Source organism: Vidua chalybeata, chromosome 5 (genome assembly GCF_026979565.1).
Source record: "Vidua chalybeata isolate OUT-0048 chromosome 5, bVidCha1 merged haplotype, whole genome shotgun sequence".
Lineage (NCBI taxonomy): Eukaryota > Metazoa > Chordata > Aves > Passeriformes > Viduidae > Vidua > Vidua chalybeata.
The window spans coordinates 14,765,568-15,053,925 of record NC_071534.1 but is presented as its reverse complement, the minus strand read 5'-3'; the positions used below and the strand labels follow the sequence as shown (position 1 = coordinate 15,053,925).

Sequence of the window (288,358 nt, the reverse complement as noted above, 5' to 3'; positions counted from 1 at the left end):
TAGGGAAGAATTACACTGTTTCTGGCAAAGCAAACAATACTCTCTCTTGCTGGAGAGATAACCACCTTTCAAAGTAAGCCTAAAGGATTAGTTTCTGTTTAACCCCTCACCAAACAAATGAGACCACCATCTTCTCCACAAAACAGAACTCAGCTAAGTAAACACCTCTATTCAGTTATCATTCCTTTAAAAATGTAGTCTTTAGATTGCAGAATGCAAGCATAGTATTTCCTTACCCCTCTTTTAACCAGCTTAGTAGAAACTGGGTGTGTGGTTAACCCCAGCCATTTCCTTTACTCTCATGGGTTTCTATATTTGTGAGTCAGAAATGGTCTAACTTATTCAAAATACTGAATTCCTATCATGTAAAGATAAATATACTACAAAAACTTTTTGAGTTGGAAATTTTATGGGTGACTATAAAAATAATGAATTTCCTTACTTTCATACAATAATGGTAAAGTTAGAGTAAAATTCACACGGACAATTATCTTCAAACCCAACAGAAAACAGTAGAGTTTACAAGATATTTTAATTTAGAGGAAAAAAAAAGAGAGAGAGAGAGAGAGAGAAAAGAGGCAACTTCGTTTTGGATGCATTTATGACAATTAATTATTTATTTCCAAACAGATTATCTACAGAAAGCTACCAAGCTCCCTATTTTATTGTCATCTATTTATACAGTGAATTATACAACTGACTTTTGCTTTTGGAATATTAAAATCAATAGGGATCCACAGCCACTAAATAGGCACTAACTGTGAGCATAAAGTATCTTAGTACGTGCAATAAAGTTTATTGGAAAAAAGAATTTGCAGCAAGGTGTAAGTGAAGAACTAAATGTAACCAAAAAGCTGAGAGTTATTAAAATTGTGTTGATTACTGAAATACTCCATAAGTGGTCCTGGCCAGAATTGGTACAGAGAGAGGCACCAGTTTTTGGAAAGATGCAGAGACAGCTGTTGCTGCCCTGGGACACAAGGGTGGGCTAGAGGAGCTCCCTAAAGTAATGTTACCCCTTGGCAAGCAGCCACTAAACTGTCCCTTGTAGCAAACCTGACAGAATCTGAACCTACACTTCATATCTATTTTCCCCAGAATCCTCTCAAGGATCATTTAATGAGTGTATTAAGCACTGAGTTCAAGTAATCAACATTATCTGACTCCCAATGAGAAATACTGTCTTTGTGCAGATTTTTCATGTATTGGAAAAAAAAATAACCCATGCTAAACATTAGTGAGTAGAACCCTGAGTTTCCAATAAGATTATGACTTTTCACACTTCCTATTTTAAACATTATAGTTATTTTAAAATCCTGTATGCACACATACCTCAGTGCAAACCTGAATCACTGAGGAGAATTTATATGCAACAAGGAGGAAATGCAGATCCTTAACAATAACACATCAATAAAAAAATATGAAAAGCTTTTTCTCTGAAGGGATAAGAAATTTGTCTTTTACAAAACAAAAATCTTTCAAGATGGTTTCATCCTACCTAAAAACACTAAATCATGGTCTCATAGTATTTTATTTCCAAAGTTTACATATATAAGATATTCAAATGGTTTCTGCAAGATTCACAAGGCAACTGACTTTCTGGGGAGTGTATTAAACTGTTGAACTTATCCCCAGTCTTTCCCTAAGCCAAGTTACCCTCAGGAAATTACTTTTTTAGAAGGAAAACACAAACTAAGTTGTTTTCTTTTTAACTGTTGGAGACTAAAGAGGGCATTTGAAATGAAGAGTTGACTAACAGTCTACATTAAAAAAAGAATTTCATGCTTCTTTGCACACAGCTCTGCATATTCTCCTTGGAGAAAACTCTTAAATACAGCAGGAATGTGCTAACTAAAGTAAGTAAATATTTGTTGCTATACTCTTTTTGTTAAATCTCTTTTAATATAAATGATTCTTCAGTCATACAGTCGACAGGCATCCAGGATATTCACTCATTCTCTTCATCAAATAAGGAAAATAGGTCAAGCTCAGAGTGTGACAATCCTTCGTCCTGTCACACTCTGCAGGTAGACCTCAGGCAGACACTGTTTGTCTTTTAGCTTAGGCAGTAGAGGCTAGCAATTTTAGATCTCACATTTATTCATTAAAATTCATAGTAAAAAAAAATCTATAGAGAATTCCCCTTCTTCAACAGTTCTTCAGCAATGAGACCCTTTTTCTCATCCTCTAGATTAGAGTGGGAAGGGACAGGGGAATGGAGTACATAATTAAAGAAACAGGCTCTATAATTACTGGTTTGTTAGCCTGAAAACTACCCACAAAAGAAATTAAAAATACTTTTCCTGGACACATATGGAGGGATCATGTTCTTCTTTAAAAAATAAAAGAAGCATCCTTTGTTTCACTCATATAGTGCTTTCTTAATTTTTCCATCTGAGGAAAGCAATTTGCAACTTTCTCTGATTCTCCAAAACCATCTTCCACACAAAATATGCTTAATCAAATACTGAAAATCTGCAACCTACTGTGAGACATGAACTACAAAATGTTTTAAAGTTTGCAGTGCGAGTTCAATCAGTCAAAAACTCAGCAGTCTTAAATCACAGAATATCTCAAGTTGGAGTGGACCCGTAAGGAAACCAAATCCAACTCAGAGCTTGTCAGAGAAATACCTATAACCAAATCATATGACTAAGAGCTTCATCCAAATGTTCCTTGAACTCTGTCAGGCTTGGTGCTATGACAACTTCCCAGAGAACTCCATTCCAGTGATCAAATACCTTCTGAGTGAGGAACCTTTTCCTAGTGCTAACTCTGAACTTCTGATGCATTTTTGTTCCATTTGCTCTTGTCCAAACGAACTCCTGATTTATTTACCCACGAGCATGAGAAGCCAGTAGCGTATTTTCTATCTGTCAGAACCAATGCCAGCAGCATGAGGAATTCCCTGTCAAAAGTATCCATCATTTTCTGAGAAAGACAAACAAAAGTTTCCACTGAGATCTTTAAATATATATTTGGAAATAAAAATAAGGCAGCCTTTTAGACCATCTTTAGGATCACAAAGATATTTCTCTTGTACAGTAAGTGGAATCTAAGAAGTCACTTGCTTCCTAGTGAGAAAAGAAATAGCAAAGTACAGGGAGTGAAGCACAAAGTATCAGACCAGTCAGTCAGAGCCAGTTTAAAGCTACTAAAGTTAAACACTTCATTTGGGTTAATGTTAGAGAATACAGAAATGCTTTGCAGCTTTGTTTTCAGTGTCATCTCAACTTGAAAAATATGCAGATATAAAAACCGTTTGCTGGAAATCATTCTTAATGAATTAAAGTATCAGATGCACCCAGAAGAGAGTCAGCTATAAATCAAAGACATAACTGCTTATGAGAGTTTAGCAGAAAATTTGCACCCAGATTTTCCCTTGCAAATAGATGGAGAGACAGAGTTGTGCTACACATAAAATCCTTGAACGTACCTCAGTCTTCATCATAAAAAGACATTGCAAATTTTTGCTAGAACACAACTAACCTGAATGCCATTACTGTTGTACCTAAAACTGCACCAATGCACAAGGGTGCCTTCTTATCATTGAAAATCAACAACTAACGACCAAGAGATAAATCCTTTTTAAGCCATGTCTACTTGAACATTTGTGTGAGCTTATGCATGACCACTTCTGCACATCATCTGGCACAGCTGTGAATTCAACTATCTAAAGTTACTTCAATGCATGCATTGAAAACAACAACCACCACGACGAATTTTGGCACATCAGCAAGTACACATTAAACTGTTGTTTGAAGGATTAAAATGAAGGGAACTGTGGTGGATTTTATTTTATTGTTTTCTATATACTGTTGTGTATTTACACTGGCAAGTTCAAAAATGTTACTAACTATCAAAAAAGATATTGAAACAAGATTTATTATGATTCTTAGCTTCTGGGAGAGTCCCAGAACCTCAATGTGAACCCCAAGGATGAGATGATTTTTAACACTACCAAAGATGCTTACATTGTAGAAAAAAGAATGAAATTTGCCACCACATTTTCATCCTGGAGCTTTAGACAACTTTTGGATTAGAAGAATTCATGGGAGGAACTTCCTCAAAATCACTGATTAAAGTACGGATAATTAGATTAGATACCACAATAGCAAAAAGTGGCCTCAAGAAAAAATGTAAGAGCAGAAAAGGGAAAATCACATTCAAAACACACACAGAACTAACTTTACAATAGACAAAGTTTCTCTAGAATGCTCCTACTGTTCTCTAAATTTTGCAGAATACATATTGTTCCTTGGAGTTATACTGCATATTTTAACTTTATTGATAGAATTTTCCAGAAAAAAAAAAAAGCAATGCTTATCTTCCAAGGAATGCTAAGAAAGGGATTAAACATGAGAAGGCACAAGTCCAGGCACCCTGAAACTCTAATATTTTACTCTTTGCTCTCCCAACTTAGAAAAAATAGAATCGATTTCCACTGTGTAATTTGTTTTTACTTGTGAAATGTTGAAAAAATGCATGTGATTTTTAAATGATGTTCTTTCTGTACACTGGAGTCTGAAGAAAATAATTTAAGAAAATATCTGCAGAAAAACATTTTACATATGGTAATACAATAACAACCATATAGTCTTCAGACAAGGAAGACCTGTACAACATTTGCATTTCAAAGACTGTCATTCAAGAAAACTCTGATAATGTGCACAGCTCTAAGAGTTTTATGCAGGTACAAGTTAGCTTTTTATTAAGAATCATAAGTGTTTTCAACAGTTATTTTGTTAAATCCCTTATTTAATTCAGGAGAGGCTTTGTGAAAATCTAAGGTAGTCAATACTGAACCCTGGCTCATAAAGCTGTGAATTAAGATCCAAACTTGATCATTTTAGAGAGCAATAGATCTTTTAAAATAATACTTAGCATTTATTACTTATACTAATTAAGCTTCAGCATGCCTGTGAGGCAGGCAAGTAAAGCCTCATTTTAGAGACAGGAACATTTACAGCAGACAGAAAGGTTATGTACATTGTCACTGATTGGAAAGAAAAATCTCTGACCCATAGTTGAAATTCTTTGAGCAAATTGTGAGTACACATCCACACTGTCAAGCTCCTCTTCCAACAACTTACACAGTTTGCATTAAACACAGAACAAGGAAAAGTTAAACAAATACAGGAATGCATACATATTCTCAAACCAAAAAACACTCCAGACAAATAATATTAATAACTGTCAACATCATGCCTGTCTTACTTCCACTCCATCATGTTAAAGGAAATACAAAAGTGGAAGGAAAATGGAGAGAAATATATAAGGATTAACAATCATAAAAATGTTGAATCCTGTCTAGATCTATTCAAGGACTTGAGGATAATTTTTCTTAGAACTCTGTGATTACCTGTCAAGGGTCAGAGACAGTAGAGATGAGCTCACAGAAGCAACGTTGGATTCTACTGAGTAGAAAAATATCCTTCAGGGAACTAGTTTGCTCTTTTCTGAAACAAAATAGCATTTGTTGTTCTTTTGGACAGAAAGAACAATCTATTTGTGGTGTTTGTTCCCTCAGAAAGAGTGACTTGATTACTAAGTCTTTCCAAAGTCAGCTGTATGAAGAGCTGCTCCTATTGTTAACTTCATGGGGATGTGCCCTGTCTAGTGCACACACTGCTGCAGAAGTGATGGGCAGGTGAATGTGCCACTTTCAATGACAGATGGCCTCTGAGATGAAGGATCTGAAATACACTCCATTGTGGCAATTTATGTAACACACCCACAATGGTGCTGTGCTGGAAAGAAAAGATTTAAATGTTAGTATGACAACTCAGTTTAAATTCTCTTATATACAACCAGATCTCTACTTGCATGCAAAGATAAATATGGTTAAGATTAATTAAATCCTTCAACATGTTTTTAAGACATTGTCTAGAAGAATTTCAAAAACTGGTGTTTAATAAAACATGGGCAATCACCTCTAATTCTACAAGCAGCCCCTCCCATCTCCCAGAGAAGTCTTGTCCTCAGTGTGACAAAACAGTACTACAGAATTGGAAACAAACAAACAAAAAATCCATGAGGCATCCCAGGTCCTACATGGCCAACAGTGTGTATCCAAATATCTCAAAACAACGATTTGAAAATTGGTATTGCAGCACCTGAGAAGTGCAGAAACCTGACAAAGTCTTGGATCTTCACAGAATGAGAGACTCAGCCTGCAAAGAATCTGTAGACATTCTGTTTGTCTCCTCAGCTAAAGTAAAGTGGTATTTGTGTCAGTGTATTCGCACATAGGATTTAGAAGCAATAAGGAAATTTCTGGGATTTTTTTCTTAAAGAAAATTGAATCCTTTAATAATCTACAATACTTTCTTCTGTTACAGATATGGACTCATTTATGCCACAATCATGAAAGATGTCAAGCAAAGTAAAGAGGTAAAATGGCAAAGTTTTAGGTGAACTAATAAAACTCAAAGTGGAGACAGGCATTTCCATATGGATTTTGATTAGACCAAATCACGGAAAGCAAGTCTCATGCTAAAATATACTTGCCACCTCCTTGGGCAAGGAGGTGGCAAGTATATTGTTGGTGCACCTCTTGCCTCCGTCTTACATGTGTCAAGAGAGCAAAATATCCACAGAAGACAATGTATAAACACAAAAACTGAACTAAGAGAGCTTGAAAGTTTACAATTCTAGCATGCCAAAAGGCAAACTAACATATTTAAGACCAAGATAATTTTACTTTTCTCATATAGTTACTTGTTTAAATGACACCTGCTTCATTTCCTCATTTGGTGGAAGAATGTTCAAAGAAGGCAGCAGTGCACTGAGAATATTACGAGGGTCTTGGGCAAATTTGAAGTAACTGGTCTGCCTAGGCAACGTGCATACATTTTGCTAAGTAAACACCAAGTAGTTTGTTGTTATCAACAGGTAGAGAGTTCCTCCATAGCTACAGAGAGGATGCTTCCTTAATTTGGTCAGAATGAATACAGAGTAGCAGTGAGCAACACTGACCTGGTGAGGGAGTGGAGTAATAGCATGACACATGGAGGAAGTGGAGGAATAGCAGGACACAGCCCAGTCCCTGTCTGGGTCATACAAAGACAGTGCTCTCTTGATACAAGGAATACTTCTTTCAGCCTAGGCTTTGAGATATTTCAAGGCTGGGATTTGAAACATGGTTCAAGGCTGGCCTGAATCTGATAGATCCTGACTCTCAAATTGTTGCTTATACCTCTAAACCATGAGAGAGTCAAAATCTTCTCTCAACATTATTTGAAGAAAGCCTAATTGAGATTACTGCTCCTCTGTGCTGATACTTGTATATTCTGAAGAAGATTAATGTCTCAGCTTTATATTACATTTGCATTCTATGTACTCATTCCATGGAAATAATGCATTAAGTAGTTAGCATATAATTTGGGTGCATATCAGCCAAGCATGCATCCTACTGTCAACATTGGCTTCCCACATTAACATTATTGCTAGACACTGAAAAGATTAACTACATAAGTGAAATATTCTCAGTAGCCTTAAAATGATCATAACAGATCTACACCATATCTTCAAATTGCTTTTCAAAGCCTGGTTTCTATTTTTATAATCAATTTCCTAACTAAACTACATTCGTCATTATGAAAACAAATCAAGTCATACACACATTTTTGTCTCCTTGTCACAGACATTGCTTGAGAAAGGAACAACTAGTTTCATCCTCCAGTAAACAGCTGGTATCCTTAGATAAGAAAAACTCTGCACATGGCCAGGCTTTCAATATTGTGAAAAAATGATGCACTAAAAAGAAAAAGACAACAGAAATCCCAAGTGCTTACATGAGACAATGTAATTTATAACCAGTATTCATAGCATAACTTAGTTATCACTTTGGGGTTTTTTTTTTGTATTTTGTCACTAAACTGCAACCACAGCTTCCTTTGGCATCATTGGATTTGCTCCTGGGAAAATGAAAGGCATCAGAACAGGAAATATTTTTCCTTTAGTATGAACAAATCAGAGAATGATTGAATGATAAACTTAAGTAATAATTAAGCTTTGATATGTGACAGTTCACCCTTCATGACTCACTCATAAGATCTGCATGTTCTGAAAAGTCAGAGCCAAGTTCAATCCCACTACCAATTTAGCAAGTATCTCAGGGTAGAAATAGACTGTCTGATTATCATTTTAGCATAAATACTGTAAGAGTAATTTAAATTCCCTGCTTAGAAATCTTATTGCTGTATTGAATAATTTTAAAGACATGCCTACTTTAAAGCAATGACTAACTCATTCAGATATCAAATTGGACAAATATACAAAGAGCAATAAATAATAAAACTTTAATAGAGATAATTTTTGTTCAAAGTCACATTCTGACTGATTTATAGGAATGGCATATAAAAGGCCAAACCAGCTTGAAGTGACCACTCATACACTTCTTTCAAAATAAATTAATGAGGAAAAATATCACTTAGTGAGGAAAGAGTAGAAAGTAGGGGATGTTTTTGTGAATATAACCTCTTCGCCCTTTTAGCATGAGGAAAAAAAGACACAGGATAAGTTAAGTGAGCTCCTAAAAAAAAGTATTCTTCGTATTTTCTACCAAGCTAAAAGAAAAGCTGAAGAACATTCTACATATACTTAGCCTAGACTAGGCCATCACAATCTTTCCCATATAAGGGACAGAGTACTATAATCTCCTTATTGGTTCCCCCTTTTACTTCAGGATGCTAGTTAAAAAGAAATCACCAAAGAAGCTGTTGTCCATGTGCACCATACTCTTGGCAAGCTAGGCAGGAACAAAAAGTCAGCATGGTCCTCCTTCAACTAAGCACTCAGGGCAGACAAAGTGGCCTTCAGCTTCCATAATTAAAGAAGAAAAAGGCAATTGGCTCACAGGCCATAAACTCTTGCTGAAAGAGTAGCCTAAGATAAGAAAGGAGCAGGAAGAATTAAAGACTAAAGAAAAGAAAAAGAACAAAAAAGAGGAACAAAGAAAAATCATGCATATAGAGAATTATCAAGAAGGGCATTTTAAACTCCTTTTCTTTTTGGGGGTTTGTTTGTTTGTTTATCTGTCCCTTTCCATTAAATTAAATTTATTTGAATTTTTCAGGAAGCATAATAACTTTTCAGAGATAATTTTCTTGTTTAAAGTAAAAATTTAAGCTTTTGAACTGTTCACATCAACAATAATGAATTACACCTCTAATAAATTCAGTCAATGGTACTCAGCCATAGTTTTGGCTATACTGCGCCTCGTGTAATTCTGGAGGTGCTTTTTTATTGTTATGTATTGAAGTATGATAGATGACAGCTCATAATAATAAATGGTTGCATGATATGTTTTCCCCACTCTTCAGGAGTGTCAGAGTCTACTTGTGGGATAGCAACAGGGATCTGGGACTTTATGAGTTTGACTATTGATAAATATCTTAGCACTAGAACTTTCCAGGAACACCCTCACACACACAAGGTGGCAGGAAGAAGAGTAGGTTACTACTTCTCCTAATTCTGAAGAAAAAAACATCAAACCACAATCTCCTTTTCTTTCGGTTACTTATGAAATAAGGTGTTGATTTCACAAACTGTAAATCCCTAAAGGACCAGATGTTGCACTAACTGGGTGAAAAAAAATCACAAGAATTCACAAAAAAAAATTTATTTAGGTACCATGAGAAAATGGAAAGAACAAGAAAGATATTGAAGTCATATAGTCATATTTGTTATTTACCTATGCAGTAAGCAGAGATCTTTAAACAGAAGCTGCCTTTACAGACTCCTTACAATGATATGCCAGTAGGCTTATTTGGTCCAACACTTCATCTGGAAATCACCTAAAGCTCACTGCTGCAAAAAGATTCAAAAGGTTTTATCAGATGAAAAAGCCAGCATAAAGAAATTTATCCTGATCCAACCAGAAGCATCTGCTCACACTGTCTGCCAGTCTGTTCTGCAGACCTAGTAAAAATGTACAGCTGAAGAGACAGACTTAATTTCAAATGCATTAAATCATAGCCAGACTGCCATTTGGCATAATGAGAAAGACCTTCCCCACTCCTTTTCTGTTTATGTATAAAATGCATTTGTATTGCCTGTCATTATTTAGACTGACTGACCTTGAGGGTTTGTGGTTTGTTTTGTTTCAGTTCCTTTTTAATGTGTATGCTGGATAAAAAAACACTGCACAGTGTGATACAAGTGAAGACTTGGATAGGATGAGTTGTCTGGCTTGGTAGAATAGTACATCATGGCTGTGCTGCTGTCCATGCTGGGATGAACTGCTGTTTTAGGCTGCTCCTTTTCAACACATGTAAATATAACTGATTAATTTCTTTCACTTAATGACACCTATATATCCTGCTCATAAGCATTTTAACACACACTCCCCACAGTATTAAATTCCTGGAAGTATTATATGACTGCTGTGGCACTGCAGCTGGAAGACTGAGCAAAGCTTCTTTCAGAATGTTCACTTTCTGAGAAACAGAAGCACACCACCTGTGAAGGCCATCTTCTGTCTGATATCTAACAGCAGCCAGTGCTACAGCAGTCCTTACACTGAGATGAACACAACACATCCACAACACAGATGAAACCAGAAGCATAATTAATGCCAGCGAGGACATTGGATTAGCATTCCTTAATGTTCAATGATGGTTATGAACGGTCATGGTCCCAGAAACCTCTCATGTGGGAGAAAAGCTGCAGCGCATGAATTAGGGCGGCCTGCACTGAGAAGATCATGTGTGTATGTGCACACAGGCTGTAGCCAGGCCTGTACACACACATCTATGTTATACAGAGATGTACAATCCTCGTGTTACAGCTCCTCAGCATGCTCACAGCCAACAAAACTGTCACACCACATCCAGCTGTGATAACTTGCCTGTGTTTTCAGAGACCTCCTCTTCTGAAATGGAAAAACACTTTAAGAATTCTTAAGCACACCAGCCAAAACAAAGGAAGCAAAGTTGGAACCATGAAACTGAGAGACAGTTATAAGTAACTCAGTTTACAAGAGAGACGGAAACAAGCACCAGTTGTTGCCAAAGACATGCAATTTGATGTAGAGTGAAAAAGAACCAATGCAAGGGAATGTAAGCAAAAAGAGTTGTAAGCGTCTGCCTGGAGTACTGAGGGTTCTTCTTTCACCTTACTCATAGTGTGTGTGGTGGTGGATTGGGCAAGGCCTGTCTCTGAAAAGAATTTCTAACTGTATTGTATTACCTGCAAAATCTGTTGGGTAGAAAGCAGTCTGATTTGAGTTTGAAGTCCCTGGAGATATGCATTTAAATTCAAGCCAAAGGTTATTCCCATGACTTTAAAATCTTCAGTTGCTATATCTGAAAGGAGAAAGTTTTGACAACTGAAATTTAGATCTTTGAGAAATGATTCACTTTGAGACAGTGAATAAATGTCTCTGAATAAAACACCACAGGGGTCCTCCTCACAGACAGAAAGATACCCAAATAACAGCTCTAGACTTGTTCTTTTCTAATAGTCTTTCTGCTATCTTCTTCTAAAAAGGAAAATTCACCATCTTTAATTCATTTTTAGGAAATAAAATGGATCATCTTATTAATATTGAGAAGAAGCCAAAGCTACTATTTCATATGATGAACTGCAGGGACAAAAAGAGTCCTGAGGGCACATTTTTTACTGTTTGACCTTCAATTAGCCGTTCTTTAATGAACCTGTGGAATTCAACTGTGGTAATATATCTTTACAAAGGATATATTCCAAAGAATATACAAATATATATTCCAAAGAATATATATTCTTTGACCAATATTAGTAATATTACATTGCAGTCTATTTGCTATTCTTTTCCAGTGGAAACAAAGGAGAAAACCACTTTTCTCTCCTTTCTTTCTCATATTCCTTAACAAAAATCAACAAATGCAAGTCTCTTCCTCATTGTTAGCTACTCTTGGCATTCACATCCATTAAGGAAGGAATCAAGGTCTCTTAATTATTCACTTTTCATATGTTAAACAATGCAGCTTCCCAAATCCTACAGAAACAAAATGACAAAAGAAAGGTGAAATATTTAGGCTGCTATTGCAGTTCATGAACCTTAACACAGGAGGGGAAAATTTACAATTTCAGGGAGCAGCAGAAGTGTCAAATACTGAATGGGAGCTTATTTTCTGAATCCAAGCTGAAGTTCTGGAATTGCCATAGGTCTATTATAAGACTTGAGAATGTTAAAGCATTCTCAGAGTTGACTTTTCTCCAGCTCAGTTTTCATTTACCTTCATTTTCCCACACAAGGCATCACCTCCTCCCTTTCCCCTGACAGCATTAGTCACTAAGATCAGAATTGTCATCAGATCTGCAATGTTCAGACCCACATTTTCTTTTCTGATAATGGTAAATCTCACTGTATGGGTTTCAGAAGTGGCCAACAAGAGACAAATGCTACTTGCGATAATTACCCACTGGTGCCAATTCTACATGTCCTGGATCCATTCTCTCACCATTTCTCAACAGGGAATGAAGAGACAGTAATTAAACTCTATTTACATTAGTGCATTCCTCTCTAGAGAGAAAGACTATGACAGAGCCCTGCCTGAGGCACAGAGGCATCCTGCAGCCTTTCTGCTGGCCCATCCTGGGCTTTAGCTGGTCACGGCTAGCTCCAGTAACACGGCTGGGTAACCTGGGATCGGCTGCTGGGAAAAGTGCTGCTGCCTGGGCCTCTCAGCTTAGGAACTGCATTTAAGCTCCAGTCCACGGCCTATTCCCATGCTATGCTGTAGGCAGACCTGCATCTTGCTGCTTCTGGCTTGGCCTCATCTCCATCAGCCCTGGCCTTGCAAAGAGGTTCCTGGCCCGGGTCCGCAGGAGCAGAGGCTACAACGAGCAGGGATGCAGCAGCAGAGGGCAGCACACTCAATGCTGAGGGCACCTCTTCAGTCCTCAGAAGTGCAGAAAACCCCCGAGGAGAACCCCTTCTACACGATCTCATTGTTGAGCTTGCGCTGGTCAGCACAACTCATGAGCAGAAATATGCAGAGCGTAGTTGAACTGCATGGCAGTTTTAATTTATAAATTTCAGTTCTCTAATTTCTATTCAGTGTGTTAGCAAATCATAATTGTGGCTGATAACAAAATTGCTTGGGGGGGGGGGGGTAATGATATGTGAGCTGTGTGTGATGAAAGGGAGGAAGATAAGGCTGCGATGCAGACCTGAGTGAAGCACAGGATATCGAGTGACTTAGCTGCTTATTTCTTTGCTGTTTGCTCCTGCGTCGGAGGGACACACAGTCTAGCACATCTCACTTGTGCCTGATGACATTTTCCAGAGGTATTGTTTTATATTTATGTTTCAAAACATATACACAGCTAAAATTAAGGTGTAACCTCAATATCATCCCCAGTCAAGACGCAGGAAATTAAAACCCACTTCTACTAATTGAACTGTATATCTGATCCTTTAATCATTGCTATTAGAACTGTTTAACTATTGACAGTGTACAGAAGGCAGTGTATTCCTTGCAAGGAAGGGAATTTTTTCTATGCAGAGCAAAACAAATGGTAATATAATAAGCTTTAGAAATCTACTGGGAAAAAAATCTATTTGTGCAAAGAGGCTGAGCTAGTGTTACCCTCAGAACATTCATTTTTCCATTTCCTGACTTGAGTTTCAAAAAAACTTACTTTTATTATAAAAAAGTAACCCAAAATTAAAAGCCCTTTCAATTCTGTTTTTCTTCTAAGATGCAGACAAGTTCCACCACAGACCAGACTGCTAATCTTCAATTTGTGGTTCAAGCAATGTACAAACCCAAATAGCTCCTCACTTTTTCTAATTAATTAAGATGGAGATTGCAAACAGAAGGACATCTGCCCTTTTATACCTGTATAAGAGGTTAGAGTCAAATGGTGTGTTTCTTCCAAAAGAATTTGAAGGAGAAAAGGAGGAGACTTCTTATTTTAGATTCAGCTTCTACTGTATCATTAAGAGAAATAAATGTTTTAAAAACAAGCTTTGCTACCAGTTTCCAAGTTCCACCAGAATTATGCTCATTCATTACAAAAAATTATCTATGAATCACTACAGTACAACCAATCTGGGGCAGGACAATGACTTAGTAAAAGGCAGCAGTGAAAGCCAGTATATCTACCTATTTATATCACATTTATCATAATGGCATACATTTTCTTTGGAACTATAATTTACTGTGAGTGATAATCACTTCCTATACCACATGACAAGGAAGCATTAGAGATTACATTTAATTTTTATGGGGTTTTTTTTTACCCAGTTCTCTAGTTGAACAGGTTAATGAAGTCAATACTATCTGCCTGCTTACCACCCTCATTAATCACTTTCTGAACTGTTAGTTTTGAAATTAAACTTTGCTGTTCCCCCAGGTATTGTCAAAAGAGACTTCTGGTGAACGGGAGAGACCTCGAACACAGACCCCTAAAGAGAAACAGGCCATGGCCTGAGTGTATGCACCAGAGAAGACAACATGGGAAAGAGCTCAGGCACAAAACCTATGAAAAGCTTCAATCAATGTTTATGTCATTCCTAGGCTCCAAAGTAAAATTAACCACAAGATAAATCAGTAGAAGAGATTTCATTAGTACCAGCAGAACTGGCACCAAGGAAGTAATGGCTTTTATTACTTCACAGGGTGTATGAGGAAGAGAAATGATCTTCTTACACAAGAAATAGTGTGTTTATCATTAAGTGAAAAAAGGGAAATAAATGGTAAAATGGTGTTATTGTAAACAACTTTGTATTTCTGTTGCATCTACTGGAAGGACATAAATTTTGTCATACTGATGATTTTTAACAGCATTTCATTAAACACCAAGAAAGGACATTGCCAGCCTATTCTCTCTCTTTCCAATATGTGTTTGCCAACAAAAGGGAAAATTTAAAAAGCAAATACACTATTCTTACCCTTACAACTTCATAAAAGCCTTCTATGCATTGAATGGGGACTGCTGCTTGCATTAGTATAGATGACTAAAGGGAATGCACAGCTAAATGAAAATAAATTTTAAGAAGTTGCTATGAACTATACAGCTAAAAGTATTTAAAAAACATAATAATCCCATGTTCTACATAAGAATATATATATATATTTATCTTTTATTATTTCAGTTTCTTATATTTCTTAATAATTATGCTCATTTTTAAAAGAAATGCTGTTGCTTCAACATCCAAGTGGTAACATGTGGATTACACAGATTTTTAAGATTATCACAGAGGCAATGAAACAGTCAAGGTGGGACTTCTAAGGCTTCAGTCATAACTAAACTTCTACTATATATCAAGACATCTCATAGGAAGCAAATCCAACTTTCAAAGGAAGACCGATATTGCCTGTCAACAAAAACAGACTTGGCAGAATCTGTAGATGCACAAAACTGCAGAAAACAGAGGACAGACACAAATAAAAAACAACCTTTTAAGAAAGTATTGCTAATTTCATTTGGTTAGACAGTTTTAAATGGTTCTGTGAAACACAAAATTAAAGTAATACTAGCTGCTAAATAGACAATTAAGTCATTGATAGAAATTTGGTTAATGTGTGATCCAAATAGAATCACCCAGCATTGTTTTGTCCTCAGATAGCAAGAGAATAAATAGAGCAGGCAGGCTCTAGAGCAGACGCTATAATTCCTTCAAGTTTATTAAACCTCAACAGCAAAGAACACCCCTAAAACACACAGCAGAGCAATCTTACCAAGCATCTCTTCTGAGGTGTGTTATTGCTCTGTAAAACTGTGAGTGTTCTCCAGGAAGGTCTGCACCAGGCTGCTCCTGCTGCTACTGCCCACGTCCAGCTCCTGCTTAGGGTTCACATCCAGAGTTCTTCAGTTCAGGTCCATTTGCTGTAAGAAAGGGTGTCCTTACAGCTCTGTGGTCACCAACCAACGGGATGCCTGGAGTGCAGCAGGTGAGTCACAACCTAGATAGATGTCATAAGCCCATGAGAAAGGAACTTTTGGGACTGCTGTTTGGGTCATAAAAATGAGAGTATAGTCAGGAGGGATGTGGGCACAATGCACCAGAAGCAGGTTGGTATGCAGTTCCTTGACACAAAAGGCAAGGAAAATGAAGAGGGAAAACATCTACAGAATATGTCTTATTTCCTCAGAAGATTAATTTTTTTTTTGCTTAAAATGTGTGCCTAAAAATTAAAATATTTATGCTTGCAGCAGTCCTGCCATAATGGGATGTTAAATATGAAATGAAATGCAGTTTCCTTCTCTCCACTTTCCCCTGTACTGGCTTGATTCATGAAGACTGATTTGCCCTACTCACATGGGACTGCCATGGTGCAAATCTTGTCTTCCCTGAGAAGGAAAACCAATGCCTCAACAGTGTTAAAGTTCAAAAGGTGATTAAAGGTACTGAGCAAAGCACGTCCATGCCACAGCCCTTCTAAACCCTACACCATCACTTAATGTTGTAGTATCTCAGCTTTTTATTACAAAATAAGCCCAAATGGTATAGTGGTCTAGAAAAACAACAAGGAGGCTGCCAGATCTGTCCCTTACTGCACCAGGCAGAACCACTCTATGGACAGTCAAGGACAGATCTTCAAATGCCTGGGAACAGCCACAACTTAACTTCAAAGGCTGCTGAGATGACAGTTCAGAGAAAGGGAAGAAAAGTCATCCCAAAATGTACCTAGCTTTAGACTTTGGAAGCAAAATCAGGACAATCTTCAAACTGTTTCAAAACTGACTCACCCAAACAGAAGGGTGTAGTAGGAGTGCAATATGCTAACAGAGCGTCCCTTTTATTTGTATGCAGATGCAGAGAATTACAGGCATAAAGATGTTGGGATGTACCTGAAATAATATATTTTCTCCCTATAAAATATTTATGGATAATCTAATCTTACATTAAATGTTTCTTAATAATGGCAAACATTTCAGGCATTATAATTGGTGAATTGCTAGGAAATGTCATGAAACTAAATACTTAAAATGTAGAAATTACCTTTAAGTCATCTCATTTGAATGAAATTATAAAAAATCATGTTCTATTCATTATTTTATGTATGTTTCATTATAATAATATGGTTTAGTTTATGTAACAAAAGGATCCTAATTAGATCTTTCTTAAATAGATACAAGTTTATCAGTTAGCATATCCTGGGTAAACCATTCCAACTAATGCAGCTTTTGCTGCTAATGTCGTGCTTTAATTCTTTCCAGTTGCTAGAGGAGTTATTTATACGCACAGCATGGAGGCTTATACTCATGCTTCTTTGACTGCACATGAAAATAAAGGACATTCAAGTAGAAAGAGAGGGTAGAAAATTAACAATTTTAAATCTCAAACCAACCCACATTTTCAATAAAGGAAAACACAAATAAATGAACACACAATGATAAATAAAACATGCGCTTTGACATCTCCTGGATTTAGCAGACAAATTGATTTATATCTCTCAAGTAAAAGACAACAAGGAATCGTTGCTTTTTGAAAACTGGCACTCTACTAGGAAACCAGAATGTTTTTATTTAATTATGGTAATTGTCTATTAACATTCTAATGCATTCTAAAACATTAGAAGCTCTTCTTTGCCTTTCTTCTCCCATCATGATGATAAATTCATCCAAATTCCCTTCCTTCCAATTCCTTTCTGTCAACACAGATGAAGTTAAAGAAAACCAGTGAGAAAAAGAAGAGGAGGAGAATTTTGTTTTAAAGTGTCATTGCCTATGTTACAAATTCACAAGTATCAAAATACATGAGGACAACTGACAAATTTTATATGCGATTCACCAGCAATCAATCCTCACTCCCAGCCTAAAAAAAATCTTTAGTTCTCTTTGAAAACACTAAATGCTAAACACATTTCTACAGTTCCTTCTTAACAGCACCGTATCTTTTTGTCTTAACACTTTGGCCCGATTTCTTAGGAAATTAGGCTTAATGAGATCATGGGTTTTTTCAAGGTACAGTGATTTTTTAACTTGTTGGCCAACTATAATCAAATCCAAAACTGGGATAGTGATCTCATAGTAATATTAGAGGCAATTTATGATATCAATAGCTCATGGTGGTAAGGTCAGCACACTTTGGAATGCAAACCAGCATTTCATCAAATGCACATGCCTTCCGAAATCCAACAGTAAGCCCTGTCAAAAAAATCCTAAAAAGAAGGGTTTATGTACTTTTATTTACCCCTTATTCTTACTTTTAATGAAGACAACTTTCTTGAATTTGTAACAGTAAAGAAAATTGTAAAATAGTAGCTTTTCCATCAGAATTATAAGGACAAAATGTCACCTGGATATTCTGGAATTTCCATTCAAGTTTTAGCACATTATTATCACAGTCCATGATGTGAGTTTTATATTTCTCACTTAGTCATGATATAAGTATTATATACATAAGACTGTGTTTTACATATATGAATATGTATATATACACACATTTGCACATCAGTATGTGCCAGTTGAAACATTTCATCTTTACTTAACTAAAAGACTTTCTGTTTGTACTATAACATAACAGTTTAGCATTTCTAGAAACAATCAGATTTTTGAAAGTACTGTGAAAGGAAGCTCTTCTATAGCACTTCTTACAAGCAGTCACTGAAAAGACCAGGTGTAATAGGCACAAGTTACTCCTGGGGAGATTCTGATTGCTCACATAAGGAAAAAATGTTCACAATGAGAACAATCAGACATTAAAATAGCTTCCCCAGAAAAGTGGTGATTTCCCCAACACAGGACACTTTGGCTGGACATGGTGCCGGGCCATTTTGTTGAGACAGGGCCTTTTGCTAAGATTGGTTTGACCACATGACCCTTGAGAATCCTTCCAACATGGCATTCTTTGTTATTTGGAAAACGTTCTTCACTAAAAATGTGATTAGGAACTGAAACAAGCTCACCAGTGAAGTCATGGAACCAAGCCTGTCAGTGTTCAAGTGTTTGAACACTCTTAGACATTAGGTTTAACTTTTAGGTTGCTCCATGTGGAGTCAGGAGTTGATTCATGAGTCCCTTCCAACTCAGGATAGTCTATGATCCTATGATTCACTGTCATGGCTTCCTGGACAAATGGCAATCAGAAATACACGCCAAATAGATTTTCCTGGTGAAAATATAGATTTGATACACACAAAAAGCAGAACTTGAATCGCTCGCAACACAAAATATATGCAAGGAAATGTAATACACATAAGAAAATACAAGCCAAAGACCCAAATAAGGGGCGTAGTCCTATTCCTCACCACACTGTGCCTTTAAATTGTCACTCATCAGTTTCAGAAGCAGTTTATTCCACTTTAAGGAATAGCTGCTTTTCTGTATTGTCTTCAGACATAACAAAGTATTGTTCAGCTCTCTCAAGCCACATCTCTCAGCTCTCTCATTGACCACAGCTAGGTAACTCCTTTCTTTGCCTCTTGACCTATTACAATCCCACTCTGTTTCCTCTCTATTTAATTGCAGTCTACATATAAAAAAGGACTCTCCCAGATATTATAACATATGAAAATATAGGAATATCTTCCACCAAAAACTATGAAAAAAAAAATCTACACAATCCTAAGGACCTGGGTCAGAATTATCTTACATGAGTAATATCAAATGCAAATTTCTGTAGATTAAGGAAAACAACCTGACTAACTTGAGGTTCAGGGCCTGTTTTTGAAGAGATATGGTGTTTTATAAAACTGATAAAGAATAATACAGAACATGCTAAAATAGAAGTATTTTCTCAGTGCATAATTTCATCTTCAACTTTGCCCTCCTTATAAATAGGTAGTGGAACATACTTAAATAATGATAGGAGGTAGCATCATTTTACGTGTGAGGAGGTTATAATTTAGCAGCACTATTACACTTTTGAAAGTCAAGAAATTTAATTCATGATACACTTAAATAAAAGACCTCTGCTTATGAAAATAACATTAGCAAGTATACTACCCAATAATGAATCCTGGGATGCAAATTTTCAGATTCCCAAGAGTAGCAGTGTTGGTTCACTAAAAAAGAATAAATTCAGAAAACTATAACATTAATTCTGTTAAAGCAAAATGAATACACAGAATGAGTACATTTACTCTCCCTTGGACAATCCATTTCTTCACATGGACAAGTCTAAAGCACCTTGATCCCTCTGTCTCTTTTAATCACTTTTTCCTAGACAGAAAAATAGCAGAAGTAATGAACCAAAAAAAAAAAATTACAGATCTCAAATTAAACAACAGAGACCTATTTAAAATAAAAAAAAAGTTATCCATTTATCACTACAAATTTGACACTACTGTGCCAATATGAACTAGAATTTCAAACCCTGAGGTCAATGAAGCATAAAATAGATTGTCAGAAATACTGTCTGAAATATGAATCCAATGAAGAAGAATGCTTGAAAATACCTAAGATAATTTAAGAGAATCAAAATTGGCTGAATATACCTCTAAAAAGTCTCTACCTCCCTTTTGCTATTCATAAATGGTTTTCTCCTAGTGACAGTTTCATAGAAGTAGTAAAAATAAGCTTCTGCTTTTTACATTTGAAAACACTCTGCATTTCTGTGGATACCAAAATCACTTTTTATCTGGAAATTATTTATTCTGTAATAGAAACTAAACACGAAATAACAAGCTTTCCCCTACACTGAAGTAATCTTCTTCGAAAAATCAGGAGGCTGTGTTATGAAGCCCTGGTGTACTAACCATGATGTTGTATGAAGTAGAGCATTACCACAAAAATTACAAATTAAGAGGCACGTTAGAATTTTTTTTTCTAGCTTTAACACAAAACAGAAATTTAAAAAATAAAAAAAACTTTAGGAAAAAGTCATACTTGTTATATGCCAGTTGAAAACAATCATCCCTCAACAAACATCTGAATTTTGGTCAGCCTGAATCCTACTGCACCATGTTAAAGCTCACTGAGGATCAAGATGGCTACAGTAAGCTGCAGTGGCTCTCTTAGCAGGTTGGTTACCTCAGCTAAATATCCTCCACAGGAATACTTCCAGGGCACCTGGACTAAAGTAGGATAATGAAATGCTGTGTACCCCTCTTAGCTCACATTTTGGCCAAGGTGGTTTTGGCTTTGCTGATACTGTTCTGCTGGGCTGCTCCTCTATTTTGATCATCCTTTTGCTATTGAATGAGAATGCTACAGAACTAAAGTAATTAAACCTTAAAATAAGAGCAACTACGTTAAGAAGGTAAATGATAACAAATATCCTATTATATATTCCCTAATAAAAACAATAATTAAAGCCAACAATTAAAACCAAAGAGTATTTAGCCAGCTTTGAGTTTTTCATTATCATTAGAGCTCAATAAAAATGATCACAAGCTAATCTGTGATATAGTAAATAATGGGGTGGAGAGGACTGTGTAAATTCTAACTACATTTTTCCCTGTTAGAATAAACAGAATGGAATAGAATATGAAAAGAAAATATTTAAACTTGTGTGGAATTATATATAAATAAGCCAAAATTAATAAGGAATGAAACAGGAGCTGCACTCACATTGAAAAAAATTAGAGTCATCTCAGAACACCCAACTGTGGCTTCATTCTAAATACTGACAGTCTCCAACACAGAATTCCTGAATTTGTAAGCAATCTCTCACCTTTATTTTGGCCAGTGGACAACAGTGGCTGGTGAGGGAAGCATTCAAACAGACTGCAAAGAAATAACTCACTGCCTCTGAAAGATGTCAAGAATCCAGGGTTTAAACAATCCTGTTTCTTGATATCAGTACATGGAGAGATGTATTATTTGCAGCTGGAATTGGGGAATATCTGACCACTGACAGAAAAAGAGCCCAGTAAAGAAAGGGAATGAAATAACTGCCCTTTCATTGTGCAGATACTAGAAGGCTCTCCAGCACTCCAAGTGTTTCTTGGACATTTTTCCCTCCATCTCCCCCACTACATTTAGTCCCTGTAATCACACAATAATAAGAAGGCTTTGGTCCAAAACATTTTCCAGATATGGAAACAGGAAAGGATGAGTTTGGACTTTTGTTCCCTCACTGGTCCCATCTGACAAAGTTTGGAACCCTTTTGCAATATTTACAGTGATTTAGAGGCAGGGCTTTAGGAAGTACGATTAACCTTGATTTGAAAATCTGAGAGGCAAGCTAGGAATGAGTATCCCACTGCAGCTTTCAGCCCACATTCAGAGGCAAAGACATCCAATAACTCTCAGCAGTAAGCCCCAGGACTGTAAATGTAATAGCAATCTGAAATCTTCATGAGTTTCCATTTAGTATTCTTACATCGTAAGTAGGAACACGATATTTACCAGTGATTGATATCTGAGGAACATAATCTGTCTTACACGAGGTTATTTATTTATGAAGAGTCCTGCAGCTGTGCCTGGAGACAGAGTGGATGCTCTCTGAAATGGAATGGATGTGTATATATATGCCCTGTATTCGACGTCAATCTGTGACATTTTATCTAAAATTCCTTGGGTGGTGCATCTTCATACAATCTTATGGCAAGAGCTTAATGATGTTAGCAAAAGAGTGCAGCCAAGAACTGTTTCGTCCTCCTCGTTCAGATTCCTTCATGGATGGGATTCTTCTTACACATGAAAACAACTGGCAGTATTTTAAACATATCTCCTTGGTTTGCCATATCTGCAAACAAATCAAGCAGTGAACTCAGGAACACCACACATGAGCAGGCTTATAGTCAACTCTTACTCTTTTGCTTGATCAAAAGACAAAAGCATATTTGCAGTAAAGTTCAAGTTTCATTATTTCTATGAAAGGAAAATGAGGGAAGGTAATGTGTGGGTATCTGTAGCTAACAGCATTTCAAAGTTATCAGCTGCTTAGAGGGCAATTGGGTCCATTCTGAATATTAAAAGCATGTTATTTAAAATGTTGTGACCTTTAGATTAAGGGATAAATCCTCAGTAAATTCCTAAGTAAACTGCATTAGTGACAAGGATTCAGTTTTTCGTTCCTTTGATGAAAGCACCTAATACAGAACTCCTACACAACCTTACTCAACATATTAAAGGACAATATCCAAAGTTCAGAAAGTCGCATATCTGAAAGTCAGGTAAGTCCTTGTTTTTGCATCACAATTATTCCTGGGAGAATCATAGGAATAATTAATATAAATAAATAAATAGAAGGTTTTATCTTGAAATATCTCAGACTTCAGAAACATACCAGTCTACGTGAACTCACATTAATATATTTGGCACCTGTGAAATTACCATCAAGCTCCTTCGAGGCATGCTACTGTATGGGGTATCTTTATATGCACATCTTCTGACAAGGACTTGATCTCCCTGTGATTGATAGAGGCACTTACCACTACAGAATCCTAATCAAGATACAGATCCTCTGGAGAAATAAAAACAAATAATAATGACAGTAGTGCTTTAATATCCAACTAAGCGAGAACTACCTCTGCTTTCATGAACTGAACATTCTCTCCCCTGTCATTTACATACATGAAATGCTGGGGCTAACTGGTATCCCTATTGAGCACACTGGCCTTCTGCAGAATACCAGACAGAACTAAACAGCAGTGTGATGAAATAGCATACACATTAGTGAGTCTGAGGTTTTCCATATAAATACTTTTGCAGTAGAATTACTCGCCAACAGAGCAGAAGGGAGAAGCTTGAAAAAGCAAAGGATTATTTTATCATTTCAAAAAATTAAGAGCCACAGCACTTTAGACCATAACTGTATGTGCTTCCTGAGAATAGATGCATCTGTGAATTCTGGGGGAACAAGGAACTATAAGAACCCAAAATTACTTTTACATTTGGAGGTATATCAAATGTGTTGCTTTAGGCCAGTGGGGAATGGCAGATGAAAAGCTAACGGAGAAAAGCTGAGTAAGGGGCTGGATTTAGGATAACAATCCTACCAAATACTTGAGACTATTTGCTGTCTCCCTTCTCCTATGAAGTACATAAGATATCAGCATTCCCTGTTAACCCCTGCAAAATGCAGATAAGACACAATGTTTGATGCAGATAAAATCCAGATCTTTCAAAATAAAATCACAACTAAAAAGATAAATATTAGATGGAAGGAATATACCTATGATAAACAATTCTGTTGATGAAATGCAATTAGTAATCTTATTAGTTGATTCTGGAAAAACATGTTTGTTCAGAGCCTGCAATAAACAACCAAATGTTCCTTCATCAGAAAGTGCAAATCAGCCAACTTAGTTAAGAACTATTCTAACACTTAATAGCATCCAGGTTCAGTGACTGATTTTCTATTTTAAGCAGGAGGGGAGAGGTACAGCACAAACAATCTGGAGGATAAAAGCCTGACAGCAAAATCTCCACACATACCAAAGAAAATAACGTGCCTATGACAGCTACAACAGCAGCAATTTTCAGCTTCTTACACTGCTCATGCGACTCACTTTGCAGTCATCCCTCTTGCATAAATCTGTACGTTATAATTTTGCGTTCCAATGGATCGGTTTGTGTGCTCTGTATCTGCAAATGAGCCAGATAATAGGAGTGTGAGAAGTGATTTGTGCTATCAGTGACATCAGGAGTTTTGCAGCTGTAGTTATTAACAGATTTTTTTTTCATCCAGCAGCATTGACTAAAATCAATCACTCTGATAACCAGGCATGGCATAAGCTGTCCGCCCTGTCATTTCAATCTGATTAATCACACATACACAGACCTTTACCTTAAAGGAGCAATTGTTCACATTTAATCACAAAGATACATTCAAGCATACCATCATAGATTACTAAATTTAAGTGCAATTTATGTCTTATAGTTTGGCAAATAAGTTTATGATAATATGGTTTTGGCATATAGATGTATTGTTTCATTCATTTTACAAACATTAAAATCTAATCTAATGTGTTGCACTTTGAATCATTTATCACATCAGATTTGCAGCTTTTGAAGCTTCCATTATACACGTATCCTTATCTGCAGATTTATCCTAATAACCCAGGTACAAATAAGTTATTAGTTATTATGCCTTCTTCACACTGTGCTTGCTTGACAGTAGGCACCCTTCTTCATCATGGATGAAATGACTTTATTTTACCTAAACATCCTACATTCTATTAAGTGGCCATTCTTTTGTTTCAATTTTCCTTTTTAATCTCAGAACAAAGCACAGCTCTTCCATTAAGAGTTATGCAAGACCTTCAGTCTCTTTTGGGTTTCAAGTTATTTTTTTATCTTCGTTTTCTTTCTTCAAAAGGAAAGGAATACAAGAGAGTCCTTACACAATTATAACATTCTGCAAGTAAAAGTAGGCCACTCTGCAAAAACACACTCTTATGGCAAAAAAAAAAGGTTGAATTTAAGATCTATTAAACCAGTAACATATCTGACCTTGCCAGAAACACCATACATTCCAGATACTTCTTGATTATGCCTAAGCACACAATAGCATTCAAGTGTCTTGGGGTCCAGCACCACCAAGGAATGTAAGTGGGCATAGGTTCCACTTTCAGTCCAGAAGCCAATGAAATATAAGATTATGCTGAAAATTTAAGTATAAGCCTAAATGTTGTGCTGATAAAATTGCACATAATCTTTGGCTCTGAAGTCATATGCAGCAGACAGGTTATTACTTGCTATGTATATTAAATAGGTGACTCCTTAAGATTTTAGCTTCTTCAGAAGTATTAATTCACCAGCATCTCAGAATTGGGTGTATTTTCTGAAAAGCCAGATCCATATGTCAGAAATTAGGGTTTCTTTACTGTTTCTAAACTAGATAATACTTATATTTTAAAATAAATACTTTTTCAAAGACTGTTGTACTTAGATCTATATATGAATTGACTGAATAACATTTTTATGTTTTACATTTAAACAAATAATTCTAAAAATATTTTAATCAAATAAGGCAAAAAACGTTTTAATTAAAAATATAACATGATGAATATAAAGTGAACCTTCCTTTTATTTGTAGCACACTGTGCAGGTGACCCCCAATAGTAGGCTCCTTCTCTGACTGCTCCCCAACTATATTCTCAGGAAATGACAAGTTGAATAGGTTGACAAGCAACTAACCTCCTGAAGAAAGAGAGAAAGCATTCCTCTGCCAAAGAAATTTAAAAGAAAAGCCAAAGTCTTGGAGGCAACCAGAGACTTGCTTATGCTCAAATAAATGGCAGAGACACAGATTCATGAACAGACTACAAGTAATTACTCAAAACTGCACAGTGCATTTATTTCCTCAGTCCAAAACTGGGATGCAGAAGGATATTGCTTTCCACCACATGTCATGCACCAATAGTATATACATTATAAAGCATCCAGAGGTTCAATTGTCATTCTGTAATGCAATCAACAGGAGCCAGGCAGAACATAACTGAGGTGTAATCACCACCAGAAGCTTTAATATAAATACCCCTTATACAGAAAAGGCTGACTTTTAAAAACATTCATCCTCATCACATCCTAGAGTATTTTCCATAGCAAGAACAGCTGTTAATCTTATTGTGCCCACCCAATTCAGTAAAACTCTATCACCTCTATCACGAAGAACACAGGCAATGCACCACAGAGCAACCCATACTTCATGCAGAGTGTTTTACAGGGATACACTGCAGCAAGTCATTTTTGGATCTTTGTTAGGCTCTGGATAAAGATTAAAGTGTTGATTTTTGTACATATATTCATATTCAAATTGGAAATCTAGAAAAATGCAACTGCAGATCAGAATATTAGTCCATCTAGTACACAGTCCATCTTCATAGCTGCTACCATCAAGGAACATGCAAAATACCTGTCAGTAATTAATGAGGGACAAGTCACAGGTTGTGTCCTCACAATTGTCTTCAACAGCTATTCATTAGCCAGTTCTCTCTTGATTTTCCAGTCCCTTTATAAATCTGTTTGTACTTTAGACCATCCAAAAATAGTAGAGGTGCATTCCACAGTTTAAATTCTGTGGAACAGAGGTAAAAAAGAAATGCTGTGGGTTAGGGGTGCTTTCTCCCCCTGTCTAAGCCTACCAGCCCATAGGACCATGCCTGTCCTCACTGCAGCAATCATCTTTGTATTCACCTCTACCAGAGTACTTCCCACACGTGTACCCCTTCTCTTCCTCAAAGTTCCAGTCTTCTCAGCCTGCCCTTGCAGACAAAGTTATTTAAGTACACTGATTTAACTTTTTTCTGAAGACCATTTTGTAAAGAATTCGACAAATAGTCTGAATTTCAAAGGAAATTAGACTTAAAAGACCTGTTAACTATTTCCTACTATACCACATTTGGTTAACTTGATATTTTTTTTAGTACTATGCCACTGAAACCTTCTGGAAGAACTCTTTCAAACATTTGGAATTTACCACCTCACCTTCCTGTTTTACTGAATAATCTGTTATTAATGAAAAATGCTAACCATAATTATCAAATTGATCAATTTGATGATAAGAAATTTCAGCTTTTTGTGCTTTTGCCTTTTAAAAATGTTTTCAATACTCAGGCTTTTCTATACTCTCTCCAACATTTTTGTATAGTTGATACAATATTGCACAGAGCATTTTAAATGCAATTCCTATTGCTGATGTAGAAAGGCATATTAACAGGTTTTCACTTACTTATTCTCATTCCTTGTCTTATACTCTATAACTTTTCACCCTGTAATTAGAAAACTGACTTGCTCTGACTGATGAAAAAAGGGAAACAATACATGATATCTTTCCCTCTGACTGCTTGAGACCTCAGAGTTGGTCAGGAGTCTCTTAAGGTAGGGTGTCCATCAGCAGAAATAAGTAAATAAATATGCACATAGTACAGAGTAAAAATGAGTGACTAATTCTTCTCAAAAAACAACCAAAATTAATTTTTGAATCTAGTAATACATTTTCAGCCTCTTGAAAAGAATCACTTGCTTTTGCTATACAAATTCAGTTCAGAGTTGAATGCCACAAGACATCACAAAAGCCATGTATTGCACTTTTTCTTCCCAGACCATCATAAGTACCTTTGAAGAGAGGACTCAAGTAGGTATCCATTTACAGGGTAGGAAGAATTTCTCTCAAATAGCAGATTGCTTTATTGTCATATACTCTTCCGAAAGTTCCCAAAGTCGGAGTTTTATCTTATCTGTAACTGTCATATTTATTCTTAATTAATTTCCTAAATGGAAGCACGTTTAGGAAATAAGGAAAGGTGTATTTATCAGAACTGAATAGGATACATTAATATGGTGTAAGACATTAATTGAGGAATACTAAATACAGACTCTTGCTACAATCCTACTCCAGTCTAATGCAGTTCACATAGACAACATGCATTTCCAAGAGTGTAAAATTGTTTTTTCCTATTTAACATATATCAGGAAGTCAATATTTTATCCATCTTCTAAAAAAAATCCTAGGGGAGAAGATGTCTATTTTTTTTTAAATACACTGTTTTTCTCTAGCGTCTGTTAAAGATTTGTCACAAGAAAAACAATAAAGAAAGAAGATGATGCGCTGAGCTCTCTCATCATGCCCTCATGTGCCAAGCCCCTAGACACAAAGGCATTAGAAAGGAAAGTTCTTACATTGGATACAATGACTAGATGGAGAAAAAATTTAAAATAGGATAGAAAAATTTTCTCAAAATCTGTAAAAAATTGTATATCGTATCATTAATTGATGCAAATATAGACCAAGAAAACCTTTACTAATAATGAAGTAAAAAATACTTTAAAAATTGCATGGTATGTTCTAACTGCTTTGAACTGTCAAGTGAGATGTCGATGGTGAGATAGGTCTGAAAGAGCATGTATAAACTTTTCATTTTTTCTTTCTTTTTAATACATTTGTAATTATGACATTAAATTCAACTTCAATAACATAACTGAAATCAAGATATTGCTATATATCAAGAGCTGAGCAAGCCTTCCCTTTCAGTTCCATAGCAGTGAAATGGTCATAATTGACATTTTTGTCACGTTGCTGTGTTAAGTCCTGTCTTGTGCTGCATAAATGCACAGAAATTCAGCTGCATTACACTCCTCTCTTTACCCTACCTACTATTTCACTTTTTGCTTTCTTCCTCTCTGTCTGTTCCTTCCAGTCTTTCATCATATGTGAGAATTATATATTTTTCCTCTGCTTGTTGACAGAGAAAAAGAGGCTATGTCTGCACACTACCTGGTCTTGAACAAAAATCAGCAAAACTGCAATCAACATCCAGATAAGGTCCTCTAATTTCATTCTGAATATGAGAAGGATCATTTAAATCACAACACTGCTAATGTTGAAGGTAAAAACAAGCAACACATATGCTTCAAAAAAAAAAAAAAAATCTAAACCCAAATATGCCCAGGATTTCTTATGAAATGACAGAATCAGAGGTGATTTATGCTTTACTCCTAATTCCAATTTTTATAGAATAGAGTGAAGATAGGACACATCAACCATATTAATATTCAAGCCTATCTCTTTAAGTATCACACAGTTATTAATCAGAGCTGAAGGGGACTGAGCTTTTCTCACAGCTTTCATTCTCATTTTTAAATGACTTAATTTTGTACTATTTTATATTCAAAACACTTTTCTTTATCTGGCATGTAACCCCTACAGTTCAAGTACTTAAACAAACAGCACCTAATTTGATATTCTGTAAAATTAATTTCAATAGAGATGATGAAAAAGAGAAAGGTTTTATTATTTTATAGGTATTACTAAAGCTTCTGCCTCCACAGCAGTGGAGGCATCTTCACAGCAGACACTTCATAAACAAGATTCAGGGGTTTTAAGGTGTTACATATGCAGGAGAACATATGTCGCATAACACTATGTTGTGCTATTGACATATAAGCGTATCTTAAAGAAACTAAACTAACAGTTATTGAAAAGCAAAGACTTCATCAGAGAATTACAGAGCAATTGTGGTACCTGAGGCCAAACAGTGCTCCTGTCCCACAACATTCACACATGGGTTCTATACAGTGGCAGCATTCCCTTCACAGAGGGAACTATCAGCTGTCATCCATCTGATACTATCAGCTAAGCTTTTGCTTTTGTAATAGGCCCACTGAAGCTGTATCTAGTGTTTGGGGTTTTTTTTAAATCACTACCATTTACTGATTCCCTGTATTTTTGTCTTGTTGTTGTTGTTGGATTTCTGATAATAAGATTGAGCTCGTCTTGTCTCTCTTGAATTGCCCAAGATAACCCTTGCTTTCCCAGGCTAACATTGGTCAAAAACCAGAATTATCAGAATGTAAAGGGGGATTTTTTTCCATGTCCTGCTCTAACATCTGGACTAACAGGATTTTTACATTTGAAAACCACGTAGAAATTTAAAGCATCTAAGAAGAGAGACAAAACTTATTCTACCAATGCAGAAAGAGAAAATATTAATATCCTAGTTTTTATTACTGTTCAAAAATCAATTATTTAGTCTTTTATGTGTACTGGGCACATCTTCCCATCAGTTTCAGACAGCTTTTCACAGAGTTCCCAGGAGTGGTACGAGTTCCTCCCTCTGTCTCAACCCCAACAGCACTCTGAAAATGTGGTTGCAAAAGTGTGCAAGAGAGAGCTCTTAGTCATCAGCACAGGTTTTGTTCACTCAGATGACTGAGCCATGCCTGAGCTGTATTCAAAACAGCATGAGGGCCCAGAATGAGAGAAGCCTCAGCTGATGTTACCCAAGAACAGAGCCTCTGAGGATGGAGATGGCCATGATAGCAGCTCAGAATGAACCTTTCCCCACTCCAGCAATGCCAAAGCAAAATCCTTCTATTCATCCAGTTCAGAAAAAGGAGCATAAGCTCATCACACTAATCTAGCAGAAGACTGATGGGAATGTTTTCACAGGCAATTAATACATAGAGCACTCACACTAAGATCTCTAAGAGACCCTCCGAGCAACTACCAATGCACACAGAAGCAGAACAGCCAGCTTGCCTCTGAACTGCCCCTTCACACATATTGAAATCTAATTGAATGCATCAGTCCCATCACACCATATTTATTTCTGGTTCCATTTTCACAAAAAGCCAAGGAGTCTTTTTGGCAGGAGACTCTCTCTCCTTGCTTTTCCACATTGCTTGTCAAATAACAATGGACTTTGCTGTGGCAGAAGGAAATGGGCAGTGAGATCCTTCCAAATCTGGAAGGATTTCCAAACAAACAGACCCTTCTAGAACTTCCTAGTTTCTCAGTATCATCAACAACACTGTAATTTTGACATCAGTCTCTGACATATACATCTTCTCTCTTGAAACCCACACATTTCACCCACCTTCTCTCTCTTTTTGCTGTGTCTGCTTGGCCAGAGAGCACAGCACTCCATGAAGCTCCTTACACCGTAGGAGGACAGCATCAACCACCAAACATATTGCAGAGGTTAAATGAAACTTGAATAAATCTTTTCTCTGCAAGCTTTCAGAGTGAGTAAGAATTCAGAAGGGAGGAAAACAATGATAAGAACAGTTAGTTGTTTTTTGAGCATATTTTCTACCACATTTCCACCTTAGACTAATCTAGTCACTATTCTACTTTTCACTGAAGATACATAAACCTCACATCCTCATTCTCTAATCGAAGGTATGTTCCTGCATGGATACATTGGCTGTACTCTCTTTGTCCCTTGAATTTGGACACTGGTACCTCTCCCTTCAAAAGCATGCTATCAGCACTAAGTAGAGCCTTCCTTGCAGCAATGGCAATAAATCATTTTAGGGGCTATAAATTTCTCTCCATATGCATACCAGTGGAGTTTATGTTACGCTTATAAAAATTGTTTCCTCTTTCTTGATTTTTTCCCACAGAATCTGGGAAAAGTTACACATCAGTTAATAGAATAACAGAAAAAGACATCCTCCGAAAACTGCCCCTTTACCTATTTCACTATTTGACTGGCTTCTTACTGATGCTGCCTTATACTTACTTATCAAGGTGGTCTAACCTTGTCTGTGCCACTGGGCTGGTGCCGGATACCTCAATGAGCCCCACACAGAGGCACATCACAGCAACCTCCCCTCAAGTGCTTGCTGCTCTGAGTAGCAGGGATCAGTGCCCAAACACGCATAAGAGTACTGAGCAGCATGTGACAGCTGTTAGATTTCGGAAAGTTTAGGTGACGACACTTCCCACCCACGTTGCTCACCTGTGTGAGACCAGAGCAGTGAAGCAAGGCTGGCTGGTTAGACCACATTGACAAGATAAATGCATGCCCTTGAAAAAGCCCCAGTCCTATTGACGTCAAAAAGCAATGGATTGGGTCCCCTGTCAGACACAGAAAGCAGACATCTGCTTCACTGCAAATGCAAAGAGGAATTCATTAAGTCAAGCATAGTCTTATTCCAAACCAAACACTATTAACATTTGAAGTCCTTAAAATTTTTAACTGATGTAAATTCTCTTCAATTCTCTTCTTGATTTCCTGTGTTAAATAATGATAAATGTTCAAATCAAGAAATTTATTATTTCTTATTCTTTTATTTTTAAATTTCCTTGAGGCTTTTTGATACTTTCCCTGTGCTGCCCCCCTCCTCATTCTATGCATTCCTCCCCCCCTGCTGTGTGCATCTGCTGTGTCTCTCTCTCACTTGCTCTCTCCCTGCTGTGTACATCCACTATTTCTTCCCTCCACTCCTCTCTGTATGTTTGCCATCTATCTCTCTCCCCCTCCTGCTGAGAATATTCACTGCCTCTCCCCCTCCCCCCAGTACATGCATCCATCCTGCATCTTCCTCTGCCACTGCAGTGCACATGAGCCTTTTCTCAGCAGCTCCTACTGGCATTCATACACACCTTCCTCTGCCTGCCTTCCCTCATGCCCTCTCCTCTTATTTTTCATCCCCTCCTTCCTTTACCCCTTATCTCTGCTCATCTTTATACTACTCTCCCTTCCATCTTTTTGATATTCTGGTTCCTTCTGTCTCCTTATCTGCACCACTCTTCTCTCGGGCTCCCCTTTGTACCATTTCTCTCCAGTTCTCTCTGATCTGTTCTCACAAATTGATTCTACAGGAAAAATGTTCTTGTTTGCAGGGGTGTGCAAGCCCACATTGCAATCCATTCAGCACTGTGTCAAATCTGAGGTAGTCAGCTTAATTTGCAGAAGAATCCTTGCTTCCTGCCATTATGCATACAGGGTAAAGTCTCCCAAAACACTTTCCTGTGGTTTTTTTTTTTTTTTTTTTCTCATATGACTGCACTGCATGGTTCATTTGCATGTAATGCAAAGTATTCAAGATATGCCTTTTCATACCTGCAAAGGTCTTATTGGCAAAATAAAAGGATATATTATGACACTAATCCTAACTTGCAGTTTAGGTCACAAAAAACTGAACATGTGCTTTAATTGGTATAAAATAGCAGGGCAGAATCAAATCCAAATGCATCCTATGATTTTCCAGCTCCCTCTCAACTGATGTGTAATAACAGCGACTTAGTCATTCAGTGATCAGCTGATTCAGCTGTCTTTCTTCTCATGAGAAAATTTTCATCAACTTGCTCTCCTTTTCAGTGTCCAAGCAAGTCACTTGAAAATTTTAAGACTGATTAAAAAACTCATCCTCCAAGAACTCCAATAGGGACATCTACACAACCTTGTACTTTCTCATTCAGCACTAACCAGTGCTGCCTTTCATTTAGCTAATCACTTATATTACTTATGCAGATCCCCAGTTTTCCACTTCTGATTAGTAATACCTAGCTATTAATTACCAGATACCCAGTATAGTCAGATGATGTAAACCAGAACTCCTTGGTCTAGAAATTCATTAATTTTAGCAAAGAGAACATCTCTGCCTGACACAATGCACCTTTAGTAAACCCTTCTAGCATTTAACCCACTCTGAATTATTTAGCCTTAAATATTTATATTCTCTGTAAAATGTGCCATATTGTCTTACTAAGGCCTTGTTTAGATTTTTCTTTTTAGAACATACATAATAGATTTGCTATATGCTCAAATCTAGCTATTTTATTGGTCCCACAATGATGTACTAGTTCTTTTCCAAAGTCAAAGATGAAAATTATGCAACGTTTAGGGGAAAAAAACCAGAAAATTTCAATTTTGCTTCTGCTAAGTTCTACTTACATGTCTAATCTGCTGACTTCCACTTATTTAAGTGGAAGCCTAGTTTAGTCACACCTCCTTTGTCACTTTTGTTCATCATTGTCACCTCCACAGGTACTTATTTTGTTTGGGATAAAAGTCCTAGGCAGCTTGCTAACTCTTAGCCTCCTCTAGTGCATCTTCCTCTCCCACTCCCTGCAGGTGGTTGCCTCTAGCTAGAGGGGCACCATGGCACAAGCAGGGTTACTGGGGCTCCCAAGCACTTGGTGCTTTCAACCCCTAAAATACGACAGAGTTATTTCGCAGGCAAGGAAGCTGCTCTTGATTGTGTTACTCCCGTGTGTCTGTGGTATGTCAAACCTAGAAGCACTGACAATGCCTGCCAGAGGCTGGCATTTGAGAAGCCATATACTCGTGATCCTGGCATTCACACATCTAAGTCTTGCTCAGGTTTTCTAGATCATCAGCTGCCTTAAAACAGATGCTCTCACCTGTCAGTTCTGACCCTGAACTTGACTAAATAGTTTCTGCTCCAATTTTTGTCAAAGTCTTTTGTAATTGTGGTACTTTACTTGACAAATTGGAAATACTTCCACAGCAACTGACAAATTTTATTGAACTGTGAGTTGAAAAGACTTTCAGTAAAATATTCCCTGGTATCAAATTCAATTTACTTTCATCACAGAGGTCACTGCTAATCTCCTCTTTTTTTAAGTAAAAAGAAATTAGCAGAACTTCATATTCAAATGCATAAATACATCTGCTTTACATTTTGTATTAAATAAGCAAATTGAGTTTTAAGACTGACTTGTCAACATCATTGTAGCAAGAGGAAATTTTGGCAGTTGAACAGAAAAAATGGATGAAGGATTTAATGCTTCAAATATTACCTGGGATTGAGAAATAGGCTCAGTTGGTGAATACTTCTGTGAAAGTGATCAACACAAAAATGGATAACATTGCCACTGACATTTTTATCACACAGTTTGAGTGTTGACACTCCAAAGAGATAATAAGAATGGTCCAAAAGATCAAAGTTCCTATTGCAGGCTTTCTGCACTTTCAAGGAGATGATGGCACATCCATTTATACATGTTTCAATGTTTGGAAATGTTCTTTTTCTTTCTTTATCCAGAGAACTTTAAGACTCATCTACATGACATTGTGCTAATGAATAGATTCTACAGAGAATGACAAAATTGGCAGGCCCATACCTATACATAAAAGCTTAAAAAGAAAACTAGGATATTTCTAGTGAAAAGCACCTTAGAAACATGAAAGAACAGTGGGAAAATATTATGGATGTTCTTTTCCACATAAAAACACCTGCAATATTTTTGTTACCTTACTAAAGTTAAAAGCTCCATTTGTATTTTAAAGAATAAGTTGCCACCATATCCCAACTAGACTAAAAGTAATTTCATCTTGGACATCTAGAAACAGGTCAAACCAGTTTGAATTTCCTGTTTCTTTTACCAAACAAACGCTCTTCATTTGAGAATAAATTTCCATGCCCTGACGGAATAAGCAGCTCACAGGAGAGTGATCTAACAAAAATGACTGAGGCTCAGGATATGAATGTAAAACTGATTGCTTGACCCGCTCTGTAACACAGCTCGTATCATGCATATGCACCTGAGAAGCTATTATGATTTGCACATCTTCTGTCTGAATGACTGCCATCCTATCTGTAATAAATTTACCAGTTAAATCACCATCTGTTTCACAGGCTTTCTAATGTTTATATCTCCCTTTTTTGTCCTAGGAAAACAACAAAATTATTTTCCTCTACTGCATGAGAAGAAATATCCCTGCACTCAGCTGGGGAGCTAAGCTAACATATCTTAACTATCTCTATCAAACCAAGAAATAGATTTTGCATTCAAATGAACTGAATGAAATCCATGATCTGCTACCCCTATAGAGGGCAAGATAAAACAAGAAACACATTACATGTTTTCCTTTGTCCTTCCATCCCATCTGGCAAGCTTGCTTAAATGCTAACGTTACTGGTGATAATGAACGTACAAAAACCAGAACCCTGACACATACCAACAGAAATGAGACAGCATTTACAAGGATCCCAAATAGATCCCAGGTCAACATAACCAGAGGAAATTTGGATACTCACAGATAAGTTATAAGCTTTGGAAACTATAGGATCTCTTCTTTCCTGAATTATTAACTGGAGTTTAAACAGCTCCCGTACTGCTATTCAAGTCTTCATTATTTAAAAAAACCCAAAACAATATAGCAAACCAGACATCTCTCCCAAACTCAAACACTAAACAAAACCAAACCCAAAAAATCTAAACTCCAACAAAGCTACATTTGACCTAGCTTTGCCTGCAAAGCTCAAGGAAATAAGTAACATGCTCTCCACCATCGGGGAAATCCATAATCACATTTCTTACATTTTTACTACACAATAATAAACACAGACAATGCTGGCAGCTGCTATAGGTAACTCAGAGATTATAACTGTGCAAGTCAGAGACTTACAGAAGTCTAGCAGGAGGGGGCTCTAAGGGAACCTTTGCAAAAGATATATCAATATGGATTTGCAGAAGCATTCTGGAACAAGGAAAATTGCTATTCACCTCTCAGGACCCCAGATTAAAAAGTCAGAGTAGAGCTCATAGTGACTATATATAAAATCTTTCACAATGGGCAAGATTAGGATTAATTGGCTTGTCTCTCTTTATGCCTCTCCTGGACATTGACAGGATCTTTTGGATTTTGTTAATGCTGAAAAATGTTAATTAAAATAACAAATGCACATTAGAAACAAACCACTCACAAAAGGAGCTTCTGCTATGTTTTTCTATTACTCAATTTTACTGACACAAAGAAAAATTGCTTTCCACTAGTTGTTTGTCATAGTCTGCTCCCTTCCCTCCCCATACAAGCAGTTCAGAGTTAGCAATATGGTGCCATCTATCAGAAAGCACAGAGGCAAAACAGTTTTGAAACCACTTTTCTAATACACATACATGCTTAGTGATCCCCTCCCTCTAAGTCCCACACATACTTTTTGTGTTGATGAGATTTAAAATTTGCTGGATTTTATCCATCCAGGATGGATAAAATTTTCAAATAAAACAACAAATGAGCAACAAGCCCCTTCTCTCCACACAACAATTCTATCCTCCTCTAACTGATAAACAGCCTTCAGAGCATTCAGTTGACAACTTAGAGATGTAGGCTTAACACTCACTTGTTGTAACACCGAATCATGCTGGCAGAAAAGAAATCAGCTGAGGAATCCCCTTGCCTGACCCCAAGCAAGCTGGGGCAAAACCACAGAATAGCACAACAAACACAAGGAGGAGCCCTGGGAGCTCACATGGTGCTTCTCTTGCCCTGAGGCATGGTTACCTACACCTGCCCTTTCCCCATCCAAAAGCTACCCAGCCTTTTATCAAAGACTCCTTGATAGCAACACCTTCACACACATCCTGAAACAGCAGCCTCAATTCCAAATCACCTTTACCATAGCCATTAACGAAAAATATTTCTTAGCAGCCAAGCAAGAATTAAAGCTTTCAAAAGTCTCACTGGCAACAGCTGCAGAAAAGTAGCCAACACAACTGGGAGGGAACAAGATAGGACCTAGTTCACAACAAATTTTGATAAAATAATGATTGAGAAAAGCAAATCTACTCAATAAATTCAAAACAAAGACATCTCAGGGAAAATGAAGACAAATTACTACAGCTCAGAATTTTCTTAACCTATTACTATAATTACTATATAATTATGATTATATAATACTATATATTGCTATATAACAATAAGCTATAAGCATAAAGAGTTCTTATGCTACTTAAAAAAAGTCACAGACCATTCTCAATGGAGAGTTTTCTGGGAATATGAAACCAAAGCAAAGCTCCCACAATAGTATTCCAGGACCAAAAGCAGGGCTCTGCAAGCTTTGAGATGTTAACCTCTCTTTCTTTTCAAATTCTTAGTTTAATTGCAAGGCTAGTAGTAGGGAGAGTATCTTGGGCATGCAGACTTTTATAGTCTCCAAAGGAAAAAAGTTCCAATTGTTCAACATGATGTTGGAAGCTGGCAATGCTACACTGTCTTCTCATCTGCAAAATGAAAGAATTAATGTACAAAGTCCGTGTCTTCTTGCTATTAAATCAAGCAACAGCTGAAAAACTCAGCTACATGAAGGAACTCTACTCATCTTCCTCGTAGTCACCTTCAAAAGTCACCTAAGATTTTGAAGAACAGGGCACTAAAACAAATGTTCAGTGTCTTTTAAAGTGTCCAGAAATTAATGTGCTGCCAGACTCATCAATTTCTAGAAACCGAGGTGACAGAACTATCAAAGACCCAGAGAAGTAACCACTGCATTGTCTTGCCTGACCTTCTGTGATGATGTGCAGAGGATTGAAGGAGCCACAGGCCTTATTACAGGGAAAGCACTCTTTGTTCTTGTAGCTTTCAAAACAAAGTACAATGATCTTTTCCACTGCAGCTGAAGCAATTCTATCACCAGAGTAATTTTTTCTGATGTCTGAGCTGCCTACTTCAAAAACACTTCTCTGCCTAATCACAAAGAGCCAGTGAAAAGACAGAACATGGGTAGCTGGGCTTTTGTCCACAAACCCAGTAGCAAACCTTGTTAAGGGAAGGATGCATACTGAAAGCAATAGTGATGGTCTGCATATGGCCATGTTTATTTGCCATCAGATGCAAGTCCAGATAGAGAGGCAGCTAAGCACACGGTCCAGGTCTCTTGCAAGGCTAAGAAGCCTGCTGCTTGGACGGAGACAATGGGATGAACAAACACTTGGAAAACCTGACTCCCTGAAATCTGGATACCAACTTTTTTATTGGCAATTAATTGCCCTGAGAGTGAAAATGAGCTGGAATATTCTCTTAGGACAAACTGTCAGAAGCCTGCTCTGCCCTTCCCACTGCATTTCTACCCACTCCTTTCACTGTAGTCTTGGTCTTCTTGATCCTCCTTTGTCTGAGGGTTTTCTTCCCCTCTCCTTTTGTTTCTCAGACATAAAAAGAGAGAAAGATGATGGGTGACCTGAGGAAAGGATCAATCTAGACGCTGAGAGAAAAGAGGGCTGACGTGGTTGTCAGTAGATGACACAAAGAGGATGATCTATGGTGCTTAGTGCCCAGATTACCTGTCCTGCAGCAAAAGAACATTTTAAAATAATTATTCTTAGAGAACAAAATTTAAATATGACATCCAAGCCAAATACATAGGGAATAATTCACATACAGGTTATCTGATAGTAAATTCACCAGCTTTACCCATTTAAAACAAACTGATATCCTTCATAAACCTTCTAATTCATACGAAAATTTTAGACAACATATAATGAATCTTACAGTAGTCATGTCCAGCTACAATACCAAAATAATATTATTAATTTATGATCAGACTGTCTAGTGGTATGCTATTGCTTTAAACATGTGCAAGAGAAAGCCTAATTTAAGCTAGTTTAAATTTGAAATAATAAACAGATAGTCAGGGAATTATTATTGATATTTTTACTTCCTAAAGTCAGTAAAATAAATACAACATCTGGAAGGATTTTTTTTTTTTTAAATACTTTTAATGAGAAGAATGTTTTTTAAATAGGCATATAACGACAAGAATAGTAATGGTTAAGACTGCAACAATAAAATCTGACACATCAAGGAAAATTTAAGGTAAGATTTCAACTGTCTTTTTTAATTAAAGTATTTTACCTCTTAAAAGACATATCATTGGCACAAAAGAAGTTGAACTGCATTTTGTTCTCAATTGCCTGTCATAACCTGTCAATTCACAGTGAGATAAAACGAAATAAGTGCTGAAACACTACACCATTTATTAATCAGTCTGCTTTTTGAACAGAGTTTTCTATTGATATATTAGGAAATCTAATTTTGTTTTACATAGAGAAGTACATGTAAAGTCAATAGCAAACACTGTTAGAGCAAAAACATTTAATGCTTCTATATACAGCATAAACTGCTGTTGCAATTAAAACAGCAACAAAAGTAAAACTGTGCAAGCTATTAAAAATCCTAGGAAAAAAATCTTACAGATTAATTAAAAGATTCAACTTATTGAACTCCAATGCTCTCTCTTGTATATATCTCACCATCCTTACCCTGTAATTTAAATCACAAACTTCCCAGACAATATTGCAGATAGACTACGCCTATTCCTCTTTACCTACAACTAGATTTGTATAGATACAGATATCCCAATATTCATTTGCTACTGTTTTTGGATACTGACTTTTTTTTTAAATTTCATTCATTATAAGGTTTATTCTACTTTCTTGGCAAAGGGGCAGAACTTTTAAGGAAGCATTGGAAGCAACACAGCTGTTATGCAAAGTAAGATGTGTGCCCAGTTGTGTCTGTCCCCTACCCCTGTACTGACTTTTTCCACATACTTCTCCCTTGGGTTCATTAGAATAAGTAAAGTCCCTTCCAGCTACTTATTAATACAATCCTGCTTCTGTATAGGTAACCTAGTAAAGTGGGAGTCAATGAAGTGCTTTATGTGCTTATTTGCTTAATTTCTTAATGATTGCTCCCCTCTAAAGGAACCTGGGCTTTCCAAACTAAAAGTAAAGCATGACTGTACACTGTGCCTAAGTCAAGGGCCTTAGCAAATTCAGTTACCCAGTAGGCCTGTACAAATTTCTTCCCTAAGAGACTCAGACCCAGATCCCAGCTGTGAATGGATCCAGCTGTCAAAATTCCCCCTATGCCCCTTTTACCAGCAGTGCTGCAGACAGTTCCTCCCAGCCTGATGCACAGTGCTTGTGAGGTATCCAGGCAGCAACTTCAATTACATTTAATTTCAGCAGGAAAGACCTCTCAGGTGTAACAAAGAAGATATCACAATACCTAAACTTAATCCTTTTTACCAGATTGCCCTACATTGCTTTGGGTCCATGACTTAAGAGTAAGAGGTGACTGCATGCAATTTCCTGAGGATGAAAATGACTGATGTATAACTAGCAAATAACACCTTAAGGAAAAATTGAAAGAGATAGTCCACCATCACTGTTGAGACAAACAGCAATAAGCTTTCCCTAAAAGGAAAAAAATACCTTTGGGAAGAAATCCTGTGAGAGTATGCCTCCAGTGCAGAGAGGATTTTTCTTTTCTCCCCCTTCCCTTTGGGACTGCATTCTAACTGAAGAGCAAACACCTTCTGCCACCACCTTCCTGTCAGATGCTTTTTTGGCTGAAACATGGCAGACAGCACCCTCAGAGTGGAGATGCCCCAGGATCCTGTCCTTGTGGTTGCCACAGCTTTATCCTTGTTCAATGCCAGTGCTCAAGGACTGTCTGCAACCCTGACTTTTTTTTTTTTTTCCACAGCAGCAGCAAAGGCATTTCAAAGCAATGGTGATTAATAGCAGATTCCTTGATTCAGCCTAACCGACTATTAGGAGCCCTGAAGAATTGATACCACAGTCATGGAGACAGATCCAGAGACATCACATGTCCCCAAGTCACTGACAGTCTGTGGCTTTTCCAGCACTACCAGTGCTCACAACATGTGAAAATCAGGAAAGACAATGCAGAAACTCCTAACATATAAATTAAGGGAAGAAGGTTTCCCTTCATCCCTTTACAGCAGATAAATACCTGGGTGCATAATACTGAGGTCAAGTAGAAAATTATACTCTTATACCAGGCATTTCAAACACTATTTGATGCTTCTTTTAAACAAATAAATGAAAAAACAAACCCAAAATTAATTTATATATCCTAAGTACAGCAATAATTATTACTTACTGAGTTTCTGCAGTATACATAAACACACACCTCAGCAGGATAAGCATGCTAAACTACAGAAGTATGCTTTAAACTATATTCACCACATGACTGTGACTTCACTACTTATGATTAACAAGCTCATTTATACTGATCAATATTGGTTTTGTGATGGCAAGCTTCACAATTTAAAACATCTGTTTCTATGGGATAAAATGACCCCAAAAAGTAAAAATAAAACCTAAACCATTCAGAAAATATTTTTGCTTTTATTCTCAAATACATAAATTAGCCCTCATATTGTATTGCCTTTAGAATTAGATGGTCACTATTGATTCAATTTCTATATTCTTTCACTGCATCACAGAAAAACACAGGATCTATCATTCCTTTACATTCTCTTCCTGACAGTAAATCTAACAGATCACAAAATCCCAGACCTCAAACTCTTCTATACTCCATGCCTGTAGTTTTGCACAGCCTCTTAGGCAAGCCTTTGGTTATACTGCTTTCTTCAAAGTCCCTAACTTCATCAAACAGTAAAGCTAAATAATTCTATTTACTTCAGGGATCAATTTGGGAATTCAATACAGCTCTAGATGAGGGGCAGGAAGAGGAGAGGAGCTACAAGGGGACCTAGGAACCACAGTGCTCAATACAGTAACATCGCAATACTGCATTAGAAAGCACCGTGACCTGAAATTATAAAACTTTGAGGAGCTTTTTTGTACATGTACAACGACTGTGCTTTAAATAAAAGCTGAATGCCAAAATGCATATAGAGTCAGAAAAGCTCTTTGTGAACTACTAAACAGAACCAAGACACTGGAAGACAAGTGCCAGTGTGGATCTTGCTTACAGTTATTAGGTTAAGAAATAATACAACCTGGTCAGCAGAAAAGTCCTTGCTTCAAAATGGACATAGACGCTCTGAGTACATATGGGTATCCATAGAAAAACCATCTCTCAGCTTGTTAATGGAGGGCTATGCATCCTGGTGGGTCTCTGGAGACTGTGTTGCACAGATTTAACACATCTTCACAGCAGTTTCAGCTAACAGGCCTTTCTGCTTCCTACTGGCTCCAAACAGATCTTTTCTGATACAGGCATCTTCCTTTTAGCCAGCCAAAGCTTGGCAGGTGACCCATCTCCACAACATCAGCACAGATTATTTGTATGTGCCCAGTTTGGGTAAACTGGTCAATAAAAGCTTTCTTAAATCACAATAGGGCTGGCAAGAAGTCACATGAAACTACAGAAGTTCAATACCAAACTACAGAACACACAGATGGATCCATTGATCATCTGAATGGTCCAACTCCCGATGGCAATTACCAAGTTTTTTTGAGAAGACTTGGCATCCTTCAGACCTCATTCACAAATGACAAAAGCTAGAATTATTCTAAGCAACATTATTTCACAGTTTCTTCTGTAAGCAAAAGGATAACCACCATACATAACTAAAAAAGCCTAAATAAATACCAAACCAGCTTATTTATACATAGTTCTTTATGGGAAATGATTGGGAAAAAATTCTACACTTTAACTAACTTATCCTCTAATAAATAATGGGAGCATAAGCATGTCTATGTTCACAATTAAAAAGCCCCAAGAAATAATTCTCTGCTGGCATTTTGGATAAAATTTTAGCAGAGTCTCCAGTCTGTCTAATTGCTATGATAGTGTACACAGCCTGCCTCAAAGCCCAGAACATATGGCATCCTCAAAGGGTTTGATATCATTTTTTCTTTAAAACGTGCAAGTCAGTTGGTCATTGTTATCCCTCTGTGGAATTACTCAAACAGCTGCTACCTTCCAACTAATAGGTAAGAAAATCTTTGTCTTTTTTGTGGCTGCTAATTTCACTGACACACTTCTGTCATATAATGAGAGTGGGTAATATGGCTATAATGAATTTTAATGTTGCATATTTGATCCATGGTGTAAACAACACTTCGTTGAAGACTGACATATACAAAAGAATGCATTTCATGTTGCTTGCAAGGTAATCTGAATCACGAGGCACACATTTAAAATTACACTTATAATGCATAAAATATATTGTCTTTAGAAATATTTTAAACTTTTTATCACCAAATAGATAATTTCTTTTTAAATTGTCCTTTACTTACCAAATATTGATTTACTAAAATGTACTTCTAGGTGATGATTGGGCATGTGACACCTTATTCATGCTGCATGCAACAGGGTTATAAATTTCATAGTTTTCTGAGTTCTTATCTTCCATGGTTCACAGATCCCATCTATCCTTAATCACCAGGCTATCTCCCCAAATCAAACCTTTGGTTTTTTACTTTCTACTCTTTCAAACTGAAAAACTTTTCATTCTCTATCAGAAGACTAATTAAACAATAACCAAAATGAGAAATAAAGCACATCATCAAAAGATACATAACTAAAGGACTAAAAACCTAAATCTCACAATGTAGAGAAAAAAAGGTGATGAGAAAAGGAAATAGTAAAATCATGATCATGCACCACGTGTGAAACATATATGAAACATCACATCGTCATACATGTGATGGTTGGAAAAGGGTAAGAAAAATGAACTGCCCACATCTTAAAATTAAGTCATATGGACATTCTTAAAGTAAACATCCTAAATCTAAGAACACATTTGTCCAGATTTTGTTTTCCCTACATTTCCCTTCATTTGAGTTTTAATTGTAAGGTCAGGTTTCTTCACACATATGAGCTTCTCTTCAGGCAGTAGAATAGTAATGAAAAACAGGTAACAGTTAAAACTTTCCAGAACCAGAAGATGACAAGCATTATTTTTATAGCCTAAAGACTGCAGCTTTCCTACAGTTTGCTAATAAATAATTAATACTATTATAGGAAAAGTGCAGAAAGTTCCTCCTAAAACCTCAGAGGGTCACATTAATCCATATTTTCAACACCTTCATGAATTCCAATGCACCTAAATGGAAGAACAACCTGTTCTGACAAAATACTATTTTACTATGTGACAAGTACCAACAGTACATTCTGGGCCCTATAACAGTTATGAGCAAAGAGGCAATAAATTAATGAAGAACACTATACCTATGTAAATGATACAAAATGACACAATGAAGAAAGAACGTACAAAGCATCCCATCCACAAGCAGTGGAAATCTTCCCATTAATTTCAAAGACTTTTAGATAGCTGCCAACAGATCTGCAGCAGTTTTAGTTTAACATAATTGCCTACCACCTTCAGCTCCACCTCCTCTGCCCCACCCTCCCCAGTTTCAAGTGTAATGGGAGGGGCAGAGGACATACAAGTTCAACACGTAGCATGTTAAAACTTCAGCAAACACAATTTTCAACAGTTTCAAAAGTACCAATGAATCAAAAAATTTATTAGAATTTATAATATATTTTTTCATGGTTAGATTCTGCCCAAAATTCACTAATATAAAACACTTAAAAAATAAAAATTAAAAATACAATTGTGTTGTGATGCACCATTTTTCCTAGAGTTTTATAGTTTTTTTTTAATTCCTATATTCTCATAGAAAGATATTCATCATTATTTTTATCAAAACCATCTTCTTCTTTTTACCAGGGCTTCTTCCCACAGAAAAATCTATTTAGTTTTTCTTTTATGAATGTAGAGGATTCTTAAGAACATCAAAATCCTTTCACTGGAGTCTAAGTTACAGACATAATTTTTTTTGCCAAGATGTGAAACAGGTGCTTTTCAATTATTTCCAATTCTAGGAGTTATAAAAGATAGGTGGATACATGCACATAATAATTTACTTTACATACAACATATGGTAAGGATATATTCTTGTCTATAAAGTCCATCATCAGCTTGAAAATAAGATTATTAGTGAGGTGACACTATCATTCTCTTATGGCACAGCAAAAAGTTCTAGATAATTATCATAATTTTACAATTTTCACTGATGGAAGTCAAGATTTTCTATGGTGCAGAGAGTGAGATTTTCTTGTCAAATCATTTGTAAGATGTGTTTGCTACACACTTTTTTAAGCATTATTTGCACTAAAGCCTGATAGTGTAGAGAAACCAAAGAAAATTTAACAGCTATACTTCAGGCAGTTTGCCTGCTTATTAGAATGTGATTATTTAGTTAACTTAAAAAAAAAAAAAAAAAAAACCAAAAAAAAACCACAATGCATTTATGCAGCTCCTGAAATTAAGAGCTTTACAACAAAGAAAGTTTACCATCATTTACTTAAAGTGTTAATGGTGTACATGAGCTCAAAAGCAAAAACAATGGTATACATAACACTTCATTACGCCTCAAAGCCTGCACAAAAAACAAAGGGAAGAAATATGTAGACATGCACACAAATGACAGCTCCATCCCCTAAGCAACCTCCTTCTGCTCTATGTGGACATGTTGGGCTTTGGTCTCTCTATCAGAAACAACACTTCATTTTCCACCTGCTTCTAAGCAGGGGTAGAAACCCCTACTCAGAAATGTGCCTTCTAAGAAACAAAATCAATCAAACAAGTCTTTTGACAAAAATACAAAAACAAAAAGTCAGAACTGAAACACCACATGCTCCTCCAGTAGTGTTAATAAGGCTGGCATGGGGTGAGAAGAATTTCAAGACTTCAGCACATAGCTCAAAGCTGAATCCTTTTTTTCCCCCAAGTGAGCAAGTGATGGCCTTTCATTGCTGATGACACTGTAATGGGCCTTCCACCTTTGTGAACTTTCTTCATTAAGTGCCAGAAACTGGCTAAATAAATGGATTATCTACTTAAGTGACTATCAGAGCAGGGACAGACATTTCTTTCAGCATAGCATATTGCACCAGCTTAATGTCCTCCACCATCCTTCTCCCCCTCCCACCACCGAAATTCATTCCCTCTGCTGTACTGTCCTCTCAGTTATAGAAAAATGTCCTTTATTGCCATACCTCCATATTTGCTATTTCATAAGACAAAAAAGAACTCTGAAGGATGTCTGGTTTGAATCATCATTACAGACTGATTCCTCAGCCACTTCTGTATCAATAAGAGAGCTCATATAGTTAACATAACACTGCAGCTCAAAACATAGTTTAACAAACTTGTAGAAAGAGACACAAAACAAACCAAAACACAAAACCACTCTTGAATGTATGAATGATTTTAAAATACATCCTTCAGCAAGGAAGAAAACAGTAGGATAGGGCTGTTAAGTAGCCATCTATAGGGCTGTGAGACAGCAGCACAGAACTTCAGCCTGCTCTGATCACACATGGATTGCAGCCGGTACTTCTCACATGCATGCAAGACATCACCCGTAGCTTCCCAGGTTACGCACGGAGAGGAGGGAAAAGCTAACACCTCCCTTTCTCACATATGGCTCTAGCATATGCTAGGCAGACACCAGAACTGTAGAGCTACAGACAAGGAAGTGAAAAGCCCTGCTTTGATCCATGAAGAGAACAGGGTCAATTCCAGCAGTTTAATACCAGCAGTTTGCCAAAATAGGGTAGACTGAGCTCCTGTGCTAAAATGTAGTAGGGATTTAAGTGATGATCACCTGGTTGACAGCCTGCAGGTCACACTGTTAGTGCACTTACTGGTAGGATTACACAGAGGAGAAAGATAGAAGGAATGTTGTTGTGAGTTAAAGTAATAACATAAAATTCTTAAACCTAGATTATTATGCTGGAGTATTAGAAAACAAGGAGGTGTTTCTGATCTCTGTTTCTGAGAAACCAAGCAACAAAGTAGAGAGTTCTAGGCCAGATCATGGCAGTGGTACCTAATATTAAAAGGAAAAATACTTCCAATTTTAAATTTTTTGGCTTAAATATTTCACCTCTTGGCTTCTTTTTTCTAGGAAGAAGTAATCCTCTGATCACATAGTGACATTGCAAATGATGCTTTATTTTCATGTTACTGAATTCTGTGCTTTTATCATGGCAGGGGATACAAAAAGTTAAAAATATGCCTAGTGCCATTTTGAATGCTGACAGTTTTTACTTGCCACTCACAAAGACATACCATATTTGCAACCAAAGAATTTATTCTCACTATGCAGGGATAGCACAGAGTTCTTGGCTCCAACCCAGTGTGCGAGGAGATACTGATTTTTTGTGCTCAAATCACAGCTGTATTTCTGTTTACCCGCAATCAGAGAAAATCAAACAGGTAGAAAACTTCTGCAAGCACTGTGCCAAACCTAAGTACCTAATAGACATAGCTTCATCCCAGCCCATATGGTCATTATGGCCATCCTAAGAATCTGCAGAGGAAGAGCAAGGTTTTACTACAATGCTGGTCAAGTACTCACTGACAGGGGTGATCCATGCTTCATTGGAGCTCCTCAGCTCCCAGGAATGCAGTCAGGATCTTTCCTCGGCCCAATTCTCTCAAGTAAGCTGATCTAGATTTTTAAATTGTGAAGAAGAAATTCACTTTATTCCCCCCTTTTTTTCCATAGATTATTTTTCTAGCAGTGGACTGTTGTGATTCAGCTAGGATCAGATTCACAGATCCCAGTAAGAAAGCCAGAAGGCAGTAGTCTGAGCAGCAACAAACCATTAGATCTGTCTGGTTGCTTTCTGTGATCTTGGCCTGTGTTCAAAAGGCCAGCAATTATGTTGTTAGCTGTGGCCAGAGAAGTGGGGAAATGGCAAGGAAGACATCTACTAGAAGGTTTTAATCCAGTCTTTCATAGCAATCAGTGAAGTATTAATTCTGCCCTTTTTTTTTTTTTTTTTTTGCATAGGCAGGCACAAAAGGGATTTTTTTTATAGCTACAGACTAACACTTAAATTTAAAAGCACTACAGAGACACTTTAGTACAGAGCACAAATTTGACAACTATAGAAGCAGCAAGTGGGTTCAGATGAGGAGAAAGATTTCAAGCTTTATTACTAACTTGGCTGGGAAGCTAAAAGAAATTGAAAGCAAAAGCAGTGTGACAGATGCCAGAGAAACAATTGATCTGAAGTAAATTTGGAAGTCCATTCTAGTTGTACAGAATGTTAAAAACAATTTTATCCCAATTTACTGATATCCTGTTTACCCAGAGGGAAGCAGAAAGTTTTGAAGTTCCAAGTCAGGGAAACCAGGGGTCCAGCCACAGAGCAGCTTAAAAACCAAAATGGTTAAAGAAACTGACTGTACACTTTGCTTCAAAAACCATAAGCCGTATGTTCCAGGCCTCACAAATATCATAGTCCTTAAATTAGAAGCAGTGCAGCTCAGAGAAATCACTAGGCTGGCTAGCTCAAAGCTTCAGGTAAAATAAATAAATAAATACCTTAACTTTTAAAAATGAGGAGAACAGTCACCATGAAAGATCTCACAGAGTTGAGAAACCTGCCAAAGATCAGCTTTCAGGACTTAACATTTCAGGGAATACACACGTCTACAGATCTCTACAGGACATGCAGCTTTGTTTGTGGTACCATGTCTTGAAGTGCACTTCCCGCATGAATCCTAAAAAAACAGCACCAAGGGTGGGATTCTGTGTTTATTGCCTCCTAAAGATCCATCATTTAAAAGTGAAAATACAGTATTTGCTATAGAGTAAGCACCAGATCCTTTAGCTCCTTTCAGGATCTTGCACAGAATGTCAGTTCCTTTTTTACATTATTAATTAAAAGGAAACACGTCTCCAAAGATGATACTCTGGTGCAGCTGAGTAGTAATTTCATCATATTCAAACTGTATTCTTCACTTCATCAGCACAAAGAGCCTCCAAAGATTTTGCATAGGGATAACTTGCAGCCATGTATATAATGTCACTAAATTAAAATAAACTAAAGCATCCAGACACAAACATGATTTCACAAAATGAACACATTTAGGGGGAATAAAGTACTTTGTGAAACTGCGTATCAGCATAGAATTGCAATTTTAAAATCAAAGTTACAGAATGATCATTCTCTGTAAATACATAGAACTACCCTTAAATCATGCTTTATTCAGCAGAAATGGAAAGCAACTCCTTTTACTGTGCTCAGGTGATGTCAGATAAAGATTAAAAAACAGAGAAAAAGTGCTTAAAGGGAATACTGGGGATACTGTATGACAAAACATGAGAAAAAAATGATGGGAACAGAGAGAAAAGGAAAATTTACGAAATTAATTTACACTTTCAATCCAAAATCTATAGTACTAGGAATAAAGACAGATACAACTGAGTGTATTTAGATACCTTAAAAATAATATACTAAATAATAAAATAGTAAATAAAACTTATTTGTGATGTTAATATCAGAAAGTGAACTGCCATTGTGATAAACTGAACAGTGATAAGTTCAATGTCAGCAGTCCACAGAAAAGTGTGCATATACACTGTGCATACATCTCTTACTGTTGCCATCACTTAACAAATTCATGCCCAGTTATACATAGTTACCAGTCCCAGTTGCTGTTAAAAATCCACACATCATCAATCAAGCTCAACTGCTCACACAGAATGTATTATTCGAAGGTCAGTGTAACACTGGACAGCCAAGGTAATGTTGATGAGAGCAAGATTATAAAGTAAGTTTGACATTTTTATGCTAAATCAATTCTGAGTGATGTGTGGATAAAAAATTTAATTTATCCCAAAGTGATAAATTGCCACTGCTTCAATCATTGCACAGAACAGCCTGGGCAGTTATCCTCGCATTTTCCACAACAAATCTGTGTCCTTCCATGGATCTACACATAACCCATTCTGTGCAGAAAAGAACTTCCCATGCACTACAGTTTGCAAGTGGAATAAATAAAAAAAAATAAAAATAAAAATAATAAAAAAGCAGCTATCCTACTACAAGACTTTCAAATATAAAACCATTAAAATCTACAGAAGAACTGTACTAGCACTTTACTTTACAAATTAAACAAGCTCCAAACAAGATAAAAATCTTTCTACAGGACTACCAAATACATCTTTTACCTAAGCTTTCTCCATGGTAAACTCTTATTGCATCAGTCTTATGTTCACACTTGAGTGTTTTATGTACCATGGATCTAATACTACCTCTCATCTCAGCTGGAAGGTCGACAAACAGTTGAAAAATTATGAAGAGACACTTTTTTAGCCATCTTGTAAAACAAATAGGCCAGCATTCTTCAGTCTAATTCAGAACCTGAACAGGCAGCCTAAGAGCCCAACTGTGGTTAGGATTTGGTTTCCCTTGTTCTATCACTGACCACAGAAACTTCTCGAGCAAGTGCTACATCTCAGCTGGGATGCCACAGCTAAGAAAGCACTGGGCACTGTGGCTGCAGGAAACACAGTGTATGCTCTACCAGGAGATCAGGTCCTTGGTCCATTACCTTCATCTTACTGTCCTGCCCCAGAGTAAGCCTGGGTCACCTCCAGGTCTATACAAGGCATGCCAGAGTCCAAGATCTCCATACAGACACAGCCAAAGACTATTGACATCCCTCCTTTCAGTTTAGTGAATCAGCAGGCAGATGCACTAGATTAGACAGAATCTAGACAGAATCTAGACAGAAAGAAAAAAATGTTGTTTTTTTTTTTTTTTTATATTGCATATAGAAGATATGCTCTGTCAAATTGTGGTCTATCAATCATGGTTGCAGTCACCCATGCAATAATGGTTGGAGTTGCAGTCACCCAATGCAAAAACCGTACAATATGAAATAATTAAAAAAAAAAACAATGTAAGTAGTGGAATATCACAGAAACATAAAAATGACCATCTAAGAGGGAAAAAAATACATATATTTTTAACATATATTATACAGAGACAACTTCAGCTAAAGGAAAGGAAGGACACCAATGATGACCTGAAAGGTCTATAACTCACAGGATGACTAAAGTGGATTACTCAAATAAACTCTTATAGAACTGATCTTTATATGACATTCTCCAGGTAAGAGTGCTGAAAGCAAATGAATGAAGGAACATAAACAAACCAAAAACATACTAAAACCAGACAGAGATCTTGAGTAAAAGCATAAAATCAGGATGATCAAAATAGAGTTTCTGTTCCTAGAAGTCAAATATTCTGAAAAATATATCTTCTCTAGTCAATCGAATATTAGAAACATCTGATTTAGCGAAAAAAAAAATCGCTCTGCCAAGACAACCACACTGCCTTGATTCCCATGAATATAACTTGTTCTTCGTGACAAGAAGGGGTAACTCCACAGAATTTCTGAAAATCTCTGGCTAGAACTGGGATTACAATGCTTCTTAGGCTGCTTGTAGAAAGATGCAAAAACTTCAGGAGACTGTAACTAAGACCAAGTGCTGATAATATTTAAGGATCCTTGCAGCCCAAACCATCCTATGACTCTATGACTTTCAGGCATGGAGCAAAGTCAAAGAAGACTGTAGTCCTCATGTAGCTCACTGTAGCAAAACACGTCCTCTGGCAAAAGCCTGTATAAAATTGAAAAATTTGCACTCCTCTGACTTAACATTTTTCAATAAAAAATTACTTCCTTCAGATTTTGGTAGATTTTTAAAAGAATTACAAGCAATAGGAAAGTTATAAATTCAAAGTCATTCAACTCTTGAGTGGAAGAGCTAGGAAAAAAGCTCTGCAATCCCTGCCATCTGTAGTTGTGGTCTCTTACTACAAAATTCCTCCTTGTAAAATTTCCACCTGCTGCTTTTCCTATCCTCTCATAGTTTCTTAGCTTTCTGTGAGGGCACACAAGACCGGGAAGCTGATCTTGTTTTGTATAAGAAATACTAAAACATGGGAAACACTTTGTTTCAATTTACCAGGTTGCTTTTCAGATGGATCAGTCACTGCACTGACTACACCACACTTCTGTCAGTAAAGCTGGTCAACAGTGGGAATGGACATCAGGGAGCAGCAACATCAATCTGATCCTGCCAGAACATGTCACAACATCAAACTACAGTCTTTTCAGTAAATTAATTAACCTTGATTTAATTAACAAGTGAATTAAATCAGTCCTCTTTCAGAGATGAAAAGCCATGTTGTTAATAAGATCCTAGACTCACGACAAGCTTGGATCCTAATGTGCTACATCTGCTCTTGAGCAGACACTGTAAGCAAATAGCATTATTTAAGGAGGTGAAAATCTGTCAGTGTCATGGGGGCTTATAACACTTTACATCTCTGCATCTGAAGACCTCAGAATACCTGATGTGAAGGAAAAAACCCTGATGTGCTACATCTTCCTGCTGTAGCTACACTGCCTTTTAGGCCTGGAACCAAGTGATTACTGCTAGTTCAGGAGAGATCAGCACAGGTTCTCTTGTACAGAGTGAACATGCAGTGATAGGGCAAGGGTTAACGGCTCATAACTGAAAGAGAGCAGGTTTAGATTAGACATTAGGAAGAAATTCTTTACTACAAGAGTGGTGAGGCATGGGCACAGGTTGCCCAGAGAAGTTGTGGATGCCACAACCCTGGAAGTTTTCAAGGTCAGGCTGGATAGGGTTTGGAGCAACCTGGTCTACTGGAAGATGCTCCTGCCCAATGGTTAGGGGGTTGGAAATCTATGACCATTAAGGTCCCTCCAAAATGAAACCATTCTATGATTCTATAAAGTGCCACTGCTGTCCCAAACAACCTCAAAAGTGCTTTCCATAGATATCAAAGAGGTAGAAATATGGGTTTGAAATTTAATTTGATTATTAATATAATCTTTTCTGAGGACAGAAATAGTACAATTACTCAGTGTTATACTTGGTAAGTTGCCTCAGGCAAGAGAAAGTGTATATCCATATATCAAGTCTGCAAATTCTCTTTACCATCTTTTACATTTATCTTTTACATTATGATTCACTTTTATTTCTTAGGAATGCTTTGCTTGGGAATATAATAATACATCATCAAGTATCTTTTACGCTTGTGCAAGTGCTCATATCCTCAGTCTTAATTCTTCATTAAGACAACTGTCAGCTGTTGTTTTGGGTGATGGAGTTTTTAAACCAGAAATAAAAATGCATCAGAATGACCTCATGTTTTAGAACTAAAAGAATGGTGTAACTAAGGTAATCACTCCTCCAGTATTCTGCATTCAAAGCTATACAAAATCAATAGTGAGAAATATCACTAGACCAAATGATACAATGCTGATAGATTATGTGTTGATTTACATGAACATGAACATATTGGGAAACATTACAAACCATTTAATCTACCATCAGAGTAGAGAACATTTAGGAATGAAAAAAGACCAATAGTGCTTCATACACAATTTGGCTTTAGGGACCAGATGTGTTATAGCTTCCATATGTCTCAGCCTACTAAATGCATTTTTAATGGCAGGTTCTTGCAGAGCAAAATCTGCACAGTTGCCTGGGAAGTCTGTCAAAAGACAAAATTTGCCCTGAGCTTTATTGCAGTGATGCTTCTACATGTTCTGGGAGCCCCACAGAGGTCACAGGGGGACAGAAGCATCAGACTCAAACTATAATAAGCCTTTCTTGGATATTCTACCAATTTCTAGGGCATTAAACATAGATTATTGTTCTTATGACTCAGTATTTGCAGCCCTATTGATCAAGCATTTTGAAACTTCCCCTAGATAGTGATAGCTCATTAGTCATGGAGGACTACCAGACCAATCACACATACGGTTATTAGAACAGAACTATTCCAAGAAATTGTCCCTCAATCAACAGCACTCTGGGTGCTACAGTTCCTCAGGCCTTTTAAATTTAAGACACTTTTTTCTTGCTCTCTACTGGCTCTAAAGGGCCCAAAGACCCCCATTGGAATGAAACCTAGCAGAGTCCTACATTTCATTGTACAAAGAGAAACTTGGGACAAAAAAAGCACAGAATATTCTCACACGAAAATTACTTTTTCCAAGAGGAATGAAGGGCAAAGCAAGTGTTAACTGGTGCACCCAAATGTGCCATTTGGCACATAATGGTATTGGGATCTTTTCAGAGTTCCCCAACATGAATTGTTCATTAAGACAACATTAAAAAAAAGTTTTGTATGATAACTAACATTCCTTCATTTTCAACAATGCTTCAATGACATAAAGATCAAACTTCTATTTTTACATCCAGATGTAAAGGATCTAAACTCTAATAGAAATCTAGTGGGACTTAGAGTTAAGAAACATTGCCAAGGGTTATCTGAATGGGTTATCACCAGACAGGTGAGCCATAAGCTTTTATAAGCTTTTACAGGCACTTTACAGAATCACAGAATAGGGTTGGATGTGACCTCTGTAGATCCTCTAGCCCAACCTCCCTGCCAAGGCATGATCACCTGGAGCTGGTTACACAGGATCCAGGTGGGTTTGGAGTGTCTCCAGACAGAGAGACTCCACAACCTTCCTGGGAGGCCTGTTCCAGTGCTCTTAATGTAAGGATGTACTTCATCATGTTCAGGTGGAATTTCTTATGTTTTAGTTTACAGCAGTTACTCCTTATCTGGTCCCTGGTCACCGCTGAAGAAAGTATGGCACCATCCTTTCAGATACTTACATGTATTTATGAGATTCCCTCTCAGTCTGCTCTTCTCTCAATTAAGCAGGCCCACCTCCTGCAGTCTCTCCTCATATGAGAGATGCTCCAGACCCCCAGTCAGCCCTAATCCACTGGACTCTCTCCAGGAGCTCCTTGTTTTTCTTCAACTGTGAAAACCAGGATGGAACACAGTACTCCAGCTGTGGCCTGACTAGGGTGGAGTAGAGCAAAAGGATCACATCCTGTGACCTGCTGGCCACACTCTTCCCAATGCACCCCAGGACATCATTGGCACCCCTGGCTGCAAGGGCACCACTGGCTCATGGTCAGTTTGTCATCCACCAAGACTCCCAGGTCCTTCTTTAAGAGCTGCTCTCTAGTGGGTCAGCCCCCAACCTGTACTGGTACTTGGGGTTATTTCTCCCCAGGTGCAGGGCCTCACACTTGCTCTTGTTTCTCTCTGCCCAATTCTCCAGCCTCTCAATGACTAGCAGCACAACCTTCAGATGTACTGCCCCAGTACCTTCAGAGTTGCTGCTCCAGTTTCATTTCACCAGCAAACTTGCCAAGGGTACATTCTACCCCTTTATCCAGGTCACTGATAAACAAGTTGAATAAGACTGGACCCAGTGTCAATCTCTGCGGAATGTCACTGGCTGCAGACTTCCATCTGGAGTCTACTCTGATGATCACAACCCTCTGAGCTCTGCCATTCACCTATATCTTGATCCACCTCACTATTCTTTCCTCTAACCCACATTTCCTGTGCTTACCTACAAGGATATTACGGCAGAGCTTTGCTGAAGTCAAGGTAGACAATAACCACTGCTCCCCCTTCATGGACACATCCTGCCATCATAGAAGGTTATCAGATTGGTCAAGCATGATTTCCTCTTGGTGAACCCATGCTGACTACTCCTGAAGGACAGTCAATACTTAGTGAAGTTCCTAGCGCCAAGGCAATTCGGTCGGACAAAGTACTCCAGATCTGCTGCATGCTACCAGGGTGTGCACAGGCTGTTCACTGCAGTGACTTTTAGCAACTTTAATATGACTGCATACTTGATACCACAGAGTAATATTTCTACATGACTAAAAGTATGGATTCAAGATGTATGTTATTGATCAGTCATGTAAGAGCAATTTTAAATATGGACAAACATTAAGACAAAAGTTTCAGTGATCTTCTTTTGCTACCAGAAAAAAAAATTAGACTAGGATACATGAAGGGGTAATTCTGTTGTAACTTCTAAAAGCAAATAGATCTTTAAACTCATGGTTTTGTAGTCCCTAATGAGGTTAATTGCGTGGACAATTTTCAAGGCAACCTGAAGAGTCTAGTCTGTAAAGGCAGCTGCATGTAGGAAATGCATTTTCACCTTAAGACATTATCATGAGTTGTAAAGTAGATCAAATTCCACTGAAGTCAAACAAAAATTTTACTTCTTTTTGAATGTCAAAATGGCTTTTTTCTTATCTACCACCTGCAATAAAATTCCATCTGAAGTACCTTAGAGAACATTCAGCCTCTAATTGTTATTTTACTGCTTTTAGAATCCTGTAGTGAGCAATCATTGAATTACTGTCATTGATGGTAAGTTTTCAAACAAATACCCTCTTAAAAAAACCCATATGCATATTTCATAGTCAGAAAAATGCAAGCAGCTTCAGATTCATGAGGAAAATAAAAGTTTCAGATACAATGTTCTAATCAACCACTAGATTTACAAGACACCTCACATAGACCTACACTACTAAATACAAGTGTCTATGCAAGAGATTTAACATTACTATCATGCCTCTTTATTCTGCCATTTGCTCTATACTGGAGAAAATTCACCATTTTGGACCTGCAAAGTTCTGTTTCTGTTTAAACAAGGATGTGCTTGCATAAATCAGACTGAGTGATGGGGATATCAGTTAGCCAACAATTAGTAAAAAAAAAACCCAAACATATACTTTAGCACAGTTGCCACTTACCCTGAAATTAAAATTCAACACCCAGTCACTCAATCTAGAGACCATAAGGGACATACATGGAAAGAGAGATAATTTTGAGGGGTTTGGTTGTTGGGTTTTTTTTTTCTTGTTTGTTGCAATGGAGAGATGTTCTTCTTTTTATATTGGCTCAAAAAAGAGAAGTTGTTAAAAACATTTTTTTGGGGGGATAAAAATGAGAAAAACTCCCAGCATATCTGCTTCACTTGTCAGTGAAGGCCTTTCTAAAACTAATATTGCAAATTTAATGTTAAAGTCCCATTACTATTTAGTTGCCTTCACATTAAACCTGAGTTCCTGTTTTCTCTGACACATATGTTTATTGGAAATTAGAAAATGTATAAATTTTATCAAAGACAGACTTTGTACTTGGCACACTCTTCTAAGACATCACATCTGTCAGACAGAGGTTACTTATTAAAGTGTTAAATCAAGCATCTTATCCCAGTAACAACTGCCTTTCTCCCCTCCTGTGAATCCTAGCAGATTAGTCTATTTATTGTTAAAACCTTCACACATATCAGATCTTAAACCTCTAAATATGCCAAAGACTCTTCAACACGTGTTTTGTTTCTCAAGGAAACTATGAACAGTGAGAAAAATTTGCAGTAGTTTAGGCTTGCTTCAAGTGCTGAAACAGATCAGAGTGGCTGTAGCATAGTTACAAATACTCTGTAACGGTATCTTTTAAATTGGATGTAAGATGTTACTTAATATTACTTCAGTAGCGTGACAGGCACATTACCTCAGCTGATAAAAGCCAAGCCCCTGTGGAAATACATGGCATATTATAGCTAATTTTGCCATCTCTGAAACAAAGGATATAGGTCTGCACCGTCTACGGGAAAAAAACCCTTACAAAATGAGAAACAGCTTCTAGATAAGTAGCTAATATCAACCAAATTTCTTTAGAGTCATGGAAGAAGTAAACAGGTCATGTTTCTAGCGATGTGCATTATCTAAACCATAAGACTATGTCAGGTTTTGTTCTAAAGTAGGTTTTTCTATTTCATTAAACACAAAAACAACCTTATTTAGAAGTAAGAATCAAATAGGTCAGACTGAATTCAAATATGTTCCCCCATTCAAGAAGTTCTGTGAATTTAAGAGACTGTCAGCATTTAGTATGAACATTTTGAAAACCGTCTGTGCATTCACCGCTATCTGCTTCAGTCTGGATAGGAGACATGAGACTCAGTGACTTGACTTTTCAGCCTGAGACTTAAATCTAAAATGATATATGTGGTGTTATTTTCAGAACTCTAGATTCCTAAACACTTCTATATTAAAATCTGATTATTGTGTTTTAAGTTATAGTGATTAGATTTGCTTGTTTGTTCAGAAGATACGTTCCCTGTGACCAAATTAACTGAAGTGGAAGAAAATTGCTTTCTTGTTGACTTACCTAGACAACTCTTCAAAATTTTATTGAAAATATAACATTTTGTATTTCTATAAATACCACCATTAAATTACAGTTTTATAGAAAAGCTTGCACCATTTTGCTTATATAAACTAGTCTTTCCCTCAGCTTTCCTCTTCAAACTGTTCCAGTCAACCTGAAAAGGAGGTGTAGTGCAGAGAGAAGGAACAATAGACCTCTCTTTTCAAGCAAGTAAATTCTAATTTTCCTCCCATTTAAAAGCAATGTCTCTAAAGATAAGTTGTATACAGAGTATACATGCAAAACAGGGACACTTATCTGAACTACCCCAATAAGCTGATAACAGGACTGTTGTTAAAGCAGTCAAATGGATTTATAGGGTTTAAGAAATGCTTAAGCAAGAAGGATTAATTACTACTAAAGTGACTCCCAAACCATTAAATTTTATCAAATGCACTTCCTTTGATCAGATAGTTCTTGACAGCTGTCAAAATGTTAAGCTTTAAAAATATCACTAAGCTTAGAACTACCTCCAGAGGATTTTGATTTTCTTATTAATATCCCTGTAAGGATGGCACTATCAACTTCATACTGATAATTTTCTCCTTTTCAATACGTTATTAGTAAATAAAGGTATAAGATATATTGCAATAATGAAAAAAACTTGAATTAGAGTTTCAGAGTTAACAAAATGATCTGGCAAACATTGAAATACAATTGATCAGATTATCACAGGTCTCACACAGCGCCCACAGCTTGTTCCTGCTGAGAAATGACGATGTCTGAAAGGTAACAGGGATACAACAGTTGGATAGTGTTACAGCATGATCACTGTGACAATGCTCCAGCGATTGCATTTTGCTCAGCTATTCAGTCATTCAGGTAGGGTGCTTAAGTAGACTGCTGACATGTGAAAACACTGCTTCTTTGAATATTCTAAGTGAAGCACTTATCCTGCAAATGTCATTGTTATTTTGACCGTGGTGTTCACAAAACAGTGAAGGGCTAATGGAAGCTCCAAGTGAGCTCTATGCAACCCAAAACAAACAAAAAGAAAGTCTCTGAATTATTATTAGCCTTCAAACTTCACTAGATTACAGAGCAGCAGCACAGCACGATATCCTGCACCTTACCCAAAGCCTTATGCTAAAATAACAAGTTACTCTGAAGTAACTTTTCTCCAGTTTTACTCAGTACATATACTAAAACGTGCTATATGTCTCCTCACAAGATTTTTTAGCAAGTCTGTCCCCATTCAAGGGAGAAACCAATTTTCAAGCACCTTCTCAAGAGACAAATTTAGGAGAAAAATTTACTATTAAAAGCTGTGTCTATACAAACTCTTTAATCTAACATATCACAATTTTGTTCTGTATATGAGTATTTTAACTTGATGCATATGCACATTGATAAACCACATAAATTAAAATTAATTGTCCTGATGGTGCATCCTTAACTGGTTTATTCACACCTACCTTACTCATATCATTGTCTTTCTGAGTTTGTTTTTTTTTTAACATTTACAGGGAAATTTCTCCTAGATTCAACCCTGACAGGAACAGATTAATTTGTATTCCCTTATCTTCATTAAATCCCTTTATTCAAAGATGCAGAACCAGTAGTAGACGGATTTAATATACCAAAGACCACTCCACAACAAAAAGAAAAGCTACATACCACTGGAAAAGACAAATTTCTGTCAGTGGAAAAGTAGGAATCAAGGCCCATTGCTGAACTTGCTGGCTATAGCATGAAGACTATTTGAAAATTATGTTCTCTGACGATGAACAAAACACCATCTTTTTGTAGTTGTTTACAGTGTGAATGATGAATGTTTGCTTAGGATCTAAACCTAGAATCAGTGGAAGGAGCTGAAAAATATATATTTTTAGAAAGCTATTCTAAAATAGTCTGGGGAAAAAAATAAAAATTGTTCTTGCTGCTATTGTCTTTTGCAAGAGCTGTAAGAGAAATGTCTTGTAATTTCATGCTGTAGGAGCATAAGTGGAAGCCAGTGTCCTTCACTGAGGTACCACACAGCCCTGTCATTGCCCCCACACCCTACCAGACCCTCCGGCACAGGCTGGTCAAAGTCCCAGCCCCAGAGGAGTGGCAGTCTCCAAGTGATGCTGTCCCCAAAGACACAACAGCAGCTCTGTCCTGATCTTGACTGTTATGGAGACTGCAGGAAAACCCACAGGAAACACTGAAAACTATTAAGTAACAACCAGCCTTACCCACATTTAATCCAGCAAGCTCTTACTGGTGGAAATTTCACTGATAAGAAAACCAACTTGTAACTTTAATTTGGTGAAGTGACCCAAATAAATATTAGAGACTTTTCGCTTGCTTTGCCTTAAAGATTTCCACTGAAATCCTGGATGAGGATAATTTTTAGGCAGCATTAATGCCTGGGTACACACCTCTACCATGCTGCAACTGCTAGCTGAGAGATGGGGGCACATTTTGCTATAAGACTCTATTGGTATTTTGTCAGTCAAGAAATCCATTGCAGTTCTGAACAAAACCCCAAGCCAGTACACTTTAGGCAGAGATTTAAAAAAAAAAAAAAAAAAAAAAAAGAAAGGATGAACCTACCAACCAGTCATTAATTCTTCTTGTAAAAGAGAAGGGTGCTTACATCAGTAAAGGAGGGGTGGCAGAAACTACTATTCACATTAAGACATGACCAGATGCATGTGAAAGTAAGCAGCTGAAAAGCAAAAGAAGATATAGCAAAACAAAAGGAAGAAATAGACTATTAAAAGTCAATTAGAATCCCAAGGAGGAAAGACAGGCAATGAAGGAACAGATTGATAATTATAAACTGCAAAATGGAACATTAGGTTAGCAAGATGACAGTGCTGCATAGATGGAAAGAAAAACTGTTAAAAAGCAGCAAGTCAACAACAAAAGACAGAAAAACAAGGTAAGTTAAAAAGAAAACATCTGCAATATGTGAAAAATCTTCTGTGATTTATTTAGCATTTACTTTCTCCATTTCTAGTATTATACTTTCTCTAACTCACAGTATCACATACATAGAATTCTTTGCTCCAGCAAAGAAGAAGGATAATGATTGCCCCTTGTACAAGAACCATTACAGCTAAATTTTGCTTTTTATCCTGAGAAGCCATTGGTGTTCTCACATCTCTACACCTCCCTTCCCTGACACAAAGGTACCTCTGAATGCAGCTTCACCATTCAGCCAAGTGAGTCTGATGACCACAGACAGCCACGGAGAGCCGTGCACTCAGCCCCGGCCTATTCATCAGTTCAACACTAAGCACTTCCTAAAAACCCCAAACAAAACCAAACTAACATCACCACTGCCATCCCTCACAAGTTTAACTCCCTCAAACTGCAGACTATATCAGACAAGTTAAACACTCATTTAGAATATGAGACCAGACAACAGGATTGGAACAGGACTAACACACTGCCTCAGTGGCAGGTAATTAAGTTGGATTAATTTAGCTGAGTCTTGAAAACACATTTGAAAATCCTGTGCATTTTTTCTGCCAGGTAAAGATCTGTCAGTGGAAGAGTCATAAGTAGTAAAACAATTAGAAATTGAGGAGTTTTCTGTAAGATCTTTGTCAAAATGCATCTGGCCTTATTCATTATCCATTTCTATGTAATAAATTGCACTGGACAAAGAACTACATGTATTCCTGATGAGTTTGTCACAAATTAAGTTAAATTGGGCTGTCTACATCTCATCTCTGGCCTCATTTTCAGTACTAACAGCCTTCCTCCATAAACCTGACCATCACCTGCTACATCTTGTAGCCCAAGGTTACTAACACTCACCTGGAGCTTGACAGCTGGCAACTCTGGAAACTGTGGACCCTTAAAGGATCTGAACTGGTACCTCTGCTCTTTAACAGTCTTCAAAAACTTTGTATCCAGCCTCCACAGGAGCAGAATGAGGTAATTACGCTTAAAGTGGCCAATAGACTTCCCCTTGGCTGCTGTCTACCCTGGCCAGGAGCTATTGACAACAAAATCTCTTCCAAGCTTGGAAAGCAAGTTTATCCTCAGGCTGCGGTAGTGTTATCACAAACAGAGTCATTGAGGGATCGGCTACTTGACAGGCTCATGCAACAAGCAGGTGTCATTTGCTTCTTTTATAGCTTCCTTCACAGCTTTGGGTTGTAACTCTTCCCCGAGAACTCGGATAATGTCAGGTGTGCTGTCTGCAGTGGGCTACAGGTGACAAACAGGATGTGACAAAAATTTGTATTCTCTCGCATAGTAGGCATCTAATGCCAAAACCTCATGCACTTCCAATCTGCATCAGTCTGGGCAAGCAATGGGAATGGAAATGGAAGAATCCAGGATCCTAAAGAGGTTTTTGACAGACAGTCTGTTTTTGGCAAACGAACATCTGAAGAACAGTACAAACATTTTGATACTACTCCAAAATAGCTCAAAGTCTGTCTTGAGAAGTATCAATAACAAAGAGCAAAAGCCTCCAGAACATAAAAGCTGTTGACAAAACTGTCAGTGCTGTGCAGCATTTGACAAGAAGTACAAGAGCCAGCCTGGAGCTTAGAGGGAAGAAAATGAAATCCACCACCCAACCCACAGTCACCCAACACTCACCCCTTAACCTGGAATCAAGCCTGACCCTCACCACTGCCCTGCCCATGCACAGACAGTGAAATCCAGCAGACATATTACACAGACAAAACTGTCCCCACAACTAGACTTCGATAAAAACCTTAATAAAAGATTGAACATTCACTTTATACTAACATTGCCAGATGAAAACCAAAACCTAGTATCCTTTAAAGACAAAATACTTTTCCTTCTTGAATTTTAGACTGAAATACATGTAGAGCAAACTTCTTTGAATACCATTTCTGGTTTGAATACACATTCATTTCAGAAACATAAAGGAAAAGTTCATTTCATCTTTCTGGTCAATGACAAAAAAGAGAACTGACTAAATGAAACCTTATTTGCATTACAACTGTTAACAAAAAAAACTTTTTCTCCCATTGTTAATCAGCAAAAAGTCTCAATTCTTTCTTTGTAGGTCACTCTTTTCTTTTCTCTCTTTTTATGAAAAAAATGAAAATAGATTGGAATGGAAAATAAAAATAGAGAAATCAAAAATTAAATAGCAATTTTCTACAATTATCATAAAATTATAAAGAATAGCTTAAAAAAAAATCTTTGTTGTTAAGGACCACTAGGAAATGAAAAATTGCAACCAATTGTATAATGATACCCACTATGTCCTAAGATTCATAAATTAATTCAATATATTCATCCTCTCAGTATGAACCTATTGTGTTGCTGCTTCTTAATAACTACTAGAATAAACATAATAAATTTACTTAAAATTTCAGTTACAAATAACACTCCACTATATCTTCATTTCACATTTTTGGGTTTCTAGAATATTTAAACTATGCTATGCTATTTCATAGCATTTCTATATAATGCTTTTATTTACATCAAAAGTTCTGCAAAACCAGAGATTTAGTGGGGGAAAAAAAGTTTCACATTCTTCTTCCTGTTAAAGTTCTCAGACATTTACAAAGGTTTTTTTGATTCCCCTCATTTTTTTTTCCCAGCGAGGCCTACTAGAGATAAATCTCCCATTGCTCTCTTTGAAAATGGAATATATTGAAAACCTGATTGAAAATAATTTCTATTATATAGGATGTGGTTTATTTTTAGGTGGTGATTGTTCAGGCCTAGTGTTTCATTCACATAAGGTTTTGTCCACTTGGATGTCTAAAAATGGGGTTTATTTTGCTTTGTCATTAAAATGAAGCAGCAGTTTTGCTTCTGTAGCCTAAATAAAATGTAGTTGAGTCACAAAATGAGCTTCTGTTTGACTTCCTAGTTGTAAGGAGTTTGGGGAGTCTAATATTAGTCTGTTTTAGTGACAGAAGGAGGAAGAGGTTGATTTTGTTTGTCATCATTCATATGTCAGAATACACTCAATTTCAAACTTTTCTGCACCTCTGATATTTGCAATATTATGGTTTACAACTTTATTTTGTTCATCATCATACTAAAAGACCCAAATTACTTGGTTTTGTATAGAAAACTAACAGGAATACAGCCTTTTTAAAAACAAAACTTTTGATTTATTAAAGTTCAGCAATGTTAAAGTAAAAAGGGGACATGAAGATTTTATCTGAACAATAACCTTGACTCTACTAAACAAATAAGAATAATGTTGATCAAGAAGTAAAATTTCAGGCAAGTCTGTTGTCAAAATTCTGAGCAACTGAGAAGAAAGCACCAGAGGAAAAACTTGCCACAAATCTTGAAATATATTTTAACATTTACAGATAAGGAAATTATGCACAGATGTTATACCCAAGAAGGATATGTACTTAACTGAGAATAAACATCCAGAATTAGCAAGCTCACCTCTGAATAGATATATTGCAGAGAAGCACTCAACCCACACCTGTGTAATTGCATCAAGCAGATATCTTAGGTAACAGGCTTGTTGCTAGGATTCCTAGGGATCTCTCTCAATGTGCTCCTCACTCTTTAAAGCCAATATTTGTCTTAGGATGCTTTCAGAGAGAACTTGCTTGCCCTGTTTGAATGGAGATATTTCTAGCTCACAGACACATTTAGAATTGACATTTTTTCCTACATAAATTCCTTCTATTTGTTTCTGCTGAACTGATGTTATTACTCTGATGCATAAATGCTTCCTGTTTTTGCTATTGCAGCTGATGGAAAGGTGACAATGGAGGGCAATAGTGATGTTTTACAGCATTTAATGCAGGCAGATTAGAGTTCACTGGCAGTAGTGTTATTACAAAGACTGAAAAGACAAAACAAAACAGCTACTGCATGATTCAGCTGTTCAAGGATCTTGGTTTTACCAAAACTTGCAAGCCTAGTACAAGAAGATGGTGCTTGAGCATGGCTGGTGTGCTGCAATCACATCATTGTTCACAAAGAGCAACAGAATCATGTAAGAAATATTCCCATTCTTGGACCTGTGTGAGAAACTTGCCACGAGCCACGTTAACAGAGACATCTAACACACTTCCAGGGGTAGTCTGTTCACTGTTAATAAGTCATGTGAGGAGATCTTTGGTTTATTCTACAGACATGCCAAAGGTATTGCTTATGTGAATGCCATTATATTGGCTGTTAGTGGCCTTCTGCACCTCTCTGAAGCCACTAGTCCCGCAGGAATGCCTGCTGTTCTCCAAAGACACAAGGTAGTAACACTCAAACATCATGAGAAAGGAAGGGATGCAAACATCAACGTGAGCCACATAAAGTTGACCACATCATCTTGCAAAGAAAACCTAGTATTTCCCTGCTAGGTTATTTTTGTTGTATTAGATCATAAGATAGTGTGTCCGCTCAAACATTTATTGGGACCCTGCCTTGACATATAAACATGTACTCCAACATGCAATCACAATTGCTGTTCTCTTTGTGTTTTCTGTATTAGTAGTAGAGCTTCTGCCACTCTGCAGAGCACTAGAGGCCTGTGAAAGGTACTATGCACACTAAATCCCCATTTATTGCTCTTCCAGCAATTCCAAGAAGATAAAAGATATTTCTCTCTCTTTACACACTTCTTGTTGCATGTCAGTTCTTTCAGATTACAGATCATCTAACTTTTTAAGCATCGAGCAAGGATTTTTCACAGTCTCTATGCTCTCATCCTCCACAATATTAAACAAAATCTGCTGTCCTAGATACAATTTTTTTTCTACATTAGTAATGTACAGAGATTTTCAGGTTGCATGTTAACTAAAATTTATTATATTTCTAACAATATAGTCAACTATTCCAGAAGTACCCTCTCAAACATACTGAGAAAATTTTTAGATTGCATATATGCATGTAAAAGACTTAACAGGGATGATACTACAAGTTATTATTTGATTCCAAATTAGTTTTAATCTTCGTTTATGTGGAAGATTTTAAAATATAGGAAACACATTTATTAGTCTAGGCTTTCACATTGCCCTGGATTAACAAGAGACTTTACCAACTCCCATTTTTTAATTTTGTGCTGTCATTTCCTTTATATACTGCATTACTGTGCCTTCTTTTCATAAATTGAATCTTTACCAATTTCCTATTATATTATGCTTTTGATATGCCATAAGAACATCTTCAACACTTCTAATTATGTCCTTTTCCTTCTGGATCTCGTGACTTCCTGACTAGCCATCCTAACAGTATTCTGCAAGTGGAAATCCCTTTTTCCTCCATTAGATAGGTGTCGGGATCCATCCCTGTATGGGCCACCAGTTGTTGGTGTCGGTGCTTGGCACCAATCAACGGTGGATGGGAACTGACCATCACTGTTAGTTTATTATCTGACTGTAAGACTTTCATACCTTCTCTCTCTGAGTTCTCACAGGCAGCTCCTTGCAACTTTGACTCCTTTTCTCTTTCTTCTGCACAGCTGGCTAACTTCTTACTGTCCCTAACACAAGCACCTGACCCTTTCTGTCCCCAGCAGCACATACTAACCCTTATTCTCCCTAGCACAACCACCTGAGCCTTGCTACTCACAGCAACACAACCAACTGACTCCAACTCTCCTCTCAACCAGCTGACCCACTCTTTTATAACACCCATCCTTACTGGACACACCTGTGACTGTTAAAGGCAAGGCTTTTCCTACTCGTTGGTAATTAGTACAGCTGCATCTCCTCAGGGGTGAGATTGCCTTCAGCACTATCTCTATTCTCTCAGAATCCATTCTCCCACAAATAGGTATGGATAAATTCTGCTATTTATCTCCCAATGGTTTACACAGTAAGTACATAACCATTGTTTTATCTGTTTAAAATCCAAACTCAATTTGAAAACTACATCAGAAGATGAGTGTAAAGCCAGTATATAATAATTTCCTCCCCCAGCAGCATATCCTTTTGCTACCTAGAAAATAATTAGCTCAACACAATCACACATATTTTCTGTATAATAAACAAATGAGTTTCATAGGAGAAAATAAATTATATAATGAAACATTAGCCACTGCTTAATTACAGTTTTTTATGTGATGAAGTACTTTAGGAGGACCTCTGATTCGCTACTCCTTGCCTGAAGCAGTGTAATCACACAAGTTACATAAAAACCTGGGGCTATTCAAATTACTCATCTATGTTGCTGGAGTTTTGAGGTGGTTTTTGCATATACTTTTCAAATTATAACATTGATAAATGATCATTTCAAAGAACTTTTTTTCTCAGAAAGACATACAAAAGAATAAAATCCAGTTTAGAAAAATGAACTCATGGGTATTGTCTAGTTACTATATTAAAAAGTCAGTGCACAGCAGGAATTTAATATTTAACTAGGAAATACATATAAAACATTTGTAATAGATACCTTACTTCAGGTAAATCAACACACCCAGTTTTCATCATGACCTTTTGCACATGTATTTTTGAAAACATTATGCTTACAAACAACACAAGTTCAAATAGGCCATGAAATACAGTATCCTGAGTCCAAAACTAGTTTTTAAACAGATGCTAATTAAGTGGTTATCACTGAATGTTGAGACTGTGCCAAAAAAGCACTGCAAAAGTTGACAGCAAAGCTCACAGCAAAATATCCTGAGAATAAAATCTGATATTCCTCTTCACAGCTCCCTGCTAATAAAAGCATTAACTTAAGAGCACATATGAAGGGAAGTGAGGACCTCCTGCTGCCTCTCTGATATGGTGTTGGTGGCAAATGGGCAATTTCCATACATGTGGCAATTTACTAGTGTTACAACCCATACCCAAATGCCTTGAGGCACTGAAGTGACAGTCAGGAGAGCAGGATCAGCATTAACATCATTATGAAAGAAACAGCAAAGGGGGAAAAAAAAAACCTCTGAATGAATGCTTCAGTGAAAGTTTCTTTGTAGACATGATTTTAGAGACAGGACCTGAAATTCCATGCTCTCAGAGGCACAATGCAATTCACTATTTTATGAAATATTAAGCAAAGGCAGTAACTCTTCATTTCCTTATGACCATTCCTCTGAGTTTGCAAATAGCCAGATTCATCCAGAATTAAGCAAGCTGTAGGAAAGTAAACAATCTTGTTATGAAAGTAGATGCATGTTGTAAAAGAAACCAAAAAAGTTTGCAAGACAGCGGATTAGACTCAGTCAATGACATATAGGAGTTCATGAATAATTCAAAATATCCTGTGCTTCCCTTAGTGAGGAAAATACCACAGGAAAGAGATCAGTTGTCGTGCTGTTTATTTATCACATTGTAATGTCTGGGAACTGTTTACCTTTCTTTTTAATGCACAGCTCCAGATGATATTAATAAGACCCCAAAATATATATCCCACTTAAATACAGACTCTTGAATTATTAGACACACTGTGAAGTGAAAATTCCCTTTGTTAAGAAAGCTAGATCTTTTTACATATTGCCAACTAGCAGTGTTTAAAGTAGCATCTAATATTACTGCAGGTAAGAGGAGGTTCACTGTTAAAACTTTTAGAAGTTTATCTAGACTTCTAAGTTTGTTCACTTCATATAATTGGCAACTTGACTATAAATAAGTGGATGATTTTTCTCTGTGAAAAACACCTAATCAAGTTCCAAACCTGCTCCCCACTCAAAAAGTAATTGGGTGGGGAAAAAACAAAACAAAACCACAAAAAATGCAATATAAATTTCAAGTTCATGAAACATTCCTTCTGCTCAGGGACCAAGCAGACTATCTTACTTCTTGACAGAATGTTTCTGTCCCCTAAATTTCATACATGAATTTTATTCTGTATCAAAACAATTAAAAATGCACATACATCCCTTTGCATATTCTTAGAGTTTTATGGTTTGCTGGACTGTAATGACCAATTACATTATCTTTTAAATTGTTCATTCTAGGCCACATACATCTTAAATATACTTTTGCTCCATGGGACATGTGCCTGGAGTTGTACTGTGCAACAGCCCTTGCCACTTCCTGAACACATAGCACCTTTTACTGGTTAACACCACTCCATCATGTTTTCCTAGAGCAGGTACATCCATATACCCAATGGCTGATGGATGATTCAAAAAGTAAATGTCTTTCCTTTGCACTTTCTAAAGTAAATGTCAGGTGGCTTTCACTGCTGTATGATTCCTACTGGTTCAGCACACAAATCCAACTTCACATCTCTTCCAATATTCCTATTGCTTCCTAAATACCAAGCCTGTTGGATGAAGGTGTGCTAAACAGAGCTGTAACAAGCATGGGCACAGGTACACCCCAGGAAAAACACTAATAATTGCCACCTGGTCGCTCAAATCTTGGTGCATTTTCAAGGCAGACCTGTTTTATGTTCAACATACATAATATCCAGCCCTGTAATGTTCCCAAAATTTCCACATATATTTTTCAGGTGCAAAAGCAGTATCTAGAATGTCTAGGCTCCCTGACACCCCTGCTACTTCCTACAGCGCAATTTTTGAGGAATGAGTTCTTATCTATTAAGTATTAGGACACAGAAAAAGCAAAAATTTGTGCTCTGAGGAATTTGGCAAACGAGCAGTAAATATTTACCAGCTGCTAAGATCAGCTGGCTGTTTTGAATTTAATCTAAGTATAATTAAACAAACAAACAATCAAGATACTGAGATTAGATTTAACAGTGTGAAATAAGACCATTCAAACCCTCTTCCACTTTAAAATTATACCAGCATTAATGATAATCAATGCAAATTCTTCCTTTTACTGCTAGAAAATTATTAATTTTTGGTTAACTAACAACACCACAATAGTTTCATAAATCATTGCCAGATATCTGTAAGGATGCCATCTGAGAAGAATTTCACTTTTAAAAGTTTGCTGTCATAACATTGAAATGGTTTGTCAAAACAATCTTGTCTCCAAAGGAATCATGGCTTTGTTTAAATGAACACCAATTCTTCATTTAGAAAATATTTCCTAAATGAGAACTGTCAATTTTTGGCTTGCTTTCTTAACCTGGAATTTTGCCTAAGGCATTTTCTTTATTTATTTAGGAAAAACTCTTAGTTTTAGTTCTTCCTTTAAAAAAAAAAAATTAATCACTTGAAATTTCAATCACAAATCTCAATTTTAAAGCTTTCATACTGCACGTCATACAATACTGGAAGGAGAAGGACTGAGCTTTTAACAAGTCCCAACTTTTTTTCAAATTTATGCAGGAGTTAAATACATGCTAATAAAAACAAAACACCATAAGGTGCCCTAATCCTTTCAACCATTAAATTCCAATAGTATTCCAGGCTTCCTCTAGACATGAAGTGCTGGTAAAACCAAACAAAACCAAACCAACCAACCAAACAAAAACCAAAAAAAATTCTCAATCATCCTAGGTTAGTTTTATAAGAGATATAACCATTATCTTTATGGAAATCTGAGCCTTTTGAAACAATAAAGACTAAAATATCTTTTTTACAGCTCTGGAAGGCTTATATTTTCAAGTATATTTCTGAAGAAAAATTTGTACATATATTATGGCTAGGATTTCAACTACAAAACACTACAGTACAGAACAAGAAATGGCACTTAAATTTCACGGCAGCTAAATTCCCAGCGCGTTAGCCCATCCCCTCTACAATCTTACAGTGCCTGACTACTGAAGAGTCTCCTACACAAAGTTCAGGAAAACTGTTTTTAACGAGGGAAATTCTGGAGCAGCATGATCTTCTAGCATTTATCATGCATATTTTTTCTTGTTTTTTTTTTTCCTTAAGACATTTTTGGTGACTTATTGCAATTATTTGCTTATAGATTTCCTGATTAAAAGTATAAAGATAAAAAAAACCCAAGTATATTTGAAATCTTCCTCCCAAAAACATATGCATATCCATTCTCTTTCCAGTTCCTGTTATTATCTTTAAGCCAACAAATTCCTTATGTAATATTGGATGAAGGCTGGAAAAGGAGACAAAAAAAGAAACATGCTCAAGTTTTACTGCTGAGAACCAGGCTCAGTGGCTTTTAGTGTTTAATTTTTGTGTGTTACCAGGCAGTCATTTTGTTAAGTCTTCAAGACAAAGATAATTCAAAGACAAAAGTAGGCTAAACATCAAGTTAGACAGTGACATAAAGACTCATTCTATCCAATTATGAAGGTAAATCTAACAGGTCGTCAACCATTCTACTCAAAGAAAGCATACAGGTTAAAAGGCTGATATGTGGAACTTAAGAGAGACAGCAAGCAGAAATAAAATGGCATGAGGAACAGACTGCACACAGAAAAAAAAGCCACGGTACAGCTCAAACAAAATCTGTTTTAACAGAAAATTAATCAAATATTTCTTTTCAGTTTCTAAAGAACACAACAGAAAAACCACAAACATGTCTCTGTGTAACATAATGTCCTAAGAATTAAGCTGTTAATTCAACACTCAAGATTAGTGTCATACTATAAAGTTGACATTTGATATTTTTCTTGATCACATGGGTTTCTATGCTCTTCTAAAAAGAAAGGAGATGCACAAATAGCTCACCATTGCACAGAAAACCTTACATTAATGGTCTCTAACATAGGGTGGAAGGTGAAAAAGACATGTTTAAACCCAACACTAAGAAAGAAGAAACTATAAAAAAAATGGGCTGAGAAAGGGAAAATACATTGGTGTCTACTGCACTTTTTGCCTGGCATTTACAGCTGTGGTTACGGGCTTATTAGGGGAATATTGCCGTGTAGTGAATACAGAAAACTCCATGGATGCACCACTTACAAGCATCTGGTTGCTGGAAGTGAGCTAATTAGCTCCTGGGTGCCAATGATTCAGGTTCCAATACAGCTTTTAATTTCACTGTATCTCCATCCTTGGAGACACCCAAAAACCATCTGGATAAAGTCCTAGGCAACTTGGTCTAGGTGGTTCTGCTTGAGCAGGGATGTTGGACCTGATGACCTCCGGAAATCCCTTCCAACCTCAGCCCTTCCATGATCCTCTGATGAAGAAGAGAAGAACCAACGAGAAGAAATTAAACCTGTGCCACTGCAAAGGTTCTGAACACATCTTTCTTGAGGACTTTAAGTCCAGTTTAGCAGCTGAGTCCAAACTCATCAATGCTGCTGAGAAGCATCATCATGAAGAAAACTAGAAGGGAGGTTTTTGTTCCAGCTGCTTTTTGGCTGGGGCTGGACAACTGGTTCCCCTCACTGCTGCGCTGCAGCTGTATCTGTGCCTGCTCTCCCACCACCCTGGCCTTCACTCCAGCCCAGACCTTCTGGCCCAGCTTCAGACATGCCCCAGCTCACCATGGACTTGCTGGGAAATCACTGCTCAGACTCTGAGCCTGACCGCTGTCTCCAGCCCTAAGCCCAGCCCTGACTTGCCACTCAGCACCCTGGCTCCTTGTTGTGATGGTCACCTGCCTTGTTACAATGTGGGGCTCCCAGCCGGCCTTCACTGGTGGAACAGTCAGATCTTCCTGCCCCACAGCAACACCAGCATAAAGACAAATTCATTTAATCAACAGGAAAAAATTAAGAAAAATCAGTGGTATATCAGTACTAATTTTCAAAAGTACAGGGATTGAGGAAAAGCAAGCCAGTATTACTATTATTTATGCTACAGCAATTTGAGATAGTACAAGCATATCTGTCAATACACTAGGAATTCTCAGTGCATGGTAATATGTAATAAGGACAATACAACTTGCAATATAATATAATATAAATACACAGAGGACAAAATAATGCCAGATTTACCTGGTAATGCTACAAGTAATGCAAGATAATAGCATATGCTGTATTTAAAGAAATACTTTATTTGGAGTCTGAGAGAATTTTAAATACTCCAATGACTATAAACAAATCACAGTAAAAGTACAAAACTGGCATTTCTTGGCATGGGTAGGTGCAGCCAGCCAATGTCACAGTAAATTGTCGCAGGGGAGGAGAAAAAATATCTGGTTAAAACATCAGGACAACTTCCTATTTTAACAAAAGGCTCCCTTTAATCCTTCGTGCCTCTGGAAAAGGAAGGAAAAAAAAAAAAAAAGAAAGGCAGCAAGTATTTTTTCATTAGAGAAATAAAAAAGGGGAACTTCTGAAGTTCTTCCAGAGTAAACTTCAGTTCTCAGTGAATTTAGTTCCTTGGGAAAATATATCAAGTTCATTCAGATGGAACTGACGGAGAAAAAAGAAAAAGGAGGTATTCCTACAAGCGTCAAAAAGAAAATATTTTTTTTTTACCTACATGGCCCTGAGATTTGCTGAAAATACAGCAACCATGAGGAAAATTATGGCACTATTGAACTTCAGACCAGCCTTTATTTTAATGCACTGCAAATTAAGCAGAAAAGCCAATTAGGAAAAACAGTGAACTCTTGCTTTTATTACAAACAGTTTTTATTCCATTTTCTAAGCGACTGAAAAATTTGGCAGTTGTCAAATTTCTAAGACACTACAACTTTTGTGAGTTTTCTGCCCTCATAACCTGCGGTAGGCATGCGCTCTTTACACCTTCCAGAATTAATATGTAGGAAAGTATTAGTGTGGTTCTGTCCCAAACATCACTAAAAAATTTCATATTAATTTGATTTTATATGTTGTATTTTAAATGTAGACGTTTAAAATCCAGTATTTACAATACATGGTCAAGCTTCTGAGCAACAAGAGAGGCAAGTTTCAGAGGTAATTGTAAGTGCCTGTGCTCATGCAAAGCCAAGCTGGAGAGGGAAGGGGAGGGCTCTGTTCAGAAGGGGATCTGACATTTCAGTTGGCTGCAATATGACATATGAGAAGTGATTCTCTCTTGGCCCATACCTGTAACCATGAATTTACCCAATGACCCAGGCTCTGGGCTGACCCCATGCCACCCACGGCCAGCCCACAAGTAGCTGTCTTCATATTCTTCTCACATCAGGAGCATATTCCAGTAAAGGGGGAACCATTATTTTTGTGGATTTACATGCAGTTTCTAGGTTTTGGCAGAATTTCTCTGAACTCATCAAAGCTCCAAATGAGATTTTTGTGAGTCAAGAAAAACAGTGAGAATGAGACAATGCTTCTTGCCCTGCAGCTGTTCCAGGTATTTTTCAACAGACCTTTAGTAAAAGATTTCCCTGACACACTTTCAGTGGTGCATCATCTTCTGACATTTGACTAGATGCACTATAAAACCCTCTACTGGTGAAGGAAAGAGGAATGCATGAGAAAAAATTAAGATGACGACAATCAGAAAACAGAAGCATTAAAAAAAAAAAAATACTTTTAAATGTCTTCCAACTTCAAAGATATCTTTGTAATTCACTTTTGAAAGCCTGAAATGTCCTACAGTTGGTATGTAGAAGGCATATGCATTGCATATGAAAGAGATTCAACACCTTTATTTTTATAAAATAAACAGACTCGTTCTTCCCTTTGTGGGGGAGCCTTTTTTGTACCCGGTTCAAATAGGACTGCATTGGGGAAAACAGGACAAGCAGAACTTCACATAGTCCCACTCAGAAGCTAAATACAACCTGCCTAAGATTACAAAAAAGCTACTACAAGGCTTGAAGTTCTTGTGCTTGGACCACCTCAACTTGTATCTTAATTAGGAATAAAATTATTAAGAACAAAAAACCAAATAAACACCATCATTAGCAGACAGCTAAAATCCCCTCTCAGTCTGAATACTAGTGGAGCTTATGCTGGAACTAAGAAGCTGGAAACGGCATCTGCTGCGGTCATTTTGGAGTCAAAAGAGCTTGGCTGGTTTCTGGTTTTGTTGGGTGGGGTTTGGGGTCTTTGGAGGTGTTTTTAATCCCTAAGCATCTATGTAAACATGTTATCATAGCTACCAATTTAATCTTATGGAATGAAACAGGTACCATTGCATTTCCCACTCATGATCCAGATTCATAGATGATTCTGAGCTACAAATACCCCAGAGAAAAGGGGAAAAATTCCCAGGTCCAACATAGCCTAGAACTATGGCTGGCAATGTGCAACGGTGTGGAAATCAAAGCATTTTGCTAATCTCAGCTTTTCTAAACATTACCAACTGCTAGATGCTCTCCTGATCTGTAAAGTGTATCTTTAATATTACTGAAAAATAGAGATTTACGTTTTCCAGCTGAATGGACTGAAAGACTTGCAAAGTTTCTGGGTAGAATAGTGGTAAATTTTAAAAAGCCAAACTATTGCACCTCTTATCAGCCATTTGAATTTGCTAACATGCAAGTAAAATCCATCCCAGCACTTTCCCAACATGATCCCATGTATCATGGCAATAGAGAATTGTCAAACAACAGATAGCCTTACATATTCCTTAAAATGTACATTATATGAATTTCACTCATTTTTAGGTCGGATCACATTCACACCACTGAAGACTAAATATGGCCTTTAGCTTTTAAAATAGTTATGGCTGGTAGCTGCATTAAAGCTGAAAACTTGAATGGGAAGATTCTGCAAAGACACCTGCCTGAAAAAGTTATGACAGAAATATAGAGTAAGCAGTGCTGAATGATAAAAAACTTCAAATACACATAAGTATCATCCTTAAACACAAATCTCACATAGAGGATTACAAACAATGCCAACAGACTGGCTAAAGCTTTATTCCTAACTAATCCTAAGTATCTTCTTCTTCTTGTATGGATACAGCCCTTTAATGGTTTATATCCTTTAAAGAAAAGTTTAGAATATTTATCCCAAGTATGAGTATCAAGATAGAAAAGCAGTGAGGACCTGGATCAAATAGGAAAATGGAATAAGTGGCAAACAAATCTCTCATATACACTTACAGTACAATACAGGCATGAGATACACTAATACTGTGCATATGTACTCCACAGCAGTGAAAGTGGGGCTATCCACAACGTTCCTCTGCCATCTGTGAATTCTAGCTTATGAAAATTAGTCTTGCTGTTAATCCTCTCCACCACAGTTTCTTCTCTCCGTCTCATCCATGGGAAACAAAACAAAACGCACAAAAAAAAAAAAAAAAAAAAAAAAAAAAAAAAAAAAAAAAAAAAAAACAAAAAAAAAAAAAAAACAAAAAAAAAAAAACAAACAAAAAAAAAAACACAAACACACACAAAAAAAAACCCCCAAAAAAACCCCACAAAAAAACCCAAAAAAAACAAAAACAAAAAAAAAAAAAACAACAAAAAACCAACCAAACAAAACTAACAAAAAAGAGCAATGTAGCCAAGAGAAATGGGCTGTTCTGCAAGAAATAATTCTATTACAAACTACTCTCTGGAGAGAGAGGAATTAATAGGTCACTGTGAAGAGACTTCCAAAATGTCACCTGTTCAAGAGATTTTTTTCCTGCATCTGCCTTGGTTACTCTGCTAAAGAAAAATCACCTCCTCTAGACTTACTGTTCCAATTCATTCCAGATTTCCCAAGGTGATGCTGCTAGGTGCTAGGAAAAAAAACCTGTGCTGAATTAAAAGTTTTGGCAGATAAGATTTCTCAGTTTGTTTGGCAAAATGATACTAAAGAGTATAGAGTTTATTAAAAAGGAATGGCTCTTCTGAAATCTCATTAGAATCTGTGACTTATAAATTAGATGTAGAGCATGCAATACTTCTAAATAATACTTAATATACCTGCATTTAAATTTACTATTAAATGGTTAATGAAGAATACTGGCTTCATCTTCAGCTTGGTAACTGTATGATATTTTCCAGTTGTCACAATATAGTAGAAAGCATTTGTTCAGTTCTAAGCAGTGCTAATAAACAATATTTCCTGCCATTTTCTAGCAAGACATGCTACCAGCTGTCATCTGGAAAATATAAATACACTCATGCAACTTAGATACACAGGGACATAAAAGGGAGTCTAAATCTCTAAATGAATATTGTTGGGGTTTTAAAATATTTCTTGATTTAAAAAATAACTCTTCATTGACTTGTTAAATATGTCCTCTGGGATGACATTTAATTTTTGAACATTGACAAAAATCTAAGAATTTTGACAAAAATATTCAGCTGAAAAATTGCTTTTCACTGCCACCTTCTCAGCTCATAGAACTTCCTGTCTGCAGCCTTTCTCTCCTCCCATAATTTCACAAAGTCCACTTGTTATAGATTACTTTATGGGATAATTAGCCTTTAAAAGCTTGAACCAGATGCGTCTTCTATACTTCATTATTTCACAGATACACAGAGATCAGCAGTGACCTTCAGGGTTGAATGCATGAGGAATGCACAATCTCTAAATTATCTTACAAATATACTGGCATTGGTATCTCAGGCACACGTAATGCACATATGCAGATTCTTACCAGAAGGGAAAATCTAACTTTAGGATAGAGTAGTGAAAAATTTTAAAGTATCTTATGTTTTCTTATCTTCTAGAATGCAAGTAATCAGTAGAACATATTAAAGAAAGCCCTTTAGATAAATAGAGCAATAAATTACCAAAATATTTTATATAAAAGCTAATTCGCTATTTTATTAATACTTAGGACTAAAAAGAGAGAATTTTTATATGCTCACTTAATACTCTTACAGATTTGTATTAGCTTTCCTAGTCCTTGGTCATAACAATTCACCTACCTGCAAGAGATTAAAAATTACTCCCAAAACATTTGATATCCTACAGCCTCATGCAGTGTTTAAAGGTGTTTTCCCCCAGAAGTATTTCCTGTGCACGTTGCAGTTGCTTGCTATGATGCACAAACTTTTCCTAAGTTTACCTCAAATTCTGACATCACTTTCTTCACCTAAGGACCCTTAGGCATAAAATTGCATTGAATCTACATTTTAAAAACTGAAATTATAGAATTAAAGTGTCACATTTTTCTAAATTTCAGTATTTTTCTATCATTATGTGGAAAAGTATTCACAATATTTGTCACCACTTTTAACAATAAGCATGTAAAAATATTAAAATATAGTAGTTAGGAATTAAACTGCATATCACCCATGCTGCTGAGGTGTGGTTTGCAAATAATTACTGATATTTTAAAGAGCAACATTTTAAACTCCATTTAAAAATATAAATTCATGCATGCTACTATATTAGAATATAGAAATAAATAGAGATAACATAAGAAAGGCCTCTTGCCCAGGGACTGACCTTTTCAGGCTTATTCCAGTACTTTACTTGGTCCTAGTTAGTGTTCAGTATTTCTTTCCCAAGAGCACATTAATAATAATAAAAGAAGGCTAACAGCTTTGATAGCTGATTTGGAGGTTCAGATTCTTTACTGCAGCAATGAGGTGGTTTTTAAAAAGGCAAAATGCCAGTCATGAGATTCTACCAGGCTATTGGTAAACTACTGACAGCAGCACTACAGCAAATCAATCAACAATGCAAAAAGCTGACAAAGAAAGAAGAAAATAAAGGCTTGAACAACTTTGCAGTTTACAGGCTTTTGTTGACAAATTGTGCTGCCTAATGACATTTTATCTTGCATTACAGGAAAATTCCAGATTTTGGTGTGAGACCAGGTCAACACAATGTAAATAAATTTCAAATTTAGGACTACATACAAAAAATAAAATATTATTTTCAGACACACAAGAAGAAGGCTAAAAGAGAACCACGTTTCAAAACAGAAATAACTACTAAAAGGGGCTTTTTAAACAAAAGAGTTTTGGCAATATTTTTCCCTCTTTTTTCATGTTTCTATTATTTTCATTAAACTTGAAATCTAGTTGGAAGTTAGAAGTACCTCAGCTAGGGCTAATTGACTTTGCCTCACATGCATAAAAACTCACTAGATTAAATTACAAGCAATTGGTGGTATTTTTCATCTGAAACAGCCCTCAGTAAGCCTCATTTATAAACAAACAAGACACTGCATTATTAATTTATTAATGGACTCAGTGTAGTATATAATGGCATCATTAATACCAAAGTCACTTCTGTTCATGTAACTAATCAGAATTTCAGGAGGAGGAAAACTAATATGACAAATGTTTGGAAGAAAATATGGAGACTGTAAGTATTCAAAACAAATTTTTAAAGTGCCTGTTGAGGTCAGGGGCTGACAAAGTCCCGATGAGGAGCAGCTGTGTGCAGCTGCTGAGAGGGAACAGCAGAACCAGCCTGCCCTCAGAACCGCCCCCAGATCACCAGGATAAACCAACTGCCTAAAACACTGCCAATAATTAGCTTTAGAAAATGTCAGTACTAAGTCGGGTTGCTTATTTTTGTCAGGACCCTCGGGACTGTGAAACAGGTGTGAGGGTCACCCTTGGCTCCCCATCCCTTGGGATCCACCAACTCTTGCTGCTCCCTGACAGTTTTAACTGAAACAGACAAGAGCATCAAAGTGGAAGACAGATGGTGGAGTACTGAAACAAAGAGTTTATGTTCAGAGAACAAACAGAATTTCCAGCTACATCTGCCTATGCACACATTTAAATAGTTTGGATTAGGATGCAGTTTTTTAAACTGTACTGCTAGATTTTGTTGCTTACTTGCAATAGTCATTTTACAAGTTCTACAGAAACTTCGCAGACCTTGAGTCAATGTCTTTAGCACCTTCATTTTAATTCATGCATTTTTTAAATATCTATTCATGCTGACTACATTAAAGTTATAACCAATTCCATTACGTGTTGCCTATCTTTTTGTCTCAAACTGCATGCTTGGGGAAGATAACATCTTCCTGTTCTGCTGCCCCTGCCAAATCTACAATTTCCCCAGCTCTCAGACTTCAGCAGGAGACACCACAGCAATGCACCGCCTGCATCTCCTGCAGGTGTGCCTCACTCTCCATGCAGCTTCTCAGTGACTCTCAAAATCATTGGAATACCTCCTGAGCAGCCATTATTTTGGGACCAGCCATCTGCAGGAGACTCACCTGACTCTGAGGGCCTGGCTGATGGTAATGTATGCACCCAGAAAATACACTCTGGTTGGTAATGAGCCCTGCATGGCAGGTGTGGAGAACAGCCTCCCCCAGACCTCTTTGATGTGCTACTTCTCATTCACCACTGGCTTTAGGAGAGCACTTGACAGCCAGAGTAACATTTCTCTTGGGCGGACATAAAACAGAAACACTGAATTTGTTTTAAGATCTCGCAGAATTTTTCTGTGGCAAAAAGGAACAAGTGAAAGAAACAAAGGTGTGCAAATTAAAACAATAATTTATATAATAAAGGTCTTGTCTTCCCAATAGCTTTCCAAGTCATATCTGTCTCCTGGTTTGACAGAACCCATGCTACAGAGGACCCAAGAGAGGATGCAGGGCAGGGAGAGAGCAGACAGTGCAGGAGTTAGAGGAGGCTAGAATTAGATGGGGAAAGAAAATGCAAGAGAAACGAGGAGAAGAAGCCAAGCACTGAAGAGCTAACAGCACAGGTAAACAGAAGACGCTCTTCATATTGCAACAGCTTGATAAGTTAGGCATTTTCAGCTATCAAAAGTCAATTACAGCTCAGCCACATCCTCTGTTTCTAGTGCATTTAGAATGGAAAATTCTCCCTCTCCCTCTTTCCCAGCAACATTCCCACTTTTACATGCAATTTCAGACTCCCGTTACTATTAATGTCTCTGTTACAGAAAGTGCAGCTCCACCAGCCCCTGACTAAGGTCTGCTCACCCACCCCATGTCAGCCTCACACCTCTCCTTCAGCTGCCTCAATACTCCTGCCTTATTCAAACACCTACTGCTGCTACATGTGCCCCTGTTGAGGCTGAGGCAGAAGAGACAAAGGCTTGTAAGCCACTGTCCAGTTTTTACAAAAAATGCCTGTGAATGCAGACTTCAAACTCTTCTAAATAAATAAATTTTCCTATTTTATAGAAAATATTTCATACTTGCAGAAATTCTGTAGTAAGGACAAGGCAGAAAAGGGAAAATGGTGACATGCACCAAGACAGCAAATATCTGATGTCATATTTCAGATTCTTAATTTTTCCAAGAACTGTGAAGAGTACCATGTGTATTTATCTCCATTACTGAGGGCACACATTAGATCTTTCCCAATAAACAGAGGTTGCTTCCCTCCATTAAACCAATCCTGCAAACTTTGTATGAACCCACAGATATGTTCAGCCACTGCTGTCAGCTTTCCCAGAGGGGAGAAAATAAAAAAGGTAAAATAAGGAGAATTCATCAAGGCAGCTGGGAATGTATATACATATTTCACCCTTAAAGAAGGGCAAGGGCAGAGAAAGAGAAATACCCATTTATTTTTAAAAAGTCATTCTAAATTAATTTAGTCTATAAAGCTCAAACCTGCTTTTATATGCTGGATTACTATGAGGGTTTGTCTCTCTCATTAGCATTGGGACACTAAAGGAATTTATTAACATTTATTCCTGTATAAATTATAACAGCAATAGATTCCTCATTCCCATCTGTAATTGGTCTGAAAGAAGATGCAACAGAACCAGTCCAGAAAAGCAGGATAAAGTAGTGTCCCTAAAAAGAACAGGAAAGTCGCTGATCTAAGCTAAATATGAACAACCAAGGAATCAACCAATTAATGTTTCCTGCACATAGCCAGATATCCTTCATGTTTTGGAAGAAGACTTGTAAGGAAATGCCAAAAACAAGAGCATGAGCTGTACTTGATGGGCTTCCTATAGCAAGAAAGAAGCCAAATTCACTTCTGTGTCAGTACAAACTAAAAAGGATTTGGTGTACAATATTCTATACATTTTCTTAAATTGTGCAATTTAAAAGTTTACCTGCCAATGATACATATTAAATCTGAAAATTCTATGCATTCAATAAAGCAAAAAATCCAATGAATAACAATCAAAAGTATTTTGCTTCTTATTTATTGTTGTGAGAACATGCAGTCCATCCCTTAGCACCATAGAGCTACTGACAGGAAAGAGATTGAAATGCATTCAGGATATATGATACTCTCTGTGACAGGGAAATATTTCCTAGTTAATTCCATAAGAATTTTCTCTGCCATTGGTGGCCTAGGTGGTTAATGGAATCACAGAATAATTTAGACTGGAAGTTCATTTGGCCCCAAATCCTCATTCAAATTTGTTGTTGAATCTAACTTCAAAGCTAGATCATGTCATTAGGGGTGAGCAATATTCAGTCAAGCTTTGAGCATTTCCCATGATGGATATACCCTTGCTGGGCACTTTTTTTAGTGCTTAATCATGATCACATGCAAAATATTATTTCCTTCTAATAACTAAACATATTTGTCTTGTGCCCATTGCTTCTCACTCATTATTTCCCAATCCTAACAGAGGTCATGTCTATAACCTCCCATCAGATAACAGAAGTTAAGATCACCCCAAACCTTCTCTTGGGCAGACTGAACAAATCCTCACATATCATTTCTCTAGCACTCACCTTGGTGACCCCATCCTGGATTCCCTGTGAAAATCCTTCTTGTGCTTGAAGCCCAAAGCTGCACATACTTATGCAGCTACAGACTCACAAGTGACAATGAAACGTGGAAAAAAAATATATAACTTCAAACTGCTCTCTACGTTCTTCCTATTACAACCCAAAATGTGGCTGGTTTTCCTGACACAGATGCACTTGTGTTCAGCTTGTCCAACACAATGCCCAGGCCTTTTTTTACAGACCTATCCACCAAACTGCCCCTACACACCCTGTGCCTTTGCATGGGATGAGTCACTGGAACAGTAAAGCCATCACAACCTTACCAATGCCAAAGACCTGAAAGAGAAAGCTGTCTGCTTCAGGATTAACTGACATGAAGTTTAAGAGCTTTGCTACAGAAAGGTGGATGGATGCTCTACCCCAGCAACTGTCTTTTTTTTTTTCACATGTCTATTCCTGTTCCTAAATAAATAAGCTAAATCCAGAATCTGACCTGAAGTGTATCTAATCTTTCTATAATTCTGCAGAAAGTTGTTCCATTTGAATGCAAAATACCAACAGAAGAGGATTTATCATCTTTTGTCACTGTCAGATACTCATTCAACATTTCAAATTTTAAAACTGAGGACTGAATGCAAAATTTTAGCTAACATGTGGAGTAAGGGAGTATGAGGCCAAAGCAAAATATTTATATATGTGTATGCAACAGAACAGGGTGTCAGGACAGGAATTCAGAGATACAAAATCCAGCCATACAATTTCCCCCTGTGAAACCAGGCTGAGGATAGAAACTTCACATGCCTTATTTAAATAGTTTATTGCACTCCCTTCAAAGTGCAATACAAAGCAGAAGGTATACATACTCTGTGTATATTCAGAAAATCACATTTATCTCATATATTGTTACTTCAGTTCTGATTCAGTGGGGTATTTTACCTAGTGGCTATTATAATTTCAGAGTGCTCCCAACTTCTTGAGGCTTCACTATGATCATAATAGGCTCTATTTTAAATATTTTCACATGATACAGCATTGCCCAGAGAATACACCCTTTACAATAAACACTAATGGATCCCACTCTTTAAGTAGAATTTTCTTTTGGCACCCTATTTAGGATCAATTGCATCATTTTGGCACAGCTTATTATCCTAATAATAACAAATAATAAGCTTATTATCCTAATAATAATCTCTTTCCCCATTACAAAAATTAATGAGGTCCCACCTTTTATGATAATGAATTAAGCAGTGGAGCTGGACTTTCCTTAAGGATAGCTAAAGTATTGGCTTTCTAGAAAGGAGTGTACACTCTGTCAATGTGAATGTATTCTTTAGCTGAGCAAATAGACCAGACTTTTAAAAATTCTGTTGCCAGCTAACACATTGAGAACAATCCAGCAAACCCTTTACAGAGAAAAAAATATGATCTGTACAAAATGTTAACGTGAAAGCTTAGCCATGCTGGTAGCATAATATATAAAATAGACAGATGAGTCCTAGCCATGACTTCTGAGCTTCCAAAAATTATAGTTAAATCCCTATATGTATTTTGCTGCTATGTTATATTTGTCAATGAATGGCAAGCTTTAACCACACCATGTGAAAGAAGCAGTTCTAAATCCCTCAACAGTGCAGATTTTCAGTATGCATAGAAATTTCTCTCAGGTCTGTCTGAAAAGACAGTGTAGAAACATAGGAATCAGAGAGCAAATGCAACCAAAATTTTGTTTCCAATTAAATGAAGGCACACAGAATAGCTGAGGCTGGAAGAGATGCTGGTATGTTCATTTGGTCCAACCCCCTGCTCAAAGCAGGGTCAACTGCAGCATGTTGACTATGGCCACGTGCAGTTGAGTTTCAAATCTCTCCAAAGACAGAGATGCCAGAAGGTCTCTGGGCAGACCAGTCTAGTCTTTGACCACTCCCACAGCAATAAAAATTTATGTTTAAATTGAATATCCTGTATTAGAATCTGTGCTCTTTGCCTCTTATCCTGTCTCTGGGCACCACTGAGAAGAGCCTGTCATAGTCTTTTTTACCCCTAACCCAACACACATGTGGGCCTGGGGGGAACCAGAATATCTGGAAATTATAGTCACTATTTTTGTACCATAACTTTCATGACTGCATTAGACTCACATAAAGTATGAGCAACATACAGACAAATGCCTTCCTCCACATACTTGTGTTTAGACACCATTCCTCATTCTCCAGGAAAATGTAATATATACATATTTATGTCCTAGGGTGACTTTATGACGCTTGTATCCCAAGTTGTCTGTTCTGTTAATGCTGGATATTAAGTTTTGCACCTTTACAACTGGTTCTGAGAGCGAAGGGGGGGAGAAGAAATGTGGAGTTTGTTTTCAGAAACTACACTCATTCCTCCACATTCCTGCTGCTGGACTGTGTTGTCTTGCAGCATGGACAGACAGAGGAACAGAGCTCTGCTTTCAGTTAGTTTTTAGCTGGCTGAGGCAGAGAATTTCCCCAGACTGTGGCTTTCCTTTTTCTTGGAACTGATCAGCCCTGCTCTGGACAGAAAAACCAGAAAAATACCGTGTCCTAGTTTAGGGCAAAATTTGGGAGAAGACCTCCGGAAGGAGCCCCCAGAAAGCAAACCCCCCACGGCCCCTCCCCCACCTGGTTTGGGAAGGATTTCCTCAGAGAGAAGTGGAAAAAAACCTGTTTATTTAACAACCAAAACACTCCCCAATACAAAAAAAACCCAACACCAGATGACAAAACCCTTTCACCGTTCTGAAGAGATGATAAATTCAGAAAGTCTCTCCTGGGAGTGGTCGCCCAGCTATCAGTCTCTGGCACTGGGGATGGCTGCAGGTCACAAAATGCAGACTCTCGGTGTTTCTTGATGTTTCCAGGTCCACGTCCAGGTCCAAGTCCAGAGCAGGTTCAGATGATATTCAGGAAAGGGAAGGGAAAAAGAAACAGTCCAGGGTAAAAATTGAACTGCCTAGCTAAACTAACTAACAAGCAAAAGCAGAAGCAGAAGCAAGCAAGGCAAGCCAGCCAAGCCTCTCCTAGGCACAGACCATGGGGGGAGGTGAGCTGGCTGATAACAAGACAAAACAATCCTTCACTTTCAGAGTCAGTCCTGAAGGCACAGAACATAATATCAGGCATAAGCAGAACACACAATTTGGGATACAAGCACCATACCATCACCGGGAGCTCACACCTTAGCCCCACTGGGGCCTGGGACACGGCATTTACCAGCACAGGAGGGACTGATGAGAGACTGAGCGAGCCGAGCTACAGCCCACAAAAAGGATTCTCTGAATTTGCCATCTCTTCAGAACAGCAAGAGGATCCATTGTTTAATATTATTAATTTTTTTCATGTTTGTGAGTACGTTGATTGTTAAATAAACATTTTTTTCCTCTTTTCTCCAAGGAAATATTTCCCGAGCTGGTGTAGGGGGGGGCTCACTTGAATTTGCTTTCTAGAGGGATCCCACTCAGAGGTTTCCTTCCAAATTTGCCCTAAACCAGGACAATCTATAAATATAATCTATATTACATACACTATAGAATATAACCAGAAAGCTTGTAGGCTTCCTAGATAAGGTAAAAGATGCCTTGTGTATGACAGAAATAGACAGTGCTCAATTACTGAATTTCACTCAGTGATGAGAAAGAATATTTCAATAATTAAAAACCTAGTTTAATTTTCATATTTTATTGAAACTCTTTTGATTCTACTCAAAACATCATGTCAGCTTCCTTTTGACTCTTTCTCTTTGTGTCTATCCAGTAACTTTCATATTTACATTTTCCAGTAATAAAAATTATCTTGAGAGTACATAATTACTGAAAATTACTGGTTTTCACCTATACAAGTACTACAAGTACAACACTGAACTAAGCATTTTTTCAACACTTTAGATTTTAGTGAGGTTTTTGGCTGATTTGCAGGGAGTTGTTTGTCTGGTTGGGGAATAAAGGAAGGGGCTGTTTTGTTTTTTCAATAGAAATTTTATTCCTAACCTAATGGTATTCCTTCATCCTGTCACAGGAATGTGCATAAATTAAATAAGCATGGCTCTACACTCCTGACAGATACATATTTCTCTGTGCCATGACACTTGTTTGCCAACCTGTAAAGACTGAGGAGCCATGAAACTGTTTGGGCTAATACACAACTCATAGCTACATCCAGGTAAGAAAGAGGACTGCACCCTCTTTGAAAGTTAACCAAGAGAGAGACTACAGTGATAATTCATATTGCATTTAGAACAAAGGGAGCTGTACTTCATACTCTCAAATAACACTGTGCAGAGACTTCAACTACATTGATTTCTTTAAGTTCCTGAAGTTTGGAAGGAATGTGGTTAGCAATACAGTCTGTTGGCTCTGTTTCATGAGAGAATTTTTTTTCAGTTCCGCTGTTAAAAAACGAAATTCCTTTAATAAAATCCTCCAAAGGTCAGCTTTGCTAGAAGTAAAACTGTCAGGCTTCCCATCCTTGCTTAATAATTGTGCACTTGATGCAACTGTAAAATGTATCCACTGCTGCAAGCTGTTATTTTCAGTGAAGTAAGAGAAAAAAAAAATTCCAACTATTTGCAAGCTACAGCTCATTAAAACCATCCCAAAAACTAACACCAGAAGCATCTACACTTACAGTGTTTTCCTGATTCTGTTCTGCAAACTTCAATTACTCTTTTTAACTTTAGAGTACAAAGACATTCTGCACACAAATTTTAGGTTACATAACAATGCTTAGGAAGAGCCTGCATGCATTTCTTTAAAGATCTCCAACTCTTTAAAATTGCACTGACACAATATTAACCCCAAAAGTATCAAATATTTCTATATTCCTTTCCTTGTAAACTCTGACTTCACACATTACACTTTCCACAGATTTACTGCATCCTGTACAGGTTGAAAGCAGGGGGGGAAAAAGGAAATCTGTGAGGGCCACCTGAAGTTCTCTGAAGTGTAGGAGATCAATAAAAAATAACTTTCTGGCTTCAGACAGTATTCAGATGGAGAAAATGCATTAATGAAAACTTGTACTTCATAATAAAATACAACTACAAAGCTCTATCATGCAACAAAAAGCCAAAATATCTGTTTCCTCAAAGACAAGTACTGTGTTCACAAACTCTGTGGGTTTCAAATGTCTGGCAGAGCCACAAGATTTCTGTAAAAGCTGAAACAGAAAAGTCCAGCTTCAAATAGGGCTACAAAATATTTTTGAATTGAGCACTATTACCAAATCCAAAGGGGAGAATTGCAACAAGTCAACTAAGGTTCCAGTTAGAAAAAAAATCTTCCAGACAGTCTTCTTGACAAGTCTTTCAGGAAAGAAAGAACAAACAATGATTATAGCAGCAGTCTCTACCCACTGCTAGCACTGCCACTGCTGGATCTCAGCAGCATCATCTATTTTTACACCAACAAGCAAAAGTCTTCCAGATCCATGTTTTTAAGAAATCACGCAAACTAATTTACTTTAACTACCTAAAAGTCTCAAAAGTCAGTAAGTTGCTTTTCAGAAGTATTCCAATTTGAAGTTATTTATCTTCCACTAGCCTTTCTAATATCCCACTCCTCGTTTAAAATAAAAGTAGATGCTGTCAGTTTACATGCCCCAGGATTTTTCTGCTTTCTTACCTTCTGCAGGACACACTCTCTCTCTGAGAAATCTTAATCCTACCAGCTGCCATTGCTTTTCCCTCACTGTATTGAGAAGGGTCCAAAATCCCCATTCCACATTTTCTTCTCTATCCAGTTCATATTAACTCCATCCAGTCTTCCAACCCATCTGTCATGCCAGAAGCCTGCCCCCTTTTCCTCCCTCTGTGGGCTTATGTACACCTGAATCATCTCCTCACGGTGGCAAATAATTTCTTCCTTGCAGACTGAGGAACTAATCATTATGTGAGTTAACATTTTAGAAGAACAAAGGGGATGGTGGTGCTTTAAAATGAAAGGTAACCATTCATTCAAGGTAAACACTGTCTGTTTTAGCTTCTACAGGCATCAAAAGACAGTGAAGTTGATGATACAGCTATTCTTCTACTCTTCCAGTCATCACTAAAGTGAATAAAACTTCACTCAGAGATGCCTGAAAAAACTCAATTGAAAATTGATCAGTGCTTCTAGAGTTGGTATACCAGGGACTTATATAGAAATGCCACTCAAAGCAAACAACCACTTCAATCAGGCCGAAAAAGGAAAAAACCTTAGAATGTCGAAATATTTCTGGTTCATATTGCTTGTCAATTCAAGCCTGAATATAAAATAATGATAACATGGAAACTTCCATTCTAACAGTCATTGGTTCAATAATTCTCTACAATTTAAAATCACATGTTTAATAATCACACGTGAGAATGAGCAATATCATACTACAAGCATCAAATAAACATGAGCTAACATTACACAAATGAACAATCAGTAATAATATCTTATTTAAATTTAAATAAGCAGCTCTAAAAAAACTAGGACAAAAATACCTAATTATTCAATGGGAAAATTAACAAAGTATACACAAAAACATTTGAAGTTTCTTGCTCTCACCTTTATTGTAATTAACATATTAATCAAACTAAAAATGCAAAATAAATTGTGATAAACTCTGCCTCAAACAACTGATGACTCAACCATCAGGGTAGTATTTAAGGAAGTTAAATATAAAATAAGTAAATAAACCCCTCTACTATCTTCCTTCTCTTCTGCTGGCAATACCATCCTGAAGCTATCAAACTATCAAATTCATGAAAGCAAGGACAAAACACTGAAAAACATTTTTGACTGTTCTGCTGATTTTTTTCTATCAAAGCATCTACTACGCATCCCTCCTGGAGATGGGGTATAACAAATCTAAAAGCTGTACAGACATTCTCACATCATTTTAGGGCAAAAGGATTTGCTCCTCTCTCTGAGACATCTTCCTTTTTGATAAGAACAGGAAAGAAGAGAAAGGTAACAGTACACCAAATGAAAACTTATTTGTAACTCCAAATCTGCAGAGATCGCTGCTTGCAACTCGCTGCCCTGGGAAGCTCCCAGCTAAAGCTGACACCCGTGTGCCAGGGCTGTCTTACGGTCTGCTCACACTCCAGCTTATGGAAAAAAGGGTGGATGGAGCCCCGCAGAACCTTGTCCTACACAACTCCAGCACCAGCAATAAACCAGAGCCCAGGCAGAGTTCTGTGCTCATGCTGGCAGCCACAGGATTGACAACCCTGTCTGGTCCAGTTCCTGCTTTCTTCCCCAAGACATCAATATTTACATCAACAATAAGTGCTACCTTCATGAGCACCGTTATGGGATAATCTTGGATGGATGTCCCAGAACACATCTCCTCCTCCTCACAGCTTTCCCAAAACAAAGCATGATTTGCCACACTGAAAATCTCTACAGTGAGATTCTACAGTCTAAGTAATAAGAAAAGTCATGGTTTTCCTAATTTTTCCTTTGATGATGTTAATATCACCTGTGGCTTTATGGTAAAAAAATAAATACAGTATATTTTGCAAGGATTTTCCTTTTTAAAAAGTTCCGAGAACGTCAGGAAAACAGAAGGGATTACAAAATTGTATCAATATTTATCTGGGAGAAAAGAAAAAATAGCAATTCTTATAACGATGTCTTCATGCTGTTTAGTTAATTGATAAGGCAAATCTATTAATCTTCAGTTTTATATTAAAAATTGAGTACTGATTTATAGCATATGCCTACTTCTGTGTATTTCTACATACATATCACGTAAATCCTTTGTTTTTTAAACCAGGTAGACCAAAAAATACAAATTAGAACATCATAAACTCAGAACAAAACATCATCCTGGATTTGACAACAGGTGGGAGTAACAGCATACCCATGTTTGTCTGGCTCTGCATACACAACAGCAAAATAAAATACACATTCTGAAGAAAATTCTTCCCTGGTTATTAAAAAAAAAAAGAATTATTCATATGACCAGTTAATTTTGACAGATAAAATGAGATAATTATTTGAGCTCATCAGAAACATGTGTCTGAAGTGTTAAAGTCCATGACAGATTAATGAGCAAAATACAGGCAGGGCAGCTGGGAGTTTATGGTAAATGAAGTACATAACACATCTGACAATTTTACCATTGCACGTAGTACATATATACATATATACTCATTTACAAAGCCCTAGTGGATGAATTAAATTAAACCATTTTCTAACTCCTAAATTGGCCAATCATAAAAAGCTTGGGTGTTGGATATATTTGAAAGAAAGGCTCATTAAGCAATAGTCTCCATTTCTTTCTTTGCAAGACACCGTGAGACACAGTTAATGATTTGAAAAAGAATCTGTAGGCTGCAACTAACGATCCATTTGGGTCAAATTTTCTATTGAACTTATTTCTTTCCATTTGCAAGAGGTTTCATTGTCTTGTACAAAAGATGTTTACATTTCTTCAATGTCCTTTCACCATAACCAATGACACTGGCATGTCCCATGAAATATGCTTACTTTTTAGTGTCCTAATCAAAGACCTTGATAGTAAAATTGTTTTAATTTGATTATATACATTACAGTGCAATCTAGCGCTTCACTTCTTGGAAAGTACTTAAAAGGAAGAGATTCCTCTAAAGTTACTTTGTCTTTTGTATACACATGGGCTAACTGTGGGAAGCCTGTTAGATATCTAGTTTTCGATAAGTTAACTGCTTCAATGCAGATTAATATACATCTGGTTACATAATAGCCAAGGAAGAGCTTTATGATGAGGAGAAAAGCCTTGATTAAACTGTCATGAGCAGCCCAACTGTTAAATACATAACCACAACAGAAACAGTTTCCTGGAACTCTATGTACAGACATTGATGTGATCCTGAACTTGCACAGGTGGAGAGGGAAAGGTGAGGAGACCCCTAACAGAGCAAGTGATCAGATGAAGGGGAAGGGTTGCAATTACTCTCTCCAAGTAGGATACAAAAGGTAAACTTTCCCACTCATTTCCAAAGCCACATGACTCTGGACACACCTGCTCCAAGGAAAGGCTTTTGTTTTAAGAAGCCATTAAATTTGCTGTATCTAAACACCATCACAATGCTCATTATACTTAACATCACATTTTCAGCAGTCTTTTTTAACTAGGGGCCTAGCTGGCAAGTCAGCATTTAGATCTGTCTCTCTGTTCTTCAAAGATATCTGATGAAATAACATCAGAATTCCTCTAAAAATCAAGTTTTTATTACTCCTTCATTCGTTGATGTTGCCATCAGATGTCACATATATGTGCATACATGCACACACACACAGATAAGTGTGTATATATATATATGCACACACATACTGTATGTGTGTCTATATATATATACACACACATTCACTCATGATAAATCTCACACCAATTTTGATGTCAACATTTCAACCCAAAGACACCACAAACATTGCTGCAGCACTGCTAACATTTTTTCCTTAATGAAACCAGAGTGAGTTAAAGGAACAATTTTAAAAACAATGAAGATGAGTCTAGAAACATTTGTTAAAAGCCAGAAGTTTTTTTGATAGGTAGCTTTCCTACCAGAATGCTATGAAAAGCTTTCTGCAAATAGATTTCTTTTTAAGATCTATTTTTAAGAATTTAAGATCTATTTTTAAGATTTATTTTTAAGATCTATTATTATTATTAGCTCTCTCTTGCCAAAATATGTCCTTTCAAATTTTCAAAGCTCCTCTCAGTTTCTGCTACTTTAGAAAAATATGACTCTATGAAGTTATTTACAGTATCAGATCAAATACATATATGCATACTAAGGAATCTGTTCCAAGTAGGCAGTTCTTTTTCCTGGAGATGAAATAAGTGATGTAGTAGAAGCAGTAATACTGATAGAGCCTCTTGTTTACTGAATAAACAGAATTGAGTTAAAGGATGCCAACTCTGTCAAACCACAATGGGACACCCTAACTAGAAGGAAAAATTAGATGGAAGTCAAATGTTTACTTTCCATTTTTCTTCATTTTGTTATATGTCAGCTGGAAAAAAAAGTTCTGGCTGTAACACACGGCCTCATTACCAGTTAGAATTACTATCTTCTTTTCCACATTTTTTCCATATAATCACCCTTTCAGTTTCTGATAACTACGAAATATAGAGTTCTTCCAGAAAACAGGCAGGTCAGACCACTCACAACTTCAATACATTGCAGGAGTATGGACTGAGCTCCTGACAGAATTGTTGTTTGCCCTCCTATTAAGATTCTCATCCGATATAAATGATCCTGAACTTTATATCACAACTTTGATTGGATTTCAGCTTTCTCTTGTGGGATGCTATTAACAATCATTACAAACAACTTCTCGAAAGGAACATAACATATCCTAATTCTCTGGAGCACTGTATCTGCATGTTGCAGGTACCTCTATTCTAAATTATCCTCCCACTCCACTATTACCTCACCTCCCACTCTCTGCAATAAAAACAAGATTTTCTTGATTTATAAAGGAAGTAAACATAGCGTTTCTGTAGTTTATAATAGCATAAAATGGACTGAGCACCATTCAGTGATACACATGCACAACTGCTTGATCTATAATTCAATCACATTGTATTATTTCAGCTTCACACTTTAATTGGCTTTGAAAGAAAGGTAGAGAAACTGTATTTTTTATGCAGTTTATGCAAGATGGAGTCCTAATATTTTCTAACACATAAAATGACATTTGAAATAGTGAACAAAAGTAAGTCTCAGAGGACACTAAATGACTGAGTATTGTCATTATTCAGATTCAACAGGAATCTCATTCCCTTCTTTAGATTTGTGTGAATAAATAAGGATCTCCAAGACTACCATTCACCTTGTATAACTTGTTCTATTACACATATAGTAAAAAATCAAAATATTGCAAATTTCCCAGACATCCACGCTCTCACAAACGTTTACAGTTCTGCAAAGGTTTGGTTTTGTTCACTCAGTCCATTAAAGTAGATTTTTCAGTTAGATCAGTCCCCTTTTCTGTTCACAATGAATCTACACAATAGTTCATGCATTAACCAGGTAAGCATATGGGATGTCTACAGAGAAAAGCAGAACAGGAGGAGAAAGAAATGGGGGAAGGGGGGAGAGGAGGGGGAGAGAGAGTGAGGAAGAGAAGACAAAAAGGAATAGCACATTGCTGTGATTTTCAAGGCAGTGCCAGCTTACAACCATGAGGAGGAGTTCACAGAATTAGTTTCCAGTAACTATTTATTCATTGACCTGCTTCACACAGCTGTTTAAAGCAAGTTTTGGTGAAAAAATATGTTTCCAATGAAATTATCTGCTGGAACTGGATGTTCAGCATCCGCTAGTCCTTCTCTCGTAGACTTAGAATCACAGCATAGACCTGTGGATGTCATCTTGACCAAGTCCTCACTCAAAGCCAGGCCAAATTTTGTGCTGCATCAGGTCACTTAGGGCCATGTTCAGTCAAGTTTTGAATGTCTCCAAAGGAGAACCAAAGAGAGACTGAGACTGTGCATCCGTAATCTAAGAGAATACCTGGTGCAGATTAGCCAATTGCACCAATCCTCCATTTTAATGGTTTTATTTATGCTCACTTATTTCAATGAGTCCAACCTCTTCTCACATTGCTGGAGAGACAAGAGGAATGAAATTATAACTTCACCACTTCAGCTCTTGGTAATGTAAGGATTTGGGGTTTCAGCAGAGAAAAAAAGAAAACAACCATCTTTGAAGAACTGAAGTCAAATTATTTTAAGAGAAACAGAATGTTCTCACAGTCCTCTGCATCACTTCACCCCAATGAAACAAAAAGCAAACAAAGACAGCTCACATTCTTACTATGGAAAATGCCATAGCTTAACTGAAAAAGCAAGCTGTAGGGGAACCAAATTATTATGGCCACTAAACACAGCCCAGTTTTGAAGCAAGTTGGACAGCTGCTTCTCTGAAAAACGACTTAGTTATTTAAGCTGGATTTAAGCAGACAGCTCTCACCAGTCTAAATAAATTTTAACACTGGGAATTTGAGGAAGCTGATGGGGTGGCTCCAGTGAGAGTAGAGGGAAGATGAAGAGCGGTGGAACGAGTTTGCCTCTGCCTCATTCACTCCTATTTCCTTCCAGCTCCTGTCTGCAGCAGCAAGTGAAAATGGAGCAGCGGTGACAGTGCCGTTCCAGCAGCAAGAAAAAAGAATTTGGCACCTGAGACCAGAAAAGCCCCAGGTGCACCACTGATACTGATTACCATTCTCTTACTGCAGCCCATAAGAGTTGTAAGAAAAGAGTTTGATTTATGCTGCTGTGTTTGTTGAAAACACCTTTGTTGACTTGAGCTTAACATATTTATAGGTTATTAAGTAAATTGGATCATTCTAACAAAGAACACGCCACTGGGACATATTCCAAGGAGAAAAAAAAAACATAAAAACAGATGCTTACAATCAATTTAGTTTGTTTTCAGAACTATATAGTAACTGCACAGTTTATAGCAGTCCCCTTTTATTGATTTATTTAATCCTAAAGAAAAATTCCAGGGAAACTAAAGCATTTCACATGTAGTTAGTGGGATAAACAGCTATTTCACCTGTACCTTAAGATATCCTATCCTTAGCCCACATTGCTAGGGACTAAAAGAGATTATCATCTGCCATCTTTTCCCTGACTTACATACTAGAGTATAGCAGAGTCAATGCTGGTCAATGCTCAGATGTTCAACACAGGAAAATTACTACAATGGAGTCCAGAAATTTGTTCATTTTAGTAATAAATAACCAGCACGTTAAAATGGCACATTCCTTCATGGAACAGTCTCTGCAAATAAGCAATTTTTTTCTTACATAAAGAACAAAAAGCCTGCCCACTAGGGCAACTGATACACTTGTGGAATTTATTAAGTTAAGCATAAATGCTGAGACTAAATGAGCTTCTTTAATTTCCATAATGAAATTGTTTTTGTAAAGTTAAAAATACTGTAATGAGGCCAAAACGGTGTGCTTTCAGAGACTCCCATGGTGAAACAAATGAGATTTTAGCTTCTCTAATTGGGCATACTGCAGGCTGGGCTTGATGCTGTCCTCAGCACAGGATGTTTGTTATCCCTAACAAAAAGAGGTCTACAGCTGTCAGCATAATATCATATAGCTTCTCTGAAGCCAAGCCATCCGAAGGAAGACTGCTGCTCTCTGACTGGGACCACCCAAAGGGAGAGATCAAGTAGAGAACAGCTCTACTCTTCCCTGATTAAGAAGTTATTCGTAGAGGTAATTTGTTTACAGCTCTCACAGAGAAGCTTTTGAAGCTAGGAATGAGTATTCCCAAAATCCACCGAGAGAATCTTATTTGATTAAATAATGAATATGGATATTCCCTTTCTCTTTCATTCCCACCTACCTCTTTTCCCCTTGCTTATTAGATCTCATTACCTGTCAACGCAGGCCTTCAGAGCTTGCCCGTTCCAGCAGGAAAAAGAAAAATGTTAGAGGAATTGTGTTGCATCTCTCTGCCAGAATATGATGGTTTGATGACATGTGCAACACTGCAGTGACACTCTTTGAGCCTTTAACAACTTAAGTCTCATTTTCAATAAATACCTTTTTTGGTTTTCCCCTGTACTAAAGCTCAAGTGTAAAGAACTGGGAAAACACATAATCAACTTATAAAAAAATTCACCATCTTAATAATATGGGAGTAGTAAAAGCAAGCCACTTAGTTCTTACAAAACTAAACCATACTTTAATATTTGAACCAAGAACAATAATTCTGTAGAGAAAAAAAAAAGTACTATTTAGGGCTGAAACAGAATGTGACTATACATACTTTTAGATGCCTTATACAAGGATACTTGATTCCAATTAGTTACATTAAGAAGAAAGACTTCTTTATAAATGCACACTGATGGAAATTTCTACTCCTTTGCTCTAAACCTAAGGTTTCATTGCAAGATCAAACTGTTTAACCCATGCCAGAACATTTTACTGGACTAAAAATGTCAAGCCACAATTTCAAAGTGACTTCCTTACTATTTTAAATTTTCTCTAATGATTCTATTAATTATTTCACTGTAACATTCGGAATACTATTGTCTCTTTATATCTAGCCTTTCACTTCTTTCCTGATATCCTGCTCTACTTTCACTTCTCAAGATTTCAGTTGTCAACCTGCTACAAACAAAAAATGTGTTTTCTTTACAGAAAAGCTTTCAGAATCTTGACAGTTATCACATGTTCTACAATTCACCCCTCTGCTGACTCACGCAAAGATAGGGAATATAGGCTTTATAATGTGAGCAAAACACTTTAATGAAAAATAAATAAAACCGAATAGTTAGTTTAACAGAGGTTTAACAAAAGTAGTATGAAAAAATGATGGCAGAGGAGAAACAATAGGCAACATTTTAAATCATCAGAACTGATGCATTTTTGTGAGTGGCTTTTGCTTCTTTGCTCATGTTTTGGTGAGTGCAAAAGAGCCTAGCAAAACTGCACAGACAGAATAAAAAATATGATTCTCCAGCAGCAAACAGAACTTTCCCAGAATTGTGTAAGGAATCCATTTAAAAATACAGATTACCAGGTAAACTCTTAAAAACTGTTGTGAGATTGTGCTCTTCAACCTACTTCCAAGAGCCCTGTGTATTGCATCAATGTTTTATAAGGGAATATAGAGAATTAGCAAAAGGTAAGTGAATCATCACATTTTTTCATTTTATTTCAAACTTGATTCATTAAAGCCTCCCCAAAAAAACTCTACAGTACATAAATCAGATTCAAATAATGAGATATTTTAATTAATTTGAACTTGGAACTTTACTTTGGATCACAGAAACCTTCTTAGAGGATGCTCAGAAGACCAGCATGGGGTAAAAGCAAAATATCAGATTACTAGATGTTCAAAGAAAACCTATCTTGAGAACCTCCTACAAAGATGAGGATGATTCCAAGGAAAAATTAAGAATAGGAAAATTCTTACAGGTTTTTTTACAACTGATTTTGAATATTCAAGAATACCTATCTTTGTGTCTACTATGATACAGTAGGCTAAATATAATGTATATACATATTGCCCACAGTTTATTGCTGTGTAGTAAGTTATTCAAAGTATATCCTTTCAGGTTTTGAAAAAGCAGAGAAAGCCTGAGAATTGTGCCCCTGTATACCTACAATATATGAAATGTTATCAAGTTCTGTATCTGCATTAACTGAAACCAGGGTCAAGATGATACAGCCTAAGGAACAAATTTAAAGATTAAAAAACTAAGAGACTCCTGAAATAGGCATAAAACAGATTGTAACTGGCAACTGGCTGTCAGTTTCCAGAAACATCACCACTAAATGATGATGTACTGAAAAAGTTTAAATATGCATCTTCTTAGTGTCAAAAATACCTACACAAGGTTCTGTTGGTTTTTTTTCCAAACTGTTTATGTCTTACTATTAATTTTGATCTAAAAAAAATCTACTGATTTATTTTGGTTAGCCCTAAAAAAAATAGGATCTCTTCTAAAACTCTTCCTATTAGGCTTGGACTGTAAAAGGGGAAAATGTTTAAGGTGCAAACTATCTTTGTCCCACTGTTTTCCTTTAACATATTGCTACTATGATGAACAAATTACCTTGTCCCATCAATCAACACATCTGAGCAACATCGGTTCTGACACAAAGCAAATAATAAATCTCTCCCTGTAATGAGTTCTGCTTACTAATAAATTCACCCATTATTTTAGTCTAGAAGATTAACTGTTATAAAATCTATAATATGAAGCACAGACAAAACATACATACAAATATACACACAAACTTTGGGGTTAAACCACATTTCGGTATCACATTATTTCACAAATAACATGTCACCTTTATTTAAGCTGATCAGGCCAACATTTCCTTTCTATCAGCTGAAACAGTTAATTTACTTTCATTGAACATCCAGCAGTATAATATACCACCTGCTTATTGTGATTCTCTCTGGCTAGACATTAAAAAAAAACCAAAAGCAAACCTGCCTTTCTCTCTCCTATTCTGTAATTTAACTTTGTACAAATGTAATCTTAAGTTCTTCAATTCTCTTGGGCATTTTGTGAGTAGAGTTGCTGGGATTTTTACAGCACCACATCTGTGCATGCACATTGTGATTAATACAAGAGAAATCCTTCAGGCATATTTGCAATTGATGCAGCAAAGCTGAACTTATTTGAAGCGCTGCAAAATTATCTGTTTCTTCAACTGTTAATTTATTTCTTCACAGCCAGATAGATATAGAAGATTAAGCATTTCTTTTTTTCACTGCTGTATGAAAGTAGAAAACGCACATATGGTGGTAAAAGAGCAGAAAACATTGTTATAATTTGTTCTGATATTTTTGAAAGAATTTGTTTTGCAGACCAGTTTAATATTTTAAACTTTATGTGCTTTAGAAAAATCTAAGTCTTGTTGTGGTGAGGAATCCTACCTAGTCAAGTTTTCATTGCTATTTTTGTCACCAGCTATTGGTCTGTAAACATTTGCAACCCCACCAAATGCTAGTTCATACTTACTGATGAAAATCAGAAAAAGAAGCCAGAAACATGTTATGTTCAGTCTGCTACTTCATTTTGGGTTAAGAGACTACAGTTTTGACAGTAGGGCCATCTGCTGTTAACTTTCCTTCTCATCATAATACCAGTCCAGTCAAAAGCAATTAAGCGTGTTTTGCCATTATAATATGCAGATAATTATGATAAATTACAGTTTTCAAATCAGCCTCAAATTATGCATATGGTAGTTATTTTCTTTGCAGTTACTGATGTAAAAAATATTCCGTCGTTTTCAAAATATTTCAGCTATTTTATTGATGATGTTATTTCTGTAATGAGATATCTACGAGAAAATTTCTTGGGCAGAGAGCCTGACAGCCATTAGAAATCTATTTATATCTCAGCAAGACATTTTGCCAAGTAGATAGAGTCATAACATTCTGCACTGCCATTACACAAAATACTCAGAAAATTGTCTATTTTGTTTACTTGTGTGTCACAAAAAAAATTAAAAACATATGCAAACACACAACTAAATATCCAGAAGAATATTTTATGTTTTTTTACAATGTGGAATGATTCAAGAGCGTAATGTAGGCGAAAATACATGATAGAAGCATCATTTTAAGGAACTGCACACTGCTGTTTTATGTTGAGCTCTCTTTGTCATTGCTCAGGTGATCCCCAGTATTAGCCAGGCATACATAGGCAACAATTCAAAGTGGAGTCAATAAAAATTCATCCTCTACTCCAACACTGGATTTATCTTGAGGGTACTTTTTTTTTTGTATGGGTAGAAGCATACTGTCATACTTTCTCTGAAGTTTAACTGAAAAATCGCCACTATTAATATTTTAACTTTTTTAATAATGTTTCCTCAGTATTTCTTTGCTAGTGAATGGACTTCCTGAGAAATAATCAGGCCCTATAATGCAATCACATGCTCTTCGTGACCAAACCAGCATTGAGTGATGATTCAGGACGCTTCATCCATCTAGTTCTTGCCAGGAATGTGAGACCCGCTATGAAAGATGGCTCATAAATCCTGGACACTAACAGAAACCAGCAGCACCTGAGCCATGGCAGGCTACGGAGGAATGATGAGGAAGGGAGGAAACCAAAAGAAAAAATGACACAATAATGCCAGTGGCAGCAGAATCAAATCTGAGCGCTCTGCTAAATGCACAGAGATGGTGTCTGCATGGCAATGGCCTAATCACCTTCTCATCATGTGGACACACAGAGCTCAAATACAAGTCAGAGAGATAAAAGTTTCTGAAAGACATAAATTTAATTTCAAGTTCAAAAACATGCGGTCAAAGACATGAATGATATGAACTCATATTTTAAATCCCTTCCTTCAAACAATTGAGTCAAGCAACACTTCCATTTAGCAGCAACACAGAAGGAAAACCAGTGGTGAATATCTGCTCTAATTAAATGTCTGCTAGCTTGTCAGCTGTGCTTGCAATAACCACGTAGACTCAGAAACAGGAGACTCCAACAAAACAACAGCAGAATATCCCTATCTCTGCCTTCTGATTCTTAGCACTATGAGACAGAAAAGGATAAGATCTTTAACTAAGGGGAATGGAGCCTTTACATAATTCTGCTTGTACCAAAGCTGTGTGTTCTCTCCATTTCCCTCTGGTAGCTGCTGTTAACAGCTGCCAGTGCATTACCATACTTTTTCTTTCCTTGGCAGGACAGGCAAATTGCTCCCCACAGATCAGATGCCAGTCAACATGGCAAAAGGAACTGTGCTGAGCATAATTCCTCTTCTTGTAACACTAAATTGTTTTCAAAATGCTTGGTTTCCGTCAAACCATTGCTTGGGGTGAGCTTTTGTTTCTAGATTTTTCTTTTGAACATAACATTAAGTTTTACCCAATTTGCCTAATCAATTGAGAAAATGCAGTGGATGTTTTTATTTCAGAAGTGCCGCAAAATTTAACAAACTATTCAACTGAAAAAGCTCTTTTTAAAAAACTGTTGAAAACTTAATGTTTAGCTAATTTATGTTTTCAAGATTATCTTTGCACAGTAACACAAAACCTAAATTTTATTACTCAGTATAATTCTCTGCAAAGTTTTTCAGAAGAGGATATTTGTATTGCAAGGCTTCACGTCTAACACAACAAGATATTGCAATTTTGAGTTGAGAGGGCTGCATCCAGCCTATAAACGATGGTGTGTAAATGTACAAACATATAAAATATTATCTGTATCTTGGCTGCCGCTTCAAAATAAATTCTTTGTCCTTCATAAAAAAGTCCAGTTTCTGAATAAAACCAAGAACTGCACTCTCTACTTGACTAATCAACTTGAATTCATGCACAAGCCAGTGCACCCTCAATATTAATGCAGGTGGCTGCTCAGAAGCATGCAGAATGACAAAAGCATTCACTGAGTCTTTTTGGAACCAGAAATGCTGATTTATATCTTCTTAAAAGTGTATGTCAAGAACCAGAAGAGATAAACAGAAATGCAAATCAAACTCAGCAGGAAAAGTGTTCCCTATAAGCAGAGAAGTTCTCAGCATAGTTTTACCACAAATCTGTTCTCAAAACACAAACTTTATGATGAAATATATTAGCACCATAGCTAGAATTAATAATGAGTTAAGAGAAATTGACTTAAAACAACAGTCTAACAGACTTGGGGAGACCATCTTAGTGGGGATATTTCTGTTTGGTTGCAGTATTTTATGTGCATTTTCAGTGCTGCATGAATATAATTAGCATGTCTGTATTCCAACCAAGAAACACTAATCCCCAGTTAAAGTGTACACAAGTCTGATGTCTCCAGTTTACAAACAAAATTTTCCTTGTCTATAATTTGATATTCCAGCTGTGGGCCAAAAGGATGTCAAGGTAGGAAGCACATCCACAAGTACTTACAAGTGGGCACTTAAGTAATTCCCTGGTACAGATACAAGCCCAACTCATGCAGATTCAGGAAGAAAAGGTGAAAAAACCCAAATCAAATGAAAATTCTTTCACTCTTGTCCTCTAAAACACATTTTAGAGGTGAGATTGTTTATTATTAAGCCAAGTGAGGTATATAAGACAACACCTTAAAAAAATTATCCATCGTTAGTGACTCCATGACCAGTTCTGTCAGCTAGGGCAGAGTGAAGATGTGGTCCCTAGAAAACAACGTCTTGGTGCTCTATGTCAGTAAAAGAGGAATCTGGATCTTTGTGAATGTATCAAGGTCATATCTAGCCCTCAACAACCCATTTGGAAAATGAATTTTTTTGCAAGTTCAAAAGTAGATAGGACATTTGAGTGAAACCATGTTTGGAATTAGTCTCTTCTTAAATCTAAACAGTAAGATGCAAAGAAAGTGAAAACCTTAAATTCTTTGAGACTGAATTTAAGAGACAAGAGAATTATCTTCATCCACATCAACTGTGCATTCAAATTTTGTCAAAGTGCTAATAATCTCCCTTCCATGGCATTTCAAATATTTTCTACAAAGACCTATTGTGAGTTGTAAAGATGTGGATATGACAGTCTGGTCAGAGAGAGAGAAAGCTAGATAAGCTTTCCCATTAATCGATCTGGGAAGCTTTAGGGAGCTGGAGATAAAGAATGTTAATCAAATGGTAACGATCTGCAGGTGGTGTTTATAGCAAGTTGTTTTTCTCCTAAGTTGTTTACACCAAAGGGGTGTCTTAATTAGCCAATCATGTGAAATGTGTTGATTCAATGACCAATCAGGTCCACCTGTAGCAAACTAAGGTATAAAAGAGGATTCAATTAACAGGCTGGCTTTTAGCCCTTAGTCTTCTGATCTGAGTCTGTGTCATTTCTGACTCAACAGTGACATAAAGATCCACTAAAAGTTTTAGCATTTAGTAATGACTGAAAAATCCTAGTATTTTTCATTTAGAAAAACAGCTTTCCAATTTTTTGTAACACAGAGTACTTCTGGATCAAATAATCTGTGGTGCAACTCTCTACAGTGACTCAGAAGGAACTATTAGCATTTAATAACTATCTTTAAAAATCTCTTCTGTAGCTGCTCCCTCTCTTTTGGTCCATTATCCCTCAAGAGTGGCTTCTTCTGCCTGAAAAAACCCTTCTGCCAGAAACCTGGCAGCCAAGACCCCTGCAGCACTTTGAGGGAAGTACAAAGCAGGCTGGAAAAACCTCTGGCACAACCTTTCAAAAAGATATCACATCAATCTCTTCAGGGCTGTCAAAGACAACAGCTAATGAGACAGAGCAATGTCCAAGCACACCAAACAATGGTAGGGGGGAAAAACTCCCTAAATTCACCTGGTTAGTTCATGTAAAAAGGAGATAAACTCAACATCATGTAAATGCCACTGGACTTGCATTGTTATCATCCATTCTCACCCTCCATGGAACCAGTTATCTTCATTCACAGGCAGGCACAAAGACCTTGAAGCCCTCAGTAGCATAAACAGTGCAGTCAGCACCTCACAGGCAGCAGGTTCTCCCCCTTTACAGGCATCTGTGATCACTAGAGCTAAAACACACAAAGTACGCTTGCTGAGTTGCACACTTTGGCACAAGACCTGTAGGTTTTGCCATCAGAGCACTCCACATGCCTGAAGTGCTTTGAGATAGAGCAGGCATCACTACATCCCCGGGAAAAATAATTGTAGCTTTGTCATTGTCCCAAATCTATCAACTAGTGGGACTTACAGAAGCAAATTTACCTAGAAGTACAGAGTGTTGAGTATACCTCAGCATAGGCAACAGTGAAAGTAAAGTGTCTATCTTTTTTCTGTTTTCAAACCTGCCCAAGTAGCAGATGAAGGAAGGAGATGATCATCTTTGGACAAACAGACATCTCAAATATCAAAATGCAACATCTCAAAGATCTTCAAAAATGCAGACACTTCCTGAGAATCCTTCTTCTGAAATAGAATTTCTGCTAGGAGAGGGTAACGTCTTAACTTTCTTAACTTGGCCTGTTATCCAACATCAGAAAATTGTAAGTCTTTAAGCAATGGAGGAATGAGGAATAATGGCTGACAGCACTGTCCTTTAACTCAGATTCAACATTAGCCCTGGCAGTGCCCACTCGGAGTACATGGTAATATATTAGCACAAGAGAAATGGAAATTCTTACTATTTTTATAATATTGAATCAGATTCCTGGCAAAAGAAGAAGTAGCAGTAAAAGTAGAAATATTCACCCAGAGTATCTGAAAAATAAAAATAAATTTCAAGACATTTCGTTCATGGTTTGAAAAAAAAAATCTGCTGACATCTGGTATGGATCTGCTGGCTGAATTGCTTTGATTACTAATCTAAATCCAAGGGTTTTTTTATTTATTCATTTACTCATTTATTTCATGATTATAAAAATGTGTTTCATCATAAATATGGAGAGTGACAACACAGTGCTGATTAACAAATGTGATGTTATCAATTTCTTTAACAGATTTCATTTTTTAAAAGGAACTGTGTATCTACAAGATTGTCAGTCCTAAATTTTATCCATGCCTTTGCTGTCACTACTTGGTTTTGGCTTTCTTTGGATATGCTAAATTTATAGGTGTTGACAAAGTATTAAGAACTACAAGAAGAAAGTGTCTGTGTAGAGCACTTCAGCGCTTGTCCGGCCACACCTGGAATACTGTACTCAGTTTCAGTCCCCATTATAAGAAATAGGCACAGGCAGGCTGAAGAGGGCCAATAGAAGAGCCACAAAGGTGATCAGATATCTGGAAAGCCTGCCATGAAGGGAAAGGCTGAAACAACAGGGTTTGTTCACCTTGAGAAAATAAGTCTTAGAGAAGGTGTTATCACCATGTTCCAGTATTTAAAGTGTGGCTACAAAGAAGAGGGAGACCCCCTTTTTATAAGTCATGTGTAAAAGACAAGGAGTAATAGGAACAAGTTACTCCTGGGGAGATTCTGGTTGGACACAGGAATGAAGTTTTTCACAATGAGAACAATTAGCCATTGGCATAACCTTCACAGGCAAGTGGTGGATTCCCCAGTATTGGGCACATCTAAGATTCAGCTGGACAAGGTGCTGGACCATCTATTCTTGAACTCAAATTCTTTATAAGCTCCTTTTAGACAATTGAAGACAACAATTAGAGTTGTGTCTCAAACTTCTCCTTTAGTCTTCTATTCTCTATACTTAATCAATCCAGCCCTCAGCTCTTTTGCTGCTTTTCTAGCTTGGTGTTCTACAAAGCTGCCTTCTAGCCAGAGAGCCCTCACTGTGTAGTGTTGCATGCAGTTATTCCATCCTAACTGCAGAAATTTGCATTTGCCTTTGCTGAAGGCAAGGTTCCTCTAAGCCCATTTCTTCAGCCTGTTGAGAGCACTCTGAAGAGCAGCCCTGCACTCCAGCAAATCAACCACTTCCCTCCAAAAGAACAGCACTGAGCAAACTTACTGAGATTGCATGCAAGAGAACCATAATCAGGTTGTTATGAAGGAGCTAAGAAGCCTTGGCTCCAGTGCTGAGCCCTATAGACCTTCCAGCAACTGGTGGTCAGCTGGACTTCACACTGACCCTAAGCCTTTAGGTCCAGCAGTCAAGCTTGTTTTCCAGCTACCTTAGTCTGCCTGATCAGTATCTCATCAGTCTGGCCACCAAGATATTTCTGAACTCTCAACTCCAGTGTTCTAATCTTGCTATTTACCTTCCTCACCACCACCTCACAGGTGTGCAGCTGGACCTTCAGTGTGCACTGACCTTCCCATGCTTCACCAGGTCCTCTTTACTCATGAGCAGCACACCCTTCTGTGACTGATGGGGTAGCACTTGCATTAAAACAGATCCTCAACACATCCCAAAAATCTCCTTGATGTCATGTGCCACATCATGTTACACCCTCCAGTAGATGTTGACAGGTCAAAGTTGCTCACAAGAAACAATGTTTCCAACCAAGCTTCCTCCCGTCCTATAAAGGTTTCAGATAGTTCTTTCTTCTCCCACTCAGTAGCAGATGTTCGCTGAGAGGCATTCATGTTGGACTCTCCTTTGATCTTGACCAGCTTATTACTCCTTCCAAAGCAAACCTGGATCTGTAAATTCAAGACACCATTGGAGCACAAACCTTTCTTACATCTTAGCAGCTGGTATTTCCAAAAGAGTCTGCATGGTGTGAACCATCCCATACCAGATTTCTGTGCCCCTAAAGAGGTACCCAGGTGCTACCCAGACTTTGCATTCTTTGTTGCTTCCTATGCATTGTGTGTTTCTGTACAGGTAGGGAAAGCATCAAAGGTTTGCTTATAATTCTGCCATTCAAGTACTTCTCTGGCCCTCATTCCTCTACTTCTGTTTGTGTTTCAGTCTTCATTTCCTGAAATGAATACTCTTTAAAAATGAAATTTCATTGAAAGAGGTGATACCCTAACTGAGGCTCAAACTCTTCTCCATAGGTAAACAAAAACACATGCATGTGAAAGAGCAATAACCCCATCACCTTCCAGCCAGGCTGCTCACTTTCCTTCACTCCTACAGTCAGAAAGAACACCTTGGAGAATGTGAATCTAACCCATGCTGGTGCAATGCTACTTGAATCTGGAAATTATCTGAAGGGACAAATCTAAAAACTACTTATGCAGCTGAATCAAAGCTTTGTAGACAGATATTCAAACTTAAGATCATATGTGAAGCATTCTTCCCTGAGGATGATCCTCACATTAGAAGGACATTAATTTATGTTTCTAGTTTTGAAGAACAGATCAGAAAAACCCACAGAACTCCAAAGGTGTACAAGATCCACGACTGCTTTTGTGATGAACTACTGAAATTACAGGAAGACAAATATAGATGGTTTGATTATGAAATGAGATATGGATGTATATTACCCTTTTACCATATGTTTCAACAATGCTCCTTTTTCTACTTCTTCATTTCTCTGTGAAGAATTTTCTAGAAAAACTGTTGTTAAAAACAAGTACAGTAACCTGCTGAGTACTGAGAATGAGCTACTTTTATGTCTGAAACTTCCCACGGCTCCTAAACAGATTTGTGACTCCAAGCAGACTCATCTATCTCATTAACAAGAAGTACTATTAAGGAAAAACAGAAACCTTTGAATTTAATTAAAATTCAAGTACATTTTGTCTGAATGCACATTTTTATTTATGCTTTTACATACAAAAGGAAGAGCATTATAAAGTTCTATCTATGCACTTGTTTACAGAGAAAAAATAATCAGACAGTATTTTGAGGGAGTGATAGTCAAATAGCAGGGGAAAAGGTACCAACTATTAAAATGTGTCAGCTCCTGGTTATACCTGATCTTTGCATGCCATGGTCTACTCCAAAAGTTACCCAGTGGAAAATGATGCATCTGCTACCATAACTTCAAAGTGATACTCAAATGTGTCATGCTGTAAATAAAAACAGCTGAGATGCAGAGGTGCATGAAAATCCAACAAATTTTTGAATTGTTTGGGTTGCAACCCAAACCCTTGAATCCCAGCTCCTGTTAACATTATATGATTAGTAGGATGTACCAATGTGAAAGTCTTAATTGTACAAATATATTTTTAAGTAACCTCTCAATTTCAGAGGACTACTTCACAGTTGGTTTCAATAACTGGTGATCTTTTTAGACTGTTTTCATAAGGTGAAACACAAAACCTAGCCACTGTAGGATTTCTTTTCATTACATGTTCAATAGGTATTGCCAAACCCGTAATCCCATTTCAAAAGTAAAACTTCCAAAAACATAAGTTACCCAGAAAATACCCAGAGGAAATGAAAAAAGTGTTGGGGAGAGAGAAGAGCAGCAGGAAACCTTACAGAGTTCTTTAGTTAGAGAAGACAAAGTAGAATAAACATAGGCCTAAACCAGACTAAGTTTCAACTGTTCTTCATCTAAATTCCAAAATATTTCAACCAATACCACTAAAAGCACACTTATTTTTCTTCCCCACAAAGTCAGTAAGGAGAGGGATTATCCAGAGAGGTGCACAGGATTTAAACTGGTAATAAAAAATTCCACCCTCATGCTCTCTGTTGTACATTTCGGTTTTTCACAATAATTGACAAACACAACGAGATTCAAATAAATATCCACTGAATTACAGATGCTCTAACCCTACAAGAAAAAAAAAAAAAGCACGAGCTGAAAGCCAGTTAAAAAAAGCAATCAAACTGAACCCAGCAATAACTACTTCAGTGTCATAAGGGACCCTTTACTTCAGAAGAAAACCCATATTAGGAAGCCCATGCAGATGGTGGATCTATCCTACAGCCTGAATATTACATATTACCCTTGAAGAAATGAGTGTTTTGAACCAATTTCCTGAGGTAAAGTCCACTGACTTTTACTGCTTCTTTAGTGAAACAGTATCAAAGGGGAGACATCTGTCTTGCTCCTCTTTTGAATTCAATTTCTTCACATAATTTCTGTGCTATCCAACCTCCAATGGGAGAAATTGCTGAGGAGACCCTGTGGTCATCCCTGCACACCTGAGGTGGAGCAATTTTGAATTACAAGAGGCATAGCTACCAAGTACACCCCAAGACAGCTTCTGGATGCACAGCTCCTGCAACCTGAGCACAGCCACTGGACAGCAATAAAGGGAACCCTAATTGAGGAGGAGAGGAAATTTCTCCCTGACTCAGAGCTGCATCCTTAGCAAGCAGAACAATAAAACTAATTTCATCTGAGTAAATTGCTACCATGACGCAATGGGAAAGAAAGACAGGGTGATGTGACCAGCCCCATGTTTAATGACTGCTTCTGAAGTAGATAACATACAGATAATGGACTCACCCAGCCTCTCTCTGGAAGCATACACGGCCCAGTCAAAAGCATTGCATCAATTTACGCACCCAATACATGCGAAGTGACTTTAGTGCTAACAGGCAGCTCCTGGACTGCAGTCACACTGTAGCTTGAGAATTGTGATATCCTAAAGTCAGACCAGCAAGGTCCCAGGTAATACAGAACTGAGTGTTAAAGAGATCAATACCCAGCTCAGAGGCAATACTCCAAGGGCCCAAGATGAAAAGGGCTGGAAGCCCAGTCTCAAAGCAGGTTAGAGACCAGCCAGGAAAAGCAGCAGCAATGATGTCCCTGTAATTTATCAGGGTCCTACACCTTTGATATCCAACATTCTAGACCAGGCTCTGTCAAGACAGCAGGCCCAGCATAAATGATGAACCTCTCAAAAATCATCCAATCAATTTTTTTTTTCTCTCAGATCAAGAGGCCATCTAAACCAGCAGAAAAGAGGTCATATTTAGAGAAGGAACATAAGAAATAAGGCAAGTATGGAACGGTCATTTCCAAGTCTTACCTTCTGGCTTCCAGTTAAGACCATTGCTTTCTTTTCACTGTAGGCAGTCTTTCCATTAAATTCTACCCCAACAGAGTGCATTGGAAGCTATAAATACCAAAGCAAAGCCACAGTCACCTTCTACCTTTCCATGGCTAAAACCAGCTCATTTTTATAGAAGTAACAGCCTTCTAGCTCCTAAGGTACAATACTGACCCTCCTTTATGCTGGCAACACCAATTCAGTACCATACTGCCGTGACCCATTGATTTGACAAGTTTTTAACTTTCACATATTCGACAGAGGCTGACATTAACATGTGATATAGAATTCCAGACAGGACACTATTCATTTTCAGAAGTAGTAAGATCCTGAGGAAAAGGGAAAAAAAAAAAAAAAACACAAGCCAAAATAGACCAAAATCCAATTAACAGCACACACAAAGAAACACAACAAAAAAAAAAAAAAAAAAACCACCCCACATAACAACCACCTAAAAATTTGTACTGTTTAATTAATTTAGGAAGCAGAGGGAAAAAAAATTTGAAAAGGACTAAACTTTATGGAAACTTATTCCCTCAAGTCATGGTCCCAGAAACTTGTTCAACTTTTGCTTACAAACTTCAGAATTCAGAAACTTTGGGAGTTTTCCACTGCAGCAAAAAGCAGAGCTTTAAAAAAGACTACAAGACTTTAATTAGACATTAAGTAAGAGCCTTTTCCCAGCTCCACCCCCTAGGATATGTTCAAAGAAAGTTGTATTTGAACTGGTAAACAGAATTCTGGAGAAGGAGCATTAACTTTCAATACTTTTCTTCTACAATCTGACAAAAACAGGCAAGTTGGAAAACTCTACAACGTATCTCTGAAATACACCACAACATCTTGATGAAAACAGTTTTGTGCTTGTATCTTTGATCTAGGATCAAAGTTAGCACCCCAGATGAATCTGAACCAAGTATTCAGGTATTTCAAATGCTGAATGACAGACCAACTGAGGATTAAAGGTCAGGCCAATAGCTTGAAATGTAGTAAAAACAGACAATGCTGAAGTACACTTAGATCTTCACGTAAATAGCCTTCAGGCTTGCTGTGAGTTTACTCAAAGCAAGACATCATGATCTGTTCAGGTTGTGCTCCCGGCTGGATGCTGTAAGGCACGGTTGTGCTCATGACTACGGTATCAATTTGCTGCACAATCTATTCTTTTGGATTCAGCTGTATTTCACTCCTGACAGAGCAAATTTATTCTGCAGCTTTACATGACTACCATAGGACTAATTCCCTATGGGATCTATATCATTCTATTTTGGACATCTTGTTGTCTGTCCAAAATGCTTTCACCTGCTGATTTTTCATACAGCTGGAAACAAACCTGAGGCTTCCTCAGCAATCGTGGCTCCTCAGGGCCCATATAGGAAATTGTTACTGCTCACATAATAAATTCCCTGAGTACAGGATATCAATAAAGCCAAGAATGCTCTTTCCAAAGATTTATTTAGCTGCTGACTTCAAGTTTCCCTTCCATGTAACAGCTTTTCTGTTATTTAATCAGAGATAAACAAGTTTCTGAAAGGTTCTTCCCCCTTTTGAGTTATCAGATAGTTAAAGCACTAAAAATAGTCCTTTAAGGATCATTCATGGTCTTACTCAACAGGTTTTGAATGAATTTCAAAACACCACAATCTTTATTACAGGTATGTTGGAGCAACTAAATATAAGCAGTAATTTGGCCAACATGGCCAGACCGTCTCTTTTACATACACTTTTTGTGTTAATTCCTGCCTGCAATAACCTATCTGCAACAAACCTCATTCAGTTACATGTGTTAACCAGTATTCCTCAGTACAGTATCACACGAAATCATTAAGAGTACTTCTACTCCTAATAGCCTTTTGACATTATAGTAGGACTGTACTGATACTGCACAGATACTACTTCAAAATATAAGCTATTAACAAAAAAAAAAACCACAAAAAACCAAAAAAGGCAATGGTTTTTGTAACAGTTCCATCTTGAAAAACTAAGCTTTTTCAAGTTTCCAGAGGGGGTGGTATTCACACCACTGAAGCTAGGTGCTTTCATAGGCAGCTGGTATCCTGTGGCTCCTCAATACTCAGCAGAGAAAGAAAGGCTTCTCCAGGAACAAATTCAGAGCAGAGTCTCAGTATAAGCACCTTGTAGAAAAAATTTCTCTTAGAAGTGAAGAAAACATAGAAGAAGCACAAGAGAAACTATCTGACTGAGGCTTAGTGGTTCACACTGGAGCACAGAGAAACAATAAAAATCCTCATTAGATCATACTGTGTCTTCAGGCTGGCGGAGTTCAATGAATCAGAATTCCAATATGACTGGATTACTGCCTTGTCATATTCTTTGAGGAGTCCTGGTCTCAGCAATTCTGAATGATGGCCACAGGAAATAGATTTCATGGATATTTTGATGAGAAGAGTAACAGAGGTCATATCCTCCCAGCATAGAAACAATAATGTTTATCTAGTGTTTGGCTTCTGCAGTTATACAATTTAATTAACCTCATGGCAATACCAGCATGATCTGTGGCAGAATATAAAATGAGACTTCAGCTGTCTCACTGATTTCAGTTTTGTTGTGAAGTTTCAAAGCAGTGATTTGCAAAGTTGAACAGAGAGAGTGCTATCATATTCTATGAGATTTCTGAACAATCCAAAGTCATACTGTGAATTACCTTCAATATGCAAACTACTGATCAACTATATTATTTGTTATTATGCCAGTGCAAGTGATATCTTTTAATCTTACCAACATATAGATTGGCATTGTGAAAAGGAAATAATGTAGGTTTATGTCATACAAGAGTCAAGGGTATAAAGGACTCAAGGACTCATGGATGCCCATCACCTGGGTAGCTAATCATCTCATTCACAGTCCTGTATTTGTTCAGAGAGTAGATATCTTCAAGATAAATGGCTTGGGTCCTTGACTTCATTTTATGTAAATCATGAGATCATAAGTATGAATTATGCATTTTGCAGGAAACATGCTTTTATTACAGTTTGCACTATGGAGAGCAACTGTAACACAATTCACCTTGAGAACATCTGAAAGTGAGTCAGAGCATATGGCAAGTAATTCACTGTAAGTGGAATATGGAATGGAGATATTCCTGCGGAATGAAGATCACACCTCCAGCCCTCTAGAATTTCAGACCTTTCTCAAACAAAAGACTTTATGATTTTCTGGTATTATTCAGAAGGTATAACACTTTCTAGATGAGTTACATTATTCAGGAATTTTTAACAATAACATTCTGTTTTACTCCTTATTCTTAAAGGAAAAAAAAAGTCAACCCTTTTAATTAAAGCAAAAATATAAATAATATCAAAAACAAAAATATAAATTAAAACAAAAATATAAAAACTTTGACACTATTAGATTTTTTTCAGTTAAGCCAGTTGATATGCTTTTGCTTAATCCTGGCCCAAAACACTTCTGCACCCAGCTTAAAGTGAAGACTTAAGATTCAGCTGGGTTGCAGACCATGTAAGAATCCATAATCCTGGCTACAGCAATTAACATCTCCAGACATCAGTCACAGCCAGAATGGCTTGATGAAGGGAAAGTCTTGCCCATCGAACCTGATTTCCTTTTATGACAAGATAACCCACCTGGCTGATCTAGGAAAGCCAGCAAACGTAATCTCTTTGGACTTCAGCAAAGTTTTGACACTGTCTCTCACAGTATCCTTCTGGACAAGATGCCCAGCTCACAGCTGGATAACTACATCATGTTGTGGGTGAGCAACTGGCTTGCAGGTTGGGCACAGTTATAGTAAATGGGGTAACAATCAGACTTGACAAACTATAAATGCTTGACAAACTATAAACTTTCACAAAGCAGGAATCTTCCAAACATTTTCCTGGAAACTTGTGCAGTTTCTCCCTTGAGTAGGGATGCCTGCTTGTCTGTTACTCCCAAGAGGTTTCTGTGTACATTATCATCACTCTGGTGGTAAGTTACATTCAACTCCTAATCAATACTACTTGTTTTGCTAGTTTTAATATAGAAACCTTGATATAGTGTACTGTTTTATGTCATATTGTAATCTACTTGGAGTTCTTTAGTTCTATGCTGTGTAGTAAGTAATTCTGATTAAGATCTTTAATCTATTACCTCTTGTCTGTTTAATATTCACTTTTATAAATAGATCTGGTTTGCCATCATTAGAACTTGAAGAGTGATTCCTTCATTTTAAAGTGTGATCAAGTTCTGAGGCTAAAGCAGGGCCTCCACTCATCCCATCACAGCTGGCCAATGAGATCAGATAAGCAATCTGCCTAACACCATGTGTTGGATACAGATAGTAATGTGTTATGCCTCATTTATTGTTTTAATTTTGTCTGTGGATTTGTAAAGCTGAACTTTTCTATGAGTGAAGTGATTGCAAACATTTGCCTTCACCTAGGGAGCAGGAGGGCAGGGGAAAGGTTTTCTCTAATGCTTGGTATGGAAGAGTGCCTGATGACTAACATTTCTTAAAGAAAAGGGTAAAAAATGGTAAATGCAACCACAGAAGTGCTATAGTGGCCTGGAACAATTTCAGAAGGGAAATGGAATGCAGGGCACAAAACTTTCTGTTCTGTATTATAGAAGTTTCTTCAGTTCAACCAAAGAATAATCAGAATATTATAAACAGTTTTTTTTGATTAATTTGCAGTCCATGTCTGGTCATCTGTGACTGGATTTCAGTCAATAGGAGGAACAGTTTCAGGAACAGAAGAACAAGTAAAGGACCTTAACTAACTGTCCTTTGAGCAGCTAAACTAATTAGCCTGGTGTCTCCCATGTTCCTTACAAACCCCAGTTTTTCTTCATATTCCTGACATGTGTCATTGTAACAGCTCATATCCGCCCAACATGCCCAGAGCCACACCCAGTCCATACAGATTTCTCGTTTCAGACTAAGCCAGTTGATACACCTGCTCAATTCTTACGCAAAACAGTCCTGCACACAGCATCACATACTCAAGTTTAATCCTAGACTCCTCAACACAGGACTCCTGTTCCCTTTTCTCCCAGAGATGCCTCAAGCCCCTTCTAACAACACATACTGAAAATAAAGGTCATAAGAGCAGAAGTCTCCTTTTGTTTTTCACAACGGAGGCATAACCATGGGTTTCTACTCCATGTCAACGCCAATTTTCATGCAACCTCTAAAACCTCAAAAATTTTAAGATCTTGCTTTAAATTAGCAAAAAGATGCATTAGCTATTAGAGCACAGATAGAGATGGAGTAATGGCATATGCCTCATTTCCTTAGGTAGGCAGGCGAAAGATCAGGTAAAAGGAAGCATTTTTCAGAAAATGTTTATGTCACTCTGTGTGCCATCTAAAATTTTTGAATCTGTAACTTATCACCTAATGCACATTCATTTGAAAATGGCAAACCAAGGAAGAATGTGAATATAAAAATTACTCAAAAAGAATTTTGAGGCATAGAAGTACACATCCCAACATTATGCAGCTAATCTAAATAAATAAATAAAAGCTGCAATATTTAGCTAGAAAACAGCAATAAAATTACTAGTGATATGCTTTGCTGCCTTGACAGTAAATCAAAATAAAAGATTTTTAAATGTTTCCTGTCATGTAAATGAGCTAAAATGCTGCTTCCTGAATAATAAATATTTGGACTGTGCTGTGTTACAGCAAGTCCCTATAAACAGAATATGCAGTTAACAATAGAGATAATGGAAAAGCTGACACCTGAAGTACTTTTTTTATGTTGCATTGTTTCTAAAAGACTACAGTAAAACACTGTATGACACACTGCAGAGAAGTCCAAGGAAAGAACTTGGCATTTAAATTTCCCAAAAGAATGACATTTTTGACATTTCCTTTAAGAAAGTTCATGATGTACGGTAGTTTTTGTTCTGCTTTTCGCTAGGAAAAAAATGATCAGAATAATGATAGTAATTGGTAAACAGATGAGTGAGAAATCCCAGAAGCAATCTCATATTAAAAGGCCACACTACATATTACTGAGGAATACTGCTCTACAACATTTTTAGTTGACTCATAGATGGATTTTTTTGCTCTGGATTGTTTGGGGTTTTTTTGTTTGGGTTTTTTGTTTTGTTTTTTTGGGGTTTTTTTGTTTTTTTTGTTTGTTTGTTTGTTTTGGTTTTTTTTCTTCAAATAAAACTTTCCAGAAAGCAAGAGAACACATTAAGAAGGTCTCAACAGGTCATATAATCCCTGGCAAGACCAATCACTTTTGCTACAGACATCCACACAGCTTCTCTAACTGAGGCTTCCAGCAGCAGAGATCTCCACAACATTCCCCAGGCATTAGATGAGGTCACCTACTCCAGTCACTTTCAAAAAAGTAATTTCCTAACATCTAACCTGAATCTCTCTCAATGCAAATTAACTTTTCTCTTCTCCTGCTCTCAGTAGGCCTTGTAACTGCTCTTTCTTCCCTCTACTTTTCTTACCTTCTTGATTCTGTTGTTTATCCCACTTTTCTTTAAATTCAGTGCTCCAAACATGACATAGAAATTCTGCCAAGATCCTATTATACATAACATATTGAAATGCTATTTATAAATTATTTTTAAACAGCAGAATACTGTGGGTTCACATTTAGAGTAACTGTATCCAATACAGTTACCAGAAGCTATTCTTCAGTATTTTCTAAGCTAGTGTTCTTTCACCATGTGATTGTGCAGCTAATTGTTCCTAAGGGTAGCACACTGCAAAAGTCCTTACTAAATTTCTCCCAACTCTTTGTAGACTGTTACTCCAGCATGTTTATCCTAATCCTGTCCTCCAAACTTCTGGCTGTTTCCTCCTCATGGCCATCTGCCAAATAAAGAAGTATGCTGAGCAGACCCAAACTAAACCCTCCAGACACACATTCAGTCCCCTATTCAATAGCAGATGCTTCACACAATTAGTCTGCACAGATTCCTAACTACTGGTTGATTCAGTTTGCAGCTGTTTCATCTACCATGCTTTTTTTTTTTCTTTGCTTAAAAGTGCAGCATGCAAAAAAAAAAAAAAAGTCCAGGTGTTAAAGGCAGGTTGCATCTCATCTACAGCCTCTCTGACTCTAAAAGGCCTGCACTTTTACAAAATTAAATTAGACTGGTTTGAAAAGAGTTGCCCTCAGTCAAGATGCCTTGTATGGGTTGGTTCTATTTAATTTTGTCAAAGATTGTAAGCTTCAGCACTTTACTTGAACTTAAGTTAGTTAAATTGTCTGCAATTCCCTGATCTTCTACTTCCATTCTCTTACTTTTTTCCATCTTTCTGAAAATTCACCATCTTCACTGAAAATTCTGTCAATGTTTTCTTGAACAGGAATATTTTATTTATTTCTCTAAATGGGATGACATTCATCAGGATCAGCCAATAAAACAGTAATCTCTTTCTTCCTTGTTCTACACCTACTCATGGACAGTAATCGTGCTAGCTACGTGAGAAGATCACCGTTAATTCCCTTTTCCACCTATAATGATTACCCATAGATTTCCATGCTCAAATTAAGTGGCAGTCTGGACCTCAGAGCATGTACAAACTAATGTCACTCCTGTTAATAAGGTAACATAAATATTCAAGCCCCTGAATCCCTTTGCCAGATTTTTTTATAGCATGTAACTTTGACAGTTCTTCCTCTTTATTTCTCACATATCTTGTATGCCATTTAGTAATTTAAGATGGGCAGCAGACTGCTGCTTTTTTCTCTTCTCTCCCACATTAGCCCAGCAATCATGAGGTAGCTGTCAATATGTCCTGATGTCACCAAAGATACATATTTCAACGTCATTATGCCATTTTTTACAACACTACATTGACTGCCATATCAAGTTCACAGAAGAGATAAAAGCCACATTCCCATCCCAACAGCCACAAACTCAAAGCGTCCTAATCAGCGTCATTCTGGCTTACCTACCAAACTAAATTTTAACAATAAAAACCCCCAAAACCAAAAGACCAGCTGGAAAATGCAAATGTAAATCTTGGCTGTAAGAGCAGTGTCTTCCTACCCAAGCAGGACCTGCCTCTGATAAACTAAAGCAGGTCTTCATCTCCAACAAAGGAGACGCACAAACCATATCTGTGACACTTTCACCCTGTCCTTCCTCCCTGACGTACAAGAACTCCACTTTTCAGTCTCCCAGGCAAAAAACTACATGTGGTGTGCGCTCTCAAATGTAAGCAACTAGAAATATTTTTTCATTGAAATTGGAACAGATCAGCAGTAGTCACTTTGCAAAGAGTATTGAGACCTCCAAAACTGAAAACATAATTCAAAAGTAAATCTCAAGAATATATTCAATTGTATTTGGATTTAAATTCTTATGAAAGTATGCTAGAAAAACTAAACAATGAGTCTTCTATTCTTGTTGTTGGAAAAGATAAAAGGAAAGAAAATTAGAGCTTGTTGTTTTGTTGTTTGGAGTTTTTTTTAAACTTTGACACTTCCAAGAAGCCATATACCAAGAGATCCTGATCAAATAACCTTAATATTATTAAAAAAAAAAAAAAGTAAAAAAAAAAAAAAAAAAAAAAAAAAAGCAACACAGCCCACAGCCCTAGACTTTATCTCTGCTATTGACTTTTAGAAACATGTAGAACTTATTGAGACTGTAGTTAATTATGACATAGTGGGTTTTTTTCTCTGCACTACTTCACACACTACACTTACTAAATAATTACAGCAAATTTCCCAAGGTCAGAAACCAATGTCTATAAAGACAGTGACAAGAGCCTGTAAACAGCAAGAGGTATCACAAAAAAACTTCTTTTAACAGAAAAAGCACATATATGCTTTACAAGCATCCATAAGCCCCACACCAACTAGACAGAGTGCACATATGGATGTGTACACACAGAAATCCACATCTCATTTTTTTAGTAATGAACACTGGGAATACATAGCAAAGGTCATTGTTCTCTCCCGTAGGCTGCTGGGTATCTTTGGAGCATGCCCAAGCGCATTCTTTTGTAAACCTGTACTAGATCAAGGTCCAGTCTAGTGAGTAGGAAAAAAGCCTCTGCACTAATTGCAGTATCCAGTCTCAGGGCATCACAAGCCCATTACTCTGCACATGGCCTAAGTTTACCTAAGACCTTTATCTCAATTTCCAGAGGTGCTGTACTGAAAAAAAAAATGGCTTCAGTGGAATCTGGGGTGGCAAGTATAAGCAGCAGTTTTAAAACAAGGATCTTGAGGAGCCATATTAAATTTGAACATCCAGTAATGGCAGGGTTTAGATTTGTGAACTGGTGGGCACAGGAAACTCTACTGAAAACCAAATTTCTTCTTGTTTTTCCCCTTCCCCAATAATACATATTAAATCAAGTTTACATATAAAGATACTGCTTCTAACAGTTCTTTGGGAAGGGAAGAAGGGTTCCCTCTTTTTCTCATCAAAACTATTATATTTTAATTTAGAAAAAAAGCCATGGGAGATTATATGATGAATAAATAAGGTAATGGCAATAACTCTTAGGAATTACTAATAGGCAAATTTTTCTTGCCTGCAAGAGCACGGGATATGGGAATTTCTTGTTTGCTTGAAATAGCACTATCTCAGCCATATTCTTTTCCATGATTGCCTCACCCAATAAGATGTAGTTGTCATCTCAACCATGAGACCAGCAAAAACTTAGCCCCATAGGTGGGAAGCAACCTGAACTGATTAATTTTTTATCAAGATGTGGAAAGCCATTGGATTGCCTCTAGCCCACCTGTAGTAATTAATTATATAAACATGCCCCACAGAAACACCCACGCTCCCACAATCCATTCTCAAATGCTGTGTTATGTTAATTCCACAAAATACACAAAACTTCATTGAAACTGTTAATTGCAAAATGCAATTGCTAATAAGAAACATTAGTTCACTGTTAATATTCACTTCCTCTCCCTGAATCTCAAAACCAGGTAAAAGAGAAACACTTTGCTTCTACCCTTTCTACCCTTTCAGAATTTATCTTTTATCACTGTCTTAGTATTGCTTTAATGTAACTCCTGTATTTGGGGTTTTGTTTAGTTGTTTTTTTTATAAGAGATATTTGGCAAAGTCCAATATCACTCACAATGTACCAAAAGCATAAATATTAGAAACAAAAAATTAAATTATATGAAATACACTATAATATCAGCAAGGCTCTTTCTTCTTACTATGTAGAGCCTTTTATTAAAATCTAATACTAACACCAGATTAATGTGACAGGCATGAGTATACAAACCAAGTTACAAAGGAAATAAGCTTTTATTACTTTTCCAAGATACAACTAGTTTAAAAGTAAGAGAGGGATGATGAAAATCACTCCGAGCGGGGAAAAAAAAAAAAAAAACAACCAAACCAAAAAAACAGAGTGTTTTTGGAAAAAAAATATTTAAATTGTTGAGCAGTTAATTGGATTTCCAGGCTTATATTTAATACAACAATCCTCCTTACACAAAGTCTTTACTTAGGCTGTGTATTTCCCCATGTACAAGCCAAATACAAGAGGAGTTAAATAAAACTTTAACATTTGAGATGTTTTAGTTCTTATGATGGAGCTAAGCACTAGTACACAATACCAATACAGGCAATAACCAGGGCCAGTAACAAAAAATAGAACCGGATTAGTCAGATGCCAAAAACCATGCATAACAACACACCTCAAAATAGGTTTTGTCCTGCTGGAATTCTCCAGCAAAGTGCTATGACTTCAAATGCAGCAGTTGCAGAGCTCCAGCTGGAATCATCCCTCTCAAAACTCATCAGACATTGAAGTGAGTCACTCTTTATCATTCACATTAATGATAGCAAGTTTTAGTGCCATTAGTGAAGTTGAACATTAAACTTTTTCTAAACCATTGAACAGATGTTCCAGCCTTTATGCTAGCATGACTTTTTTTTCTAGTTGCCTCTGTTATATCCTACCAGAAACCTGTTGTTCTGGCAAAGCCACACAGGACTTGAACTTCATCCCAAACTTTTCTGATCTCCTTCCACCTCTGCAATTCCTTTTGCCAACTCCCTCGCAGAGGGCAGCAGCAGCTAACACTTTTGCTGCTAGTAGAGTGAGGTCTCACAAGGAGATGGAAAGACAAGGCTACAAAAGTGATGGCAGCAGGGCATAGGAGGGACGTTTTTCACAGGTGGGTGTGAGCACCAGAAAGCACAGTGGTGGGATGGGGTGGAGCACTGAGCAAAAAGGGGCCGGACGCAGCTCCAGCTATCCTGTTTGCATTTCAGAAATCCACTGTCGTAGTTTAAGAACATACCTTCAGAATGAGCTGTAATTAAGCCTTTCTCTCCTTTATTCCTCCTTGCCCTTAAAGGCCACTTATTGCATACCTTTCTGCCCCATTGGAGTCCCACGAGGCTGGGAATGAAAGCAACAGAGTTCTTTATTTTCAGAAGACATAATTGCAAATGGCTTCCAGCTGAAATATTAGAAATCTTTGCAAGTAAAGTGACTTGATATGACTCATTTGCTAATGTCATAAGCCTGTGGCACAAAGCATCTTAAAAAATGTAGTTTTGTCTAACTGCTTATTAAATAGAGTCAATTTTTATATTATCATCTTTTTGTTTTCCTTCTGCATCCCAAATAATCTAATTTCTCAACAATTAAGCAGTTTACTTTAATATACTCCTGCTGATTTAAACAGAAAACCATAGAAATAAAAGGGTGTAATCTTTATTAGGTCAATGATAGTTTCAATAGGTTTCAGTAAATTAGAAATTTCATGGTATGCAATTAAGCAACTTTATTAATATAATTGCCATTTTCCTCAGTCTTTTGACTTAGTATATGCCAATAATTATATTGAGACATACACTCATTCATGCACGTACATATGATTTCCACCTACAGCCTCCACATGACTTGCAGGTGAGAATCAGTAATGTGCTTCTGAAAGCCAGTTAAGAAACCACACCTAATAAATAGCTTCTCATCCTGGACAACAGTGTAAGAATCACCTTTTGGCTGTGTAAGTGAAACACGTGGGAGCATATATGTACTTAATTTTCCTAATAAATCAAATCCTATTTGTTTTCCAGCTACAGAGACCGGACACGATTCAGAATCTGAAATGCCACGCCGCAGTACAATGCTGCTCCCATCCCTGATAGAATACTAGTCTGCTCTAAAACTTCATGTTTCCAACTTTGTAGAAGAGGGAGTTATGTTATGAAACTAGTAAAAAAAAAAAAAGTCCAAAAATGTTATGATTGTCTATTTTGCAGAAGGGAAGTAATTTTCAGCCAAGTAATTGGTACATTTTCTTAGTGCATTATGTTTCTCAAAACATGTTACTGTAGGTGGAGATTAGCATCCCTTTTCTTCAAGAGGAAAATTACTTGTCTTATGTAGTGACTGGAGCTGTCATTCCAAGAGCTGACAAATGTTAACAATCTCTGGAAGTGTTCTTTACAAACATCTCAAAAATAAATAAATATATTCAGAACAAGGATCCAATGACCAAATAAAGATTTTAAATAGAAGGAAAATACCACTATTTGAATATTCAAATGCATCATGTATCCATCATTTCCAACATAAGGAAAACTATTTTAAAATAGCTAAATTGGCACATTAACAACTAATATGGAACATTGCCAGAGAAAGAACACAAATATTAACAATGAAAACAGTTAGCTGTACCTTCCATTTTGCAGATAACATCAAAGAGGAAATGAAAATAGACAACAGTTCCATTCCAGCCATCCAATCTAGCAGTCTGTGCGGACAGATTAGCAAAACCCTTACATCTGCAATTAGAAAACTGCACAGATATTTTTTTTTTTAATCTTTTTGTTGTACAACAGTTCATCACATCCTCACTGCAGTTTCTTGAAACTGTTTCCAGTGCTTGCAACAGCAAAACATGAAGCTGCACCTCCTTATCCCATACGCTGAAAGCAGCCCACAAAGTCCAAACAAACCAATTTGCTCAAATCAATTTATTAAACCACAGTAACTACCATGATTTGTTTAAACTATGATGCCAATACCCTGTGACACTGTCTATATGCATAGTACACTTAAACACTTAAAATTTCAACCATAAAACTCATCTAGGTTTGAAAAATTTATAGCAATACACTAATATATGCAACATGAAAGGACATAAAGACTTTTCCTTCTTATTTGCAAGAAATTATCAATTACAGAACAAGGTGCTTTACTGAGATTTTGACTGAGAAACTCTCTTATCCTTTGTGTAGTATTTCAGAATAGCAGCTACTCTTGGCCACCTGACATGGCTCTTGGAGTCAGTCCTGTGCAGGGCCAGGAATTGGACCAGATGATCTTTGTGGGTCCCTTCCAACTCAGCTTACTCTGAGATTCTGTGATTAAAATCAGAACCAAGTAGAGAAGCTTCTTTTCCCAAGGTGAGACTTTTGCTAGGAGACAAATACCAACATATAAGAAAACCCTAGTTAAAATTACAGCTATACAGGGCACAGGACCACCTTCAGAGAAATACAACCGGAACAATAATCAAAATAATTGAAAAAATTAGCAGTCAATACAGCTCGCTAATGTAATATCCAAAAAAAGTAGGGAAAAAAGAACAGACTAGGAGAGTCTCATTATACTTTCAAAACTTTTCGTTTCTCAATCTCCCGATGTAAACCAAGGATTTAATTTTAATAAAAAATTAGTGCCCTATCAGATGAATAACAGAAATATAAATAAATCAACCTTGCAACTAGTTTAGCCCAAGGTTATAAGTAACTCTTCTAAATGAGCTAAGAAGCACACCACAGAACTTCCAATGCATTTCAAAAACCTCCTTCTCTCAAAAGATGGACCTTCTTCACTCTGCTCAGGGTCAGATTTGAGCATGTTACCTTCAAGCACATGATCATCACCTGATGGGCTTTGCCCAACACATAACCCCACATAAATTCATAGGCTCTAAACAGTGGATTTAGAAATAGTGGATGAAAAATTTGCTGTGGGGAAGAGGAGATGGAAGACTTAAGACCTCATTACTTCAATCTTACAGAAGGATTAGCATCTCAAGTGATAAAGGAAACAAAGTAATACAGACTGAGGGCAAGCAAGCAAGCAGGCAATATTTTTTAGTGCCAGTCTATACCCGCTTTGTGCACTAAACCAAGAAATGACAGCTTCCATCCAAGAGCTGCAAAATGCCCCACTGGCTACAAGGCAGAGCTTCATGTTTCTTTAGCCCTTCATCTTCCCTATTATGAAGTCTGACATTCACCAGAGGCAGTGCCTGATTTCAACATTTTCTTTCAGATACTGTGGAGACAGATCAGGATTATATCCCCCCATTCCACAAGTGGAAGGGATGCAAGATGGATGAAATACACCTGCCCCAACTAAGAAACGTTTTTCATTAATGCTCCCACACATAGCCTATCATCTACATCCTGCAAAGTTTAAGAAGCAGAACTACTCAGCAGGATCAGATTTGTAGCAAAAAGGTAGACATAAAAATTTTCTTCTCCTGTTTAGATATAAAGGAGAAAAACTTAGAGCATATAAGCCTCTGAAAGGCCTAAATGAAAGACTCCTTATTATTTAGTTCATTCTGTTTGTTACATGAAAACTCATATAGTGGAGAAAGGAAGGACGGTGTGATACCTTATCATTGAAAGGCCCTTATTTTAAAAGTAATTAATGAAAAAACCAGAATGTATTGTAGAAAATATTATGTAATAAAATATGCAGTGTTATAGATCGACTACATTCTGCCAGTATACAGGTTATGAGGCTGAGAAAAATACAGTTTCTTCAAAAGATAGACTGTCATACCCATACAGTCAAAACTATTTGATAATTTTTATAGCTTTAAGCAGGACTGGGATTATTCATTAGCTGACTGAAGCCTGCAATGTGGTACATACAACCTTGTGCAATGCTTATTATTAGTGAGGGTTTTGATCATACAACTACTTTGTTTGCAAATAAGAACCGCTTTTTGCCATTAGCCATGGTAAGGTGCCAGTTTAACTCATACTGGAACAAGGAAGATGTGGAAGTAAGCCAAAGTTAAAATTTTGTGATACTAAACAGCAGGTTGCCTGCTGTCTTCAGCATTAGCATTTAAGTTCACTGCAACTCAACTAATTTGAGCTAACAGAGGAGATTTATATGAAGCTGTGGGAAGGCATGCCAGCTTCTGGTTCTGTCTTACAGAATTACCATCAAGAACACAGATTATAAGAAGCAAAAAATAAAAGCAAGCTTAGGGAAATATTTCATGTGTTACCAAAACTTGTAAAAGTTACCCTGGTGCTAGAATTACTCTCTAAACATCTTGCTCTTCAAGATACTTCTTGAAAAGAAAGATTTTCTTTTCTAATTGAGGCATATAGTGAATTGGAATTCTATATAAATGCAAGCCAGTATAAAACTACATAATTTGCTTTTTCTTATGCCATTCTGAAGTAATATTTACTGTTCATTTGTCCTTTTGCTGCCTCCTTATGCTGAGATCCCCAAAGGTACAGTGCCAACTGCAAAAATTCACAGGGATATTTTGACCATAATATTAGACTACTCAAATTGAGGGAAAATCACCTTGAGGATAAAACCTGGATAATTTACATCCTGAAAAAGAAAATGTAATTTTCTATCTGGGATACAACCAAAACCCAAGTTTGCTGTTTCCTCTCAGAATGTTACTTTATTAATAGTAGATTTTATGACACACTCTTTCATAAGCAAAACTATTTTCAATAGTATTGAAATATTTGACTATGCAAAAACAGACACATAAGGAAAAAAAAATCTCAAATTTTCTCTTTGTTCAAATATTTAGCTGTGAACATGCTTTTTCAAACACAACACTACTAATTAAAATTTCACTGCATTAAGACAGAACTTCTGTATTGGAAAATGTTTGACATCTCCTAGTCAACAAGAGCCCATGTACAAAAATTCCTCCCTATTCTACTGCCTTCCACTGCTGTTACATCAGCCCAGTACCTGTGACAAATTAACTCTCCCCTGCAGCCAAGTGAATTTCCGTTAGCGACTTCTTATGGAGGAAAGTAAAAACAGGATAATCAAGAGCTCTGCCCATCAGACAAAACCAGCTGTCATTCTGCTTAACTTCTACAACAAATGCCCTCAGACCCACAGGAGAGAAAAGAAACACCATTTGGCATTTAAACCTGAGGTGCCAGGATTCATTAGAGTGGAAAACAAGTCTGGATTGATTACTCCAATTTTAAAAGGTCATGAATTCCTAAGGTTTTTTTGTTTCTTTTAATGCATATTTAGTTATTTTACCAGGCAATTGTTTTAAATTGTAAATTATGACCCTGTATAATGGATACTGCCTTAATTAGATTTTAACTATATGCTAATCTGAAAGGGGGCGGGGGGGAAGATTATTTCATGCTTTCTCAAGGTCTGCTAATATCCCTGCATATCCCATAAAAATGCTAATTGAGAATCAATATAGCTAACTTTTATAACTGAGTGACTTAAAGGTGCAGAGCTTCCACAAACAATGGCCTTTTAAAAACATTTAAATTTCATTTGAAAGTACCATTTTTGCTTCCATTGCATGACCAGTGATTTATATCAACCATTTTCCAAGTAGTCACAGAGAGAAAAGCAGTGCAGAGAAGAACATAACTACAGCAAAATAAGTAGACCAATTTATAAAGGTTTCAGCTGTGCTGTGTGGTTACAAGATACAGCACTGAAATCAAAGTTTAGCTTGGTCTTAAAATCAAACCAGACCTTCAAGAATCAGCAGTTAAAAACTTTTCCACCTTCAACATTTCACTCAGACTTTGCTCACTCATAACTCAGTTATGAGTTATTATCACTTCTCGTGTGATAATAACTCATGTCATTTTTTCTTTTACAGATTGTACTGATAATTTCATTTTTAATCCTAACAAATTTACCACAGTGATGACCAAAGAAAATATGTATAAAGCTTATCAGTACAATCAGTGGTAAAATAGGAGCAGTGCTATTTTCACTCATGATCTCATGATCTCATCTTAAAAAGAAACTCTTTTTCAAAAGCATTTCTCCTTAAAGAAAATAAACATTCTTCAGGCAGTAATGTCAAATTTAAGTAACTGGAAATGGAGAAAAAATAAGGCCAGCACATCTAATGCATCCATAAGATTAGGAGATTAATAACATCCAACCAGCCTCACCCTTGACTGTCAGATATGGGGTGGCAGATCCCAGCACCAGAGGAGCATTCAGTCAGGAGGGAGCAGAGGACAGCTGCACAGCTAATGGGATGTGCCACTCCAATACTCAGTGCAGCAATCAGCTGATATACAGCCATCATTGAAAATTGCTCTAATTTGGTGGTTATCACCTATCTCGCTAATATCTTGGTAACAGGAAGAAACACAAATACGCGCTTAAATATGCTGCCCATATCACACAAAAGTTGGAGGCTAATCTTACTTCCCTTACATCAATTACTCCAATAGAAAATTGGTATGGAGGCATTTCTGTCGAGCCTGACCTTCACACCTGCATCCCTGTCTGCAACCACTAACCAAAATTACAGCATGCTGACTATTCCACTCCTTCCCATATCTCAATTTTCCTCGCATAGCCACCAAATTTCATCTTTGGAGTTTTGATTATACAAATATTATCACATTAAAATGTATTTAAGTTATATGTCCTATACAGTGCACACAGAACCTGTGAATAATCACTAGTACCTCCTCATGTCTCAAAAACAGCTGAAGACCAAAGATCTAATCAGAGACCAAAATAATACCCATACCCTTTCCCCCATTATGCATCACTTCAGAAGTTCTCTTCCGGAAACAAAGTGCATCTTAAGTTACTTCTAGAGGTTTATATATTCACAAGTCCAGAAGGAGATCCATCAAAATGCTCAAATAATCTCAATGTGCTTTAAAATCTGAGCAAAGCTGTACAGGAATACCTAGCAATGTGATGAGCTGTGCGAAGCAAATTAATTTTAATTTGCCAAAGTTGCCCACCTGGAGCTGCCAGTCATTTCTACATGTACACTTCAAAGAGCACCACTGTAAAAATATACATTTCTCTTGAAGATACACACCTAACATCCATCTTAGAAAAATTTTACTTTCTGTCCTGAGCAGCATTTCAGACACTATACCCATGACTTCTGTTTTGGCTTTTGGTTTCTGTTTTGTTTTGTTGATTTGACTTTTTTTTGTAGTTTTTAGCTTGAAAAGCACTTTTCAAGCTAAATTCAAGGAGTGAATTGCTCCTTTCCAGAGTGCACTGTCAATGACAATCCTGCATACTAAAATGGTATTAAGTGTTCACAATGAGATTTTCTGTTGATGCCCAGAAACACATCTGCAAGAAAGGGTTTATTCAGAACTAGCTTTTTACACTAAAATAATAATGTTCATATTCCCTCTCCCCTCACAGCTGCTGCTGATTACAGGCTCAAGATGAAACAGCAGAGGTTGGTTCTGAAATACGGACCTTAATAATTACCCTTTTTATTTAACTGTTTACCTTCTGATCTGACTCTTGGTATCTGCAGTTTATGATCAACAGACATTTCTAAAAGCTTTCATATTTTAATTACAGATGCAGGCAGAAATAGTTCAACAGAAAGTAGGAAAAAAACCTTTGTGCTCATCATGGGGTTGGCAGTCTCTAAAAGCCTGCCTTGCCTACTTTACCCAGCAACAGGCAAAGTGCTGTTGGATGGGAATTTATCATGTCCTCGGGTGATAATAACTAGAATTTCCCAAGGTTAGACACACACCTGTGCTTGAAGTCACCCATGCAACACTGCCGTGCTTTCTGCATGCAGCCGTGTGCCTGTGGAGCACTTCAGTGTGCTGGACAGACTAATTTCTGAAGCTCTCAATGAAGCAAGCATATACTCAGCCTTTAGAAATGAAAGGACCCTAGAGTTTAAGTGCACCATCTACAACATGTTGGAAAAAAGCATTTGTTTGTTGCATATAATTACCTTTAAACATAATTTCTGGATGCCAGTGTCACAATAACAGTGTCCACCATCACTCAGGATGAAAGAGTAAAGAGAACCTATAAACAATTAGCAATTTCTTTCTGATTAATTTAACAAAAGCATTCATGTTGGAAGGGAACTCTGGAAGTCATCTGGTCCAACCCCCTTCTCAAAGAAGGGCCAACTACAGTAGGTTGCTCAGTGCTGCATCCAATCACATTTTGAATATCTCCAAGGACGGAGATGTCACAAACCCTCTGGGCAGCCTGGTCCAGTGCTCAGCCACCCTAGTAAGAATAAATCTTTACTGCGTTCAAACAGATTTTCCCTTATTTCAGTTAGTGCCCATTGCATCCCATCCTGTCACTGGGCACACTGAGAAGAACCTGGCTTCATCTTCCTTACTCACCTCCCCATCAGGCCATTACACTCAGGGATAAGATTCCCCTGAGCTTCCCTTCTCCAGTCTGAGCTCCCAGCTCTCTCAGCCTCTCCTTGTATGTCAGATGCTCCAAGACCTTTGATCCTCTCCATGGTGCTTTTCAGGACACACTCCACTCTCTTCGAGTGAGATAGCACTAGACACAACCCTCCTGCTGTGCCTCACCAGGGCCAAGCAGAGGGGAGCAGCATAAGTGAGCATGTAATTTTAACTAGATTCAGTGTTGCACACACCCTTCCCACATGGCTGAGAGGGAATAACCAGTCTAACAGAAAGAGCAATCCTTTCTCATATTTCTGAACTACAGAATTTGAATTTACACTTCAAAATGCTGTCAAATTATTAAGTTCACATTGCTGTGAAAGTAAAATCACTTTCATCCTGAGGTGTAAATCTGAATTAGCAAAATCTCTGGGCTTGTTACACAACCTATAAAGTAAAACACAATCACAACTGTTCTTTCACTTTTCCAAGCTTATCATGCTGATGCCAAAAGCATCGCAAAGTGTATTCCTACAGTATAAGGCAATTAAAAAAGCAAATCACGATTCATATAAAACTATTGTGACCTCCAGCCTTCAGATCTGCCAATACAATAGCATCAAATTTACCCTTAGAGACTTTAACCTAACAGCTAATAGTAAGACCAGCTAATGAGAAATCTAGAGGACTCCATTTTTATATTTTATGTATATAAATTACACACATATCCATACACATGATTCTAAAAAGAGGCCCAGTTCATCTTAGATCAACTTCTGAGTAAGCACAGGAGTAAATATAGCTAAGTTTGAAACTCTTCCTGTGGTGATTCATTTGTTTTTGCCATGTGCCTTGTGCAATGGGATCTACACATTAGGACAACGAAACATCCTTCCTCTGTGTGGGCAGAACATAGTGTGCTGTCAAGGCTACTGAAACACGAGCAGAAACTGAAAGATTAAAACCAGCTTTTGAATGCAAGATATTTTACATGTTATTTAGAAAAAAAGACTTTCTGCCTTTTTTTTTTTTAAAGGCTGAACTCCACCTTACCAGATCACACAGTTCAACTCTTTGTACCACAAATGTATGTAAGACCCTGCATTATAAAAAATATTTAGGAAAAGGGCATTTTTAAAAAAGCACCATGGTAGTTTTTAGAACAAACCCACTTGCACCTTAACATGAATACAGGTTCAGGCTGTCTTTTTTTAAAAAGCTAGGCTTCTAACTCCATATAATTTCTAATTTCATTATCCTTAATATTTTAGAATACAACTGAAAAAAAATAACAAAGGCAAAACACATCCACTACAAGGAGAAATTCTTCTAAAGCAATGTGGTCCCATTTTGTGATTCAGGTAACACCATACAAATGGAAGCCTAGAATATTCTCGACAAGAAATGCTGGAGTGACATGAATTATCCTACCCAGGAGACAATCTGCTAAATATGCACCCAGTTAACATCAAGTAGTTGTCCTTTTTGGGATTATAATCTTTTCTTTGTCATCTCTGACTATGCATATACCTGTATAGTGAGATACCTCTCAGCAAAGATTTGCAACTACATCAGTAGGCAAGTGCAAGCTCACTCTGTCCATGCACTGGGAAGACATTTCTTAGTGGGACACTATCAGTTTGCACACAGCCTCATACATCATACATGCACCAGTCCCATAACCATTCTGGCTTATTTCTGGCTCCAATTGCACACCAGGCACCCCATTCCAAAAAAACTGGTTTGGTACCTATTCTTACATTTTATTTACATATTTTATATACATGTTTTACATCAGTTTATGTATTTCTCAGCTTTTTGCTTTCTTTAGATTTTTCCAGGTATAGTCATAAAATACTAGTTAGTAAAAAAAACCATTTTTCTAGTAATTATTCATAAAGCTGGAGTTGAAAAATAAAAATGCCCATACGAGCCTTTATGCCTTTTTTACCAGCTCTTAAAATCCCAGTGTTAAGTTCCATTTCATGCTCAGTAGCAGGTTGCAATTATAAAGCAAGCAGGAGAAATTATTTCAAGTTAAGGTAAAACTCTGCCAATGAAGTTCAGCCAAAGCAGAGGGTATTTTCAGGTCCTAACAGCACTTTATCTACCTGCCCTCCTCCTCCCAGTACTCTGCCACCCATTTCTGGTTCTCAGGTCCATCTACCTGTAGGGAACTGATATCTCAGTTCAGTGGCAAACAAGAAGTTTTTTGAAAAGTGATTAATTCCTTGACAGTTATTAAGTACTCCAAAGCAGTTACTCAATAGACAATAGACTCTCACTGGAATAAAACTATTTTTAATATACATACTGCTTACATTCTTCTTTGTGTTATAGGATTTTGGGTACGAATTTGAATTTGACTTCTCCCTGCTTTGCAGAAAGAACACAAATGATGTCAAATCTTTTTTTGTTCAGGTATAAAACTTGCTGCTAGAGACTAGCTAAAACACTGAAGTTTGAAGGCACAGCCTTATTAAATATTAACATTCTGCTGGATTTTTATATTCCATTTCAATATATTTGTGGCCAATAACCATCCATTTTCCCTCACTTGCAGAAGCCGAGCAGGTGTGCAGGTAGCTGGTTACCAAGACAACATACTGGCAAGGGATTAGAGCAGACACTTGTATGTGTATAACTCTGAATAATGCAAACACTGTTAAGTGATACATTTTTCATTATTCGAATATCACATGATGTTTTATGCCATTTAATATTTTTTTGCCTGTTGAACATGTTCCTGTTAAGAACCCAATTCAAATAGTTTCATTATAACAATGAAAATACCACTTTACGCATTTCTTCCATGAGCTCAATAAGCAGATATACAAACATCTGTTCCATTTCCTACATCTCACATTTAGAAGAACTAAGCAGCAAGAAAGAGACATTTATAAAAACAAAAGTGAGATGAAGAAATGTATCAGAACTCTATCAGATATATAACCACTTCACCAAGAAGGCTGAGTACTTCGATAAGACATGTCTTTGAATTAATTCTCACCTCATTGCTCTAGAGACAGATACCAGTCCTTTAGCAATGTCTTAAATTCTGTTTTGTTAAACTGTGGAAAGCACTGCAGAACATTTTAAAGTGTTCTATTAACAAACTATGAATTACAATGTTAGCCAACAACCTTTAATAAAAAAAAAAAATGAGCACAGGTAAATAGAAACCACATTTTAAAATGTCTTTATGTTCTTAGAGACAATTTGAAATGCACCTATTCAAAACAAAACCTTTACAGAGATTTGAATACCTATCACCACATCCTAATTTTAATGCTTCATTTTTATTTTACACAAACTGCCAGAGGACAGAAAACCTGTGGCTTCCTTCATACTTCTCATAGTAATAGCACAGTTCAGCTGCACCAAAATGTGTCAAGAAAAACACAAAATAATGTGAAATGGCTCTTTTTGATCCACTACATACAAGATCAAACAGCTGTATTTTTTATAATTCAGCAAACCTCAATCTCCACTTGCCCATGACAATCATCCATAATATGAGAGGGAGAAATGCTGAAGTTTCCTCATGTAAATGGAAAATGTTAAGTGCTACTGTCATTCTGTTTTCTGCAACATGAAGGAGAAATGGTCCTACCAACAGGTATTTCTAGGACTGAAAGTAGGAGCAAAAGGTTCAAGTGTCATCACTTTAAATTCGTAGATTTTCAAAACAAGGAAGATAAAACCTGATGTATTTTAATGGATACACCTGGGCTTTTTAAAGGCAAAGAAGAACAGAAAAGACAAGTTCATGTGCTTTTCATCCTCCTTCTATACTGTAACTACTTCCTGCTATGAGCAAACTTCCTACCCTTGCCCAAAAGTATAGCAGCACTCATTCTGCCTCAACAAACATTTTCAGGTATGTTTCAGAATCACAAAACAATCAAAATTACTTAGGTTTTATCTGATTTCAAACTTTTCACTGAGCTCAGAAGATTTAGAGGAACCTGGTGGGTATTAAAAGCACTTCTAGTAATTGAAACTATCCTCCTTTGAAATACCTAGTGGCTAGATAACTCACCTGTCCTGGTGCCTTTGAAAGTCCTGACAAAACCAAAGATGCCTTTGAAAAAACCTGCACACCCAGGATCTAAGGGTAGGAGGGAATTAAGGATAGAACCTCAACAGCTGAGTACTTAAAAACAGACTTAAGCTGTTGAAGTTTGTGGGGATGAAGAAAGTGTTTATGTATTTCTCAGTACTGTGACTTTAGGGCTTTCAATATCACAAAGTCAACAAAAATTAGACTCCCTGAGCTTGAAGAACCTTAGTCTAGATCTTCACAGATGAAAAATGCAAACCCTGGAAACACTTCGGCACTGGTGACTGATCACTGGAGAAATCCCATTCAGTTCAATGAAGCAACTCGCATTGCCAAAATAATGCTTTTAATTAACTATTTCCAGGATTCACATTTTTTAATTTTGCTGCAGCCTGCCCAGAAAAGATGACTCAACCTGTCAACTGCTTAATTAGACAGGGTTTCAATTCTCAGACTAGCTTCCTCCAAAGAAACAGCCATCTGTTTCATGTTGCAAACTCCCCTAATGTCTCTCCTGACTCGATACTGAATTTAAGATAAATACTTGTTAGAATCAAAGACCCAACCATGCAAAGAGACTCTCGTAGGGTTAATGCCTCCACAAACTCACTGAAGTCAGAGAGACTTTACAGTAGATTTAATTTTTTTAACCCCACAGACCTTCCCTGCCTGGCCACTGGACTCAATACCCGGTAAGGAGGGAAGATAAGAAACAATACAGATAATCAAAATTCCAGATAAAATGTACTGACATTTAAAATTCTACAAGTCTATTTCATAGTGTAATTTTTAAAGAATCAACAAGTTCTCTGCTCCTATTGCTTTTCACAGAATATTTGTGCCTAGCAGCAAAACAGTGGCATAATACACAACTAAAGTTTCTTGTCATTAGAAGGTAGACCAGTATGTACCTCTTGACCTACCACAAGCATGAAGTGCTGGAGAAACCTCAGCAAGCAGCCAAATGCCCACCTAGATGCTTGCTCACTCCACTTCAGCAGGAAAGGGGGAGAAAATAGGATGACAAAGCTTGTGGGTAGAAATAAAGGCAGAGGTATTGCTTACCAATTACCTTCACAGGCAAGACAGATTTGACAGATGAAAACTCCTCCAATTTATTGTCAAGGGAAACACAGACATACATTAAAGCAACATCCTTCCTCCTTTCCCTTCCAGACTCAATTTCACTCCTCACACTCCTCCAACCCCTGAGCAGTGCAGGAGAAACAGGGGCATTACAGTCAGTCCACAAGGGTTCCTCTCTACCACCCCTTCCCTCTTTGCTCTTCTCCCTTGCTCCAGCCCAGCCTCTTCCCAAAGGATGCTGTTCTTAAGGAAAAATGTCTGCAGTGTGGGCTCCTCCCCAGGCTACAGCATCTGCTAAGCTATTAGGAAACACTTCTTTATCCTCCTCCTCCTTCTCTGACCTCTGTTTCCCTCTACTGTTTGTCACACTTTTCCCCCTCCTCCTTTTCCTGTCCAGCATTTTTTGCCCCCTTTTTAAATAAGTTTTTACAGAGGCACCACACTCATGGGTGATGGGCTCTACTGTGTCCTGTGGTGAGTGCACTGGAGCTGGCTATGTACAGCTTGGGGCAACCTCTGGGCCCTTCTCAGAGAGACCACCACTGCAGCTCACCACCTTCAAAACTCCCCAGGGACACCCAGAGCAATGTCAAACACATAAAAGTTCTTGGAAAGAGATAGAGATTGAAGAGTATATCAAAGTCTCAAATCTCAGCCAGAAATCAAACACTGTGATGACACCCACAAGGATTTACAGATTAGAGTGGGGCAAGAGAGGAAAACAACCCTTGTGATATAACAATAAAGGGGATGTTAAGGAACAGCAGAAGAGAATTACCTTTCGAACAGAATTACTTTTGAAACAGGAACATAAAGAAAGTCACTTCATTTTAGCTCTTAGGGACAAGGGAGAAAGTTTCCTGGACTTAAAATCCACTCATCTTCACTATATAACCACAATTTCTCAACTGCGTTTACAGCAGTAGCACTGCAAAAGGCTAAGCAGCACTGACCTCAGTAGCAGCACAGAACTGTTTGTGCTGGAGAGATCACAGGCCCGTGAATAATTACCCACTCTGTTCCAGCCACTTCTGAAACATTGCTTTATGAGATTTTGTGTTTCTTAACCTTTATGTTATTGTGCTCATATCATGATCAATTATGTAGGTTTTAGGTTGGTGCACTTGCCCAAGTGTTTCAGCTCTGCTGTTGTTGAATTTTGGTCTCTAAGATTTCTTCATTAAACAGCATATATTTGTATCAATATCCACTGCATTTGCCTACAGCATTTCCCTTGCTGAAGGGGGCTCTTACATGCCTTCAAAGAGGGGCTTTCAAAGATGTAACATAAACATGACTCTGTTCAACTTAATTACAATGGAAAGAGATATTCCCCATGGTCTCTGGCAATCCAAACATTATAGAGCAGAGACTTCAACTAAGAGCTAATCTGATTTAAAAAAAACCTTGTTGGCAGACAATTTTAGTTTAAGCTTCCATAATAGTCCAATATGTTATATTTTGTTTTCTTGAGGTTATGTATGTTATCTATTTAAGAATCTAATTCCTCATTTTTAATAATAAACCTAAAGCATTTAAACTAACAGCTTAAAAACATTCAATACCATCAACAGCCACCCTATTAGTCATTATTATACACACATAGCTGCTTGTACTAACTGTGATGGCCTCCAGTAAACAAACTGGAAGAGAAATTAAATTTTCACACTAATATAAATACAACTCAGCAACTTCTTTCATAAATGATACTGTTTATATATCAAAGTGATATTTTTCAGGCAAAAGAAATTATAATATCCAATAGTACCATTTTTCCATATGTTTTGTGTGGGTTTTTTGTTTTGTTTTTTAAATCAAAGCACTGCTTTAATTTGATCTTCTAATTTATTACCATATCCTGAAACTTCTGAATTGCAAAACACTAAGTTCTGCATCCTGCTGCTGATTCTTTTTTAATGAAAGAGAGTAAACATTGCTGTTCATCCTTTCCAGCCTTTCAAATACCTTTTACATAATCACTACCTCATAGTTCTATTGAATCCTGCAGAGTTAAACTGCAGAATTTCTGATAAGGTTTTTTATCAAATCCAGTGCCACTCCAGAAACTGAGCATTAACACTGTTTACAAAACCGCTCCACCATTTCCTCCCACTAACAGGGGAAAAAAATAAGCAAGCTATAAAATCTAATTGTCTTTCATAGTTTCAGTGTCTGAAAATGGAAGAATTGCAGTTACTTCAAATATCTTTCTTCACAGCTAGAGACAGTTACAGACACCTGTAAAGGTAATATTTTCAACCAAGAGCTCTTAAAAGTAGAGTTTTTCCTGGACATCCATTTCTGTCAATGCACACACAAAGATGATGAGTGCTGCAGCACTCACAGTGACAATTTCTCATCATGTTTCCCTACCATGTCTGACCTAATCATCCAGAGGGCCAGCTAATTGATGTTATAGTTTTGGCTGAGAAGAGTGGCTAAAATTTAGTAAATTTAGTCCACTTGAAACTGAGGCAGTATGGACATAAAAAAAAAATTAAAGACTTAGTAAGGATATCAACTCATGCCTGAAGTGGTATGGTATGACTCCAGTGTGCATATATGCTGAAACTGCATTTTGATACTCAAATGGAAAACAAGTAACTGCATTTTTCTGCATTCATAATCATCTATTCTTTATGCTCAGACTCAGCACAGGCTTAAAACTTCCCAAGATCCTAAAAAAAATCTCAAGTTGTAGAGCAGAACAATGGAAAACACAAATCTGATGAGGAACAAAAGGAGTCAGGTATCAAGAAAACTGTCAAATGGGCATGGAGGACCTGCAGTGGCAGGGAGCTAGTTAAATTTGCTTTCTGTGATGATTCCCAATATAGAAAGACATCTAGGATTGCATCTACAGAAAAAAAAAAAAAAAAAAAAAAAAAAAAACAGGCAAAATCTTATTTAGTCCTGCTGGCTCCCAGTAAGCAAGCAGCAGAATGCTTGAAGCCTACCTAGAATTTTTTATAATTTCATCATGGTACAGACACACATAATAAATCACTTATTCCTTTCCCAAATACTTAGTAAACAGATAGCTAAAAACATGTAGCTTGAAGCTCTGGCTATAGGCTCCCCCCTACCTGCCAGAACATACTGAATATCATCTTAAAAAAATGCCATCACACAAAGACATACACCAGTCTTGGTAAGGTGAGACAGCCCCCTGCTGCAGATGTAGTTCCAGCTAATCCAACCTACCTTTGTGTTACAGTGTTTGCAGTTTGCCCTGGGAATGCTGCTTCCCCCAGCTGGTTACTTTGGGAACTAATTTTTTTAAAAACTCAGATTACAGTACCAGGGTACCAAACCTTTACGGAAAAAAGCTGTGGCTTTCTGAGCAAAACCACAAGGCACATGGAGTCTGCTCAGGTTCACAGGATCTCCTGCGCTCATTTAGTCCTAACAGGTTGGTTCTGATGCCTACAAAGACACCAGTGAATCTGCACTTTAGCTCTCCAGTTCCAGGAAGACTGGCTAACTTGGCATTAGCATAGCATGAAAACCTGGATTTGTTTCAAATCTAGTGCTCCAATCTAATAAACACCCTCAAAAGCCAAGCAGCTTTTCGTGGAGCCAGCGTGGCCCTATCAGACCCACATGGTCAGGCAATGCCCAGAAGCAGCAGTTCTACTGAGATGACTCCAGAAGGGCTTATTACCATCTGAATCCCACAGTACTGGTGCTACCAAACCCTGCCAGAACTGAGCAGGTTCTTCACAAGGCCAGCTCTGCTTACAGTCTTTTGTTGTCTGATCACACACTGGCAGCTGGAACTCGACTGTATCCCTGCACCAGGACAAAAGATGTAGACATCCTCCTCCGCCCCTCAGCACTATCTCCTCAGCTCACAAACTGCTTCAGCTTCCAGAGTGCTACAGTTTGTCAGGTGGATGGCTCACAGCAAGTGCATCTTACAGGTGGCAGCAGACACAGATCTCTGAGTAAAGCTAGCAATGGCAGCACACCATGTACATTTTTATCTGTGCCCTTATTTAATTTCTGTGCCCCACAGAAGAACTAGAAGAAAACTAAAAATGCTTCCCTGCTGCTTTGCAGTTTCATTTTTTTTCAGAAGATAACAAGGAGTCCATGATTTGTCCACACAGAATTTAATTGGTGCAGTTTAGATTAATTCAAAAACTCACTGTATAGTTACATCCTTAGCATGGAGCAATTAGATCTGGCCAAAATTTTTCAAAACCCATGCTGCTTCTGCACCCACTCCAAGACTGGGTCACTCTTTGTTATGTGAACTATCTTCAGAAAGAAAAAGCTGACATTGAAAGTCTGCAAAGCTCCTAATTGCCAGACTTCTAAAAGAAACCAGAAAGATAGATCAATTTAAATTCTCCTCAAGAAAACCACTGTAAAACTCTGGGGTTTGTTTTATGATCTGTGTTGCTGGCAACGGAATTACTCTGGAATATTTCAGAAATATTGAGCCTCTTCCTCAGTAGGGGACAAAAGGCCCAATACTAAAAAGTATTTAGCTTCAGATTAATTATATGTTCCACCTACACTCCGTAGTACTTTTTACAGACATACATGCTTTTATTGTCTTCTCTTTATTATTTGAAAGATGACCTACAGCATCCTTCTGCTCTCCCACAATCCTTTTCTTTACTTCCACAGAGTCAGTAAAAAAGCAGAGACCCTTCAAGAAGTGTGCAGCGATGCTGAATTTCTTGAAGGAAGCAGTGACCCAGCTATTATAACAGCTTTTACCCCAAGGGCAGAAAGTCTGGTAAGAGAAGGGTCCAGCACAAGAAAACTTCAAGGAGAAGCTGTAAAAAGAGGTCTTACACAATGAAAACTAACTGCTGAATGTGTTCTGCTGTCCCAAAACTCACAAGCACATGAGACAGATAACAGATAACAGCAGTGTTGCTGAAGATGAACCAGACTGCTAAGAGAATACAGAGAATGAGACTGTCCTTTAGACACATTTTAAATATGAAAAGAAACAAACAAAAAAATTGACAATAAAACAAAAACCCACAACAGCAAAGAAATTACCACAGTAAGCACATGAAAGAATCATTAAGTTCTTCACTGGAGTAGGGCAGACTTCATGTTAAATGTACACATACCTCCCAAAATAAATTACTATCGCCACTCACTTTCCAAAAAACCCGAACAGATGCTGAACAGTGGAGCAGACACACGACAGCTAATAAGAATGAGTTCTCAGGGATAGAAATTACTGAGATAGAAGCAAAATCCAAACAGCTTATTGCTGTCAAATCTGGGTGGCAGAACCATCTTAATCACAGAACACTGAACGAGCTGGTACATGAAATTTTAAGTCTGATAGCACAGATATTAAATAAATCCATCAAATGAGGGAGTACCACATGACTGAAGAAAGCCAAATATGGTGTCTATACTTGGAAGGAAAGAGAGAAAAAAGTCATTTTGGTAGCACAGACACATCAGTCATCTACAGATAGCACAAAGATCTTGACAAAAGAATGGAATATAAAAGCAGATCAAATACATTACAGAAGACTGATCATAGTATACTAGTCCAAAATGTCTATTCTATTCCCACAAAAATGTGAATGCAATTTGTTTGGATTTTAATAAATCATTTTGCAAAGTACTCCATAGGTTAAACTGGAAAAAGTGGGAAAAGTCAGCAAAAGTATAAGATGTATAAATCAGATAAACTATTTAAAAGATAAACAAGAGCAAGGGGAAATTACCAGGAAAAAAGCTCATTATTAAGGAAGTTCCTTCAAAGTGGTCTTTCAGGATAGATTTGAACATCAGGAGTGAAGAAGAGCATGTCAATGAACACAAAACAAGGTTTAGCAGTGCAAGATGCAGTGTCTGTAAGAACTGTGAGTGCAGGATGATTCCAAACTATCACTGCAGTTCCATCCTGAGATCAGGAAAGTGCAGCCAAGAGAATTGATGTTGCTTTCAGAACTGTTTTGGAGAAGGGCCCTGACATTGGCCAGAGGCTTGAGGTGAATCTAAAGAATTCTAAAGAAGAATCTAAAAATTCTAAAGAAGACCACAAGTTTTCTGCACACTTAGGTCTTCAATCTCTAGATATTTAGGTTCTATAAAAAAATGCCAAAAATTAAAATACTCAAATTGAATCTGGTCACCTGGTACTGACCTTTAAACTGTGGCAGCAGTGTTGCTAACAGTCTGTCAATGAGAAAGCTCAAAGATATGTCAGGTGTGTCTACAGAGGCACACTTGCAGCAACAACTCTACTGTAAGCATGCTCATAAGGTAAAAGCCATGCCTTTTCATGTAAGAAACACTGCGATTTGTCTAAGCCAAAATGAAAAACACAAAACTGTCCTTCAAACCAGAGGACAAGGAATGCGTGGCCATTTGTTAATATGGGAACAAATTACTTTAAACTAAAAATGACAAGGATTTGACTGCCAAAGGGTTTGGTTCTAGAGCAGCTTCTCAGGAAAGGGAACCATAGGGAATTGTTTGACTGACGTGAGGATGAAGCCAAGCTGTTTCTGCGGAGAAGCTTCACCTGCAGAGGACTGTATGTTGCACCTGACAGTGTCAGCAGAGACAGAGCCTGGTGATGGGGTAGCACTGCCCAACTTCAACACCAAACCAAGCCACATCTGGCCAAACTCCCACTCTCAGGTCCTCTTTTTTCTCTGCTTGAGTGTGTCACTTACTTGCTGTGTCTTTCTCCATCCAGATGGCAAGCCCTCCAGGACTCTGACTGTGACTTATTAGGTCTACATACGGTTCCTGACAAGAGCTCCAGTAAAGCCTCAAGGCTTTACCAAACATGGTTAGAAATGATGCAGCCATGGATAAAGCAGTGAGGCTTAGCAGGTGGGCAGGATCCATGAGGACAGTCTGTGAAACTGATGTCTAACACAGCAGTGTAGGGGGAATTTAAAGCTGTTAGATCTGTTGAGCTATTAGATCACACAATTTGTATTTGCTTCCTCCTGTCTGGAGCTGGTAAAATTCATACTACAAACTCAATCACATAAAATATTAATCAAAGAATTAATATTTGAAGACATAAGGAAAAAACCTCAAGACAATTCCTATTTTTAATAACTTTCATCCTATTTAAATCATGTCTCAGGTTTACATCTACTAATAACAACTTGTTCTCCCAAAACAATGCAACAATGGAGTAAATATATATATAAAATCAAAGCTCAAATAAGGTACACATGAACATTTTATAAGACAAAAAGTACAAACATTGTCTCAACCTCAGTGCCAACAGACACTAATCTCTGCATGACAGAACTCTAAGTGCAAATGTGGTGGCAGGGTTTGTGTTATGCAGACCAGCAGAAATCAACGTGCAAAACCTGGTGCCCAGCCCCTGCTCCAAAGATAGACTTTAGGCTCTCACAGCCTCATGCTCATGTAGCTCTTTATAGAAACCAGGGAATGATAAGGTTTGAGGACCTAAAAAAGAGGTTCAGAGACATCTCTGAGCAGCCACAGCATCTTCCAGTAGAACTCCTATCTTCCCAGGTAACTTCCTTTCCTACCCTGAGTCACCAGGGCCCATGTCCAAATTCCTCCTGCTTCCTTCCTTCCCTCCCTCTTTCCGCCTCCTGACACAGCCTGGCATGTATTTCATCTGCATTTAAATAACCTGCTGGTCACTAGGTACTTTGGAAAGAGAAGTTCCTTTTCCATTTCAGGATGTGGTTTAACCTGAGCCAGCAGCTGCAGGGAGCTGCTTAGGGAGGTTTATTCAAACACACAGTAACCCTGGGCTGCAACATTCTTGCTTGCTCAATGAGGATGGGACATCCGTTCCTTAATTGCACAGAGATGACAGGTAAGCTTCCAGAATTTTATTACTGACACATTTTTCAGAGACTTCTAAACTTGGCAAGAATTAAATAAAAGCAGCAGAGCGTTTTCGTCTAAAAATGCTGACTTCTGCTGAACCTACCCTGCAATGCCATGACAGAAGGGGCTTTTGCAAGTGACAAAGCAATACATTTTTTCCCCACACATTCATTTTTAAAAATAACCCTAAACATTTTGATGAAGCATCAAATAAAAAGGCAGATGGCATGAAAAATTTCAATACTAATATTTAGGAGTTTACTACAGCTTACCAGGAAGGAGCTCCCAGGCCTGACAGAAAAAGCGTATTCCCATCTTACAGTTCAATAAGCCAAATGATTTTGATGCCCTGAGTCCCATATCAAACTCACTTCAAAAAACTGACTACGTGTAGAGCAAAAGGTGTTTACTCTAGAAGAAACATCACAGACTATTTCAAATTAAGAAAACTTCACAGAGAATGCTTTCTTTTTAATTTTGGAAAACATTCAATAAACCCAAGAAGGGTTATCTGGTACAGATGAAATTGGGATGAAATTTTAGGCCAGAAAAAAACATAACCAGCACCAAGAACTACTTCCAATTTTATGGAAACCACAAATGAGGCTTAGAGAACAGAAATACCAGCTCAATCAGCTCCAGTGGGAGCCACAGTCAGCAAAAATGCTAGCTCCATTGTATTAATTGGGGAAAAAAATTAAAAAATAAAGGCACATTGACTAAGTTGTAAACACTGTGTTCAAAAAACTGAGTATATGCTAGCCTGGTAACCAGCAGACTAGTTCTTTCTGTGTACTTGAAATCACAGTAGCATGCTGAACACCCTGCTTTGACCAAACTGCAGCACTGCAAAGCCTACACACTAAAGACCAAGGCTGGTCAACGTATATTACGCTAAAATTCCATTTATGAAGGGACAAATTTCTCCTATTTGACCAGGGTCGGGCAGTGTAACAGTAAACATAATGATGAGTGGCCTGTGCAAGTGCCTCCATTTTTGATGGCAAGGCTAGAGGTGAAGCAGCACTAGAGGAAAGAGCTTAACAATGGCAGCAGTACCCGCACTGTACAGAAGATAGAACCAGAAAAGTCTTTATTGTTGCTGGTGATTGCACAACAAGAAGATCTTGCCCACAATATACCAAGTTAGCCAAAACTAGCCTCTCTCCCAAACAGGCTGAAAAACAGACCATGCTGTCTGACAGCCCTCCTCTAGTAAATTCTGAGCCTAGCATGAGTTCAACCACCTACAGCACAGGGCCCAAAGAATTCAAGGAGGCAGAGCTGGAGTACTACCCCATGATTTCAGGTATGCGTGAGGAGGCTGCAAGTAATGGTGAGCAGCCAGAGGAAAATAAGAGGTACTGAAGTATAAGGGCAACTGGGGAGTGGTGGATGATGGACATCAACTTCAGTGAATAGGTGGAGAAAACATTGTAGGAGACCACAGTTCATTGACTCAAATATTCACAAATTACTGTTTCTTCAGTTGTTGTGGTTACGTCCCACCCAATCCAAACTTGCTGTGGGAAGGGGTGCAGAAAGAAGGGAAGAAATATAACATAACATTCCTTCTGTATCCCACTCCAAATGCCTCTGCATTCAGCCTCTGCTTCTCATGCATGCAGGCTTTCCCACCTTCCCTTCTCTCCATGATGAAGTTTATATAGTTTTATATGGGTGTAAGAAAAACAAGGCTGCTGGAGCACACAGGTGGGACTCTCACATCTAATAACTTCTCAAATATTACTGCAAATCCCTTGTCATTTTCTCCAGAGACATCTTACTCCACTTATTATTTCATTTCCTGTTTGTTCCATTGTAAGTTTCCTTTTATTTAATTTCATGCAGCTTGGCAGAATAACATCAAGCAATTAAAATAAGGCACATATAACACTCAGAAAAATACTGCAGAAGTCTCCAATGTTCTCTACATTGTTTGAATTAATTCACATTTCACATATACTGGCCTACGATGCCTCTTTCACTCTGCACTTCACTCCCATTAGCAGACATTATAGTTAAGTTATGTAATTGAATCATTATTCATCAGTAAAACATCTACTTACTCACCAGTTTTATACCTTCGATGTCTCTCATGGTAGACTCAGCCCAGAGATGAGTCCCAAGGCAGGAGTCTCAGCAGCAGGAATTCAACCATTGATCTTGGCCCACAACCACGCAGTAGGTTTTTGCTCACTGTAGAAATCACTGCAGAAATTTCTCCTTTAGTTTGGGACCTCACCACACAAAAACATAACCTTTAATTTGAAAACAAAACACAATCCCTGTTCTCGCAGTCGTGAAACCACCGACATGGATCAAATGAAATCCAGCACAATATCATCTTCCCTACTCTGGAGACATCCTGAGCAAATCTGAAAAATTAGGAACAGAGTTGTTCAGCTAATCAAGTTGATGCAGAAGCCTAAATGAGGGAGGGCAGGTGGGGAGGTAGCAAGATCTTAGTCAATTTTGTGTCCCCGATGAGCTGCTCAGGCACATCCAGTTAAAATTGTCAATCTAAATTCCAAACTGCTGAAGTGTTCACCATCATTTACAAAGCTGTAAAAAGTCAAAACTCTTTCCAGCCCCTCTTCCACCACTCAGCAATGTAGTAAAACAGTGTCAATATAAAAGCATAGCACCTTGGCAAAAGAACATACAGAAGAATTATATGAAATGTAATTCAATTCATTAGTTTCAAGTCTCTGTTTATATGTTGCACTCCTCTTGCTAAAAATCTGTCTTGTTTTTCCATTAAAAGTTGCAAAATGGTTTCTAGTTTACTGCAAAATTGGACCAGGGTATATGTCATACCTTCTATCACATCTTTGCAACCCTATGCTGGTGAGCCAAAAACTTCAGCACAGTACCCCACAAGGAAATTTCCACTGCAAGTCTAATTTGCCCAGCAATCATGTAATATAGAACAATTGCTCTGAACACTGTGTTTCGAACTATCTTGCACTTATTCACTCAGTCCTTACAAAAGCACAGTTAAAACACTCATGAGAGGTTTCATTTCTGAAGCCACTAACAAGTAGGATCGTCCATAACTTCAAATCCCAAGGGGGCACCACATGCACTGCACTATTTCAGGCCAATTAGCACATTGTTTGGGAATTCACTCTTAAAACAACCAGTGCATTACATCATGAAAATAACAGTTTCCCAATTGGTCTAATGAATACAGAAGAGGAAACTGGAACAAATCCTCTGCTGGTATAGACCCATCTAGTTCAGCTGAGCTCTGTTACAAATCATTTCAGTTTATTACTTAGAAAGTATGCAAGTAAAATAGCAATCCATTTGAAAGGGAAAAAATCCCTGGCACTTACTGTGAATCACCACATGATTATTAAGATAATAAAATTAATCACAGGTTTCCTATCTCAGCCTTGGTGGTTTTCATAGTTTCCACTGCTGTAGCAGTGAGACTATACTTACTCCCTGTAAGCAAACAGTAAAACACTGTCTAGAAGTTAAAGCATTTTCCTGAGTCTTTCCATTATCACAGTTATTCCCAGACTATGAAACTCCTACGCTTTGTACCTGTTGGTTATGCCTTTCCCCTAATTTCAGGATAACATATAATGCAGCTTTATGATCTCAGAGAATAAAATCCAGCCATTCATCTTCAGCCAAGCAATCAAAGAACACAATGAACATCATAAGTTTCACTTTTAAAAGCTACTGTTCCTTAAAATGGGGTAATACTTGTTCCAAATGTATTTACCAGTTGTTTATCCAACTCATGCAGCTCAATAAAATGAGAGGTTCATTACTCTGCCCTCCCTCAGCCACATGCTAGGTACTTTATTTTCAGCTGAAACCACAGGTTCATCTCTGCTTGCTTTCCTGATACATTTCAAGCCAAATAACCATCAACCTTCACATATGGTCTCAAGCATACTTTTGACTTTGTTTTTGTTTTCCTCTGCTTCAACACCTCCTCAGATTAATTCTCTCATACCAAACACTGATTACCATCCAGTCTTGTTTTATTTACTACCTCCTCCTGGGTTTCACCCACTTACATCTCCCTTATGGTTCTTCCAACCTGAAGCTGTCTGGTGCCAAGCACACAGTGTTTGTTTTCCCTGTGCTACAAATTCATGCTACAAGCATCAGTGTGACTCAACTCCAAACAAGTATTAGAACAGTGCTTGCATTAATTGTTGGTTATTCCTGGCAGCCCTGGAGAATCTTCACATGAAGAAATAGTCTATTGAAACCATTTTAAGCTTGATTCCCCATTATATGGCAACCAGAGGCCAAAATAAACAGAAAGAAGAAAGAGGGCACACATCTGAAATGACAGAAAAAACACAGAGAAAACAAAGGAAGTGCCATTCTACTCTGTTTTAACAGAAAATGCACACAGTGAAAATATCACAAATTGAGAGGACATAGTTTTAATGAAAAAAAAACCAAAACACTAAACTCCAAATTAATTGTAATAAAACACCACATTCCTATAGACAACTATTAAGATTAACAAGAGAAAGTAATTTACATTGAATGTGAAAAATTCCTCATTATGCTGTTTTAAAATAAGTTTTTTCTTTTTTTTTTAAAGCAGGTCTTTACCCAACAGACCCAAGGAAAACCTTCCTTCTGGCCTGGCTATTCAATAATCACTCACCACACCATGTCTCACATTGACAAACTTTGCTTTTATGCAAACTTTTGACAATGCTATTTATGCTTAATCTCAGCCTGTTGGTCAGGAACATACTGCTTTTCTCCAAATAAACAGAATAGCCCTCTACTACATTTTCTAGGGGAAAAAAAAAAAAAAAAGAAGCTCAACATCAGTGCAGTCATACATGAAGACTAAATAAAAGCCATCTCAAAGTAGCTAAAATGAAGAAAAATATTTTAAAAATAAATATTCTCAATAGCTTATAAAGAACTATGCACAGACACTTCTTTAACCAACATTATTAAAATCCAAACCCCAAATGCTTTTGTTCAGTGTCATATGAAATGTGGACGTTCCCTTCTTTCTGATGTAAATGCCAATGGCCATTACCATTAGTAAACAAATGAAAGATAACAACAGTCCACAGACTGTAGGGAAGAATAGGAAAAAGGGAAGAAAAAGTCCTTCAGTCATACAAAAACAACTCTTTCATGACTTCACAGGCCCCTTGCTCTTCCTGGGCCCTCACTCCTTTAAGTACATGACCCTACAATGTTCAGCACAGGCAGCAAGCCTGAAATGAACTTGGACATGCCTGCAAATGGATGAAGGGCAGGATACATGCATTACCCAACTCTGAGCTCTTAAATTATTGACCTGGACTTCCAGTCATACCCTCAATGGAGAGAAACACATCTTCACTGGATGGAGAGGAGACCCTCTTTAGGATGTTGCTATCTGGTCCATCTCTTGGCTCTTCACAGAACACAACTGGTTGGAAGTCTCTCTCTCAATGAAAAACAGAGAAGCAAAGGCATCTGTAATATCTATGCCACTTATTGAGACTTTTTTACCCAAGGACCACAGCTGTATGATATCAAAACTAACAGTCTACCCCAGGAGAAACCAGTACCCTTAATGGCATCCACAAAGCCATGTAACTCACTCTTGAGAAATGTGTGAATAACCACAGAGGTCACTGCCTTTAGAAATTAACAAAAAATTCCCTCTCCCTTCCTGAACTACAGCCATTTCACAAATAAACAGTCTCAGAAGAACTCTTGTCAAATTGAAACAACTACAAAAGAAGAAAAAGGTGATTTGCCTCTGAGGAACATGCTCTGCTGTGCACTGAAGCCTAAAAGGGTAGCAGCTAGTGAGTCAGAGGCTTTAAAACCTCATTGTTGCCTTTACTTCTTATTTCCACTCCTACTGACCAGAGGCTGATAGGAAATTCTATTATTGTTTAAAGACACAAACAAGATAGCCAAAATAATTCAGAATCCAATCGATACCTTACATTGTGACCAGAAATAACAATTCTAATCACAATTCCACATCCTGTTGAACTACCTTGAAGGTCATCTGGCCCTAATCTTGGTATTTCTTTTCCTATCACATTACTACCTCCTTTAACTTATAAAGAATAGCCTGACCTGAACTTCCAACCAGTGAAAACAAGGGCATGAATCCATGCTTAAACTCTAAGACCATTAAGTACTTAACTGCATCTAAGTGTGAAAGGTAAGAGCTAAAGTTGCCACCTGGCTCCTGTAAGCACCTGGCAGACCCCTATTCTCTGCATGAAGAACCACTATAACCTGACAACACTGAGTTACCTTATGCCATGGTTTCTAGCCAAGCTTTGAAAGGCAACAAATAAGATTGTCCCATGAGTGGGGTCACTCACAGGACCAGAAACAACATGAAAACTATATCTATATATATATCTCCATATCTATCCATATATATGTATATATATGGATATGGTCCACTCAAAGGTGGCCATCAAGGTCCCATAAGCAAGACTCTTTTTGCGGTTGAGAGCTGCCGTCTCTAAATTCTTCCAAAATCCACGTCAAAGGGAATGGGGAAAGGAGACTGTATGTTCTCACTCCTTTAAAAGAAAGGACTGAGCTACAAAGAGCCTTAATTCCCCCACAGTTTGCACCTGCACATATGCTGATACAGCCCAGCCACCCTGGAGTTATGTCTAGCACTCTCTCAGGGTTATCTTGCACAGGTGTGGCATTAGCAAGGATTGTTGTTCTTCAACAGCTGTCAGACCTTGTGTTAAGGTGACTATTTCAAGACTTAAGATAACTTTCCTGGCAAATGAGAGAATTCGACAATGACTAAAAGCTTATGACAAAGACAATGTGTTCATTGGCTACTTATCATGATGGAGGAGAATTTTACTTCTAGTCCCTGAGAACTGAAACAGAAATACTGACTAATCTTTCTGTTTGGGTGTCTTGATCTCCACTGGTAACATTTCTTGCAGCAGAGAGGTGAAGCAGGGCACCCCACAATGTCAAAGTCACTCAGACCTCTGACTATGGGGTCATGTGAAGTCTCACACTCCTATTAGAGCTGCATAGCTACAACAAGTCTGGGTTAGACGAGGTCTGGTCCTCTAAGAGAGAGGTTATAAATACTCACTGAAATAGTTCAAACTACTTTTTCCCTTGCTTTTAGCTTTAGGAAGTTTACTGCTTTCACAGTGGAAGGAAATGAGCCACGACAAAAGAGGTCATCAGCTAGCATCCTATTCTTTCACTTCTTCCTTAAGCCCTTAGAATGTAATGTAAGTCCTAGTGAATATTTCATATCTTAATTACCGAGAATAATTATCAGTTAAAAAAATTCATTAAAGTGGTATTGCTTTAATGTAGCTCTGAAACGAAATTTAAATCTCTTTTCATCTCTTCACCGTAAACTGTTGGAATGAAAACCTATTTGTCAGGCTTCTTCAAAACGGATCTATCCTGCTACGGCAGACCACTGCCGTGGCGAGCCCACCTCAGGGGGATGGGCACGGGCACAGGGACGGCCGTTCGGGCCGCGGTGGTCACGGCTCACGCCAAGGGGTCACTTACCGCTCGGCTCGGCTCGGCTCAGCCTGGGCTCGCCCGCGCTCGCTGCCCGGAGTGAGGCCGGACGGAGCGGAGCCTGGCGCGGAGCGGAGCGGGGGCGCGGCCGCAGCCGCGGGGCGGCCCTGCCCTCTGCGGGGGCCCGGAGGTACTGCCGGCCTCCCGCCGCACCTGCGGCCGCGCCGAGCCTCCGGCGGGGCGGCTCCGATGGCACGGTGCTGCCGCGGGGCATAGCGCGGCGCCGGGGACCTGCGGCCGCCTTCTTCGCCAGGCACGGGCGGGATCGCCACGGAGCGGAGCTCGGCGGGCAGCGCACCTGCAGCTCCCGGCCCGCAATCGAGCGGCCCCAGACAGCGCGGGCGGTGGGCGGCGAGCGGCGGGAAGGCACCCCGTGCGCTGCTCCCGGGGCCGCCTCCGCGCCCCCATCGCGGGCTTGTCAGCCCATCCTCCCTCCCACCTGTCCCCCCGTGCAGGGAACAGGCTGTGCTCTGGCGGCCCCGGGAAAGGTGGGCGGCAGCACCCGAGAGCTAGGTCTGCTGCCACCTCCACGGCCGCGGCCTGAGTGTCTCATGCCCCGAAAAGCTGAGTGAGGTCCCACTCGTTGCCCCTTAGCGCCATCCTTCCCTCCACCCCTTCCATGTTCATTGCACAACCCCGCAGATTCCAAATTATTTTCTTGTTTTTAAAAAGAGCCCTCAGACAAGCCCGCTGAAGTCTTATTAAGCTATCCCACCCTCGGGGATGTTAATTTGATCCCCGATACAGAAATAGTACCGGGAGTAGCTGTACTGCTTTCTCCGTCAGAGTTTGCCGTGGCATTATCAGGAAAACCCAATATGTGGCCGAGACAAGTATATGGATAGAAAAGTATGTTTACGCTTAGCCGTGGTGTGATGGAGTGGATGCTCATTGAAAGAAACATTTCAAGGGCCTGGAGGGCTCCTGATATTGAATCCTCAGTGCTGTGACTCAGTGTGTGGTAAGGGCTGTAAATCCTCAGAGAGTTGTTTTCATTCTTCTATGCTCTTAACACACAGCAACAGTGGCAAGAAATGTCTCCATCTTTTCTGATGCAGCTGGACTGACTTCTATTAGCCAAGCCTTGTGGTTCCTAGGTTAAGCTACTACCTACCAATTTATTAAGAAGAGCAGTTTCAGTGAAGAAAAATATGAAACAGCTCATCTGCTGTGTAATGGAGGCATTAGAGGGAATTTTTTAAGAGCGTTAGCTGAGAGGAACAGTTGCACTAGTAGTCAGGATTTTCTCTTCAATCGTAGATCAGCTTCAAGGTCCCCATCTTCCAAGGAGATTAGCAGGTGAATCAGGTTAATTGCTCAGGCATCATTAGGTCTGTTTCTCCCTCTTTCCTAAGCATGCTACGATCAACACGTAGTCGGGTTTCTTAAGCCCAGTGTTATTCATGGGAAACATACAAGATAGAATACAGTAATTTGGAATGTGGACTCTCCCCAGTAGTCACACTCTGTCCAGAAAGGACACTGCTGAACTGACTGACAGCATAGCAGTCAACTCCCTCAGAAAGACAGGTCTTCATACTCTTCCTGACTCTGGTGTGATGTATGCAGAGACTGAACTGATGGAAACAGGCGAAAGTCATGAGCAGAGTAAATCGTCGGTGAAATCTAAGGACTAGATACGAAATATTTTGGTTTCTTTACTATTGAGGAATACATTCAGTGCAGGTAGCTCGGTTTGCAGCCTCAGGCAATGGGCCGTGAAGTGCCAACCCTTTGTGTAACAAAGGGCCAGGGGACCGGACCCTCAGAGACACGGCAGGAGCCCACGATCCCCTCGCTTGACGCGCTAAGGATCTCCTTTAAGAGGAGACTCTCAAGGGTTTCCTTTGTTTGCGGTCCCTCATCGGAGGCATCAGCTCGAGCTGTTATTTTCTAATTTAGTTATAGCACTGAGATTAAATTATTTTAAGGATGGGGATGTCTGAGACTCTGCTATAGGAATGCTAGGGACCAGCCGGTAAGGAGGTAAGGAAACCTGGTGTGACTGTGTTGAGTGTGGGGCGTGGAACTGAAATGGCTTCGGTCCCTGCTCAGGTGGTGCATGTGTAACTGCCAGGACGCCACCTGGATGGTCGGACAGGAGAGTTTCCTTAACATTTACCTTACCCTGAGGAGACCTCTTGACAAAGATGATGATGATGATGATGATGAGGTGGTGGTGGTAATGAGATACCAATTCTTTCACTAAGTACCAAGATTCCATGGAGTTTGCCTCACAATTGCCACTTCAGTGAAACAAAACCAGGTTTCAACAACGAAATGAATACATACACTACATGATTAGGCATTAAACTTGTGAGAGGTCAGCAAAAATAAAGAGTTATCAATTAATGAAAGGAGATCAAAGCACTTTTCAACTTTACAAAGATAAACACTTTTGCAAAGGTGGAGTAATGCTTATCTTGTTTGATCCCAGTTGTACTCCCATGTGGGTTTCATACATAAATCCCTGTGTCTCTAAAAAGTACAGCATAGCTTCCAAAGCATTCATACCACTGATCTCTATACTGTACTTAGAGGATACATAGTCACACCGATGCCATTGCCTTTTCCTAATACCTTGTGTAGAAAGTAACCTTCAAAACAAACCCCAAGACTACAAAAAATATATAGCCAAATAAACTATGGGATGGGTAAATATAGAAACCATAGTATCATTGGAGTATCCTCATAGCATGATTGTCTGGCATACCTAGGATTTCTGGCATTGCAGAATAGCACAGGGCAACTCAAATATATGTCACTGAAGTGCTGTTACCTCCCTGCATGTCTCCTGTTGTTCCTGGCTTTTTTGTCTTTTCCATTCTGAAGCATCAAAGTTACCATGGAAACAAGCAGTGGCATTTATATTCGTGAGCCTTACCCATACACGGCATGTGAAGTTAGTCTCAGTTAATGGTGTGACCTGCATCTGGTGGAGCACATCCCCGTGGAAGGACACCCTGCAGTGGGACTTGGGCATTGGCAGAATGAGACAGTGCCGAGCACTACCCTGGAGAGGGGCTCTAGGAGTGGGGCCAAATGCCTCCCAGGGGAAGGAAACTTGTAATTCCTTCTGCTGTTGCTGAGTGGCAGGGAATCAACACCTTTCTTAAACTGGAGGAGCTGGTAAGAGATAAGACTCTGGGGACGAGTATTTTAGATACACTGCAGTGACATTTTTTTCCCCACCCAGTGGGGACAAGCAGGAGTGAGACCGACCTCCAGCACCACATGCAATTTCTTTTAGGCAAATATGTAAAGGAAATAATTTTAAGTATCATGGCATGAGGACGTAGGGTCTATTTAATTTAAGCTTGCCTTAATTTGCTGACTTCCCTTGTCAAGAGGATGTATTTCAGTAACAAAATAACTAGAGGATAAATCTGCAGACACTTGTGTAATATTGGAAATTTAAAACTTGAGTGGATGGCAGCAAGTGGCAGACTAAAGTGCTTTGACTCTTAAAGTTTTAGATAGATCTTGCACCCTTCTGTTTATTCAGGTGGACTTGGATGAATTTCATCAGCTTCTTGACTCATAAAAAAGCCCAGTGATGAGAACTGGAACAGCAGAAAGCCAGAACTGCTTCAGCTCAGATGCTACAAAATTAGAGGGACAACTCCATCTACTTAGCCCAAAACTTTCAAAAGTGATGAATCAGGTTGGTTCGCCCTAATTTTTGATTGGCCAGTCTAAGACCTGAGGAAAACATGAAGAATTGCTATTCAGAAAATACAGCTCACCCTCTGCAACCTGATAATTATAAAAAATATCCCCAGCTGGACACCTCTGGGTATTCAGGCATTCTCCTAAGTAGTGCTATAGTAATGCAACCAAGCATTAGTATTTATTTATAGTACTAATTTTTTAAAATTAATTCTGGAACACTTCTGCCCTGTATTAGTTAATGTGTATTTTTATAACCAGTAAAGGCACTTGTATGTAAATAACCTGTATAGGAAATTGTGTTCTTTTCTCATGCGTCCTTTTCTCTCTGTAATTTTGTTCCTTCTCCATTATTCAGAGGACAAGTAGGGATGAAAAGAATAAATCAGAATTATCATTCTTGCAAAATAATAGGCTGAAAAAGCATTGTCTCAGTGATTTCCATAAAGAGACAGAACTTCATGGTGTAAGATATTGGAAAGGAACCATAATAACTTTCCATTATATGAGCCTCGGTATTTTTAGCTAGAATGAGAGAACAAATGAGGAATTCAAGAGAGCGAGCTCAAGGCATGAGCATTTGTCCTGCAACTCGCACATGATAGAACTAAGGGAGAAAAATATTCTGCTTCTACTACCAGAACACATCTCAGGTATACCTCAGAGGTATAATGACAATTTTAAACTCCCTCCAAAATTATGTCTGCAGCTAGGCCAATGGCTGCATGGGGCAACTGGTAATACAAAGCTTGGCAGTTGTTTCAGAGAACTCCTGTTCTAGTACGTGATGGAGAGTGGATGGCTTCCAACACTCATCAGCCAATTTTAGAGCCCCAAGCCAGACACTTGTAAGATTTAAGATGATTTAAGCCCACCCCCCAAAAAAAGCATTACTGTTTATGCTGCAACAGTATTTGGAAGCCTGAACTGGTTCAGCATAGGCACAGTCCAAAGTAAATAGGGCAGTTATTACTCCACCAAACATCTTCAGTCATGATACAGTCTCTTTGGAAGAGGGAATGCTACTTCCTACTTGAGCTCAGGTCTGGATGTTTTGAGTGCTAATGAAGCTAAGGACTAAGTATCCGCAGTCTACACTTCTCTTTATTTTTAGTCAGCTGCTGTTTATATCCAGGTGAAGACAGAATAACCTCTAAGTTTCTGCTGATTTAGTGGATTTTTAACTTGCTCTCAAAATCAAGTGCCTTCTGGACGAAGAATAGGTCTTTTGGGTCATCACCCCCCTGCCATCTCAAAGATGCTCTAAATAATCCACAGATTATCAAATATGCACTGTCTCAAAAGTTTCTCTGTTTATTTTGGAAATATTAGATATGCATTCTAGCTTTAGGATACCCTTCCACACACAAAAAACAAACAAACAAAAAAACCCCAAAAAACCCCCAAAAAACAAACAACAACCAACCAAACTGAAACATCTCATATAAGCCCCTAATGTTAGTAAGAGTGGCTATGTAACAAAAAGTGTTATTAGCAACTGCTGTAGACAGCATACTAGATATGACATTGTCCACATCTGAAGGATTGTGGCTCTCAGTCCCACAAATGTATCAGCATTTCAACTGCCAAAATCAGCTAACAAGAGATGTCCTTTCCATGACTTTTAGTTATTGAGTATGATTCCACTGTTAAGCTTCCCTGTCCTATAGCTGTGCCAGGCAAATACAAAAATGTGAAGTGCACAGGTACTGTCTGTACTTCCTTGGCTAGAAAGAGATATCCAGAATCACAGCTAATTTCACAGTTAATCCTGAAAACACCTCAGAATTTTTTACTCTTGTCCCTCTGGCCTTGTAACTTATCTTTGGCAGTGTCTGGCACAGGCTGCTTAAGGAAGAGTACAAGATTGTTTCCACAGCTGAGAATTTGTTCATAAGTATTGCCCAGATGCATGGCCTGAGATGATGTGAAAATGGCTGTACTCAGCCAGACCAGAAGGTGCAGCTCTTGACACGCACCATAATGACCCAAAGACACAAGAGCACTGGTGGGTAGCACAGACACAGCACCTGTCAGCCTTAAGCACTCAGCAGTATCAGATCTGTTACCTTTATATACAAATAATCTAAAACCATTTTGCATCTTCATTTTTAGTATCTAGGGCATCTGCTGGCAAGTACAGTTTGGCAATGCAGTCTGTAAAGCATGTTCTTTCTTCTAGTATGCCATGTTCCTTGTGCAAGAGGGGCAGTGTGCAAATTCCAAATTCATCCTTGTCATGCTTATGAAGAATACAGTGTGTGTATAGGGCACTGGTGGACTGCTGCCAGGAAGTAAGAACATGCTGGCATTTTGCATTTTTATGAGAATAAATCAATTAGTCAAAATCAGTTTTCAAGCCCTACATACCTTGAAACTGCAAATAAACTTCTCATCACAGAAAGTCTGTATTAACATGAGAAGGGAATTTAAAAAAATTAAACATCCAGAAGTTTAACATGAAGAAGAAGCAGCATGTCCAGCTCACCAGGACCTCAGGAGACAAGAATCTCAGGAGACAAGATTATTCCTCCTGCCCAAAACATCTGCTTGAATGCAATATTTAGCTATAAATATGATCTCTCTGACATGATTGTAACAGTTTTTAATTTGGAAGGGAGAACTGCTCATCTGTCCTTTACTCCAAGACCATGAGGTATTGTGAACATTTCTGTGGAAATGATTGGATGGTCTACATGAAGCCACAAAGGCAGAAGAGAGATTACTCCAGAATTTCACGTAGATGGTGCTGGATGAGGCATAACAACTACAATACAGATTATTCTCTTTAATAAGTTTGTCACCACAGCTTTTTTCTCAAAAAGGTTGAAACAAGCTTTATTTTAATATACAAATCAGATTGTGTACAAGGCAAAACATACCCTTATAGAGATAGGCAGAGTGGGTCTTCACACACCATGTGTAAGCCACCTGCACTACAGTAATCCTGAGACATGGACAAAAGCCCTAAAAATCTTTTTAATCACTCTTGCTATAGTCACTTCCATTTGGAGGAATTAAAAACATTATACAGTTCGGTGTCAGGAAACCAAATTACCTATAAGCAAAATACCCAAGATAATGGTCTAACTCCCTGCTGTCATCCAGGTACACCAGCAAGAGCACTTGAACAAATCAAGAGATGGAAATATGCCAGGTTACTTCATTAACACTGAAAAGCATACATAGAAGGATGCTAAGATATTTTTGCTACCTTCAACTACTACTGTCTTCATGAACTGTGTAGTCTATGTGTCAAGCTTACATATCCTATGAACTTAACAAAGAGTTCTCTACGCTGTGTGTTAAGTTAGTAAAAATACCCCAACTTTCTTTGCTTCCTTTCAATATGAAGTTATATGTGAAATAGAAATATTTTTAAAAGCTTTTAAAAGCAGTAGAACTACAGATATTTAAAGTAATTTCCCTAATATTAAAAGGTATTTGAACACCCTCATTTTGTTACAAGACTGTTTTTCATTAAATGACATCAAAAAAAAGGAAGTCTCTTTTCTTAAAAAAAGCTAAAGGTAAGGAAACATTATAGACATGTTTGGAGTTTTTCTTTAGTTTTGCAACATAAATAAGTTACACTACATATTATGGCTTTCATTTATTTATCTATTCATTTAGTAGCAGAGTGTCGTCATGGATTTAAACACTAGATGTTGTAAATAATTAACCTGCCATGTTGTTCAGACTTTGCTTGAGTTTTGAATTTGTGAAAAGAAACAAGCAAATATTAGATGGAAAATTAAGAAGCCTCCAGAAAAACTTAAATAGCAAGAAGCACCTGTAGAAGAAGTCTTTCAGAGAAATTTTAATACAATTTAAAATTTGCATTTGATTTTAAAGTAATTTAAAATTGAAGTTTTAATTTAATCTTCTTGTCAAAATAAAGGCCAAGCCAAATATCCCATGCACTTCAATAGTCAGGACTTCCTACTGAGCTTCATTTCAGAAATATTGACATACCAGTATGATACTATTATGCTACTGAAGTAATGATTGCTCTTTAATGGTTGTTAATAATACAAGATAATAGATTTGGTATGCAGCTATCTGAAAAAGGCCACAATAATGCTAAACCAACATGACTCAAAATTACAACACAACTGCTCAATATCAAGAGTTGCTCACTACCAATGGAAGGGGAGGTCAGGCACAAAAGGTGCTTGAGTCAGACTGAAAGGTTTCAATTACACATTGGTGTATTATTAATGGCTATATTATTAATATACTTACATTTTGAAGACTAAAGTTGCATTCAAATCAGACAAGCTATGACAACATTCAATTACATGTAAATAAAAAGAATTCTAGATTCATAGCCAAAGTAGTAACAAAAAATCTCCTTGTGCAGTTGATGTAGCATTTGCAACAACAAACTTATGAATTCAGTAAGAAAGACTGTGGCACCGAATTTGGGAATATTTTCAAGCTCTAGCTGAAAGCTCTAGTTTTTCAAGCTCAGGACAGAAGAGCTGCCAGCTGAATAAACTTAACTGACTACTGTACTTTCCAGCTCTTTGTAAACAAGACTCCATGTTGTGCACAAAAGAGGGGCTTTCACTCCCTTTTTTCTTCCAGGGAAGTATCTGAAAAGGCAAGCTGTAGTGATTGCTTCTGACAGCAGCAGAATAAAGAAGCAGATAGAAAAGTAGGTATATATAAGAAAGTTCTTAGAGTAAAAGCATCTGTCCTGGTTTGATTTTGTTCATGAAAAGGCACTTTACGTATTGCTAAAACTCCAATACTGTATGTATCCTTGGAGTTTTTCTGTTAGAAGGCTGCATTGCAAGGTGGTCAGCACGAGGATGCAAATGCTCTTTATACAGTGCCTATCTGCTACAAATTTTATAATTACACAAAGTATCTTACACCAGTTATTCAGAAGAATAGATTCATGTTCAAAATAGTAATAGGTCTTCAAACAATACTTCAGTGATGATGATCTGTCACAGACAACACACCACCTGTAGTGAGTTCACGCTAATAAAATTAGCAATGTAAATCTTTCAGAAGTGAGTCCTCAGTCTTTTGTTTTCCTCTCGTAGTCTCTCAATTTCAGCTACTAAGCTTTCATTTACAGAGTATCTTTCAAGTAAAGCGTGCATTTCATTCTACAGAAAAGAAAAAAGTCTCATTCAGTAGCAATAAAGTTAATAATTCCAGTTTTATCCTATTGGCTTTCATATTCTTTTAAAAAAGAAATAACGTAGATAATTCTGTTTTTAAAAACTTTTGATAAGAAAAGTAAGATTTTCCCTTTTAAGCTGACATACAGTATTTTGATCATTAATACATTAGTGAATATTTTATCAAAGGATATTTTGCAGTTCTTCAGGATGAGAATCTACTAATGCAGATTCCATTAAAATGCTCAGAACCCAGACAAGGTCTTTTTAATGCAGATCAAAAGAACAAAGATTCATAAAAAGGTGAAGCTAAAGAATACTGAACAGCTCAGTATGCATACAGTATCTACAAGTGAAGCTTTCTATTTGAATTCCATCTATCTTCTCCTTATCCCAGCCTTTGGCCCTTTCCAAAGGACAGCTGAATTTGTTTGTAACTCCCGAAATACGGAATTCATACCTACTCAACCCCTAGGTTCCCTTTATTAATCAAAGAAAAAACAATTTAACAGATTCCCATTCATATTTTCCCTCTCCTTCACATGCAATCCTCCCTCTCTTGGTCTTAATAAACAAAATAGATTTTCAGTTTTGAGAGAAGATAGCATGCCTTAGTATTACCAAAATTGAAAACTGAATATATTTCCCATTATGGTCCTTGTACATACCAACTGCATATGGAATTGCTTGATCATCTCCACTTGCAAGTTTACAATGTCTCGATGGCATGCTTCTCTGGGGGAAGAATTGCAAAAGGAAGATGCTTAGACTTACTTATGAAGCAGTCTCTCTCAACCCCCAGCACCCAAAACTCCGCAATTCCTCACCTTCACTTGTTAAAATGCTCACCTCATTCATCAAAAGTCTATAAACCCTTATACCATGTAACATAATATTCTACAGCTTATTTTGGAATACTTTTGTTACGATACTGATTTTTATAAGTATCTTTTTTTTTCAGCACATAAGGTGGTGCAGGACTTTTCAGTTTAGAAACACAAATATAGACATGGTGATATCAAGATTATTTTTCACTCGCAAGCTATAAACTCCTCTCATTTTTACCATTCAAAGCTAATTTTCAATCCCTTGATCATAAGCACCACAGGGAAAGATATTTACCTGTACTTGAAGATAGACCTTTTCAGTACATGACTTTCAACAGTGTTTTGTAAAAGATGCCCAAAACATCAACTGTGGTAAGTGATACATTATTCTCAATACCATGGAATAATGCAGGTTAATCTACATAAAAAGCAGTGGCAGTGTTGTCTGCAAAGTGGACATGAATTTGTTAATTCATGGACAACCATTCCACACTACAAAAAACATGCTTGAAAATAGCCTCTGATCATGACATTAATACAACAGTTCCAGGAGCTGAGGAAGAACAAGGAGAACAGCTCACAGAAAAGCAGGCAAGCTGACAAGTTCTTCCTAAACAGTGCAGCTGTCTGGGACTGAATACTGTGCTATGGGTACCACTGGCCTGACAAAGCAAGGTGTTTCTTAAGTGGGCACACACAGATCTTACTTCATTTTCCTTTCCTCAAACATACAGCAAACCTAAAGGCAATTTTCACTTTCTCTTTCCACAGATTATTTTGCTACAGAACACCTACTGGAGGCAATCTTCTTTGAGTGTATCAAGTATAGATGCCAGCTAGCATCCTATAAATCCAAAGATGTAGGTTATCGCCCAAAGACAGGGAGATCAAGAAACAAACATCTTTTTGGAACCAAATGAACTACATATTATTCCTGGTCCTTTCCTGAAGGTTCATCGTTTTTCCCCCCTTTACTTGAATTTCAGGCAAGGAAGATAAAAATCCTTTCCTCAGGTTCCAGCAAATGAAAGGTAGTTCCAGCAATGGGAAGCTTACAATAGTTCACTTCCCTCTTACTGACCACAGTACTAACAATCTTTCATGATCAGTTTAAATGTATCTGCAATTTAAAACTGGGAAAAGGGCCAGTAGAGCCTTCCAGACACTCCAGAAAGTATAGGTCAGAGGAGAAACACAATATTTAAGGCTCCAGATCTGAGGTACTGGAAGTAAAAGACTGGCAAGCATAACTTCACAAGCATAACTAGGGTGCATGAACATAGATGTAAAAGAAAACACATCTGCAATACATAGACTGCATTTTAAGTTACATCAGTTACAGGTGTTCATCAGATGTTGTGTTTATTGCCAAAAAATCCCAGGGGAGTTTTACCATACTACATTTATGTAAAGACATAAAATAACATTTGATGTATTTTTTCTGTTGGCAGATACAGAACAGCCATAGTACACAGACCTACTAAGCTAATTTTGCTTTGCGTCATCAAGACAACAGCAGTTCCCCTGCCCCAAAATTCTTCTCCATCATCTCCATTCAACCTACTTCATCTTAAACTGGGTTTGGGAAGTGATGCCCTAGATAAGATTCTCTTAACTTCTCCACCTTCTTTAAACTCTACTCTAAATAGACTAATTTGCTAGTATGCTAATATGCTAATTTGACTTCTTTCAAGACAATTGGAATGTTGGTTAGATATCCATAAAATAAGCTCACACCAACCATCACTTATAGCACAGATGTTATTTCAATGCAAAGTTCCACCAGCAGAAATACACACACACTGTTTCACCTTACACATGCCAAGATAACAACAATCAAAGCCAACACAAGTCAACTGGCTATGTCAAATTCTCCCCAATGTCAACTTGAAATTTCTCCTGCTGGGATAGGGAAAAGAGCAAGGAGGAAAAGAAACCAGTGCAAGGCTTCAGGAAAAGAGTAGAGACCTTGCCATGCAGACTAAATTTACCATCTGAGAAATATTCACTCACTGGAAACGTCAGCAAAGTCATATACCAACAGCCCTCAGAGGCATCAGACTAATTAGTCATCAGAGCTATTAAAAACTAAGTTTCATACCTAGTTTTTCAAAAATAGGACTATAAATGGTGTAATTTTCTAATCCAAAGAGAAATTTGTTTGAGCAGATGCTGAAACACCTCATTAAGAAAACATGTCATTGAAAACAAAACACTCTGCAGGAACACCAGTACCTGAAGTCATCCATTGTTTCTTGTATCATATTCTGAATGAAGTTTATTTGAATTGCTGTCAGAGGTGCATTCGGTCTGCTACTCCCAATGGTTTCTACTATTTTTTCTGACAATGAACTTGCAACTCCAGCAGTGACAGGTGATGCTATCTTTGAACCTTTACAATTGAAAATAAAATACTGAGAACCCTCAAGACAAATAAAAACCATTCATATACTGCATTACACTGATACTTTTTAAGAAGTAGTTATTTATTTAATTACTTTTACCTCAAATACTCCTTAGCAAAAAGAACAAATCACATTTAGAATTAGTCTTTTCAGAGGCAACTAGAAATATTTTAGGAGGGCTGGCTTGATTTAAAGAACCGAGATCAAGTCCATTTTTTCAGATTTCACGTCAGTTTACAACCAACCACACCTAGAACTGGGCCAAAATTATCAACTTACTTGGTGAGGTAGTACCATTTACTGGTAGATCATATGCAGGATGGGCCTGAATAGTCTTCACTAGTTTCTCATTTACATCAGGAGTAGATGGCAGTGGAGAAGGTTCTATGCTTGATAAGCTTGATTTTGAAACCTGACAACAGAAATTTTTTTATTATTATTATTTTAAAGATTAAATCTACTTGTTACAATTGTCTAATTGCACTTGAAGACTAAGTTTTCCAAAATGCACCTTCAAACATTTTTGCTTTTACGAATCTGCTCAGAAATACATGCATTTCCTAGCAAGATATCTGAAAAGCGGATTGGTAAAACATTCCCAATTGCCTCAAGTAGGCACAAAGAGGAAAGTGCAAAAGGCAGGGGCCTCTGATTTTCACATAAAAAATGTTGTGACTAGATTGTATCACTCCTAGCAAACTCAGACTTCTCAAGAGCAATACAAAAGTAGCTAAGCTCTGTGCAGAGACATATGAAAGATATCTCAAGAAAAAGAGGAAGATGCAAAACAGGGAAAGAAGAGAGTGGAACTGACCTAACATACAACAATTGATCATACTGGTACAACCATCCTTCTTGATTTTCTAGAAAAATCAAAATATTCCTCAGGCTACCTGTTTTGTTTCATGGGAACTTAAGTAACCTGATCTTATTTAAGACAAACATACATTTATCTTCCATTGCTGAAGGCCAATTCACCTAAATCACACAAGGTTTTACAGATTTGTGTTAACAGTGTGTGAACAGAGTTGCAAAATAAAATCAGATTGGGCATTATTCAGTATTCTTCAAGCAGTAATATTCTGACAAGACCTTAAAAAGACCACTCATAACAAGAATACCTGCTTCAAGACATCTTTAGATTCTTGTTTTCCAAGACTTATTTTCTTAGAGTCAGTCTCTGGATGTTCCTCTTCTTCTTTAATTGGAGATCCCACAAGAGCATGCAATGGGCTAGACTGTGTCCCTTGTGCACTACTGCCCACTAGGTTTCTTTTTAATGGAAAGGCAATGGTTGGCTGTGGGAGAAAATCCAAACCTAACAGGTAGGACTGGAAATCCAAGCCTAAAATGAAAAGGGAAAGATGAAACACACAGGTCAATAAACACACACACCACATCTACCCCACAGTTAAAATGCCTGCACACTCATACAAAACTGATTGACAAAAGAAATCGCCAAAAAATGTACTCCACAAAAAGCTACATCCTTCCATCCAACTTATGATGCCCTCATCCTTATGAAAGTAATAAAATGTGAAAAGTTTCTGTGTATCACTATAAATTGTATAAAGGGAAAAAAAATCCAATCACTTTAGGACCATACTCTTGACTTACTGTTACCATGTTGTGTCGCTTAATGTGTCAGACAATTCCCAGAAAAATTGTTTCAGTGTCTGCTTTGGTCATTTCTGTTTTTTCAATGTTATGACAAAACCAGTGTGTGAGAACTAGCACAGACCTCCAAAGACCTATCACTGGCATATGCTTACCATTTCCTTGAGGATCTTCAGTCACTTTATTTGCAATAATATCTATAAAACAGCAGAAAATAGACAAATGAAGTGTTTATTTGTATCACTGCACCAAGTTCATAATCAAAGACAAATTAAAATATCAAGTAGGTACAGCAGTCAGTAAGTCACAAGTGACATTTTGTCACACTACATGCAGAGGAATGACGCTTTACAAATTTCAGTATTAGTAACTTACCATCTCTGACTGGAGAGAACACATCTCCTAAACTACTTCGACCCAAATCATCAAAATGACTTAATTCAGCACTTTTCCCATGATCTGCTTCTTTAGATGGAATGACATCCAAGCTGGAACTATGGGGAAAACCTTCAAAGGGCAATATCATTCCATTAGTAATTGACCTTTTCCAAAAATAGCATACATTATGGCTAAACAATCTCATACTAAAGATGATACTTGGGAAGTCCAGTAACCACTTCAGAACCGTCTGCAGATGCCAGTTAGAGTGCCAATATTAACTTCCTCATTTGGGCTGTCAACAAAGGTGACTACAACTAAAAGCTAAAGAGGAGGATAGTAAAATTGGAGAACCCACCCATGCTCAGAGAAATCTATATGATGGGTGCAGCAATTTTATGGTGGATCAGGTGAAATGAAACTAGTGATTGCACCTTCTGCTAATAAGGCAACCACATTCAGATGATAAAAATATAAATTTGTTCTGCAAGACCAAAAATTTGCTGTACTAGAGCCATTAAGCATTCCAAGGAAAATTATATGAAACTCCTTTTTTAAAGCTTACCTAGTGTTAGTATATTTTCTGCTTATTTCTAATATTAGAAATTCAACTTATATATTCTATTAGAAAGTCAAATTGAAGCTACAACTGCAGGCAAGAAAACCTCAACCAAACTTGTTCCTAGACCTTTCCTCACTTTACCTTCAAGCCCCTTCCCTGACCCAATCCAGAGGGGAAAAATGCTTTTTATATGCATGGTACCAAGGACAGTTGTCTGAAGAACGGAAGCATATCTTAAGTCCAAAAAAATCCCCAGTAATTATTCAAACTACAGTTTTTAGAAAGGGAATTGAACTGCTCAGACAACCACCAAAATAACTTTCATAATTTCACAAAATGTTCATAAAACCTACAAGTACTTCTCTACGTGGGATTACTTGTTGAAGTGATCCAAATATGACTGTGTGGATGACTGCAATTAATCATGTCCAAGTATTTACATTAAGTGGAACTTGAGTTATGTTTATGATTTCACATTTAAATGTATTAATATATTACATTTTTCACTCCTTCAGATGTGTCAATTGTGACACCAACACAGGATTGCACTTGCTAATTAAATAAATACTTGGTATACTGAATCAAATCAGAAGTGCAGCATCAACCTGTGCATCAGAATTTAGAGGATCTATGTAGAAAAAGCATAAAATTGGGCCAAAATATCTTGTGCACTTTTACCCATTCCCAGAAATATAAATGTAGTAAGGTACTTAAAGCAGAGAACAGTTGGTAAATGAGAGTTCATGGGAAGCCAGCTCAAAGTACATCCAAGTTTCTCATCACATCCTGACTTCATTTATACTTCTGTACCTCCTTAAAAATACCTGTGACAAAAAGCCTCAATTTTGTTTAAGTATGTTATCAGATTACTTTACTGAATGCCCCTTATTTCTCTAAAGTTAAAGCCTATGAACAGGTTCTAGAAGAAATTCCAGACAACAAATGAAGTTTGTGGTATCTCATCCATTCCCATTTTTAACCTTAAAGACAATATCTTCTGCAGTATTCAGAGGTTTTTACTTTTAAATTTAACACTCAGATTAAGGAAAACTGTTTTGCTTGGTAAGCCTTTACTTTCTTAAAACATTTATTTATTATGCATGGTCCTCTTTAAGGGGTAACAGCCATTACGTCTTCAAATAAAGATAATAAATCGTACGTTTTAACCAAAATAAAATTTTCCACACCATTCAGTAACATTGATTAGCAACACTTCATACAGAGGAAACATTTGACTTCACCTCATACTTCACTGCATACCCAAGGGAGGTCATTAATACACATCCCTATGGACTGCAGTGGCTTATTGACTAATTACTGTTACTAAATGTGTTTCTCCTTATTTTAAAAGGGAAGGAGAAAGTGCTGTTACGTTAAAATGGACTGAGGATTTTTTTCGAAGAATCAAACTAGCACTGTTACTGATTTGATATTTTCAGAACTCTTGAAATAAATAAAATTTTAAGACTACATTTCACACAGTGGGAGTTTTGGAATGCTCAGAATTCTTACAAAGAACTTGTTAATTTCAGACGCATAGATAGCAAGTACAGTTATACAACTAATCATACTTGTAACTATATTTAACATCTTTCCTACCATGTGATAATACTGGAATCATGCCTCTCACAAAAATACAGTTCAGTTGTCACTTGGGTTTTTGGACTAGGTTGCTATTTTTCTCTGTGTTTTCCTAGGTGTTTTTTTTTTGTTTGTTTTGTTGGTTGCTTTTTTTTTTTTTTGGATGTGGTCTGCTACTCCTTTTCATTACAAATCTTTAACTCTGCATTCCATGCAGACATTGCATCAGAAACTACATTATGTACATAAAGATAATCTGCAATAAGTCAGAATGCAAGAGGTAGTCCCACAGTATCATCACAATTTTAAGACTTCATGTGTCTTAAGTTTATAGTAGGACCCAATTTACCTCCTACAGTTTCACAGCATGTGTTACACAGTGGGGAGGGAAAATAAGTATTTGTATGTGCACGTACATACACACAATACTTCCTAACAAATGCCCTTCCCTCAGTGAAATTTTTATACTGTAATGGTCAAAACATGAAACACTGCTTCCAACTTCCCCATTATGCCAACTATTGTAAGAGCAGGAACACAACATTACCTGTTTTCTCCTGAAAAATCTCTCCTTTATTCTCATTTGTCAGTGTAAGATGAGAGGAAACTGCTGCTGATGCTTGAGAGGCAATGTTTTTGATGCCAGTATTTTGAATTCCTCCAAGATTACTACCAGCTTTGACTTCTACTCTTTTGGACACTGGTTTATTTGAAGAACCTGTGATGTTAGACTGAAGAAAAAATAGAACCAATTATGAGAAGCCATTATTCCTTCAGCCAGAAGTAAAAATACAAGACAATATACTTCCCTTTTTAAAAACAGTAAAAAAAAAATCAGTTTAAGTTGCAAAGGTTGCCTAGGAGATATGCCTTTATAAATATAAAAAAAGGTATCTCTGTGTAACTTCAAAGAGCATGGGAAACATCCGTGAGGACCTCCACAAGGATAGCAACAATTTAACAGTGGAGTGACCCTGCATGATTCAATTTTAATCCCAGGCTTAGACACAGCAGAAAAAAAGAGATTACAGTATTAGAGACTCCAAATTTTACAGGAAGAGTTAACCACTAGCAGTAAGTGCGCTAGGGGAGAAGTAAAGTCTCTGAGTGGTAAAGAATCCATTTCAAAGGTTCTCTCAGTGTCCACTAAATGGAAGCACAGGGTTTCTCAATAAAGTAGATCCTAATTAAGTCTTGGAAGAACCTCTTAAATCTTCTCTATTATTTAATTAACTTCTACACTGTTTATATATGCTAGCAAAAGTCCATATATAGGACATAAAAAATCTCTTCAGGTGAGCAGCCCTGTGTCTTCTCCTTAAGCAGAAGGGCCATTACAGACCTTTCTGCTAATGCCTACAAATAACCAGAGGTGCTATAAGCTGATCTGCAAAGGTAGCATATCCACACCCAAAAACCTAGAAGACTCTAAGTTCCACTTATTCCTACACTGAGGCCAGGAGTGGGGGGAATTCCACATTAACAACGCCTAAAACAGCAGTTAAGACTAAGCAGTTTATAATTCCTATGTTGGTATGATCCCATTTTGTTGGCATCTGTAATGCTTAGAAAGTGAATTCTAAATTTTTTTCAGAACTTAAACTTATAATTGCTTTCATTAATCTGCATACTGAACAATAAAAATACCTTGGTAAAAGTGCTGCTGAACTGAAGACGTATGCATTTCACACAGCCTTTGTGAGCAGTAACTGCTTTCACTGGTGATGTCAGTTGTCTTAAGTCATACTGGCAGATCTTTCCCCGGGAACATCCTATAGCCAAAGTAGTACCATCAGGCATGAAGTCTACTGTGGTTAGAGGAAAATCCGCTACAATTGTTGTCAGTAACCTTCAAATATGAGAAAGGACAGGATGAATCTTTTAGAATTCATGAGTTGGACTTTTCAACACAAAATATCTAAAAGATATATATATATATATAAAGCTTTCATAATTCAGCTACAGGTCAGTAGTTCAACTTCTCCAGTGCCAAGTAAATTCCGTGAACTATTTTAAGAAACAGTGAATTAGGCTTACACTAAGCATTCATGCTTAACAAGAAAAAAAACTGCATATGCCCCAAAAGACTTCATGAAGACAGGATCATATTGCTTTCTTAATAGCAAACTCCAACATTATTTACTGGTATCATCACTTGTAGCAGCAATCATACTACATACATTCTTTCATCCTCTAGCTTCCCGAGCCTATCAACTCTACCCTTCCCACAGCTCTAGGAAAAACTTCAGTTTGCATCCTTTAGCTTGCATCCTTCCAAAATGCAAACAGACTCCTGTTTTTATTCAGCTAGAGTAAAAGCATTACTCACTTTAAAACCAATGTCCCACAAAACCACTTGCCATTCCATCCTCCTACTACAAAGTCCCACCACCTATTTCCCATCCTTCCTGCTTTTTCATCCAATATTCTCCCCTATCTCAGCAGTTCTGTGCACCACAGTTACATCTTTTATCTTAATCAGAAAAGCAGGCAAGCTAAGCTCAGGTGGCTGGCACAGGCTGTAGTGCCCCTCACAGAAGTTAATTGCTCTCTATCAACAAGAAAAGCCCATACACAAACACTGGAGAACATCACCCATAAACTGGACTTCAATTAGCTCCCACATGCCCTGGCGCTTTTCAATTGTTTGTTTGTTAAAATGGACTATGGGACAGGTTCTCCAGTAGCAATATGCCAACCACTTCAACCATTCTGCATGGGGGCTGAATGAAATAATTCATGTCATAATTAGACATGTTTTTTCAGTTTATAAAACCCAAACAAGGAATCTTCTAAAGTCAAAAGGTCTTTCACATACTCACTTTTTACTTAAAGTGTCATAGAGAATAATTCTTTTATCCAAACCCACAGTTACAAGCAGCAGCTTATTGACTGGAGAAAAGCAGATTTCTGAGGCTGGTGCTTTATGAGTATTTTCAAAATTATGATATGGGTTCTGGCTATTTACATCCCAGAGAGTTACATTTCCACTGTCAGAAACAGTGCCCAGCAAGGATTTCTTAAAGGATGAATATTTCAAGTGTCGAATAGGCTGTAAAACACATATAAAAATGAATTTTAATACCAATATTAAATATTATATTAAATTATTTTCTAAAGACACAAGCAGATTAGGAATATAAACTTAAAGTAGTCTACAAAGGCTTAGAACTCTGAAATATAAATAGTAAAAACAGAAAAAATAATTTTGCAGTAAAATGCCATTTTTGCTATTGGGGGTGAGACTTTCTTTTTTTACTATTACGGGGTACCGTATGAGCTGATCAGCAAAATTAAGGAGAAGAAAAATGAAACTTCCAGAAAAGTTTCTCAAATTTTCAGCAAATATCATGCCTTCATACAAAAAACCCCCACAACACATCTAAAATTAAAGGAGTGAAAAGTTACATTATTTCACCAACTAGTCTTCTGCCAATGCCAATAATGTTAAACTTAATTCCCCTTCACTGACTTGAGGTACTTGGATATCAGCCAATTTCATAAGACACACCAACTCCAGAGTTAGGCAAGTAGGTCCTGCAGAACAGACTTCAACCTGTGGACTAAGACCACAGAAGAGGATAATGTGTGTTTTATCACACACAGCCTTGCTATCGCAAAACCAGGAACTTAACTTGCCTTTCAGAAAAGATATTTTGTTTCCAGCACATTGCTTCAGAGGATGTTTCAGAAGCTCACTGCTCTAATACTACAGTACTCAATTTCCTGATTAATTTTACTTATGACCCAGCTGCATCTATTTGTTCCTGGGACCATAATGCCCTTACAGTCAAACAGTTTCCTAATTCCTCAGTGCTGCTATCCCATTTTAAAGAACAGCAAGCTCACCCTCCTTTGGGCTTTATTTTGCTATTAAAAAAAAAATGAGAGTCCCCCAGGACTGTATTTTCAGTACCATCAGTCTGTTTGCAACTCTCCCAGTATGAATCTTTCTTGAATATGAACAACTAAAATCTTTTATGATCCTCAAAATATTTTGCTCTGAGTCTGTTTTAGTCATTGTCATTTTATATTAAAAAATCCAACTCCTTTCCCTTGGGAATTTTGAAATCCTACACTAATAAGAGCCTCAGTTGTCCCCTAAATCTGGTGTCTTAATTTCTACTCCATCACAGTTATTCCTGTGTCTACAGTTTCAATCATTTTTTGATACTGACTCTCTTATGGGCAAACACCGTCCCACTGGGTTTCGTCATAGCTCTACCTAGAATCACAGAATTGTAAAGGCTGGAAAAGATCTCAAAGATCATCAAGTCCAGGCCTTAGCCCAGCACTGCCATGTTCTCCACTGAACCATGTCCCTAAATGTGTTTTTTGCTATGTGTTTTTTGAATGCTATGTGTTTTTCGAATGCTCTCAGGGATGAAGATTCCACACTTCCCTGGGCAGCCTGTTTCAATGTCTCACTACCCTTTCAGAAAAGAATTTTGTCCTCATATCCAATCTAAACTGGTGCAACTTGAGGCCATTTTCTCTTCTTCTATTGCTTGTAACCTGTGAGAAGAGACCAATCCCCACCTTGCTAGTACCTATTTTTCAGGTGGCTGTAGAGAGAAATAAGGTCCCCTTGTGACTCCTTTTCTCCAGGCTGAACAACCCCAATCCCCTCAGCTGCTCCTCACAAGACCTGTGCTCCAGACCCTTCCCCAGTTTTGTTGACCTTACTTCTACTATCGTAAGCACTACTGAAAATATTAAACAAGACAGATAATGAAAGAAAATATTTGTTTGATTTATCAATATAATGAGTTTATTACCCATCCTACTTAGTATTTTCTCACAAAGCACTTTATCAAGTACTTTACTCAAGTCCAGTCCAATGACTGCTGAAATATTTTATTTGCCTGAAAATGCTCTCAAAAAGCTATTGTTGTATTCTGACCACACCACAACACATTGTACTGGCCTTCATCCTATTTTTGTCTTTAGCTTCATTTTAATGGAGATATGTGTTGTTTCATATTCTTCCAGCATCATTTCCAGCACTTGTATTGTGTATCTTGCTGGAAGCCAAATTGCTTCAACCTGCTTTAAAGAGGTGGCACCTTCAACCTCTTATTCAAATAGGAATGAGCACAACTCTTCATCGTTAATATGGTCCTCTACTGGTCACAATTTTATCATCATTTTTCTGTTTGCTTACATTGAAAAAAATACAGAGAGATTCAGGAGTAACAGCTTTAACTACAAGCAGGATCTACATGGGAAATATTCCTGACCCTCACAGTTCTCTCAACTCTTCACCTCCAAATACATTCCTCCTTACTGCCCTGGCATCTGCTCATGTTTCATTTTTCTCACTCCTGTCCTTCTGCCCACCAAGATTACTCTCTTCTACCTCTTCTCAAACCTCCTTTGCTATCCTACCAAGTCATCCATTTCATTTTCTCCTTTATCCTTTTAACCTCACAGGTCTGGACAAGTTCTCCATTTTCTTTCATATACCTACATTCCCCATACTACCACTGCTCCCTACTTTTAGCTTTAAAAGCTGACAAACTTTTCACTGTATGGAGTGGCCAGAATCCATCACACTCCTTTACAAATCAGCCAGCTGATCAAACAGCTAAACTAAATCCTGTTGCTAGGAGAACTGCATCAGGCAGTGAAGACTTGTACAAACATTGTATTTTGAAACAAACCTTAATTTATCCTCACAACAGCAAGCAGATAAGAATCTGGTAGTCTAAATGAATGCCAACAGCAAAGACAAATTATGGGATCTGCAAACAACTCTGCAAGAACTCAATTCTAATAAAACACAAAGGTGTTCTAAATTAAAATCAATTAACAGAATATAGACCAATGCTCTTATGAAAAGAATTTTGTTTGAAGTCAGAGAAAGCATGGCAACCTTGGGCTATTCTACTACTTGTAGAATCTACACAACATGAGAAATTAACTGGCATGGAAACTACATTCCATCATGATGAATCAAACACAGACAAGCTAAAATTTTTAAGGTTAGCTAGACTTCACATTCCCCAATTCTAAAAAAAGTCACTATGGAGTGGTGACCCTTCCTAAATCAGGAAAATAGTACCAGGATCAAACAGTATAATACACTGTTTATCTGTTCAAGTTTACTCTTAAGGAAACCTGGCCCCTAAGCTATAAAACAAGTAAAGGCTTTTTAAATTTAACAGAATTACACAAGTCTTCAGATATTTTCTTCACTGTAGAATCAATTCTCCAATTCTTCAATTAAAACCCCAAACAATAATAGAGCCATTTTTGCACATAAAAGGAAAGAACATTTTTAGGATCAAAGACAAGCTGGGACATCCAACTAGCCAACTCATTACAAAATCATAGCTCAATTCCCTTTAAATGAAAGCTATAATCAAATAACTGCCCTCCCTAAGAAAATGTTGTAGACCCTTTAGGATGTGAACAGGAGCTCTTTGTTTGCAATTACTTTAACACATCAAATATGTTTATCCATCCTAAAGGTCATTCAGCTTTGCAGCAGACTTCTTGATTTCATCTGACAAAATAGTTATTCATGGCATATCTCTTACTCCTCATCACTTTCTGGTGGAAAGAATTGAATATATCAAACAGGTTCATGCAAATCATCCTCACAAGAATTTCTTCATTTTCCAATTAACTAGTAGCATAGTCTGCACTCTGGATATTCACCTCAGCTGCATAATCCAGCCATGGACCTCCCTGCTCCTGCCTCGCATACACGTTCCTCATAAGATCACAACAATAAAATAAAAAAAATGACCTGACTATATAGATGGATTTTTAAGATCAAACCAAGTATGAAATAGAATTTTGCTTCAATGTAAGTATGAGACTGGCGATGGATCAAAGACACTGCAGCACCTAGGAGCAGAAATAGTTTAAATTTAACAGAGATTTTTCATCAGAAAGTATACCATAATTCCCGAGATGCTGTGAGATTGTAAGAGATTTTTCACCACATTATACTGTTCATGCGAGACAGGAGAAGAATTTAATTTGACACTATCTGCAATCTAAGAATGAAAAAGCTGTTGCAGTAACAGAAAAGGAATAAGTCACAACTTCAGCATTCCTTGCAACATTAAAGGTCAGGTTTAGGACCAAAGCAACAGTTCTGCATCCCCTAGGCAGCTCCAACCTCTGTAAAAAAGATTCAGTAAAAAATGAAAGCATGCCTAGAACTCAAATACATGGCTATCCATAAGACAAGACAATTCTCACTAAGAGCACACATTGGAATTTCCAGTGGGACAACACAGCTCATTTACTACTGCAAATGCTCTTGTATCAAGGGAATTGCCCTTGTGATATCCACTAATTCTTTTAATATCTTTTGAGCCTGCAGAAAGGATTTGCAGTGGCAAACCCTACCAAGGTTCTTAGGTAGTACATATGTTTTGTGTTTGCCTTGTTCACAATTTTCCTTCGAACTAGTTCTCCCAAATACTAACTAAACACCTAAGCAGGTAAGATAAAACCTCATTATTTCTCTCTTTGAGCAGCTGTGCAATTTTCATCTCCAGATTAAATAAACTTATTTCCAAATACAGACTCGTATTCATCCCTCCTGTACAGATAGCTTTGAATAAGTTAGAACCCAGTCTGCATGGTCTTTGCCCTCTGTAACAATATACATTGAGCAGTGAATTGAAATTCTGCTTTGGTTTGTAAAGCCAACTGTGCTTTAATCACTTCTAAAATATCTCAAAGTTTGTTCTTGAGGAGCCAGTGCCTACCAAGTAAAATTTGCTGTAACCCATATAGAAAAAAAGGCATTTGAGAAATTTGTATTTTGATGCTACCTAGTATTTAAGGCTATAATGCACACAGCAGTCTGCTTTCTCCTTTCCTTAAGGGCACTCTTAATAACTAAAATGAAACAGAATACCAGAACTTAAAAGCCCTTGATATGTACTTTCAATTTCTAAAGACTGCAAATTAAGCTTAGTACCTGAAAGACATAGACAATAACATAGACAGCCTACCTGTCTGCTGCCATAACCAAAGGGACTACTTGATAAATTGGTGGTAACACTGTGTAGGATGATTTCACCACTCAAAGATCCAGAAACAATATAGCCATCATTCCAATTATATGCAACACATGTGATTTCATCTTTATGCTCCTGTGGGAAAGGGAGGTTAGAGGGAGAGTGTTAAAGATATTCTTCTTAATTTATGCTTTTGCAAAAAAACTTCAACTTATTTTTTCTGACCATCTAGTAACATTTTGAAAGATTTAAGAGTTGGTATGGAATATCACAGAAAACAGCAGCAAAATATACCAAAGATCAATCATAACCACTCTCTGATCATTTGCATTGGTGGTTTTAATAAAATAGTAAAGATGAACACATAATTATATACAATATTTTAATATGACAACCACAGCGATATTTATTACAGGTGTTATAAATATTATTTAAAAGTGAAGTCTCCCAGAAACCAGTGATATTTGAATATACTTTCTGTTAATCTGATGTACTACTGACAACTTCCCCTTCTGTCACTTTTAGACGTAACACATATATTTACCAACCAGCTTTTCAGTACAGTCATTCACAGTGATGATATTGTGTATAATGAATATATTATTTTTTCCCCTATATTCCTATATAGGGGAAGACAATGGAGTACTTCTAACCCAAAAGTTAGGAATACATATTTAAAATATTGTATTGGATACCTAGAGGTTTTCTTTCCAACTGTAACTCTGAAAGAAAAAAAGGATAAATCAAAGCTGAAGTTTCGTAGTCTTAAAAGAGTGGTGCTAAATAAGGGCAAACCATCTACTGAAGGCATGTGGGAAAGATATTAAGCCATCCTATAGTTTTGTGCATCATAAAAAAGTTCTAGAGAATTCATACTGATCAGTTAGAAGACAACCATCTCCCAGTTTTGCACATTAGTTCTGCTACAGTGTTCCACAAATACAGAAGTGTTTTCTCATTCAACGTAGCAAAAACAGCAACTACCTGGAATGCAACTCCTGGAAAAAATCCCCATCAGACAACACCAACAAAAATTTGCAAAAATAAGAAGTCTATTCAGGAAATTTAAACACATTATTATAGAACTGTACTCTGAAAACACCAAGTTACATATGTTTGTTAAATTTGCTATTTACATCACATAAAGAACACAAACTTGAACAAGACCCAGATGTGTGTTAGCTCCTATCTGTGACCTTGATCCAGACAGACAGCAGACTTAGAGAAAGTACATTTTTTACAGTTAGCAGCAAAACCTGGGAGTGGAAAGCTACAGCTCTTCCTCAGCCAAACTTACCTTTAGGCTGCGGTAAATCTTTCTGGACTTCAGATCCCAGATATTAACTGTGTTATCAAGGCCTCCACTGACAAGATATGAAGAACTAGAATTCAAGCTCACACATGTCTGTTTTGCCTAATGGAGAAAGAAGAAAATGTATGCTAAAGATAAGGAAGGGATTTATTCAAATCTACTTCCAAGCATATTGATGTGTGTTTCCAGTTTCATCAGTACAAATAGTCCCACTGACAGACAGACCTATTTGTACTCTACAGCCATTTCCTAACAAAAGGCATTTAAAATCAAGTCCAGTTTGGACATATATTTAATACACTTTAACATGTAAGTTTATTAATTACTAAACCTTCAAATACTCACATTTGCCCATTCCCATTTTAAATTTTTTGACACCTTTTCCTCCAATATGCGTTTTCCCTTTAAATTATAGCTCCGTGAAGAGCAATCATAGTATTTTATTCAGGTACTCAGGTTTTTTTAAAGAAATCCTAAGTTAAAGAAAAAAAACTCTTTAGAAGGAAATCCAGAAGTTGTCTAAGTTACATACTTCACATTCCCTAAACATTACAGGGAATATTATAGCAGCAAACCTCATAATTCAGTTAAGTGGCTCTTTTTAAAATAATCACTGAAGCACCAGTTTTTGAAAAAAAAGGTCAATCTTAATGATAGGCCTACATTGAGGACAAATTATTATTCATTTCCATCACGTTGAAAATTCACTTTTAAGTTCTCAAGATTTGAGTGAAGAAAAAACAAGTCCATCTAATTATTGACATGATGAAATTGCAAAGGATTGCATTAGTTATAGACAAATTTATTGAAATCTTCAGGACAAACACTCCATTTTTGAAAGTGTTTGCTTCAGCGCCCTAAAACTTTTCATAAAATTTCCAGTCCAAATTAACATTACAACAGCTATTCAAGGAGAATAATTCGAATGGTTTAGAATACTAACAAGCTATTTAAGTGACCATGTGAAGAGACTCTTCTAAAACGAAGTCCAGCTTTTTAAAGTGCCACACTTCCTTTTAACTAGGGAAAAAAAAGCCTTGAACACAACACAAATTCTCTTGTTTCTTGCAATACAAGCTGGCACATGTACGCTCCAAGAACAACTCTTCCAAAGACTCTTATGTTTTCCAGTGTACAATTCATAGGCATGCACAGTACTGACAGCTCAAGCTGGAAAATGAAGTTCAAACTTGAGCTATTCCATTTCTTACACATTAGATAACATATGAACCATGACTGCCTCAAGTTGTCACATTTGCATAACTGCATCTGTATCTTCTTACTGACAGAACTGTTTTAAAAGCACTATTGCCCCCACTCTTTATATGTGTTTAACAATACACAAGGAAATGTTTTTACATATGTGTCATAATTCTAACAATACTAAAATTACATTGATCCCAATATGCAGAACAGATGTGAGACACAAAGGACACCAAGTGAACTGGGGAAAAAATGAGGGAAAAGCATTACTCATACTTACTCCTTCAGCTATTTCAAAGAGTGGGACAGGTTTGCTTTTACAGCTTGAAACAATTATTTTATCACCAGCAGCAGAAGCAGTAGCCAGGTATCTATCTTTGTCACAAGTTAAGGAACATAATTGTAGGATACTGGTGATTAATAAAAGCAACAGGAAGTTTCCCTTATTGAACAGAGGACAGATTGGCTAAACAGTCTAAAGCACTGGACCTTGAAGGGACCTAGAAACAGAAACATAAGGCTATTTTCTAAGCTTTCATTAAGAAGCTCTTGAATTAACTACAGCCCTTACTTGCCAATACAAGACAGACAGCAATTTCTTTGATAGAAAATACTAGAAATATCTGCCAGGTATTATTTAAGAGCTCTTTACCACTAAGGCAGCTTATCCAGTCTACAATTCTGTTTCCCCATACCTCCAAGTAAGAGCCCCATTTATCACTAGTTCAAAGGAATGTCTGTGGCTGTTAGCAGACTATGGATTTAAAGAATGGTCCTGGTCATGACAAATGTCAGACTACTTCACCATACAGTTTCCAGAGTACAAAGAGCGGCTGCCAGTTTCTCCCACTCTGTACTGAGAGAAGAAAAACAAAAGACTAAAAAGAACCTTTTATGAAACCAAGTACTCCAAAGTAATAAGAACATTTATAGAATCACAGAGCAGGAAAACTGCATCTGCACCGTCACCAAACCAAACTGAGTAATCATTCAGTCTTCTGGCCAATGCCCATTGTGATTTTGCATTTCCTCATTAAAGAATAACACAGGTTAATTGGCTGGATTTAACACAACAGAACCAGTAGGCAGAGTAGCGCTTGCTATTGCTTGCATTATTTTAAGGCACATTTGTATAATTTTACAGAACTATGCGTAACCAGAACTAATGCTTTATCCTTAACAAGCTGACAAGTCTATAAAGTACTTCATTGTTTCAGTTTTGGGAGACGAAGAGGAGCCTTGGTAGAAGAAAGCATCTAAGACAGACTGTCTGTAGATAGTTTACTAAACACACACTAGTGTGTATGCATACACATGAAAACATTATATCTGCGCTTCAAATTCTCTGCAAGCTCCATAGCTAAAACATTCATTTGTGTTCCAATTGGTACAGCCTTTTTTTCTCATACATTAACTTTGAGGACAGACATTCAGAACACGGAGGACTCATATGCTGTGTGCCAGCGTCCTGGCCTCCTACATCAAGATGAGGCACCACCACCTTCTCCTGTGACAGCCACACAAGTTGTTTACCTGACAGCCCACTGAGAGTTCTCATATGTTCATCTCATATGTACACTTGGCCCCTTGTATCACTATCCAAGACTTCCCTGGCTTCCAAGTCAGAGGTGAAAGACCTAAATGGGTCAGATCCATTTTGATGACAAACCACCACCATCCCACAAATGTTTTCCTACACAACAACAGGTTTGTGCTTCCTCTCCAAATGCTACAAGCAATGGAAAGCCAGTGCTTAGAGGTAAGTGAACACTATGAAAGATCATCAGAATCAACAATAAGCTGTCCTACAAAAAAAAAAATCTTTGATTACAATTCTCCTCACTATACTATGTATAGAATTTTACTACACCAGCAGTTGCTTTGCTCAAGCTTGTCAGTTAATTAAGCACTGTATTGAAAGCGAGCACCATAATCAACTACTGAAGAAACAAATGAGTAAGCTTTACAGTTGGCAGGCAATTCAGGCACATTACAGCCATTAGAAAAGTGTGGGCTCCTGAGATGAGAAACTTCTTCAGAATTATTTACCATTATGAACTCATTCTGCAAGTCCCTTCAGCACGAGGAACCGCAAAACTCTGGTCAAAATAGATACCAATATTTTTATGCAAGACTTCAAAATGCATCAGGCCTCTGTTTTACAAACACTTCCATAAAAAAGGAAAACTAAAAAATACACTGGAATTTTGCAGAACACCCACAGAAATATGGCTGAAACTGTAAAGGATACTATTGCTGGCCCAGCACAGTGAACTGACTGGATGTGAGGGCGTATGTGGGTTGAACTGCTCCACCACAGTGAAAGATGAGGAATCCCATATTTTAATATCATCTCCTGATGATGCAAAACGTATGCTTTCTTGCATGGCTGCACCTGTTGTGGCAGAAATAAAAGAATAAGTGTAAATACATAAAATTTAAAAATCAACCAGGCAACCTAACAATTCAAAATGACAATTATAAATGGTACAGTTGAAGTTTTCTTGATACCTGCAGCATTTATTTGGAGAGTTAAACAGTTAGTACCGTTCAGCTGCACATACGAATGAAAGCAGCAGACACTCCAAGCTTTTGCTGCTTGAACTCTGGCAGGAAATGCGTGGTTTCTTTCTCACAAAGCCAGGCCCTCTATGGCATGAAGAGACTAAAATGAAGGCTTTATCACCACAGTTCACAGCTGCCTACCAGGAAGCCCTGAGTATCTGAAGGACCCATTTCCCACCAGTAGATGGGGATATACAAACCAGAATCAAACTGCTGCAGGACAAGGCTGGCAGCACAGACCTAAAGGACTAACTTCAGCGTTCATCTCACCACTCCAAAGAAGACATCCGAGAATCCTTTAAACTAAACCTTTGACAGTAGAATACAAGCGACAGTGAGTCGCCTTTCATCGCACCCTACAAAACATTACGACGCAAAAAGGCCAAGAACAATATACTGCTACTTATTTTGAACTACACCTTTGAAGACTTAAAGCCAGGTTAACCGGTGCCTGGTTTGAAGCGCTGACTCTTAACTTTTTATTCCTGGTAATTTTGAACTATCAACAGACAAGGACTGTAAATGTGAGCCTTCCTTTCAGCTGAGAGCACCAACACTCCTTAGCCAAAGTTTGCGGGACGCTTCCACACAGCTTTAGGCCATTCATTCTTACTGCCGCAACTGTTAACACTCACAAAAGTACACAAGAAAGTCAGAGTCCACATACGCCTTCCGTGGGCAGCAGCCCGCGGAGCCGCTGCTCCCGCCTCACACAGAGCTTGGCTCTCAACAAGCAATTCAGCGCCGGAGGCCGCGGGAGGAGCCGCTCGGCGCACCCCGCCCCTCGGCATCGCCACCGCCCGGCCCCGGCCCCGCTCCCGCGCTTTCCCCGCGGCGCTGCGCACCTGGCCGGGCGGGCACCGGGCCGAGCCCCCGCTGCTCGCCCCGAGGCCCGGCCCAGCGCCGCCTGAGGGACGGGACGGGACGGGACGGGACGGGACGGGACGGGACGGGTCCGGTCCGGCCCCGGCTGGGCCCGGCCGCGCGACCCCGGCCCCGCGCGCTCGCGGCCCGACTTGCCGCGCCGCGCCCAAGTTCACACGCCCCGTCCCGGCAGCCCCCGCGCGCCGCTCCCGGCGCTACGGCGGCCCGCAGGGGCCGCGCAGCCGCGCGGGGCAGCGCCGGGGTCGGTGGCCGGGGCCGGGGCTGCGGGCCGGGCCCCCGAGCCCGCACGGCACGGAGCCGCTGCTGGAGGGAGAGGGCGCTGGCCGCGCAATAAGCCCCCCGAGACGCACCAGATCTGCCGCGTTTTGAACTGGAAACGCAGATTTCAGTGCTGAGCAAAAGGCATCCAGTACAGGCGGCATCTGGGGTGTCCGTACCTCTGGGACACGGGGACATCACGGCGACAGAGCGAAATAGGTGATAGCAGTTAATGCATTACTTCTAGCAACACCGAGCAATGGAGAATTGCGGCATCTGTTTCCCGACTTGCAATAGAGCCGTTACCCTGGCCATGCTGAATTTTACAGAAGGAGGGACATTTTTGTTTTCATCCGGTAAAATAAAAGGTAGCAGTTTCTTTAGGGTGATAGGTGTTTGCATTCCTGCTTTCTACCCCTACCCAAAAAATTATATACTAAATGTAAAGATATATTAGACGTGGAACCTGTAGCAAAACTTTCTGTAGACTTCGAGTGAGTCTTTACCCTGTGTACTCTCAGAGCCAGTCGAGCTGAAATGTCTGATTTACTTTCCTTTTCTGATGGAGTCTTGATTTTCCAGGTTCATTTAGTATCTAGTCTGTAGAAGAGAACTCAGAATCGGAGAAAAGAAATCATGCCACTGTTACACAAAATGCCATTATTTCCCTACAGCGTTGAGGATCATGTCTTTGTTGCATCTATTAATCCTCATTAACCAATCATTAGTCATAATTTATATCTTCAACCACCTGCCTTCTCAGCTGAGTGTTAAGAGATCTACAGCATTCCTGCAAGTCTTCTACTCTTGCTCCATTTTATAATCCTAATTTGCTGCTAAACCTGTCATGTTTCACTTCTGAGGCCAGCACTTGTTATTCCATTCTAGCTTCAGTACAGAGAGAATCTAAAGCCTTTTCTTTACCACAGCCACATCCCTGGCTTTTTTCTTTATCTCCTCACTGTGGAGCATAATTGTTTTTACAGACAGATAGGTGAGCAGCTGCCTGACAAGCCCTGAAGCCTTGAACAGTTAAAAATTTGGAGGATTTTAAGTAAACGTGATCAGCATGTATTGCTTCATTCTGTAACAGCCTTTCAGTTAAATCAGTTTTTCTTGCTGGTAGGACCTTTGCTGGCATTTTTTTTTTATGCCAGTGGCTGTGCTGTGCTTGTTCTTGGTATTTGCAAGGAACCACTGGGACACGTTGGTGTATCCTGTTTGGGGAAAGGACCACAGCTATAAGCCCAACCTTTAAAGCCAAAGTGGTGTTGCTGCTGAAAGGCCACCTGTGCAAGGCAGGGCATTCCCAGCAATTGTACAAGGCTGTAAAAGCAGTGGAAGTGTGAGCAATATACAGGTGAAGAGAGGCAAAAATAGTTTATATAATATTTTTAACTGTATTATTACTATTATTATTATTACAACTTTTTGCACATAGAAATAGTCTTTCTTTTCCCATAATAATTAGACCTGGATTGATAACAATTTTTGGATTAGACTAAGATTTCAATTATGCTAATACATTTTTGCCTTTAAACATACATAGGTTTCCTCTTTGCCCATAAACAAGGTTTTCATTGTAGGGGCAGTGACATTAGGTTCTGAAGGATGAGCCACAGAGTTCCAGGGGAATAAAACCAGTCAGGACACTAGGGAAAAAAAGACCTGAATTTCTTTATGGTTATAATTGGTTTTTTAGAGTGGTTTGGAAACCATTTAAAAGTTGGTATTATCCCATTTGGTAGTGGAACCATAGGAATGTGACATTGTGTGATGATAAAATATATACAGTAATTTCATATGATAGACAGGACCTTGACTTTCTCTGCTAGCTCTGCTGTATAGTAGCTGTATGATGCCAGAATTCACAGGGAATGAAGCAAACATCACTGCCAAGAAGCAAGGAGCTTTGCCTAGGGCGTTGAAAATTTTTCATGGTTGCTGAAATGTACTTTTCAACTCTGAATGTCTGGCCAGGAGCTAAACCAGCCCTGTAGGTGCTCTGTGTTTTCACAGACTTTCACCCTCCACACAGAACTATAGGGCTGGCTCAGTCAGCTCATGATTATTTTGTAGGTAGCACATTCTGGTTCCGCACTGAGAGTTTTGGTGCCATTTGCTTCAGCACAGCCTTTCCTTTTTTTCTTTGCACATTAAGTAGAATCCTAAATGATGCTGAGATGGTAGATAAATGAGAATAATTCTAATTATCTCTGGGGTTTCAAAGTGGAAAATTAAATTGCAGTGGTAAATATTTGACTTCAGCACTTGCCTCTGGACCCTTTCACCCAGTCTGTTTAAAAGATTAACCTATGCTTCATATTTTCACTTCTCTCATTTAATGATGTTCTCAGTATCTTTAACTCAAAGAAAACCTTTGTCAAGCATAAATGGATCTCTCTGCTGGCTTAATTAGTTCAGCATATTAGCCAACAATTAATTCTAACTCCATCATTATTCTTTTAAAGAATCTTCCTTCTCTGATTTCACTGAAATGGACTGGAAACAAATGACTGTTCCATTACAGTGTGTCTCAACTGAATAATAACATAAATAGCCTTCCTCTTTCATTCAAGGATCTGAAAATATTTTCCAAATGTTGATGCAGAAAACTTAAAATCCCTCACTGATGAGGGGATTACTGTTACCTTCAGATAAAGAAACTGAGGCATAGTACGGCTAATTACTAGGATTATTTTGTTAGATTGATGTCATCCAGAAAATGAATATATACTTTGGACAACAAAAAATTGTGAATTGGAGCTGTAGTGGAATTTAAAAACCAGTCACATGCAATTGGATAGATCTGTGTGAAATTACTGATTTCCATATCATAAAATTAATTTAACCAGAAATAATTTCAAGTTACTATATATTTGTAGGCATGAGAAATCCTGTGAATGCCTTGAATATAGAACATCTTTCAAGGCACCAATATAACTTAAAACGATATTGAAACAGTATTTGAAAACTGAAATATTCTAAAATCCATTCAGACCTTTCACTGTTAAGCTCCGTGTTCAAATTCAATTTGGGCTCCAGCATGTTCTTGATGATACAATTTTTAATTACAGGGCCAGAAGCTGTTTTTTTTTCCTCAGCATTTTTGCTTCATTCTGTTCACATAACAGAAAATACTGAAAGAATTTAAAAACCCCAAACACCTCTTTTTACTATAAGTCTTTCTTGTCCCTCACCCAAGGGGATGCACTGAAGATAAAATGTCATTCTTTTCAGAATCTTTCAATTTCTCCCCAAAGTGTGCTCTCCCTCTCTTTTTTTTTTTTTTCTCTCTCTCTCTCCTTGCCCCATCCCTCCATTTTTTAGATAGAGAAGCACTATCCATCCCTTCCACAGATGGAGAATGGAGAAATAGTTCAGTTAAATTTTGAAAAGAATTGGTAAACATGCCAGGGGTTCAAAGCAGTCAATAGCTGTCAATAGTAGCTCTTTGGCATTGTTGTATGGGGCAGATCACAGAGAAGAACTTCCGACAGCAGGAAGATCTTCCCTTGCAAAGTGAAATCCTCATTCTTCCTCTTCCTTTTTAATTTTGGAGACAGTGACACAGACAAGTATTCTATGCAAATCTAATTCAGCATGGTGCTGACACAAATCTATTCTGATTTCACATATTGAAGGTTTTAGTCTCCATTTACTGCTAAGGACAAAAACCCCACCCAACTACTGCAATACATAACCAAGAAACAATTTGCTTTGTAATTGCTTTTATACTTTTTTTTTCTGTCTGATTACTGGAGACATTCAGATATGAGCTTCCCTCCATACAAGCAGTTTTTAACTAAAGAGTTTAATTATGCTAAATATGCTAAAAGAAAAATGTTTTCTCCAATGTTTCTTCTGAAACCTGCATTGAATATTTTATCTTGTGTTCATGAGAATAAAATCTGCTGCCATGGATACAACATTTTGATGTTATTATTTCACTGTGCTGTGTTAAAGGATAATATTTCTATTTAAAACAAAAATTTTAGAAAATATATATTATAGGAAAGTAAGTATAGTAATGTATTTTAAATGAATAGGTAAGGGCTTTTATTTAATATTTCTGTTTCAAGTATAGGAAATATAACAAGGTCCAGACAGGCAGCACTGAAAAAACACCTTGTCTGTAATAGAACCTCACTTCCATTTTCACCTGATGCTATAACCAGTTTTGGAAATATTAATTAAGCTGCATAAAAGTCCTGTGATAATCCTCAAGGTGACCCCAGACAAAAAAGGTAGGTTTTTAGTTTTTTACAAAGCACAACAAAAGACAGAACACCTTGTTTGTTTGTTTTTAAAAGTTGCAATTTCATACTTCTTCCTTGTAAAAGAAAAATGAGTAATGTCAACTTTTATTTTTCTGCTTTTTGAAAAACTACAGAATAATAAATTCTTTTCATGAAAGAATAATGCTAAGTGTCTCCTCCAAACTGGCTGTTAGGCAGTCGAGTTAAATAATCAAACTAACTCAGTTTTAAAATTGTCTTGCAAAAATAACTGCCCTATCCATTACTCACTTTTTCCTTTCTTTACATCATTGTATCATCATTATCCTTCTAATTTTCCTACTACCTACAGCATTCTAGAAAAGTGTACACAAAATAAAAAACAGCACAACTTTTAAACAGCTACACATGACGCAAATACATCCAGTGTTCTTTCTTTTATAGGAACAAAGAGAAATAGGAGAGAACTTTTTTCCCTTTCTTCCTGCACTGATCACATTTAGGATACTCATTATTCAGAATCTTACCTCTCTCTCCCTCTTCCTCCCTAAAAGAAACTCAACAAAGTAATATTTTTCTGAAAAGCACAAGCCAAGGTAAATGTGCAATTTCCAAATAACTAAAAAAAGTTTATTGTTTTATCACTGGGCTACAGTACAGAGAATGCCTGACTGAAGTGAAAGGGACTGGCATTTTTCACAGGAAATGAGCCCAGGAATGGTAACCACTAATGCTGAATTTTCCTGGAAATACAAAACCATAACTAGTTATAGGACAAGTCTCACAGGATTGCTGCCCAAATGTCCTGGGGTTTTTTTGCTGTTTGTTGCAAACAAATCAATACAAGTAACAAAGGAGTGCCTGGCTTTGGGATGTGAGCAAAACCAAAGGGCCATGGCCTCTCCCTGGTCTGCTAATTCACTTGTTCATGTCAGATTCTCCATCTCAATCGCTGGAGCATTTCAGATGCTCCACCCACTGAGATGGAGAATATGCTCAAGCATATTGCCTCAGGTGGCTGTTGTTAGGACTCATTTGTATTTCTTGAGTACTTCAAAATAATATTTACAGCAACATTCGCAAAGGTTCCCTTAGCTTTTTAGAATTATATAAAAAATATTCTGCATTGTACCATTTTATTCTTTGTACTGTCTTGTTAGAGGGGGAGTTGTTTATTTGTTGGGGGGGTTTTGTTTGGTTTTTAAAAAAACCTTTCAAATTATGAAGACATCTGAATGATCACTTGCACCCTCAACAACCTGAAATGCTAGTTTCCAAACAGATGAATAAAAGAACAAGCTCAGTGATCATTTTAGCCCCACCAAAAATTCTTGACTTCAGAAATAATACCAACTTTTGATAACTGCAAAAGCAATTTAAAAATTGCTGATGAGAATACAACTTCAGGGGGAAAAGGAATATCTATTAGCAGGAACTATAAGGCTACAAACCTATTCAGCTTTTCTAAACAATAAGAAATTGCTTAGTGAGTGCTAGAGAATTCTCTTATAAAGAAACTACTTAAAAATATTAAATTCCTAAAAATTATTTTTATTTTAAAAACTACTATTGCTTAAATAATTGGAAACAGCCCAAAAGTGAAAATTATAAAACATAACAGGAGCCAAATCCTGGTGTGATTAATGAAGTTGTTATATTAACACTGGAACTTAAGTCTAAGTCTTTAGCATTCAGCTAGTAACTGAATTGCAAAACAACATTTAGTGAAGCAGAGAAATGATCCAATTGAAAAGACTTCCTTCAGTTATTATACATCCATGTGCAAGATCAAATATATCTTTCAAATTTGTTATTGATTGCAAAGTAACATCAAATGGTATCTGAAAAAAAAAAATACAATGTAAATGAATGACTTTATTAAGCTTAGAGATACCAAAAAAAGTACATATATACCAATACACAAATATATACCAATACATACATATATATACACCAATATACATACACATATATACCAATAGTTTTATATAAAGCCAGAATTCTGAACTACAACCAATGAGTAAGTTAGAAATATTTATTGCCTTGGTATAAATTTGCGATTAATGACATCTCTTGCAGGAAACTAGTAAAACAGAATTCAAGGGAGGAAACCTTTATGAACAGTCTTGTTCACAAAGTTTATCATGATCATTTGTAGGTAAAATGAAGAGCGGTAAGTATAGTTAGTAATTTGGAAGGCTTTTCCTAAGATGAGAAATTGAAGGAATTGAGCTAACAGTAAAAGGTGAAAAGGGCAATCATAAACTGGTTTGAGTGTCCATTGAACACAGAGAACTTTTTAACTGATTTAGGTATCAGCAAAAAACAATTGAAGACAGAGATGATTGGAATAAGTTACACAGGGAGGTTAATTTTTAATGCAATTATTTTATTTATAAATTTACTTCTAACATTTAAGATTGGAGCTTCCAAACACTATACTTTATCTCCCTCAAGGACATAGCTACTCATTAAACAGCATTAAAAACAAGCAGGCTGATCATTTTTTATTCTTAAAAAATGAAGAGTCAAATCATTTAAAATGAATAATTCAATGAAAATACACTTTCTCAATTTATAAATATAATTCAGGGCTGAATCAAAAGCACTGTAGGGCATGCAGAGAGAAAAAACAGAATCAAAGAAGAGAAAGTGGAAACATGACAGAAGAGTGACAGCTCAGACAAAGAGAAACAAAGACCACAAATTAGAACTGACTTTGCCCAATTAATTCACTAGAAGATGAGCAACAGAAAAGTGTTTGGTAGGGGAAAATGTTGAAAAACTACATATAAGAAATGTATCTGCTGCCTTCTCCTGCATGCTTGAAAACAATGGCAATGTACTATTCTGTGGTGTACATAGTCCCTCCTTGAGCTTTCTGTCTCTGGCTGAGACAGGGTAATGCACACATACAACTTATGTGAAAGTTTGGAAATGCTACTTTGAAATATGCTATAGATAAGGAAGTGCTAAGCACCCTACAAGTTCTATTGGCTTCAGAGAAGAAGAAAGATACTCAGCATCTTGAAGGTTTAGGCTTCAGCTGCTCAACCAAAACTTCCATATCTCAAAGCATCTTAGTTTAAAGTTTGTATTTGAAACTTCTTGATGAAAAGTTCTGTGATGTTCCACCTGGTTGTGGAATTTAGAGAGAATAAAATAGCTCAAGAAACATATTCTTAATAGAAGAACGCCACTAAATCTGCTCCCTCACTTCCATCATAGATCCACAAATATAAGCAGGCAAAGTGAAAGGAATTCACAAGAATTTAAATAGTTCCAGAAGTTTTCTTTCATGATTCTGTGGAAGTTTGTATCTTTCCCTAGGAATCTATCAAATCTTGCTATCATGGAAGATACTACATTGGGACTCTGAAAAGTGCAGCTTTGCAGAAGGGATGTGGGTGTATTCTGATGCATTGATAAAGCCAGATTGTGTAATATAAAGGCCTGGGTGTCATTTGAGAGAGAACTTCAGGATGGATAATGAGGGGTGGCAAGAATGGTGCAATGTGTATCAAAGGGAAGTGTGTACTCTCAGGTACCAGGCTGCAGGATGCACAGGACAGATTCTCACTGCTGTAACAGGCACTATTCTCTCTCAGGTGGGTCAGATTCTGTTCTGGTAGGAAGAGCTCTCTGACTGGAAGAGTACAGTGGATGCCTTTTCCATTATCATTGCATTGTGAACAATTACTGGCAAGATATTTGAGGATCAATTGAGGGAGTGATATGTTACAGTGGATTGCAGAATCTTCTGTGGACTCCCTTGAGCCCTGGCAGCTGTGGTCCTTTCCTGATGTCCCCAAGGTGGCTGAGAACACTGAAAGCACTGCTCCCCACCATGGGCCAGTTCCCACAGTCTCCTCTGGGATACTGACTGCACTGGGTAACATCACGAAAAAGATGCTTTGTCCAGCAGCATGGACAAAAAAGTGGCATGCTATCTCTCAAAACATGTCATGGGCAAGGCAGAGAAAGCTAAAGAAAATGGAATAATCAAGCCTGAGTAACTGCAAAAACACAAGAATGGAAAGAAATTGCATTTGGCGATTCCATCATGGAAATTCACTGGAGTCTGTGCAAACAATGAGAGAGTGGTGGATAATCTGTATTAACCATTATGAGCAAAAATCCCCTTTTAATACATTTTTGCATGTATGAAAAGTTGATTCTAATGAACAGTGAAGATATTCGCAGTTTGTAATCATGCACATTTGTATTTTATTTGTAAAGATGATAAAATAAAACCAAAACAAAATAAGGAAAAAATGGGAAGATGCTTAGTGGTATAATCCATGTTTCAGTTTAATTGAATGATTGTTTTATTTTAGAAAACAGATTTTTACTCTTAATCAGAAGAACATACCTCAGTTAATGGAGAGGACAGGGCTGGAACAACAGACAGCAGTGCTTTGACTTCAGATAAACACCTTTTAATAATTTCCTAATGGTATAAAACAAGAAAATATTTGTACTATCTGTGTACTACAAACATATGCTGTACTATCAGTCTCCTCCGATAAGCTAACAGATGGCTCAGCCTTCGAAAATTTTTCAGAATATTCAAATTTTAGGTTATTCTAATTGAATTCACAGCAAAGTAAACCTTAGCTGACGAATATAAATTTTCTGCAACACAAATAGTAGTGTTTCCTGTACAAACACAATGCCCAAATCTTGCAATTTCTACTGAGGCAAAATTGCTCCTGGTTCAGGTTTTAAATCCTGTGACTGAGCACACTTTTGCTATGTGTTTACTGAAGATATGATAAACAAACACCCTGACAAGATGATATTTATACATGTATAATGCATAGCATGTTAATCTTATTAGTATTCTAAGCATTTTTTTACCAATTACTGACATATATTAATGAAATTTTGAGCAAACACCTTCAGGTAATCAGAAACACCCACTAAAGGACAGCTCTGTCTACCCTCCTGAACACAGTGATTGGCCAAAATATCATTTGTTCTCCAAGATGGTCAAAATACAGCCTCGTAATAATGGCACAGTGCACAATTGTCACTGTTTCACAGCATCCATCAGACAAAATGACAGCCTCTACATCATTAATCATTTCACATAATAGATATAAAGCGAATCCTGTCACATGATAAATGTCTCCCACTTTGAAAATAAACGTCTATTTTGCCTTGGCATTTATCAAGCAGCACTTATGCTGTGGCAACTTTCTATTCCAGTGACATTATCTCAAACAGAGCACATGGAAAATTCTGAAACTACCTTTTGTGTGTGTGTAAGTGGGGAGAGTATTTGCTTGTGGACCATATTCAGCCTTGCTAATTAAAAAAAAAAGAGGATGGCATAGAGAAAATGAAAATAAATTCCGTGCCAATTTTAGTCATCTCTCAATAATGTTATTAGAAGGTTCTTATTTCAGAAACCACCACTGCCCATTTTCCATTGAAGATGTGTAACTGATGTTTAAAAAGCACTTCTGGGTTGATCACCATGCTAATTTAACACACTGCCAAGGATTTTCAGATGTAGATTACTATAAATTAGGTATCAGTTTCCAATCTCTGTACCTGAAGAGGTAGCCTTTATTTTCAGAAGAAGGTTGAAAATGCCTGGGTTTTTTATCTCAAGTGACAAGCAATATATAAGGAAAAGTTAAATATTAAATAAAGAGTGAAATAAAGTATTTCAAGTTCTCTTTAAAGAGATGAGGGAAGCTTAACACTTGCCTTTATGTCTGCCTTCCAAGTTACCCATCATTTATTTCCCCAAAACAGACATCTTAAAACAAGTCAAACGTATATAAGAGCCAAACTGTCCCCACTTACTTCTGTTTTATCATCAAGATGCACTTTCACATCACTTCTTTTGGGTTTATTTGAAGGACTTATTTTCAAAGTTTTATTTTGCACAAGAAAACTTGTAGGTACTGAAGTTGAAAAGCTCTTAGAACCTTGCATCAATATTTCAACTTGCTCCTTCAGATCAGACAATTTCTCCCTTAAAGAAATAATTCTAAAAGAAGACAAAGTTTTTTATTATTACTGTTATAAAACAACAATATTTGTTGCTTCCAGTTTCTAATTAAGGTGATCTAGCTTCTATTACATATTGATTAGGTTCTACATTTTCTTTCATTTCAAGATTGATCTCATAATTTTACAAAAATATGTTTTCCATTTAATAAGGTGGATATATAGAACGCATTAGATTTTTACATAAAAAATGGGAAGTATTATTTTAGGAATGCCTCTCTAAGAAACAGCTTTTTCATCCAACCAGCACAAGGGTGGCAAATCCTGCCCTTTATTTTTTCCCTTCCACCCAGTAAGCAGTTCCAAAATTTTAAGACTAGATGAATGACAAGAAAGAAATAATGAAAAATGCCATAGGATGTAAAATTAAGGGCAGAGTCTGGTGCTACAACTGAGAAAAATTCTTGCATTCTCAGAGTTGTAATATGGGATGGAGAAAGTAGATGATGCACTCAGAGAATGGAAATAACTGCTGGGAGTGCTTCTTAGATCTGCTACATTGCTATGTCAGTGTAATATAATTAGCATATGTTACTTGGTTCTTTAAGAATCAAAACTAAAATGCTAATAAATGCATTGAAAAAAGCAACTGTTTGGATGGGTTTAACACATGTATGACATCTTACCATTTTTACAGTGAAAAATCTTTGAAAAGCAAAAATGAATGCTTTTAAAGATTTACAGCTCTTTGATATTTTGTACTTTATTTTCTCTCATCCTAAATGGCTGATTGATCTTTAATACAGCATGAAATAACAGGACAGAGTCAGTGATTATTTACCTAGCCAATGGAATCCACAAGCAGCCTGAAAACACAGACGTTGACCTGATGTCACTAATCTTGAGAGGGTTTGTATTATAAGCATAAAGCAACAAAACCTATAAAAGAGATGGGATGGGTAAACTGTAATGCAGTAGACCTGAGCTATTTCAGTGATACAAGAGTACAATAAATATCAAATACTGATAGTGTACTGATGAAGCTTTAGATAACTGACCTTCAAAAAAGAGAGGAGTGTGACTTCATATGAATTTGTACTATACCCAGTTTTTATAAGTTTTAAATTAATTTAATTAATTAAATTGGATATTATTACTATGGGTTTGAAAATTAGATATACCCTATGGTGTCACTATCAAAATCCCAGCGTTGTCCTGATCCTGGTCAATCGTATGCATGGCTGTCATCATGCTAGGTTTAAATCCATTAAGTGTGCATAACTCACCAATCTAAAAAAGCTATACCATTATAAGAAAATTAAGTAGAATGTTCTCATCTTTCACTGCAAGAATTTAGTAGTGCAATTGAAAATATGCTTCCTAATGGTAGCTGAATGTGTTGACTATGTAGAAAATGTCAAATATATGGCATTCATGCATTATTTAGTTTTAGGAGTTGTCCCTGGTCCTCTACTGATCTGTATGGCCATGCTAAAGTAACCTGCAAAGCCACATTAAAAGCTACATTATTTACATTATCTTCACAGGGCTTCTATCAGTTTCCTAATAAAGATAAATGGGTCTAATAGAAATTTAGAAACAGATCTTCTATGCAAAAAAGTTTAAGATCATGGATTTTTATTGCTGTAGCAGAAATTTTACCTACGCATTGTTCCCTTGTGTAAAGATAAAACAAATTCCATGTCATAGCTTCTCACATTCCTGCAATCCTCTCATTTCTTTCATCTTTCATGTTCAGTCTGATCTTTTAGGAAAATGAGGCTTACAAATCCCATTTTCCTTGTATATGTGTATCTTTGCTTTTCCAAGAGTTTCCCACCAAACTATTATTCAAATGTATCAGTCAGGTCTACCCAAACTTAGAATGGACATCAGGAATCTACAACAGGCATGAATACAGTATAGCCTAGAAGCCCTATATGGGAAAAAAGGTGGGTTTTTTTGACCTGCCAACAAAAATCTGTCAGGGCATTCTGTTTTTTTAAAGAGCAGGTTTTCAGCAGACTAAATAAATTCTTCTTATCACCATAATTCTATTAAAAAGCTGGTAACTCATAACACAAATATTCACTGGAAATGAGACTTAATTTGCTCCACTACCTAAGGAACTGCTTTGCTCTAGTTATACCTTAGTTTCTGTATCATTTGATGGCTTTGCCACAGAAGGAATATACCATTGAATGTTAATTTCCTTATCTGGAGCACTTGCTGCCCTACTCTCAGTCTTCTCATCTTCTGCAATGATAGAAACTGGAGAAGGCATTCTCACATGTGACATTACTGATGTAGTTTCAGAAACATCAAGAGACATCTGAAACACAAAATAAACGTTAAGTTTTCAGTAAATCATAATATTTAATAGTATTTAAATTATATAATTTAAATAAATTTTAAGTTTAAACTATATGTTCTGTAGTGAAACAGGAAAAATCTGTTCTAATCTAGTGTCTACTGGAATTGGTATGACTTTCATTCTAGAATAAATATATTTTTATTTAGGTAAATGGGTAGTTTTTAAAAGTGTCCTTTTTACCAAGTTAAGACTTTTCAGTGTTTATGTGATGACACGTTTCTAAAGGTAACACAAAGGATCTGTAGGTTGACTTAGAGACACGCACAGTCACAAAGATTGTTGCCTTTGACTTAAAATCATTATGGCATTATGGGTTTGGCTCAAATCTATTATTTGGTACACTGATAATACAAAATTTAGTGATTAAAAGTAATTTGTCAAATATACATATTGATAATTAAAATAGGATTCTGAATGTTAGAATAATGCTTTATTTATGTTTACCTATCTGTTTTCTCAGCTGCGCAACTAACAAAGGGTGACACCTGCTGAAAATTCAATCACTTAATTTGTGAGGATTTGTTGTATTTTATAAAATACATATGGAACATTAGCAGGGCATTCATCAAATAGGTACTGTTGGCTGTCATTCACCAGGGAATTAATGCAGGAACACTGTCAGCCAACATTCATGTATGAACAAAACCTTTTCATAAAATTGTGAAATATTTGATATAAAGGCTGAACAGTAACACACCATCTCTATTTTTTAAAGTATTACACGGATCTGCAAAGAACACTGGCCAAACAGTCACATTTTCAGGGAATGTAGAGGCTATTTGAAAAGGTTCCAATGTCTCCATCATTGGTTCCAAAATGTGGACACTGGAAACAGCTCCCTGGGAAGTCAGTTCTTTTCAAATTTTGAATGTTCATTACTGAAAAAATGGAGAATTTTACCTACTTTCTCTATAGAAAATTCAGTGTCTGACAACTTCAGGGCAGTAAATCCAAGTGAGCAAAAGATGGATTTTCCACAATAATCTATTCTTATGCCAGTTAGCTGTTAACTAAGCCAGTTACCATCCCACATGAAACTTTAGTAGAAGTGAAGGTAACAATGAATCCAGGCATGTGGAAGTCAAAAATTTGAGTACATGGATGTACCTTCAGTGGCCATAACCCATGGTAAGCCACGAGGTGTGCATGGAGGACCCACCCACTACAGCCCTCTTCTAATTCAGTAATGAATCACCCACTGTCCTGCTAGCATGAACTGTGAACAAAACTAGGAGAAAACACATATATGGACATGTGAAGAACCTAATTCATTCTGTGCCCCTGAACTAGAGCTCTTAAAATTCCGTATTATGCTATATATTTCTTTCTAAAATGCTTGTTATGGGGTTTGGGTTTTTTTTTTTCACTGAACTGCATCCTTTGGGTTTCTATTCATATTGAATCTTTTTGAAGAAGGACATTACAACTGCTGTTGTCAAACTGGTAGGTTGCTGAATGACATACATAAATGTTTGTCTATTCAACTTTCTTAAAAGCCTGAAAAAAAAAAACTGTCTTAGTCAAGTATTTCCAGATCTACTTACTATCATGGAGCAGAATAGAAAGCAAGCATGAAAAACGTAACAGGGCTCAGAATTTTAGTTATAGACCTAATGTAATTTGGATTCTTTGGTCAGCAGACCTGAAAAAGCCTTCAAGAATCAAAAATAGAGTACAGAGATAGATATAAGCAAAACAACTTCGTACATAAAAATCATTCTTTCAGAAAGTATGTCTATTTGTACTGTTAAAACTCAAAGTAATAAATTACAGTTACATTTTTTTAAATAACTTCTATAACCTTTTGGATAGTTAAAGCTTTTAAAAATGTTGTGATAAAAATCAATGAGTCTTAGAATTAAAAAAAGTAAGAGCTTTATGCTTGTTAGCTGTCTACAACAGTGAAGTTAACACATGATTATGCAGCTTGCACCCATCATGAACATGACAGTGAGCTCTGAAGCTTATTATTCTAGGATACTGTAATACTAATTATGTCAAAAAAAGGGCAGACATAGTAAAATAATTTTTGATATATGATGGCTGTTATAAATGTCACATACCATATATTTACAATTTATTCAGTGGCACAGTCAGCTCTTTGTTAGGAAATGAGTAATGATATGCTGTCCAACACTGCAGAAAGTTCTCCAACTCTAGACAAGCTACTTTCAAAGAAGTATTTTTATTCATTTTTATAACATACTAAGTTCTCCCTCCTCAAGGCTCCCCTGTCTCTATTTAATACTGAATATAATAACTAAAAAATAAGCCGCAGAGACTGATCTTTCATTTTAATTTTTAGTATTAGGATAATTATTAATGTGAAAAATGGGATTGAGAAACTTTGAAGACAATTATTTTTACAGTGGGTCTTCAAGACAAATTTCATTCAATGTTCAAAACATGTGCCATGGTCAAGTGTAGAGTCCAGAATTCTAATCAAGATTTATCTGAGTAATATATTCTGAGCTGACTACATTTGAAAGCTCAAATAGGCTGCTTACGAGCTAGAGATCTAAAAAAGATCCTCTGGATATAATTTCATTCTTCTATAATGCTCCCAGAAATATTACCATTGGAATTACCAAGAATCTGAATGAAATACCAGTATAATACTTTTGAAACATTAGAGAGAACATAAGTACCTCAGAAGAATCAGTTGCATTACTGAGTGGCATTTCTGCATCACATAGTTCTTCTGGAAAATTCTCAAGACAACACAATGAATATTCAAACAAATTCTTTTCAAGGAAGGAATGCATTTCTGCTATGCGTAGAACAATTCCTGTGTCAGAAATCAAACCAAGGTGTCCATCTCTGGCAGAAAGTGATCCAGGTCCTGAGTTAGGGGCAGTTTTTAAAAGAGATTTTTAAAATTACATCATTATTTGCCTTTAAAATGTCAAGTTACTACATCTACGCTATATTAATAAATTTTGAAAACATAATAAAATATGTAAATAGATTCAACATCAAATAAATGCATTTCCAACAATTATACTGATTGCCCTTAAATATTACTAGCTTATGCTATTTGTATTTTTTCACCAGTGATCAGATAATGAAATAAACTCTCTCCAGACATTATAAAGTAGCATCAAATGGGAAGTGTAATTTTGAGGTGCAGGCACTTAAATTCAGAGTGTAAGCACCAGTATGTTCATTAGATGCCTAAGCACCCACTAGAATAAACATATATTTATTCAACACAGTTAAAATAAGCTTTAAGAGCTCTTAAGACACCAGTTTAGACAGCTAGGAGCTGATCAGCTGAGTTTCCCCCTAGGCTCCCCAACAGGTAACTAAAGCTGAGATTTACATGCACATTTTGACACCTAACTGTAGATACCTTCCTTAAAGTTCAGTGGCAAGGCAGATTACTTTTATTTGATGCTGCAGGGAGAAAACACAGCCCTCTCTGGAATTGTTATTTTCAGAGGTGCTAGGTTTCTCTCTAAACAGCACCTATATGTACATTGTAGTTTTGTTCTCATCTATTGGGTCATCCCTTGTATATCCAAAAGCTGGCCATCACATGTAGGTATTAAGGCCTTGCAATTAATGGATTCTTACTCTGTTTGAAAGGTCCTATCTATTACCGTGTTCTGTTTGCAGTGAAAGGAAGCAAGCAAATCACATCTGGGGTTTTAGTGAAAACACATTCAATTATGCTCAGCCTTCCCGTTTACCCTACAATCAGGTCTCCAAAACAGAAACTCAAACTGAACAGATTTATTTATGATGTGACTTAAGCTTGATTTTTCTAGAACTAAAAATAAATATAGATTAGAATTTTTTAGAAATGCTTCAGATGTAGTAATAACAATTAAGTTTTGAGGGAGGCCTTCCTGGTATTGTGGAAGCTTATGAATAACTATGAAGAAAGGTAGCAATATCTTCACTTGCAGCATGCATAAATCTGTATTTCCATTAAGGTTTTTTTGCATTTATACAATTTAAACAAACTAAAAATTTGGCTATTTCAGATGATAACCTTTAAATCTGACACTCTTTGCCCTCAAGAACAGTATCTCATCTACAGCAGTTTTCTAGAAGGGAATAAAAATACATACCAGGTAGGTTTGTGTTATAAATTCTTTTTAAATGATTGTAGTAGCGAATCATGTGAATCCATGTTACTGTATCTTTCTTCTGGCTGGCCTTGGTGACAAGACTTTCTGTTCCTTCACTTTCACTCTGACAGTCTGCTGTGATTTGTTTGTTTTCAGCAGAAGATACTTCAGGAGTTTCAGAGACAACACTGTATCCATCTGCTATCCAATAAGAGTTCAAGAACACACATGAAGTGGTTGGAATTCAAAAGCTATTTCTCCATCTTGTTAGAACTGACTAATCTGAAACTACAAGTATAACTTGTGAAACTGCTTATGTTTTTCAAACAAGGAAAACTATTTCTATTTGTTTTAATATGAGCTGAAATAGTAAATAGCCTTAAAATTAGTTGAAAATTGTTTCTCAGATCATGGGCAGGAATCTTACTAATCCTTGGAAGAAATTCAAAAGGAGTAGAGAACAAGGTGCATTCTCTCTCTCTGAATTTGAATATAAAACCATTATTTCTACACTAGATATTTACTAAATGGAAACAACACAAGGAGTCATCAGTCATAACTGAGACTGTTATAACTGAGTCATCACTGAGTCCAGTTACATTGACCCAAACTCAGAAGAGTTAGGTACTCTGAAGTATTCATTGTTAGTTTTAATCCTTCATCCCTTTCAGATATTAAGCACATTTTCAATGAAACATACTCTTAACTATGAAATAAAACAAAAGATAATATTTCCTTTTGTCCTGCCTAAAAGTTGTAGTTATACAGAAAGAGGAAAAGATTACCAGTACAGATATCACTACATCACTGCTTACATTCAATACTGGTTTTCACTGTATTAGTACATGGCTCTTTCAAAAGCACAATTCTTGAGCTCTGTTTCTCACACCAAATCGAAAAAATGTGATATCATAGTGATTCCTAACAGTAAACTTTCAGAAAATAATTATGAGTGCTTCTAAAAAATCTGAATGTCTCTATTATTCCTGACATTTCACTGTCAATGCCAAAATGGCCATATTGTCTTATAGATGAAAACTTAAATATGTGTTTTACTAGGAGTTTTACAGAAAATATTTAGTGTGCTATGCTGAGAATTTACATTTCAATTTACATTTTTGTATTTTGGCCTACTATTTCTTTTCTACATTTTCTATTCTTCTTTGTACTGGCTAACAGAACTATCAGGAGAAACACTTGTTGCATTTGCTAAGAGAAAAAAATTATCTGTAATTATAAGCAAATGGAGCTAGTACAAAACAATCAGATGGAAAATCTTAGCATACAACACTTGTTTTCATAAACCAATCAAAACACATATGTTTAAACACTGTACAGGATGCAGACATGGCTCAGCTTTGCCAGCACCTATCAAGCAGAGCAATTCAGTCTTTGTCAGTCACTTGGGATAATTGAAATTAAGTCACTGAACCAAAATTTTATCACAAAATTAATGGCTCCTATTTTAAAAATAAACATGAATATTTTGTCTTAGTGTTTATATAACATCTAGCAGTCATTATCTCAGAATTCCTAGTTTCATTGCTGGGGTTTTTTTAAGATCAAAAAATTCCATTTCCTCAACTCCTTTAGCTGAAAAATAAATGCAGAATTTAGAAATAAACCAGGCAAAGTTCTACCAAGCTAGTGAAAGCATATCTAAATAATAATCCATTGGATTGGAAAGACAGTGAAAATTTTCTTCTACTGACTTTGACTTTTAGAATACAGTACACAGGCAGGAAACTTTGCAAGAGTTTGAGTTTCTTAGTTTTGGTGGGTTTTGTTGTTTGTGGTTTTGTTTTTATTTCATTGGTTGGGTTGGGTTTTTTGGGGGATGATGCAGAAAGAAAAGCTATTCAACACCAACATCACTTTGCAAAATCAAGAGTAAAACTGAAACTCTCCAAGGGAAAGCTAATATATCTAGGCAAAAACATCAGTTATAAGTCAATGTTTGGGAAAAAACAAAAAGCAGTGATGACTGATAAGGAGGCTAATATCTACTTTATATGTCTGGGGAAGTCCTGTAACAAAGGACCAGCCAAAATTATGGCAGTTTGAGCACTCTGTCTTTCTGAGCCACAGTATGCGAACAATGAATTTTTCTTAACATATTGAACACATGCACAGGCTGATATATAAAGACTCATGAGGTCTCTACTTAATTTTTTGTATTGCTATGCATGATGAGACTTTTGCTTTTACTTTCCAAAACCGATATATAATTTTTCATAAATTAAAACTAGATATTAAGTCTATTACTAGATGTCATGGCATATATAGCTTATTATTTATTTAATTTTCTGATATTACTAGGTATAAAAGAATACCAGATATGAAATCTCTGTATGAAGAAAAAAGATCCATAGAAGCAAATTCTGGGATTTTTTGTTGCACTTCATCCTTCATGTTCTGTTCTTTAACACTCTTCATTCCAATTAACAGCTGAGAAGCAATCACAGCTTCACTGACCTAAAAATAACATTTATTTTATTCAGGACTCATTTACTACAAAATTTATATAGATTTTAATATCTTAGAGTAGCGAGATGAGGAGAAAAATTTAATTATTAAGCATACTATATTTTTAAAAGCTAGGAAAATGTTCTATTTCTTTCTGACATAAGGTACACATTATATCAAAATAAATCATTACTGCTGACAGCTTAATTACTGTGATAGTGATTTCAAACCAGATATGCTCATCTAGATGCCACTGATGTCTGTCCACATGTCAAATACATGTGCACACATATCAGGTCATGTGCCATTTTATTTGCACGGAATCAAAGTTAAGGTAAGCAGAGTCATATCTGTCCAAGAGAGATTAAATGCATTACTCAGTGTCCATTTTAATTTTATTAAACAAGACCCATGCCAGAAATTTCAGAAAACATTAACACTCTTGTTTGCATTGCCTTATTTCTTGTGTAACTGGACTAAGATGAAATGTAAAAACAAAAAATTACCTCTTCAGAATATTGCACCAACCTGTGTAGCTGCTCTTATTGCAATCCAGGCTTGTGCTTTGTAGACTTCTGATTTCATAGCCTCCTCAGAAGACCGATCTCCAGAACAGGTCTGAAAATTATATACCAGTACATAATCAGGATTCTAAATATATTACAGTACAATATATTCTAAACATAGAAGAAAGTCCTCTAACTTATAAATTGTTTTATTTGTAAGATGTAAAATTTGGCACTGAATTGAAATCCATGGATTAATTGCTAAAAATGAAAAAAAAATTTCCAGAACATACTTATTGGCTGCTGCTGGAAAAAGTTCTCAGAGCAGCTTATACTATGGTCACTACTGTATACAGTGTTGCTATCTATTCCATTTTTTGAATTCTAATTACCTCTTTTCTCCAATGTCACACATTTTGTTTTCCATCTATGGCTTGTAGGAACTTTCATGTAGTTAAAGGCACTTATATTTCTCATGCTGTAATTCATATTTGTATAGAAAAATTGAAATCTGATAAAGTTAGCATTTAAAAAAACAGGTTTGAATGGTAAGTACATTTTCCAAGATACTAATTAATTTGTACATAATGGGAAATGAGAACACTATTGGTTCTGTGTCTTCCTATTTTATATAGAAAACTATTTAAAATATCATCATTCAATGCAATAAACATGAGAGATAATATCAAACCAGATGAAATTCTATTACATGATTTCTTTGTGTGATTTTTCTAGGAGGACTTTCAGAATCAGTATGATGTATAAGTCACTGCAAGTAATAATATGGCAAGGTGCACAATACATATTTCCTGTTTTGAAGAGGCCACTGCTCAAAAGATAGAAAACATACACCTGATTTGGAAGGCACCAACTCATCTGTCTGTGAGTCATCCTCTTTTTTTTCAGCAAAATACAAATATGATAGTGCTATTTCAAGGTATGACCGTCTTATTAACCTGTAAGAAACACACAGAATAATCAGCTTTACTATCAAAGTAAGCATTACAGTGATACGATCTGACTCCTGCATAAGGCTAGCTAAATACCTAACCAAATAAATCATTCATCCAGCCCCTATAATCTATTTTAAGTGTAGCTTGTTTCAGAAATCCATGGGATCCTGTTTTAAAGTCATATGAATCTAAAACATCCCTATGGTGTGCTTAACAAATAATACTTTGATTTAACACTACATCAAATATAATTTTCATTATTTGAAACAAATATTCCATAAATAAATTGTAAATTTTTAGTAAGAAAACCCTAATTCTGCAAGAGAAGTGATCTTCCTGTACTGTTTGTCTTCCTTGCTCAAGTTAAGGCATTTATCCTTTGCCCTGGCTTCCCTGAAACATAGGTAGCTGAATTTGGATATCAATCAAATTGGGTCCACAGTCAAACTCTCCCAAGAATAAATACCCACAGTGTATCAGCAAAAATACCCACAGTGACCAAACCAGACTTTTGTTTCCTAACTGGGCTCAGATGAGGAACCTTCATAGTTTTGAGATCTGTACCAGATTGTTTCACATTTTCAGACAGTGCTCACCTATTCCCACTCTCCTCCTATGTCTACTTCTCTTTTCGGTGATTTTTACAGTAGTATTGTAAATTAAGCAAAAATCATAGAATTATAGAATGGTTTGGGTTGGAAAGGGCCTTTAAAGGTCATCTAGTCCCACTCCCCTGCACGGAGCAGGGACATCTTCAGCCACAGCAGGTTTCTCAGAGCCCCATTCAACCTTATCTTGAATGTTTTGAGGTACAGGGCATTTACCACCTTGCTGGGAAATCTATTCCAGTGAATCACCATTGTAAACAATTTCTTCCTAATATCTAGTCTGAATTTACCCTCTTTTGGTTTAAAACCATTAACCATTGTCCTATCACTACAAGCACTATTAGAAACTCTATTTCCATCCTATAAGCCCCCTTCAAGTACTGAAAGGCTGCCGAAATGTTTCCCTGGAACCCTCTGTTCTCCAGGCTAAAAATTCCAATTCTCTCAGCCTTTTCTCTCAGGAGAGGTGTTCCAGCCTCTCATAATTTTTGTGGGACTCCACTGGATCCACTCCAACAAGTTCATGTCTTTCCTGTGCTGAGAAGTCCAGAGCTAGGTGCAGTACTCCAGGAAGGATTTCATCATATCAGAGCAGAGGGGCAGAATTACTCCCCTCGACCTACTGAAAATTGTTATACTTGAAGAATTTCTCCAACATTTCTATTCCCTATAGGTTTATAACAGTCTTCTTATGCAGATTCCTCCTGGCTCTGCAGATTTCAGATTTCACTTATGAATTAACTTCCCCAAGCATAGCAACAAACTCCTGCTCACATAGTTACTATTCTGGACAGATACATACTGCACAGAGTCGGTTGTTTATATACTACAATAAATTCCAGCTTTAGTACAATTTGTGTAAAGCAAAATACAAAAGTCAGAGTGCTGCACAGTTAAAGATTGAGCAAACTAGCTGAAAAGATAGCAAATTCTACAATTGGTTGGCAACAATTTAGTTAAATTTCTAGTCTTGCTAACAAAAAAGGATGTGAGACATCAAGAAACAACTTTAATTAAATAATACCACAGATATCACAGGGCTTGTATAAATGTGAGCAGGATGTTAGGTTCTCTAAAACAAGAAAGCCATGGTCCATTGATGTCGCTGTATATTCTTTTAGAAAGATGCTAGCAAATTAAATGAGAGTGTAGCAAATTAAACTTGCAAAACTTCACCACAGTCCATTTCTGCACCATCTTCCATCATGCTGGCTGCTTGTTGAGGTTTATTACTATGCTACTACTTCTACATTCAGAGTTCTGGTTCATTAACTTAAGTAACAGAATACCCAAACAAGCAAGGTAAATTGCTGCCTTTTACACTGTCTCTAACTAGATGTGGCACATTATTCATTTAGACTGGTCAAGAAACAAAAAAACTAAAGTCCAATGTATCAGAGCTGCTTGACAGAATTTATTGGCTGTCTTGCCTCAGCTCTTTAGGCATCTTCTAGGCTGATAACTAATGCCAAAGTCATTGTCCTGATATCTGTTACAAACACATTTCCTATGTTCCTTCTGCCTCTGCTCTTCTGACTATTTCTGGCTGGTAACCTTTTCAAGCTGGATTCCTGTTATCTGGAAGGGGGCAGACCACAGCTCATCTTCTGAAATATGAAAAACCTCCTGTTTAATTGATAGCTTTGTTCTCAGTGTTGACAGGTAGGGCACAAATTTGGAAATGGAACAGAAAGCTGTAACTTTCATGTAGTATTAAAAAATGCTTTTAAATGTTCTTATCATTTGTTTTAAATAAGAGAATAAATATCCACTAGCTCTTCTCTGTTGAAATAAAATTCTCTAAAACATAAAAGATACTTCATAATAGAAGTCCTAGACCAGATCTCAAAAAACTGTTTAAAAATTATATTCATGTATGATTTAAATTCTTTTCAAAGTTATATAGCTAGATTCTTACTCATATTTTTGATCATGTTGCTGGCTGAGCTTAATAGCTTCCAACAGGGTTTCAACAGCTTGAGATGACTTGTTATTGCCTGTTTCAGTTATCTGGCGTTCTACCTTACCTTAGAAATACAGAAAGCAGATTTTCAAGATGTTAATAATTTTTCTTCTGTAAGACCCACCCAATCTGTTTTTCCCTCCAGAAAAGTTATACAACACAATACATTATCTCTTCTCCTCCTGTTAAGCAAGATCTTTTCCAGTTTGTTTAAAAGGGAATGCACAATGCTTGTATAACAATTAGCTTCATAGAGTAGCTGAAATAACTGAACTTGGGAATCGTAACGACCCCTAACATTTCCTGATCCCAAATAGCAGAGCATTGTATATGGGGAGTCAATGAGCAGGCACAGGCCTGTGCTGCACACATGGTGTGGCCCTCAGGCCCATGTTGTGCTGGTCACATCCCACAGGATAAACTCAGCCAGCTTGCTCTAACAGAAGAGTCTGTTGGTAGCATCTTCTCTGTACCTTTCTGTAAAAGTGAAACAAGAGGTTCTTATGTGAACATGCTTTTTGTTTGACAGTAGAAATAATGAATAGCATTGTTTTCTCTCAAGAACAGCTAAATGACCAAAATGAGTCAACTTTTTCACAGACAGGATTTGCATGTTGTGCTACACCCTGACTGGAAGCACATTCAATACTGCACAACTTGGAGCTCTTTGCCTCTGCAGCAATAGGAGATTATTTACACTGTCACATTTTTCTTTTATAGCGTTAACTCCAAAAAATGGCATTCTAAGAGATACATTAGAGTCTTCAATGTCTTTCTGGCTGGGATCCTCACAAACCAACACCTCCTGATGCAAAACATAATGTTCTTAATCTTGTTGGCCACACCCTTGGATCCCTGATAACACACATATGAAAGTAGTTCTAATCCAGTTTTTAAATTATTTGTAGAATAATGCATCCTGAACTCCTGTTTAGTACCACTGTGATGTGGTACTAAACACAGGAGAGAGAGCTGCATCTAGAGACAGTGAGAAATGTCCAAACTTATTCTAGTTTTACAGTAAAATGTCTCCATTTTAAGAGACACCATGCACAACATTGCCTAGGATGGCACTTGGGATGTACAAACAGGGGGTTTTTTACCTATCTGAAAAAGAAGTTCAGCTTCCATATCTAATTTTTTGGTTGCAGATGCTCTGCAAAGATTCAACGCTGATTCTAAATGCCTGAGAGCATGTAGCCATTGCAAGGGATGTCTTGCAGCTGTAGAAGTTACTTTTTCAGCTAATGTGTGTCCTAAAGGAAAAAAAAAACCAAAAAACAGTTCTTTGTAAATTATTTAGCAGACAACCAATTCATGCAAAAATAAGCTAATTCCTTAGAAGAAATGCTGCTACATATTTACTGTTACAATTAAATTCTCAAAAATTCAAGTGATTCATGGATATAAATACAAAGCTATAATAGTGTTTAAGTATTGTTTGATGCCATTGAGGTTTACCTAGACCACTCAGAAGAAGCCCAAGATACACCAATGAAACTATTCATAAAATAAGAGTGAAAATGAACTAAAATTTAGAAATAATAATGAATTGTGTTTTTCTTACCAATTTTCATTTTGACTTGGGCTAACAAGTTAATATGTGGCAGGTAGATATTCTTTGTGGGTAAGACCAGGCAAGTCAATGTACTGTCTTCTCCTTGCCGTTCAATGGGTTCACCACAATCAAAAATCTGTGAAAAGAGCATGCTCAGTAAAATCAAGTTGCAGACAGCAAATTAAATAGTAGTTTGAAAAATAAGTTAGGTATTGCAAAACTGAAGTGTCTTGAAAAGGATTCAATATTCCTGAATTCCTTTACTTTAGTGTGTACTTGTCTTGCAGAAGAGTCTTGTGATGCCAACAAACAATTCTAATGAACTCTTGATTGAATTTAGTAATGTTAGGCTTTGGTTTTTAAAAGAAAACTCCCTAAAAATCAGTCTTTCAGTAATAGATCTCACAAGTAACCAAAGTCCTGGAAAGAAACTGTCATTTCTACAAAGAAATCTGACATACAGCAAAGGCCGGAAAAGAAAAATAAATTAGCATGTAGGGGCCAGTCAAACCTTTCATTCACGGAGATAAGACAATGGGGAGACATTGTAAAGTGTCAAGTCACTTGAAGGTTAGCAAGTCTCACAGTTGGAAGTTTGAGTCTGAAGTGATTCATATGATTCTTTATTACTTAGGGAAATAAATATTTCAATGGATTAAACTTTTATTTTAGAAAATATGAGGAAAGAGTTTGATCTAAAAACTTTCCTCTATGACCTGTACCAAGTTCAGATAAAAGTGCCTATCAGTTTTTCGATCCCAAATAGGTAAATGGTTTAGTGCTCTCACAAAGTTCATGTCTTTAGATTTATTTTTTAATTACATATTTAAATTTTTACATGGAAATTATTTATTCATATCAATTGTAACAATCTATCAACCTAAAATATCATGCTACTTTAAACAGAATATCGTGATTCAAATTATTCTAAGACACAAAGCTAAGTTTTTGGATGCTTAAGAGTTAGGAATTTAATAAGATCAACATTCTCCCTGAGGTGTTGAGTACGAACATGTCCCTCATTGCAAATGGGAAAAGTGAGTGTTCTGCATCTCTTTAGAAGTCAAACTACCTATTCCTTTTTTCACATCTGGATGTGTATTTTGCAACTATTCAGTATTTTTATATTCTGTGTAAACACCAGACTTTACATATGAACATGTATGATGAGTATGGATAAAGAGTTTGGTAAGACGAATGACTTCTTTATACTATTCTAATGTATTTAAAACTGAAGTGATCAGTTATTAAGAGTAGCCCTTCTTAATATCTGATAAAATATCTTCCAGGATAAATAATTAAGGCTGTTGGAAGGATTTGGAAATGCACCATCATGTACTCACTGCTTTAATGGTAAGCTCATGTGCCAAAACAAGTAAGTTTAATGGTTCCAGTGCAGAAGAGCAATGTTCTGAGTCTTCTACTGTTTGCAGTGGCAGTATGTCTGCCAGTAGAAGCATACTTTTCACAAGAGTCAAAGAAGCTGGCAGGGAAATAAATGTATCCTCTTGGAGTAAACCAATGATATTCTGTTTGGACACAGACAACATAAACCAGAGTCGTTACTATATTCCTGTCTATTTATGAGGACAAAGCACGCAAAGTGAAAAAAAATCTATTTTAGAGGCACTATTTCAAACTTATTTAATGCTGCCATCAGCTGTTCTGACTACACAAAAAATTCATCAAAGAAAAGTGAACATTTTTTCCTTTGTGTTCAAACCTGCAAAAGAAGTTTAATGTCTGCCACAGGACGTTTTTCTTGCAGGTCAAGAATAACAGCTTGCACCATCATTTCAGCCTGAGTCTCAATATCACCAAAGGCTTCTGCCTCTAATATTACTTCTTTTATCACACTTCTGCGCTCAGCCACATCATTTCCTAAAAGAAGAGAACATATGAATAGTAAAAATGCAATAGAAAAGACTTTATTGTGTGTTCTACCATTCTTAAGTATTTCTACACCAAAAAGTTACAGAAAATATGACATTTTGAATTCCACATTGCACATGTACCATTTCATCAATTTTGTGTCAAATTTACTTTTAAAAGAAAGAAAAATAGCTTAGTTTCTAAATAGCACTAGGTCTAAATTCATCCAAATACATGCTTTTTATGCAAGCCACCAACATAATTAAGGTATTTAATATCTGTTCTACTTATCCAAAAACCTGATTTTAGTTAAAATTGCAAAATAGTAACAGTCTGCATAGAAATTAACCAGAACTTATTAAGTAAGAATTTGGCAACAGACTTAGACTGATTTTGGAACTTAAGTGAGCATCAGAGGTTCATTCATAGAACCAAGGAATGAAAAACATTTTATTCATAACCAAACTTAAAAAAAATGTATTTTGCAGTATCTCTCTTAAATCCTTACAAAAATTAGCTGGAACATTTTTAGGAGCTATGTAGGGATATTTCATTTATTGGACATAGAAAAAGCAAAAAATATTTTGAGACTTTTAAAACCAGAAGTACTCAGCAACAGCGCTTTTTAAAACAACCATACTTTCTTAATTACACGAGAACATTTGAAACTTTTAGACACAATTTTCAAAACATAATGACCATTAAATGAAAATTGCTATAATACTTTCTGTTTTCATGTTCTAGGAGAGAATGTGCTCATAAATATATTTTCCTTATTGGATTGGATGAATTTAATACAAATAATTGTTCAGTGATAATACAGCCACAGACTTAATGTTAGTATTTTTAAACTATGAATAAAAATTGTATCTGTATAGGCTCATTTGCCCATTATAATCCCATTAAAATAATGCCCATTAAAATCTAAAGCAAGAAAGTGTAGTACCTTTCATATCACCAACACCATGTATCTGTGTCACGAGTGCAGTCACTAACATTGCTCGACACCTCAGCCACAAATGTATATTCACGTGCCCTTGTGCTGTTACACGAGGAGGGAATGAAACACCTTCCATGGTAGAGTCCTAATAAGTCCCAAAAGCAAGAAAAATATTACTTTGAGTACCATACTTTACTACAAACAAGGCAATAGGGCAGCCTTGTTAAATTATTACAAATATATTACAAATAATAGTAACATTCTAAACAGAAATTTATTTGAAGATTAGATACATATTTTTAATAACAGGAGGCCATTTATTATTTAAATTTTAATATATATAAAATAATTTAAAGCATTGACTAGTAAACCACTTTTTATGTGAGACTCCATAAATATATCTATATACTATATTTGTTATGAAGAATAATTCAAAGACTTTGGATTTTATTCAACTCAAACAGGAACATTACACAAACTTCTAAGGCACATAAAAGCCTAATTTTAGAGCAAAATCAGTATCCGTTTCTGGTACCTCAGTAATGACTAGAAAGAAATTTTTAGTTTTTGATTTCTAGTTTTTTGTGTTTCTGTTGTTTAGAAACAAATATTAGTGTAATGTAGTAATGTAAGTTGTAATGTAGTAATGTAGTAGTGTAATGTAATCTACAAGTGTCTGTGAGAATTCTCAGCTCAACTCCTTGTGCTCTCTTCATATATTCTAAAAACTCTTTCTATTACTAAAATTCTACACTCCATGTTCTACTACTTGTTTCAGCAAGCAATCACTGGACAATGCACCACATGCATTTTATTTATACAAAAAATCATCATGACTGACTTGCATTGATGCAAATGAGGAAAAAATATCTATAGCTCAGTTACTGGCTACAGGACCATCCTAAGAAAAGAGAGGAGCAAGTGCAGAGAGACAGAAGCCCCTGATATGCAAGACAAAGTGTTGCTTGTCCGTGTGAGTCAATTTAACTCACTGTGCACTCAAGAGGGACTGTGTGGTGTGTGACCAACAGCCTTCCCAAAGCAAAGGTCAGAATCCCTGTGTGTTGGACAACAGAAGTCAGCTGAAATCTCGCTCCATGTGGAACACAGCAATTATGTGAAATGGTCCATCTGGCTCTTTGAAAGAGAATTCAGTTTTCAATCAGAAAATCTCAAGTACCTTAACTGAATAATACAAGATTTTCAACTGATAGCTATTTTTTCCCTTCCTTTTTGTTTGAAGGGTTTTAAACAAAAGAAGATTTTCAGTGCTGCCATTTGAGAGTAATAGAAATAACAACTGTAATTCCTAACCTCATATAAATTATAATGATGACTACAGACATGTTGAGCACACCTTAAGCAAGCAGGTACCCGAAGTATGTCAAAGATAATTTTTTCCCCAGGTTAATGGTAACCATATAATACAAATGACTGCTTTGTTCTAATATTATGAAAATCGCTCAATAGTTAATAAAAGAAAGATTCATATACAAAGAAAGATAAGTTTAAAACAAAATCCACACATACCAAACACTCCCTTTCGTTCTTTTCTTCTTGAAAATGTGCTACGTCCACGCTAAAAACTTTTGCGTCTTGGAGAAGTCGAATTGCAGAGAAAGCCAAAGCAACACTGTGGTATAGAGCAATATTATTTAAAAATATTAATTATATTTGCCCCTTTATGATTTTATTAAAATAGATACTTCATTTTTTACTATGCCAGAGATGTAAATCACCAGTTACCAATTTTTGCTTCAGTAAAATATTATTACATTCAGACTATTTTCTGAATTTGTAGGCACTGCATTATGAAAGTGCCAAAAGAGCAGTAAGAGAACAAGTTTTGCCAATAATAGACATAACCTGATAATATTTCACTGTTCAGGTGGTCGGGCATGGGAATAGGTTGCCCAGGTATGTGGTATGTCACCATGCCCGGAGGAGCTTAAGAGACATCTGGATCCGGGTGATAAAATTTAGTGGTTTTGGGGGTCACATTTAGGGGTTTAATGGTTTAGGTGGTGATGCTGGGTTGATGGTTGGACTTGATGAGCTCAATGACTCTATTCTTCTATCAATAGCATATAAGCTCAAATATATTCTGTTGGAGCAATCAAAACAGAACTCCAGTATAATTTCCAGTTACACACAGAATCATAGAATCATTTTGGCTGGCAAAGACCTCTAAGATTGTCAAGTCCAACTTTTAGATCTAGTCAAATCAGTAGATCAAGACCAACCATGGCATAGCTGTCTTCAGGGATAAGTTCTTAGAAATTAGAAGATGCAAAACCACTGAAAATTACAAGATATAGTAGGAGAGTTCTATATCATCCACAACTAAGGTTAATACCTTTATCCTTAAAAATTTTCCAGGCTATGCATTAATCCTTTTGTTAAATCCACATGGTCAAATACTCACAGGATCTTAGTAAACACCACCAAGGTGATGAGGCAAAACCTCATCAGTAAGAAAAAACATGACATTGCATCTATTGTACTCCCCGCCCCATATCCTAAATTCTTTTCTGGAGTTCACTCTAACAGCACCTTTGAAAGATACAGACACGATTAGGACTGGTGCAGCATTCAACCCTATGTGTCAAAAAATGATGGGCTTAGATCTCAAAATATTGTCAGGTTTCTTAAAATACTAACAACTGGGATTTTTGTCTTTTTTTTCTGTCTTTATAAGCACTCAGATACCCTCAGATAATGTTCCATTTGCATTACATGTACAAAAATGTGTATCTACAGCAGCAGACTTTGTGAATACAATTATTTCATTATATGAAGACATCTGCAAAGCAAACATAGATAGAAGACCTTTTCCATACTAGGAATTGTTGTCCAGAGAACACACTACTCAAAATATTCTGAGAATTGCCAAAATCAATGTCTCTTTGTATTGGTTTCTCCCAATTGCACATTTTCCTCTATGTCTGTAAATCTTTTCTTTTATACATCTTCTCTAAAACATTTTTGAGTTTGGTTTCAGCAGTTGTTTGTTTGGAATTTTTTTAAAATTCTGCACGTTCTCTGCTCACAGAAACATTTTTCTAATAATTCTAAGCTACCAAAGAGTATGCCTAACTCACTACTTAAAGATTTTTTTTCAGCAGGTTAATTGTTAAAAATGTATAACCAAAGTTCTTATCTATGCTGGGTTTTTACATAGACTCTCTTTACATAAAGACTGGCTGCTATGAAGCACATAAAACAATAGAAAATAATTATTAACACCTTAAAGTCCTTTTTACACTGCCAGAACAGTGCAAAGATCTTTTAATGCAAGAGAGATTCAGGATCTGTGTGAATTTACTGCTTTTGAGATGTTCTTGACTAATGGTTGCAAAGGCAAAGATCTTGCACAAAGAATTCTGAACAAGAGCTGAACTACTTCTAAATTACACACATTATTCTGTCAACATATGTATAACCACAGGATGGATAACCTCCTGTTAAGATAAGAGAGCAGTTTAAGTCTTCCTGTCATTTCTGATTCTATCCTCCTTGCTGTTTTTGTGATGCAGACCTGGATGGATTACACCAATTCAGCACAAATATACCCCAAAGTAACAATGAGAACCAAAGCCGTTAATATCTTGGCTTTTACCTTTCAGAATTCAATCCTCATGAATCTCCTTCATCATCCCTTTACCTCAGTTTTATTCAACAAAATGAAAACAGAATAAATCAATGTTGAATTTGATGATAGGTTTCTCTCTAACAGCAGAAAAGGTGAAACAGGATTTGCTTATAAAAGCAAACAGAAAAAAGTATAATGCAATAATGTACCCCAACTGCTTTTTTCAAGAGTTCTCCCCTGAAACCAAGGCATCAAAGTTAAAATTACAGCAAAATCTGACTTTTCTTAAAACATCGATTGAGATGCTATGGTTCACATCTCAAATTCCTTGGAGAAGGTACAGCACCTAAGAGTATATACAGGTTATTAACAAATATTAATCTAAATTCCTCAGCACCACTGCCTTGAGTTAACTGCTCTTGTCAACATTTATCAATATTGAAAATGAGGCTATTTTTACCTATATGCTTACACATAAATTTCTTAAGTAAAATATGGACCACAAGCCCAAAGATTAATATATGCCTTGTTTTAAGTCACCATTTATTCACATAAGCAGAGAAGCACACATTTGGGTAATTAAAAAGTTCACATTTATAGGACAGACACCACGTAAGTACTCTCCTTGAGATCAATGAGATTAGTCCTATACATAAAGTTATTCTGAAGCATACATTTTTTTACAAGACAGAAGCTTGTAATGCAGAAGCTTCCCTTGATGAAATTTTTGTGACCCTCTTCTGCTGTCAACAAGAGTGATGTGTCTATATATTTCCCTTGACAAAATACACATCCTTTTATCAGCTGAATCAGAAAGTGACAAGATGATCAAAATAGGAAAGTACAGCTGACTATAACAGTTTTACCACTAGGTCATTTTGCCAAAGAGAAAAAAAAAAAAAAGATGAATTTCTGTAATATCATGCAAAGTTTGATTTCTAGGCTGGCAGGCAGGAAACATTCAGCTGTCGGAAGAAATGTTTCATTTGTATCTGAGGCAGACATATCAGCAGCTTCCATGGCAGTGCAATAAAACTGCAAAATAGGTTAAAAAAAACCCAAACTGTTACTTTATTTTTGATGAGTTTTTTCCCTGATACTGACCACTATCAATATATAAGACCCACTAAACAAACACCCATCAAAAACTTGAGAGTCACAAATAGTGATCTATACAATGCCTGACATCCATTGAAATCCTCAATATTCTAAAAAAGTTTCTTCAATCCGAGACAAGTTATAAGCCAACAGAGAAACTACTCTCTAGGATATAAACTGCATGGCAAAATGAAGGGTCCTGCATTCAAATGTCTTGCATACACTGGAACCAGTTCAGCAGGGTGAGAATGTCTGAGACAGGACTCTACTAATGCAGATTTTACCCAGCCTAGTATCAAGCTAAGATTGCACACACAATATTTCGCAAGTGTGCATACTGCTCCTTGATTACTAGTTTACTGACTTTATTATAAATTCAGGACACTCAAAAGTATGATGAGGTGACTGTCAGCAACTGGTGGATTTCTCCTTGACAATTTATAGTAAATTAATCTAATTCAAAAAGCACTGAAATAGATCTCTATTTCATTATGAGGAATGTCCACAAATAACGTACAAACTTTTACTTTGCATCTTCCCTAATGACATTATTGCTAAATTATTACATTCCTAATATCTGAATTTTTGGGAAACTGCTTTCTTTTAAAATAACATACACAAAACCTGGGGGAAAGACCACACTGTAGAATGTTACTGTTTTCAGTTCAGTAGGCTATACAGCACTGTGAAGCTCCTATCCTTGTTAATTATTTTTATTGCTGAACCACCACAATGCAAAAGAAATAGTGCTATTTAAAAGGTATAGATTTTGAGAGTGTTTATTCAGCTAAGAGAGCTGAGAGAAGGAAGGTGGCTTGTTTTATCACAGAATAAATAATTTTTTTTAATTGGGTAAAAAAATCCCACTGAGATTGATTTATCTATTGGCCTGATGAGCCACCTACCACTTCATCAGCAATCTTCACCACTATTTCAACAATAAAGAAAGGGTTAATATTTTTTTTCTTTTTTTTAATGCTTACAGTACTATAAGATTTATTGTAGCAATTCTGGTGTGTTTAGTCAGATTAGTCCTAACACTGTACCAAATCTCAATCTAGTCTGGCAGGTGATGGTGCTACACTGCAGTATGCTCCATCTGTAGTTAGCAATTTGTACGCCCAAAGATTTTTCCCTCTAATAAAAGATGAGATAAAAAGAGCTTCACACTGATAAAATTATCATGCATTGTAAAACTAACATCCTTCTTACACAAATTAATGTAAAATTACAGGTATGCTAGACAAATTCTCCTAGGTAAAAGACCAAAACAATGCTTGGAATTTAACATCCATAAAGAGTTAATGCATTTCTGTATCTCCAATATATTCCAAGAATGTTAAAATTGTAACTTCATTAAATTCTCCAAAAGAAATCAGAATCTCAAAAGAAAATCACAGAATTTGGGAATGTTAATTTGGAGAAAATATCAGGCAGATATATAGAGATACATAGAGATAAATCAGCCACAGAGATAACAGAACAATATTTTAGACACTATAACTAACAACATGCTGCTAAACAATGCTGCTAAAATCTTCTTTTAATGTTTACTTCAATGCTTTTTAATCACTGTAATTAAAAAAAAATAATGCTGACGTTTTAATTTGAAACTAATAAGTATACCAAGAAGAAATGTTCCTTTAGGACAGAAATAGAGGGCATTCTAGAACAACGTAGAATTGAGTAGTTCAGAGATACAATTAGTGCTCTGTTGTGCAGTTCAAAATTATAAGAACACGCATGGTCTAACATATTCGGACTTTAACCAAAATCATGATGATTGCAACTTTTTCTTTGTTTTTATACAACACTTTATCACAAAAACATCTCACAGAGAAATCGTAACTGATTGTCTGGGGTGACTGAATCTCCGGTCCTATAACTGATCATCTTTTAAAAAGCAAAATAAAGCAATAATAAAAAAATTGAATGCCTCTGTATCTTACATTTGTAAATATACTAATGGAGTTGTTACAGATAACTACTAAGATTTACAATATTGATGTAGTAATAAAGAAATTATTTTTTTAATCACTGTGGTGAAGGCTGTGCAAGATAAGGCTGTTCATATAGTATTACTTACCTGAGAGCTGCTTGATGCTTTTGCTGAGAAATAGAAGCAAGTTCAAGTTTGGCCTCAATAAGAGCCTCTAAATCTTCCACAGAATACCGAGATATGTCCCCATCATATTTTTCCTGTATGTCCTGTACAAGATAGCTCAGACTTTCTCCAGCTTCTGTCAATAAAATCCCCTAGAGAAGAACACAAGGTTGTATGATTTCAAAAAGTAAAGAAAAAAATTTTCTTTACAAATATTTATTTTCTGTATAGCCAGCTTTCACTGCATCCTAAAATAAATCAACTTAAGTGCAATATGCCTTTTCTATAAATGGGGGTGGGGTGGGTAATTCTGCTTTTGTCAGGTTTTCAGAATTCTGGTGCTTAGTTAGATTAGACCTATGTGTGTTTAAATCAGCAACATCTTAACTGTGTCTGTACTATTGCCATGCATGCTTAACTCCATATTTTAAGGCTTAGCAATGCTATTCATTAATTTCCCAGTCTTTAAATAATAGCTATACTTGATAATGTTATACTATACTTCTCACTATGCTTAGTAATTTTTAACAATAAATACAACATTAAAAACAACATTAAAGACATCAAAATAAGTATTACATTCTTTATTAGCTATATTTTACATTCTTGTGTGCAGTATGTACCCTCAAAGTTCAACTATAATTTACAGTCGTTCTGATCAAAAAATCTGTAGGAAGCTGTAAAAAACACATCTAAAAAGAAGTTAATTTTAAATTAAATCTCAATTGTGGAGCTTTCAGCAGAATTAAAAATTAATTTAAAGGCTTGTATCATCCAATACATTACTTTGATTAAAATTCAGAGCTCGACTTAAAAAAAATCACAAAAATCCCAAAACATAAAAACTCCTCCAAAAGAATAGAATAGTTAAAAAAAATAAGAGTAAGAAATATATTATGCCTCTTAAATGAGCCCTATTCAATTAAAATGAACATATAATAAAACTCAAGTTTCTAGTGTATGACCTATACTAACTGCCATACAAAATCATCCTCCCTTCTCCAGAAATACTTTTTGTATTAGTTTGTTTGTAACAATGGCCAAAAGTAGATACTTCCAAAGTGGAAGGCCCCTCTGAATAAAGAATATGTCAGCCCTTAATTTTGGTCTTTTTGTGATGTGAAACTGATAAGCATAAATTTTACAATTAAACAAAACAAAATCCAACTAAACAAACTCCCTTCAAACAAAGAAGCTAATAAGCTGTGGTATGTTTTCTTCAAAATAAAGTACCAGAAAGAGCTACATGAAAATTTTAAAATATTTCACATATGAGAATGGTAGAGATTCGTTTTTTATTTGTATAGTATATTGCCCCATCAAAGAGTCTCTGACATGTTCTATAGATCGAACCTTCTGAAAGGACATTTCAAGATAAAATCTTGAAAATCCCATTGTCTTTACCTTTTATGCTGAAATAGTCATACTGAGATCTGATTGTGGAAATATGTCCCACCATTTGAAAAATGATGCACCAAAAATGAAAAATGATTGCATCAAATCGTGAACACTTCGTGCACAGCTAGTCAGACTACAGTCAAATTGGAAAAAGAAATTTTTAGTCTCCTTTTTCATACCATCCTCTCATCATAATTTCTGTCACATTGAAGGCATTAGCAATGTTTTTGGATCAATCTGCATTTTCTTAATCCTTTTCTCCTAAAATCAAAATTACCTTCAGCATGGCCATATTTAATTCATCTTTACAGTCAACAAGGTGCACCATTCTGTCTCTTTGCTCCTGTTGTCTTGAATTCTGATCAGCATCAACTGTCAAATACATTGCAGATAAGATTTCAGCTAACAGATGCAGAACCGAAGCATTCTCAGTAATTTGAAGAACATAGCCCTTTTCTCTCTACTTACAACTGGGACTTTCAACATCAAAATAAGTAATAATGGAACTAATTAATAATAATAGTAGTAGAAGAATAATAGAAGAATAATAAAAGAACCTAAAACAAGTCTTACTGCTTATTTCAATAATGACTGAATTTTTTCAGCAACATTGAAAATTAATACTGTTCATAATGTGACATATTAGCTCAGATGCAGTTAAAAGTGAAAAAGAATTCTTGAAACAATATAAATAAACTTTTCCACCATCCTTATAATTACCTTTTAGATTTGATGCTGTTGTTTTGCTTGGCTCTGGCAAGCCATTGTTGTCAACAGAATATACCATTTTTTCAACTTTTTCAGGTATATTATTTATTGTGGCAGCAAGACAAATTATGAGATGCATTTTGGCTAAGGTTAATTTATTCATAATTTGTTGGTTGCATAGTGGCACCACTGTTAAAGACAGACTCCAATTTAATGTATCTTCCAGTACCTACAAGAAGGTTAATAATTGGGATTATTTGAAATTACACATTTTACATTTTTCTTGTTCAAGACATATTCTGTTTCTATTAATAATGACACAAATCAACATGAATAATATTAGTAATAGTCTCATTTATTATGAGTGAGTAGGGTTTTTTTCCCAAACTTCCCCCTTAATAGCACTTACTACAGCACCAGAGACTGGTTTTACAGCAGAAAGTGCATCTATGAAGTTATAGCTATTATCACTGCAAGTTCTAGTTTTCTGCATTGTAGGTGAATTTGTAGTTCAAAAATCTCAACTCAAAGAAAAGTCTGCTGTAAAGAAAGGAAAAAATTCTGTATCACATAATTTTAGCATATTTCATAGACTCTTTTGTTATTCAATATAGTGTCCTTGTTTTATCATGAGTTTAATAGTCTCACTTTAGATTAATAAATTTAGAAGTTGAAAGTCTACACAGATTTGCAAGATCATGAGACCAGTAACAGCACCACATATACTGTGAAGTGTTCAAATCAAAAGCTCAAGCTAATGCACAACTTCAAAATAAATCAGAAACCAGTGAGATCAAAAGCTGTCAAGATACATTTCTCATTTCCACTCTGTAATACCAACTGTTGTAGGAGACACAGAACACAGAAGCTTACTGTAAACAAGAGAGAAAAGTGGAGGAGAAAAGGTAGGAGTTGTAATTTACCAATTTGTTTTAATGGTACAACTTTCTCACATTTACCCCTATCAGCTCAATGGATCTATGAGAAGGTTAATAAAAGGAAATTATTAAAACTGAAAAACACAAAAGAAGTTAGTGATAAATAAGTGATTTTAAATAAATGAGAAACTGACTGTTTAGACACTGATTTATAGAGTCACCATTTAATTTTTTTTTTCTCCCCAGAAACAGACTTCAACCCCCATCTGAATTAGGACAAATCTATCAAGACAATTCTAATTGATAGAAATTATAACATTAAAAGCCTGACACACTCAATATTTTAGCAGGATAAACACCAGACCTTCCATATCACAACAAAGTCTGAATACTTCTATTAGTGTGTTTTGCACAGAAAAGCCACAGATTTGTACACACTAGATATCCCATCTGAAAAAATGGTGAAAATGGTAGTTGCTCTTCCCTTGAGAGGTCAGTCATAAAATTTAAAATTTAGGAAATATTAATCCATCTAGAAGAATATGTCTTCTATTTACTGGATTTTTTAATAATAACAAGGATATTTTCTCTTAAGACAGAAAAATAAAGATTTATATATAGCATAAAACATTTACCTTTTCCAGGTTTTTTTTTACCTGCAAATTTGTAGCAGTCATGAGAGATGTTGAAGAATCAAATTTCTGTAAGGCCTGTAAAAATGGAAAAAAACAAAGAAAGTAACGTGTTACAATATGAGTATAAAACCAATGAGTTAACAGAGGTGGGAGGAGGGAAATTTCCCTTCAAATCAGCTCATTTAACTCAATTTCCTCTGCTTCACTGTAATACAGAGTAAAGGAAACAAACATGAAGTTTGTCCAATGCTTGACAACCTTTTTAGTGACAATATTTTTCCTACTGCTCATGCTGAATTTCACCTGGTGCTCTGTCCAGAAGTCTTTTGTCATGTCACCTACCCACCACATAAGGGAGACCACTCACATAAGGGAGACCTTGATTACATTCATGCAGGATTAAATCATTAGCTTATTTTGGTACGTGCTTGGGAAACAAGGAAAGGATGGTTATGGGGGAGGCTTACCCAACAACCTGACCTGCCTGCCCAGGTATGCTCACAGTAAGACAAGAGTCCAGGTCAATTGCTAACAGCTTCCAACCCTTGTAGCACATTAGTGACCAGATGGAGGGAAAATCAAACTGACCTGGGGTGATGTGAGTTCAAGGCTCTGTGGGCAACACTAGCTCTTATGGCCCAGCATCTCCTGAGGCTGCCCCCACCCTCCCCAGGGCCCAAGACCCCATGTCAGCTTTGCTTTCTCCATACTCTTCATTCCTGCATATGAAATCACACATTGTTTTTTCTACAGTAGTATTTGCAGTACTCAGTATATAAAACACATGTTACAAAATTGGTTTCTGTTACTGGTGTTTAGTGAGAGATTTTAATGCCATTCAAAGTCTACTATTTGATTCATCTATTGAAAGAAATTTAGGAATTTCTTAGGAACATATAACAACTTGCAGATATGGAGTACGTGCAGTTTCATGAAGAAAATGGATTGTTACAGCTCAATCTCATACTTTTCTGGTGTTTACCTGCATTTGTTCAGTATATCTGTATCCTGCTGGTATTTTCCACGGAATTCTCTCTCCCAAAATAAGCAAAGACAACTCATGAAAGGCCTCCGTAAAAAATCCTATATCTGTAAGTACTTTAATCTATGAAAAAATAACATAGCCTTTGATTTAAATGTTATTCATTATTCTTTTTGCTCAGAATAAAATGTATTTAAAGGTAATTCTCAAATATATTTGGCTACCAGAATAGTACATTGATGGAGAATGATCTTCAATGGAAAGGAATCTTTTACATATTATTGTGAATAATTTCAAAAATGGATCTTTCTCTTTTAAAAACAAATTCGTTTGAAACTTGCTCCTGACAAAGGGAAAGAACTTGCTTCATCTGGTAAGTGTTTTGACTGCCTGTCCAAGATGAGCCCCTTATCAAACTCTTTTTCATAGATTTTACTCATCTTAGTCTTGTAGTGCTCAGCTACTCAACCCATATCAACATTTCCTGAAATTATCTAAAACCAATATCATGTTGACTCTTAATACTTGTAATAACTCTTGATAGTTAGATGCTTTAAAAAAACCCCAAAACTCTCAAATTATTTAAACAACAAAAAAAGTGAACATTAGCGAAAAGACAAAATTCTGTTCCTAGATTTCATGGAATCTTGTTCTACCATGACAGTAGGAAAAAATCCAGAAGTGAACATTTGGGGGGAAAATAGTCATTCACGCTTTGCACTTAAGAAAACATTTAAAAGAAAAGTGGAACAAGACAAAAAATACCAAGTGAGAAGTCTGGGCCAAAGAAAGAAAAGCTCTTCTTCATTAAACAGAGAGTAGAAAGAATTTATGGAAGCACTCAACAGCATATGTAGGAAATTAACAGTAAAACTTTTTAAATAGCTCTGCATGCTACTAAAATTGAGAATATAAATAATAATTGCATTTAGATAGTACCCCTACCATCTGCTGTGCTAAGAAACACTAAGCAACAGCTGAATTTTAAAGCATTACTTTTCATAGTAGAAATATATGAATATTAAATTGCCTACATAAAAAAAGAATTGAAAAGCTTACTTGAAATACAATGTGTTTTGAGAAAAAGAAAGTTTATTTGATTACCTTGAGGATTCTTCCTTCAATACATTTAGCTGGCTCCTTACAAATCTCAGATACAATATATTGGTATAACGTGAAAAGAGGTAAAATCTGTAGGAAAATAGTAGGTCATGCAGCTATAAACATTATACAGGGTACAATTATGGAAATACACATTGCACTTACATTTTAAAAATACATAGATAAGATTACTGCTTTGACCATCACACACCATCACTACTTCTCTTATGCTTTCTTAAAGATTAATGTGTTAAAAAGTTCTTCAGCTCACTAAAGCTAACCTTATATGTGATTCACAATGTAAGATGTTAAGTTTGTCCAAATTATTCTCTGTGTTCAAGGTGGGATATTTTACCACATCATTGCTGAGTAAACCTACCAGAAATAGGTTGATACAAGGGATTTCTAAATCTGCCTGCATTTTGATGCTATATTTTTCTCAATAAAACTAACAGAAAAATAGAATTCTGTAAGCTTTTTAAAATAAACACAATGAAGTCCTGCAACTAAGTGAAATTTTACCACTTGTAAAATAAAGTGGATGGTGATGAGACTTATTGACAAATTTATTTACATTCATTTTAAATTTAATTTTTTTTTTTGTAGGGACAACTAACAAAAACACATTTTGAAACTGAGCTCAATTAAAGTATAGAGACACTGTATATCCTTCCAGTATCTGAAGGGGGTCTACAGGGAAGCTGGAGAGGGACTCTTCATCAGGAACTGTAGTGATAGGACAAGCAGTAATGGGTACAAAGTGAAAGAAGGGAAATTTAGGTTAGATAATAGGAGAAAGTTCTTTACTGCGAGGGTGGTGAGACACTGAAGCAGGTTACCTGTGAACTTATGGATGCCCAACCACACAAGTGTTCAAGGCCAGGTTGGATGAGGTGTTGAGCAACCTTGTCTAGTGGGAGACATCCTTGCCCTTACCAGGGATGATCTTTAAATGTCCTTTCCAAAACTAAACATTCTATGGTTCTATGATCTATTGTTATACAATATTTCAGAAAAAGCAGATTCTTTCCTAACAGATTTATGTGTTTATTGAAAATGAAAGAACTTCCAAAATTTAATTACTGTTCAGCTTTTACATTTTTCTTCACTTTAAAATGTCCTCAAGCTTAGAAAATGCTAACAGCATTGTTAGATTTTTGTCAAATTCACTTAAAGTTTTCATAATGTAGCTTAATACTTCTGAATCTGGATTACAAATGCTTGAGGCAAATGTTTTAATTGTACCCATAGAGTTTCCTACTGATATTTGAAGTAGTTCAACAAAATTAGTCTTTGAAGTTTTATTTTTAATAAAACTTGAATCTTGATGTATTTTGATTTAAGTGTCAAATCAACTTAGCACCCACCATCCAAAACATTCCCACACAATAAGCATTCAGGGGAAATGAAGCTCTCATTCAGCTAAGACTGCAATTGCTTTGACCATGATCCATGAACTGGATCTATAGTCTGCTGGCAAAAGTGCAGAAAGAATCAAAGATGTGCATGGCCATGTGAAGTAAGCAGTCAAATGAAGTGCCTCTGTCTCCAGGTAATTGTCTGCTCCTGGATTTTACTGGATCTCCCATAGCGAGGACAGTTAAACAAAGCTAAATAACAAAATGAACTCCAGCAATGCAGGGTGGGAAAAAGCAACAATGGGAGTTAGCCTGAAGTTCCAAAAGAAATCAATCCAACAAAAGGCTTGCTGACAAAAAAGGTGTAACATCTTTCTGCCTCCTCCTGTCTAACTCCTCTTCCATCCCTACCTCCTCACCTTTGTTACTCCTTGCTGCCAGCCCTGCAATCTTTTCCCTTCCCTGGCCCTGGCTCTGCCACTTGCAGGACCTTGTCATAAGTGGATTCAACTCATCAAAACAGGAAAAATCTATCTACTTCTTTAGATGGAGAGTTTTCTGCCATGCTTGATTTACAGAGGTATAAAATAATCACCTGACAGGAAATTCTATTGGTGCATACAGAACTAAATTAGAAAAGAGAGAGTATTGCACCTTTTTCAGTACCAGTAATCAATTCAATCTATTTATTCTAATGTACAGCACTGCACCTTTGAAGGAAGCTGGATTAAAGTGGAAATGGTCAGCCATTAAATGGAGGAAATAGGAATATGACCAGCATAGGAGGGAAGTTATAGAAACACTTGATACAGAGGAATAAGAAAACATGAAAAGGAAAAAGGCAGAAGGGGCTTTTATCTACTGGAAGTTGAAGTATTGAAAGCATTCTGGACATAGTGCATTTAAAGTATTTTTCTGTAAAGTGTATTTTAAGTAGCATGTAATAGAAAATTTCCTCTAAAATGCCTAAGCTAAATGAATCATGTGTTGTCATCTTCCAGAATAAAAAATTTTCCTGTTTTCTAAAACTTGCATGCAGCGAGCTATACCTTGTTTTAAGTGCCACAGAACCTAGCCATAGGGGTGTTTTGCTAGAAATTCTGAGGTAACTCATAAGTACACCCACACAAGAACGTAAGACCAGGTGTCTTAAAAATCCTTTCCAGATCATAAAAATAATACTTACTATTAAATTTTGTTTCGCACAATGTAGTTCAAGCATAATGAAATTCAGACTTGCAACTACAGTAGAGATATCAGCTCTGTAGCGATCAGAGAACAGGTCAATACCAGGAATAAGAAGATTTGTTTCATATTGTACAAAGTCACAGTCAGATGCTGGATGTGGAAGAGAAGCTCTAAACAGGGTCTGAAAGTAATAACAATGAATTATTTGTGAAAGGTTGTACAGGTATTAGTGAGACACCATAAACTCCAACTCATAAATGACTTCATAAATACAACTCCACTAATGCCTTAATTATCCAGCTGTTTCCAGCCACAATATTGAATACATTTTTAGAGAAAATGTTTTATATGTGAAGTTGATGGAGAAATAAACAAGCTGTAAATAGTCTAAGAACAGTATGTCTCCCATTGTTTCTGGGAGACTTGCTGACTTTAAGGCCTGTTAAAAGCTAGTTCCATCTTTAACTAGGTCAGATACTGCAGCTTATCAGCTAGTGCAGCTTAAATCATTTAACTTAAAGCTAATATGAAATTTAATAATTTCTGGGAGAGTTGCTGACTTTAAAGCCAGTTCAAAGCTTTTTTCACTCTAGCTTCACCTTTAACTAGGTCAGCTAGCACAGCCTAAATCATATAACTAAAAACTAATATGAAATTCAAGGAAATAATTTAAATGTTCTCTCTTAAAAAGGGAAGAATGCTAACATTGTATCTGATGTCGGATATTCCTTCCCAATTGTGTTTATCTTGGTATAATTAGCAATGATATGCTAGAGAAATTTGCATTTACACTCAGATCTGAGATATTAACAAGCCTAAAGCCTATACCAGAGGTGGAATTTAAACAAGGTTATAAAAGCTTTCCAATTCAAGCAACAAATTATGGCTTGAACTTCTTGCAGTACAGTGACAGTAATTGATTATATTTTTCAAGACAATCACCCTGCAAGCTGCTTCTATCCCAATTATTATCAGACCCACTTCAGTCAAGTCATAATTATTTCTACTGTTACACAACTGGAACCAATGCTTGCTACCATTTCTGCCGACAAGAGGAATGACCATTGTTCAGCTTTGTAACTGTTCAGCAATTACAGTGCTAGAAGCAAGTAAAAATTCTCCTTTACTTTTGTTTCTTCAACTTGTTCTCCCTTTGGTGAACTTAAGGAGTTTTCCAATGTGGCCTAGGACAGGTCTCACAGCCACAACCACAACACAAGATACCAGACAGTATTGGTTTTGGAAGAAGCCAGATAACTTCCTGAAGCTGCACTGGGACAAGTAATCATTGATCCCAGTAGAGTATAACTGGCAGGATACTTGCAGTTCTTTTTCCTGTACTATTGATACTGTCATCTTAACTTCCATTTCAAAGTAAACTGAAATGTTATGTTTTTTCTCTATAGGTCTTTTTTCTGATAGTCTGCAAACCTAATTTTAATGATCTTATTTTCTATGTACGTGAAACTGGATAATTTTTAATATCCTCTGGTTTTAGAGCAAACTTATTATGGAGTTCAGATTTTAGAATTACAAACCAATATTTTTCAGTGCTAAAATATATTCAAAAATTAATTTTTTTCTGAAGAGTCTGTACTCTTGGCTGAAAATTTAAGACAATCTGTGAAGACTCTACAGATCTAAAAGAAAGCACTCTGCTACTGTTGATGCCATCCAGCTCTTCCTGAGCAGAATACTTCAAGAGAAGAAAAATATATTTGACTATCAAATGTTTTAGTCATCTTCCTTTTTCAGTATTTTTTCTCTGAGACACTCTAGCCTCCTATTGAAGTGATAATTTTTAGGCTATAATACAGAAATAATGTCAAAAAACAAAGAATAAAAACATTGCATCTAATACGCATAAATTGTCAACTACCTCTGATCTCCATTTTTCCTTTACAAGCAAAACAAGAAGAGAATTATTTTAACAGAGGGTCATTTTAGAAGCAATTTGTTAACTTCATGAATATGAACTGAAATTGCATTCTTACCTTAAAAAGTATTGCAGAAAAATAGCAGTGTTTTGTTCTTAATCTCATCTTTGATGTTGTTATATACCTAAAGCACAACAAATAATAAGAAATACAAATGTACCCATCAATATAAATTATTGAAATCCTTGGGTTTTTAGTCTAATGTGATAATAATACTAACACAATCTAGATGTTTTTCCTACTGGAAAACAACTGCCTGTTTTTAAATAGGTGCTCAGCCACACCATGCAAAGAAGCTTTTGACCGAAGACATACCTAGACAAAGGGCGTTGTCTAGATTACCTTCAAACTTACAGGAGAAACACAGGCAATCTAAGTGCAAACTCCATCTCACACAAAACTAAAAAGATAAAGCAGATTAGGCAACTCACACTATAAAGCGTATTTCTTTCCATAAAGGAAGCCTAAGATAACTAACACATGGAGTTTAACATGGCAGGTGTCTAGCTAAATGCAATGATTCCCACACAGTACCTCACCAGAGCGTTAAACCATCCTGGCAGCAGGGTAGTCCTATGATTAACAATCCTAGAAATCTTTACTTCAATATTGGAATCCTTTAATCTGCATTTTACAGCCTATGACTAAGTTGCTGTAGAAAGAGCAAATCAAGAGAAAGCTGTTTAACAGTCCAAGTCAGGTCTAAACACAAAAGAACCGCCTGAGGGAGAAGCCAGGAGGACAGCTCCCTCCAAATCCTGCCAGGATTTAGAATGGATGAATTAGCAGCAAAGGGATAGTATCCAGTGCAGCAAATAGGTGCCACGAACACCTGTAAAAGCACCTAGGGACTTGGTCTTGCCTAATTGGACCTGAGACTGAACCACAGCTCAGAATTAGAAGAGCTGTCATTCGCAATGAAGTTAAAGTCACTCCTTTTCCTTTTGGGTAATTCTAAGTGTGGCAATGCCACTTCATCCTGAAATACCCATGCTAGTACTTGCAAAGCTACCTTGGCTTATAGATATTTTACAGTGCTGTTAATACAACCTGCTTCACAGGTAAGGCTTTACTCAAGGATGAAACTCTTGCCCTTTCATGGTTATAGTGTTTCTAAGGTCATTTAATGCTGTCTTGGGTACTTCTAGATTTATATTTTGTACAATACATTGAGGAACAGCTCAGAATTACATTCACAGTGTTTTACCAGCAATCAAGGAGTAGTGGATGGAAATATTTATTGATGGTAGATTTTTATACAGTAATTCAAATTTCATTTAGCTCTATTTCACCAGAAAACTAGTACTTTAGGCAGTAAATCTGACCTCAAGATACATTAATATTTAATATGTGCAGTAACTTGGGAAATGTGATATTTTGATTGAAAATCAATATGACTGTAAAATCCTTGCACTTATGACATTTTTATCATTTTGTTTTCTTTTAATGATCTCTCCATATAACATACAGCTGCATTTATGATCAAAGATAAGCAATCTAGAAAAGGGAAAAAACAATATTCTCCAAAGAAGCAAATTTCTCCCTGAAAGGAAAAATTACTCTGCTTTTGATGAGTCCTTTTTATAACAACTCATTATTGGGTTTTAATTAATTTGAAATTGCCTCATATCTTGGATGGGCAATTTGTTTAAAATACGATAGAAATACATATATGGGTAAGATACTTACTGAGCTATCTTAGCCACGAGGACTGCTGCATGTAAACAACCCCAAGCTCCAGCCTGAGAAAGAAATTTCTGACTCATATCAGTTGATATTCCAACTGCAAAGCAGTCTGTAGCATCTTTTGGAAAACTTAATTCTTGCCAGGTGTTAAGAGCATCAGCAATGTCGAGTGTTTCATCAAGGGATTGACACCAGTATTTAAAAGCAGCTCTGTAACATAAAAAATCATATTGCTGACATTTTCAAAAATGGAAGATAAGACTTGCTTCATTTTACCTTTATTGCCTGAGATTTAACTAATTCTGATTGGGTCAAAAACTGAAATACAGTTTCTGCAACACAAAAAAAGAGATACCATTCCTGGTCAAGAGACTTATTGGGACTCAAATGAAATCATCAAGCCATAGACATTACTTCTTAAAAACACAAAAAATGTATCATAAATTTGCTTAATGGCAATTAGGTAGCTAAGGAAAATAAACAATGTATAGGAAAAAGCCCTCTCAAAATATAGCTAATAGTAAGTTAGATGAAGGAAATTATATGGACTAGTGGACAGCACAAGAACTTACAAGACAGTTGAGAGGTACAGGACTGACAATTTTAAAAATGAAATTGTGCTCTTTTTAAATCCAGTAACTATGTACCTTTTATTTCCAGCATAAAAGTGAAGATTTCCAAGTTCATGTAGAGCCTGTACCTTGAGGTCTCTCTGGTTATTCATTTCAAGGATTCCTGTAATTTATTTTTAATCAATTAGAAAAACCACATTGTCATATCATTAAAACTGAACCTTGAAAAAATTTGGCATGAGTAGACATGAATTCACATGTATTTCAATGCACAAATATTTTTTTTTAATTTATTGGTCTTGTAGATTTTGCCTTCAAATGTACCATTTTTTATTTCAACTAACTTTGAAAGCAAAGGACCTGTTTACATAAACTTTTGTATTTTTGTTTTTTCAGATCTCTCACATTTCTTCCTGTTCAGAAAATAAACTGGAAAGCAGGTCATTGCCCCTGCTAAGCAACTCTGCCTGCATACAGCACGGTAGCACTCTCACAGACTCATTTTTGGAACCCGTGCTGCAAGTAAAACCACTTAGAGCATCTGTTGACCTACTACACTTGGCCTGTTTAGCCATACAGCAAAAACAGGTAGTGAGGAGCTGTGACTGTGTGAGTAAAGCCATACCAGAATGTAAGATGGAAGCCAAGTAACTAGGTCACATATCCAAATGCACAGAATCTAAAGTCTGTTTGCTAGGAAAAAGAACTGTCACGGAATTAAAATCAATCTGCTAAACATTATATCAAATACTGATTTGGGGATTAATCAGCATAATGCTACTGAAACAACGCTTTTTCAAAAAATGAGATAACCAGAGTAATTATGAGCGAACTAGAGGCTTGTTTAGGATCTAATGGAGATTTTCTAAATCAAGAGGAAGATGGTTGTACATTCCTGGAAACCAGCCCTCCGACAGCTACAGCTGTCTGACAGATGAAAAATAACAATGGAATAAACATATATAAACAGAGATAGGCAGAATGTTGTTACTTTTTATCTATAAGCAGAAATTTATGAAAAAAATTACCTATTGTTTGTTCATAGGAAGAGACAATTACTGAAAGCTGTGACTTTGGTATTGGTCTACTCTCAACCATACTGGAGAAATTATATTTTTCTTGAGAAAGGTCACACGGTGTCGGTAGAAATATCACTTCATCTACCACGCTAAATTTCAGCTTTCTGCTTGAAGATATATGACTGCTGATTGCTCTTCCAGCATTTTCTAGATTAGAAAAGTGATTTATATGATCAGTTTGGAAAAGTATTATATTATTTCTAGCACCCCAAGTATTTCCAAACCATGTTAATCAAACAAATATACAATTGCTGTGTACCCTATTTCCATTTGGTTTCCTATGTTCTAATTCTGTGTGTCTCCTAATTAAACTCATTGGACATAATTTTGGTCAGTGTAACCAAAAGGTATGTGCTCTGTTAGTGAAAACAAATTTGGGAAGATCTACCAGTCAGTCCTATGATAGAGGTATGGATGCAGACAGACAGGTGACACAGCTACATAACAAACAAAAAATATCATCCAACTATTAGACAAATCATAGGAAATAAGGCTTAGAGCTTGTGCTTACAGAACTTCAAATTTAACTTCATATTCTGTATTTTTTCTAATTGTCAGTAACTAAAACTTGAATTTAGAAAAATCTGTTCCTTTCACTCATCGCTATTTTAACTGCATACACACTTCATTAAGGACAAAACACTTCAATGAATCACTCACCTTGAGTATGTGCAAGAAACAATGAAAGTAGTTTCCTGCTGTGTCTCAGTGCTCTGCTTTGATATTTAGATTTTTCTAGAGTTTCTTTAAAACATTTCAGTGTATCATTCACATCAAGAGGCACACAAACTAGGGCTTTTGCTCGATTGTGATCTAAAAGGAATTAATAATTATGGAGAAAAAATTTGTAATTTATAAATAAATATTTTTAGTAAATCACCCTGTAAAACATATGTGAACAATTTCACAACTTAAAAACTACAGTGTATTAAAATATTCCCCTTTTTTTCCTGTTGCTTTATGAATTAATAAGCAAATCATTAGTTATAAAAACATTAATTCTGTCAATAATAGTGCTGAGTCACACTAACTTATGGGTATATTGCTGGATATCCAAAAATAACAAAAGAAAGCTAGATCAAGACCACCACACTGCCTCAAAGGCAATAGGTTATCTGGCACTTGCTTTTCTCTGCTTTCAGACATAGTCTGAATATATTTTGAAGGCTCTTGACAACATTACAATCCATCCAAAATATCAAGAACAAGAATTTGAAGACAAAGCTCTGTTTAGAATAAAAGACAAATTGTAAGAGAAGTGGAAGACTATGATAAGGAAAGGAAACAGAATTTAAAAAAAAATTCAGTATGAAACAAAGACAAAACTCTGGGAGAAAAGAACACACAATACTGAATTGTGCTCTGACCTGTAGAATCATTATTTGTTGGAGGACTGAAAAAGCATCCAGGAAAAACTCCTTCACTGACAGAACAAGGATTAGGCAGCTGTAATTTGTACCCTATGTAGTTTCTGCATCTCATCTAAAAAGCAGGATTTGTTTCATGAGAACTGAATAGTATTAAGAAAAATCAACATTTGGTTCTTACAGTTAAATATCTATATACTCAGTTATATGACAAAATAAAAAGAAGACTAATTAAGAAAGACACCAGTGGCCCATAACTAGTACTCTTGTCACCAAGAGGTGAAACATTCACACCTAAATATTGGATATAAGTGTTTCAAAGTTACTGCATTAAACTTGTCTCTTATTTGATATTTGCCATAATTATTAGCAATTCCTTGATGTTCTGCAAATATTCCACCTTTTATTCTCCAGATGAATGCATGCTTGCACAGAGCCTGTCACCTAAGCATGCCTAAAGGACACGTTGCCTGGGAAACACAATGGAATGCTCCATAGGGAGATACAAATTAGCTCTAAGCAAGTAACAACAGCAGCCTAACTCTGGCAGAGAAGCAAACTTCCAGACTTCTATAAAGGACTAATCCACAACAGACTTTTTATTTTGCTAATGTAGTTACACCACTTCAGAAGCAGAAGGACCAACAGAACTAGTTCTAGACTCTGTGAATGGCACTGATTTATGAAATGTAACCATAAATTCCAAATTTCTTACCTGAAATCCTTATTACTATTAACTAACACTAGTCTTTAATCTGTAAGCTGTCTTTCAAAATTATGATTACTTTGCCATTGCTTAGTTATCAGCACTATGAAGGGGTTTGCTATGGTGCCCTTTTATAGACAAAGGACCATGTTTGAATGGCTGGGCCAGAGAGAGTCAGCAGGAAACAGAGAACACAGAGCTCCTCAGCTGCCCTTGCAAGTCACGGGCGCCTTCAGAGTCCCTGCGCACCCTGGGCACCACTGTGCTGTCTCTAGGCAAGGCAGGGGTTCCTGAACCCCATGTTCATGTTCAGAACAAACCTCTTTGGTACTCCAAATCCCACTTCCCCCTCCTCTCCTTGAAGTGCTCTCTTCACATTAGTGATAGAAACATTCTAAAAATATCCACAGTGAGACTGACTTCAGCAAAACTTCTTAGAAATAAACCTTACATTAAAAAAAATTTGAAAACTCTAATTTCGAATAGCTAATTGAATGAAAAGTTTCCAAGTGCCACTATTAAGTAAATATATAGAGCCATGGTTTTTAATGAGAGGAACTTGCTGAGGTGCTTAGGGGTTTTTTGGTGGTAATCAAGTTTTTTAAAGTTTTTTAATTGGCATTGTCTGTGTTCAGTTTAACTCAATTTTATTAAATTTGGAGCAGTGTTCCAATGCAGAAACAAAGCAATATCCAGATAAATATTTTAAGGTTAAAAGAGGGGCATCAAGAAATAACATGAAATTAGATTTAGGCTTATAATATGGAATGGGTATGTTGTGCCTGGAAGAAATGTCCTCTGGGTCACCTGCTGCTCTTAGAATCATGTCATACAAGCCTTTTAATGTACTTCAATCAATTAGGCTCATTAATTTGTTATAATTGACTATTTGGGAACACATAAGAAAGCATATTAAGCTAATCAGTGAAAGTGCTTCTCCACATTTAGCTCACATTAAGAGTCAGTGCCCCAAAAAGAAATCTGTGCTTCACCTTTTGTGCATCACCAGACAGATATTTTGTGAAATGAGATTCATGGCTGTCTGAGCCACTGAACTGCTGTATCCTCTCCAGCAGCTGCCTCTGAGCGTACACCAGCAGTGGACTCACTTGTTCTGTGAACCTTTCACTGGAAAAAAAACAAAAGTGTAGTAACTAAGCAATATAATGGTATATTAAACGATATCATGCTAACTTTTTTAGTTTTTATTAGAGCTGGTATAACTTACTGTGTAAATATGTTAAATTGTACAGCTATGTGCACCAGTGCTTCCCATTTCTTCATTTGATATAACAATTCTATTGTTTTAAGAATCAGATTACATATCCATCTCAGGTCAACCACGTTCACATCATCCAGGGGAGGCTGGGGATGAAGACTAGAACCACCATTCTCATCCACAATACCTCCTAAACAGCTGGGAATGCAAAAGTCTCCTTCGGGATCCACAATCTACAGTGAAGAAACATTATTATGCCTGTTATTTTTAAATGTGTTTTTAGGACAAATCAATTACAGAGATAGAAAGTACTGTAATTATCTGAAAAACTTGTTAGAGAGAATAACTTGAAGATACCAAAATATAATGCAAGAAAGAGAATACTCTGTCTCTAGTGAAAATGTGATAATCAAGAGTTGTCTTAATAAAAATAATTTTTACCTTAAGAGAACTGCTTGCTTGTAGGTCAATTATCATATCAATGATCATGTCTGATGCAAAATAAAATGGCAACCAGATGGTGCTGCAAAGAAAATCCCAGGTGATGGGAAATGCATCCATATGGGAATGTGACTGGTTAGCTATCAATTGAAATTCTTGAGTATAGTTCCAAAGCTCTCGACAAGCATTTTGAAGCAATGTCCAGTGGCCACCACGGTGAGCAAGAACCTGTGTAAAGCATTCAAAGTATAATTATACCTTGTAAAGGCAGAAATTAAAAGCTTCATTCTTTTATTGCAAAACTTAGGCATAAGTAATCTTTCAGAATTACAGTCTAGGCATTACAGAACCTTAATTTTTACCTTTTCATAGAAGGACTAATTTATAATTGAATTTAATTCTAGGTTTTGATGTGAGAATAAGAAATAAAAATTAATTCACACCACCTATACGTGTGTTTTTACTTGGGTTTAGAAGGTTTTATGGGAAGAGTAGTTAGTCTGCATTTCCCTTCAACCACAGGTTCTCCTGTTTCTAGTGTGAGATTCACTAAAACCTGTAAAGAGAAAGTTAAATCTGAAAGTATTTTCAGAAGAAAATAACAAACATGAGAAGGAAAGTTACAAAGGTGGAACAAAAAATAAAACAATTACATAAATTATTGTATGTCTGATAGAAATATATATTATGATAGGTGATGTATCTGACATTTCATACATTGTACTTGGATATTTTTCAGAGGATGAGAAAACATTACTTTTAAACAGTGATATTTTTAAAAATTTTCTGAGGTCTTTTCATGTAAAAGGTAGTAAGTATTGCAAGACATGCTTAATGCATTAATCACTAATGCTTGGTAATATATAGTTTAATAAGAAACCAACCACATCTTACCACTGCTCTTTTCAAATGCAAGAAGATGCTTGTAAAATGCTTCAGTAAAAGGGTATTTGATGGAAACTTGTCCTGTTCTTCGGGGGTCTTTGCTGTTCGACTCTGTTTATTTATGGTTTTAGGAGATTTACCTGTAACTGAAAACAAAAAGTTCACTTGTTAAAATTGAGTTGAAGTTCTCAAAAAAAAAAAGGAAAGAAAGTCAGCTAGGATTTTCCTGTGGCAGCTAAATACTTAAATGTTAAGAAATGCCAATGTTAAGTTTATCATGTTTGTAAGGTTATGATATTTAAAATACAAGATGATTTTACTTAGGAATTGGGAGAAGCAGGGATGAAAACAAGTTTGAGCAAAATAATAATGGGTACCAAATAGCTTTCAGCCTCATTGTCAAAACACAATCTTCATTTAAGTTCTAGGAAGAAATCACCATGACAAGATATCTCTTGGCAAGCTTGCAAGAACCTTTCTTAAACAGAAACCTTTTAATGGAGATGTTAGGAAGAAAGGAGGATTTCTGACAAATTCTGTGGTGTGTGTAAAATTCCTTCATTATTTTATTCACTACCAAATATCCCCCAAGGGGAAAGGCAAAGGTTCATGGTAGTGGAATCTGGCAATATCTGAACTATAGGTTTCAGGCAGAGGCTAATTCCAAGCTACATAGTATTTGAACTCTATGGCAAACTGTACATTCTATGTAATTCTTCTAATCATAACTGTTGCAAATGCTAGGAGATAGTAAAGAGAACTTTTATCAGGTTTCAGCCAATTTCAGTGGGTCTCAGTGACCGGTAAGCATCAAGGCAAAGAGGTTTATGTAAAAGTAGGCTGTTGCAAAGACAACCAGTGAATTGAAGTGCTAGTTTTTGTCACAACTCCTTGGAGAAGGCAAAGAGGACAACTTATTTTACCTAAGGAAAGACAGGAGAATTTTGATCTTTACTACTGTGGCAGGAATGTGTGTCTGAAGAGCTACTGAAAAGACCAGGTAGGTCTGTGATTACCTGTTGACCTTCTGGTGCTTATGCAGCCTCTGTGCTGACTTGTACACTACCACTGGCATCTGAGGAAAGCGAAGGCCTGCATTTCACTATTACCCACAGATAGGAGCCTTTTGGCTCCTGTTGAAACCTCATAGACTAAAAATAGCTAGAATAAAAATAAATGTCAAATGTGAAAGACAGAGAAATTAAATAAAAGTGTTAGAAAATAAATTGTTCCTGAGGTAGCTCCTGACACAGGGAAACACAGGGGAGAAAGCAGTAGAGAAGGAAAATGAAATTCTACTTAAAATTTGAAAGATAGTAATAAGCTTCAGTCTATAACATTAAAAACTACTTACAGAATGACCCAGGAAAATTTTGACCTGCTAGGAAATGTAAAGGGAACTACCAAACAATTACAAACCTCAGAAACTGAAAGAAATTGTCAATGCATTCAGAATAATTCAGAATATTATCGATTTAATATGTGTAGGTAGTGTGGTATCTGCAAATCTAAAGCTAGTATCATTATTTTTTTAAAAACTTACAAACTTATTAATAAATTATAGGATAAAATGTAATATATTTATTAATAGATTGCTCAGAATTATTAGATATGCCACACCACATACTATGATTTCTGTTATACTAGGTGTGCCAAAAAAATACAGAGGACAACTGAAACCTAGAAATGTCTTCTATTAATTTGGCATGACTTACTGTTTTACCAAAGGTGATGTGGACTACTAATGATGGAGGTCAAGACAGACAGAAATCAAGAGAAACAAAAAGTTACGTTGAAACCGATTTCAGTTGTGTACCAATAAAAATTCTTACAGGTTTGGGTTTCAGTCACTTCTGACTTTTCATGGAGAGAAGGAGTTGGTTTTCCTATGTTATCCTCTGCAGCTTCTCTTGCCAGTACAGTGCCAGAATTGTTTAATGAGAATATCTCAGGATCCAAAATATTGTAACTGCAGAATAGGAGGAAGAGAAGAAAACACAAAAAAAAGCCCACATACAGTATCAAAAAGAATTCTGATATACATACACAAAATTCTGCTTCTCAGAAGCGATTCCTTTCCAGCAGCTTTAGGAATAAGAAATAATGAATGATAGCCAAATGTTATAAGCAAACAAAAAATAACTTAATATAGCATATTTCAAAGCTTTCATCTCACCAATGAAGTTAGCAACCAAAACTGTGCCTGATGTCCACAGGATGGAATGCAAATTTTTTTACATAGTAACAAGTAATTTGTATTTGAAAGCTGAACTGGTCATAGGAATATTGTAAATAACACAATCCTCTCTATTAATCACAGTCACTGATAGTGCAGTAAGATGTACCTGTCCAGATGCTGTGAACTACTGATTCCAATATTGTATTGCTCTTCCAGGTTCTTCTTAAATAGGTGGTAGTGTGCAACTGCCAGATAGATATTCATCTGAGACTTCCAGGGCATCTCTTCAAGACACATTTGGCAAAACTGACTTCGGGTTATGTATTTACTCAGCAGCATCGCTAAGGTTTGATGAGCTAATTTCTTCAACTTATCCTTGCCTTTCCTAAACCAAAACATATGAAGTAGCAAAAATTGAAACTCTGTTTTCTTGAAGCTCTCGAAAAAAAAGTCCTGGTAAAGATACACAGATATTCCGTTGCATATCCCCAGATTTATATGCATAAGCACATAAGCATATGACATATTTCTAAATAAAAGACTTTTGCTTTAATCAAGAAAAGCAACTGTGCTTTCCTTCTTTAAGAACACTTAACACACAATAAATCCTATTTTATATTTTACCAGCCTCTATAAGATATTTGTCTTAGTACTTCAAAAAGTTTAGATCATTTTGAAGTTATTTGTCACTGAATTGTACAGATTATTATAGCAAATACAATGTGCTTCAAAGTCAGTTCAGGAGAGTCTTCTATTATACTATAAATCTGGATTTTTTTTTATTGCTTTGCTTTGGTAGTTAAGCACCTCCAGTATGAAGAGAACACAGTATTTTAAATCTGGATGCCTGCCTTTAATTTCCAGCCAAAGTTTTTTAAAATTTCCCTGAGAAATGAAAAAATTCTGTATTACTTCACAAACATACAATGCTATATTCAAACTAAATATTTTTTTTATTAAGTGTAAACTGATCCCTTTATTAATCTAAATTATTTTTCTGCTTGTTTTTCACTTTTAAAATGTGGGCAGAATAGTATACCACATACAATTTTGATTATATTATACAGCATTACTATTATGCAAGACACAAAAGAGTAGCTGATAAAAGCCCAAGATAGGTTTAACATCCCCTCTTCTGCTGAAAGCCATGAAAATCATTTTAAGTAAGGTAGGGTTTCTTCTGTCAAGGAGGAGTAATAACATTTTTGGATGGTTTAGGTTAATATTTAGAAGATTATATGGAAACATTTTTTAGGTTATTTAAAACTATTCCAGAATCAGTTACACGATTGCTTATATGCAAATATTTATAGTTTCCTATTTCTTAATTATTGAAATAGTAAGTGACCAAAGGACCAAGTTATGAATACTACACATTCTTTTAGGTCTGAAGGTAATGTTATTGGCAAGTTAACCAAATATAAACAAATATCTGCCAAAAGAAGAGGTGAATATTTTTTTTTTTTTTTAAATCAAAAAACAGTTTTCTGGAAGCTACAGAACAGATGGTCCAAGAAGACTAGCACAAAGACCACAAAAATAATTCTGAAACTATTACTACTAGTATTATTAAATTATTTATTTAATAATATTTTTATTAGCTTTGTAACAGATAAACTCCCCAACACAGTTTGAAAAGCATTATAATACACAGATTATCAGAGTTTTTCCACCTTGATGAATCAATATGCACAAGCTAACACAGCTGAAATAAAATCTTTGATTATTAATACAAAGACTTGAAATCATTAACAGCTATTAAACAGAAACGCAACAGATTTTGTTTCCTTGACTGGAAACTAATTTTATACTAAACTACATCAGAAAAATGAGAGGACTGTGAAGAAATTAGTCTCTTTGATACAATACAAAAAATAAAATACACACTTAATTGTAAACTAAATTTCAGTCAAAATATTTTTTTCTGTACATGAGCCTGACAACTGTGTTCATTTACTTTTGTGTTTCTGGAGAATTCATTGCATCTGGATTTTTCATTAAATACTCTCTGAGAGGTCCTTTCTTAGGCACATCTTTTTTTGTTGGTTTCTTTGAAGGTGAGGTATTCTTTCCCTTTAAAAAAAAAATCTTGCATCAAAATCTTAAATATACTTCAAATAATTATTTATACCTACATTATCAATTACTTGAGGTACAGAGCAGTTTGGCTTACGTAGGAACAGAACATTAAAAAAAAAAAATCCTGTAAATGGTTGCCAAAATAAGACTGCAAAAGAAATACTTCAAGATTACGGGAAACTTCACCATTTTTCTGGAAAGTACATGTCAAATGCCTGACACAAAGAAGCCAGCCAGATCTCTAAACATTCTTTCATATACCAGTGGTTTCATCACAAAAATAATGCTAGTTCTTTTCCTAATATTATAAACAGTAAAACTTTGCAATGCAAAAACTAAGACAGAAAAACCCTTTTCCTACTCTATCCCAGATGCTAGCAGTATTTCAACATTACTAGAGGATTATGAGGGAGGAAACTCTTCCTCCAAAATAATACAAATCTATTGATATTATTTGTATCTTCCAGTAAAAGTAAAAATTTATTTTAAATTAATTTTAAACAAAAAGCCTTTACTGTGCAATTAGAATATTGCACAAGGAGCTAACCATGAACAACTACTCACACAAAAGTCTGTTTGTACAAAAAGACCTGAGCTGATCTCCTTTTCTGAATGTGATGGTACCCAAGACATTTCCTATTACCACCATGTTATTTTAAAGGGAGTAAGGAAAGGCAAGTTTCTTCTGATTTCAGAATGCCTTATTCTGATTCAACTCAAAGTCTCACAATTGGTTTTTCAGATGAATCCCGTGCCAGCTTTTCTTCCTGGTTTTAGGAGTTCAGAGGTCAGCTGAGGACTAGAGTTTGTATCCCAAATTTTAAGAACTGTGGACGCCTCTAGATGAGATTTTTATGAGACAATTTTTGAAAATTAATTTTGTTCTTATGGTATTGCTACCCAGTAAAAACACACAACTCCTTAAAAATAAAACTCACTTTCTGAACTCCTGCAGCACATTTGCTTTCTCCCAGAGTGAGAGATCTTGCTTGTGTTGCAATTCCATCAACACCGAGGAAGTTCTCATTCCTCCTGATATAAAATATTTTTAAAATCATCATCATAATAATCATCATGTTAAACTTCTTTCATAGTAAAAGGATATCTTTGGGGACATATAGAGCACATCACACAATTCCTATTTATTTGCAGTTTTAAATTCAAAAGACTTTGTTTTCTTCATCCTCTTCAGAAAATAGGAAGTGTTAATTTTCAAGGTTTATTATAGAAATCTGAACTTTATATACATATATAGTATAGTGTATATATATATATATATACTATATATACACATATACTATATATATATAGATATATATATATATATATCTATATATATATATACACACACAACTATATCACCTTCCTAATGCCTAGGAAAATAAACCAATTTTCTTCATTACCCAAATTATACTACAGAATTTTGCAAAAAATTTCTTCACATCCTGTTGTTTTAGTCTCTTGTAACCACAATTTCTGTTCCCTAAAATATATATCTAATTTTCACTGATTATTTGCCTTTCATATTTTAGAAATACTGACGTACTTTTTTAAAAATGGGATCTTCTTAGGTAAGTGTCCACTTTGGCTCCATTTATCTTTTCCCCATAGAATTTTTTGACACTATAGTAGGCACTGATCAGTTTGTTTTGATTTAACCCATCATACCTTCCCAAGCTATGCCACCGCCCTATAATAATAGCTGTGTAATCCTCTGTGTTCATGGAACTTCTGCAGCCTAGGAGTTGTGGAATTTACTCCTGATGGGTCTTCTGATGGGTAAAACCTAGTTTCTTTTGTAACTGTGACTCTCATGAACATAAGTAGTAGTTTTTCACTACTGCTGTAACAGAGATCTACCTTTTCAAGTTATCTTCCACACTCTCTGCCCACTCCAGAACATACTGAAACTTCTCTTCATTCAGGACTTTGTGCAAAAGCTGAACAAAGAACTCCAGGAAACGTGTTTGCCCTCTGAATTTAAGCACTGCAATAAAGTAACACAGGTGTTTATGCTATAACAGAATCCTGAATTCAGCTAGAATTACAGCTTTGTATGCCTCAAAGCACTTATTTATGTCATGCTGTATACTCATAGTGACACTAAAATCAGGGATACACAATGGCAGTTGCTAAATGCTTTTTTGTGACTGGGCATCCAAAATCACAAGCTCACTCTATTTAATACACTCCTAGAATTACAAACATTATAGAGACAGAAATTTCTGTGAATTCCTCTTCCAGTGAAATAATTTAATGTGGAAATGGGGTATCTCAATTTTAAAAGAACATTCCATACCAAGAGAATATTTGAAAACTTGACACATTTTTTTAATTTACTTGTTTCTAAGGTTATTAGAAAACAAACATTATTCAATTTAAAATATTAATATTTTATAGACTTAGCATCAACACCCCAAATAATTGGTTGCATTCACTTCTCAATCTGTTTATACGGAGAACTTTTTATAAGCTATGTTTCACTTGATTTTGTATATTTGAGATCCAAATGAAGGTAACATTCCCAAGAGCTTATTCCAAGCAAGAATGAGATTGTTTTAGTGGCAAGTTTCCGAGGTAAAGGAGCCCTTACAATTAAATAAACACCAACTATCCCTACCTTCTCGATAAGCACGCTCTGATGTCCAACATGAAATTACAGGGTAGAGGAACAACGGAGATTCCTTTCCTGTAAGCTGTGTTCCAGGACCTGCATCAACAACCAAATGAAATCCCTTATGAAAAGCAGTGAGAATACACAATAGAAACTCCACCTATAACTGACCAAAAAATCCTTCTCTAGCACAGAGGTTGCTTTTAAATATCTCACTGTCATCCAGAGAGAAATTCAAATGCTTGCTCTTTTCTTCTAATATAAGTAGCTGCACAACTTAAATAAGAGCTTACAGATGTGACTGATGAACTTACAGCTACTAGACTAATACAGAGGATGTCTGGAGTTCATCAGAGTTCTAACAAAGAGCCATGAAAATCACATGTGGAGCAGAATGTGCAGAAAGGACATGTCAAAAATGTATTTAAGGCTATATAACAAGAACTGATCCCACGATACTGCTATTGACTAATGTTTACATTCATACTCTGCATATGGATAACATAAGTAGGTAGACGATTCTTTTTTCTTCAGCTAAATAGTTACAAAACTATATGTACAGATTTAATTTATATTCTATAAATAATGTACTTCATATAGAATACACAGATATGAATAGTATACAGAATATATAGGACAATAACTTGGATTCAAGCTTCTGGCAGTTAAATACAACAGCATTACCAGCTGATGAGCACCAAAACAATGTTATATATACTACTTGTTATTTTTCCTTAATAAAAAAAAACGACCTACAAATTTTGTGTTTAGACAATTCCTGTGGTTGAAAAACATCAATGCAGCAAATCCCTGAAAAAATCAAGATTAAAAACGCACTCTGGAACCAGTTGTAATTGTGGATCAATAGCTACAACCTCCAGCAAGAACAGTCAGTTTAGGTCTGTTGAATGTAAATAATATCCAATTAAGTAGGACAGCCAGCAGGAAAAGCAGACTTTTAAAAATTTTCGTTTTAGGACACCCTTTTTTAGTACTCTCTCCAATTTGACAAGTTCAAAAATTGTTGCTCCAAATAAGCATTTTCACAAAGAAAAATATGTCCAAAATTTTTTTAATGGGAAAAGATTTGAAATTGCAGAATTTAAATTGTACTGCATGTTAAATACTTTGGTTTTCTCTTCTTTTGAAAGAAGTAGATTCAGCTCTTCTCCATTTTTCTTGTAGACTATCATCAATGGAATGCTAAGTGTTGATCCAATTATAAGGATTTCCTATGACAAGGCCTTTTCCAAAACATTTTTAACAGCATGTCCTACAGGTGTGCACATTGCCCTAAAGCATTAATACATATTTGTAAGGACAGCTGTAAGCTTTGCATGGCCACACCAAAAGGCTTCTTCTCAATTTGTATCCTGAAACTATTGACAAATAGGCTTTTTCAACAACAGAGCAGACTTTAGCGATCAATTATTTCCCCAGCTACTGAAAATGTGGGTTTCTTCTAACTGATCAATCCATTAATTTAACTTTCTATTAAGTAATCAACACGATTTTCAATTAACTTACAGAATTCTTTCCTTATGTGACTTGTTCTGCAGGAATGTAGGCATCAATGTGAACAAAAATGAAGGATTATTGCACAGATTAATGGAATTTTTCCATCAGTTCTTATCCTATTTTTCACAAGAATGCTTTCTCTTCTGAACAAATGCATATACAGAGGTGATGGATGATAACTAGGGGTGCGGTCTTGCAGCAAAGGCCAGTTGCATACTGGGCTATACCAGAAACAGCATGGCCAGCAGGTCAGGGAACACGACTATTCCTCTCTAGATGTGAGACCACATCTAGGTTACTGTGCCTGGGTTTGGGCACTGGAATACAAGACACCAACATAGTGGAGTAAGTCAAGAGAAGGACAGCCAAGATGATAAGGAGCTATAGTGCATGAAGAGGCTGAGGGAACTGGATTTATTCAATCTTAGGAAGAGAAGGCTAAGAGGAATCTAGCCTCCTAACAGGAGGAATACAGAATGTGGAGACAGACTGTCCTCACTGACAGCACAACAGGCAATTGAAACAAGCTGGAAATCAGAAAATACCAAACACATATAAAGAAAACCTCTCTAACCATAAGGGTGGTTAACTATCAGAACAGGTTGGCCATAAAGGTTATGAAATCTCTTTCTTCATAAAGATTCAAAACTTGACTGGACAAGCCTCAGAGCAACCAGAGCTAATTGCACCTGTTTTGAGAAGGGGGTTGGAATAAATACCTTTCAGAAATGCCTTCCAACCTATACTACTCTGCAATTCCATCCAGGCTCCAAGGAGTACAAGATGCCATGTAAATATAATGGGAAAAAAATCAGTGGTGTCTCTGAGATTAAGTTCTAACCAATTTTTCTTTATAATTATTTGTTAATTCATTTAACTTTGGCAGGATTATTAGCCAGAAAATTCTTGCGCTTGATCCAGACTCCAAGATATTTTAAAATACGCATATTCATTCCTGAGTTAAAACATAGTTAAATACTAGTATGCATGCAATTCCCTCACAAAAAGGACAATTTCTGTTAACTTCCTTCAGAGAATTTCCTGCCATGGTCATTACTACTAGCATTGGCAGGGTATTAAGACAAGCTATAAATGGACAGTGGTCTTTGCCACTGCATTTTCTGATTTAAGAAGATAAAGCAAGCCTAAATAACATGAAATCCAATTTAAACAGATTGGGAGAACATAAATATTTGCAAAACTGTTCACAAAGGAATATTCCTTTGAAAGAAGAAATGAGTGTTCCAGTGGAAATTTCAAAAATATGAATACACACATCTCTACCAGGTGATCATTATTGCTTTGGTTGAGTCATCATGGTACATACAAAAAATAAAAGTACTTCTTCAGTAAATGTAATTTTTTACAAACAAACCATAGAAAACTCCATAGACAAGGATAAGACGTGTTTCAACAGTACACCCACCTGGTTCTGTCAGTTTGAGGAGACTTGATTCAAGAGTATTTAGATTTTCTGCTGCTTTTGCCATTGCAGCTAAATGGGATGCCCTTGAGGATCGTCTCTGAAATATTAAATACTTTGTTATGAAAGCTTAGCTTTAACTTAACTAAAACCAGCTTGTCAATAGTGGAATTCAGCTTAGATCACAAGTCTTCTAAATCTATACCTTATAATTTCATCAATATTGTATTATTTTTCTTTTCTGATGAAACTAAAATTATGTTCATTATTTTTTTAGCACAGCATATTTTGTCAAGCATGGGGACTCCTCATCTCTGGAGGTGTTCAAGACTGGGCTGAATGAGGCACTGAGAAACCCAGTCTAGTGGAAGGTCTCCCTGCCCAAGGCTGGTGGTTGGAGATAGATGATCTTTAAGGTCCCTTCCAACCCAAACCATTCTATGATTCTAGAACAAAAAAAATAATAAATCTAGTCATCAAAATAATAGAATACAGAATTTAGAGAAAAGAAGAAGTAAAAACCAGAACAACTACTTTTACCTCTTTGCCAGTGCCTATTTCTTCAGTTTTCACATCTCCTGACTGGCCAGGTGAAACTCCTGGTGAGATCAACAATTTTTTCCCATAGTTAATGATAACTGCTGAAAGTTCATATTCTTTCCATGAACGCAGTACCTATAAAAGAATAATCTGCTAAACAATTTTTTGTTTACATAATATGTAATATTTCATTACTGCCTACTTCTAATTATCAAAATGCATGAATATTACAAATAGAAATTAATTACTCAATATGCAACTTTCTTTTAATAAAAACACCCAGGACTATAGACATGTAAAATAATTGGAATTGCAGATATGTTATCTATGTGTTCTACTTCTGCTTAGCCTATCCCTCAGAGAATAGAAAGATTTACCCAGAAGTATCTATTGCTGTGATTGACACTCTCCCTGTTCTCAGACAGTACTGCTATCAAAGAACATAAAGGGTAACTAAATGATCCTCATTTGCCTCTCTGGTATCAAGTACACATTTTAAAATCCCAACTGTATTAGTGAAAGGACCAGTGAAATTTATTTTTAAATTACAAAATTTATAAATTAACAGCATAGCAAATGTTTTTCAACGGCTTTATGTTCTTTAGATAGAGCTCTAAAGGCCCAAGTGCTTCTACTATGTGCAAGCTGACTTCACATTAGGATCTTTGCCTTTGTGATCCTAAGTGTATAAATTACCTTAGGATAAACACAGTACATGACCTGACTGTAAGCCAAAAGAAAAACATATACCATGCTTTAATGAGAAGCATTTTCAATTCACTCATTCTCTTTGCTATTCTGCATGCTATCCTGTTGAAATGCTATCTCTAAGGAAAAAAAAAATCAGCAATATTAAGTGGTAGTCAATTAGCTGAGGAATCCTACAACAAACACTTAATCAAGGTTTCAAGGCTTCTAATAGGCTTTATTGGCCCTGACAGCATTCACCTGGGGCCTATGCCTGTGGGGCAAGGAGCTCCCTCTCAGCTCAAGTCTAAGCCTACAGTTCCTGCTGGCTGCTATATGGCAGGAATGCCGGTCTCCAGCTTGGTGCAAGTCATGCCTGGGTGTGGCAATGGATCCACTAGACTGGGCACCTGGCCCATGGATCAGCTTCTGAGCTTGACCTCGGACTGTTCCCATCACGATGGACCAGCTTGCTGGGCTCTGTCTGACTCTAGCCACCTCACCAGGCCTTATCCTGACCTGTGGACTGACTTCCCAGCTTCAAATCTGATCTGCCTCATCACCACAAATTTGCCTGATCATCTGGATACCTGGCTGAACCTCAATACCAGATGCTGCTCTGCCAGCCATGGCATTGCCCTTGGCTCCTGGCCTCACAGCCATGCTGGCCTTGCAGAGCATTTTTAGGGTTATTTGATACTGATCTGGTCTTGTGAAGTTAGCACAAAGATTCAGCTCCTACAAAGACCCAGCATGGGGGAATCCCTCAAATCCTTAGCCACAGCTCAGCTTCAGTATGAGCTCTTAGTTGAGGTACACACCCAAAGCTAGAGGAAAGCTGATTTTTTCAGCATCACACATTTACAGTAGCGAGTAATTAACTGCAGTATGTCCCTATACATGAGGGAAAAAATCCAGTACCGTGTTTCTCCTTATCTCACCAAATAGATTAAGTATCTGAATCATAAATGTCATCTACAGATATATATTATGGTTGAAAGTCAAGGTGTTTTTATTTTTGACAGCATGCAAGACTAAACAGTATAAAGTCTCTTGTATCTAATTAGCAACTAAAACAGATATGTTAATCTGATTAAAATTACAAATATGCTCATTTGCAATAAATAAACTTTTAAACTTATTTATTACATGTACGTCTTATTGAAAATAGTACTGCCTTAAATGTAAAATTACACAAATCATATAAAATGTAGATCTGATGACACAGACTAATAGACTATTTCCTGAATAAATAGTAAAAAGTCATAATGTCATTGTTATAAAAATGCACTGATTCAAAGATACTTACAAGTATTTGTATGCCTTTACTATTTAAGATTGCTGGTTCTCTAAGACATCATTCTGAAGGCCAGCTTACTAAATCTCTCTTCTTTTTTCTTCAAAATGCCAAGAGCTGTATCTCAAATTAAGCAGTAACCGCAAAAATACAGACCATACCTTTGCTGTATGATATGAAGCACAAGCTATCATGTGCTGAATACTCTCATAACATCCTTCCTGTCTCCTTTGCAAAGTAGCACTTGGAATTTCTTGGAGAACAGCCAAGCATTTAATGAGGATCTGTAAATACAAGGGTTAAAACAAAATTTGGAGTCTGGAGCATACTTACAAGCTTCTACCTCTGTACAGCCCACTGTATTTCATGGTAAACTTTAAAAATACTTGGAAATCTAATGAATAGGATAAAACATTAGCTGTACAAGTGCCAATAATAAAATTTCCATTTCATTGAACAATGTCAAGATTTCAACCACAGTCTTTTGGAATAAATTACATGTTTGCATAAAATCCCAGATATTAACATACAGATACATGATGGATATTTTTACTGATTTAACTAACATGGAATCCAAGAATGTCTAATTCAGTGAAATAATCCTACTGGAGGACTGTTTAAAAATATATTGAGATGGTAAGAATTTCAAATGAAAAAAATATATTTCCAGTATGCTGTAAAAATAAAATATTTCTTCCCCCAGTTTTGTCCATCAGAAATGAAAAGAACATGTGGCTAAATTATTTTTCACTTTAATTAAGAAATCTGAAAGAGGAGCTATTTCCAGTGGCTAGCTGTACCTTTAGCAGGACACCACAGCCAACAGCGTCTTAAGCAAGAAGCTATCCCTGTATTCAAATAGATGATTTTTTTTTCCCCTAATTACTCCTGAAAACTTCTCAGGGCCCTAAGTGTCCCAGCAGTCCTTCCCTGAGCATCCTCACTTGAGACCTCCCCTCATATCCTCTGCCCAGGAGCCCAAGAGTGGCAATCAAGCTCAGGCACAAGCCTTCAGTCCCTGCTTGAGCTGTGGTACTGCTGTTCTGGTCTTCAGTTCTTTCTCCTGGATGGGCCTTGGACCTGTGCTGTAGCCTTGCCTTCAGCCCCTGGTTTCAATTCCTGCACCTCCCAACTTTTTCTCCTGGATGGAGCCTGGGCCAGCCCAATAACCTCATGTTCTCTGGACTGTCCTGGATCCTCTTACCAGCACCCTGCTCTGTCTGCCATATTCAGATGCTGCTGGTCTCTGCCTCACCTACAGTGCAGTCACCTCATTCTTTCTCACAGAGCAAATATACTCTTATTGCTGCTACGTAAAAAGGCTATCTAATTACAGGAAAAAGATTTGCATGTTTCTACTATATGCTTGCTGAATCTAAAAACCACATCTGCTGTTTCATAAAATGTAGTCTGTTTTTGAAGAGAAGGTGCTTGCTTCTGGGAAGGAGCACATGCCTGAAAACTAAAGACTGCATTGTCAAAACACTGAATAACTTTCTTTTATTTAAGAAGAAAACAAAACTGTATATGAAGCAAACATTCTGAATTTAAATAAAAATGCCATCTGCAAATAACATTCAAGTAGAAATTACATTGTAGGATTAAACTGTAGATCTGCTACAGTTTAAAATACCAACAATCACCCTAAAGAAACAACTGATTCTCTGCAGTTACTTCACCATATTTGAGAGCAGAATGTGTGCAGCTTACACCAAACTTATCTACATTGGGGACACATAAAACTCAAAAACATCAGCTATTAAGAATTCAAAGCCTAGATATTTAGCTCTCCAACTGTACTGCCTATTATAAGTTTAATTTGAATCACTATAACTGCAGGACCTGACAGCTGCTTTGTCTTAAAATGCTCTCACCTGAACTACTGGCACTAAAAAAATCTTGTGATAAATAAGTGGGGCGAGGAGACCATAACACTGTACAACAGACTGCAGGGCATAACTTGGATCGTTCAACCAGTTGCTAAGTTCAATTGCCGCAGTCATTCTTTCACATTCTGCTAATCTAGCTACCTGCAAAAGAAAAACACATTTTGATTTAAATATTCATTCTGTTGTTTAAATAACTTGAGAGTGGAAGAAGACAGATGTTACTGCAGTTTAAAAAGCAGGATAAGCCGCAAGTAAGATAAAAGTTTAAGAATGAATTTAAATTTACACCTGTTAGAGGTATACTAAAAACCACATTATTCCTGATACTAAAGGAAATGATTGCTCTTGATCTAATTGTGCCCTCTGAGTTTGCCCATATAATTTACAAATTGAGGCTGATTAATAATCTCAAACTATGTGGAGTAGAAATTTTGCATGCTAGCCCCTCACAGGTGGCAAGGGAAGGATAAATCCTTCCATTCCCTTCAAGTTATATGTTGCAGTCCTTGCAAGTGAGAGTTGATCTTGTAAAGTCACAGAGTAATCAACTGCTCACATTTTTTACAAGTACTTCAGCAAAGAAAGGAATAGAATAGGAATGCAATAAAAGAGGAGGCAAAGCCTGACTATCCAAATAAAAAAGAAAGGGTGTTTCTTGTCATTAACATGCCATTATACTATAAAAAACTCTGAAATAAAATATTACTATATTAAAACCATGAAAACCTGTTAGAAGTCACATCTTATTTAAAATACATATATTACATAGCATAAATGTTTAAAATTTAAAAGTCAAGGTAGATCTTAATGGGACAAAAATAACAATTATTATACTTGTTTCTTATATTACAGTCTACCACCACTGAAGTCAAGAAAAATCATTTTAAGTAGGAATCTGTGGGCTTTGGATTAGGCAATGACTGATTCAGAAACCATCATTCCAGCAGGATGTAAAAAACCAACAGCTTCTGAAATACTTCAGAAAGAAAGGCCATGTAACCCATAGAAAATGGAGTATTCTGTAAATAGGATTAGTTGATTGCCACATCTATCTTGCAATGATGAAATAAAGCTAATGAAATAAAGCTGATAAATCCAGTACATTATTTTAAACCACACATACTTGCTCTGTATAAAATATCTCATTGGAACAGATGGAATCACAGAACAGTGCTCCTTCCACGACATTAATATCAGAAACAGCAAATATATTCCTCAAAAAGAGGTGCAAGGTAATAGGAGAAGTCTGAGATACCGCTTCAAAACGTAACCTACAAAATAAAAAAGCAAAAGAATGGTAAAAACATGCTAATTATGATTCAGATCTTGCATGCCTGACACTGCATTATAATAAAATGAAGTCTTTAGTTTTAAAATTATGGACAAAAATGATTACTATAATTTCTTCTAGAAATAAGAATTACATATAAAATATAAAAATTTGTTTAAAATTTGTAAATTAAAAGCTAAATAAATAAAAATACGACTTCTTTTGAAATTGCTATCCACTTTCTCCTAATCTAAGACAACTTTTCCTTATTTGCATCATCCAATCCAGTGAAAATAATTTTGAACTGTCTTTCAAGACTTCAGATGCAACAGCTTATTTGTTTTCACTGTCTCCTTTTACACATTGTTCTTCTGTATTCTGACAATGATACACGCAGTTGTGAAGTCCATTAGTAAGTATTACTAACAGACTCCTTTTCAACACTTATGTCTTGTATTACAAGTCTCTTTTGCCTGCTTTTCTGTCAAGATATTTTTTGGTTAGATTTTTTTCCTCTTTCCTGGGGACAGAGAGGCATTTGTAATTGCTGTATTTTTGTATTTTTTAAATATTTCTGTTACAGGAAAAATCCTATGATTTTGAAGTACAAGAAATAAATTCCTTCTTCTCGATTGTATTTCCTGAACGAGACTGAAACTCGAGAAGGAAGATCAAATAGACACATTCACTCACTTGACATTGCCAAGATACCACCACCATGGCTTCTGGCTGGAAACACAGGTTTTCTTTCCTTCAGGCTCCCTCTGCTGTCCCTTTAGCAAGTCCAATTTCTTACCTACTGCTCAGTAAAACTGAAACTACCTGATACCACAGCTGTGAGAATCTTCCATGTTAATTGAAAAACAAAAGAAAGAGGCTTGGCCATAACCATCAGAAAAGCAAAATCCCCAAAACTGCTTTGCACAGCTGCTTAAAATTTTCTGTCTTCATCTGATTTATCTGAAAACAGACTCATTATAATGTTATCTCTAGAGCCGGATGTGTTAAAAAAATTGCTTATGAAAAAATAGCAATAATAAAACAAATGCAGACAACAGCACAATGACTATTCCTGGTTTGTTGCCTAGGCCAGGAATAGATTAAAAAACCCCACATAGTCATGAAATTGCATGCATAGTGATTTTCTGCCAGCACCATTGCAATCCACAGGCTGAAAATCCCAACTGCTGCTATGGCTATGGCATGTAACACCAAGACCCTTCGTGCATTTGTATGCCTGGTATCAGACATGTGGTGGCACTTGAAGGGCAGACACTGAAGTTGATTATTTGTATTCAGTTATATTGGATGTTAATTCATTATCAAAGCATAAATAGCTGACTTACATATAAAACTATTTTTCTTATAATATTTCATGTCTATGATTTCATTAAAATATTTTTTATCTGGGAATAAATTCAGTTTTGATGTATTTCTGAGCCTGGATCAATTGAATTTCAGTAAATGTAACAACAAGATTTCTATCTGGGTGATGAAAACCTTCTATAATTATGGTTGAACATTTGAAATTTTTTCATGAAATAATTAATTTTAAACATCTCTAAAGCCCTTTAGCATATGCAAAGACTATTGGCACATTATATTGCCACCCCAAAACAAAATTAGCAAGCATTTACCTTTTTTGGTTGGTGTTCTTGACAAACTGTTCACAATTTCTGATATCTATTGCTCTCTTAATTGGAAAGTCAAGAACCCAGTGCATATGATACATTTTGCATATGAAAATGCATCACACAAAACTAGTACCAACTTTGGAAATGTTTCACAATTATCTTAAGAAAACAGCCATTATAAATAATTAGGTGTGTAAATGTTATCAGTGCCATAAATAACAAAAATGCTTTGCTAATTATAAACCTTTATTTCAGAACATTTTTCATATCACAAGCCTGAACAAAATTCCACAAGTTGGAACTCTTCTAAATAAAATGTGCACAACTACAATAAAAAAAAATAATGAGAGATAATTAATTATTATTTTAATTTTGTTTCACCAATTACCTTTTTTCAGATATAGTCAAATTACTTCTTGCAGAAATTACAGCTGCATTGGGAGGCAGTGGAGAAGAAACTGAAACAAAGTAATCCCACATTGGTGAAAACGCTGCTCTGGCTAATCTAAAGTTGCCCGTCTGATAGGCTACCTACAAAATAAACAAACAGTGAGTTGACATGGAATAACCAAGCCAGACAAAATTACAGGATAAATAAGGTTTCAAAATTACCCACAACATGTAAATTTACAATTTCTCTAAGAATATCCTGACACAGTTGAATAAAATACATGCAGCAATAATCGGATTCTACTAATATTAGTGTGGTTCAGATTTAGCATCAGAGAAAGCAAAGGGGGCTCTTGACTGCTGACCAGTGCTCTATCAGCCCTGTGTGGAAAACCTTACAGGCATTGTGCTGCAGTTCTTGAAGGCATATAAATTCATTTAGGTTCACTTTTCTGTTGCTAATACTGCAGAATGCCCTTCTCCTCTGAATAGCAGGACGTAAACTAAGCCAAATAAGTAGGCATAAATTCATGTGGATACGTCTTACACTGGAATATTTTAGGAAAGCTTCTAACTGTTCCCCATGATCTATCTATATGGCTAGACAATTTCACTTTTCTCTGTGTCATAATCTGATTTAAATACCCTTTTGTAAGAACACAGAAAATTATAATGATCTGACAACCTTTGTGGTCTTTCACAAGATACTACAAAACTAATTTCAATATGAAAATGGTTGGCTTTGATATCTGCTAAGCTTAATAATATTTTTTATTCCATCATGTCTAACAAGATGATTTCTAGTACTTAGTCTCAACCACAAAAATGAAAAAAACCCAAATTATGAAAAAAAAAAAAAAGAAAGAAGTTAAATGCAGACTGTAAAAAGAGATGGGCAAGAAAACTATCTGAATCCTTTCCACTTAACCTGATATTTCTAATAATTTTGAATTAAGAATGAACTTACTTAGATATACTATTTTTATGTTAAAATTGTAAAATTGTGATTTCTGCTTATCAAGCTTTCAGCAAGAAGGTCTCAAGATGTTACCAGATGCAGTTTTAGAATAACCACTGAAAACAAGTAATTACAACCAAACGAAAGTAGGTGTCCATTATCATATTATAACCCTACCTGAGTTAGATATGCTCGAACAGTAGTAGCAGAAAGGGGTGGATAGGCAAGGATTGGCTTAGTCATTTGCCCAATGGCATCCCCAATAAGTTTTCCATCTGAAGAATATGCTGCGACAGCAAATATGTATTTCTCATTGGCATCTAACCCTTGTACTTCTAAGAGAATTTTTCCATCTGCCGGTATCTACCAATAAAAATATTTTTCTAGTTAGACTCGCTGTACATATCAAAACAAATCTCAAATTCTAAACTTTTATTATTAAACAAATTATTTAATGGTCTTGGATACAGTCAAAGTACAATCTTGATTAATAGCATGTGATGTACTAGATTCTTGTATTAAATTCTTGAAAACGATGAGAAAACAATGAAATGGTAGGTGAAAAAAAAGGATCCGTTTTCTCTGGAATGATGATGTGTACACAGAGCACATAACCTAAGAGAACAGTTAAGTACCAGGACCTGATGTTTTTTTAAGATACTTGTGTCCATTTGAACATTCACACAGTGATTGCCCATGCTTGCAGTCACTGAAGCTGAAACACTCTGTCCCTGAGCTGTGCTTCCAGACAAAGATCATACTGATGTCCTTCAGACATGGCACCTACTTGTATCAGATATAGGCAGAGATATCTGTGGTTCTTTTCAACACCATTAACAGTATTTTGGAAGCTGTGAAATAAACAATATACTTTCAAGATCTTCATTTTTCCTTCAAGTAATTGTATTCCTGCACTTTAACATCATGGCTCACTCCTAAGAGGATTTTCCACCTTCCTCTCTGTGACCAAGCTGACTTACACAAGGAAGATTCAAAGACTTCAAGGGTCTTGAAACAAGAAACAAGTGACAGTGATAGAAGGATAATATGAGAATCGAGATCATCATAATGCAGCATCAACACAATGCTCTTATTCAGTCTGTCCTTCATAAGGAGACCTTTGAACAACTGAAATCCCTTCAGGATGCTGGGGCTGAATCCTGAACTAGCAGACCAGAAATAAGTGTACAACAGTCTGCAACATCCCTTTATGAAAAGTTGATAGATTATTCTATCCCCAAGAACTCTAAACATTTTTTATTGAAGTCAGCAGATAGAGACTTTGTCTGCAGATCAGCATTTTGCAAAAGCATATCCTAAAGCAAACAGAAGTTCCATTGCAGAGGTGTATGGTTAACTTCAGATGTGTGTGTCCAGAGCTAAGATGGTCAGTGGCTTGAATGGACTGCAGCAAATTTGTCGCCCAAATTCACAGAAAAAAAACAGCTGGCAGTGGGGTGAAAGTTACCTGTGAAACACTTAAATCACCTGAGATGGAATGAAATATTGAAACTAACTCGCTAAACGTCACAGGAAGCTCGTTTTTGTGGATTTGATGATCAGAGTATCAGGAATAACATCAAAGCCTCTACTGCAAGTACCTACACACATCTACTCTTTTCATACATTTTCCTTTAAGGAGGGGAGCCAGAGGAACAAAGGGTGCAGATTCCCTCTCTGTCACCAAACACAAGTCTATCAGTGTTAGTATAGAGCTTGCTTACAAAGCCAGGAAAGCCTGAAACATCAGGCAAAAGAGGTTGACATCATTTTTCTGTCACAAAGCACAAGAGACCTGCCCTGCAAAGAACAGAACTCTTAATAAAAAGATTTCCAGATACAAAAATGATCACTGAGGTGATCAGTGAAGGGTTAGACTACAGAAGCTGACGAGGACATGCTGAAGCTTTCTTGCTCCTTTATTAAATTACAAAATGCACAGTATTTGGGTGGTTCATTGTTGTCATACAGGAGGAAAATGCAATAGCAAGCATGAGTGAATGAAAACCAGAATTTTCTCAGTCTGTGCAGAAACAGCAGGATGTGTTTCAAAGGAAAAAAAAAACTCCCTAAAAATGCAAAACCAAACCAAACAACAAATAAACAAAGAAACATACAAAAAAATCAAAAAAATTAAAGGTCAAATTGTAATGAACAAATAACATAGAAGTACCAACACAGTCAACATGATCAGTCATAAGTAATTAAAGATGTGTGGGATAATTCACCATACCACATGTTCACAGAATGAAAGGGAAAGAGCATGAACCTAGAAATAAACTGTGTCTGAATGTGAAGGTTATTTAAAAAGTTATATTATCATGCTGGCAGCATTAAGTAAGGCAATGTCTTGTTTAGAAGAAATAGCTGATAGAAGTTACACAATTAAGAAGAATAATGAATTTTTATCTGTTTAGAATTTCTCTTTTTTTTTTAATTCCTGGGAAGAGTAGTGTCTGGAGCACACTCTAGAAATACTTCATATACTTTCTTTTGCTTTGGCATCTCTTATATATTACTCAAAAAACCATACTTGTAACAAGGTACAGATTTGTTTAAATTTTGACACTTTTGAGTAATTTATTTTCTTATTCAAAAAAGATTCCTGGAAACTTTTTGGTGTAAAGATAGAAGAGTTTGTTAAAGGCTTAGCCAGTTACATGATTTTAAAAAATGTGTCAGATAGAAAGAATTAGAGTTGGATTTTTTAACAGGAATAAGAATTAACTAAACAAGTTTTACCTCTGTCTTACCTCTTCTCCTGAATTTTGAAGTTTATTGCTATTTAACCTTACTTTCGTATTACTTCCTCCTGCTACACAGCCCAAAATACAGTACCATGAAACCTTGAAGAAAATGAGAACAAAATTACTTGATGCACGCTATTGTTTCCAATTTTTGCCTAATGTAGAATGTACAGATTTTGTGAAAACAGTCTCTGCAAAAAAACTCTACTTACTTAGAAAAAAGTATAGTCTAACTGCACTAAAAACATCAATTAATTTATTTAGCTGGAAAACTAGATATACAACTAGTGGGAATAAAACCAGATGATTCTCCATTATCCTAACCCCACCTTGAGTTACCTATTCCTCAATGCTATCCCAAAGCACAGACTCTACAGGTCATAGATTTAAAGTCACCTAGATCCATTATTCATCCATGAGCCATTATTATCCCTGCAATGGTATTCTTCTAAAGTTGACATTGAGTTCCTATTTAGCAAACTACTTGAGGACAGATCCTTAAAATCAGGCAAAAGAAATGCAGGTATGACATCCCTTCCTTCTGTTGAGTCATCAGACCTGCTGAGGCTGCACTTGATCTCAGTGTCTGTCATCACTGAAGATACTGAAGAGCATCAGTGTGAGTGATTCCAAGAGTGAGCTCTAAGGGACCCCACTCATCACCATCCACTACCTGGACATAGAGCCATGGATTACAACTCTGGCTGTGTCCATCCAGCCAATTCCTTATTCACTGAATGGTGATTCACCCATCAAATCCATGTGTCTTCAATCTGGAGATCAGCCATGTCATGTGGGACCATATCAAAGGCTGTACAGAAGTCTAAATTATGACATCTGTTGATGTTTCCCTGTTGACTGTTTTTCACAAGGTGTTATTGAAATGGAGAAGACTATTTTCAGCAAATGAGCCTTAAGATGTGAAAATCCCTCAGGTATTTTGACTCCTAGTACAAGAACTATATATGTCTAATTAAATCTGAGGCACATATTTATCCTAAGAAACTAACTAAATCTGAAGTATTCAGTTCATAACTTCTACATTAAAAAAATACCTTTCCTGTCTGCTCAACAGCTATGTGTTAACTTCAGAAAAAAAATGTCTTCTAGACTACCTAGCCTCAAATTATAAGAATAATAATCACACTTCGCCATCTAGCGGCCCAAGATGCTGCATTCACTCTCCTATATTTAACAAAAAGAAGTTGGAACACATACTAAAACAAATGAACTACCAAACTTTAAAGTTTGAGAGATTTTTAAATTTTATTTTAGATTCAGTAAGGACAAAAATGATAAACTTTTCCCTAATAAATTTATTTGAAATTTAGTAATAAAACTGCAAGAAAACTGCAGGTTATGAAACAACTGATCACAGAAATACTCTTACCACGATTAATAAGGTTTGAGTTTCTACTGGGTGTATACACATGATTATTTTGAAGAAGCTTGCAAAATCACTATGAAAATTTCTTTCTCAAGAAAACTGCAGCTAATGATTTTTTCATACTTCAGCCTGTTTGAATCCTTTCTAGACAAGGGATGGAGAATAAGGTGATTTGGAACAGTCAGAAGGGATTTACTAAGAGCAAATCAGGGCTGACCACCATGACTGGCCTCTGTGATAAAATTACTTGATTAACAGAGGAAGGGAGAGGAGTAGATGCCATTTACTTTTCACAGTAGTGCATGGTAGGAGAAGGAAAAACAATAAATCTAAATTGAAGCAACTGTACATAAGACAAGAAGTTTTCTATGAACATGTTGCCCTTTTGGAACACACTTTCCAGAGAAGTTGTCTCCATTCTTCGAAGTTTTCAGAACTGACTGCATTAAGCTCTGAGCAAAGTGTTTTAGTCTCACAGCCAACCCCACTTCAAGCAGAAGGTTGGACAAGAGACCTCTCCTAATACCCCCTATGATCCACATAGTCCTGTGACTCTATGTATTCAACAGAAAGTGGATTATTTCCACCTGAACTATGTCACTTCAACACTTCATTAATAGAGACTTCAGTGTTGTACTTTTTTGCATCTTGTCTCTCTTCAGAGGGTAACTAGGACTATGTCAACCCCTAAGCAAGAAAATTTGCTTTTGATATTTGGAATAAGTATTAGACAACAGAAGCACCAAGTGACATGATGAACAAGATTAAGAAGTTGCATGCAAATGTGAACATCAAAACAGTGAGTCACAGAGGAAAACTGACTCACAGGAAAAAAAAAAAAGGGGGATACTTAATTAAGTCAGAATAACATAATCCTCTCAGGAACAAAGAAAAATTTGTTGGTATAGCACTGTTGAAACAACTTTTTCTCTTGTGTATGGTTTAGCTATTTTTTATGCAGTCATCATGAAAAACATTACCTGAATATCTGAATCAAATGGGGCTGGTTTAAATGTCATGGAGCAATGTGACCTAGAAAGTAACAGAGGAGGAGGAGGAGTCCTGCTTTTTTTCTTTCTGCTCATAGTTTCTTTGAGACTGCGATACAATGCACTTTGTTCAGCTTCAACTTGCTCAATTAAAGTTAGTGCTTCCTATGATTGAAATGAAAACAAAAGAGAAAACTATTAAAATCTGACAGATTTAATATAACAATCAGAAAGATTTAAATTTTATACATTGTTTTCAAGTTCTCATAGAAAATTTCACTGCTATGTAGAAAACTTTCAGTAGCTTTTCATATTATCCTACATCCTAAATGAGGATGATGGTACTTTGTGTAAGCTTACATTGAAGCAGATTAACTTCATAATTAGAGAATGCGGGGCTACCTATGAAAGAAGCATATCCAATTTTGGAAGAATCTCTAGGAAAAAAGAGAGCGATCACATATAATTTTGATAATCAATTAGTGCCAGCTAGCAGTTAACTCCAACAAGAAACAAAAACGATATGAACTCCTGTTTAGGAGAGATCTGTAAACCTAATCTGTGGAATTTCTAGAGGAGCTGTAGAAGCAGCTGGACTGAATTTTTTTGTACTTCAGAAACAGAGGGAAAAAAATAAAGTCTACAAATAAAGAAAAAGGAGGAGAATGTGGGTCCAGAAAAAGTAGGGCTAAGCCATTTTTCTCTTGGTTATCTCTAGACAGCTGAAAGCTGACTGACAAAGCTGTCAAAGATGTGGGGACACCCTGAACACAGTTATTATGTGGCCATTTGGTTGGAGATCAAGGCTACACTTTTTTTCTTACTTGACTGAATAGCAAAATGGTAGGTTTCTTCACCTTGATTTCACTGCCAGTTCCAGAGAAACTTAACTTGGCAATCTAATATTAAGAACTTAGTACTTCTGCATCTTTACTTGTGACAGCTGTTCAGTACATATCAAAGCCAAAAAGGCCAACTCACAGAGATGAACAAGGATTACATTTACATATTCTGACAACTAAAAATTTTATTTGAAGCCTTTTAGTACCCTACACTGAACCAAGGATTTAGGCTGAGCGGAGTCTGAAAGAAAAAATGAAAAAAAGTTTCCAAGTTATTGGTAATTCAGTGACAATCCTATAATCTTGCACCTTAACAGTTCCTTGCTTCTGTTCTCATACATTTGGAAGATTACACCATAGTGGGTCAGATCACAGACTGAGTCATCTTGGAATCTCACATCCAAAAATTATGAAAATATTTCAGGTTTATGGATAAATGAGTGAAACAGTGAGCTAAGATTTAATAGAGCCTTTTGCATAGCTAATCATTTTCACAGCTCTACCACTCCACCTCATTCCTTCACCCTTTAGATTAGGGCTGCATCCACCCTAGTGGGACACATTACAGGAAGGGTATAAGATAAAGAACAAGATACAGAGTAACTCTTTCCATCACACAACCATTCAACTTTTGCAATCAGCAGTTTGAAGCTTCATGGTTTCCTTAAAAACTATACTTCTCTATGGTAAGCAGTCCTATGACACAATTTTTAATTAAAAGTATCATGTACTCATTCTTGTCTGAGGATATATTTCTGATTAGTGCAAGGGTGAAAATGCTCCCAGGTTGAATAAAGATGGTGTTGTGACTGAGAGTGGTACTGCATGACTTGTACTTCAGTAATTGTAGAACCTGGAAGATAATAAATGTGGCAGTGTTGCAAGATGAGCAAGAATAATCGTGCGGTTCAAGAAGCCAAATGTCACCATAAAAACCCCCAAATGCTTGACCTGAGATAAAATACATTTTATCCCTGCCTCTGTCACAGACTTGTACCATGATATTAACTTAATCACATAAATTCAATATTACAACTGGCCAATGAGAACTACCAGAGTATCCAATTCTGTAAAAATTGGATGTCCAACTAGACATATCTGACAGGAAGAAAGAATTAAACAACTGTGAAAGAAATAATAAAAATGCACAGCAGCTCATTAAGCAGTTTGATGCAATTGAGTAAACACCTATGACTCAGAAGCTTCCATATCTACTTAGTTCTTTACTGCATTGAGAAATTGTTATTTGTATGCTTCTCAAAATAAAATAAACTGCTTACTATTTTGCTACATAATAAAAACAGATTTGTAGCATATTGTGCTGATTACAGGAGAAAAGACAGAATTCTACATAAATACAGAAGATGGAATTCTATATAAAACTCTACAATTTAAAAAAAGCAAAAGCATGAAAATAAAAGTATGGATTTGCTGCTTATTAAGTGAGCACCATCCACCTCAAGCAGGAAAATTAATTGAGCATATAATTAAATATTTCATCATAAAACAAATATCAAAATAGATCATGCTAAGTTTGTCCAGACAAAATGAATTCTGATATTTTCTGGTAACTACCTGCAGATATATTATATTTTTTTATCTACACTTTTCTGGGTGAAAAGTGCACAGAAGCAAAATGTGGTGTAGGGCAGTGTAAAATCTTGGTAAATGTTTGTTTGGGATAACCAGATATTTCTTGGGAAATACTTGTAAGTCTTCACTGGTGACTACAGTTATAATTTGCATACTATATCACAACATCTGATATGATTTTCATAAGTAACATATATTTTACAAATATATGAGAGATATTTTTAATGTATGCATTTTCTGATTCAGTTTTTGCATTCTTCTGGTGTAAAAAATATATGTATTACTTATCATGCTTCCAAATTTGTGGCACTTAAAAGAAAAACAACTTCTAGAAACCTTGTTTAAAATACTCTTTTATATATTATATGGTAAAAATTGCAGATTCTGTTATCTGTTGTACAGGCTATAAAGAAATTTCAAGCCCTGTTGATGATCTGGCAATTTTCATGAACAGATGATGGCACAAATGTCAATGGAAATACTCTCATTGATTTCAAGAGACTGAAATGAACCCAGGAAGACTCTGCTTTTAGCTCCAATAATTCCAAAATCCCAATAGCTAAACTGATTTTTTTAGAAAGAATAAAATAAAGTCCGTGTCATCATCACCAGCTAAAGTATTCTATGAAGACTTGGAGATCTCAAAAAAAGAACAATGTCAAAGGTTATAGTAAGGAAACCTGATTGACATTTTGGCAATATCTATGTTAATAACTGCAAAGTTCAGGAGATACAGTATAGAAGAAAAGTCCTTATCTATTCTTGGGTTTCCTGAAATTTGCATGTATGCACAAAATTTGGGGATGTGCTCTTTCTTTGTTTTAAGGTCACTTTATTCTTTGAAACTTCTCAGGAAAAAAAATTGACAATAGAAGTTAAAAACACACGATGACCTTCAAGTTCCTTCAATTTTTCTTGTTTTCATAAGAAGTAGTATTACATGTCTTAATTGCACAGAACATGAAAAACTGTGCTAATGGTAAAGAAGTTCCGTCAAAAGTTTTTTCTTATTACCTCCAGTAGCTGCCTTTGGGAAGTAGTAGTTAAATCTTCAGGGAACTTCTGTGAAGCCTTTTGCATCAAAAATATTGCTCTGGATAGCTTATTCCTTTTAATTTTTTTTAGTATAAGTTCCTCTAGAAAACAGATATTTTAAGACATTTATAAAACTGTGACAATAATTTATTATACTTCTAAAATCTTAAGTAATAAGTCTTACCTGATAAATATTGGAAATCTTCAATATTCTTCTCATGAGACTTACTAGACTTAGGACTTCTGTCAACACCTTGAGCACCTGTGTGGGAAGGAAATACTGAGTTATTTGATAGTGCTATTGCAAAAAATTGAGTGAGAGGTTAATATGTAGTCTTATAGTAAAGCTCTGCTCCATCTCACATTCTTTTTTTTTGGTTCAAGTAGAATTTCTTGCACAGATTATGCCACTAAAAATATTCCACCCTCCTGCCTAACATCTTTAGTAGTTATATTAACACCACAGAAAAAAAGAGGTTTTCTTTGATCATAGGGAGCAGGGCACAGTGTAGCTCTGCAGTGTCAAACTGATACTAGGTTTTAATTTAAAAAAACCAAAACAGCTCTAAGAATGGGAGAACAAGCTGAGTTTTTTTCAGAAGCCATTTGGCAAGAGTGGAATATCTGCTGACATACAGAGACAATTTCACAGGAGTAGAAGTTCAAATTACAAAGAGCATTGAATAAAATACTCAAGTCATTCTCTAGAAAGAAAATTAGCATGACAGAAAAAAACCCTGCAGAACATTTTTCTTTACTGGCATTGTAAAAGTTAGTATTATAACTAAAATACAACAACCAACTGTCTAGGAATGAAATCCATTAGTTGCAGCAAAGTTTAACTCCCATTGCTTGAGTAGAAATTGCAGACTAGTATAATGTAAATCTAAATTCTGCAAATTCAGTACATTATTTCTGTCTATATGTGGCATACAAGCTGCCCAACATCAGCTCCTCTCCAGAAAGCAGATACTCCTTTATTTCTTAGTACTACAGAATATATTAGCAAAAAAGATTCTAATCAAGTTTTGAATATTATTTAACTTTACTGAAACCTACCTTGTGTAATTTTAAGAAGTTTCACAGCTACTCGATGTTGGGCCTGAATGAGCTCCAAGTGTAAATCTATTACAAAACCATTATCTGTTCCTGTTTTATCATCACCACATCCCAAAACAGAATTCAAATTCTGATCATTTGAGTCCACCTAATAAACAGGAAGTGGCAATTAAGCAAATACAAACTTCCACTACTTAGCTTACTAGCTTATTGCATTTTTCTTGATACTATTTCAGTAAACTGACAAACACTGAAATTTGTCACATTTGTGTAATTATGCAGTCAATCAAGAAAGCATGGAAAGGAGAGTGACCAGACAGAGAGAGCACAGATAATGGACAAAGAGAGCTAGACAAAATCTGAGAATCAATAGAAAACTGGATCAATAATAAAGACAAAACTGTAAAAACTATCTTTTACTGTGCTACCAAACAAATATATTGCTATAGAATGAAAATATTTAGAAAATCTGAACTCACATCAAGAACAAAAATTGATTTTAATAATAAACAGTTGCAAGTAATAAATATGAAAAGGATTTCTGCTCTTATTTTATACAATAAAACAATATATTATCATTATTTCAAAAGAAAATGTTAAAGATAGCCTAAAGGAGTTCATAATTTATTATCAAGAGAGAAAAATGCCCTTTCAACTTGTGCCGGCTTTGGCTTAGGCCGAGTTAGTTCATAGTAGCTGATATGGAGCAGTGGTTTGGATTTGTGCTGGAAATAGTGTTGATAATGCCAAGGATGTCCTCACTACTGATGAGGAGTGCTCACACAGCATCAAGGCTGTGACAGCACTGCTCCTCACACCACCCCACCAGAGAGGAGGGAGGCAAAACCAGGGCAGTGATCCCACTGACCAAAGGGATGTTCCAGCCCCTACACAATCATGGTCAGTACATAAGCCTCGGGGAGGGAGAAAGGGGCAGATGAATTTCGAGTGACAGCATTTGTCTTCCCAGTCACCCAAGCTACATGTGATGGGGACTCCTGGAGCTGGCTGAACTCCTGCCTGCCTCTGGGAAGTGGTGAATTAATTTCTTGTTCTGCTTTGCCTGTTTGCACAGCTTTTGCTTTCCCCATTAAACTGTCCTTATCTCAACCCACGAGTTTTCTCGTTTTTACCTCTCCCCCAGGACACTGTGAGGGACTGGGTGAGCAGCTGTGAGGGGCTCAGTTGCCAGCTGGGGTAAACCACAACACTAATACACAGAGATATATTTTTTCTAGTCTCTTCTTACATGGGCCAGTAACATGAGGTACATTTAATAGTGCTAAGATTTCAAAGTTTGAAGAAAATATGAGGTTTACATTATCAAAATACAATATATTACTGATAGATTTTGTTGCAATGTAGCTTTTTGTAAACTTTACCTTCGTACAGCAGCTGTCAAGTATTGACTTTCCATCTGGTAAAAGAGTCATTAACCGAGATGCATTCATGTCATTAAGTGCTTTTTCAAGAATTTCATAAGCAATTTGTAATTGTTCTGTAGGCGTTTTCTGAAATGAAAACCCATATAAACATATTTCCTTAGATAACATTTAAAACTATAATATAGATGATCAAAAGTAATGTACTTGTCTTTTTAGCTGTTGAAGTTTAAAACTGTCAGACTATCTTTACATAGGTACTGCTCCCCATACTTTAATATACTAATATCAATGTTTTAAATTTCAAGTAGGGTTGATTTTTCTTCAGCTCAAAAAAAGAACAAATTACTCAGAGTTAGCTTATAGCAGAGTGAAATTGAATTTAAAGAATTAAATTGAAAACATAGTATTTGCAGTTTTTCAATAGTCAAACTATTCAACACTACTAAGAAAACACAGTTTTTTCAGGAAACACCACCTTTAAATAGACTGTCCCTGAACTAAACCCTGTCCATATGTGTAATCATTAAGACATATGACTGACAACACTCCTGAATCCTCAGGCTAACACATATCATTTGTCCTTAAGGTGCTTTAGTCAGTCATCTGATTGGAAAATTCTGCAAAATGCTGAGCAAAGCAAGGACACTCAGGATGTTTCATCTATTCCACATGATCCTTACAAAAAGAAGGAAGCAAAAACACAACCCAAAATATTTTCCCAAATTAAGCAAGGACTAAAATTTCTACTATCTTAATAAAATGGACCATTAAACCATTTAAGGCTGGTACTACAGATTGGCATAGAAAAAGGTATACATATATATCACCATGCTTATGCTGTAAAAAAATTTTCAAATACAATCCCTTCCAGAAAAAGGATAGATAAAAAAGACACAAGGAAAATTTTCAAGTTTCATTTAATTTGAAAAAATGTCTTTGCTTTTTTTCCTCTGCACTAATAGGATTGCGTGAAATATTTCATCTTTGTGAAACTACATACAAAATTGTATGAAAGGCTTCAAGCAGAAGTATTCTTATTCTGTTCAAAATCAATGTATCAATGAAGATAAATTGGACGTTACCATCAGTATTTCAGGCATATCACAGGCTTCATCTTGCAAAAGAGAAGCACTTCCTCCTTTTTTATAGGAAGAAAAGCAGAAGTGAAAATCAAATAAATCCAGTAAATTTCAGTACCATTAAATCAGCTCTACTACTAATTTCAGAGTCTGGCAATAATTCTGTTCTTCAGTGTTTGACTATGAGAGGTAATGATATTGTTTCTTGAAGAGCTTTCTGGGGTTTAGACACACAGCAATGTATGTACAATTACACTAATACAGGATATTATTAGCCAACAATGTTGTATTTTAAAGGTACCATATATTTCATAGCCACATCATATCCAAGCTAATGAAACTAGGACTCGTTCTGTAGTTCCTCATATTTTTGTATCAATTTCATATCAATTCTCCATTTTGAAATCAATTCAAAGCTATTATTGTCTAATTCACAGTTAATGTCACTTATAGAATGATTTTTAAGAATAAGAGGTCATATTATTATGATAAATACTATTTCATTTTAATATTTCTTGAAACAGAATTATCAGCTTTTAAAAGTTTGCTTTAATTGTTTAAATTATTTAATTTATGAAGAATACATCCAAACTTATGTTTCCCTCTTCAAAACAAGAGAAAACAATTTTTTAGTTCTTGGTAAAACCTTCTAATTTCATTTCTTTGCTGAAATAAATTTTTTTGTGCTTTCAGAGGAACAACCTTCTAGTCACTCCTTCTACCACTTCTGCATGCTTGGTTTTGCTCGTTCACTGTCTCTTCCTCATAAAAAAAGAAAATTTGTGTTCACTCAGTATTCATTCAGTAAATAGGTTCTTTTCAGCACAGTCATATGCTTGACTGTCAGCCTTTTTTGACCAATGACTCCTATCTATTCAGCTTTTTTTTTTCCTCCAAAAAGACATATTTAAACTGAATGAAAAAGAAGGGGTGCTACAATGAGGTTCTCATTTAGTCTTCCTGAGAACCTTATAATTTTCTTAACACCACCAAAAACAATACCTACTCTACCTTAATAACAAATAGTCATTTCCCAAGATTTTTTTATTTCCAAAAGTGCAAAACTATTATCATTATTTCTGTTTCTAGATATGGTCTAATAAGATCTTTAACATTTACTCTCTAGTTACTGTAAGACATTTATGAGATTTATGATTCATATTCCAAAATACACAACAGAGAGCTTTTAAAGTACGTCTAAATACTCATATTTTACAGCATTAGTCAAATTTTGGAAGGAAATTTGTTTAATGTGATTGTGATAGCATATCCCAATAATGTCAGCCAAGTTCAACTTCAAAAACAATTGAATTACTATACAGAAATCAAGAATATGTAGAGAAGAAAACCAAACTGATGACCCAATAAATGCAAAAGTTTCAGTATGACCTCAATATTTTCCCCTTTTCTTTGGCCTGCAACTAATCAACCAGCATTTGAAGGCTCCAAATGAGCTACAGCATGTATGGCCTTTTGCCTAGCCCATATTCAGAGAAAATAGCAGTGATCTGAGGCTGGCTACTCTGAAGGGGCTAAGAGACATGTAGAAGGCCTGTGAGGAGACTGAGTAATAAGAAATGCAATTCAAAATGGGGTTACTTCAATAGAACTGGAAATGTAAGGAAAGAAATCATAACTCCTTGGAAAACCAGGTTGCATTAGCTCCAATAATGGGTGAAATTTTGTGTGAAAAACACTGTTCTTCTACTCTCAACAATCTTTACAATATTTTTTGAATATGCATGTTAGTTTTCAGCTCAGAAAGGTTCCAATCTTTAAAGTCATTCTTGAAAGAAAACTAATTTTTTCTTGAAAGCTTTACCTTCTTTTTCCTTAGATTCACTTGTAGAATCAGCTACATTTTCCAGTATTGCAGCAATACATAAGGTTATCTCTGCAAACATTACATTAGTGTCTGCTATGTTGCTCTTCTCAATTATTTCATTCATTATCCAGAGTAAATGAACCCACTAAAAATGAGGAAATGGGTGAGAAAAAGAATCAAGACAGAGACAAATTTTTGGATGACCTTTATGCATTACAGAGGTAGACAGGGTTTTGCACTCAAAATTGTCTAAAAATATTCACAAGTATGTACACAACTCCTTTCCTGGATCTGGCTTCTTTTTTTAAATGTCACGAGTCTAAGATGCTGAATTTATACTGCTCCATAGCCCCTGTTCCTTCAGACAGCAGACTTTTTTTAATTTTAGAACATTATTATTCCGGCCATTCCTTTTGAAAAGTTTTATGAATGTTCTATAGCCATAACATTTATACCTTGCTCTAGTGCAGTAAGCCTTCCAGTAGATTTGATTACATGCCTCTTATTTATCTCCAGATCTTCCCACTTAAACTCAGAACAAAAGAGTTGCTGCTGTACATACAGAGGAAAATAACTGTACACTACCTTTTGGGGAACCTCCAAACAATTTTACTATATAGGGTCTCAAAATTAACTCCTCCAAAATCTGCTTGCACCAACTGGCAGCCCAGAGAGCCCATTTCACTAAGAGCTTCTCACCCACTGGACACATTCAAGGTAAGGCTGGGACTCTATCCCATGGGCTGAATACTATTCTACTATTGACTCCCATCTCCTTTGTCTTAAGTTGTAAGGTTTTTGCCACTTCGTTCAACTGATCTAGGGAACTTTCTTGAAATAAATTGATATTTTCTGCTACAACATCTTAAATTCTTCTTCTTACATCTTGTCCGAATGTTTTCACAAATGTAGCTTCTTACCTCCGCGGCCCACTGGCAGACAGTGGGCTACTTTACTGCAAAAAGGCTAAGAGAATATTTTGGTACTGGCATATGTGAGCACAGTGTGTTCAATGTGCACATATAATTCTTTTTTTTGAAGAAGAAGATTTATCTGCGCTTTACCATAAGAAAAGGTACTTAGACTGGGTACCAGTATTTCACTGCCTTTACTATAATAGACTGCATTCACATTAAGAGAAATACATATAATGAAGGAGGAGTACTTGGTAAGCTTGGTGTTTGTGGATATATTCTAAGCAGTGACTTCCACTCATTTGGATTTGCTGAAGTTCCATTTTACACTTCTGCCACAAACACATTACTACATCAACAAGTATTTCTTTGTCAGGATGGACATTCTAGAAAGCAAAAACAATATAATAGTGGAAATGGGTAGGCATATAAACACACAAATAACCTAGTACATAAACAGTCTCAACATTTTTCAACACAAGTAAATAAAATATGTCATTTTTTTATAAGGAATGACAACATTTTGAAAGCTTTAGAAATACTTTTTAAAAATAATTTCTGGTAGACCACACAAGCTTTTCTTCTCTCAACAATATAAGTGGGTTTAGAGGTTTGGGGAGTTTATTTCTTTTTTTTTTTTATTGACACGCTCTTAAAAGTAACACAGAAAAGGAAATTAGTGAGATGAAAATTATATGAGAGAGCAAATTAACCATAATGCTGAAATCAATAGATTCTAGAGAAACTTTATTAAAATATTTAAATATTTGCAGAAGAAAATCTAAATTAATAGTTTCATTTTGCTTGACAGAGTAGTTGCATGGACTGTTGGTACATTTGAGATCATGAAGCAGTGAAAAACAAACAACTAGAAAAAAATTTGGACTGAAATATCTAACAAGTGAAAGAAATGTTAAACCCTATCTGCATCTTGCAAAGAGAATAATTAACAAATTCAAAACTCTAGTCAGTTAACCTCCTAATTAACATATTTTAAAAGGTAATAGAGTCCATCTATGTGTTAAACACATTCTGAACAGTAAGGATCAGTACACATCTTTATCATCAGTTATAGCAGCGTTGAACTAGTATCTCAGATGCAGTGAAACCTGATACATCCACACTACTTATACTCCCATATGTTTGAGCATAAGATTTATGGGATGTTGATAATGAAACTGAGGGGAGAAAAAAATGGAAAAAATATAAATCAAAATTATTTTTGCCACTGGTTTGGTGGCAGCAAGCTGCTAGATTGCCTCAGCTATATATCATGTAACTTCACCATCAGTGAATGCTCTGTTAATAAGGGGCAAATTTGTCTTTCTTCTCTGGACAAAAGATCAAGAAGATTTGCAGGAAAGTGTAGAAGAATCAGCAGAGTTTAAATCCAGGTAACTGCCTCCATACAGAGGTCACATTAAAAACTGAGAAATCATGCTATCTAAGGGTATCTGTGGGGTACTTTGGCTAAATATACTATACCAAAGCTAAAAATGTGTGTGCTCCAGTTACATTCAAATTGGGGCAATATTCAAATTATATCTAAAATAAATTTTGCAGTTAAGGTATATGCCATGTTATCAAAATGGGTTTTTCCTAAGGAAAAATTTTAATTAGTCTTTTGGATGACAAACTATTTTAATGTAAGTGCTAGTAGTGGTGACATTGCAATATAATTTTTTCCCCTCTCAGTAGCACTCACACATAAGGGGAAATCTCAATTTCAGCAAGTAAAAGTGGTTACTCGGGGAATAAATCATCAGATACATAATGGGATTATTTCTACAGTGGAGACTTCAGCACAAAGTCCCACTCTCATTGGTTTCATTGTTGCTGCTGCTTGTTTCAGTTTTTTGCAGTGAGAATTTACCTTAAATTGCAGACATAGTGATCTTAAAAAGGCATCATCATTCCTTAGGGTAGCTGCCCCCATTTCTATAAATATTGCAGAAGTGTTTGCCACAGCAGAGCATATTTGCCCACCTAAATCTAAGATATAAAGAAATTCGATCTCTGCTTTGTGAGCTGAAACATGAAATCAGCCCTATGGACTTCCAAATAGATTAAATATCCAACAAGCATTTTAAAGTAACTGATTACAGAGCATTTTTAAAAAAAATAAACCATTTTTAAAGCATAAACTGATAACATTCATAAGTATGTTTTTTCACTTTTTATATTCTTGAAGTTTTTTAGTCATGCAACTGACTCCTTTGACCTTCAATTATAGGCATTCATCACAGATTAAGTGATACATTAAGGAGAAATGACTCAAATTCTGTTATTACCTGCTCAGATGTGGAGATGTAGGAAAACACTGTTGTTGCCAAAATCATAAGATCACGCAAAGGATCTCCAGGCTTTAAGGATTCCTCTACGTTCATAAAAAAAGCATTTATAAAAAAAAGGGCGGTAAAAGGAAAGGCAAGACATTATATCTCATTTAAAAGCTAAGTTTGAAAATATCTGAGTCAACTGATTTACTAATATAAGCCAGGAGATAACATGGTCTAAGAAACAGTAAATTCAGAGGGGGTGAGATAATTCCAAGTTTATTTACCTCTGTGACAAGTGAGCATTTACATTTCTAGGAAACAGAAAGTTTGAGACATATTCAGATTTTTGATTGTCAAAGAAGTAAACTGCAATTGCTCGAAAAAGTTTTTCTTACTTCTATGTAAAGAAATTTTGCATAAATTAGATATAAGAACAGACCAAAAAACCCTCAAAGACCTGTTTCACTGTTTCCCTGAAAACTTGTCTGAAAACATTCAATCAGTTTGCATCTTTGCTTATAACTTGACACATGTTTAACATACATCATGCCTTTCTCACTTAAGGGAAATAGTATGAAGTCATATTTTGACAAATGAAAACTGGAAAAAATAGGTGGCATTTTCTCAATTACTACTTTTTGTCATAGACTACTGCATGAACCATATTACATAGTTTTTAAATAATTAACAAAACCTCTTGCTGAAAAAATATTTGAAATTCAAACACAACTATAACTGAACAACACTCACTTCTAATTGTCTGTGTCTTTTCAGAAGCTTGATGTGTGCTGCCTTTGCTATTACCATCATCACTAATAGAAAAAATACGTTCAGATTTTCCTGGGAATACTATAGGTTGCATCAGTGTAAGAAGTTTGAGTTCTATTTCAGCTTTCTTCCATGTTGGGTCATCTTGAGCCTAATTGAGAGGAAAAAAGCCATATAAATTGGTCTTTAAAATACGTATTTTGAATATTCCTTACCCTCATAAGAAAAGACTAAATAAATAACATCTCAATCACGTTCAGATTACCTGAAGAAAATTATCAACGAATTCAAGAGCAGAGTAAAACACATTCCACTCTTCATAGCTGAAAGCTAATTTTACAAATTTCACAGCAGCATCTCCAGACACCCCTTTTTCTCCTGCAGTGATGACAAAAATATTTTTTCTGTTTTGTATATATATATTCGGAACTTTATTGAAAGTTTAATTTCATTTCTTTTCATAATTTGGGTATTGATAAATATAAATGTCCCCACATTTTTCAATAGTCAGCATAATCTTGATGGATGTTTTAATAACTTTACAAGAAACAATAGCTTTATCTTTTCACAGTAATGTCTATGCTTGCAGGCTGCTTTAATGATGGATCTGCAACCACAGAATCATAAAGGTTTGAAAAGATCTCCAGGATCATAAAATCCAAACTTTTAACAAATACCACCATGGCCACTTAACTACATCACAGGGTCCTGTTACATTCAAAAGAGGCTCTACAATGATTGATATTAACATTCCTGTGTAGAGAACACCAAGGATCTAGTCCTTGCTGTTGCAGGAAGAGCTTATCACCCTGCAAAAACCCTTATTATCCAAAATTTGGTTTAAAAATTGCACAGAAACACATACAATTTCTTTCCAGACAGTTTCTCATTATTGTGCCAGAAAATGCTCATATTCACATAGGGAGCCTATTTTCTCAGTTTTCAAGTTTATCCAGACCACAGTTTGGTAGAAAATAGACTTCCTGGTCTTTAGAACTCTCAGCAAGTGTTTTAGCTAATACATTCAGCAGTGCTAACAATACGCCACAGTCACTGTCATGAGTTGGAAGGGACCCACAAGCTTGATCACCAAAATCCAGCTCCTGACCCTGCACAGAACCACTCCAAGAGGACATCATTTTGCAGACTCTTTATGTATAGAAATGTTACTTACATGAAAATTAATTCTTCCCACTGAGTATTTATACCACTGGGTAAAAAAAAAATCCTTTGAAATTCCAATCTAGCTTACCTGCTAGCATCAACTGCAGAAGAGTAGATGATGGATTAATTATACCAAAGTGATTGGTGCCATTGCTCTTTCCACCTTCAACATAGACAACTTATTAAGTCAATTTATAATCTATTAGACTTGTTACCTTCTAATTAGCCAGTAATCATACCAAGAAAAATATAATTCTGAAGTGTACTTAGTCTTTATATAACCTTTTACTGACAAAATACTTCTATACTCAGGACTATATTCATCCCAGAGCCCAGCAAAAATGAGTGTGAAAGGAACCATCAAGTCCAGTGTTTTTCTCAAGTTTTTACACCTAACCTTGAATGGAAATTTTAAAAAAATATTATACATCAAACAATATGGTATTTTGACCCTGCCTGGCTTCCCGACCCCCATCCAGCTGCTCTCAGGCTGTGCAAGAACTGCTCAGCAGTAGTGAAAACACTGTGTAACAACACTGGTTTAGCCATAAATATATGGCACAGTAAAGCCTGTAAGTAAAGGCCTCTACAAAGAAAGTGAACTCCAGTTTACTTAGAAAATATAGGCATAAACTGCTGCAGATTTTTACTGATTATAATAGACCATGGAGATCAACCCAGATTTTTATTTTCTATTATGTGAAGATAAGAAAGACTACCTGATTTTACACATGCTATTTTTATAACTCAAATATATACCTTCAGGCACATTCTTTTTTTTAAATAGAAAAAAAAACCAAATAAAATGGAGGTCCAGGCTCCTCACCAACTGTTTTTGCTTCTTTATGCAAAAACTGTTACCTGAGAGGATTTCTAGGCCTGCAGAAAAAAGCTCAGAAGTGACGTCACGAATTTGCATTTCATCAGGAACAGGAGGATGAGGGGGCAATAGATTCCTGCTACGATCAGACAGTGCTTCTAGGATGGCAAGGAACTGAGCTGCAGCACCATCAAACATTGCCACCAGCAGCCGCTCGGTAGTGGTGCGAGGCCATGACAGCTAAGTAAGCAAAGGTAATTTAAGCCTTATAACATCTGAACCAACTTGCAACAAAACAAGATTTTTTCAAAACATTTCTCCATCACAAAGCAAGTACATGTTCAAAACAGAAAATAACATACTGTAAAATATATTGCTGTCATTAATGTCATGCTTCAAAGGCATAGCAAAGCCTCATGCTAAGCAGGTACAGCACTTAGGTAGACTAATCATTTCTCAGCAACCAGACACACTGCTGCATGGTATTTTACTTCAAAAATAGTACAATAGAAATTATAAGGGAGAGTATTAAGGCCATGAAGTTTAGATCCATGCAGATCTCTCCTGATAATATTCTAAAGTAATAATTAGTTCAATTTCCCTACTATCCAGCTTGTTCTGAGTTTTATTAATAAATTCTGTTACTTAAGAGATTGAAAATCTAAAACTTTCTGCTCATGTATAGCACCATGTGTATTTAGAAGAATTATATCATGGTTTCATCACATGACAAGAAGAGTAAAGGAAGAGAAGGATTATATATGAAATGTCAGACTTACATTTACTGCTTTTCTCGGGTTAACTTTTGACTCACGTCGAAAGCTGTTCGACTTTCTTCTGGATGCATATACTGCTCTCTTGAAAATCATTACTGACATCTGACACAAAGAAAAATAAGTCATCGTGTATGCAACATGTTCTGTTCATAGAGATCATAACTACTCTACTTTTTCACAATGACTCGCAGGATGATACCTTCAGAGTGGCCTCTCTAAAAATCTTTTGTGTCTCTGTATGTTCCAGAGAAGAACTGATATCTTCTAATTGCTTCAGTTCGTCAATCTTAATCAAGCCACGGCGAGCAAATATCTGTCCAAAGAATTTTTAAAAAGATATATACTCTGTGTTCATATCCTGTATGTTGATATCTAATTTTAGAATAATATCATTCCTGAATTTATACAACTGCAAAGAGCTGCAATGAAAGTCAGGTCCTGAACAATTGAAAATGAAAACAAAACTTTAGCAAAATACCTTTTGTACATATGCATGGGACCTGGCCAGTGTTTAATGCTAGAAGTTTGTGACTGTGAGTATATACTAAGTGCTATTGCATTTGAGTTGATTATGCATTTATATGTGGAAACACACCTCCACTTTGCAGTAAAACTCTGGAATACAAACAGAACTCTAAATACATATGATCTGATAATAAGTAGGAATATTTAAATAAATATTTCCCATTTGATTGCATCTGAAATGCTACATAAGGTAAATCAGGATACCTCTCCATGAATGCCGGCTTGACAATCAAAATAACACTGAGAAACTGCCGCATATAGGGTGGCTCTCCACGTCAAATAATGCACAGATAAGAGTGGAATGGATGATTCCATACATATACTGGCCCACAGTAAGTATTCCAGGACCTGTATTGAAGAAATCACATTTCAAAATTAATGCGTTTTAACCTACATAAATATGCTTCCTATTACTAAAGGACAGGTACAAAGATTTATCCTTACCTGGTAGGACAAACTGAAAGAAGTGGGGATAAATCACTAGAAATTGAATTAATTTTTAACATATTTTATTTACTAAAAAGCATTCCCCTGCATATTATTGTTTTTTTTTCATCTTAAACTGTGGTCAAGCACTATTTTAGCCTCCAAGCTACCTTAAACATTCCATTTTACTAGAGTCTTGCCACCAGACAAAGATCCCGCCCTTCCCTCTCCTCTTATTTTGAGAGTTAGCCCTCCCTTTTCTGGCAGCTCTAGTGATCATTTTTCAAAAGGATCAACAAGCTTATCTGGGATGCAATAGAGTCTGTCTTTTGCAGTGAAAACCTGTGCTTAGATTAATTTATACCCATGGAATTCTTGACTCCTAACTTGCAGGGCAACATAGTCATTGCAGCAGTCTAATTTTAATAATAAGTCCTTCTCTATTGAATGAACAGTATCTGTATCTTCCTCTTACTATTTTCTTTGGGCCTGCTGTTCCCTGAGGTACATAAAATGTGCACAACCTTTGTCCTAAATTAAGCCAATATATAAACTTTCTTTTAGTCTGAATTTCAAGAATCAGAAATACCCACAATCGATTCCTCTGTTTCCTGTCTAGCGGTAATCTGAGGATGCTAGAGGAGGTGCTAAATCACTTCTGTTTCTAATGGAAGATGTTCAAAGATAAAAAATCTTTCCTGCTCAGTGAAAGATTAATAAGACAACACATAAGAAAAACTGATTCAAAAACATAAGAAAGACTGATTCAAATTCTGTTCAAGATTTAGGAGAAAAGAGTAAAGCTAAGACAAACAGGAACTACATTCAGAAAAAAAAAAAAAGGCGTGGGGGAAAGGCCAGGTTACTTTTATCAAGTATTCACAACTAAAACCCTAGCCACCAGGTGTCAGCACATTTCCACATTTTAAGACGCAAAAGACCAATTCTTGAACACATATAGCTGTCCAACACAAAGCACCTCTGAAACAGCCTAACGTATGGCATCTCAGTGTCCAGCAAGGCATTATGCTGGGCTCCAATCCACAGCTGAGGAAGGAGCAGACTCAGGAAGGCATGAGGGCTTAAAAATCAACCACTTTGAAACACAGACATTTTATTTCCTTGTGACAAAGTACTACTATTGGCAATGACAGTGAAATTGAAGTCAGGGTACATTGTTATGCAAAACACAGGTGCATTTTCTAAACTTCTGCAAATTTTACAACCCTTTCTATTTATTTTGCCATACCTTAGCAGACTGACCCATCACCATCAAATGTCTGCATATGGTGTAAATATGGATAGTACCTACAAAAATAAAAATAAACAAACAAGGCAAGTTCTATAATCCCACGTGAAATTTGTTATGCTAAGCAACTCAATCTTTTTCTTATTATCTGGGTTGTTACTTCCAGAGAAGAAAAATGTAATGACTTTTCATTAAACGAATGAAAAACTAATGATTTTTCTGTACTTCTTATCTAGAGACAATGAAACCATTAAATTCTTCTGCAATATTAGTTTCAAAAATACCTATACAGTGAAGCAGTATAATCATGAGATTTCATGAGAACAAAATCTTAAAAATTTACTGAATCCATTTTTTTACTCAGTAACTGCTAGAGAGACAAATCTTACTTTCATCTCCAAATGCCAGGCTCTTTAAAACAAAATACTACCTCTCCTTTCATACCTTACCTTACATGATTCTTTTAGTCCATCATAGCACTGTCCTGGCACACTCCACCAATATTGCGTGATATTAGGTAAGATAAGTGACATGAAGAAAATTGAAAGCAACTAGCATCAAAATTACTTCAAAATAAAAACCTGTCAAAAATGTACTTGACTCAAGCAACATCATAAAATTTACAAAAATCACTCTTAGAAATATAAAAGACACTGCAGTTCTGGAAGACAAAAAAAAAAAAAAAGCCTATTCTTCAGTCTGTATGGATGTTCAAAAAGGGACACCTGTGGCAGCAGGAGGCATCACAATGTCAACTGTCATAGCTAGAAGGGTGTTATTATCCCAATAAGCTCAAATGGAGCAAGTATTAGGAAGATTTCTTTTATCAGTCAAATGTATAATGAGGCATAAAATCTATTGTTTGAAATTGCAGAAGAATGTTCAGGAACTAAGGAAAATCCGAGTTACTGCCTCCTTCTAATTGGAGTTGATTATTGGCTAGGATTGGTACAGAGACCTGTACACACAGGCAGTGGGATGTAAGAATGGCAGGTGAGTATATTTTAATTTTAATTCTTCTCCCATAGAAACATACAATCAAAAAATACACCTCAAAAGTAAGGACTGAGGGCAATAGCTGTCCCAGTAAAACAAAAGGATAAGAAATTTGACCAATCATAGCTCAGAGAAAGTAAATTTTTCAAAATTAATTTAAGAACATATTATCTCCTCAATTAATATTGCAACAATTGACCATAGTAGTTCAGTTGGTCAGAGCACGGTGTTAACAATGCCAAGGTTGTGGGTTCAATCCCTGTATGAGCCATTCATTCAAGAGTTGGACTTGATGATCCTCATGCAGCCCTTCCAATTCAGAATATGCTGTGATTCTGTGATACTCATACTAGTCTGTTTATTTTTGACTAAATAACATTGCCTTTCAAAGCAAAAATAGACTGGTTTTGTTCCTGAAATTAAAATCTTGATAAATCATTCTCTGTGCATCTAGTTTGTAGAAGTTCCATTATTTTCTCAATTTTTCCTTACTACAAGCATTTACAAGCAGCACCTTGAAATCTTATACATAGATCAAAATCCTTAAGTGCCATATGGTATTTTTTAGAATGGTTTTATTATCAACTCCTCCCCTCAAAGTACTTTCAAAAATACAAAGATCTAATGGCAGACAATTTTCTACTCTTAGATCTGCAATTCCCTTTTCAAAAAAAAAAAAAAAAAACAAAAAAAAAAAAAAAAAACAAACTAAAACAAAGCCCAAACAACAAACCTCCAAACCAAAACCAACAACAACAACAAAAAAAAAACAGTAACCAAGAGAAACAAGACAAAATAAACCCAACAAAACAAACATTTTATTGATAGAAAAATCTTGAGTGTTTTTTGTTAATTAGGATGAACTCCAAAAATGTCCTTATTTTTGATTTTATTTGTACTCTTAAGCACAGTTATAATGAAAAAGTAGATGCTTTTACAACAGTCCACCTGAAAATGTACACTGTGGAAATGTTAATTTTAAAATCCCTTCTATTAGAAAAACCAAAAAATTATTAAAAACCCCTACTGTGATTGAAGACTAACTAGAGATTTATTCATGCCCCTTAGGTTGACCTTAAAGAGTATAAAGAGTATAAAAGTTTCCCTTCACAGCTTTGCTTAGCAAAGAAATGTAAATTGAAAGCCTGAGGTACCATTGTAGATAAGCCAACACAAATTCTCCTGAGGTAGAGCCACTTGCATAGTGAGTCGTAATGAGGTCAAGGCATTGAGACAAGTCTGCAGGGACTCTTGATTCTGAAGATTTCTGTCTCTGCTGCAAACCATCTGATAAATGCAAACATTTCTTGCTTGCAAAACATGGAACTAAAACACATAGAAATACATATAAAGTTAATAGAAATAAATATGAACATATGTCAGTTCACATCAGCAAAGTACAACAAAATGATGAGTAAGAAAAGATTAGGCATAACAGCAGAAAAAATCAGCATGACATTGAACTGAGCATTAGAATATGGAGAAAAACCCAGCAACTCTAAAGCTTCAGGGTTGCTGTACCATGAACCTGAGTCAGTTTCCACTGATGAAAATGCACCTAGTGCACTAGGAGTGCTGGAAGGGGTGTAGGGAGAATGAGGTATTAAACTGCTGTTCAAAGAATCTGCCTTTGACACTTGGCTTCTCTGTAGATGTCCTCCATCAACTAAGATAAATTTTAAATTTTCTACACTTCTCCATCTATATCACCACTATCTTATTTCTCACTCTCATCTGTTACTTTTCTCTTCCACAGATGGATTTTTCTTTCTCTTCCTTGTAATTCCTAAAATAATGTGACCTCACTTGTGCCTGGACTATAGCATCAGCTGAACAAACAGCAGGAAAAAATGGGCTAAGTGGAACATGACTAGTCAGAATAACATTTGAAATTATATTATTTTGTTGCAGTTGATTCACTGAAGCTGGAAGTTTCTAGCCTTGAAATGCCATTTCTTAGTGTTATATTTAAAAAGAAAAGCTAACTGCAGGAACATGGCAAGAAAAATTACATTTAAAGCCTTAAGATGTAATCATTTGACACATTACCATTTTCCAGTTCCAATTGTAGGGATAGTTGCCAACTAAATTTTGTATCTGAAAATTTAAGGATATCTCAGTCTGTAAAGGCTAAGTTAGAGAACAGGCATTTCAGTATAGAGTTGCCATAACATTTACCAGTAGGACTGGTTCAAAGTCTAGGCAGACATACAGAAAACAGAGGAGAACATCTCTGGAACTTCAAATTTATTTACAAAACATTTTTAAAAATGTATTAACATAGTCTTTGATCATATTCTTTCTAGGAAGCTGAACCACATTTTAAAAAGAAAAATAATAATACAAAGTATCTGTTCTGTCATGCTATCTGCTTCTAGCTTTTAAGCAAACTGCTGCTTTCCTCTCTTCACTAAACGCCTATTTATACTCTGACTCAAGGATATGAATTTGATTAGCTCAATACACAGGAGCTGCCTACCATTTCTGTTTGTTGGTTTTGATCACAGAGTAACTTGCATTCGTTAATTCAAAATATCCACCGTGTACAAAAGTAGAGCTTCTCAGCAAAGAACTGCTTAAGTAAAACAGTACATGTTTTTAGCATTCCCTCTATATCAACTGAAACACTCTCTTCCATGAATAACAAAAGGTATACTGCAAGTCCCTACCTTGATAAAGAAATTAACACAAAAGAATTCCAACACATTCTTAAGGTCACTCAGCTTCCTAGGGCTTAAAGCATTTAGAAAAGTATTCAGCATTCTGCCCTTTTTGTTCATAGTGAGCAAATAAGCTATAAAAAACACAACACTGCTTTTCTAACTGTCATGACCATTTATTACAAGTAGTATTTTGCACACTTATGGTACAAAACACAGGAGAATGTTTTAATTGTTTTGCATTCAGTCTGGTTCTTAGATCACACAATACAGAAATTTCCAAAATTGCAGGATATTTATCAAATTTTGCCCACATCCTGATTCTGCCAGTGAATAACAGCAACTATTTCAGAGCAAAAACTGCTGTAAGCAGTTACAGAACACCACATTCAGAGAAAACTGCTATTTTAGCACTAAGTTGATGGTGGTTGGCTTCTGCCACAAAAGCATTAGGCACTTATATCCTCTTAGAAATCTACACTAACTCCAGATGTTTATATCATACATATGATCATTAAATCTCAATGTAATTTATATCTATTTATATCTAACAAACTATTTAAGATTAGTTAATATTAATGTATAATTAATATGAAGTATATTTGTGGAAGATAAAATGGGCTACTTACTTTGAATCTGTGAATGTCTTTGACCAGAAAAATTTTAAAAACCCACAACCTACCGTAAGTGCTGCATTTTTGTCTCTGACGCCATTTGGAAAAAAGGCAGATTTAAAGCGCTGCACATCACCCATGACATCATCAAGGTTTACAGAAACAAACTGCTGAAGGTATCTTTCATAACACTGTAGAAGTGCCAACTTATATTCCTGAAAAAAAATCATATGTTCTTTTTATAGTTTGTATACAGCATTTCTATAAAACATGTGGGGTTTTTATTATCTTTATGAAAAAAGTATCAACGTGAAAGAGCAACAGGAAGTAAAACACTACAGTTTCATACAAATATCCAGCGTGCAGAGTGAACACCTAACATATGAAAGGTTGAAATACTTAAAGAATGGCTTGTTCTTCACGAGTTTTGGTGAGTTTTGTTTATTCTAATCATAAATACAACATATCAGAGAACAATTACAAAGCAGAGTCCTGGGCTAATGTAATAAATTTAAAGAGTTGCTAGAATACTCTACAGTTTTACAACAGTAATGACAATGATAACACACTTCAGAAAAAAAGTACTTCATCATGTAGAACTTTATAAACAATATATAAATATAATCATTTCTCTCTTCCTTGTTTCCATGTTGTCAAAGCTTTTTTTTTTAAATAAACAGATAGAAAGACTAAGATGAATTAAAAAAGATTGAAACAAATGAAAACTGGAATTTACATGTGGCCAAGAAATCAGCATTAATAGACCAGAAATTGCCACTGGGTCTTTAAGAGCTGTTAGCAAAGAGGATGCTGAGCTTTATATCTCATTCCAAATAGAGCTCCCCAGCAGCATGTCGAACCACTCTAAAATCATGCTGACTCTGTGGTTCAGCACTGACTCAGATCTGGAAGTGACATTCAATGAATCATCACTACCACTTCCTTCAGCAAGATTACATATAGGTTTCTCTACCAATTTCACTAAATGTAGCACTCACACTAAATAAATTATTGAGGAAAAAATAACTAATTGCTGGTAAAAATGATCCTTTAATATTTAATCACACAAAATTCTTATTTCCCTGTATTGTCTTCTTTTTTTTCAATATAAATTCCTTCCACCACAGTAACACCTGTAATTTTTAATTATCTGAGGAGTCTAACTCACATGGCCCCATTGTCCTATTTGCTGTGTGAAAGCAGCAGCCATACATAGAAGCTTTGACTTTCCGTGGACAGCTATGGGCAGTCAGTCACTTGTGTAATCTAATACATACATTCAGGCTGTGATAACACTTAGAATCCAAAGCCATGGATTAGAATACCATTAAGATAGTTATTGACATACAACAAAAAGGTAAATTCTCTCCTAAACAGTTTAAAACACATGTGTATGACCAAAGATAACAGGCAGATACAGGCAGAGTGGGAGGCAGGGAAAAAACGAGTCAGTACTGATCATATGATGACTAACAGACTAAGTAATTTCCAGATATATGACTTAATGAATTTAGGTGTGGCCTAAAAAACACATAGCAGATGGAATCTAAAGGCATTAAAAAAATACAGCAGGAGGACAGAAAGCTAAGCGGTGTCTACCCACTGACTATTCATATGCAATAATTATTTTTTAAGGACTACATGTCATTAAGTATTATATAATGTACAGGTTAAAATTGAAAATATTCAACACCAATTTTCATCTAGGAGCCAAGAGGGGTACTTATAGAATTGGCTTTACCCCACCTATCACAGACCTTGCTTTTACACCACATTCATCCTTCCTGTAATGCATTTGAAATTTGCAACATCCATCACCTGTTCCTTCTATTTATTTCTTTTCAGGGAAAAAAACTTGAATGAAAACTAGGTTTTCATTCTAAAATTAAGTTAAAGAAATGCACTAAAAGTGTGAGTTCCAAAAAAAGTTGAATTTATTAGGCTGACCAGCAAAACAACTTCTTCAACAACACCGATAACTTTACTGTAGAAAAACACATTACACTAGATTCAAGTTGCAAGCACAAGTCTTTATGCAGAAACATGGATTATTTTCAGGCAATCTAGGGTCAGGTCATTAAGCACCTTGAATGTAAGGACCAAACTATATTGGAGTGCTGCTTTGGGAAGGCAATGCAGAGTACAGAAAGCAGCATTTGATAATCTGAAATAATCTTTCTGAGTACTCTGTGAGAGCAGCAGTTCCCAAGCACTAAAAGCTTCATGTAATGTTTCAAGCAATTCCTAGGGCCCAGAAGCTATGAAAACCTCCGGAATATACAAAAATGAAGAAAACATGAACATAATTGTCTAGGCAATGCTATTAACAATTGCTGCTGTTCAAGTTTCCTTAAGAATTTCTGTATGTCTAAACCTACACCATGACCCTGCACCTTCAATTGTAATGGCTCCACAGTTATGGACTCTTCTATACTCCTTCTTCTGCCTCCCAGTGAGTGCTGAGTGCTGCTGAAACTCAGCTTAAGCTGCCTGTTCCTTATTCAGGAGCAGGCCACTTTTGTGGAATTCTTCAGGACACATGCAATGAAGGATATAGAAGACTTCATAACATCTGCATGATACTCCTGCCTTTGCCATGGCCTGCAGAAAAGCCCACCAGGCAGCCACAAATAAACACTCTCCACCAACAGCACAAAGAGCATCTCTCCTTGCTGCATTCCATAAGCAAAGGACATAAGAGTGAAAGAACAGTTTCACTGGATGTGTGTCTCAAAAAGATGGCCCCTCAAACCACCTTGATACATTTCCAGTTATGCCCTCTTTTTTTATTTATTTTCTTTTATTCCTGTTATGTTAAAAAATTTAGCAGGTACAGAACTGACTTTCTAACTATACATCTCTGAGCTGCTTCTGAGTGTTGTTTAGTAACTACCCTTGAAAGCCCCAGATTTTATGGCATGACCTTCTGACACAAATATCACTAAGCTTGTAAATGGCTCACCCTTGGATGTTTTCCACAGGAAACACAAAGGACAAATAGTATATAAAAATATATTTGCCTTATTGAGTCAGATCAACAGTTACTAGCCTGGCATCCCATTTTGAGTAGTCAGTAACATATGACTAAGTAAAAGCATAAAAATAGAGTTATCATATAGTTATCATATAGTGAAATCATAGAGTTATCATATAGTGAAATATCTCTCAAATACTCTGTCTTCAACAGTCAAGCTCCTGAATCCCTTTTAGTTGTGATCTACCCCTTTTGAGGAGACCAGAAATACACACATAATTAAACTGATACATATACTTGTACAATGTGTAATTGCACTCTGGTTCCTGTTCTCTGTTCCTCTCCTGACAATTCTTTTTATTCATGTTTGGAAACTGAGCATTGAGCTGAGTCAGTGGAACTGCTCTATCATTGTCAACTTCTACTTTAACAGCATTAAAGGCACAGTCAGATATTGTACACTATCATGCTGAAACATCAAACAAAAAAAGAAAGATTTTGGGGTGTTTGAAAAGGCAATGGGTGCATAGAAAATACAGATATAGAAAATATATTAAAAAATCAGGGCAATTTTACAATAAAAAAGCAAGAAATACAAACAACCAACTGTCACTGGAATTATTTTGTAAAAGTTTTTGCTACTTTCTGAATAGCTTTCAGTAAAATATGATTAAAAATTAAAGTAGTGTAGAAACATAATGAAACAAAGGCTATGACTGAACCTTTTCTGATTTCAAATTACTTACTTTGATCTGAGCAAGGGTATCACCAACTTTCACAAGTCTTTCATTGTAATACCACTCCGGTAGTCGTGGTTTATATTTGATCCAAATGTTAAATAAAGTATTTGCTCTAAAGAAAAAAAAAAAAAAAAAAAAGAAAAAAATATATAAAATATTTTTTATATATATATATATATATATATATACACATATGAGAAAAGGTTTCAGATTAAACTAGCAGTAAACCTGTCATAACAAGTAAACAAATCAGGAAAGCTTCAAGTTTTGAAAACTCCTTTCTTCCAAATCTATTTGAACTTCTATATATTTCAAAGCAAGTGATCATTACAACCAGATTTAACAGGCAGACAAGGACATTTCTGGGTTTCATTTCTGTCACCAGTTTTTATCATGCATTTTAAATAGGATGAATTTTCTCCCAGGTAAATTTTTATTCAAATGTCCTAGTAAGAATCCCCTTGTGTTGTTCAAACACAGTCACAAGCAGAAAATCTGTCCCACCTTTCAGCTAGTATTTGAGAAGTTCTGTTGGAATAAACAATTAATCAATAAACAATTAATATCTTAATTGTCTAAGATATCTAATATCTTAGACTCAATGAATTACAGTTCACAGCAATTCTTAGACTGGAAACTACAAATGTTATGAGCAGGAAAAAAATCCCAAAATAACAATGTATGGTCAGGCAGCTGCAACCTTGCAAACCGGTAGCCATGGAATAAACCATAAAGCTATACAGTATATAGAGCTATGGTACACAGAGCTCATGGTATACAGAGCTACACCATGAGTCATGAAAGAAATGTTCAGGAATTTTAAATTGTAAGGGGTAGGTTTCAGAAAGAACCAAATGACACACTTGCTAAAACAGAGAGGATTTTATGGCAATAATTGTGATGCTCTTCTGTTGCCTCTATTCTAGCCACAGTTATCAAGGATGTCTTTGTGTAATAAATTGCCTATTTTGCTGAACCAGCAAGCCTCCCAGAAATGGTAACTGATTTAAGAAGTTTCCCTCTGCTACAGAGACACTGACTACATCGTGCCAGTACTTCAGTCCCTACCAACCATGATTTGATGGCCTCGTGCTCGCACGTGTACAACTTCCCCACCCTACACTTCTTTAAGAAAGCTACATTCTAGCTGGAAAACAATAACTGATCAGACAGACTGCTAATAAGCACTGGGACTTTTTCATAAAAGAATCACGTTAGCAAATCATTACCAGTATTGACAGCGTTCACAGTGCCAGGCATCTCTCACATTTATTCTCTTAACAAATCACTTGCACAGAAATGTTAGCAGAGTGCCTTGTGATACTGCTACAGCCAAATTATTTATAGGTAGCAATTTATGAGGAAAGAAAGCAACTGAAGAACTATAAATTAACATTTAAAGAAATTAACATCTGAAAAATATCCTTCTAGCTGAATTGTCACGCATAAACCATATGCTTATTGGTGTGAAGTGGCTGGAACTTTTTGACTTCTCTTAAAACTGGGATGGTAGATTAGAACACAATACACTTTCTTAAACTGTTCTCTGACATTCAAAGCACTTGGAATGCATTCTAACAGTGTCTCATATAACTCTTCATTTCAGTTTATAAGAACACTCCCAATTAAAAAAACAAAAAGCACAATAAATAACATTTTCTTTCCACACAGGAAGCTGTGAGCCATCTTCACATTTCAAGGTGAAACAGATGGCTTTATGAGAAATCTGTCAAATTACCTTTACAATAAAGAAATGTAAAAATCATAATCCTTTTTTTTTTTCTAAAAGTATCATCTCAGCACAATTCTCAGTTCTTGAAAGTAAGCAGCAAGGAAATAAGTAGGACATCCTAGAGTTGTATCCTAAAGGAAAAATGCAGTAACAGCACAAACTAGGCCAAAAGCAACAATCAGAATAAAATGTTCTAAGGCATTTTTAAGGAGAAAATTTTTAAGGAAGCCATAGCCCAGTGAAATGAGGAGTACATTCCAAATGAGGGAATGAGCCCCTCCTGGTCCATCCTTAACAATTAACAGCCTGGGTATGTACTGAGTTCTTATACTGAGAAAATATTCCACACCAGTTAGTATCTGCAAAGAGGCTCCAAAGCAAAGGAATCTGTCAGGCAGCTGAGCAAAGTTCCCTTGGACTATTAAAGGAAGAATTTAGGAAAATTTCAGAGACCAAGAGATTTGATGGATATTAGGAGGAAAGGGGAAAGAGGAAAAAGAGAGGGAAAAAGAGATATCAAGGATGACCCTGGATGAAGCTCTTAAAAGCTAAGACTAGTAGATTTCTTTCAGACTGATCAGCTTGAAGTCCCCAGTAATGGTCATCTTCATTTTTTGTTATGAATGTTCATGTTAACACATGAGATTCTCAGATATAATAAAGAAGTAATAAATCTGTAAAAAAACTAGTTTAGCAAAGTACTGACAAACCTGACCAGACTTTCAGCTTCAGTCAGAAGGTTAAGGTAAACTGATTCTGGTATAATGCCATGACTAACTACAAGTGAGTTCATGACACAGGAATGTTTCTTTGACACAGACAAAAGAGGAGAGTGAGACACTTCCTAAACAGCTTCCCAAACAGTTTCCTTTAAACAGCCTGTAGGACACCAGAGTAACAAGTTAAGTAAGTGAATTCTTAAAAAAAAATAGTGTTGAAGCTCAGAGGTGAAATTTCTTTACTTCCATCCATAATAGAAAAAAAATCCCTAAGGTAAACCCATAATAGTGTGCACAGGATAAGGCCCACATGACTAAAATCTTTACTAAGAGTATAAAGAATTCTCTGATACTGATCAAAAGCCATCTTATTAAATAAGGGTGGCTAAGCCACACAACATGAGATAAAATCAATAGTTCAAGGTAAAGCTTTGATGGCCCTGCTGCCAAGAGAAATGGAGCAAAACAACTTCTTGTTTAGCTGAGGAAAAATTACTTTTGATTGCTATTTCTGACTGAAAAGATTTGTGATACCAGGGAAGTGTTCAGTAATTTTTGTTTCCTACATTAGAACATTTAAATGCCTAAATTATGGCCTTTCTGTTGACCTATAAACACCAAAGTTTGAAAGAGTTGGAGGAACGAGGCAGATAATTTTATTTTTCTAAATTGAACACACTTACCACGTGGAAGCTGGTTTTCTTGTTGCTCAAAGAACAAGAACACTTTGACCTCACTCCATGCCACAAAAGATAGTTTGGAAACCAGAATAGTAAGAAGTCTTTAGAGCATATGAAAGTATCGAAGCAGTGACCCTTGAAGGGGGAATAACACACTCTGACTCCATATTGCAGAAGGCTGAATAAATTGCTTTTATTAAGCTAAATTATATTACATTAATACTATACTAGAACTATATCATACTAAAAAAATACTAAAGAAAAACCTGTGACTATCTCCAGACAGTCACGACACAGCTTTGACCCAATTGGCCAATCAATCCAAACAACCATCACTGGTGTCCATTTAACAAATCACTCTTTGGTAAACAATCCCCATAACACATTCCACACGTGCCAAACAACAGGCACAGCAAATAGAGATAAGAATTGTTTTCTTCTTTCTCTGAGCTTTCTCACTGCATCTCACAGCTTCCCAGGAAAAATCCTGGGAGAGACAATCACGTCTCTCTCTGTTCAGAGAACGTGAATACCACAGGAAAGCATCTGAAATAGTCATTACCTTCAGAAATTTGTAGAACCAGCCAGACTACAGCTGGTTCTGCAAGCAGCACATGCTCCAATTTTGAGTTATCAAACAATGAAGCAGTAGGGAGAAAAACCCCTGAAATTTCACAATCACATATTGACTTTGTTGACAGCAAAGTCTTGACTTTGCTGACTGCCTGAACATATGCTTATAATCAGAATTCCAGTCTTCTACCTCGGTACTGTCCCTATGCAAATGAAGAATGCCTGACAATGCACAGCTACTGAGAGCTTCATGTTACTCAGTATTCCTAATGCTCTGGAATTTTGGTAGGGATCACTACTACCAGAGACTTCTGAGATCAAGGCCTGTATAGAGGCAGTTCTCACCTCCATGATGAACACTGCAGATTTCCTCAGATGTGAAAATACTCTCATGCCAACCAAGGTATGCATGGTCATGGGTGACATCCACAAAATACCAGTTTGAATAAGACGGAACTTAGGTTTGAGAGGTAAAGCAAAAAAAGGCTTGGAGATACTGTTCACAAAAACTGGTAACTTAGCACTATACTGCAAACAGCTCAGCTTCAGCATGGCCGCCTGCTGACCAGAAGATACGAAGAACACCGTTGGCAATTACTTAGTGCCTGAAGCAGCCAAGTAGTGTTACTTCTTCTAAGTGGACTTGGAGAGAATAGCTTTCAATATAACAATTCCTATCAGCTAAAGCTGAAATAAAAAGGTCTGAAACTACAAAAAGGCTTCAAAATAACAAACCACTGAAATCAGCTGCTGAAACAATATAAAAAGTCAACATACTGAGATTCAGAACACTAGAGGCAAAAACCTGGAGACTTATACCTGCATGATCCACCTAGGCCTAGACCCAATGATGAACATACCCCATAAACAAATTAGGAAGCCAGATAGCTTAGAATAGGAAGGATCTCCAGCTCAGACAAAGGCCAGGCTGCAGAATCTGAGTACCTTCTGAAAATGTATACACCTACTTCAGAGTAGGGTAATTTGTGGATTATTTCTAGGAAACTACTGAGTGAAATATGCAAGGGTAGAAGCTGCACATAAGTGATAAGGTAACCACCCTGTAACCTAACTTCTATGCTGTTTTTGAAGGAACTTTTGATACCCTGGGAAACTTGTGGGGTTTATGTTAAAGACCTGCAAACTTAGAACAGAGTAGTATTCAGGTAACAACAATAGAAAAATCAAGTATTTACCGTAAAATAAATTGTATCACAATGTGCCTAAATGCAGCAGGGAGAGCTACATGAGAAATGCACAGTCTATAAAAGACATATGCATGCACTATGAATCATACACCGATTCCAGTTGCTCTATCTTAACTGCATTACAAAATCTCAATTTATGCATACCCACAGATATGCATGTATGCGAGCAAACAAATATGCACTATTATACTTGCCATATGCTCTGCCTGCATCTTTGTGTATAAAAATAAACCAACGTAGACAGAGACATATGCACGAAAAGAGCTGTGTGCTGTTATCCTCGTGTAGCCCTACTGTTGAAGGCATGTACGTGCCCACAAGAGTTCACCCTCACCAGCAGCCGCACAGGCTGGTGGGCTGCCAGTCCCTGAAGCACTGTCAAGGGATTTTCCCACCAGGAAGCTCAGGCAGGTCTGACAGAACCAACAGTGGTGCTGCCAACTTCCACAGCCCCTTGTAGTTTTTCCCTAAAGCGCTTGTAGGAAGCACTGAAGAAATAAAAATTTTAAAAAGCGGTGTTCAGACTTCTGAAACCCTGGCTATCTCCCAGTGCAGCGGGCGCGGGATTCCCAGCGCAGCCCGTGGCGTGACGAGGGAGCCGAGCAGCGGCGGGCGTGGCGAGCTGGCGCTGCCCGGCGGGCCGGGAAGGGCAGCCCGGGAGCGGCGGGGCGGCGGCGCGGAGAGCCCGCGGGGCGGCTGAAGGAGCAGAGCGAAGGAGAAGGGGTGCGGCCGAGAAAGGGAGCTGAGGCGGGGGCAGAGGGAACGGCGAGCGGCTCCCGGAGCGGGCGGCGACGCGGGAATCAGGGGCGGCGGCGCAGCCCTACCCGTGGCGGTGCAGGTCGTGCTGCGGCTGCTTGGCCTCCCCCGCGCCTCGCAGCCGCCGCAGGGAGCTCAGGACGCGCCGCAGCTCGGCCTCGAAGCTGTCCACCACCGGGTTGCCCCGCGCCACGGGCCCGAAGAAAGCGGCGTGCGGGGCCTGCGGGCCGGCGGCGGGCGGCGGCGGCCCGGCGGGCTGCGCCATGCTCGGCCCGGCCCGGCCCGGGCGCGGACGCGTCGCTGTCTCCGGGCAACGGCCGCGGGCAGCGGCCCCGCGGGGCCGCCCTGGACAAGGCGGGAGGTACCGCATGGGGCGGCTCTTCCGCAGCCTGTTTCACCAGGGATGGCACTTAGCACCTACTGGTTGTGTCGCTGTGCCTGCTGCACGGCTACGCATAAAAGTGTGCTGATCGTCTAAATGGTTATGTTTGTCTGTTAAAACAAACAAACAAAAAAGGTGGCAAACTAGGAAACTACCAGCCCGTATTTATGTTATAGGAGGTGCTTATAGCAACCTATGTGTTTTGAAGTTCTTTACAGACACTGTGGTAAAGAGGTTTGGGAGGGATGTGAAGGAAACTGACTCTGTTGCCATGTTCGTCATCACGATGAGCGTAAGGGACAGCTAAAGTGAAAACATGAAAGTTTTCACTTCAAAATATGAGAGAAATATGATAAGTGAGCAGGGTGCCCTGGCAACCAGGGCCTTTGGAGGCAGTTTCTCGACAAAGGATCAAGGAAAAGGATAAATAGAGATGGGTAAAGCAAAGAAACACTTGAAAAGTGCATCCAAGTAATTCATAGATGACAGCAAAATAACTATCCTTCCAACAGCTGGAGACACACAGCATCAGCACACTGAATTACTGGAATCAGAAAATACTGCATTAGCAAGGTCAGAGAAATGACATGGGAATCATGTAGATACTATTCATCCTTGGAAAATTGGGGAAATTAAAAAATATGATTAATTTATGACTAACGTGTCTGACTCATTTTACACATTGATTTAGTATTGTTACCTGCTGGGAGTTGCGTGGATCCATTGTCCAACAGGTATTGTGAGACTGTGGGAAGATCTAGTGACAATGGCTATGCCATTTAGGTGGGAGCAAATTTAAACAAAGCACAAGCAGGAGTGGGTTCCTCAGATATCTGTGAAGGAGGTAGAAAATTGAGTCTGCAATGAAAAGACATGGCAAAAAGATTTTGATGCAGGGATTTAGAAATCA

General features: G+C 36.6%; 2 protein-coding genes across 5 annotated transcripts; both read right to left on the bottom strand.

Moving 5' to 3' along the window:
• Positions 1-155,716: 155,716 nt before the first annotated feature.
• NEDD1 (NEDD1 gamma-tubulin ring complex targeting factor) lies at positions 155,717-179,435 on the bottom strand. Of its 2 annotated transcripts, none has more exons than XM_053943906.1 (15): positions 179,325-179,435; positions 178,166-178,309; positions 176,195-176,289; positions 174,697-174,813; positions 173,394-173,534; positions 168,237-168,466; positions 167,062-167,263; positions 165,962-166,145; positions 163,269-163,400; positions 163,049-163,090; positions 162,398-162,621; positions 161,556-161,688; positions 161,107-161,263; positions 158,713-158,779; positions 155,717-158,029 (listed from the first exon to the last, which is right to left on the bottom strand). In XM_053943906.1, the coding sequence occupies exons 2-15, from the start codon at positions 178,299-178,301 to the stop codon at positions 157,925-157,927; spliced, it is 1,965 nt and encodes a 654-aa protein (XP_053799881.1). In that variant the 5' UTR covers positions 178,302-178,309; positions 179,325-179,435; the 3' UTR covers positions 155,717-157,924. The 2 variants fall into 2 exon arrangements, with proteins under 2 accessions (XP_053799881.1, XP_053799880.1); XM_053943905.1 differs by lacking the exon at positions 179,325-179,435 and adding an exon at positions 178,426-178,458.
• A 5,955-nt stretch (positions 179,436-185,390) lies between these two features.
• On the bottom strand, positions 185,391-287,346 carry CFAP54 (cilia and flagella associated protein 54). Of its 3 annotated transcripts, none has more exons than XM_053943715.1 (69): positions 287,135-287,346; positions 281,405-281,510; positions 277,753-277,899; positions 275,565-275,736; positions 273,415-273,473; positions 271,944-272,087; positions 271,414-271,527; positions 271,218-271,316; positions 270,480-270,678; positions 269,707-269,781; positions 268,720-268,832; positions 268,437-268,605; positions 267,699-267,784; positions 265,659-265,793; positions 264,491-264,638; positions 262,672-262,727; positions 261,587-261,715; positions 260,205-260,352; positions 259,330-259,407; positions 259,125-259,246; positions 255,667-255,840; positions 253,306-253,398; positions 250,730-250,915; positions 249,593-249,735; positions 247,424-247,571; positions 246,286-246,441; positions 244,573-244,695; positions 242,428-242,562; positions 241,891-241,987; positions 238,953-239,042; positions 238,193-238,319; positions 237,271-237,364; positions 236,211-236,326; positions 234,420-234,638; positions 233,907-234,043; positions 232,084-232,220; positions 231,190-231,417; positions 230,758-230,981; positions 230,522-230,657; positions 228,824-228,938; positions 228,117-228,269; positions 227,406-227,603; positions 226,453-226,540; positions 225,809-226,015; positions 224,177-224,243; positions 222,181-222,363; positions 219,640-219,726; positions 218,536-218,658; positions 217,575-217,628; positions 216,053-216,269; positions 215,610-215,704; positions 213,917-214,086; positions 208,671-208,773; positions 207,147-207,285; positions 206,052-206,209; positions 205,672-205,857; positions 204,338-204,464; positions 203,874-204,026; positions 202,726-202,834; positions 200,097-200,202; positions 199,269-199,358; positions 198,608-198,749; positions 196,275-196,475; positions 194,847-195,040; positions 191,974-192,156; positions 190,666-190,763; positions 189,678-189,864; positions 188,233-188,310; positions 185,391-185,701 (listed from the first exon to the last, which is right to left on the bottom strand). In XM_053943715.1, the coding sequence occupies exons 1-69, from the start codon at positions 287,329-287,331 to the stop codon at positions 185,582-185,584; spliced, it is 9,390 nt and encodes a 3,129-aa protein (XP_053799690.1). In that variant the 5' UTR covers positions 287,332-287,346; the 3' UTR covers positions 185,391-185,581. The 3 variants fall into 3 exon arrangements, with proteins under 3 accessions (XP_053799690.1, XP_053799688.1, XP_053799689.1); XM_053943713.1 differs by having other exon boundaries at positions 196,275-196,472; positions 287,135-287,331; XM_053943714.1 differs by lacking the exon at positions 227,406-227,603 and having other exon boundaries at positions 287,135-287,331.
• Between the last annotated feature and the right edge of the window lie 1,012 nt (positions 287,347-288,358).

Excerpts from the sequence above, each read along its gene's own strand:
- NEDD1 (XM_053943906.1), bottom strand. The coding sequence starts at position 178,301 with ATGCAAGAAAGCATACGTTTTGCATCATCAGGAGATGATATTAAAATA. Across the intron at positions 166,146-167,061 it reads TCAGCAGCACTTTTACCAAG|TCTAACATCACAGGTTCTTC; the intron begins GTATTTTTATTG and ends TTTTTTCTTCAG. Across the intron at positions 158,780-161,106 it reads GAAACAATGGATGACTTCAG|AGAAGCATGCCATCGAGACA; the intron begins GTACTGGTGTTC and ends TTCTTCCCCCAG.
- CFAP54 (XM_053943715.1), bottom strand. The coding sequence starts at position 287,331 with ATGGCGCAGCCCGCCGGGCCGCCGCCGCCCGCCGCCGGCCCGCAGGCC. Across the intron at positions 270,679-271,217 it reads ACCCGAGAAAAGCAGTAAAT|CTGTCATGGCCTCGCACCAC; the intron begins GTAAGTCTGACA and ends TTGCTTACTTAG. Across the intron at positions 185,702-188,232 it reads TGTCCTCTCCATTAACTGAG|ATACCATTTGATGTTACTTT; the intron begins GTATGTTCTTCT and ends TTTTTTTTTCAG.